Source organism: Labrus mixtus, chromosome 12 (genome assembly GCF_963584025.1).
Source record: "Labrus mixtus chromosome 12, fLabMix1.1, whole genome shotgun sequence".
Classification (NCBI taxonomy): domain Eukaryota; kingdom Metazoa; phylum Chordata; class Actinopteri; order Labriformes; family Labridae; genus Labrus; species Labrus mixtus.
Genome location: NC_083623.1, coordinates 17,786,388 through 18,024,332, shown reverse-complemented (window position 1 = coordinate 18,024,332; position 237,945 = coordinate 17,786,388). Strand labels below are relative to the sequence as shown.

At 40.5% G+C, this 237,945-nt stretch overlaps 13 protein-coding genes across 27 annotated transcripts; 7 read left to right on the top strand and 6 right to left on the bottom strand.

The window, feature by feature from the left end:
- The first annotated feature begins 6,840 nt into the window (after positions 1-6,840).
- Positions 6,841-12,588, top strand: LOC132985185 (galectin-3-like). 2 transcript variants are annotated; one of them, XM_061052419.1, is made up of 7 exons: positions 6,841-6,921; positions 8,015-8,057; positions 8,270-8,869; positions 9,737-9,825; positions 9,920-10,094; positions 11,640-11,734; positions 12,074-12,214. In XM_061052419.1, exons 2-7 carry the CDS (start codon positions 8,016-8,018, stop codon positions 12,075-12,077), a joined length of 1,005 nt encoding a protein of 334 aa, XP_060908402.1. In that variant the 5' UTR covers positions 6,841-6,921; position 8,015; the 3' UTR covers positions 12,078-12,214. The 2 variants fall into 2 exon arrangements, with proteins under 2 accessions (XP_060908402.1, XP_060908401.1); XM_061052418.1 differs by lacking the exon at positions 11,640-11,734 and having other exon boundaries at positions 12,074-12,588.
- An 88-nt stretch (positions 12,589-12,676) lies between these two features.
- On the bottom strand, positions 12,677-40,445 carry LOC132985184 (mitogen-activated protein kinase-binding protein 1-like). The gene is made up of 33 exons (XM_061052417.1): positions 39,889-40,445; positions 38,754-38,845; positions 35,933-35,992; positions 35,043-35,100; positions 33,727-33,897; positions 32,605-32,742; positions 32,333-32,515; positions 31,216-31,376; positions 30,018-30,207; positions 29,052-29,183; positions 28,744-28,931; positions 28,568-28,659; positions 28,357-28,482; positions 27,900-27,970; positions 26,608-26,729; positions 26,067-26,142; positions 25,710-25,821; positions 25,505-25,568; positions 25,043-25,153; positions 24,731-24,888; positions 24,457-24,494; positions 22,960-23,160; positions 22,713-22,852; positions 22,441-22,580; positions 20,426-20,617; positions 19,301-19,367; positions 18,239-18,394; positions 17,626-17,789; positions 16,705-17,337; positions 16,522-16,609; positions 16,320-16,408; positions 14,954-15,039; positions 12,677-14,053 (listed from the first exon to the last, which is right to left on the bottom strand). Exons 1-33 carry the CDS (start codon positions 39,988-39,990, stop codon positions 13,799-13,801), a joined length of 4,656 nt encoding a protein of 1,551 aa, XP_060908400.1. The 5' UTR covers positions 39,991-40,445; the 3' UTR covers positions 12,677-13,798.
- A 554-nt stretch (positions 40,446-40,999) lies between these two features.
- Positions 41,000-57,203, bottom strand: magl (MAX dimerization protein MGA-like). Its single transcript, XM_061052416.1, has 22 exons — positions 57,050-57,203; positions 54,358-55,910; positions 52,777-53,242; positions 52,485-52,581; positions 51,940-52,053; positions 51,721-51,840; positions 50,309-50,419; positions 49,895-50,216; positions 48,952-49,159; positions 48,618-48,855; positions 48,224-48,402; positions 47,883-48,048; positions 47,453-47,682; positions 47,078-47,317; positions 46,328-46,589; positions 44,889-45,544; positions 44,682-44,779; positions 44,511-44,550; positions 44,243-44,410; positions 43,621-43,732; positions 42,726-43,352; positions 41,000-42,643 (listed from the first exon to the last, which is right to left on the bottom strand). Exons 2-22 carry the CDS (start codon positions 55,848-55,850, stop codon positions 41,772-41,774), a joined length of 6,819 nt encoding a protein of 2,272 aa, XP_060908399.1. The 5' UTR covers positions 55,851-55,910; positions 57,050-57,203; the 3' UTR covers positions 41,000-41,771.
- A 4,329-nt stretch (positions 57,204-61,532) lies between these two features.
- LOC132984569 (2-oxoglutarate receptor 1) lies at positions 61,533-62,757 on the bottom strand. The gene has a single exon (XM_061051422.1). The coding sequence runs from the start codon at positions 62,755-62,757 to the stop codon at positions 61,834-61,836; it is 924 nt and encodes a 307-aa protein (XP_060907405.1). The 3' UTR covers positions 61,533-61,833.
- Positions 62,758-68,068: 5,311 nt separating this feature from the next.
- On the top strand, positions 68,069-100,558 carry LOC132985189 (bromo adjacent homology domain-containing 1 protein-like). 4 transcript variants are annotated; one of them, XM_061052423.1, is made up of 7 exons: positions 68,069-68,529; positions 91,611-93,395; positions 94,112-94,458; positions 94,695-94,854; positions 95,180-95,259; positions 99,100-99,191; positions 99,627-100,558. In XM_061052423.1, the coding sequence occupies exons 2-7, from the start codon at positions 91,631-91,633 to the stop codon at positions 99,814-99,816; spliced, it is 2,634 nt and encodes an 877-aa protein (XP_060908406.1). In that variant the 5' UTR covers positions 68,069-68,529; positions 91,611-91,630; the 3' UTR covers positions 99,817-100,558. The 4 variants fall into 4 exon arrangements, with proteins under 4 accessions (XP_060908406.1, XP_060908409.1, XP_060908410.1 ...); XM_061052426.1 differs by lacking the exon at positions 68,069-68,529 and adding an exon at positions 81,736-82,505; XM_061052427.1 differs by lacking the exon at positions 68,069-68,529 and adding an exon at positions 81,736-82,817.
- Positions 100,559-107,893: 7,335 nt separating this feature from the next.
- Positions 107,894-119,539, top strand: LOC132985192 (echinoderm microtubule-associated protein-like 1). Of its 4 annotated transcripts, none has more exons than XM_061052436.1 (7): positions 107,894-108,254; positions 113,199-113,390; positions 114,869-114,998; positions 115,705-115,806; positions 116,301-116,329; positions 116,534-116,560; positions 118,716-119,539. In XM_061052436.1, the coding sequence occupies exons 1-7, from the start codon at positions 108,095-108,097 to the stop codon at positions 118,988-118,990; spliced, it is 915 nt and encodes a 304-aa protein (XP_060908419.1). In that variant the 5' UTR covers positions 107,894-108,094; the 3' UTR covers positions 118,991-119,539. The 4 variants fall into 4 exon arrangements, with proteins under 4 accessions (XP_060908419.1, XP_060908418.1, XP_060908417.1 ...); XM_061052435.1 differs by having other exon boundaries at positions 116,298-116,329; XM_061052434.1 differs by lacking the exon at positions 107,894-108,254 and adding an exon at positions 111,267-112,044.
- A 1,777-nt stretch (positions 119,540-121,316) lies between these two features.
- Positions 121,317-170,906, top strand: evlb (Enah/Vasp-like b). Of its 4 annotated transcripts, none has more exons than XM_061052431.1 (13): positions 121,317-121,731; positions 155,094-155,262; positions 156,629-156,806; positions 162,092-162,158; positions 165,425-165,492; positions 165,641-165,888; positions 166,066-166,163; positions 166,337-166,376; positions 166,714-166,765; positions 167,952-168,009; positions 168,100-168,160; positions 168,310-168,367; positions 169,895-170,906. In XM_061052431.1, exons 1-13 carry the CDS (start codon positions 121,727-121,729, stop codon positions 169,930-169,932), a joined length of 1,140 nt encoding a protein of 379 aa, XP_060908414.1. In that variant the 5' UTR covers positions 121,317-121,726; the 3' UTR covers positions 169,933-170,906. The 4 variants fall into 4 exon arrangements, with proteins under 4 accessions (XP_060908414.1, XP_060908415.1, XP_060908412.1 ...); XM_061052432.1 differs by lacking the exon at positions 121,317-121,731 and adding an exon at positions 122,506-122,628; XM_061052429.1 differs by lacking the exon at positions 121,317-121,731 and adding an exon at positions 133,816-134,500.
- Positions 170,907-172,836: 1,930 nt separating this feature from the next.
- yy1b (YY1 transcription factor b) lies at positions 172,837-178,227 on the top strand. 2 transcript variants are annotated; one of them, XM_061052414.1, is made up of 5 exons: positions 172,837-173,473; positions 174,589-174,751; positions 175,288-175,348; positions 175,868-176,026; positions 177,190-178,227. In XM_061052414.1, exons 1-5 carry the CDS (start codon positions 172,912-172,914, stop codon positions 177,370-177,372), a joined length of 1,128 nt encoding a protein of 375 aa, XP_060908397.1. In that variant the 5' UTR covers positions 172,837-172,911; the 3' UTR covers positions 177,373-178,227. The 2 variants fall into 2 exon arrangements, with proteins under 2 accessions (XP_060908397.1, XP_060908398.1); XM_061052415.1 differs by having other exon boundaries at positions 172,838-173,473; positions 174,601-174,751.
- A 9,929-nt stretch (positions 178,228-188,156) lies between these two features.
- lrfn5b (leucine rich repeat and fibronectin type III domain containing 5b) lies at positions 188,157-200,956 on the bottom strand. Its single transcript, XM_061052410.1, has 6 exons — positions 200,253-200,956; positions 194,202-195,118; positions 193,240-193,414; positions 192,222-192,555; positions 190,776-191,076; positions 188,157-189,878 (listed from the first exon to the last, which is right to left on the bottom strand). The coding sequence occupies exons 2-6, from the start codon at positions 195,090-195,092 to the stop codon at positions 189,177-189,179; spliced, it is 2,403 nt and encodes an 800-aa protein (XP_060908393.1). The 5' UTR covers positions 195,093-195,118; positions 200,253-200,956; the 3' UTR covers positions 188,157-189,176.
- A 726-nt stretch (positions 200,957-201,682) lies between these two features.
- LOC132985181 (sterile alpha motif domain-containing protein 15-like) lies at positions 201,683-204,366 on the bottom strand. Its single transcript, XM_061052412.1, has 4 exons — positions 204,235-204,366; positions 203,981-204,087; positions 203,767-203,865; positions 201,683-202,786 (listed from the first exon to the last, which is right to left on the bottom strand). The coding sequence occupies exons 2-4, from the start codon at positions 204,065-204,067 to the stop codon at positions 202,610-202,612; spliced, it is 363 nt and encodes a 120-aa protein (XP_060908395.1). The 5' UTR covers positions 204,068-204,087; positions 204,235-204,366; the 3' UTR covers positions 201,683-202,609.
- A 120-nt stretch (positions 204,367-204,486) lies between these two features.
- LOC132985180 (methylmalonate-semialdehyde/malonate-semialdehyde dehydrogenase [acylating], mitochondrial-like) lies at positions 204,487-213,345 on the top strand. The gene is made up of 12 exons (XM_061052411.1): positions 204,487-204,664; positions 204,971-205,012; positions 206,200-206,274; positions 206,708-206,869; positions 207,141-207,219; positions 208,593-208,895; positions 209,176-209,297; positions 209,614-209,803; positions 209,903-210,084; positions 210,887-211,066; positions 212,123-212,221; positions 212,321-213,345. The coding sequence occupies exons 1-12, from the start codon at positions 204,626-204,628 to the stop codon at positions 212,423-212,425; spliced, it is 1,578 nt and encodes a 525-aa protein (XP_060908394.1). The 5' UTR covers positions 204,487-204,625; the 3' UTR covers positions 212,426-213,345.
- Positions 213,346-213,688: 343 nt separating this feature from the next.
- On the top strand, positions 213,689-222,162 carry LOC132985177 (ectonucleoside triphosphate diphosphohydrolase 5-like). The gene is made up of 14 exons (XM_061052409.1): positions 213,689-213,734; positions 216,314-216,546; positions 216,967-217,046; positions 217,296-217,439; positions 217,883-217,958; positions 218,450-218,485; positions 218,845-218,933; positions 219,011-219,093; positions 219,426-219,487; positions 219,843-219,944; positions 220,253-220,396; positions 220,700-220,756; positions 220,942-221,057; positions 221,502-222,162. Exons 2-14 carry the CDS (start codon positions 216,315-216,317, stop codon positions 221,583-221,585), a joined length of 1,305 nt encoding a protein of 434 aa, XP_060908392.1. The 5' UTR covers positions 213,689-213,734; position 216,314; the 3' UTR covers positions 221,586-222,162.
- Positions 221,428-237,481, bottom strand: znf410 (zinc finger protein 410). 4 transcript variants are annotated; one of them, XM_061052405.1, is made up of 12 exons: positions 237,354-237,481; positions 236,926-236,987; positions 236,710-236,778; positions 236,415-236,580; positions 234,380-234,565; positions 233,360-233,581; positions 228,880-229,039; positions 227,912-228,093; positions 226,533-226,622; positions 226,240-226,359; positions 224,189-224,308; positions 221,428-222,507 (listed from the first exon to the last, which is right to left on the bottom strand). In XM_061052405.1, exons 2-12 carry the CDS (start codon positions 236,965-236,967, stop codon positions 222,407-222,409), a joined length of 1,458 nt encoding a protein of 485 aa, XP_060908388.1. In that variant the 5' UTR covers positions 236,968-236,987; positions 237,354-237,481; the 3' UTR covers positions 221,428-222,406. The 4 variants fall into 4 exon arrangements, with proteins under 4 accessions (XP_060908388.1, XP_060908389.1, XP_060908390.1 ...); XM_061052406.1 differs by having other exon boundaries at positions 236,448-236,580; XM_061052407.1 differs by having other exon boundaries at positions 236,710-236,761.
- Positions 237,482-237,945: the final 464 nt, after the last annotated feature.

Here is a 237,945-nt window from a genome sequence, read left to right as displayed (position 1 = left end):
AATACATCCATAATAATATTTGATCACTGGCATATGTTGAGTTAAATTTGAGACATAATTGGTTTTTTTTCAAATAATTGATTCATAATTGATCGTTTTTGTATACTACAATTTGGCCCTTTGGCAGGGAGAATTAATTGAATGTGGCCCTTGCCGTGACCAAAGTTAACCATCCCTGATCTAAATGATATACACATTTTCACAATAAAGCCTGTGTCTCTTAGAACTCCAAGCTCTGAGGGATTGTTCACTGCCCCTCAAATAATTGTATTAGGGGAGTAGCCTAGTTCAATTGATAATAGGCTAAACAAATAAATAAATGAAATAAATGGTTGAAAATGTCCCTATAACAGATTGACAAATGGTTATAAATAACTAAATATGCACAAATGGCTAGATAAAGCTAGCTACATGTAGGCTAACGGAAGAAAGGTTGAAATAGAACTTGATATTTGAGACTAAAATCGATGAAAATAGGTCTTTAAAATGGTAATTGATTAGGATTTTGTTTACATGAAAACATTAAGTTAACATTAACCGCATAAAGATCAAGAAATAAAGTAAGCTAATAGGTACAGTATAGTGGTTACAGGCCGAATAGTTCACTCAATGTAAGCCTTTATAGTCTAATATAGTGGGTGAAAAGGCTTTGAGGTAGATAGATAAAAGTTAATGGTTGAAATTGAATGCTAAAAGTAACCTTGGCAAACGTTGAAATTGTTAGGCCTAGCAAAAAGAAGGCTAACAAATGAAAGGGTTCACTATTAGATTGTTTAAATGACCCTGAAAACTGAAGCCTTTACCAAAACAGTAGCCTATATACTAATGAATATAGTTAGCTGAAATAAATCGATAAAAGTCTGGAAACACATATTAAAACTAAATGTAACAGATACAAGGTTTTTATTGATAGCTGAATCGGCATACTAGGCTAATTAAAGGATAAATTGTTGGAATATAGAAGTTAGCTTATAAAAAGGTTACCTGAAGGTGATTCTGTCTTCAATAAATGTTGATGAATATATGGCAGAAGGTGAATGACTCAATTACTGAGATAAAACTTAAATAAATGGAATGATGATAAATGAAAAAAGTAGCCTAAATGACAAAGCTTTGAAGGCTCTCTTTACACTTACCTTCGAGAGTCTTGGCAGTGTGTTTAAGAGCAACACGTTATTTGGCAGGTCTTGTATATTTTTGCACTGAGACAATTTCAAAGACAGTGTCAAGATAGATGCATGAGCTATAAAATTTTAAAATAAACTATCTGTGTGTTTTTATGCTATTGATTAATTCTAAATGGATGTGTTGGTTCAGAGGATAAACTGAGCCATGGCCTACATCCTGTAAGTGCTTTAATATATCAAGTTGTCTTTTTTCTTGTTTTAGAGAGTATGTTAGGCATGACTTTACATGAAAGCGTTTTTCAAGTGAAGCCAGACACAGGCTGTAGCCCCAGAGCATTGAGGATTCACACAGTGTGACAGCCTCTGCCTGCTCTCACAGTGTCACAGCCCTCATTGATCTCCCATCTCTGTTTCTGACGAGCTGTTTGTAGCACAGGGCACTTCCCCAGACTACAGTATAAGTGAATGTGCAAGGGCACAAGTCAATTTCTCATGCTGTGACAGGAAAGTCTGACTATCTAGTTAACTGAGGAGAGAATGAAAGGGGAGGCAGAGAGTATCCATTATTACTCCAAGGTCTAGCTTTTGTGTTGTTGTTAAACATAAGGATCAATGAGAGAGCTGCTTCAACATGTCCTTCCCTTTCGCCAACTATTCTCAGGCTCATTAGCCAATAAATCTCATCATAGTTAACTGACTTGCACAGATACTCCTCCCCTTTAGTTTGTAATGCAGGTGTAGACCTTAAATGTCATCCTGGCTCGCTCACTAAAAGCCTCAGAAATGCATTCCTGATCTTGTCGCACATATGTGCAGCATATGTCTAACAGGCATAGATGGATGCCTGCAAAAGTAGACATGCACTTTGCAAACTGACAAACTCTCTTTACAACTACATCCTCTTTGCGTTGATGATTTGTCCCCTTGTGATGAAACTGTCCTTGCCTGCTCTGCCTCCCATGCGGCCTCCCTACCACCCATAAATCCCCTTGGGAAATGTGAGCCAAGACTGTACTCAGTGGGAACACCCCTCCAGTGCAGGCTGTGCTACACTTATTATGGGCGTCATGGAGCCACATCTATCCTCATAAAGCCACATGGGAGTAAGGTGGGGATCCCTATAGATGCATTTCAGTAAGTGAGCTGAATATATTATGTGACTGTGAATCATTTTACCTCTCTGAGATGAAGCATCTTACATTTTTAGATTTTTTTTGTAGGCGTCAGAAGAGGTGTGAAGTGATCCTTCACCCGTCTTCAAAGAACAAAATCGTCATATACTTGGAAGGTTCCTTCCAGGTTTTTTAGAGGGTTGATAGCTTGACTCAGCAGCATTTAGAACAGCCAAATCTGGATCAATTAATCAATAATTGAATATAGCACCAAATCACAACAGGAGTTATCTCATGACACATTACATATGGTGCAGGTCTAGAATATATTGCAAGAGGGGTTTGTATGGATTTATTTTTGTTACTTAGACTATTAAACTTACTTGACTCTTGCAGCCTTTGAAAACATTGCAAAGCTAAAAACACAGTTGGAAAGCTAATGTTGGTTACTTCAATGATACCTGTACAGTGGCTCTAAACTTAGATTTTGTGGTGAATTAAATCTTCAACAGGTTTCAGTGCTTTCTTTTGGCCTTGTCGTGTCATGCATTATGGTTTTGTTAAGATATCTGTAAAAGGGTCCTGCAGACTAGATATATCCACAGATTTAAGGTTTCTATTTGCCTTCATGCTTTCTATGGAATAAGGTTACCACATGGCTACTATCCCCTTTGGAGAAATGAATGCCTCCCTCTAGTGGTGAATGTGGAAACACCTATGTTTACATTCATTTTTAAGTTGTGTGAGTGTCTGCAGGTTATACCTTACACCATCTCTGAGAGAATAATGCATCCCTTATGTGAGATTTAATCGATCTCAAAGTGATATTATGATTTTCACACACATACAACACAAATACACACAAACACACCCAGGTCCCTGCTAAAACATGTTGCTGTCCCCATGGCAACTAGACATTTCTTTGAAACCATCTCTTTAGCTTTTACTCAACTCTTACTCAAGCTCTTTGATTCTGTCTTTCTTGTTCACTCTTTCTAATGGCACACAGCCACAGGTTATTGAAAAACACTTCAGAGAAAACACTCCTTTAAGCACTTAGAGTATTACCTTTTTGGGGAATTACTACATCAATGTGTCTCTTTTATACTCCAATTAACCTGTTATTGCATCTTTGAAAGGAGCGAAGTGTTAAAGAGGAGTGAAAAGGGGGAGAAAGGGAGGTAAAGAGGTTGCAGTTTACTAGTGTTGGAACAAGGCCCAGAGCTTATCAGAGGCTAATGCCACCGCTGTCACTCTGGAAAACCTTTCTCCTGCCAGATTGCTCTCTTCTGCCTAACAGCAGAATGCCTCATAGTTTCCTCCTTTTCCCTCAACTCCCTCATTGGCTCAAACTAGAGAGGGAGATCTCCTACAAATGACATCATTAATACCTCTCCCATAACAGCTTGTGTCATGACCACATGGTGAACATAAATTCAAATGAAGCCCTGTCTCTGATTACCTATTTCACTCACAACTGGAATAATTGATACAGATGCATGATTTTCTATGCAGTTTTATCACATAATTCAGAAAGAGCAGATTGGCTTGAGAGTGTAGAAGAACATGTTGCCATTTCCAGCTATTGACAGAGCAAACCTGGAGACAAACCATGAACCAAATGTTCTGGATTGTTTCCTGGCAAGACATCTCATCTGACAATATGCAGCACAAACAATACAATTCCCCATCATCCTCACTCAATGATTCATCTTGTGCTGTCTAAATCCTGAAAATATGACAATGTGGGCTCATTTTCTTATATGGAATAAACATGAATGGGTAATTATGATGATAAAGTGTGTGGATTGAGGGATTAATTTACAAAGAGAAACAAGCTCTGTCTGTCTTAAGGTTGAGAGAAGAGCATTCCTGTAAGGGGAAGGTTTATTACTGCTAAGATTTTGTTAGCTACACTAAGGAGGGGAGGGGTAGATGGACTTGTATAGCGCTTCCTACCACTCAAAGCGCTTACACCACAGGTCACACCTACCCATTCACACCCTGATGGCACAGGTTGCTTTGTTAAGTGACAATCAAAAGTAACTAATCTCATTCATACACATTGATACACCACAGATGAAGCAGCGAGAGCAACTAGGGGTGAAGTGTCTTGCCCACATTCGGCTGCAGGAGCAGGGGTTCGACCGACTCAACCAACAGCCGCCCTCAACAACAATTATATTTTATGACATAATCTATCATATTTATTTATGTGAAACTGTTTACCAATTACATAAAAAGTTATAAATTGTGGCTACCGCCTTGGTTTCCACCAACTCTTGAGGGAAACATGTCTTTTTAGCGGCTAAATACTTCACTCAGCTTACTGACCCGTAGCGATCATTTTGTGTCTTCTGATGCTGGGCCAGTAGGTTTTCCATGGATTTATTAAAACTTTTATGACTCCTGTTGGATCTGAAAACAAGGCTGACGAGAGCAGTTAAAGTAATTAAAAAACGGTGGGCTGCAAAACCAACAACATAATTGGCAGGACAATAAAATGTTCTGCACAGCTAAGAGGAGCTATTTAGTCAGATTCACATTATGCATGACTATTTGATTTATAGATACAATTAATGCAGATTCATTAGTGCAGGTTGTGCTTACAAGAATGATTTGCTGTTAAAAAGTAAAGAGTAACATTTAAGTTTGACATGATATTCAACTGAAAATATAATTAAATGAATAAGATGAAAGTATACAATCACTGTTGTTACACTTTGGCACATTTCTCTATTTGCTATAATAACATTTCTTGAGGTCAGACGACACTCGTGAAAAAATAACAAACGTGTCTTTGTTTGTACACATGTACCTTTGTATTTACTGATTAAGATTTAAAAGAATTAAAACACAACAGCGATAAATGATGTTTGCTGTGCTTGTTGCTTTATTAGCCCATCTCTCAACCAGAAGGTCAAGGGTTCGATCCCCGGCTCCTGCTGTCACACGTCAAAGTGTCCTTCAGCAAGACACTGAACCGTTGCTCTTGCTGCTGTGTCAAACATAACTTAACATAACTAATGTCAATTAAAATAAACTTAAGTGAACTAAGATTAACTAAACTACGTAAAGATTGAAAAGGTCTCTGTATTTTTACACTGTGTGATGGCTTTGAGCACAGAACAATATAAAGAGTGATACCAAGCCAAATTCTAACATTTAATGTGTTAGCACAAAGCAAGCAAAAAACAGGTTTTCACTGTAAAAATCACATTTAATTATTTTTTCCTCCTATGGTGTAGGTGTTAAGTGAATAATGATAACAGATGTGATTTATTTATTTCTTTGAAGCAGTGTCCTGTACTCAACCTGTTTATGATTTGATAAATTGCAGACAGGAAGCTGTCGATTGTTAAAAACAGTTAACCTGTGCCCCTGAGAAATGTAGCTGGCAGGAAAACACTTAGTTAGGAATAAAATGGACAAAACACAAAACATTGATGGGTGAACTGGATGGCATGAAAGTCAGTCTTGTTATCGACTAAATAGTTTGCAGGGGGAAAAAGTACTTGCCTATGAAATAGTAACCTGCATCCAACCCTGGCAAGGGAAGGGCCAAGATGTACAGTTACTGTAAAGTGAATTGTGTGCATTATATTTTATAGAGGGTTTTTTTCTGTTTCCAGATAGAGTTTTTTTTTTAAAACAAGCGACCAGTTTGGAAAATGCAGGCACTGGATTCTTGGAGGATTGAGTTTTTTGCATTCCAGGAGTTTCTTCAATTTCAGCTCAGATGATACTAATCTAATAACAGAGTGAGGACAACCAGAACATCTGTGTGACTCCACATCGGGTGTCATCTGTTATGGACTGTTGCCTTGGAAATGTAGTTGATTATGTGAAGATTAATGTTGCTGTTTTTTAAATTCATGAAAAATACTGTACCAGACGCCTTCATTCAATAATTAACCAGAGAGGAATATTTAATGTGAAGTATGAACCCCAATGCAGAGATTTAACCTGAATGTGAACGTAGCGGACCCGTCTGACTGTTCAGCTGTCAGCGTCTGAGTCACTGAAACATACAGATAACAGTCCTGACTGCTCTGTCTGCTGTAATTGTGTTACTCTGTGAGTGTTACACTGTCCCATGACCACTCAAACACATCAGCACAAAAACACGTCTAAGTGTTGTCAGTGGTGCCAGTAGAAGTTAAGAAAAGGAATGTTGTATTGTTGAAAATACATTATACACAGTCTGTACATTTCTTTTTGCAAAAACAAGTATTAGACTATTTTTCTTTCTCATTAATTGTAATATAAAATCAATCTTTCTTGGTATAGCAACTTTTAAAAAAGCAGGTCTAGACCATACGCGTGGTTATATTCAAGAAAGTCATGATGCATAAAACCATCATAACTTTCATTTTTAGATGATTATTGGGAATGCAGACTTCTGGTGAAAAAAGGCAATAAAGATAATACAGCTAAAACATGACAAAAACCTACAGCCCATATATCTTCCTTTTTTATACATATATCTTATAACATACGAGGGCTTGGTCTCTTCCTCTGCCAGTGGAGTGACGGCCTGAGGTGTGGCCATGTGGTGAGAGAGAGTGGGCCTATAAAAGAGAGTTTCCATTTGTTTGGATACAAGCTGACTGATTGACTTGGACTTCATCACAGCCTGCAGCCCGCTCCTGTGTACACCTGAGAACTAACCACAAGAAAAGGTAACTGCTATTGTCTTTTTATTGTTTATCTAACTATGAGACAGAAAGGTCTTTTGATCCAATACAAGAAGTTTTCATAATGCAAGAGACAGACGCTCTTGGCTAACGTCCTGCTGTAAAGTGAAAGATGTGTATACAGTGTGATGATGCACTTAATGATTGGTTCATAAGAATTCATCCACAATAGTATTTTATATTTTTTTAATGATTGTAATTGCAATCAACCAGCTGTTAGTTGATTGTTATTATAAATAATGCCACTTGAAATTTCTAATCACACAATGATTAAAAAGCCATTGTAAATAGTTGATGAGAGGTTATATTAGTCTTGAATTTACAGTTAAATAACTATCCTCCATTTTCAACTTTTGTATGTATCTTGAGGGATCATTGAAGGCATCCCTCCTGTTCCTCATAACATTAAGATCACATGTAACAAAGAAACAAGAAACAAAACAATAAAAGTTGAGTAGTTTGCAAAATATAAAAGATTCTGGTTGCAAATAAATGCAAATGTCATTAAATGGTTAAATAAACACAAGAACAACACATTTTCAGTGTTTAGCTGTAGGTACGTTTAGGTACAAATAAATATTAGTAGTGAAATTATTAAATGGTGGGACTAGGTAGTTGCTTTGGTAACAGTCATTGAATTTGCAGTCACAGGAGAAAATAGATAATAGTGGTGTGACTTAAGAGTCATTGTTGCTGCACATTCCTCTCTGAGTGGACATAAGTCATTGAATCAATAAACTATTATGTCTCTGCACTCATCATTCAATTAATGCATTCCATGTCATCAGGTAACAGTGTGCAGCTTTATGGAGACAAACAACCATACAGCATGTACTGATATCTTGAAAAGCAGTAGAGCCCTCTAGTGGTCACATGGAGAACTATTTCTTCTTCCTGCAGCTTATTCTATCTTGAAAAAAATATATATTTGTGATTACTCTTTGGTATAAACAGGCTAAGATCTTGTGTTGTTTGCTCTCTCCTGAGTTTGCCATCTTTTAAAATCTGTTTCACAATTTTCTGAGATAAAAAAAAAAAGCTATCAACTTATTAAAATTGATCTTGTTCTTTCATGCAGAATGGATGTAAGTACATCTTCAAATTCTCAGATCTCTACTCTGGTAAGAATGACCCAAAAATTAATTTTTGTAGTCTACATTTACCATCTAAATGTAAATGTTTAAATCTTTGCTTATGTCAAACGTCCATGTGCAACTGCAAGTTGGTGTCTTCCATCCTGTCCACCCTCTCTCTCCCCCGTCTCTCCATTCTGGCCCCTGACCCCTCTACCTCTTCATCATCCCCCTCTCCTCCTCCTCCTCCTCCACCTCAGCACTCTGACGTTCTATGTGGCAGCTGCCCGTCCAATGGTTCTGCCCCACAGCCTAACGGCCTCTGGCCCACCCTGCCCCCATCTTCAGCCACCTTCCCTTCCTGGCCAGCACTACCCAACCAGCCAAATTATCCCTCACCCTGCTGGCCCGGTCAGCCCAACACACCCTGCTGGCCTGGCACACAACCTGCCCCTTACTCTGTTCCTGCACCATATTCAATACCAGCTCCGGCTCCAGCCATAACACCCAACCCTGCACCCACCACACCCATAGTTGCCATTCCGGCTCCAGCTCCAATCCCAGGTCAGGTTCAAGCCCTTGGACCAGCTCCAGGGCAGCCCTGCCAGCCTTACTGGCCTGGCTCCCAATGCCAGCCTACCCAGCCTCCCCAGCCCCCAGCTCCAGCTCCAATTCAAGTTCAAGTCCCTGGACAAGTCCCCACTCCAACTCCAACTCCAGCCCCGGTCCCAGCACCCCCTCCGTCCTCCAGGTGGCCCACCCACCCTGGATGGCATTATAACCCAGGACAGTCAGGATGGCCGGGGCAGAGTCCAAATTTCATGCCTCCACACTGGCTCCCCCCTACATCTGGACCTTTGGTAAGTCTTACCTGGATGCATATTGCAATCCTGTTCCTTTTTTTTTTTTCTTGCTTTGTACGGGAAAATAATAAACATAGCAAAAATGTAGAATAACTAATATGATCCCTTCAGCAATTTAACCAATACATTTATTGGGTTAAACATATAACAGGTAGTATTTTTAAAGTTAATGTGATACCACTCTTCACAATTCATACTGTGCTACATTGATCTAGACACTAGCAACAGTATATAACAAATATATCTGATCTAAGAATCAATATGATTATGATTGTAGCTTTTCATCAACTGAAGATTTCACAGTGAAGCTTTTATTGTTTAGCAAATGTTTCTGAATATTAGTTTTCAGGGCATAAAATTCAGTTTCCACAAAGGGCAGACTGTATGTGGAAAAGATCTCTACTCTTAATTAATTTGTAAATTATTCATCTTTGTTTTCAATGCCAAATTGTTTCTCCATGTAATAAGTGCACAGTCTTGCTGTCAGTAACTATTTGTTTTATGTCTGTTAACAGAAATTGGGGTTAGCAACAATCAACTTATGTAAATAAAGTTGAAACCTGACAATTGTAAAAACAACTAACTGTTCCTGAAATATCTTCAACAAAAGGACTTCCAGTTTGTTGATACTTCTTAGTCCGTCCCTGATACTTGATTTTGGTTGTCTGCATTGGGGGATTGTAGATGGTGAAGATAAACCCTCTTCTAAGACTTTGATGCAACTCTGATAATCTTAAATCATTTTCAGCAAAGGCAGAGACTCAAATAGATAAGAGGTGTTGTAAAAATATGTGTGGAAATTATTCTGTGTTTTTGTGCACTTGCTGCTTAATAATTAAATGTGTCTGACCTGTTGCTGTAAAGAGTGTGCCATACAATTTGAACCTGGCCCGGGGAGTCTATGACAAGATGATGATGACCATCCTTGGCCATGTCAAACCCAATGCTAAAATGTAAGTTGTTTCATATACAACATACAAACCTGATCAGTTCATTAAGAAGAAGAAAAGTGTTGACGAAAGCCTAACCAGCATTTGTCTCATTCAGGTTCACAGTGAACTTCCTGAGAGGCACCGACATCGCTTTTCACATCAACCCCCGCTTCTGTGAGGGGGGTAAACAGGTGCTGGTCCGTAACCACAAGCTGGGAGAGCGCTGGGGTCCAGAGGAGAGGGAGCTGAAGCCAGGACCCTTCCCTTTCGCCCTTGGGAGCCCGTTCGAGGTGAGAGGAGGAATCAGGCAATGTGGTGGATTTTAAGGCGGTTGTTAAAGTTACTATGTGTAGCATGTTCACATTAATATGTTATTACAACATGTATTTGGAGATGTGTGTTCTCCTGAAACAAAAGGTTGTGCTGTGCTGCTCACTAACACACAGCGGCCATTTTCCTCAGAGGTCACATTCAGATGATTAAGCTGAAATGTTGTTGTAATGTTCTGGTTCCAGATTTCATATAAATGAGGCTAATCTGACAAAGAGTCATCCTGTCACTGCTTCTCTGTTGATCAGCGATGAAAAGGCGTATGGAGAGAAAGACTCCAGGTGTGACTCAAACTAAAAGATGTTTAGAGACAAAAAAGGCAACAACTAAAGCTTACTCTTTCAAGTCCAACATAAATCCAAAAGGTCCAAGACAAATCCACGAGGGAACATATGGCAGAACATGGGTAGGAAGACAAATGAACTGACAACAGAGGGAAGGAACAGACTGAATGTTACAGAGGTAATACACAGGTGAGACTAAAAACACAGGTGAAGACAATCAGGGCAATCAAAATGGAGGGAAACCAGACAAAGGAAAAAACAGTGGGGGACTAGAACTTCCAAATAAAACAGGAAACACTAAAGACACACATAGAACTCAAGATGTAACAGTAACAATACACATATGACATAACACGAGGATAAGAAATAAAGAAATGAAACAGGAAACACTAAAGGCTTAACTTGTAAATAAAGCATTTTAAAATAAATACAAGGGAAACAAGCAACATGAAGCAAGGAAGAAACATAATAAAAGAGGAATTTAAATCCATGACACTGCCTTACTAACAAAATGTGAGCTAAGAATGTATTTCCTTGCTAATGTAGCCTAATGCTAGTTTAAAAAAGAGTCTTATTCAACATGATGTTAACTATGAATTTAATTTCTACCTGATGTAATGTTAGCCATAAATTCATTTCTAGCTACTGTACTTTAAGGTAAGACTACACTTTCTTGCAATTAGCCAAGAATATACTTCCTTGCTAATGTTAAGTTATAAGACTATGCTATGTTAGCTAGGAGATGGAAGAACGCTAACATGAGCTGTCATCTAATCCTATTAGACAAAATCTAATCCCGTTTTTTAACTTTAAAATAGGCAATTCCCTTGATTTTTCCTTTCCATTTTTTATTTCAGTTGTTGATTAATCAAGCAGTGAAATGATAATTTGACAATTTTTCTGATACTCTTGATTAATACTTCAAGAGTATTAATCATTTGAAACCTTAAACACAGCAGTATGAATTTATGCTAGAATCATTTTAGCATTTGAGCTACATCTTCAGCGTGCCCATGAGGAGAATAAGGCCGATATGTGAATATGGTCATGACAGTGTTTCAGAACAAAACAGATAAAACTAGCAGGAAATACCAATCATTTAAAACAAAACCTACTCCAGTTTGCTTACGCTTAGAATTTTAAATTTAATGTTGTTGTTTAAGAATGCTACACATGGTGCCTTTAACTGACTCTAGGTCACTTTCTCATGGTTAACGTCAGGCTAACGCTGGGAAAAGATGGAAAGGGTTGGAAAGTCGTTTGTGCAGGCGGTTCCTAGAAAAAGGAGCTGCTGCCCTGCAGGGAGGCTCCCGGAGGTCAGTGGGGGTCTCATGTTGCTCAATACCATCAATAACACTTATGCTTTACAGGCAACACCACATGGTAACTCATCAAAAGAGCAATTCTGCCTTTGTGTCCATGTTTACCCTCAGCATGAAGAACGTGTATTTTCAATAAGTAAGGTTTAATCGTCTGGAACTTGGCATGAGAATTAAACCATACTTATTCTTTATAGGCTATATTTTGTTTCTGGGGGATTTCAATAGAAAGATTTGGCACTAAAGAATGACTTTCCCTAAATGAAATAATCAATGTTTGCCAGTCTACAGTCTTGATAAAGGTAGTGCATAATTTCTACTTCTGCTCTGTTCCAGATGAAGATCCTTTGCAATCAGGAGGCGTTCCGGGTGGCAGTGAACAACATCCCACTCTTTGAGTTCAGACATCGCATCAGAGCGCTCAACCAGATCGACAGGATCAACATCCTCCATGATGTCGTCCTTACCTACGTCAATGTGGAGACACTTCCTTAAGAAGCACGTCATGAATCGCAGTGCATAAATCATCACATTTAAGGATGCATGTCAAAGTGTGTTTGAGTTATGCAAAACTTTGCTCACAGTAAATGATCTTTAGGCTATATAAAAAGTGTGTTTGAGATATTGATGACATGCATTGAGCTAAATTTTTAATGTGCCAAAATAAGCTCAAACTACTCTGACACATAGCTAACCTCTTAATGCACACAATGCTTTCTTTTTCTGCACAAAGACTCTTGTATTTATTGTGTACAACAATATTTTGAACTAACTGGTAATTATTTGTGTACCTATATTGCAAAAAACTGCAATGAATTGCATTTAAGAGTTTTAATAAATAGTGCATATTTGCATATTTTTTTATTTATTTAGAGTTAAACAGTATGAAACCACAAATGTGTAACAGAAACAATATACACAAAGACCAGACAAACATTTACAAAAAGCAGTGAAAACTGATTTTTCATTTGCAAAACATACAAATGAGAAAATCTAAACAACATTTTTTACCTTGCCTAAATAAAACAATTTCTTCACCTCCTGTAACCCCCCACAAACATATCCATTTTCAAATAACATATAAAAGAGCGTCTGGTTCCCCAGTAGAAGGGGTCTGAAGAAAAACATCTGTTATGAAAAAATTTGAATTGTTGCCTTTATATCAACGCTATGTGTAGTTCAACACTTTGAAAATATCAACAGAAGAGTGGAGAAGAACATACTGGGGAACAGGAAACATAATGAAGCAGTTTGGTTACGTCCATGGAGATTGCACCGGTTGCCTGCATACAGTCTATGGTCATGCACAGGTCGCATGATATAAACGTCACCACCTCCTCCCATTCGCTCGTTGCAAATTTTCCTGAATATTACTTTCTGCATTCTCACATCAGCTAACCCCGACGTCATGCAAAAAATCGGTGTATTTTTCGTACTGAAATACACAGCGCCTAATAGTAGCCTATTGTAACACAGCCAAAATAGTTGTTTTAACATAAATCCCACCTCAGATAAGGGAAACAGCCAATCATGGTTTAACATCTGGGATGGCCTTTCAGATTTGAAGGGGAGCCCTTTCAAACCATCCGGCCACGCCCCTGCTCATGCCACCTGCATCTGCACATCCCCCTCTCAAGTTGCCACACACCCCCTTGAGGCCACGCCCCACACTTTGAGGAGCACTGCTCTGTTGATTCTAATGAGCTTTTAGACTAAATGCAATCACTTACAGAAACAGAAAAACAGAAAAGTACTGATGCATTTTAGGAACTTCCTTGTATGTTTCTTTGTTACAATTATTATTTATCACACTTGATTCAAAAAATGTGTAATGAAAAAAGAAGAGTTATTGCAAAGATAAATAAGGCGTCTATTTTAAATCTCTCTTTGTTCAGTGCATAAAACTCATCATTCACTTCTCTCTGCTTCTCCAAATATATCAAAGTCTCATCTGCATTCAGTCCACATATTAGTTCTCTGTGCAAACAACAAGTGTGCCATTCAAAGTGCTGCATGAGTCCGTTTTCATTGATGTGTGTACATACACATCAGCACCTCTCCTCAGGTCTTGGTGTCCAGTCTCCTCTCCACAGACTTCAGCAACAGCTCAGCGTACTGCTCCAGCAGAGCCAGAGCTTTCTCCCCCTCCACTCCTTGGTCCACTCGGAGACCCTCACACTGAGAGGAGGAGGAGGAAGGGGAGGAGGGGAGGTGAGGCAGAGAGTCCAGCTCTGCTTTAACAGTGAACAGAGTGTTGGACAGGAGACCCCTCATTTCTTGTTGATCCTTGCTGGAATCCTGGCCACACTGTAGCACCTGGTTTAAATGAATGCATACATGGGATCTATTCAGGTGGGAAAAAAACTCAAAGGAAGACCTTTTTATCATGTTAAAAACAAAACTCCTTCTGTGCCCCTAAATCAGGTCAATTAAAGCAGCCTGATTTTAGAATCAAGCATTAAAAACTTTCAGGTAGTTTTTTGCAACCAACAATTATTTTATTTTCCGTTTATATAGATTCCCGTTTTCATCTAATAAAAGTGAAACGTTTACCATTTAGATCATTGGTTGATTTGTCAATAAATAAAAAATAATAAATGTTTGGAGCAATATTGGAGTTAATTTGAGCAAGTGTGCAGGCATATCTTCTTCCTGGACATTTGTATTGGACATAACAAGACATTTGAAGAAGTTACCGGGGATTTTAGGAGCTTATGATTGTCATTTTTTTCCATTAGCATGGAAGAAAATAATGAGCGCCTGAATGGACTTTGATTTTTTGTGTCAGTTACTGCCCTAGAGTAAAAAGAGTTGTGAAAATAGTTTCAGATTGTTTTTTTAAAATCCATTACCCAATTCATTTGTTCACTTATTGTTTTAGCTACTTTATATAATAAAGAGGAAAGTATGTAAATGTTAGAAAATACGTAGGAAACAGACCACAGACTGCTGTTTCCATAGAAGTAACATTAAAACTGTTTTTACCCACAAAAAGGAGTATTTAAACATTTCAAATATGGACAGAAACATCTGTCTCTATAAGATAGACAGTATTAACATGCATGTGATATGTGAGAATATATTTTACATCAGTCTCAGCTCTTTGTTTTCTATATCTTCTTCCTGGTTTATGTCTCTTTCAGGCTCTTCTAACACCTACATTTATCCTTTTCCTCATTTCTAAACTAAGACACACGTTAAGACACACACTCTGACCTTAGTGTAGAGCGTGACGGTTTTCCTCAGACTGCTGTGAAGCTCAGAAACAGCCTGCCGACAAGTTTCCACGGTGATGGAGAGATCTGCAGACAGAAAGAGCAAAAGAAAAGACGTGTTCACACACATACAAGCGCCTTATTGAAAGAAGTAGGTGCAAAGTCAACGTGAAAGAGCAATAAAAGAAAGAAAAGAAACTCAGTGGCAGAAAAGAAACACACGAGGAAAGCAGACGCAGTGTGAGCCCTGAATCTGAGACAAATGATTTCACAGCTGACATAGAGCAGCAAAACACAGATGTAGAGGTAACAGAACAAAGGTATTATTTCAAAATTCATCTCAGCAGTTGAACTCTTTTAGATATGTTTATATATCAAGACTTGAGCTGAGCACGTTTGATCGCAATGAGCTAATAAGATTTCCAAACGTTCCAAAAAAATGATCACACCTGTTGCACTTAATCCTGCAGTTTTGTCTCGATTTGGTCATATTTGAAATGTTGAAAATATAATCTTTCTATATTTAAAAGGGACATAACACGCTTATGTCCCCTCACACATTCAGACTAGAGATGTTTCGAATGTTGCAAAAATGATGGACCTGAACCCTTATCAACCTGCAGAATCTTTTTTTACAGATGGGCTTTTTCGTTAAACATATTGGCACATTTGTTTCCTCCTCCTTGTCTGAGAGCAGAAAGACTAATAAAAGACCCCACAAATTTGTTCATTTAATGTGATTTTAAAAATATTTTTCCACTGCTTAAAACCTTTTCAATGTTGTAAACAATCCATTTTCCTTTCTAATCCAGCTGAAAATAATGTAAGTCTGGTTTCAGATGTGTATTCTCTTGTTTTGTATTTATTATGAGATCGACTGCTGTATGCCTGTCCACCTGAGTTGAAGCACAGTCTGAAACACTAAATACACTGATCACTTTCTTGTCATCTTTTTTTCACAGTTTACATGAAGGAGAAACATACAGACTAGGTGCTGCATAGTCTTCTTTATTTACTGTTTCATTTTACCTTCTACTTCTACTACTAAGTTTTAACTTTTGCTCTTCTTGTCAATGCTGTGGCTCAACCTTTTTACTTGCTATCTCTTGTAATCTGATCCTAAGAAGCTTTGTCGCTGATAAAATGGGACCCACGAACCGTACAGCTACTGGATTGGGTCTGGGTCAGACCCATCCCTGTCCCTCTATCAGTGGACTCACTGTTGTAATCGCAGTGCTGACAGCAGGGTGGCACAGGGACAGATGGAGGAACATAACAGATAGGCCAGAAGTTTGAAGGCGAGCAGGGTGAAGAGGAACAGCGTTGCAGAGGAGGAGGAACAACAAGAAAGCTCTCTGAAGCCACACCTGGCTGGGGGTCAGCGCTTGATATGTGGGTCTTTTCAGGCACCAGAGGGTACTCTTTGGTTACAGCCACCTGTGCTGGCTCCTTAGCACTGTGAAGAAATGTTAGAAATATGTATCAGTCACTGTGACAATTGTAATCTAAGAAAGAAGAGAACAGACACGTTGAACAAAATTGAATAAAGAAGGTCACAAAACGACGTACATCTCTGGACCCGAGCCTCTCTTCGGCTTTGCTCGGGATGAACTTGGAATACATGGATCAACTCGTAGAGAGAGCCGCCTGCCCAGAGCTGAAGAAAACAAAATATACATGACAATCAGCTTCTTTAATTCTTCACCTGTGCATATATGATTCACATCTACTGCGTGGGTCTGTATGTCTAACCTCTGTGTCCTTGTGTCGCTGCAGCTTCACATCCAGAGTTTATTGTAGGATTAGAACCCCTAACTGAGCCTCCAGACCAACTTGAGGTGGGTATCGCATCCACGCCGAGGCTGCGCCGGGGGCTGAGAATCTGTTTGGGGACAGGGATGCCAGAGGGTGGGGGGTTCTGGGTGAAAGGACTGGGTGAAACTGCAGCTGTATGATGGGGATGAGTCGGAGAGGGACTGTTTGACGGAGGACATGATAAGAGGGATGATGTCGAGGAGGCGGTAGAGGGGAAAGCAGTGACGGGGGATGAGGTGAGCAGAGGAGGATGGATGTTCAGCTCCCAACATGACCTCCTGCCCTTGGAAAAGGAAGGGGAGCAAGGTGGAGAGCTGATGTTGATACCTTCCCCCACAGAGGAGGAGCGGCTGCTTTTGGCATTGGAGCTGGCGGTGGGGTTCATGTAGGACTGCTGGGGCTTGTGATTGGGGCTCTCCCAGGGCATGGGGGATGTAGGGGAGTGTGAGGACCCAGAGGAAGGGGAAGGCATTTGGAATGAAGTTCTGGCAGTGTCTGGATCTAGGAAGAGCTGCTGAGGTCTCTTGCACAACTCCCTTTGGTCACTAGAGGGCTCTGGTGAGTGAGGAGCTGCAGAAAAAAAGCAGAGTGGTGATTAATGTGATATGATATATTAATATTAATATTTTGTCAAGAAAATGAACTTTTATAAATTAGTGTCAAAATGTTTGGAGTTTAAATTTGGAATTAAAGTAAGACCAACTTAATGTGCAAATTTGGAAGAAGATCCTCTTCTATTTAGTGTTTAAATTCACTCTTAAAGGAGCGTAACTGTCTCACAACAAACTCCTCATGTAGCTGACATTACTTATTAAATATTATAATGCACTTAATGAACACAATGATTATGAAACTTACAGTCTGAGATCAGATTCTGAACAGAGAGTGATTTCTGTAAAGTCGATCCACTGTCAAACGGCAGAGGAGCTCTGACTGGAGGACTGGATAACCTCCACAGGTGGGATCCCCTCTTCTTCAGGAGTCTGAGAGTTGGAGCACTCTCACACTTCTGAGAACTGACCCTGTTGAGACGAAACAGCAGCTTTCTGATCACTCAGCACACATCAATTCAGTCACGAAAATGGCTAAAAAGAGGAAATGCCAGAGATGATAAAAGTTCTGTAACTGTGCTGCTGTAAATTAGTCGATTTTGCAATATAAAGTCAAAAGACTTTCTCAGCTTCTCAATGCTTTTGTTTACTCTAATTCATCATTAATCTGCAAGTAACAGCACAAATGTTGTGGTTGTAAATGGTGTAAAAAATATTTTAACAAGATAGCCCAGTGTGACCCCTGAAAAGTCTTCCATCTTTAGTATATCTTGCCATGTGGACTAATTAAACATTTCTAATAATTGTTCATTCACTTTTGGAGCTTCTTGATCTTGTGATTCATTTATTCAAGTCTGCCAAAGTAGCACTTGAATAAAAATAAACCGCATGCAGTCGTACAGCCTTTGATTATTTCTTACCTTGGCTCCACAATCCTGGTAGGGGACACAGGAGTCTTGTCTTCCGTGTTTCTGCTCTGGCTATCATCCATCATGGGCCGAACTTTTGACACAGGGGGCTTAGCAGAGTTGCAGCCTTGTTCCTTTCCATGCACTTTGGCAAACGGGGGCACAGTCCTACAGAGAGATAAAACGAAACACAGGGTAAATGGGGTCAGGTGAGTAAAACACAAAATGTATTCCTTAACAGAATAGTTTCCCATTTTGAGAAATACTTTTAGTCCTATCCCTGAGAGTGAGATAAGAAGATTGATTCCACACCTGTGTCTGTGCCCTGAATCTGAAACTACAGCTAGAAGAGAGTTAGCTTAATTATTGAAATGGTAACAGCTAGCCTTGCTAACTACTGTGCTTGACCAAGAAATATTCCCACCCATTACCCCTAGTAAACCCCAAAATGTATTTTTTCAACAATAAAATTTTTTGTACAGATTAAACAAATCAACATAAAACATAAAAATCAGTAATCAGATGTGCCTGGGGATGGTTTTCATCACCTCTGCTTTCGGCGAGGTCAGGGTAAACGCATACAGGCACGAACCCTTTAAAAATACTTTTTAAAAAATACTTTCTTTTAACCGCAGTTTTCACAAATTAGAAAAAAAATTGTTAGTTATCAAAGGTTGTTTCCCATGTTTACCGTCTATGTGCTGAGCTAAGGTAAGCAGCTAAGCTAAGGAGCTAAGCTAAGGAGCTACTGGTTGTAGCTTCATATTTATCATGAAGAGTTGTGACAATTTTCACATGTTACACTACGGAAGAAAAACTTCTCAAAATGTTATATTCACAGACTCACAGTCAAAGTTCTCACTTGACATTTAAGGTGAATGCAAACAAAAAGGTAGCATTATATACGATCTTCCTACAAACATGAAATAACAAACATAGTTGTCATTTTCAGCTGACAGCTTGGCTACACATCAGGAAGCCACACAGATGGTTTAGCAGAGCAGTATGCGTGTGTCCACATGGGGCTGTAATTATAGCTGTGAGTCCACATAGGACTGAAGTGGTCAACGTTACCTGTTATTATGTCCTCTGGCCAGAAAGCGTGAAGACATACTGAGCCTGGGGACTCTGCTCTGCTCGGCTGTGGACAGACATCAAGCATTAGAAAATAAAAAAAGACGAAAAGCAATATGTGGCAAACAGAGGTGAAAAAACAATCAGTGACAAAGAGAGAAAAAGAAAGCGAAACAGACAGTGGATCTGAAAAGCAAAACCCTTCTCACATCAAATGTAAGTAGGGTATAGGGAATAGGAATATTACATCATATAATAAGGAAAACTTAAACATTTTGGCAAATAAGTGTTTAACTTCCTTTGCGAGGGAGAAGGATTTTAAACTTTGACTTTGAAAGTCTAACCTGCACACACTAGTGTTACAGGAAAAGTCACTGAACACATACCAATATTTTACCCACTTTTAAGTAATGGATGACATGATGTGTAGGCCTAAATATTCCCTCCTCACAGTATTCATTATAAAGAAGAAATGTGTGATGGTGTCTCTTTATGGATAAAGTGTGCTTTCTGTCTGTCTAATTTTTGACATTAAATGGGGTCAATCATTATGGGGGCAGTGGTGTGAAGCCATCTGACAACAGTCCACAAGTAGCAACTTATCGAAAACATAGTGGGACCAGGTAACATCTCTGTCTCTTTGCTCTGCTGTCTTTTTAAAGATCTCTTTATCTTTATTGTCACTGTTCAAGTAGGCTACAATGAAATACTGTTGGAGCAAACCTGTCTGTTTGTATGCCTAAAGGACTTGACAAAACCGTGGTATTTGCAGGCCTGTGAATTAGAAGGGTGTATCTTTGCCATGGCTTTATGAGAGCTGCACGTATTACTGAGGGCTGAGTGGAGAGAAACACTAAGCATGCAGAATGAAGTGAGACTTAGACTGCATCCAGCTCCATCCTGGACTTTTGTACAGTGGTTTGGATGTGTTTATAAGTTCTATGGAGCGCAAAAAATAATAAAATATAACATCTTATTTCTCTGTTTCACAGCTTTGTGTTCATTAGCAGAGCTCGCTGTCTTGACTTCTCCTCTATGTCACTGTCACCGCTGCTCTCCTTCTTTTGCTTGCAGCAGCTTTGAGCTATGACTAAGAGTTGTGTATGAGTGTTTAACCTCTCGTACCCATACTGGAGCTCTCTGCCAGTGTTTCATAGTTCTGCTTGAGGAAATCTTCTTGGCTGCGCTCAGCTGTATCTGTCACTGTCCTCAGAGCCTCGTCCATACTCGTCACTTCTGTCTTTTGCTCCTCTTCCTCTGTGTCTTCATTCTCCTCATCAGAGCTGTCCTGGCGCAGGGACTCCACATCAGCAGACTCTGAAGCATGAAAGACAAAACGGTACAACTGAGGCACAAGGGAAAAAAGAGACACATTTTCTTTTTCAAAACCCTCCTTGACCTTGTAACATCTACTGGATATAGCAAGTAGGTCTCAGATAATCCTTTACAAATGACCAGCCAGAACACTCAGGCTTATGTAGTACACATGTCTGACATATTATTATCGGGTCTAAAACTGGAGGAAAAAAAATCCCAGCCTCTGTGAACTCAAATCCCACCCGGTTGGTTTCTGCTTTACTGTATTTTTGAAGAGATATCAGGTCTTTCATGTATATTTGAGCTTTTCATTTTAAATCTAGCACTTGACACACTTTGAGGAGACATTTATAACTTGAAACAGAAAATGCAGCAATAAATCATACAAGTGTGACTTTGATATTCAACATTATTCTGTATTATTTAAACTTACCCTACTATTGAGCTGCCTGCAAGTTGCAGGGAGGGGAACTCTGCACTGAAAATCACTGTGCCTAAAACAGGGTTTGGTTGTTGGCCCTTTATTATTTGCTATTTACATGAATTGCCCTGGATGGAATATTCCACAGTCTACTTCTCATTCTGTGCTGATGACATAGTCATTTAAATTTCATGTTTTTTATGAATAATAAAATAATTCTGTACAAAGTAGGGGAGATTCTCAGCAGAAACTAGACTGGACTTTTACTTAGAAAATCAGCCTGGAATTGTAACCATACTTTTGTTTTCATGCCTGTCACATACTCTACTGATGGTGATATACATGTTGCTCAATCAATGTGATATAGATTTCTACATTTCATTTTAATGTCTATTTTGGCCGAAAACCGTGCAACTCGCTGTAAAATAGGACAGCCTTCTCTTGATTTTTGGCGTATCATACACGCAAGACACTTGCAAGACACACTGCTAGCGCTGGCACAATGATAGCTCTGACTTGTATCATGCATGTCGATATGAAAGCAGAGCTGTCATGCAGCCTGTCTGAATCAGGGGTAAACCTTTCAACAACTATATCTTACATTTTCTAGAGAACAAGAACAGCTTTATAATCTGAAATTCTTCAAACAAGGAAAACACCAAACATATTTTCTTAAGCACTTTAACAACATTGAGATCTCACATGTCTGATGTTTTTTTTCTTCAGCATAAATTGAAATGCTTTGTAATGATGACTACAAGACCATTATTGTGCATATCCAGTGTTGCACTAACAAGCTGAAGGCAATACTAGGATATACTCAAGTCTGCTTCCTTTTTGATTTGATACAAACCAGTAAAGTATACCTTTTAAGTGATTATTGATAATAGAGATGTGATTTGCACTGATGTCTCTGCTCATAGTATTTTTTTTTAATGCTGGGCAGTTTGTTTCATTGTTCGTCTTCTGATTTATGTTCAAAAGTGGCCTTCGTTAAGGGCACTTCAGTTCAGACTTTGGAATGTTGAATTTACAAATCCATTCTAGGAAAATTCAAACGGACTAATCCTTGCTCTAAATATTTGAACAATGGAAATCCCATCTTAATCTTAATTCTCTACACATTGTGTAATTAATTGTTTCCGAAAGCCAGCCATGAAATGAGAGAGTAATCCTCGTTTTTTGTGCCTTAGGAGCCTTATTAATGCTTAAGCCTTATTGTTTTTATGTAACTAACTAACCTGTGTATATGTTTTATTGATGAACCTATGTGTTGGTGCTAATTGGTAAGGGATAAACCTGGTTAAAAAAGGTTAAACACTAGAAAAAACAACAACTGTGTATTGCTTTAAATGTTTTTAAAGTTATTTATCTTATTGCTGACATCAGAGTAAGACCTCACCATCCAGGACTTGATTTGGGCTTGACTCCCTGCTGTCGTAGTCCAGGGAGCAGGCGCTGTCAGGGCTGCGGCTCTCCATGCTCTCACTGCGGATCGCTCGCCCCTTAATCCTGCAGTGCTGCTCCTTCACCTTGTAATCACTGATGGATAAAAACAGAGAGAGGCAGAAAAAAATTAGGAACACGGGCAAAGGAAAACATTAAACCACTTTTGTTCTCTTTCAGTGTCATTGGGATCACTTGAGTGAGAGTGAATACTTGGTGGGGATTTACCTGCCCTGTGGACTTGTATGGTTCTTGTTCTCCTCCGGGTACAGCACAGCTCCATCAGTCCCCCTGATACCCTTGGATGGGTGGGAGGACATCCAGTCTGCATGTGGCCAGTGCCAGTGCCTCTTTACTCTCTCCTCTAACTGCAGTGGCCAAAAATGGGGAAAAGGAAACTTAGAGCTGCAGGTACACACACAAGTCTATGACGAAAGATTCCTCTTTCCCCCTGAGACATAAGATTCATGCATACCTCTGGTTCCTGGAGGCTGGACGTGCTCTGTCGCTCTTTGTCATGACGGGGGCAGTTGGGGTTCTTCTTCTGAGAAAAAGAATCGAGCTGCCTCAGGTCCAGCATTGATTTAGCCATCACCTCCAGAGAGACCATACGATTAGACCAGCGTCTCCGAGGGCGCTTGGAGGGGTTTGGAGTTACTTGACTGGCGTCTGCATGCTAGAAAGAACATGCAGGTAGAAGAAGACACGGTAAACCATGATTTATTTTGCTTAAACATCTGCAAATTAAAGTTGAAGGGAACTTAAAAGTGTTCATTTATTTCCTTATTTAGTCATCTGTGTGATCTAGTTTTAAACACTCCAACGCTGGCTGCGTATTTCAGGACAGATTTTATTTAGCCTTTATCATTTTTAGGCCTCAGCAAGGTATTGCCCCCTCTGGAGCATCACAGAGGATTTAATCTCGTGTGGTAGAGTGAAGGCCGAAATTCTTTAAAACACTTCAGTCCCTCTGAAGAACTGACAGAAAACTTTAAAATATATTTTAAAAAATCCATCAGCTGTTCGCTTAAAATAATTTACTGATCATTACATTGTGTACATGTTTATACTGACATTTTTGTCCAGAATTTATTTAAATGGATTCATTCATTTGTTTTTGCACTATTGGGGAACGCAATCAGAAAGAAACCATAAAATAAAGAATTATACTGGACAACCACCGAAAATCTGTGGTAAGAAACATTTTTCACTTTCATTGCAATTTCAATCTAATTTATTTTCGTTTTAAAATACAACAAAATTTGATTTCTTGATTAGCCAAAGCTACTTATTTTTTCAGTCGGCTGGCCTGCATTGTACACCAGTAGACTAAATCACGGACATGTCCTCATTTATCAGGCGATTCCTAACTTGCTTTCCCCTCACAAACTACTTATGTCCTTTTATTCATCTGAAAACTGCTGGAAGCTACAGCCTTGTCTTTGACCCATTCACAACACTTATTTTTGCAAACTGTCACCGAAGTGCGTCTTGAAATGGAAAGGGGTTTTCAGGTACGCCGCTCCTGCAGTGAGATTTAGATCTGGGGAAGCTGGTCTGTTTAAATCTGTTTAGAAGTAGATTTGAGACATTGGGGGAAGATGCTGCTGTTACCCAGTATATGCTGACCTGTGCTCATAATTGTTATGTGTTGCATGTCTGCATATGTTTCAAAATGTGCTACTGCCTGTCTTTGATCAGCAGGCTCTTGTAAAGGAGAATTTAATCTCAATGAGGCTCTTCCTGGTTCAATACATTTGAAATAAATGGACATTCTGAAAGTATTCTCAGTCCCTGTTTGTCAATATGTGAAAATACCAAAACTAAACGGATGGATTTCATAAGGTCACGTTCAATAACAATGGTAATCTAATTCAAATCTTTACTTTTTTTTATACAAAAGCATTTTAGGATTTTAGATGTAATTTTGTTGAAACTAAAGCATCTCTTCACACAACATGTAACCACCAACCTTAGTCAGCTCCCAGTCGTGTCCTTCATCTGAGCCACCTGTTGTATGAAAGAGGACACCAATCAGAAGCTGGAAAATAATTAAACAACACTTGTTTGGTTCCTGGATTATTTCATCAAAGCTTCTCTTCACCGAGAGGAGAAAGGTCAGGATTACTACAGGTGGCAGATTCTTCTCCAACACAGGTGGTTACATCGAAATGGACAACATGCACTCACAGCTCTAACTCCCTTGACACCTGGAAGACAACGCTGTGCTTGTCTCTTTGAAGTACCTGTTTCCTCCTCTCCATGGCTGCTGTCAGAGGAAGTATTCGTTGCGATGTCCTCTGAGTCGTTGTGGTTGTCATTCTCCCCTCCGTCCTCGTCCTCATGCTCTTGGTCACTGTCAGACGACAGACCACCCAGAATGGGGGCGCTGTAAACCCCTCGCCTGGAAATGCAGGCATGAAGTTGATAATTTTGTTTTCATTCTGGCAGTCTTTTTTGTATTTCACATTTATTGTATCCTCAGCAAGGGTTATTTTAATGACTGTGACCAATGGACGTTCCTCTGAGAGAGCAGGGTGGTGTATTTGTGTCCTCACCTGAGGCTGGAGGTCTTTCCGGGTGATGTGTTTTGGTTTTGTTGGAGCTGGCAGAGCCTCTCTCTCATGCTGATTGTCAGTTCTGGAGCCAGCCGCCACACAAAGATACAGCTGGGAGATAAAAGCATTCAGGCATTAAAAATTCAACATTTCATCTCAGCTCCACTATTGAGGAAACTGTCTGCAAACACATTTCCCCGCTCATTTCCTCTGGCAGCAGAGGCTGAAGATGATTTCAATTTGGATGATGCTCCCAAACTGTTTTTTTACAGTAGTTTTATTTTAGCGGGCTATTCATATTTGGATGACTCATTGTTATTAGGGCTGTGATTGAAATGTAGCACTGATGCTTGTTATTCTTTCAAAAATAAACCTGAGCTGTAACATTGAAAATGCTGGATCCCTTCCTGTATATGTTGGATTGGTGGACTCAAGGTGAACTTAAGGGAGTCTGTTTCTCACCTGTCGCCTGACACAGAGATCAAATGTTTGCAGTCGTTGGTAAACTTAATCCCAGTGACAACCTCTGCAAATAAAAATGTATGAAAAGTTAGTCATATTGCTGCCTGTCAACGTCAGAGGATGATATTATAGCTTGCTCTTTTAAAACATAATTTACTCCCAAATAAACTATGTGTATGTGAGGTGTAGATGTGTGTTTTCTTACCAGAGTGTCCAGACATGGTGGCGACACATTCACCAGTAAAGAAGTCAAAGATGCTGATGTTTTTATCGGAGCAGCTGGTGGCCACATACTGACCTGAAGGATCAAGTTGAACCTGCCAGGACAAAGAGTTTTACCGTCAATCAGAGATGGGCACATGTCTTCGTCAAGTCTTCGAGGGCAGACACAAGTCTGAGTCAAGCCTCCTTTACTTTTAATAAATAATAATACCATTTTAAAAATATATTTATATTTGTTTATAAAAAGAGAGTGAGTTGCTAAAATGGATATAGACTTATACTCAGGGTAATAGGCAAATATTGCTTCCATTATGAGTAGTGACTATGAAGGAAATGTTACCTTAAGCAGACTGCCGTCCTCACTTAGAGATCCTTTGTAGAATTTCTTCTGTTTGCCACTGCTAATGTTTAAAATCCTGCAAGCAGAAGGAAATTAAGATGCAAGATTCAAAGAACGTTATTGTCTATCACATAGTGACCGATAATTACCTTTGTTTGAGGCTTAGTAACATAAAACATACAAACATTCACACTAAGATTTACATTAAGTCATAAAATAACCAAAAGTTCCAAAATAGGTGAAAACACATATGCACAGCATGATAAAAAAAAAGTATTGCTTAGCTAGCCTTGTTTAGAATGTGTACTGCAGTGGGAGAAAAAGAGTTTCTGTAGGTTTTCTTTTTTGCTAATGGTACTCTGAGACGGCTGCCTGCGGGGAGCAGTTGAAATGAGTGGTGAAGGGGATGTGATGGGTCCTCAGTGATGCAGAAGTATAAAACTCTTCCTCTAAAAAAACGGTTTCCTCTAGGATTCTATAACCATTGCTAACCCTGTGGACTTTAAAAAAAAAAAAGGACTGTACAGGCGCACACACTCACCTGATGCAGCGGTCCTGACAGGCGACAGCGGCGTACTTGCAGGTGGGGTCTACGCCCATATCGTACAGTGTGGTCTTCCTCACATTGTGGTGGGAACACCTGAACTCTGTTCCTCTGTCAGTCTGTGAAACAAATAGTCAGGAACAGAATTCTGATCACAACTTATGTATGTTATATTTATACTCATCGACTTGAGTTTTAGTTTCTGCATGCAGCTTTGTCTTTTACGTTCTGTCTCTTAAAGTTAAAATTCTGTAATTATTTCCTACTCCAAAGAGAAACGCTCATCAGAAGCTGTAACTTATTAAATGCATTTATGTGGTTTTGAAACAAAGTAGTACCTTGACTGACACATTTAGATTGAAGAGATTAGTATAAACAATGTATTAATGTGCATGTATAAGTTGGTATATATACCTATGATTTAAACAGCAAGACAAACATGGGGTCTTTTTAAGTTATGTAATTGTGAAGTTTTGTTACATTCAGTGTTTGTCCATCCAACATTCACTATGAAGGTTTTATCTATATATCTTCAAAACACAGTTTATGATTTCTGAAGTTTCTACAATGAGTACTCCAGTAAAGGTCTAAATGCAGAGCAGAAGTCTGACTCAAGACCGACCAGCTATTGTTTATTGTGCTCCACAAAACCTTACGCCCATGAGTCACTTCAGTGGCCTGAATCGTGTCTTAAGTTTAAGAAGAATGTTGTAACACTGACCAAACAGAAAATTGTCCCAGTGACCCAGAAGCATATTTAAAGGACAAACGGCATTTTTTAGTTACACAAGATACTGTTGAAAAGGTTCTTTTGTGGTTCAGCTGTAGAGTTCTTCTCACACAGAGAAGATTCATAGATTGTGTTGTTGTTGTTGTGCTGCACATTGAGTCTTTAATTTGAGGAATTATTAAAGGTTTTCTGTCAAAGCACTGAAGCAGCAACTAAAGCTGAACAAAAGTTTACTCCTTGTTCTGTCTTTAACAGTCAGTCACAATTACTTCGAGCTTTTTTAGAAACAGTCTGAGTGGAATATATGCATTTTCAGAGCCAGGCTTGATGTTTCCCTCTGGTTTCAGATGTTGTGCTAAGCTAAACAAACCCAGTGTTGACCCCAGCTACAGGCTGTACTGATAGGAGGGACATAGAAAAATGAAATAGTTCTGGTTGTGGTATATGACGGTGATATCATTATGGTAAACTTTTTATAGTCACTAAATGTACAAATGTTTATTGGATATGCTACAACAGGTCAGAAATGGGTCAAGAGAAATGCTTGAACCTGTCTTACCTTATGTGCAGTGCGGAAATAGATGCTCTTGTCTGCCCCACAGCTGATCATCCTCACCTTGTTGTCATTGGCTGAATAAGGACATATATTGATGAGTTTACTAAACTACTAGTAGTACAAGCAGTCTCATAATACAATGTCATATTAAAAGTCTCAATAATAACAATTCAAAGAGAACAATGTGTGTGTCTAGACTAAGTTTATCCAAATTCAAAGTCAAACACAGATTATAACGTAAAGATTGTGGTTGAAAGAAAGCAGAGTACACACGAGAGAAGGCTTTCCTTTAACAAACAAACCCCCCCTTTTTACACATGTATAGTTGTCTTCTATTATTTAAATCAACAGTGCTGCAAGAGAAAGAAAAGAGGGACTTTGTTTTGAGCTGAATGGAGATGAAAGCTAGGATTAAGCAAAGACTAGCTGTCAGATGTTGACAATGTCTCAAGAGGCTCACCAGCAAAGCGTACGGCTGTTATGGATGACGAGTGTTCGTCGAGAGTCTGTACCAGACTGTAGTCATCCTCAGCGTCCAAGACGTGGATCAGACGGTCCCTGCTAGCTGTGGCCAGAAGCTTAAGGCCTGACAGCAAAAAAAAAAAAAATCACATATTGTATACAAAGCACATGTAGTCATCACTTACACAGTGATAAACACACACACTGACCTGTTTCTGGTTTACTGTATTCAAGACAGAGAATCTCTGCATCGTGGGCCTCCACTTTCAGAACCTCGTTCATACTGCTGAGGTCATAAACCCTGTGGAATATATATTTAGATTTTTATGAAGGTGGTGGTCATCTTAGTCTGTCTCCAGTCTCTGATCTAGTTGTGATTTCCTACCTCAGCATCCCGTTGCGATCTCCAGATGCCAGTTGTTTGCCGTCTGGACTGACACAGATGGTCTTGATGCCCGCCCTGCTCTCTGCTGTCTGTCCATCCCCAGCTTTGTCTGTGTTCACATTAGTCGTACACTCCGGATCCAACAAGGCACTGGTGTTTCCATCTGCGTAAATGATTTTCAGCAGATCCTGCGGAGCATAAACAGATACAGTGCCGAAATTAGCCATCAAAGGGAGGAAATGTGTGTCCAAAACGATTACATTTTCTTTTACACAACAAGAAGACGAGGTTTATAAAATCACACTCACACTGCTGAGGATGTTCTGAGAGTGAGTCCAGTCGTCTATGCGCCACAGTCTGATGGTGTTATCGGCTGAGCAACTAAAGAACGCACCGGATGTCAAACCAGCAGCAAATTCTCCAGGAACATCTGGGAACATCTAAAGGAAAGATCAGAGAAGGTGCTTAGATGGTTGGGGTACTGGGAATATTCATAGCATGAGGCTTAACACTATGGATTATGAAATATTCATGCTGTGCCATACTCTTAGATCACTATGGTACTTTTTGATTTCAAACGAATTGAACACAACTGTAACTAGTAACTATAGTCAAAATCATCAAAAAGCTGCAACTTTTTATCTAAAATGCTAATTGGAAAATGAGCGCGATCTGCCATTCAATTGCCTTTTTGTAATAGTTAAGAGTATACAACTCATTTAAAGCGTATTTAGAGATGCTGCCAATAACTGTTCATTACCATTTAGAGAATCAAATGTGGTAATAAACTGCCAAAACTGGCACAACATAAGCAACTGGTGGGGCATCTATGTACCTAGAGAATGATTAAAGCTCCTGTGAGGAACTCTTGGTTTGTGTTGATTGTGGCGCCCCCTGTGGACAAAGAGGTACCCCTTACTTCTTTGTCCTGTACATGTGTAAGTTCTTTTTCAGACAAAAAATCTCACCCTGATTTCTTTACCAGTCAAATGTACGCTTTTTCTTAAGTGTGCTGTTACTTTCTCATCTGACACCTACCCTGCAGAAGTGTTTAAAAGCGTTTAAATTACCATGTAGAAAAAAGTTGTCCACTATGCTGATAATCTGGTTTGCTTTTCTTAGTTATATAGAGGCTCTACTACTTATTTCAGTCTGTTTTATAACTAGTTAAAAACTCCTCCACTGGAGCTTTAACTACACATTGAATCAGTGCTTATTTGTACTTAGTGTGTCATTGTGGTGAAAGAGGCATGTTTCATGGTCTTCCTGTTTACCTCCAGGTCTCCAACACAGGCGGCGTGGAAGAGAGCAGAGTGCACCTTCCCCACTCTGTTGACATCTCTCACATCCCACACGTACAGACTGTGGTCATTATAAACACAGCTGAGCCAGTGGCTGATGGGGTCATAGGTTACAGCAATGGCATCTGGGTAACGGGCGTCCGTCTTGGTGGAAAACAGATGGCTGACAGGAAAGACATGAAGTACATTTTTAAAGATCGTGGAATAAAAGAACAGACATTATTTAAAACTTTTTGCCTTAGAGGGAAGCATTAATTGTGAGGCCTTCTCACTAAATAATATCATCAGAAACATTGTTCATAAACAAAGCCAAGAAAAGTGAGTATGAAGACTGAATGAGTAACAAACCTGTAACACCAGTTCACAGTGATTTCTAGTAGGCTGTTATTAGAAGCACTGTATAGTATAGATTTTATTTCTCCATAATATCTCCGACTTTATGTGGTGCAAATCAAAACTAACTAGGGCCATAAAAAAACTGCAGATCTGAAAGAAACACCATATACTGCATATACATACATTATGTTGTGAAATACTGTGCGCTCTTATATAGCTGCTCGACTTTAGTTTTTATTTTTCCTATATTGTGTGTTATATCTTAGGTTTTACTGTCTCTCTATTCTGTTCAGAGTTTTTCCAAACACAAGGAAGGAATTTGTTTGCCAGTCACAGATGCCGTAGAAGCCAAACTGAACACAGTCAGCAGAATATTCATGAAACACCCACAACAGGATCTCTACACTCAACCCAACTCCAACACAGCTTTTTGTTTCACACAGGAGAACCTGCCAGTGATGCTAAAAGAAAAATGCAACACGCGATATGATTTACACCAAAGAGTATCAATGTGTCAAATTTTCTGTTGTTCAGTTCTACCTTAGAAGGACATAGAAACAGAGAGCTGCGCAACTAAGGATACAAACTATCGTTATTGGAGAAAATTAAGCATTTACAAAATGTATTTCAGTGTGTCTTAAGATAATTATATTCAAAGTAAGATGTGTGCAGGTCTTATTTTGACACCAGCTTCCCCAGAAATCAGAAACATTCAGGAGTCATCTAGATTGTGAACAATAACTGTTGTTACAGGAGGCTCTATAAATAGAGAGTATCTGATCCCGCAGTGGATCCCTGCCATGAAAGGCTCTGTTCCCTCTGAGCTCTTCCTCACCTGGCTTCTGTGATGGCTGAGACGTCAGAGCCGAGAGGATGTGGCCTGGGCAGCGTGCAGACAAAGTGCAGGTCAACTTGGCTGAAGGCTCGCACCGTTCCATCAGAACAGCCACAGAAGATCAAATCCTCCGACAGAGACAGACACTGAGCCACACCCGTCTACAAAGCAGCATGCAACAGGTCATTAATGTAGATCAGCAAATAAAGTTATAATTAAATACAGATAAGTCAACAACAGACGTGCCTGTGAGGACAGAGTTTACAGAAGGTAGCAGCAGAGCATGAATGTGTCCTGATTGGAATATTACCAAACAAATCCTGTACATGTCCTCAACCTCATTGTTAATTCCTTTTTGAACTTCTGACAGAACTTAGGAGCAGAACTAGCACACCTTCATCTCCACCTCTCTGTTAAACACCACGGCTGGACAAGGACCATGAGCAATGCTGTTTCAAAAGAACTCAGCAACACACAGTAACAGACACATAAACATGCTGTAGATTGGACACGGCTGAGGTAGTTCTTTGACTGAAATCTCCCAATTATGATGTCGATACCTTATCAAATGAATAATGAACAACATGCTTCATGGACTGTAAAGTATAGCATTTATGTCCTTTTGAAGGTAAAAGACGGACAATCATTGCCATGACCGGCTTATCTGTTGTAGGGGGGGTGGCCTTGTCACCAGTGTGGGGGGTGAGGGGTGGAGGACAGTCACAAGTGAGTCACACTTCCTCACAAGTGAGTTCATTCTCTATAGCACAAAGGCGCTCCTGAAAATTTCTAGAGAATTTCATGAGGGCTGCTCCTAAAATCCTCCTGAGGTGGCTGTTCACACTCACAGCGGGAGACTATCCCTCTCTGATGGGCATGACGTAAAAAGAACAAAGAGGAAGTGGCGGAAGAATGCTTTTTGCATTTATATCAATGCTATGTATCGTTGACAGAATCACACTATCGACAAAAGAGCAGAGAAGAACATACTAGTGACTATACCAAACATTTGGTGGTATGCTAGCCCACAGTAAAAAGAACATCAAAAACAAGAAAAGAAGCTAAAAAACCCAAACAACATGTTGTCTCTGTTTGTTACTTGCTGTCACTCACTTACCCGTAGGTCCACCCACTTGTCCAGCATCCTTTTGCTGTCAAACTCACACAGCAGGCCGGAGGAGGTGATGCAGAAGGTGGAGTCAGACGTAGAGCCTCGCCCACAGGCCACGTCGAAGAAGAAGTTGTTTCTCAGCTCTCCCAGCAGCCCCGAGCGGCCCAGCAGAGGGACTGGAGCACTGGCCTGGATTCCAAAGAAGGGACATGAGTTTTGGACATACTACAATTAACAATCACTTTTATAAGAGACAACCCAACATGATCCTTTCATACCTTACTGGCCTTGCAGTGGTCCAGATACCAGAACTTGACATGTCTGTTCCCAACAGTAACAAAGTACGAGCTGTCCTCTGAGAAAGACACACCTGTCACCTTACTGGACACCTTGTTGGCAGCCACTACTACATCTTTCTGCAAGAGAAGAACAGTCACAGCTAAATTATACTTTGATTCACAGCTTCAAATACAGAGTGAACTTCACGTCTGGCAACAACAAGACTAGCTGTTTCCCCTCCAGTCTTGTTGATAAGATAAGACAAGATAGTCACAGACTACCAGGAGAATCAGTGTCAATCTTATTTAAACAAAAAAAAAATCTTCTTAAAATCTTTTACTATTATTACTTTAAAAATAAAAGGAGTGTGTATTGCAGCATTCTCTATATGTACTCGGCATCCCGCTCAGGGTGGGAAAATTAAACACTGCAAAATGTTTATACTGCTCTGTTAAATGTAAGTTCTATTAATGCAGCAGCAGTAGTATTAGAAGTAGCATTAACATCCCCCCCACCCCAAAACAAACAAACATACTGTAAGCTATATATAAACTACGAATAAAGGTGTAGGCTGAAGCTTGAGGTTATCATAACTACCCGTTTAAATGAAGGGAACAAACAACTCATTATTATCTCACTTCTCGTCGATTGATCAAAGATTGAAAGACAACTGATAAGGAATTTCTGCAGGAATAACCTGGACATATTTCAAGTTAAAAGAGCATTTTTTATTACCTATTGCAACAATCCAGCAATGAAATGGTTAAAAAATTAACAAAAGCTGTTGCCTGATTGTAGCTTTAAAGCTAAGTTACGCTCCAACAGTAGCTCATTGTTCATGTTGTTGTTTTGACTTTGAAATGAGGCTAGATGTCTCATCAGAAGTTGACTATCCATTTGTCTTTTTCATGCTTAGGAAAGAGGTGAAATGAAAACGATTGACTGCAACTTTAATTTACAGAACTCCCTGGAACACAGCAATGCAACATTATACCAACATTTGAGCTTCCCACTCTGAGACTGATGTCAAAGGAAAACAGCTGCTGTATGAATATGGTCATGGCAACGTCACTCCCAGCAAAGAGGAGGACTGTTGGCTAAAAGTTCAGTGTAAGAGCTACCTTCCAGGCCCAGACGTTGACCATCATGTCATGCTGGTTTCCGACACTGACAATGTATTTGCCGTTGGGAGAAAAAGCCACACACGAGATGCCATATTTGTGTGTCTGGAGCTCAACCACCTGCCGTCGTTCTGCCACGTCCCAGAGTCTCACCGCAGGGAGGTGACCGCTCTGATAGAAGAGACAGAGAGATCATGTGAGGGGGGAGTACTTTGTTTAAACAAGCAAAGTTGCAAGAATATTATTTATTTGTATCAATGAAAGTGCTGTTTTAAAGTCTTTGTATTACTGTTTTGTCTCTGTTCTGTAAGTCCACAGGGAGAGGCTGTGTGTAGTAGTCACCTGTCTGTACACTCGATTCAGCTCTCTAAGAGATTATCTTCTCTGACCTCTGCTCACTGCAAACAGTTACTTATCCCTCGACATGTTCTCATTATTCTCTCTCAGGGATCAAAAGGTGAGCATGCTATTTATGAAGTCTCCTTTTTTAATGTAGTAGAATAACCTTTCAAATGTCAATTCTAATGGGTGGGAGGAAAAGCAGCATGGACGATGCTGGAAAGGGACCACATTCAACTAATGACTACGTTGCATACAAAGGAGACAGAGAGAAAGAAAAGGGATAAAAGATATGTGTGATGTAATCCTGTCCTTTAAATGAGCCCCCCCACACACACACACACACACCTTTGAAGGAACTCCTGTAACAGAGCTGCGATTCTCTCAGCTTTAATCACACAAACAAAACTTGTAAAAAGAAAACCTTCGTCATTTTGGTCGCTGACTGAATTAACTTTTGTTTGGGACCTGCAAGATTTTATATTTAGTTTTACATTATTAAAGTGTTGTGATGTCAATGTGTGTTTTCCCTTTGATTGCTTGAAAAACCAATAAAGATAATTTAATAATAATAATTAAAGTCAGTTGTGTTCTGTGATCACTTTTTAAAGTCAAATACTACACAGTGGCACTTTACAAAATTTGGCATTTTTAAATGGCAGCATTAGACTTCATCCTCACCGCTTATGATCTTTTGAACCCTGGTCTCTGCCGCCATGGCAACTACTGCGAGTTTATCCACTTACACAGAGAAGTCTTTAATCGGCTTTGATTGGCTCGAGAGGATTTAGATACTGTGTTGTGTTGAGGAACACACTGTTACTACAACATAACTGTAGATGTTTAGTCAACACAGTACAGGGGGAAATGAAGTTGGCTCTGACTTGGACCGAACATTCACTAATTACTGTACACAGTTTGTTAAATAGTTCATGCAGATTTAAAAGACGCTGCAAACTGAGTGTACAAAAACTCACCTCTCCTGTGATCAAGTACTTTCCATCTGGGGAAAAGGAAAGAGCTGTGATGGTCTTTCTGTGAAAATTAGAAAAATATAGAAGGGATATTATTTAATATTTGTCCCGCTTGATTCAAACTCTGTACGAAGAAATGGACATAGCCTCTTAGTCAATAAAGATGTCTTTGTAGAAACAGACAAGGAAAAGATTCCAACTCTCCTTTGATTTATTCCCTCAAGAAACATTTAGACAATCAGTTTAAGGTCCCAAATTCCTATAAATCATTATCATCATTTTGTAAACTATGGTTTCTATTTATAGTATAAACAGATGATAAAGCAGGGAATGCTTCAGGTCATGGTCACTACTGAGGCAACCTGTAAACAAGCATATAGATGTAGCAATGCTTATGTACACTTGTCCAAATGCAATTAAATCCACTACTGTACTGGATCTGAAAAACTAACCAATCGAATGTCAGGCAAGACTTAAAAACATGTATTGTAATTGTAGTTATACAACAACAATTTTGATTGACGACTGTTAAGGCTAAAAGTGTCACATAAATGAATAACGCATAACTTTAAAAGCTACATAGGGCTTAGTGCAGGTTTTTTTTTAAGTTATATTGTTGGGCCCTTTTGCCTCTATCAGATCGGACAGTTGAAGAGAGACAGGAAATGTTGGGAGGAGAGTGTGGGGGATGACATGCAGCAAAGGGCCGAGGTCAGATTAGAACCCACGGCTGCTGCGATGAGGACTAAAGCCTCCATAACCGCTAGGCTGTCCAGTGCCCCCATAGTGTAGGTTTAAAACGGTTTTAAAAGGGTAGTCCACAGTATTATTATGACCGCTCCTTCTTTTAAACAGTCTTTTTCATTTGCAGATTGTATTCGAGTTCAACTCACCTTGAAGTGATAATGTGGTGCTGCCTGTTCTTTTTGGGGTTCAGCAAGACTACGACACACCTACACGGAGGAAAGAAGAGTGTGATGTAAGTGGAAAGCTTCCATAAACAACTTTCAAGTGTTTTGAATGTACTTGATGAAGGTGTTAGCACAGGTTAACACAGATCTTTTAGGTTGACAAAAGTATAATTAATCTCCCTTTTCACAGTGCATACTTGTTGTACAGCTTACAGATCCTTAGTTAAACACCATGACCTTATAAACACTCAAACTCTGATATAACACAGGAATCCATACAGCATTACTCTAATAGCAACTAATATGCACTGAAGTAAGCCAGAGTTTACTAATCTCAGTTATTGCATAATTAAACTTCATTCTGTGAGCTGTTTACGTCTTTTACAGAATAGATTAATGCCTTAAATGCAAAACACTATTATTCATGCATTAATTATTTTAGGCATTCATTAAATATCCATTACAACAGACACCTTTTTAATTTCACTCTAAAGTACACTAAATTCTGTGCTAACAATTATCAAAATAACTATCACAGCTTCAGTTTTGTTCTACAAGGTCAAACCTGTAGTATCATGACACAAGGAGCATAAACATTAAGAAAGTGTGTACTCCAAGGGTCCTTTGACTCCAAGCTTGTATGTCTTAATTTGACTTTTCAAAGGAATTTTTATTCTCTGATTTTCCCCCTCAGTGAATTTTCATGGTACTTTTACACAGGTCAATATGTTGAAATACTTAAACCATGAAACTTAAGACCCTCAAGTTTGAGTTTTTCTTTTTACTTTAGGCAATTATCCTTTAGTTGTATTTGATTGTAACAATTTAAACTGCATTTACAAGATCTTTCTCCTGTTATTCTTAAAAAATGAACTCTGAAAAGAACTTTACAATGACGAATAATGTTGGTAAACATAAGACACCGGAAACACGGGTTAGGCTACAGTTCAGAAAAAGCATAATTTACCAAAGTAAATGTGACTCTGACTACGTTTTTTATGACATTATATATCAACTGAATGTTGATTGATATTTTGTGATAGCTACTGGCAGACTTTTAATCATCGTAAGAAGTTATATCATCATGTCTAAGTGCTACATTCGGTTTTAGAGATAGCATAAAAAAACAGCCACCCTCCCCCCGTTGATAGTAAACAAAGTTCAACAAACGATAACCAGACATGTGTCAGCTTCACTATCAAGCAAAACAATGGAAACAGAAAACAATGAACACAGTTAAGTCCAAGATAACCTAAATGACACTGCCAAACAGACCTAACGTGTTAGCGTAGCTAGCTAACATAAATACTTCCCAGTAGGCAAACGCCAACTTGGCATTGCTCTGTTCATGGTTCATGGTGGAAACATGGTATAATATTAAACAAAATGGGCAGCATAAAATAAAGACGAAGGAGGAAACAGGTAGCCAGACTCCTGCCAAAGGTCACAAGAATCACTTATTGATAACATTAAAGTTAGACGACGAAACAAACAAACATAACTCACTAGCTTAGAATGCTAGCTCTGTTAAACTTAACACAATTCACCTAATTTTACACCAATTAAAAAACCTCAAATAACGTGTTAATTTTTGAGCTAGCGTTGTTTAAAGTTGGATGTTGTTACTCTGGAATAGAGATGGACTAGCTCTCTGTTAACAGACCAAGAGCAACTTGCAGTCGCTTTAATTGACACACAATTTATTCCACAACTTAAAACTAATGACTTTAGGAAACATTCAAGACCATCACAACAAAATAGTAAATATAAATATATCATATAGGCCTAGTATAAATGTTTTTTTCACAAATGGAGTAACATTCCTGACCATAAATTCAATATAGCCTATGGCATAATGATTTGAATGCATCAAAATAAAAGTCCTGTGTAGGCTACTTTATGAGGTGTTCGCCTACCCTGAATGATTCATCCACCTTTAAAGTCATCTCTGTTTTCCATATTCAAATAATTACAGCCATAACCCTTTTGTTTCCTGATCATTTAAGTTCCTCTTTACATTCTGTGCAAGAGCAGCATATGAGTAACAATCAGCGATCCAGCTGTTACTTGTGGTACAACAGCATGTGCTGAGACTGTAGGTGCAGAGCCAGATTGTGCAAAAATGTGGAAAGTATAAAGCTCGATAAAGCAAAAGTCAGACCCAGATTTATAGACACACACTTACCCACCCACATATGTGCACAGGAATGGCCATGCATGCACACACATACACAGACGTTGCATTCTCTCTCTTAGACACAGAACAATACAGTACACAGTCATTGACCTTCTTAGTATTAATTCAGCTTTCTCAGAAGATTTGAGAACAACACAAAAGAAGCTCAGTGCACTGTTTAACAGCCTCGCGGAAGCCAGCCTGCCCGTATTAAACTCTTTCAACCTGGTAGCTCTGAGGGCCTTGAGCATCGCCACTGTAGATCTAACCTGCAGCCCATGTCTCTTTTTTATTGTATTCTGTATGAGCAAGTTAACACAGTCTCTGCCACTGTTTTCACAGATTAAATAATACTACACAAGGCTTTTTAATTCAGTGAATCACAGAGAGTGTCGAAGGAGGCCTCCCTGAGGAGAGGATAAAAGGAGCTTTGGAGTTTCTCTGAGAAAGCCCACAGAGCTCTTCTCCGCAGTTCCTCTGAGGTAGTGCAAAGATAACTCACACAGACACAGATATTTGCGAGACCTGTGTGAGGTAGATGTGATAAGGAAGCTGAGAGTGATTACAAGTCAAAGGTCACATGTGGAAATTAGGATGCAAAAATGGAGACGCCTATCTCTTTCTTACCCTGCAGGATAGGCAACTAGTCCGGATCGGGGGTCGCAGGCCAGCCCACAGTTTCCTGAAGCAGTGATTCCCAGCACCTTCTCTAAAGTCACCTGTAAACACAAAGATGATTCATTTTTATTACATCACAAAGACAAGAGAAAGAAGAGTTTGACACTAAACACCTTGTCAATTATTCAAATAGAGGAATAGATAATACTGGTTACAACGTGTGTAGATGCTATTTTGTTTAAAACTATTTAATAGTTATATGAAAAAAAACTGCCTTTTACATCACTTTGAGATAAAAAAACAAACAATGATCTACCTCTAAATGATCTCATCTTGTGACAGAGGCCCCATACAACTAGTGTGTGCACCGCTGTAGTGAAACCTCTTTGTCTTGGATGGACAATTTAGCAGCAGCGCTTTAATTTAGTATTCAACATGTCAAACACCAAGCTTGAAACCAAATATGATATAAATAATATTGTTATGTCATCTTTTGGGTTTAATAGATGTGGGGAAAAAAGATTAAACAGATCATGTTAGTTACAGAGGAAACTTGACAGACGGTTTGGCAAGTCCCGCTGTCTGTCTTTGGACTTAGAAAGCAGCTGGGAAGCTAACTGATTACATTAATAAAGCTAACTCTACTGCGTCCTATTTACACAAATTAATTTACAATAGTTAATCATTAAAAGCACAGACAAGGTAACGAAGGAATCATGAACACATGAAACTCATAAAGATGTTTTATTAAATGTTTACCTTTCCCGAGTGTAATCTACTAATGATGTCCCTTTTATAATTTCTTTAATAAAAATTGTACCTAATCACCTTTAATGGCCAATACATAATTTACTGGGTTTAATAGATTCATAAATTAGAACAAAGTTGAAATTGCCAGGTTGTAATAAAACCAGAGTCTACATTGTTTTTGCAATAAAGCAAGTTATAGCCTTAATGTCAATCTGTTAATAACTGCTCAATAAAGTTATTCATATTCAGCTATTATGTTGTAGATGTAGAATTTTCTACTATGTTTGGTTCAGTATAAATTGTAAAGTAGCTGCCTCACATTGCATGACACCTTACTCTACTCTAAACACTAAATAGCCTTTGTCCTGTTTTTTTTAATAAAGCACATTAATACCTTGCTGAGATCTTGTTTCCTCTTCTTCCAGGTCCTTTGTTTAATGGATGGGGAACGAAGCAGATTCCTGATACTTTTGATGGTGAATCCCTCTCCTGGCATTGTGTTTGCTGCCCTGGGTCACCTCTCAAAGAATAGCTGCACACTGTCCTCTGTCACAAACCAGCAGCAGCAGCAGCAGGAGCAGCAGCGGAGTGTGCATGCAGGCTGAAGGAGTGAATGAGCTCCTGTAACGATCCTCCCACCAACAATCCTCCGGCAGAGACTCAAAACAGCAGAGGTTTACAAAGTCGGACAGTGTTCCTGCCGCCGGGACAAGTGGACCCTAATCTCTTGAGTGGGTTTATCGTTGTCCTCTGCTGTCTCCTGTCTCTTTAAATCAAACAGTGTTCTCCCACCAACACTTGTGGATCCATGCTTCGACGCTGCGAGTTGCTCTGACTACAAAGAGAAAACTTCTACTCAGCTGTTTCCTTGATCGACAGCAGCAGTTAAATCTCAAGTCTCCACTGGTCTTATGATTACATCAATGACTGCTTTTGTAGCGGTTTTACCTAATTGATTTAATAGGATTAGAGAGAGAGAGAGAGAGAGAGAGACTGTGCCTCAAAGCTGAATGGCGGATGTTTAGCTGTTGCTGCTGATTGGTCGACAGAACTTGTCTTTTCTGCGCATTAAGATCCATTTAGTCTTTTGTATGCATGTTTTTTAAAGTTAATATCATTATCAGGAGCTCAGTGTGAGGCTTAGATTGTATGTCTTTCAGTCCATCAAATAGTTAATGAAATCTTAGTCTCATAGCCTTTAAGTAAATCATACAGCCTATGCCTCTTTTTAGTTTGACTAGTATTAAAAGTTAGCATAATGCACAGTGTGACTTAAACCTGCATTCTTTCTGAGTTGATTTAAAACAGTAAACATTTTCCTAATAGTAGGTTGGGTTTCTATTCTTTACAGGAACATTTTTCTGTATTTAAGACGGGTTATTCTTTCCTCCAAGACACTCTTTCATTGATTTATATTTAAACAAACTTAATATCATCTAAAAAATGAACAAAAACCAGTAAACAAGTGTTCATGTTTTTGAGTAACTGAGGACTGCTTCAATAAATGCATGTAGTATTTTTTTATTAATAATAAAGGCCACTTGATTTCCCACATTTTAAATGTAACTGGAGTCACAAGGACAACCAGCGTTTCAAAATCATCCACAAAATACATGTACTGGAATAAAAAAAAAAGAAAAAGAAATACAATATTTACAGGTTATTTTCATAGATACAATATATGGCTAATAGCTTTCATCTTGATTGCTTGTGACACATCATCAGGAGTTTATGTAGTACCGCATTACTGAATCAACTCCCCAGACAGCAGATCATTACCGCTAACCACCCAGATTAAAGCAAATACATCATGGATTGTTTCTACAAAAAAAAACAAAGTGCTTCTACAGATGATCTCCACTGAGTTAGTAATGAAGAACATTTTTCAAATAATGCATCAAACTAGTTCCTCAATAAAAATGGAAACAAACATAAATTAACATTTACATTCCACACAGCTGATGAAGCAGTGTGACATCTGATCTCGTATTTTCTTCCACGTTTTATTTACACAATCCTCACAGTGTTATTTCCATTTGTGTAAAACTGATATGTAATAAATGACTTTAACCATTCTAGTCAAAGAAGCCTTTTAGAAAAACATTATCAAAACTGAACGCGGGAGGTATTATTCACTTTCATTCATACATTCAGCAGGTCAATGAATTCCACTGAGTTTTGTAATCACACAGAAAAGAGCAGCACCAAGCGCTTAGACTGAGGTCAGACGACTGTGTGCATTGGCTTTAGTACTGACAGGAAGATTTAAGGACTTCACTACTCCTGTTCTGGTTCCAGTTCCTTCTCTACGTCTATCCATGAGCGCCTCTTGGCGCTGGGGAAGTCCTTTCCTAGAGCACCTCGAGTTAGAGGCCTGGATGTGCTTCTATGTCCCGGAGAAGGGCTTTCTTTCGTCTTGCATTTAGCATCTGGGCTTTGGAAAGTGCCCGAAAACCTGTCAGGACTGTCCTCCTCTGATTTCGGGCGAGTCTTTCTTGTTAGATTAGGTGGAGGTCTCCACATCTGTAAGAATTGTTCCTTCTTTTTATCCCTGCGAGGTCTCCCTCTGCCTCGTTTGATTGGTGGAGAGTAGTCCTCCGATTGTGTCTTTGTCACCTCCACAGTCTCTTTCTCGGGTTTGACATCTGCTATCAGTATTGATGTCTCACTTTCACTTTCACAAGTCACAGCATGTTGTGCGTTTTCACCGACAAGAGGAAGAGGGTGCTTTCGAGGTCTTCCTCTGCGCCGGCGGGCTACAGGAGGATCACGATCAGGCTTTGGCTCGACCATGTACGTAGGAACCTGACGTACATGCTCGAAAGTCAGACGGGCAGCTCCGTGTGTTTTCAATTCACCCGCTTCAGTGCGCCTCTCCTTGACTGTTTTCAGATCCACTAAAGGCACAATGATTTGTTTGTTGAGGACGACATGGTCACCCTCGGGTGTAGGTACAACTTGAGGCTTTGGTTGAGGTTTAGTGGTTGGGACACATTTTCTTAACATTGGAATGTTTTCTAAAGTTGGAAGTTGGTTGTACTCAGAAGGGTTCTTGTCTTTGCTTTTGGATGGGTCCAGATCTGAGGGCCCACCCCCTGCTCCATCCTCCTTTGGCTTCATGATCATCAGTGTGTAGTACCCTTGACCAACTGTGAGAAAAGAAAAACATTAGTAAGAATATAACTTGAAGAGAATTTGAATCAGGGATTAAATTCTGACGTCTTCACTTACGTGGTTTGAGAGAGGCAGGTAGAATGATTCTGCCGGTCTTGGAGCGGATTAGAGGAAGTGGCACAGGTTTTTGAGGATCCCCAGGCTTCTTGGAATTGTTGGAAGAGGAAACAGGTGGGGCTCCAGCCTGGCCTTCTGTGTCCTGAGGTGTAGCTGCTTTAGTGACCTGAGGTGTAGTTACAAATATTGGTTGCTGGAGCTTTGTCTGGGGTTTTAGAGTATTGTCAGCTGTCTCCTGCTGTCCCACTGTCTCCTTCTCATGAGGCTGTTCATCTTCTGGGTCCTTAGGGTCCCCTGGCTGCGTCTTTGCCTGTGGTGGGGTTGCATTAAAATTGAGCATGGCTTCAGAAAACACTGCTAGAGGCCCGAAATTTGGCTTGGGTGTGGGCTTCTTTTGCACAGTCTCAAGTGCTGCAGCAACGAGAGGGTGAAGATGAGACTTGTCCGTGAAGAAGTCAGACAGCGTCGGGGGCTGCAGCTTGGACTCAGGTGAAGTGGCTTCTAGTAAAGCGGCTCTGGACTGGAGGAGATTGGAAAAGAATGGCTTCCATTTTGAGTTCGTCTCTCTGATTTTCTGCTTCTCGAAGATCTGTTTCAGCTTGTGTTTTATCTGCTCATCCGGCTTCCCTGAGGAGTGGAAATATCATAACACGTAAGATTGAATAAAAGCAGATGAGTGCTGTATTTGCTATAACTGTTCTGTTCATCCAGAAATGAGCAGGAGCATTTCATGTTTCTTTTAACATGTTAACAACTACATCATATGGACTTTAAATCATTCATACAACATCAGATGGTAGAGCAGACAAGTGTTTAAACTTCCTTCAGGGCAATTTGCTTTAGTAGAAGAAAAAACTGATTTTGATTCTAATTATGCATCAATCACTGTACACACCCGACAAAGTGGAGAGCTTCTTCAAATAGAAGGACTGCATCGACTCCTGCCTCATCTTCTGCTCCTCCAGACTTTTGGATGTCTCAACCAGATTTTGGATTTCATTTACAGCCTGCAAACACGACACAGACGGTGACACAGAGAGGATTAATACGACAGAAAGAAAAGACTAAAAATGTATCTGCAAAACAGTTTGTGTGGGCAGCCATTCAACATGGATTTATTTATTTGGACTACAACAGGTTTGAGGTTAGCAGTAACTTTTTAACTAATGCTAGTTGTTAGCATACAGTATGGAGGACCACTTAGGAGTGAACATAAACTGGGAAATCTATGAAGTTGTTTCCAGTGCATATAAGGAAATCTAAGACAATAACAAGATGCAGTTTATTTATTTCATAGTCTTTAATCTCCATATCTGTTACAAGTAGAAATTAAACATTTATACCTTAATAAATAAATTAACAGATTTGATGTGCGTAGGCCAGAGGTGGTAAATCAGATCTGTTCAATAACAAAACACTTCCTTTGTCTCAAAAAAAGAAAAGCAGATTTCATGTAGGTTGTCGACCATCATAACTAACTAAGAGGCGATCATTACTGAGGAGGATGTTGAACTGACCAGTGAGAGGAGGCGGAGCCTGGGGGCTTTGGGGTCACTCTTAAGTACAGTCTGCAGTTTGTCGTAGAGATCCCGCATCTCAGATCGTCTTTGCCTCTCTAGCACCGTGTGGGATGTCCGCCTCTTTATATCCTTCGACCCCTCGTCAATTTGTTCCTCCAATTGAGTCTGAAATGGGAGAGAGAAGAAATCAATGAATACAGCTAATACTGTCACCACTGTATACTCCAAACAGACTGTGTATTATGAAAAACTTAAAAGGCTATACCATGGCCAGTTTGCTGATTAATCCAATGGCACTCGTATCTCTGAAGGTGGAGAAGATTCAAAAGGTGTTAAGGACAGAAATGTGAAACTTTTCATTCAGTGGAAGAAAAAACAAACAAGTTAAAATTGTGTACATCCTTTAGTTTTAAGTGCCAACATTGACATGTCGTACCGTGAGTCCTGTAACGCCATGCGCACAGCTTCTTTCATTTTGGCGATGGCCATTCCTTGTCCTACTTCTTCCACAGTCTCAATGTCCACAAGCTCGTCCTGAAGGACAACATGCAGATGTTATAAACATTGTCATAATAATAAAAGGATCATTGATTAAGCATACATTTAAAACCACAAATAAGCATTTCTTATTCCTCACACTTACATCCTCGTCAATCTCTCCATCGTAGTCGGAGAAGTCGGAGCTTAAGTCCTCAGAAGTGTTGCCCTTAAAATCTCCCTTTCTTGCACTGAATCTTTCATTCCTAACTGATCGCATCTTCTCGTCAAACATCTGTTTAGTGAAGGCTCCAGGCTGTGCTGATCGGATGTCCGACAGCTCCTTAGCTCGGGCAAAGATGTCAAATTCAAGCCATTTTGTATCCAGATTAGGTGCAGAGTGTCCAGAGTTAAACAAAGCAGGCTTTTGTGGCGGTGCTCTACCCACAGCAGTCATGTTTGTAGTGTTCACAGATTGAGAGTGCTGTACAGCTTCTTTACCTCCAGGCTTGGGGAGCTGAATGAGGGTGAAGCCCCCAGGCAGGGAGACACCTGGTAGGTTCTTGCCTGCGGTGCCCTGGTTAGCTGGGGGGCAGATCCTGAATGAATATGTCCCGCTCTGTCCCAAAAAGCTTGGGGTTTTCAGTGCGGGTGAGACAGTGAGAGAGACAGGCTGGGACACGGAGCTGCTCTGGAGCGGGTTCAGTGAGCTGAGCTGGCTTTTGATGAAAGACTTGACAGGGTTGATGGAAGAGGGGTTTAGTGAATTCTGTGGCAAGGTGACGGATCCTTTTCTCCACAAGTCTGGCTGGAAAAGTTTAGCTGCAAAAAAAAAAAAGAACAATGAATGACAAAATGATGAGGGAAAGACACATACCTGCTGGATTTGTATACCTCAATGAATATATAAAGACATTAAGTCAGAGAAGGTGTTTGACAGTTTTTCTTTGTCTTTTTTTTATTTATTTTTAAATCACATTTTCCCTGAACTGCACTCAATGCAACGATATGGACAAAGAACAGCAGGCATTGTATCTATTCCACCACATTTTGTGTGGAAACAAAATGATGTGAAATAAATTAATTATCTTCACTAATTTGACATCCTACTATTTGCTTCTTCAAACTTTACGTCCCTTCCCCCGAGAACCTCAGAGGTTGCTAGAAGTTATCTCTTGTCACAGTGTTTGGAGGATGTTAATGATCTCATATCCAGTGCTATGGCTACGCAGACAACAATAAAAAACTGCCACTTATTTTGAGCTTAAAAGGACTATACAAATATGCAAAGTCAAAAAGCTCTCTCAGTTGTTTCATGAGCACTTTAAAGCTAAATCCTGAGGCATATAAAACATGATCTGTTATCATGATTGGAGCTATTAGAAATGTTCTTCTCTGTGTTGAGTGTGAAATCCAGCACTGAAAAGATGCCTCATACTCATACTCTGTTGGGAACTAGATCATTTAAGCAGCACATTAAGGTAGAGGTAGTTTTGATTCCTGCAGTGGTTGCAGGTCTCTCAGTTGGAGAGTCCTCCAGTTGACTGTTGCCTCCACTAAGTTCAACACTGTGTGCTTTTGCAGAGATCAGAACGCCATTTTTACCTGTTGGCTGTGCCGGAGTCTTCAGATCAGTGGTTTTCCGTGCGTTGATAATAGGAGGGACTACTGCGCCTGCTGCCTTTATGTGCAGGCCACCAAGAGTGCTGGTTTTGTTTGTAGGTTCTGATTCCTCTGAGGTTTTAAGATGAATGTCTGCAGGGGCTTTCAGGCGGCCTGTGACGTACGCTGCAAGGCGGTTGGCTGGATGGAGAGATCCCATGTTCCCCAGCAGCAGTCTGGCCTGATTGTAGGATTTGCCGTTTACCTACAATATAAGAAAAATGTATAGTAGAGATTACAAACGATTAAAAATTGAAGAATGCCAATCCTTTCACTTCTGTACCACTCCAGGAACAAACACCAAATTGTACAGAATAGATGTATCCTTCTTGCACCTGACCTTTTTAGGGGGCATTTAGTATTCTTCAGTTTATCAGACATGGTGGTGAATCCTTTTATGACCGTCTTTTAATATATCAAATATAAGAGAATTGTATTATATCATATTGTATCTTTTAGTGAGTTACCAAGTGATTCCCACCACTCAGCAGGTATAATTGGAAAACTCTTGAACATCATGTCCTCATAATCTAGCCCGGTTAAAAGAGTCAACTTCATGACATTGAAAACCTCTAGATTTAGGTGTAACAATCCTTTCTAAACCGTTGATCTTGCTCCGTAGTACATCCCTTAGTTGTGCTTCCCCTAAGCTGACACCATAGTATCGATAAATGACATTTCCTTGATCCTGACCTGTATGAGTCCGTTGGCTTGAGATCCAACAGATTTGGTCCTGGCTCTCAGTCTGCCGGCGGGTGTCACTCCACTGAGAAATGGTGTGACTCCAAAGTGCATCTCTGGCTTTTCAACTTGGCTGTTTTCCAGCTCTGCATCAGTGTTTTCAAAAAGGCTTTTGTTGACATGATTGTCCTCATCACTGTCATCAGATTCATCTTCATTATCACTGGCTTTTGATGGTTTACTGATCTTCACCTACAGGAACATAGACAAGATCGGGAGATTCTTATAATCAAATCCATTAGAACAATCAGAGTTTATAATAAACTAATCTGTGTGCTTATAACACTCGTTATTACCACACAGATTCATCATTCTGCACACACGAACCCTGTATGTGACAACTGAGCCGCTTGGCTTCCGTATGGAAATCTTGGCGAGCGGGTGGATGCGGTAAGGTCCGATATAGAAGCGACGAGACAGACGATTCTGCATCAGGCGTCCATGCAAAGTTTCAAGGATCATTTTGCGGTCCTTGTCCCACTGACACACTGACTGGATCTCGATTTTCTTTTTCACTCCTGCCTCCCTGACTGTTGATCCATGAGAAGTTGTTTCTTCTGTGGAGGCGTAACAATTAATATCAAATGATCGTAAAAGGCACAAAATCAGACATCATGTCCTCCAGTCAAGAGGTGGAAAGCAAACTGAGTTTCAGTTGCTGGGTAAACTAAATGTTGTATCAACTGCATCTTTATTGCTTTCTCACCTGATTCATGAACGTTCATTACAGAGCTGAGATCATGTTTCTGCAGGTTACCTGAGCTCGTGTCCTGTGGTTCTTCCGTGGGGTTCGGTGTTTCAGGATCGGGGATCCGAGGCTCTGTGACTTCAGGGGGTGTCTTGCTTCTGTACCCTCTTACACGTGCACAGGTCATCATGCTCTCAAAGTATTTATACACTGGACTCTTATCCTCCTCTTTGATCTGAAATCAGAGTTTTTATGTATATTTTGAGCAAGGAATGAAAAAGAAACAGAAAACAAATACAAAAACAAAGGTACTAAACTTATTTGATTTACAAAAATGTAAGGCATTACTCAAATCATACTTTGGCTACAAAGAGGTGGAAAAGCCTTAAAAAGATAAATGTTGTTTTTACCAGTTGTATTGGACAAGGAACAAAGCTGCGTTTTGGGGCCTTAGCTGGTGCTGTCCACAGAGGAGCCATTTTGGGGGCAGAGAGTGGATCTGTATCCTTGTCACGAATGTCAGACTTCCACAGTTTTTTAGCATGGGAGCCCGGGCAAGACTGGACCACATGATCCATATTAGTCAAAGCTGAGGAGGGATAAAGCATCTCATTAACGCCTGTGTTACCGACAGAAGTTTTAACAAACCGAGGAGGAAAAATAAAACCAGTAACATAATTTATACATCAAAGTAAGGTAAGAAAAAAAAAGAAGTTGAATACTTAAATAAAAATGTTGCATTCCTTCTAAATAATGTCAAGAATACAATAATGAATGAAGCTGTATGAAAAATGTCGCTCTTACAGTAAACAGCTTCGTTCTGTACTTCACTCTCCCCCGTGGTCGTCTGCTTTGTGATCTTGCGTTTGAAGCAGACGCAGCCAAACATGCAGTCAGGCCGCTGGCAGTGGAGGGGACCTCTGTTGGGAATCTGCAGACTGGAACACACACAGCCCAGTATGCAGAAGTCCTGACCACATTCAGGTCCCTCAGCATTTGGATTTGGATACTGAGCCATCTTCAAGAGCTGGCTAGGCTGCATCTGATCAAGAGGGTTGGGTAGGGGTATTAATAAAATACGACTGACACAACCCATCTTTAAGTTCACTGTACAAACAAACCAAGTTATGCTGCATACCTGTTTGGTCAGTATAACAGACAGAGCCACTGACAGCCTGTCTTGAGTCAGCTGTGTTCTGTGCAGACCCTCATTCATGGCTCCGAGCTCCATCTGCAGCAGGTTGAACTGGGACTTAGTAAAGCCTGGAGGTTTATGAGTCATCCCCTGGTTCTGCCCAAAGCTCATCACCGGCCTCTGGCTCACCCCAGGGAGGTATGTAGACAATCTAAAGAGGCAGGATGAACGGAACAGGTAAGTGTTGCACATTGTATTATTTTTCTTTAAAAAGCCATGGCTGCATCAATGAAACATTTCTACAAGGGAAGCAGGAGAACTCAAAACCATTTAGACCTTCAAACAAAGTTTGATTAAGTGCTGCTCTGAAGAATGTATCTGTCCATTATAAAGTTAAAAACATGCACTGACACTGATTTAACAACTTTGGGGGAATAGTGTAGATAAAAGATACAAATTGCGAAAGTATCTGCTCAACGGCAGCCATTTTCCTAAGAGTAGAAATCTAAAAATATTCAGAGATGAATGAAGACACCCTTTAAAACAGAGTATTAGTACTACATGTAGCTGGAAAAAGCTGTGAAACTGTAAATTGGCATGACAGAAAAACTGAAAAAAGTGGACACTTAATGTTGTAACATGTGTAAACAGTGTGCTGACTAGTCATGCCAATGAAATCAATATGCTTCTATTTTACGCATTAAATCAAAGTAAACAAACACTTCTCTGATTTGGACAATTGGTAAGACAATAAAGTAATAAGAAAATGTCAATGTTTGATTCAACATATCAGGAAAGAATGACTTCATTTTAAAGTTCTTGAGACCAAGCAATTCATTGTGAAAATTAGTTGATAATGAAACTGATTCTACGCCGCTTAAATAACTAAAGCATAAAAAAGTGAAACTGGTCTTAAAATAAAGAGAAATAACAAACATGTCCTCACCTCTGACTTGACCCAGAAGTATTCTTTGTTGTAATCTCGGCTGTCGACTCCTGAACTTCGGCGGTCCCACCAGAGTCGTGGACGCGTTTGTGGGAAAGCGGGCAGGGTCTGTTGCCCACCCCAGGTAAAGTAACGCTTCGATGCTTGAGTACGCTGTCCAGGGTCTTCACGTAGCTGGAGCTCTTGGCAGGCAGCTGATAGGACACCAGGCCCTCGGGGTTTGTGGAGAAGGCAGCAGCACGCTCACTTATATACTGAGCTTCACTCTCCAAGTACTCATCCAACATGTTGCTGCAGAAGGCAGATAGGTTTTTTTGTGATCCTTGAGGGAGCAACAAGAAAGAGACATTAAAACATCTAAATGGCTGTTAATCACTTAAATTAATAAAAAAAGGAACACTGACTAAAACTTACCATCAGCGTTAGAGGGTGATGAGTCTTTTTTTTTTATGAACTTGTTTCTCCATCCCTTTATTTTCGTCATGTCATTTGTCTTTCCAGTGCGTGAGATGAAGGGTAACCCTTCTGAGAAGGAAACAATAGCATAGCTTTAAGTACACAGCGCACTAATATTCCATGGATCCCAACAGCTCTGTTTCCACTGCAGGATCTTTCCCGAGGAACAAGAACCCTTTGGAGAAACCATAGGGCTATTTCTTGATCTCCTAAACGCCCTTGCTCAGGAGATATGATGAGGGGGCTTGAAGCCCTGAACATGTGTGATTGGTTGAGTAGTCATCGCAGCTTATTTCTGCAACCATTAACAAACACATACAACAGCCCCCTGGTCTTGTTTAGGCGCTATTGGGCAAATATGAGCATTTCATACAAGCTACAACAGAGTGTCTTGAATTTTAGTCCAGGCTTACTGTCGCACAGATAATGCTGCGTCTTAATAAGCCTTCTTTGTTGTTGAGTAGATACATCAAAAAATGGTGTGTAAAAACAGCAGTTGATTTCAATAAATCATCTTATCAATTCACTTGATGTTTGGAAGTCTTAAGGCAGGTAAAAATGCAGAAACGATCTAATGGGGACTTTAGGTTCTTTGAAACAGTAGTAACAGAAACCAAAAATGAATTTACTGTGTGTGGGAAATGTTGCTAAAGCTGGTTGAAACGCCACAGTAAAAAGACGCATTTGCCAAATGTAATCACCATGTCATTATCTGTTTAATTCAGTATACGGAATGTACATTTACATGACATGAGCATATTCTGTTGTACCTCTTAGACTACATGCACAAGTGTACAATGAAGTACTTTTACTGTGTTCTTTGACAGTAATCCAAAATAAAAACTAGCTGATTTTATGTTGAATAAAATGTGATTTCTTCCATAAGCTCATACCACTGAAAAAAGAAATGCAGATCAGTCCACTGGGTACCAATAAAAATGTTTAAGTAAGTATGACCACAAGGAAAAGAAAACTCCTGCTCCTATTGTGAAGGACTGGAAGTTGGTCTGGTAGCTGGAGAGGTGCCAGATCACTTACTGAGCACTGCCGAGGTGCCCTTGAGCAAGGCACTGATCTCCCCCCCCCCCCACCATCAGCTCAGGAGCGCCCGATGTGGGCAGCTCCCTCACTCTGACATCTCTCCATTAGTGCATGTCCATAGGACGTGTATATTTCAGCCTATGTGTGAGTTGCCTGATTAACAGAGTGTAGAAACAGTATTTCCCCTCGCGGGGATCAATAAAGTAAATCTTCATGAACCCAGGTAAAAACACACAAACATTTGCTTCCAAGGCAAAAGCCAATTAAATGCCCCCCAACAAAAACATACACTGAGAATCTGCAATCTGTCAAATATCTTTCTCACTTACCACCAGAAGCTGTAGTATTGTCTTGTCTTGGTAGGTTTGGGGGAGGCAGCGGCAGGAGAACCCCCAGGTACTTCAGGTCGACAGACTTGTTTGGGTCGAGAGAGGACAACTTCAAGCCCACTAGAAAAAAAGAGTTCATAAAGAGAAAACATGAACACTTTATGACTTATAAAAGATACTGCGCCTCTGGGATGTTTTGGTGTGTTTGTGTGAACTCACCCTCCTGCAGCACAGGATGGATGACCTGTCTGTGTTTGAAGACTCTGAGGTTCTGCAGCAGGGCGGCCTCCAAGCGTGCTATCTTCTCCTCCTCGGCCTCTTCAATCTCCTCCACTGAAATACAAAAGAATTGTTATTGTGACATTTGATTCTAGGCTTGCCCCTGAAAAGAATTTTGCATTTTGTCAGTAGATACCAGATGAATAAAACCAGTCAACGGCAGAAAAACACAGTGAAATGTGAATTGAAACTCTTATAGGCTCTTTGGCACTACTTTAGGGCCCAGGAGCTGAAAGATGAAATGCCACTACTAAAGACTCATCGCCTGGTTAAAATCATTCATCTGGTGTTATTATATAGTTATTGTAGGCTGACAAAATAGTAAGTTGGGTACGGACCATCCAGAGACAACATAACTTATATAAAACAGAAAGAGAAGATGCAGGATTTTCACAACATTTTAGATACCATCTACAGGACAGCGGCACTGCATTTCATTATTTGTTACTGAGACGAGCCAAGTGAAAGTGATCATTACAACTTACCTGTTTGGTTCCACTCTGTAGTTCTTGTTTGGGATTCTGGGAAGGAAAAAGATGAGCTATTGGCCGGCGTGTCCCCGACATGAACCTCAAGAGCTTCCTGTCATGCAGAAGAATATTAAAGCTTTGACTCTTTACGGAACTTTTTACATTTTGCTAAATACTTCTATTTGCAACCACAAACACCTAAACGAGTGCAAGTGAAATCTCAACACAATTATATGATATTGAATAAATATTTGGGTGTCATGCAAATAGGTGAAAATAATTAGTTGCAGGAAATATGGTGTTTTACCTTTGAGGTAAATGATACAAACAGCAGGCCTTCTACTTCATCCAGCTCTGGTTGCATAGCGACAGTTAATGATGGGCTGTGGACGACTGTGGGGGAGGCATCTGTAGCTTTCCACAGTTTTCCCCGGGAATTTGCCCAGCGTCTGTTGATCCTCTTTCTCCGCTTGTGGTACCCAAGTGATGATGCCGGGGTAGAGGTTTTGAACTTTGAAGTCCTGGATAATGATTTAGGTGTAAATCTGAAGCCTTTCTGTATCTTTGGGGTTACACTCGTGGCATCTGGTTCTTCCTTGGCTTCCTCAGTTGGACGTTTTTGAACAAGCACAAGCTCACCAAGGGCATGGTTTCCTCTCAAACAGGGGACATACGGGTCATCCTTATTAGCAAAGGAAGACATTATCGGCTTCAGGACAAGTCGAGTTTCTTGCTCAGACGAGACAGAAGTAGGGACGGTTTCGTGGTTTGTGCTGCAACACAAAAAACACACAATATGATGTAGTGTTAAGTAAGCAAGTAGTGATTCATAAAGGGTGAATGTGATTTTATGATGAATAAATAGACGGCCCCTTTCAGAGATTATATTTATGAACAGCACCAATGCATCATTTGAAAATCGTTATTAGTCCTGTTAACAAACATCAGCCCAGTGGCATTAATGTGGCATGCACTGATGCCAGTTGCCGATGTGCATCGGTTGTGTCGCATCAATCAAATGCTACAAGCGGTATACGTAACTACTGATTCAGAGAATACTTTATTTTTATTGGCAAGAGGAAGTCACCTGTTGGAACTCTGACTTGTTATCATGGTCAACCGTGAAAGAATCAATCTGCAGTGTAGGAGTCACACTCTGTCTCTTGGGATATTTCAGTTTGTAAATCATAATCCAGTGACATTTCAAGAGGAGGGACCTCAAGCAACAATTTAAAAGACATTAAATCTGAGAGCTCATTTGAAAACAGACACTAAGAATTAAGGAAAGGTACTGAAAAACTATTGCTGCCTCTCTATGAATACGGGGAGATACAGAACATAGAAATAGAAAACTATACGATACCATGATTATTAAATTATCTGAGGTGTGACAGATATATTAAATCAAAGTCAGAGTCTCTGTCAGAGGGCTGGACTCTGTTTACGATGAAGGTAGTTGGTGGGTGAGTATAACTAAGAAAACGACTTAAAGTATACTAAGAAGTAAGATTGTTTGATTGACATTTGGATTGATATACATACATTACAATTTACCTGGTGTCATTTACGCATTATATATATCACAGAATGAAAAATTATTATTGTTGTTTTTTTCAAATATTGTTCAGCCCTAATTCACATCATGCATTAACTTGATTTTTCCCTTTTGGATAATTTCACACATATAGATCACGTTTATACTCCAGGCTAAAGGGGTGTTGTTGTAACAAGCCATCAAAAATCTATCTTTCTATCTGTCTTAGGTTGGAAATAAGAGCTCAGATTTTGTACTGAATCCCATAACTTTTCACAAGTCACTCTGCGAGACTGTATTCCAAAGTGTTTCAGAAAGAAAGAAACACATAAATACCTATAAGACAAAACTCACCTGAGATTCACAGCCCCCTGGTTTTCATTAATCTCAGCCGGTATTAAAACAGTAGACTGAGTATCCAACTTCACGACAGGATGAGCCCCATTTGTGACCCGCTGTAGGCGAGGGTTGTTCCCGTCTTCCCTGAAGCCTTTTGCAAACGGATTATGATTAATTTTCAGCTGCGTGATGCGAAAATTCTGATACGTTGTCACCGCCATGAATTCAGTTTGTGGAAAGGTGAAGGTCATGCTCTCTGGTCCCATAACCACAGGCTTGTCTGGAGTGAATACGTCCCCATCTGGGACAGGAATCACATGAATCCTGGGAATGTAGCGCTGCATGGAGTGTAAGATTATATGCCCATCGTGATCCTCAGGATTATTGGTAAGTTTGAGTTTGTAGAAAGATACCAAGCTGCCCATCCAGTCCGATCCTCGAACGGGTGAGTAATGGTGAGCAAATGCCCGAATCAGACCCTGTGTCTGATGCTCTGCAGCTCCACTGATTTCCCATTTTAACTGGTTCCATCGGTACCTGTACTGGTCTGAAGGAACTATGGACAAAACCAGACTATACAGCCGATCAGGGTCCAGACCTGCCAGACGATATCTGCAGTACGGAAACATGCGGCGTCCCTGTTTGGTAAGAATCATCTCCGTCCCACAGCTGTTAAATTGTTTCCACACACTGTTATTCTCCAGTGTGATGCTAACTCCTTTGAATGTCAAAACATTAGGAAAATCCTCCTGCTGGTCTCTATTGCCAAATGTGGTAGGTGGCAAAACAGGCAATGACGGTGAAGGCGCTTCTGATAGGTTTATAAGGCTTGTCCCTGTGGTTGTCAGGGAGTCAGACGCTGATGCGATTTTTGAGGTATCTGGGCTGGTTTCAATAGTCCCATCAAAGGTAGAGGGCGGTGTAACAGCAGGTTTGGCTGGGCTGGCTTCAGTAGGAGAATTGAGAGCTTGGCTGTAGTCATTATTCGCTATGGAGACAGCGTTTGGTATCTTCACTGTCTCACTTGGGAAGCAAGGTATTGTAGTGGTTTGAACAAGAGGGGATGAAGATGGGATATGTGGGACATCTGGGTTGGTTCCAATAGTCCCATCAAAGGTAGCGGGTGGTGTTTCAGCAGGTTTGGCTTCAGCAGGAGAAGAGAGAGCTTCGCTGCAGTCGTTATTAGCCATTGAGACAGCGTTTGGTACCTTCACTGTCTCACTTGGGAAACAAGGTATTGTAGTGGTTTGAACAAGAGGGGATGAAGAAGGGATATGTTGTTTGGTTGGGCTGGCTTGAGCACGCAAAGCGAGAGCAGGGCTGCAGTTGTTATTTGCCCTCGAGCCAGCTGTAGGGTCCATCATGGTCTCACTTGTGATATTAGGTTTTGCAGAGGTATGGACAAGAGGAGATGAAGAAGGGATGGTAGGATGAAGATCTGACGAAGGGATGATTGTCACACTCCCCTCCAACTCCTTCTCTTCCATCGATGCAGGTGGGTCCTCCATTGATTTGGGTTCAGAGTCTTTAGCAGTCGTGACCAACGACTGTCCCACTTCATATGACACCTAACAGAAAATGATAGAATGTTAATTACACTGTACAGTGATGTTCAGAGATGCACACCTCTTTTCAGGTCTTACTACATAATAATAAGCAATAAAAATCAGAAAACCTGAAACAGAAAAAAGTGCCCAATAAATAAATGTATAAATCAAACAACTGCTGGGAGGTTCTGAAAAGCAATTACTTGACATTTTAATATGGTGTAAACCGGAAGAAAAATAAACTCTGATGCCTCTCAAATGTAGTGCTGGGCAATTAATTGAGTTTCAATATCAATAATGATTATAGCTTCCCACAGTCATGAAAACATGACAATCGAGGTTAAACAGTTACTGTGCCACATGTCATGATGTGCTTGTTATGTCATGTGTGGGTAATGTTTCAAAGTGTCACAAGAGTACATCCCCACTACACAGTGAATTCTATGTATTTAATAATATAATATAATAGAAAATCAAGTGAGAATCAAACCATTCCCTCCTGAAAACTTTAATGAGGTCCTAATGGAGCACAGCCTCTGTGATATGTAGTTCTATGATGAACTGGTGTTTCAGGCATATTTGTGTAAGTATGTATAATGTGTCATTTGTTTGCCACATGTATCATGACAAGCTACAGCAACGACCTGCTTTTGCACCTGGTCTATTATGGTAGTTAATCCAATCCCATATATGTTTGTTGTGATATGCAATTTTGCATTAACAAACTACCAAAACATGAATATTATATGATGGTGAAATCAGGCTGGACAAATACTGAGCCATCAGGTAACAAATTGAGGAGGAAATCAGAAAAGATTGACTTAAATAAATAAATAAATAAAAACATCTGAACACAGCCATGGCTTGGCCTCATTCTCTAAATATAAACAAATTGAACAAAGTTGTGATATTAAATGGAAGTTTATATTGTTTTGTCTGACAGTCGAAGAAAAGTGGACTTTGCCTTCGTGAAAAGAATCTGACTGACCAATAGCCTGCCTGATAGCCACCCGAGGACATGGCTGAAATGCTCGGGAAGGCCGGTGTTATTTATAAAAAAAAAAGTACATTCAAAACAGACATTTTATAAATGTCTCTTATTGTATGCCTCTTAAATAAAATAATATCCGTCGACGACAGTGATAACCAGGACAACATACCTGTTTGCTTGTATTCCTGCCTCCCCCCGGATCAATTTCCCCAAACACACAGTCACACCAGCACAGATGCTGTCGTATAAAGGTGTTAATCGAGACAAACGTGGTGTAACTACGCAAACCAACAACTCTTCTCCGTCTAACTATTTTTCCTATTAAAATAAAAACCACGCAACAAAAAAAAAATGAAGTTGCTCAACAGCAGCTCTTTCTTCCTCACACACCGCAAAGATACAGGCCGCCCGCTCCACCACTAACCAAGTTGGAAAAGTTGCAGGTTTCACGAACGCCTCACCTTTCAACATCCGCCGAATGTCTCGTGCCGATCAAAGAAGACCCTTTTACGGTGAAACTCAAACTGTTGCACGCCGTCGCGGCCGCTGTTGGGGTCTCGTTGAATCCCTCGACCGTAAACACAAACTGGCAAATGGAGGCCGAGAGCCACGCCACTGTGCTCGCATCGACCGACCCGAGCGTGCACTCAGTGGAGCCAAAGCGCATGCACAGTGTCACCCCCCTTCAATGGCGCGTGATTCCCGGGCCGCCGGAGTGAGGGACGCGGGAGTCCAACATCCCGGAGCTTTTTTATCCCCCCCCCCCCAGTATTCCCACCTCTGCGCACCGGTAAGGACAACTCCAGCAGCAAGTTTGTGCTCGGATGTGTAATCCCTGAATTTAGCGCTCAGACCTGTGACTTTGTGTCTCTCCCTTTTGTATTTCCTTCACTTCTTCCACCTTTTCGATCACATTTCTGTTCTCACCCTCCCTGAACCGCACACACACACTCCTCGCTGCCCCTCTCTCTCACATATACACACACACACAGTGGCGCTCTCGGGCTATGACGTCACACGTTTTCAGCCAATGAGCAAGCTCCCTCAGGAGGACTTCACAGGACAGTTTTTAAACATGGTGTCAATGGCCTTAAAAATAACCTTAAACACGCTCATTATATAGTAACTCTTTTCCATTGAATAAGCAGAGCGACTTCTCTGTTGATAACCCGCCCAAATAAAGTATTTAAACTGAATACAGGATCAATCACAGCTCACGATGTTGTCCTCTGCAACTTGTAAAGGACTCTCCGCAAACAAGTCAGAAGTGCCCTGTGTCTCCAAAATGGCGATGGGAAAAACTTATATAAGACAAAATTAAACATTTTTGCTTTAAAGTTGAATTAATAGCCAAATGTGAAATGGCGCTATTGTTTAGCCATAAATAAGTCGCAATTTTTTGCTGCTCCGTCTGATAGTGTGCAGCTGTTTTAGGTGGCAGTCAGTAGCTATTAAAGTAGCCTAGTAGCTTATAGTGCTACACAAATCAATATTTACAGTCTCTGGTACAAACAGAATTTAGCCGGGAAGCGAATCACTGTCTTTCAATCTATGGAGCAAACCAACCTTTAGCAACAGTTTCACTCTTTTTGGTCCCTGTCCAAAGTCTAATGTGTCCCCCAAAGGTGTTTATCATCAGTGACGAAAACCCCTAAAACATTTTTTTTAAATTTGTGAGTTCTTCCATGGATCACGAACAAAACGTAATAAAGGATCAGCAAACCAAACCACTACCCAACTAACTTTAATATCATTAATAATAAAATAGGACTAAGAAATGAGTTTCTGCATAGCGAAAATGTAAATTAAATTAAAAAGATGGTCATGCAAACGTGATGAGGGGAGTGGCTTAGCCATCACTGTTCCTGTGACCCCCATGGTGACCCCAAATGAATATTAAAATATGGCGAATATGCTGCACATATGCGAACAAAGCTATTTTCACATGATAAACGTATAAAATTACATATCTGGATAAAATGTTACCTGATGCATTTGTGTTCTTCCTGTTTGGGAAATACTAAATAAATAAAACAGAAAAGCAAACAAAAACATTTCTCCATAAATATTCAAACAAGGCTACAGTGTAGGTTGATTACTCACCGTACAAGGGTGGACCCAGGCAAAATTAATATGTTTTTACACCAACAGGGCGGAGTCTAACGATTTTGAGGAAGTGAGAAACCCTCATGAGCCGACCCATCTTTTGTTCTCCACGTGGAGGTCTCGTGGCGGTAGACTGCGGCTCGTTCCTACAGGGGAGCCACTCACGCTCACTTGATCAAAATCTTCACATTTATGAACTCTTAAAAAAAATATGAAGCACTATTCAAATAGATGATAATGACGTGAGGAATAGCCTAAAATTCGAAAGGCTGCCACCATGCTTCCCACTCATATTTCTGTGCAGCATGCAATCATTCTGCACAAAGCAACACTTGGCAGTGACTTCCTATTTCCTTCAGGACTATGATATTGTCATAAAATCCAAAGGCATTTTAGGGGTTTATTTTGTTCAAAAACAGGAAATATTTTCAGACCAAAAATATTTATTATGTGTAGCATTAATATTTTTTTTATAGTGAATCTCAAATGATGGGTTTAGAATTAGGCTTTAGTCAAAAAATCTAACACGGTAGGAAAATACAGACAAATAATTACAACTCCAGGGAGGTTGCTTTAATGAGATTCTACAAGTCTGTTGACAAATTGATATCTCTACTCTCTCTCACTTTTCATCACTTGTATTTCAAATACCCTATCTCGGATGTTGTTACATTAGGCTGTTGTTTTCCATATGCTATGTGACAGTGCATAAATACTGTTTTTTCTCATTAAGATATTTGCAAACTGCTTTGAAAACCTGCAAAGGATTACGGAACTCTATGAGCCATTTTAAAACAAACAATATAAAATGTTATCAAATTGTGACGTCACCTTTGTCAAATCACCAGTGGCAGCGAATAATGAATAGTGCTCAGGCTTTGAACTGCTGTTTCAAGTCGTGCATGTCACAGCTGTCAAACCAAGTTTAAAATTACCACGTGCAGGCATAATATTTAGTCTATCATCACAATTTTCAAAAATGATCAGGGACTGTTTTTTTTACAATTAAGATCATGGACATGATATGTAATTTGAAAGTCATTTACATTTTTCCAGGTACAAATCAGGGTGCAAATTAAGATGTCACAACTTAAAAACCAGGTCTTCAGAATTCTGCCAGGCACTCCACAGTATATCACAGACACTCTTAGCTTATTTTATTATTTACAGTGAATAAAATTGCGCTTTATAAATAATGTTTTTGCTGTGAACGACACTGAAACATTTTACACATACACCAGGTTATTTTACGTCTAGTGATTTGAAATGTATAAAGCAACCTATCTTAATACATCTGAGCAAATTGGTCAGACTCAGGAGGAGTCAAGACGAGCAAGAGGGGCCTTTATAGCATTGGTTCTCAATTGCTGGGTCAGGACCCAAAAGTGGGTCACATGAGCCATTTTCATGCCTGGAAAAAAAATCAGATCAAAACGTTTTTTTTAAACATGCTTTCTGTTTCTTTGTTCTGTTACATATTTTGTAACGTCTGAGATCCAAACTGCACGTTTCGGTGCAGGACTGGAAGTTGGTTCTGGTAGCTGGAGAGGTGCCAGGGCACTTCTCAAGCAAGGCACCGAACCCCCAACTGCTCTGGTGCGCTCTCTGCTTAGCAGCTTGTAGCAGCCCCACTCTGACATCTCTCCACCATTGCATGTCCACAAGTCCTGTTTGTGCATGCGTGTGATTCGGGCCCTATGTGTGTGAGAAGCATGTCCCTATAAATAACCCGAGTGTAAACCCGAATTTCCCTCAGGGATTAATAAAGGATATCAAAAAAAAGAAAAGTAATAAATGATCACTTCAGTGCTTAATGAAGTCAGTACAACACACCAACAGATTTAATATTATTATTATATACAGTATATAGACAATAAACCAATCAAAGAATCAAACATTATTTGTATAGCGCTAATTTACAACAAATGTTATCTCGAGACGCTTTACAAAAGATCAGGCAAAAGACCTCAGTCATTGTAATGTGAAACGACACAAAGAACAGAAGTTATTTTTTTAACTGCTCACAAGTGGGTTTGTAATGAAGTCAAATTATTAAGAAGGTCGAAATGTTGATGTAAAGAAGTGAAAGTTTTCAGAATAAAGTAACATTTTTGAGAATAGATTTGAAATGTTGAGAGAAAAGTCAAAATATCGAGAATTCAGTAGAAATTTTTAACTTATTCTAAAAATTGTAATTCAATTTTATTCTCGACATTTAAACTTTTTTCTCAACATTTCGACTTACATCGAAGTGCCTAATGAAGAAAATAACTTCCTCCTCTCATCATTTATTTCTCATGCCTGGCCCTCATCCTCTTCCGTAAGTATTCATACTCTTGTCCTTATGGTTGTACAGCTGTTAGGTGTTTGATTGCATTGGAAAAATAAGGCAACGTGTCAGTTTACTGTTATCAGAGAAAAACAGAGACATGTTACGTCTTTGGTGTTTATTTGGGGTCAGAATGCTCTGCATAAGATTTGCCTGCTCTAACTGCCAGACTGTAAGTGAGAAGAATCTCCAGGAGGAAAATACATTTCTTCACTTGCCAGTGCTTTACTAAGTCAAAATGTGTGCAAACTTAAACAATTTCGCATTTGATTTATCTGAGGGTCTAAAATGATAAAGACAAAATGCTGTCATCTCTTATATGACTACTGTTCAAAAGATATCAAAACCTCTTGTTTACCTATGTTACCTCTGAGTTCAGAAACACAATATCACTGACAGTTTATAACATTAAGGAGCCGTTTTATTGGCAAACTAAATCTCGTGTTTTTAGCTTACCACTTTTTATCGCCCAAATCCAGACATTTCATTAACAAGCCTGCGTTAAAGAAAAATGTAGACTACTTCTTTGTTAAGTTCTTGAGAGTGAACAGGTTAGTCCCTATCCCGTACACATATGGACTGATGGATGCATAGGAAGTGGAGATGAATAACTCCATTTCAGCCCAAAAAGGAAACTCAATTGGGCTCAAAGTCAGATGGAAGATCAGATAGAGAGTCCAGTTTACCTGAAAGAGTCCCATAGCTGCCAGCACGGCGATGGTGCTTCTCTGGAGCTTCATATGTGTACTCTTCCTGCTGAAATGACTCGACCCGCTCACACTCCCCGCCGGCTGCACCTTCCTCCTCTGTTTCATCAGCACCCTAATGATCAGAATGCCTGTTACTGTCACAATGATGAGAGGCAGCAGGTTGCACACAAGGAGGAACAGATATTTGAAGAATTGGTTGAGAGTGGGACAATCATTTTGAGTGCATTGAAAGAAGTCTGGACGGCAGACGCTGCTGTTTCTTGTGATGTTTGCTGTATGACCATGAGGGCTGATGACAAAAATGGGAACACTCAGTAAGAAGGAGAGCATCACACAAACCCCGCTGACCATCCAGGCTAACCTGACGCTGTCCAGGAAAATTGAAAGATTGACTCGTTTGCTTGCATCTCTTAACTTCTGGTAGCGGAAGATGCTGATGAGGACAGTGAAGAGGATGCTGGAAATTTCCCCAAACACAGTCAGGAACTTTAGAAAATTACACGCTAACGTACCAGTGGCTGTTGTGGTGGTGGAAGTCCAGTGGATTATTATATCATAGATGTTCACAATGATAATTTCCTCCAAGTTAGCAACAGCAAGTCCCAAGAGAAACAAGTCGAAGGATTTCAGCTGGGTCTGAAGGATGGAGACAATGAGAAACACATTACCCAGAAATCCAAGGCAGGATATGAACATTGTGATTTCCAGGAGGTTGGCAGAGAAACTGACCATTATTTAAAGTGAGATCAAACTAAATTTCTGACAAGCAGGCAAAGATATGACAGTCCAACATGGAGCCAAGCCATTTCATGTCGCATCACTGACCGGAATCTGTGTGTTATCAAGTCCTCAACGGTGGCAGGAATCATGGTTGCTGATTGGCTGTGCTCATTACAGAGAAAGGAAAAACAAGAGGATGCTGGGAATCATTAAAGTTGTACCTTTGAGCTTTACAAAGATTCATCTTGAGACCGTCATGTGACTGATTGAAAGCACTGACAGGTTTTTCCACTAGATGACATCATCAAATGCAAATCCTGCTAGAGCTCATTCAGGTTCACCACAAGACTTTTGACAAGCTGTATTCTTACTTTCAAGTAAAGTCATATTTCTCCTCCTATCAATGAGGGATGTAACACATTTTGAGGCTCACTGTCCAAACCGTTGGTCTGTATACCCATAGAGAAAGCAAACCATTGCTCTTTTCTTTCCAGATCGTTGACCTTGAGAGACTCAGCAGTGGTTTCCTTACTGATATTAACCACAATATATACTACAACATAGAAACAAATAATGGGCCATTTTAAAGTCTTCAATTTTCAGAATCTTCACCTTTCAAAGAGGAAATATTCTGCTTCTGAGGCTCAGACTTCTATAGAGTTCACAAAGTCAGCCATGTATCTAAACATAGCATACCCGCAGAAAACTTCCTGTTTTCAGGGAAAGCGGATGAGTACACAAAATAATATGAGAGAGGAGTTTTAAAAATGACATCAATGCATGTGGTTTCTTAATGTTTCCTTTGTAAATGTTCAGGATAAACTGAAAAACCAATAGTTAATTACTGAAATATCATAAGGAATATATGTTTGAGTTGCTGACTCTGTTTGTGTGTTTGTTTGTTTGTGAGTGCGTGCGTGCATGTGTGTGTGTGTGGTGGACAAACAGAGGAATACATAATGGGACAGGGGATTCTGGACTGTGTTATTCAAATAGGACCAGTTCATGTCCCAGCTTGTCTCTTTTCCAGTTTTACTGCACCGTCTAGTTAACAAGAGTTCTCTTCAACGGAGCCCTGCATCCTGATTCAGCTTAATTGTGAATCCCACTGTGTGCTCGTGTGTGTGTGTGTGTGTGTGTGTGTGTGTGTGTGTGTGTGTGTGTGTGTGTGTGTGTGTGTGTGTGTGTGTGTGTGTGTGTGTGTGTGTGTGTGTGTGTGTGTGTGTGTGTGTGTGTGTGTGTGTGTGTGTGTGTGTGCGTGCGTGTGTGTGTGTGTGTGCGTGTGTAATTAAAGATAAGCCTATGCCTGGACAGCATAGGAAGTTGTAGTCCTTTTTCACTGTCCAATCCAATCAAAGAGCAGAATCAATTACTTTTCTCAGTTTCTTTATTGTTTCACTGAAGTAAGATCCAATAGACTTTCTTATGGCCATTTTTTATTGCAACTCCAGCTCCGTAGAAATGTTTTTCTGTCTAAATACAAAGACAGTCGGGGATTTCCACCAGCCACAGTCAGTTGTCTTCCTTATTTTGTATACAAACTAAATGGACTGAGCTTCATGGAAAACCCCAACTATATCCTACACTCATTGTCTGAAACTATCTAGGCCTACTGAAGGTTTTCAGTACAGATAAATAAACTATTGTAGGCATTAGCATGTAAACAAGTTCACAGTCACAATAATGACTTTGTGAGGCTCTAAAGGCGGTGCTTTGAGCCAAACAGCTACTCAAAGGCCCGACACATTCAATGTGGGACTCAACACTTTTTTTGGTAAGCTAAAACAGAGAGAGAGAGAGAGAGAGAAACAAAGAGTGTTATACCGGGTCAAGAGAAGTGAAATGATTTACATGCACAATAAAAGAGTTCTAATCACTCATCTGAATTGGCTATTTCATGTTTTCTAATGATAAAAAAAGAAAATAAATTAGTTAGCTATGATTTTTTTTATCTGGCGGAGATTGTTAGCTGCACCTGCATGCCGATATCTATTTATAGAGATAAAGAAATCACCGTCAGATTACCACCCTTAGGAGCAAGGATGTCAATGTTCGGATTCCGCCAGCTTTTCTCTCTAGTGTGTGGACATAAATAGCTGCATACACAAAGGCATGCTGATACATCATAGGGCTTTTCCAATAGAACAGAATACACCTATAGCAAGTAAGACCAGACCATATGTCTATTAAACCAAGTCCAGGCTTTTGTCCCAGTTACAATCTAATCCGTATAGTGGAGATTGTACTGCCAAGGAATAACGTTGGTACACATGTATTTGAAAAACTCTGAACACGGAAACATGTCAATAAGCATAATAAAACGTATACGCTTTTCCTATTATGATAAATCAAAATCTCTTCCAGTCCAACTTATGTGTTGGCACCTTGGGTACGATGCGCCATGTCATTTAAATAACAGTAAGCAGCAATCAGACACACATATCTCTTGCCCATCAATCTGTCAAGCCAGTAGTTCAAGAGTTATATTGCTTGATGGAATAATTACATTTCTGGTCCCTGGTTATGTATGTGCCAAATAGTTTGTTAAATTTGGTTTAAAAACAACCTCAGTAGGGATATGCTCCATGAATCTCACTGAACTAGAGTTATTAACACAAAGACATTTCTAGGTTATTACAAGTCTCAGTGACGTAACCCGCTGACACTCATCATATTGGAAATGTGTGCTGAATAAATTTCATGGTTGCTGAAACATCTGGTATGTTTCGCTCGTCATCACGCTATATATATACTAAACTATAAAAGATACACAAACAAAGGCAGCAGTTCAAGGTAATTGAGGTGGGATCAGTTAAAACGCTTAATTAAGTAAAAGCTCATCAAAATGTAGAATAATTAAAAATTCTACATTTTACCCATTATTGTAATGATGTACAAACGTAGTTCAATTTGACATAAAACCATATCATTAAGTGAAATGAAAATGAAATGAATGTGTAAAAACACTTCAAATGTAAGTTTGCACATGACAGCAACATTGTAGGGTTCCTCTGCTCTTTACACATAAAGATGCACACACCTGTGAGTCTTAAAGGGGTCATATTATGCTTTTTCTGGTTTTATATGCCCTTTAGTGTGTTTTCCAAGTGTCCTGTGCATGTTTAGGCACATCTATGTGTCCGCAGAAACGCGGCTTCTCCTACGTCCTCCTGTTAGCTGCAGCATTAGCCGCATGTAACGCTCGGTTCTAGCCCCCCTCGAAAAATGTTTGCCAGTGTGACGTCTTGTCAGTGTGACGTCTTGTCAGTGTGATATCACTGATCTAAGCCCATTGGCTCGTTGTGGCAAGCCCAGCAGCTCATGTTGCACGCCCATTAACTTCTGTAGCACGCCCACGATATGTCGTAGCCTGCGGTAGCACAGTAGTGCTAAGGTGCTAATGTTTTTGCTCGGCCCTCGTAGCCGAAGTGGCTGCATTCCCAATATGGTAAAAGGGGCGGGACATTTCCGAGAACCGTGCTGAGCGACTGACCAATTACGGCAGAGCCGACAGGCCGACCAATCAGATCAGACTTGGCACACGTGGGGAATCTGAACGTGGGCACTTCAGAGCCTTAGAGAGAGAGTCAGAAGTGAGCCGGTGCATGGAGCGGCAGTACATGAAAACAGACACTTTTTTCAAACTTTAGCTATTGTGAACATACTTTAGTAGGTACATAGATTAAATATATGAACCCCAAAAAGGGCATAATATGAGCTCTTTAAGTTTGTATATGTCCACTCAGTGACAAAGGCTGTATACTAATACATAATACATCCAACCTTCACAACAGAGCCCTTGGTCTCTAGCTAGACTCTTCACCTCTGTCGCCCCCCGGTGGTGGAAGGAACTACCAAACTCCATTTGTACCTTTAAGAAAAAGCTCAAGAAACAGCTCTTTCATGAACACCTACGACCTTAACGATCTTCATGATGATGACTTTGTTTGATAATGATAATGACGATATTTAGGATGGCTTTGATGCTGATTAGAACTCTCAAGAGCAGCAGTCGATGTTGTTGTTGGTGATATAAATAACTTTTTATTTTAAAAATAGGGCTTCGCCTCTGTGCACAGCCTGTCAGCGTCCTGTGTCCGATCAGACTTAAAGCTGTTCGATGGCACTCACTGATGTTATTTCCTCCTTTCTAGATTCGCAAGCTGAAAAGTTAAGGAACCCCTGGACTTTGTATGCCTTTATTTAGAGACAGGACTTAGAGAGAGAGAGAGAGAGAGAGAGAGAGAGAGAGAGAGAGAGAGAGAGAGAGAGAGAGAGAGAGAGAGAGAGAGAGAGCCACAGGTCAGATCAGAACCCGAGCTGTCTGGAGGACTGCAGCCTCCATGCACCAACCATCTACAGTAGTTTTTTTTCACAATAAGGAAAATGTATCTATAAAGACCAAAACTGTTTTTTGTACCAGGCTATAGACATGTTTGTTTCTGTTCTCAAAATATTTAACATGGGGCTCTAAATAGAGATTATTTGGTTTTGGGAGCCAGCCTCAAGTCCACAATTGACGAACTGCAGTTTGTAGGATTTCATGTTTCGACACCAGAAATTGTAATCACAAGTCGTAAATGAAATAATGAGTTTCTTCAATACACAGAGTTTTTGGCTTTTTCCCCCTTTACATTTCACTGTGACTGTTTAGGCCTATATTGCGGAAAATGTGATGTTAAGCAAAGCACAAGTTCCAGGCCCCCTGAGGCAGTTGCCCACCAGAAAGCCAATGTCCATTTCCTGTCAAAGTGAAACCTACACTACTTGAATCCTCCATAGATAACTGGCTCATGCTTTGGGGATCATGTAGGCTATTTGCTATGGACAATTACAAATACGTGTTCAGGTCATTTTAAACCTAATTTGGGCTCAACTCTGGGCATGTGGCCCCTGACATCACAATGGGAGATGCTTCCCTGGCCTCAATCCGACTGTGAGTCCTGCTATTTAGCCAGGTGCTTCCATACTTCCGCGCATCCCTCCGGAAAGTTACCGGAGACCTAAAAAACAAAAGCCCCCTTCCTCAGCAGCTTAGCGTGGATACCCCTTTAAAAGCCTCACCATGCTGCCATCACATGCTTCATCGCAGAAGTCGGGTGAGGATGTTATTTCGGTTGTTGTGTAAAACACACTTCTTTTTTTATATAGCTTAGCCTAGTGTGCAATCTTAAGACTGGGCAGACTTTTGCGGAGGACTTCTTCACTTTGTACGGCATATAGAGAGGAAAGGGGGGGGGGGGTCGACCCACCCCTCCTGTCAGCGCTGCAGTCAGTCAGTCAGTCATGTTGTGCTGCTAGTTGTTGTTCAGTAGCAACACACACACACAGGGACTGGTGCGCAAACTGAAAGCTGCGTGCGCTGTTAATGCCAAGCGGCGGATATTAAGCGACGTGTGTGCGGGGCTACACTGACTGAATCTCCCGCAGAAACACTCCAGGCTTGCTTGGCGATGGGATAGAAGCAAATAAAACATCTTGAAAGAGCCTTCTCTCCTCGGAAAAGGAGTGCTGCCTCTTCTTGCGAGACGAGAGTTGTTTGCTCCGTCTCTTCTCTTCCTCTGCTCGGGCTTTTTTTTTTTTTTTTTTTTTTTTTTTTAAAGGGTTTTCCTCGAGTGGAGTGCCGAAAACATCGGCGACATTCTGGTTTTATTTCCTTCATTACCGGACGGGACTTGCCTTTACCTCGCCGTTTGGAAAACAAGGTACCCCTGGCTGGCTCCTCACACCATTATAAATTAGACGAGATAGTGCTTGCCTGCTGTCACACGGAGCTTCGGTGGGGTAAGTAGCGGCGGCTGCTCTACATTATCTTTTCCTCATTGAGCTTTCTTTCTTTTGACATTCAGGCAGAGCCTCTTTTGTGCACGCTCTTTCGCCGTGTGTCGAGGACGTTGCACAGGCAGATAATGGCCATGGTGATGAAGGAGATTCTCAGGGAGTGGTACTCTGTCGGACTGGCCGTGCAGTGTGTGTTATCATACCCTCGCACCCCCAACCACCATCAACTTCCCCCTTCGGCTCCACCGCCACCTTCACAACCAGCAGCAGCAGCAGCTACTCATTTTTTAGTAGGCTAACATAACATTGCGATAATAATAGTGTTGTCCGCGAAAGGGACTGGAACAAGGTCAAAGATAGGGACATTAGCCTGTAAGCTCTGTAATGTTATGATTGGCTGGTTGGATGTGAGATGTGTTCACCTGGTTATCAGCCCCTGTGTGTTTGTGTGAAAGGCTGGTCACAAACTTCATGGCTGCAGTGGTGTGTTTTCGGGGTGTGCTTTAACAGTCTCTTTGTATGTCACTTATGTTGGGGCTTTAACTTGTTACTTAATACTCAAATAACAGTGAATAAGTTCCATCATTTCAACAACAGTCAGATGGCTGTTCACCAATCATTTTGGCTCTGCCACTGTCGCCATGTGCTTGCTCATCGGTGTATTAATGATTGATCTCGATGCAGACCAACCATATGTGTCATGGGATAACTTGTTGTTGGGATTTGCTGCTATATAAGTGAATACAAACGTATCAAAAACGCTTGGAAAATAAACCAAATTGACATTTTACCGATCATGTCATAATTGCAATGGGCTCATAGCAAACCATTATGACATGACAGATCTGACAGCTTCTGCTGTCTGTGAATGGTTTTTTTTTTCAGCACCTGCATTAATGAGAAGTTATTGAGGAAAAAAGTTTCAGCTTATGGATCTGAATTCAGACATGTGAAAGGATTTCTTTCATTAGTTCTTGGTCACATTCAAAAGAAACAGGGACCTTTTTGTATGGAATCATTCGAGTGTGAATATTTCATCTCTTTGAAAAGTGGCCTATCAAAGCCCTCAGTAAATCAGGCCAAGCTGTCTGTTTGATATTAAACTGACGGCAATCTGAAAAAACATCATGATCAATCATATAGATTTTCTTTGAGTCATTTTTTAACTCAACCTGTTCTTTAAACAACAGCAATAGCAATACTTGCTATTCATGCTCTGTTAATATAGGAATAGTAAATTGCAAATCAATGTTTAAATAATTGAGCACAGGTAACAAGTACATCAGGAAATCACATTTAAACTGTACATTTATATGCAGCAAATAGTATGCACAGAATCACAATAGCCTAAGCAGAAAATGCCCGCAGTGACTGCATTATAGCTAATATAAAAAATTAGCAACTAGGCAACTGATATAGGCTATAGGTCTCTTTTGGGTCAGTCATTTGTAGCTCTGTTCCTGATGAGGGAGGAGGAGGAAGAGGGAGAGGGGCAAAGCGGCACTGAGGAGAAGGTCTGAGTTGAATGAACACTACCTGTTGCTAATTTGCTGTTGGTTGCTCACAGTCACCAAGGTTTTGTTTATTTACAGAGTTAGGACTGTGAAAAAATAAAAAACATTTCCTAATGCATCCATTAGGGCTGTGCTAAAAAAATATGGCAATATATCGCCATGTGCTCCTAGCAAATACATGTATCGATGCAGATGTTACAGAATCGATATGGCTTACAAAGCTGGGATGACAGTTTTGAAAGACAATTGACCTATGGCGCGGTTCACAATAACACCATAACCATAGCTCTGGGTTTCAAATATTTTCATGGATAGGATCTCTGAGGACCTGAATTTAAGTGTTTTGAGTTGTAGGATCCTTAATATGCCACTGCTGTTATTCTCAACGATAAAGAACAGCTGTTGTAGTGAATTCTGTGAAGAACATGGTCATTATAAAAAAAAAACCCAATGTATATCACGATATGTATATGTATGGTAGTGTGGCCTCTGTATCGTGGTATCGAATTGTGAGGTTGTGGGAAATACCCAGCCCTAGCAACCGTGGACAGCTTATAAACCATGGTAGGTGGGATAAGCTATTTAAATCAAATATATGTGACAAATTGGACAGGTATATTTGAATACATTTGAATTGCTGCCTATCTGCAGCTTTCATTGGGCAAAAGGTGGGACCCGTACATCCAAGACAGGTTGCCTGTCAACTATAGCGCTGACATATAGAGACACACAAATCTTCACACTCACACCTATGGGAACTTTAGAGTCACCAGTTAACCTAACAAGCATGTTTTAGGATTATGGGAGGAAGTCAGAGTACCTGGAGTGAACCCACACATGCTCAGTGAGAACATGCAAACTCTGACCCACTAAAGTCCCTTCAACCAAGAGCTGGAACCAGTCACCTCTTTGCTGTGAGACAACGGCCACTGTCAACTGTGCAGCTAGCATCATTAAACTTCTGTTTTCTTTATTTTGACCTTCCAAAATTTCTTTAAACAGCTTTAACTTCAGCCTGCAGTCAATGTATTTTGCAGTAGTAAGAAGTATAGAATTTGCCAAATGAAGCAGAGTAGAAGGTTAAGGTAGCAATGGGCAGCTTTGGCTCAGTGGTAGAGTCTGTTGTTCTTTAACCTGAAGGCTGGGGGTTCAATGCTGAAGTGTTCTTTGATACGCCAGCGGCATGTGAATGGAATAGTACTGTGCTTGGGCAGTTATTGCTTACTTTAGGTAGCGGTGTGAATGGGTGAATGTGACATCATGTACTGTAAAGGTGCTTTGATTGGTTACAAGGCTAGAAATACAACGCCCAGTCCATTTACCACCAATGCACCTCTAAATGTACCGGTGTACAGGATTTGAGAAGTCGTACTAATTTTCTTCCCCCCATGTTGATCAGTTGCACAGCTGGATAATAAAATGTGGTCTAATTTACAGGAAGATAAGACTTTAGTGACTCTTTTCAAGGAGTAGTTCCTCAACACTTTGCTAATTAAAGCATTGTTTTCTCTGTTATAATCACCATCAACACCTTACCCTCTCTCTTGTTAACACTATCAATAATGATCACTTCTTTGTCTGCCATCTTCTTATTCAGCTCCTCTGTTCGACTTTCTTTCAGTGTAAATGAAAAGGCTGATCTGCTGGCCTATCTCTGACACACGGGTTTATTGTAGTTGAACATTAATCTTTTGGAGTTACTTCAGCAGACAAATACTTCACTGTGCAGCACCTCTTTTCTCTCTGGTCCTTCAGACCGCACCCCACCTCACTAAAGCATCATAAATGTCATAAAACCTAATGCACAAGTGTTTTAATGACTCGCACCTAGACTCTGTCATTAAATAGCCATGCAGGACTAATAACAGAGCCATTACTGTAAGAGCAATCCACTGAGTATTGTCTGTGGACCTCTGCCAACACACAAATCTAAAGCTTTAATCATCAATTAAACGAAGGCTGTGAGAATTATTTACAGATTAGTACTATATATTGTAAGTTAAATGTATCCCTATGTTTATTGTCATGTATATGTATTTATTCCATCACTATCATCCTTCATTAATGCTAATTGTTTAGAATATTTTTTTTTCATTCTGTAATGAGCATACAAAAAACAGACTCCTAGTCCTGTAAACTGTCCATTAGACATTCTGGAAAAGGAATTAAATATCTGTACTTTAATTAAACATCATAGGAGATAGTTGTGTTTTACTTTTTCTTTTTTTTTTTCAAGCTACTTTTTTACTAACAAACCACCAAACTACGGAGGGAAATATTTTAGTTTTTTCTTCTTAGTTGTTAATAATTAACGTTTAGAAAAGATTCCTTACAATTATCTCTTGCTACAGTTACAGGTTCAAGATGTGATTTGTCAGCACCTTTCTGAAAAAGACATTCCCCCAGTCAGTTGGCTTAATTTGAATAATAGTTTAGACCCAAAGATATACATTTAACCAACATTTCACAGAAAGCACAATTTGAGAGAAAATGGCAAAAAAGCGTATTTTCGCAGATGAAAATTAATTTGCTCCTCTCCTTTTCCATTTATCATCCGTACACTCCTGAACTTATTCTTCATTTTGGATTCAGAGTTTAAAAAAAGTACATGTTTATAACTTGGATTAAACTAGCACTACAATGGGCAGCTCCAACAGTAAAATGTTACATAAGGGTTAATATATAATAATCATATTGTTATTTGCTTTTTTAAAAAGATTTATTTATGGGCTTTTTGTGCCTTTAATGGAGAGATAGGACAGTAGATAGAGACGAAAATCAGAGAGAGAGTGGGGAATGACATGCGTGAAAACAGCCACAGGTGGGATTCGAACCTGGGCTACCCGCTTGGAGGACTATAGCCTCCATACATGGGGCGCACGCACTAACCACTGACCCACCAGCGCCCCAATAATCATATTGTTGTTGAAGAACAGACTCTCCATGATAACAACCGGTTCACTATTCATAAACTTGTTTAATAAATGGGTACTTTAATAATTTTGATCATTTCAAACACAATATTAATTTGGAATCTTTTTTAATTGATTTGAAAATAATGTATTTCTCCCACTAAACAAATAGTTGGACTCAACTGTTAATTATGAGTTGCCTTCATGTGTCATTTTCATTGACATCAAATAAACCAGACTTCTTTCCAAGGATTGATATGATTACAGTTAGTCCCCTAGAGTCCGTGATAAGAGCCGCATCCCTAGGAACTAGGCCTGTAACCGTTTTTGTGTTCCTCGGTTGTGGAATACAAATTATGAATGAAGGGAGGTCATTTGTTCTTTTAGAAAAGGGTTTCTTTCTAATCACAGTAATGACATGGAAAAATAGCCTGTCAGTGGTGGTCTTGACTGGTCTTGATTTAAAATCCTGAGTCCGCTCAGTCTGAGACCGAGACAACAGTAAAGATGTAGCGCATCCGAGATGAGACCTTCAAAAAGTGGTCTCGAGGCCGGTATTGAGACCAAGACCGATCTCCATCATACTGGTACTGTCAGCTGTATACCAAAGTGAGTCTTCTCTGAAATGATACAGTGTAAGGCTTACTTCATACCATTTATCTGACTGGGCGTTTTCTTACCTCATACCAAGAACACAGCAGAACTCAGGATAAATACCTGAAAAGTGTGAATAAATTCTAATGTAATAGACCTGTTTGAAAGACTGTGACACTGCGAGGGCATCAAGGTGTGTTTACTCACCTCAATGACTGGTTGTCATTTGAGCAGTGTCACACAGGAGCACCTTGTGATGAGAGCAGAGATTAGTGTCACGGTTGCTTGGTTTCATTAGAAGAGCCTTGTTTATGTTCGTTCACCGTCATTGTCCTGAAGAAACTCTGTACCTGCTTCACGCCAGGTCTGCATGACTTCCCTTCTCAGACTAAAATCACATCTGTAAACTCTTTTCTACGCCTGTAATGCCTTACTGCTAAACATTTCTATGGCAAAAGCTAGCAGAGCTGACCTTGTGAATTACATGATATCTTTATGTCTGCTACTGTCCTTTCACGGTCATATATAATTTCATAATTAACCCTTGGTGGTGCTTCAACTATAGACGCTCTGCCCTTTTTATTGAATTCATTTTCAATGCTCTGCCGTACTCTCTGTCCACAGCGGGTCTGAAGCTTTCATATCAGCTCTATGTTACTGAACTAGTTAAGCTGAGAGTCAGCGTGTGTCGTCAGCGCTCAGATCCACGTGTGAATGTTTGCACACAGGTTTGATGGTCTCTGAAGCCTTGTTCACACTTGAACAAAACTCCTACTAAAGTTTACCCAGAGTTTCTCCTGCCAGTACCCATAGTATTTTTTCTGCAGGAAGCCTGAGTGAGCTGATGTGAGAACGCATGAGGATATAATCAGCACAATTCACTGAAACTGGGAGGGGCTGTTGCTGTTTATTCCCTGCGATTGGTGCTCGTCCATAGACTGTATGCATGTGACCGGTACGATCTCTGTAATTAAACTGCTGCATTATGATATGTTCTTCTCTGCTCTTTTGTTGATATTGTGTTTCTGTCAAAGTACACATAGCATTGATATAAAGCCAAAAATTCTCATCACAGAGTCGTATAGTAGACTCTGTTGCTTCGTCTGCCACTTCAGCATTGTTCATTTTATGTCATGTTGGCGGGCTGACGGGGATAGTCTCCTGCTGTGAGGGGCATGTGTGAATGACCAGATCAGAAGGTATTTCAAGGGCAGTCCGCCTGAAATTCTCCAGAATTGTTCAGGAGTGCATATTTGAAAACAGCTCATTTGTCACTTTCTATGATCCGCCAATGTCTGTGCTTGTCTCTAATTATCCTTCCAGGATTTCAGAATATTTTTTTTTCTGGTTTGGTTAGAGCCTGACAGATATATGGGTTGGCCGATATCATCGAGCAGAAATATTGATGTTTTCTGATATGTCTACATGGCAACTTTTCTACAGGTACATTTCCGAACAGCTTTTTTTCCGCTCACATTGCTCTTACTGCCAGGCTGCAACACATGATCAATACCATCACAGCTGAGGAGACGCTGGTCTGAATAAGAATCCGTCATGACTAGTGAGACATGACCAAAAAAAAAACGAATACACTTTTTTTAGCTGAACAACTCTGAAGTTAGTAAAGTCAAATGGACCCTTTGTTATTTATGTGAATTAAAAAATGTGTTAGGAATCTAATCATAATGTTTTTAACTTAATAGGGACTGCCAGAAATTCAAAGTCACTGCTTGTTAAAAAACGTAGCAACAATTAATCTTGTGCTTTTTGACAAATATGCATGTCTTCTGTAACTCCTGAGTACAGCAGAGACAGCTACAGGAAGTGAACTCGGTTTGTGTCTGTTTGTGTCTCTGACTGTCAGAAAATGTGTTCAAGTGAATCATTGAATGAGCAGACTAAATCTTTAAAGTGATACTGCTTGCTAAGTCTGTGAGCGTGACACATTCACCCCCCTGAACTTTCACGGTTATTTTAACAGACTCAATCATATCAAGGAAGAAAATCCTCATACTATTCAACATCAACTCCAGATGTAATCCTTTTTTTAGCAAACAATGTTTCAAAGTGTGAGGCCTGTTTTTTGTTTTAGAATACTTAATTCAGGGCTTTCACACTTGAAGAACACTCCTGATATTTGCAGGAGGGGCTGTATGTGTGAACACACACAGCTGAATTTCTCGCTCGGACTTCACCCGGAGGTTCCCCTGCCTCACCCCTAGTATTATTTTTTCCACAACAAGTCCCAGTGGGCTGATGTGAGAACGAAGCAGGATATTCTCAGGAGAATTCACCTTGAGCCAATGGGATAGGGAGTGACGTTTCTACTGCAACTGCTGCACGCTGCTTAGAGTGTTTGCATGCAACCGCTACAATCTCCGTGCACGTGATATGTTTATGTTTTCTGTTTTTTTAGCATTGATATAAAGGCATATATTTTGCTTTGTTTGCTACTCTCGACTTGTTTTTACGTCACGTCTTACCTCTGTAGACCCCCCCTGCCCCCACCTCCCGTCTGACAGGGATAGTCTCCAGCTGTGAGGAGCATATGTGAACAGCCAGGTCACAAGAAAATGTGGAGCAATGCTCCTGATATTATCTAGATATTTTCAGGAGTGTATATGTGAAAACGGCTTAAGCTATACGACTGATTTTGTTCCTGTCCCTCAAACAGATATTTATTCTGGCAATGTGTAACGTCAGCGCTAGGAATGTTAATGATGAATCTTTAATCGATTAATCACTGTTAAGAATTAAACCGATTAAAAATTAAATTACCGACAATCTGTTTACAATTTTACCGCGGCCACGTATGATACCATTTTATTCCAAAAGAGGTCGCCCTCTTTGCAACTCATTTAAACTACAGTTATTACTACTAAGGGCGCGGTCTCACTGGCCATCCGTACCGTGCCCAAGCACGCCTCAACGCTAAAGTCCAGTTCGTTTGACCAGTGTGACTGCTCCGTATCGTGCTCAGGCACGCTACACTTCCTTGGCTTTGGCACACTTCGGAGAGGTGTGCTTTGGCACGGTACACTTAATGCACGAGCACAAGCACACAACGCTGACAGCCTTCATTATGGAGAAATCCAGAGTTTCATGGCTGTATCTGACTAAAATGACACAATATAAGACACAAAGTAGCTCTCATGTTCTCTGTGTTGGACTCGGCTGCGCATCTTTTTTTAAAATTGATTTATTGCTGTGTCTGATTAAAATGACTTAAAATAAGCTGCAAAGTCAGTAAAATAGCTGTAATGCTCTGTGTTTCTCTCTCTCTCTCTCTCTCTCTCTCTCTCTCTCTCGTCCGCCTGTTTGTAAACTGAGCACGCTTCATAATAACATAAAGCGTGCATGTGTTGTATTACAACGTACAAGAGGTAATCGTGCTTAAGCACGGTTAGTCCTGGCCAGTATGACCGCGGGCCGTGCCGGCCAGCGTGGGAGTGGCACAGCGGGGGGGCCAATCGTGCTTGGGTACAGCACGGTACAGATGACCAGTGTGACCGCGCCCTAAAGCCTACAAACCAGAAGTCATTGTGAAGAGACTCAGATGGTTTAATTTGACTTTGATACAGAACTTTATGATGATTTTAAAAAGGAGTTTCATTCGATCAGCCTTGGTAGTCTAGAAACGGCAGTAGCGCCACGTTTGGCACCGCGGTTAAATAAGGACAGTCGTACGTTGTTTTCAAGCGAGACCGTCGTTGTTTTATTAGTTCAAACTGTACATAACATAAACAGAGAATTAGACGTGCATTTTGTGGCACATTAATTATTAATTATTAATGATGAATCAATTATTGATCGTTAAGGTGTTCCACTATCGGTTAAGAAAAATTACTGAAATTTGCAACCCTAGTCAGAGCCATTAGGACGAAACAGCGCTGTGTGTATTTGCACAGCTCCCACAGTCTGTACACACGTTGTGCTTCTTGTGTCCACAACGCCACAGCAATGTAAAATCCCTCTCTGGGAAACCAATATTATGCTGTTGTGGATTCAATGTAAAAGTACAAAGGGGTAATGATGGCAGAGCTTTTTTAAAGTGCTGCTGAGGACTCACAATGTAAAAAAAGAGCTACATCTGCTTTGAGTGGTGGGGATGATTAATCGACTAAACAACACACAACCTCTACCAATACAACTGGGGTCTGAGTCTCGTGTGGACGCTGAAGTAAACGTCACGATAAACTAAACCACAATGTTTTTTTCTGAACTGTAACTGGTTGTTTTAACCTGAACCTAACCAAACGAACTATTTACAAGTTCATCTATATAAAAAAAAAGAAGGTTAAAGCCAAAATCAGTTGGTTGTGTGAGATGGGGCATGAACCCTGATGCCTTGCGTGCAGGCTGAACACATCCCATCACCTCACCTCGTTAAATTTCAACAACACGACTTCTTCACTGGTGCTGAATATAAACATTGGATGTTTAATCAAGCAGTGTTTAATCATTCAATATGAGCTCTATTACAGGGAGTGTGATGGTTAAGACACACTAAGGATGTACTGCAAAGGAGAAGGATGAGAAGAAGGTTAACTGTCTTTCCAAAACTCTCTTTGGGATTTGAGACTCTCTTCTGCAATTCTATCCATTCTCTCACGGTCAAGAAGTAACTGACTTTTATATATCGAAGATTTTAGGCCTGTGTGTCTTTAAACCCTGCCTGTATCACTCATGTGAACTCATGAATACCAACCAGTTGGTTTAACAGCTGGAGCTTAATAAAATAAATTATTCACTAAGACTAATATGTCACATAAGTGACAACAATAGAAGTGATTGGATCAACTTCCTCAATAAAACCGTATAAAGAGGTAGTGACTGTTAAACAATACACAATGTGACAATCACTGGAATTGTTTTCCCTCGGCACAAAAAGGCTCGGCCAATAACGGGCCCCTTTTTCAAGAAGCTGAATTGATGTAATAGTTGTGTATTCAGGTGTATAATTTGGCCTTTTCAGATAATCTGGCACTTGTCTGCTTTTCTTTGAGTTGAAAAAGTAGTGTGTCAAAGTGGCTGCTTTCCTTGATTGCAGGTTCTGATTCTTTCAGATGACAAAAACATCTGACAAAAAGAGCTTTTTAAATACTTCTGGATGCAGGACGGTAAGTGCCCTCTACAAGGCAGATGCAATTAAATTGATAACCTAATATTTTGTGGAATGACTGTGATCAAAACATGTAACAAACAGAAACGGAGAATCTATTGATGATCTGTGTTTTGCAAGTTTCTCTTTCAAACAGAGGCCGATTGTGTGCAAGGGATTTACAACAAGCATTAAGTCATTTATTTGATTTAAATTACAGTAGTCACTCAGGTATAAGATCAATGCCACAAAATGTCCACAGGTGGGAGCTGTAAGGATGAAGTCTGCAGCACATGGTTCTACGTTCAGGTCTTAAGGTGATGTTGCAACATGAAGCATGCCTTTGACAGACACACCCAGAATCTGTCCATCCTACGGGAGGCACCTATTAGCGGCAGGGTTCAGATAATTCAAAAGTCTAGTTTGACACTACCTCTCCTTACTTCATATAAAAACATTCCTTGTGTCCAAATGTCAGAACCAGTTATTGCACCCTGATAAAAGCTCTTAACTACTGTAAAACCTCATCACTTCAAATCCTGCCTCACTCGTCCAGACTGTTTAGATTGAGTTTAAAGGTGGCTGATGCACAGAGATGTATAAAGGAACCCATCCTCAAACATCGCCTATCATAATCTGATGAACCTGAAATGCCTCTGGGGAAAAAATGCCAACTTCTCAGCAATTGTGGTGAGGCCAGCGGGTAGTGTTAAATTACTTCTAGCCAAGACCTCCCTTTCTGCATGGCAACATAAACGCCATTATTTCCTGGTCCATTACATCCCACGGAGTAGCGCGTGGTCATCTGTTTCTCATGAGTATCAGTTCAACATGACAGTTACACATGGGCTTCCCTCTGGATAACTTGAGCTGCATGACCCGAAAAAGAAACACTTCTCTTGGGATTTGCTTGCATTAAATGGGTAATAAGTTAGCCAAAATAACATCATACCTCGTCAAGTCTGTCCTCAACTTGATACCAAAACAGCTTTGAAAATGCTTGTTTGTTAGGAGGTCGGTCGATTCGATCATTTCTCATGCGTTTAAGGTAGTCATGGAGTCTAAACGCTGAGTGGCTTTCGTGACAGCATCAAGCAGATTTGTCACTCAATTTTGATTAATGATCTATATTTCATCATGGCTGCCTTTTATGCAGATAAATTTATACAGATGAATATCAGATTACCGGCTCTATGTCATTATCGTGGATAGTGTACTGCCTGATTTTGGAATGGTGTGGACTTTTCTTCCTCTACAACCAAAGCCTTCTGATATACAATACAGCTCAGACTACCAAGGTACTACTAACAGAAACAAGAACACTTCCCATGTTGCAACGCCAGACCCCTGAGTACAGAGTCTACATCTTTATGCAGAATCTAGAGTGATCCTGAGTGATCTTTCTAATGCAGCTCTACATGTTCAGTGTGGACTGGAAGAGTGTAACTAGATTTTCTTAAGTACTCCGCTGATGTTTGCTGTGTGGCAATGCTTTACTTACTCCATGCTTGTTTGATCTGGGGGAAAAACAAAACATGACAAGCCGCCATTACTGTGGTGGCATCTCCCTTCAACAGCTGCGGGTTTGAATGCAAGCTGTCCTGAAAATTGAACATTTTCTTTCGATGTAATTTTACCTTTTAAAACAATGTGAGGGGGAGTTTTACAGTTTACTAACAGATGTAAAAACTTCAACTTTGTGAGAAAACGGGGAGTGCCGAGCACACACTATGAGGGCGAACACTTAACACACATTCACTGTCAGAGGATTGAGTGTTCAGAGGTGGATCGAGACAAGACTATAATAAGTAGTTTCTGTTCTCTCTGAGTGATCTGTATGTGGTTCTTTGTGGTGTATAACCAGGTGATTAATGAAATGATCTCGTATGACGTTAATCTATTAGTGAGCACAATGTAATCATACAATCATTACAGATCAGGTTGTTGTAAAAGATGTCTAATATGTAAAATCGAAATAGTATTATGATCTCCTGATTAAGGTTCCTTGATTAGCTGCTATCTGAGGTTTTCAATCTTACTATGTAGCTACAGTCACAGTAAACAGGCAGTAATGGACACAGCAAGCAGGTCGTAGGAGTTTATACTAATAAACATGAAATAAATAAATCAATAGTGTTTTGAGGTACCTGCACTACTTGAGTATTTATATGTCTTTTGTATTTTCAGACAATGAATGAAGACACATTAAACACTTTCTATGTTAAACTGAATATTCCACTCTTGAATTTCATTTTCAGGGTGGAGAAAATATCCAGACTTTCTTGTTGGGAAGATTTAATAATGTGTGAATGTATAACAATCTAAGAAAGTCTAATTTGACAAAGAGCTATACATCATTTTTAAGATTTTAGAGGGAGGACACTAACTCCTTGCTAGTGTTGTTGCATTAGTATATCGAGGATAACAGTTAACGAATCCACTGCTGTTTTCTTTTGAATTAATTTAAAGCTTCTTTTGCTGCATCAAACTCCTATATCAGCCTTCATAAGGCTCATGTTTCTCCTTTAGACTAGCAGTGGCCTTGCTGTTGGGCAGTAATGAACATTTTTTTAACCTGACTGATTTTTTTTTTACTGAGTTAAGTCATATGTACCAACATTTCTTTGAACTACTTAATTCAACTAGATGAAATATTCAGTAAGTACGAGCTAAGAGGCAGCTCAGCTCACAGTTCGCCCTGCTGAAAAGTATTGCAGATCTTTAACTTGTATTTTATATGGATTTATCACTCGCTCCATTGTGAGGAGGAGACCTGTTGATAATTGGGTCCCTGGTATAAATATTGTAGAAATGAACACAGAACTAAATCATGTGGCTAAAGAAAATGCTGATATTTTACTGACAAAACGTGAGTTGACTCAGGGGTCTTCTTCATCATGGTTGCAGCTGAGTTTTAGGGGGCTTGAGGGACATTTGAAGGTTGAACTTGATCTTGTGTTCTTTTTCCAGCCAAGGTTTGTAAATCTATAAAGTTTGATTCAGGAAACTGATTTGTGTTAAATATATGTTACAAAAATATAGGGCAACATGAATGAGAATACAGTTAAGATTTGTTTTTTTAAAATGATTTTAACCCTTTGAAGCTTATTATTCTTGATGTTGAATATATTTGTAAGTTGGGCTGAAGCTAAGTGTTAAATACTTGTGTTTAAAGTGATTTTCGTGTTACTTTCCTTTCCTTAAACAGCTAATGACTAGACATAACTTTATTAAATATGAAGTAGCCTATTCGTCTCTCGTGGGCCACATGGGACACTGTTGACGTCGTTTTAAGCCTTTTACATGTTCACCTCTCACATTCATTTCTCTAGACGTGTTTTTAACAGTCTGGTGGCTGACTGGTCGTGGTTTTGTCACGACAATGATAGGGTGAGGCTGGCTGTCGGTGTTTGGGGGGGGGGGGGGCAGTAACATCCATCGCCTGTGAGGTAGCTCTGTGTTTTAATATACTGTCACCAAGTTAACTCATAAAGCACACTGCCTTTAGGTTTTTTTTATATCCCCTTCCACAATAAAAACAGCTGTTTGTCCGTCATTGGAGAACGAGGGTGTCAAGCGACCCGGGTCCGTGTGGCAATTGGTTCAGATTAAGTTTTCTTCAGATCGGTTGAAGCCCAACCAGGAAGAGCACCACACACATACACACAAATATACACACACACACACACATCTCGCAGGCAGCGCCACCGACCGTCCTCTCTCCACTCCTCCCCAGCTCTCCCAGTTACGGAGCTCTACCATCGCACCAGTCCGGCGGCTTCTCCTCCCCCCTTTCCTCCCCGCACATTTTTGCTCGACGGTTCCCGGCTCGTGCAGGAGGAAGCGTGTCCGCGAGCCGTAAGTTACCGCCTCTCGTTATTTTGTTGCTATTTCGCCCTGAATGTTTGAAGTTGTTCAGACTGGCCAGCCGTCCAAAAAGAGGAGCGCAGAACCCATTTTTCGCTTCGTGCACCAGAAGCGACACACACACACACGCGCGCGCACACACACACACACACACACACACACACACACACACACACACACATAGAAGGCTGCTGCTGCTGCTATACGAGCCAGACTCTCCGAGGTCTCAACTGGAAGGACCGGGATCTGAACAGCCACCGTGTCGGCAACACGGAATCCGGCTGGAAAACGCGAACAGGAGGGGTGACTGCCCTTTATTTTGCTTGGTGTGTATGTATGTGTGTATTCGGGTACCCTCTCTCCCCCCCCTCCTCTCCCCAGCCCATATTTAGAGCCTGGCTGGCTACTTCAGATGGGCAAGCTACGTCAAGCTGTACTGTATCACATCCTACTGTAGGCTATCCCTCGGCCACTGTATGTAGCCTATAGATACATGTAGTAGAATATGTATTTAGATGTTAATGAATGTAAATCTTCCTCGTCATCTGAGCAGATGAAGCTCAAGGCTGCCGTGTAAGTCTTGGAAGAAAACAACAGAAAACATAAACCTGGTGTTTCAGATTCTTGTAGTCTTTTCCTGATAAACACCTCCTGCTGTATCTGCCTGTCAGCAGCCCTGACATGGAAAATGTAAAAGAGCCCTCTCAATCTGATCCCAACGCGCTGCTTATTTATTTTTGATGTGTGCATGAGTGTGTGTGTGTGTGTGTGTGTGCTGGTGGTGGTGGCGTGGCTCCACTTTAAAGTTGAAAAGGAGAAACATTAAAAAAGCAAGTGGATGAGGGGTTGATTACAGGTGTAATAATGTGGAAGAGCAGCTGATGAGTCGGTAATGGTTGCATGAACAGCTAGAGTTAGCAAGTGTTGAGCAGAGCTGGAGTTGTTTCCTGCCAGCAGTGTTGCATGTTGTTTCTTTATGGTTGGATAATATTAAAAGCTTTTGACGTCGTTTGCACCTTTTTAAATGAAACTAATGCCATCAAGTGATCCATTAACAGAGTTAAATGGGCCTAACAGTGGCCACGAGTTGTGACAGATTAATCTAAAAGTGGTTTGTTTTACTCAGATGTGTCATATGAGCGCTTTTAGAGGCTTGACTGCGAGCCTCAAAAGTATTTCACAGGAAAAACCAACATTTGGGGACTGTGTGATCATATTTAAGGAGAGGAAGGAGTCAGACTAGAGGGAAGTCTGAGCATATTTTCTAGATTTGTGCTCTATGGTTATTTTATATTTGAGATACTTATTATATATATTAGATAATATTTTGAGGACCATTTTCTCAGGTTTTACACAAATAGGAGAGAGGCTGTATTTTTCAGTGTTATGTTTGAAATATATCATTTTGAGATATTGAGGTGTACAGTGTAACATTTAATGATAGGGCCATGTTGGGATGTGTTGCTTGAGTTTTCATCAAGCAACACTTTATTGTAACCCATCTGTTTAGGAATCATATAAACACAATCAATAATTTTACAAAACAATATTACAGTGGACAGATTTTAGTTGTGTGTTTATAAATATCTTGTCAATGTTCTATTTAGATAAATCTGTGTTTTATTACACCGAATAAAAGCTGTTATCCTAAATGATATTGACTTGAGTAGTTTTGGATACATTTATAAATATGTTTTAACCTGCAGTGTTAAGTGTACCTAATACTGTTAAACAGCCAAAATATATATGAACAATCATTTTTGTTAGTTAGTTTAAAATTTATGTTTTCTCCTTACAGAGTCCTGAAGTAATGTGAAACTATTATAAATATTTTATTAAACTCTACTGGAGATCGTCAATAACTTTTTTATGGGGGGTTAAAGTTCTCCTGAAGACCTATATAAACACCGTCAAAATCTTAAAACAAAGCGTCTTATAGTCTTAGAATTCTTTCACTCATAGTTTAAAAACTAAAATAAAGTGTTGTTATAAAGATAAAGTCTATTCTGCAACACATTTTCCTCTCTCTATCATTTGAATAACCTGGGACCCACTGAGAGGTTTTGAATTTGGCTTGTGTGTCAGTAATCAAGTAATAATCCCAAAGTGACTTTTGGTTTGTGTGCAGTTTTCTTTTATGTTTGTGATTGAAGATCAGGCTCATTGTCATATTGGCAAACTGCTTCATTTTTCATCACTTTATTTCTATAACCCAGGCTTGAACTTTTGTGCTTTATGCTGACTTGTGCAATATTTGGGACATGAAGAGTTTTATGGGTCTGAACTTATTGTTGAACTATGGAGGCTATAACATGAAACGTGTGCTAGACTAAAATATATTTATGCTTTAGCTGTATCTACAATATCACAGTATAAAAACTATTCATGAAGACATTCTTAGATATTGATTGTTTTTTTGTGTGTGTTTTTTTTTCCATCCTTAATGTGTAAAATTATCATTTAAACCCACCTAAGCTGCTTTTTCACACACATTGTCTCCAGAGTCCTGGGAGATTTTGCTGGTTTTATGTCGAGAAAAAGAAATACCTGGTGAGCCTGGTGTTTGATGCTCTGAAAGGAGCTCATGATCTGTTTTCTAACCAATTAGAGACGAAGCGCAGGGTCATTGATCTTCCCGTAAACGTGAGATTACTTCCTGAGGATAACCAGGTCTCACTGTGTTTAAAGAGCCAAATTGCTGTTTGGCCACACTGCTGCCTTGTAAGATAATATCTCTCAGGTTATCCCCTCCAGTGTTTCCCCACCTACACTTCTCAGCAATGACCCATGCACAGCTGCTGCTGGAAAAATGTCTTTGTGGTTTTAAAAGAGTCCTTATAACGGCTCAGTATCAAGGTCAAAGTTTAGATGTGAACTCGGATACAGACTGTGATTATTGATATAGATTGTAAAGCCGAAGAGGAAGAGGAAATTATTGTTTAATTCAGGATTAAATATGAAAAGATATACCTCAGAGTTTAAATTTGTATTATATCATACTGGTATTGAATTTCAGTCTAAACTGGCAAGGTCACACCGGCTGTGGTTCTAAAAGCACAAACACAAAATTAGTGATAAGGAATTAGGCCTGCACAATAGGAGAAAACATGTGCAATAACATTGTTTAATATTGAGTTAACTTACTGAATTGAGATATGTTAAATATTAGAGTGCCACTGCTTATTATCTTAAACTCATTGTTTCTAATAGGGGTGTAACGACCCATCGATTTGAACAATGATCCAATCAAATGGATGGAAAGTCAAAACATCTAAATCATCATCTCTAAGATGCGCCTTTATTTACAAATGACCACGGCACACCTGTGTGACAGTTTCCACCCAGTTGCGTGTCATCCTGAACTGTCAAACAAGCTATAGCAGCAAACGGACAATGACAAGCAGCCAAGATCAAGAAAGAAAACATTCACTCCTCTCTAGGGAAGCAACAACTGTGTGGAAACATTTTGGACATAGGCTACACCTGGGCAGCCTGTCCACCTTTTATTTACAGACCATGTTTGCATTTTTCATTTTTTTATCCGTATACGATCGCCATCTAAGATCCCATACGAGGGAAAAAACGATCTCCCTTCTGGCTATCTACTCATTAAACAAAGAGAGAGAAGTCCGCTGTGTCTCCTTGAAAGGATCGACTATAGTGCGACATCTCATGTTAAATATATTATATACAAGTAGGCTGGAGAGCAGCCCCCCCCCCCCCATCTTTATGAAGCCGTTCTGTGTCTGAAAACTATTCCTCGAATAACTCAATTACAAATAATCTGCCTCGGGCCTCGTTTAAATCCTTAATATATGGAATTTACTTAATCTTTTTTATGTGCTCTCATTTATTTCTGATGAGTGTTTCTCTGTCCTGATCAATGTCTCTGCTCTGCTCGTGTGTTCCTTCCTACCTAGAGTGAGTTTTTGTCTTTGACACACGCACACTTACTGACACATCTCCTTTGTGGTTTGTCTCAGACACAGTGTCAGGGTATGAAGTTTAGCTGAGCCCTGAAGAAGTACAATTCTTTCATATTCTCATACCATATTCTATTGGATTCCATTAAAGATATTTATCTGAACACTTACGTTACTGAGACAGCTTTTATTTCCCGGCAGACTTTTAATATTTTTAATTGACACATGCGTAAAGCACGCTGCTCTTAAAGTACAAAAATATATGAATGGTGTCGACAAACAAAGCCATTCTTCACAACACAGAGATTATTATTCCTTTTAAGAAAGTGCTCTCTTTTTTTTCTCTTTTATTTTTTTTATTTTTGGGCTTTTGTGCCTTTAATGGAGAGATAGGACAGAGACGGCGCCCCAGAAAGTGCTCTCTTTTTGATGATCTGTATTGATTATTATTGGTGTATATTTACAATGGAGGAAGGGAGATTCTTTAACTTTTAGCACTATCTTCTGCCTTTACTGTTTGTTAGGATTTGTCAGTAGGACAAGTTTTCGACAGCTGTGAAATCAGATGTGACTCTCTGCAGGAGCAGCTTCAGTCACTGCTGAGATCGATGAAGTAAAGATTGTAATCCTTGAGAAGCAAGAACTTTTACCTGATTGAAGTTGAGTCCCTGTCCTGCTCTTTCCCCCTCTGTCCCAGCAACAGATCCCTCTGTCCTCCTGCTTCTGGACAAAGTACCATGATGTGCTTGGAAATGCTTTAGTTCAACAAACAGGGCTGAATCCAGACTATTTAGACTGGGGTGGCACAGCCCGGGCCCTAATTTATGAAGGGGTGGCCAGAAGTTTTTGTGCAAAGAAAAAAATGGCTCCATATTTATTTACCCTTGTTGACAGATGTTATTAACTAAAACAGTAAAATATGTTTTTGTTTTGCTCAAGTAAATTTGTTCCCTGCCTGTGCTATCTTCATTTAATTTTAGTGACCAGTGACTTTACCATCAGACATACGTAGGCAATAGCCTTGGGCCCCAAAACTGCAGGGCCCCATAAAATGCCCGTAATGTGTTTAAGAATTTTTTTCTTTATAAAACTTAAGTAAGTTATTATGTTTTTTTTTTTTAAATCCATATGCAAAAAATGTCAGCAGAAGAATGGCTAATTCATAAATAACTTTTGTCTCAGAGCCCCCTCCCTCTCCGGCAGTGCAGCATGGACCATTTTAATCTCATTAAAAACCCATAATGTCATTCAAAACTACATAAGAACTATACATTATGCTTCTTTCATACAGCTACAGAAAGCATAAATGGCTAAAATAGTGCTGAAACACAGTCAATAATTAAGTCTTCATGTGTGTAAATGTATTCAAAAGAAATGTCAAAATAAGACAAGAAGGTTACAAGACTAGTTCTTCTTTATACTTTACTATGGCGCAGAAATGGCAGGTGGTGTCATTTCCTTTTGTACTCCATATTTAAGTCCAGGAAGTTGTTAAATTTCACTAACTCTGAGCTAAATTTGAATTGGCCATTGCCAGGTGTACACTCTGGCAGTTCAGTCTTGGACCTGTAAACTGCACAAGCCCAGTCAGATTTAGGCAGACAAAATCAAACATGTTTGAAAAACCTTTTAGCCACCAGCTGTAAATTAGTCATAAAAGTAGGGTCCAAACTCAACAGTCCTAAATGTCTTCACACACAGAAATCGGTATCATCATTCAAGCCTCTGTGTGCCTCCCACAGCCATGCTAGTCTGAACAGATGCCTTGGCCTGTAACTCTTGCATTGCAGAATGAATTGGCAAACATTATAAAGCTGACTATGATAAGGCCTTGGATGACTTCTTTCTCTGGTGATGAGCTAATACGTGTGATAACTATGATATGAAGGCTATTTAGGGAAATGTTAAAACTCTAAATTCATGAATACACTATCTTTGCACTGTTAAACACAGAAAGGATAGGGGCAAGCACTTGCTATAAATATTTATGTTGACAGTCTTTAAAGGGTAAGTACACCCTTAAATTCCTGCTAGAACCCTCTCCACACATTTAAAAACATGCAACAGACGAAGGGGTTATTGTAGGAGGCTGGGGGCTCGATGTATAGACCGAAGTTGTGTTTTGTATCTGCTCAAAAGATGGGGAATCAGATGGAGGACAACATGTCCATTATCCTCTGAGTCATAAGAAAGAAGCTCACTGGATCAAAGTATGACGAAATACAGTAGGTAGTCCTTTATTGCAATTTCTGGGCGCTGTCCTTTGGCTTTTTGTTTGGATGTGCCGTTGAAGCCATGTGATGTAGTATGAAGAATGCAATAGTCAAGTTGCATTAGGGTAGTACTTCTCAAAGTGTGGGGGGGATCACTACATTACAGGAGCATGTAGTGAGCAGTGTTTTCCACCTAGGTGGACCACCCAGGTATATGTATTAACTGGCACCCAGGTATATTTTCCGCCCATATGATCAGCATTTAAGGACTGTGGACAAGTAGGTGATTGATCTCCTCACTCTGTACAGGGTATATCGCAGATCTATATATTTTGCAGATGACCAGACAAACAGAGAGATATCTGCTGTTATGGCTCTTTGAATGCATTTGTTGCAGTACGTCTATTAAACAGAACTTAAAATGCCGTTCTTTTTTTTCTTTTTGTGCCGCTGCTTGCTGTTGATGTGATTCTGCTCTCTCTTGGTTTTTCTTTGTCTTGATAACACGCCTTCCCACACTCAGCCTACCTTTTTAAAACAGGCGTTTTGTTGTGTTGCACAGATTCCCCAAGTCTTAGTTACGAAAAAATAAACAGGCGATTGCAGATCCGTACGCGCGGTTGATAAGTTGTGGACACAGATTAGCAATGTCTGTTCACGGTTTCCTGAAGTGTATGTTCAGATTTGTAAACAGTATCATATACTGTGCGCACATATCCATGGAAGTTTACAAATAGGTGCACTTCGTGAGGTCTGGGTGTTAGCAATTATTTCATACAACATTCATAAGATGTGAAAGCTCTCACTGAGAACCTTAAATAAACTTTTCACAGGATGTTGACTTTATAATACAGCATGGATGTATTATTTTTATTTTGATATTCTCTAATTGAAAACTTGATCGAGGAGTCCTGCAAGTGATTAAAGTACCCGAGAGTGATACAAATTGACATTTGCCTCCAAAACTAAAATAAAAGCAAGATCAAATGCTGGAAATTCTCAACACATATGAATTTGTTTGAAACTTATTAAATTCATATGCAACAAAGAGCTATGTAATTATGTATTTCAGTAACTTAAGATAAAGGGAATACATTAATTGGTTTTTATTGAGAAAAAAAAAATTGATTGGAGAAGAAACTCATGATTTGGAAACAGAAAACCTCCATTCAGTTCAATAAAGATGATCGACAATGCTTTGTTAAATTAGTTTTTGCTATAGGAGTTTTCTCCTCTTCCACGGTGCACATTCTACTTTATGTTCAACTTTTTTTTACATTATGCAGCCAATTAATTTTTATAACCAAAGCTCCTGTATGGTATATTGGCATTCAAGAGCAGTCTCTTGAGCATTTACATGAGTAATTATTTGATTTGTTTAGGTTGCAATTTCACAGTTATCTTAGGGAAATTATTGTTTATGAAAAATTCTGAAGCTAATTGTTATAATTGAGTTTAGTTGCTCAAAGGGTTTAAAATGGACTAAAGGAGTGTCATGTTTAGCTACAGAGATATAATTGAGACTCCTTTTCTTCTAACATAACGTGAAGTCATGAATCAACGTGAAGTCATTAAATCAATTGAAATGGTAACTTAACTTCGGTATTGAGCTAGTTTATTTTTCATTTGTTGTTACTTTCTTAAAGGGGGCATATTATGAAAAATCCACTTTTACAGTGTTTTTGAAATTATATTTGGGTAACCTGAGTGTCTACTGACCTACAAAATGTGAAATAGATCCATCCAGTGCTTTGTTTGTGGTCTGCATAAGTCTTAAAAGAGAAAAGTGCTCCGTTTCAATTTGGTAAACTTGTGACGTCACAAGTTGGATTCTGGTAAGAAAAATCCCCTCCCCTCCCCTGATATCTCCACCCATGGACTCCACCCCAGCCTAGAACAAAACTTTTGCGCAGGTCGGCCATTTTTATTCTTGTCAGCGAAGGAGTGATGTCTACCTGGAAAACTCGGGGGGGGGCTCATTGCATTTAAAGAGACACACACACCAAAACGGAGCGTTCTGAGAGAGCTGGTTTATACAGGGTCACAAACCTCCTCTGGTGCTTGATTCATGTTATATTTTGGCCAAAGCACAGATGTTTCATTTAGACCCCAGGGGACTGATTTCAAAGGTAGAAAATGGGTATAATATGTCTACTTTAAGTTGAGCTTACTGTTGAACTTTTATTTTGACATTTCCTTTCCAGGTAATCATTGAGACTACACAATTAGCCTTAACAAGCTTCTGTTTGCATGCTTTGTGCACAGTAGGTGATACAGCACAGTGAATGAATAACAGAGTGCATCAGTTTTTTCTCTTCTACATAAAACAAAGACACAAACTCAACGCAGTGACAGGATCTCAAACAGGCGCACAATAGCTGGAGCTCACCATAAACACATCTATATTCAGCCTGATCACATAAACCATTCAGCTGAATGTAGTCATCATTAAGCTTCTTTATGTGCTGCATCAGATGGTGCTGTGTTTAACTCAAAACTGAAGGCTTATGTAAGATTGTCAATATTTCTGCTCCTATTTTGTTGGCTCTCACTTGCTTTCGTTATCATTTTGCTGCTGTGTTTTCCACAAAGCAACAAGCTTTGCGTTGCTAAGAGTTGTGATATTAATAACATTTTTTAATAATTACTTAAGTAACAAGTGTTCACACACTCCTGAAATGTCTGCCCAGAAAATAACTTCAGTTGTAATCTGGCTTCATGACCAAAATTGTGTTTCTGCATATCTAAACTTGTGTTCTGCACAGAAGATAAGTTAATGAAAGAACATTTTCATTGTGTTTAGGGCTAGGGAAACTAGCTTTCTTTGGGAACAATTAAAAGCTTTGTTTGTAACTAACTTGTCTGCTTCTTCTGGTTGTTGTTCATTTGATTATGAGCTTTGTAAGCCCATGGTGAAACAAACTACAAACTAGTTTTTACCACTTGTCTCTTATCTGTAGGCCTCGTGGAGAAGCATGTGATGACTCACGCAAGGCAGAAGGGTTCCCTCAGGCAGAGTGACAGCAGTGCTGAGTGGTGGGACAACTGCCTTCCTTGGCCACATGGTGGCACTATGGGCGACGCTTGGTCTGAACGCTCACTGCGATTTGGAAGGACGAAGAAGATAAGTGAGATCATCAAACAAAAGAAGAATCCAGACAAGAGGATGAACGTCAAGAGAGGGAGACCTGAAAAATCAGATCAGAACAGAAAACTCAACCGGAAGAATGACAAGAAACGGGACAGGAAGTTGTATCCTTTGCGGGGGAGGGCTGGGGTTTCAGATGGGGAGGGGCTCAGCTGCCATGTTCTCCTTACCCGATTGGAGGAAAGCATTCGTGACAAGGAGAGTTCTGAAAAGAGGCAGCATAAAGAAGGACGACGACATTCATCTCTCAAATCTAAGCCTAAAAGGGGGAAAAAAGTTGTAAGAAAAGAGGAAAAGTTGTTACCAAAAACCAAATCAAAATCGAATGGCCCAAGTTATGACGAGTCTGTTCAGGTCCTCCAACCTCGAAAGCGCCGACTGGCCTCTCTAAATGCCGAGGCAGTCAACAGTCTACTGCTTGAAAGAGCGACTGACCTACAGCCAGCCGCCAAACAGGCCAGACGACATGAAGAGCCATCAAATGGAGTAATAGCTCCGGATGCAGATCCAACAAGGACTGGTATCTCTGGAAGTCTGAAGGCTTTGCAGGGAAACACTGGTAAAACCACCACGTCTCACAAACTTGTAAAGTGCCAAAGCTCTAAGAAGGTCAAGAAGGCTAAAGCCAAACAAGGAGAGATTTGGGGGATGAGTCAGGAAAGCCTAGATGCCCCTGCACCCAGAAGATTGGCGGGCCTGAATGCTGCAGCACTTCTTAAGTTAACCAGCTCGTCTGCAACAAGTAAACAGAGAGTAAAGTCTGCACCTACTGCTACTATCACTTCAGACTGCAAGGCTCCTGCCGCTGCCTCGACCCCCAAACAGCAGACCAGGGTCAAACACAAGGAGCACTCTCAGAAGCAGAAGGGGAAAAAGGTCTCGTCCCCGCACAGCGCCTGCACATCCTGCAAGAACAAGGAGGACTTTGAGCCTAAAGTGGAGTGGGATACTGGCAGCTGCACCCATCGACTGACCAAACCCGGCTACCAGTCACGCAGCATGCTTGCGTACCCGCTAAAACAAGTGAAGGAAGAACAGATGGAGACCGAACTAAGCCCATACTACTGCTGTCCCCCCGAGGGCTCAGTGGAATACTGCCACCGCTTGGCCTTCTTCCTGGGCCAGCAGCCCTACGGAGAGTCTGACGATCAGCCTCTAAACTCAGCCATGACCCCTGTGAAGCGCGAGTGCCTCGTAACCTCCCCTTCCCTCACGCATTCCCATCCGCACACTGCCCTGACCCTCAGCCCCCACCCCTGCCTTTGCACCGCTGACCACTGCTTTTCCAGCTACTACGTCCACATCGCCCACCCGACACACACTGGAACAACATCATCGAGCCTGGCCCCACGACCACTGAACTTTGCCCCCACCAGTCTATGCCCTAACCGGATGACGGGCTCCAAGCTGCTGGATCCACGGGTGTCCCACGGCTCAGGGCTGCCCCATCCCGCCTACTGCAACTCTGTGGCCTCACCCTGCTATGGTGACGCCTGCGGAATCAGTGGATACACCTACAGAGCTATGCCTCCTGTTACCAGCAGGGGGTGCTCTTTCAGCACAGGATGCACTGGATGCACACACGCCATCAAAACAGGTGAGTGGAAGATGGAAAAAATGAATTAGAAAAGGATATAAAGTAGTTCAAAGACCCTAACCCATATCTGGAGAAAAACAGCTACAAGCACTTCTAAACAAACGCATTTAGCAATAAGATCTGGAGCAGGGATAGTATTTGACCCTGATGAAAGAAAGTTCATCTTCATATGTCTTTGATCTCAAAACATGTTTGTAAAGTTCTTTTAATCAAAGAACCCTTCATCTCAATTTTACACTTTGATCCAGTAGGATAAGAGTCTACTGTTGCAAAAACTGTGCCTCAAGCTAGCTGTGGCCGAACAAGTGTGGACATTTACGTGTTTTTTTTTTTTCTGGTGTGAGCTTTAAAAGTGTCCTTAGCTGGAGGCTTGATTTCAGATATAATCCTAGATAAAAAGCTTACATGTAGAATTTTCCGGAACAATTTGTGTTACGTACAGTTTGACTGATGAAAAAGATAAAGAAACTGGTTTCTTTTAAAAGGTGTTTTTTGTTGTGGAACCAATCTGTTTGTTGGCATTTGATTTTGCTTAAGAGAAGTAACTAAACCTCCTAAAAAAAGTTTGCCAACGTTAACTTCCTGTAGCTTCTTATCATATCAGATAAAGTTAGACTGTAGCAGCTAACACATGAGTGTGTGTGTTTTTGTTTTTTTTGTCTTTCACAAGCTATAGTTTAAAGATTTGTCTTGCTGCATTGTGTCTACTATTCCAGAGGGTTACTCCTCCCCTCAGGATGACCACAGCCCCTCCCTCCTGGTGTCCCCCTCCATGCCGATGTCCAGCTGCCCTCTGTCCACTGGGCCCACTTCCACCCAGACCAACCTGCTGACCCCTCTGTCGGGACGAGACCAGCCCCCTGCCAGGTTAAAGCTGGCCAGGGAATGTCCTCAGAGCCCCAAACCCTCCAACGGATCCTTGTCTGTCGTCCACACACGACCGAAACAGCCGTCGCCCCCGCCAAGCCTCAGCAGCACCAAACAAAAGAGAATCAGCCGCAGACGGGCTACCAACGGCTGGCGGCCTGTCGGCATGCCTTCAGAGAAAGAGGTCTTCATTGCGGTAGGTAATCTGTGAGTGTGTCTTTGAGTGGTGAAGACGAGTTAAAGAGTTTTTTCTCTTGTTTACCACCTGCTAGTTGGAACATTAGCATCCATACTGCTGCCTGACAGAAAGAGAAAACACATCATTGTATTTTGACCATGCGGCGTCGTGTGACAGATTCCTTTTTGTCTTTATAATGAGAATGATATCTGTCATTGTGTGTGTGTGTGTGTGTGTGTGTGTGTGTTTGTCAGGGAGAGGATGAGACAGCCCTGCGGCAGTGTTATGAAGGAGTGGAGAGGGACGGTGAAGTGATACATGTCAGAGACACTGTGCTGCTGCGATCAGGCCCCAGGAAGAAATCCCTCCCATATGTTGCCAAGATATCAGCGCTGTGGGAGGACCCTAAAACAGGTGACGAAGACAAGGATGGGGAGAAATGGAGATATAACAGTGATGTATCTGCATGGAAGGGTAGACGAAAGGACATATGACCAGGATTGTTTACATATTCCCCTCTCTCTCTCTCTCTGGACCTCCCTCTCTCTCTCTCCCTCTCTCTATCTCTCTCTCTGTACCTCCCTCTCTCTCTCTCCCTCTCTCTATCTCTCTCTCTCTCTGTACCTCCCTCTCTCTCTCTCCCTCTCTCTATCTCTCTCTCTCTCTGTACCTCCCTCTCTCTCTCTGTCTGTCTCTCTGTACCCCCCCTCTCTCTCTCTGTCCTAATTTGCCTCCTCAGGAGAGCTGATGATGAGTCTTTTCTGGTACTATCGACCTGAGCACACCCAGGGGGGCCGAGATCCCAGCGCACACTGTGAGGTGAGCATCACAATAAAGATTGTACACTAGTTTTAAGAGTTTCTTTATTTTAAAAGAATAGTTTGGGATAATAGTGGTGTTATGATAAACCATGTATATGATTGTAGGATATGAGATACAAGAAAACACAGGATTCTTGTAATGAAAATACAACTTTAAAATGTGTTTTTCCATTGTATATGTAGACACAGAAAAGTAAATAATAGGACCATTTCATTGTGAAATTTCCTTGGGAGTTTGTAAAATATGTTTTAAAAAAGTTTGTTTTATGAACAGTTTCTCCTGTACTTGTTTTATTTCATATAGTTAGTCCATTACCATCTCAGTCTGTGGAGACAATCAAACAGGGTGGAGCCTGTGGGATGGACAGTTTGTTTTTTGAGAATGAGCAGACAGACTTCAGAGGCAGTGCTCATGGAATTGAAGAAAATTAACTTGCAAAAATATTTTTGTGTGAAAGAAGAAAAACATAAAAAAGCCCTGAAAATGAGAGTTTTATGCCGAAATTAAATTTGTTGCCAGCAACAGATTGGACAGGGTCATGTTTCCCATAATGTTGTTTCGCTTTTGCCACTTTGACGTTGTGTTTTTTCTATAATTCTGACAGTAAAAAGTTCAACTTTCTTAACTTTGTTAGACTGACACATTTTGGCTCGATGATTTCATCAGTGTCTTGAAGGCCACACGCCGAAAAGCGTCGCTCTAATAAAGTTGATTTTATACTACAAGTGTCACTGGAGTTTCTTGACCTCCTCAAGCCTTTCACTCTCCATGCACCTTGGTAGTGGGGGAAGCTGTGCCAGAAACCCTTACTCTGCTTCTTCTATAATTTTGAAAGTGGAATGATTTACCATTCTTGCTTAATGTAGGAAAACAGCTGTTAAACAGCTCCTTGTTGTACTTTCCAAGGGTTCCAAGATGCTCCAAACATTTTCACTGGGTGACAAGTCGGGACTGCTGGCAGGCCTATTAATCACCTGGACCCTTTTACTCCGAGCCATGCTGTTGTAATACGTCCACAATGTGGTTCGGCATTGTCTCCAGCCCTCCCTGAAGAAGAAGTTGTCTTTTGGCTGCACAGAAACTGTATACGTGGTGCAGCATTAATGGTGCCTTTACAAATGTGTAGTTTACCTATGACGTGCACTAATGCATCTGGTAACATCATGGAATGTGTGCTGAAAACAAGTTAAATGGTCCCTTCCCTCTTTTGCCAGGAGGACGCAACTTTCATGATTTCTTAAGTGTAATTAAAAATTTGAATTGTCAGTCCTCAGGTCAGTTTTCACTCCACCTCAGTCCATTTTAAAAGCATCTGGACCCAGAGAAGATTGTGGTGTTCCTAGATCTGGTCTATATAAGATTTCCTCTTGGCATGGTATAGTTTAAGCTATTTGTGAATGCAGGGATGAACTGTGTTTGCAGATAATGGTTTTTGGAAGGGTTACAGGCTTAGTCAGTGAAGTCTATTACAGAATTGTGTGTTTTTAATGCAGGGCTGACAATATTCCCCTGAATACAGAAGAGATGTCATCAGATTCTCTGAATCGTTTAGTGATATCATGTACTATAGATGATGAGATCCCCAGAGTATTTGTAATTTTTTTGTTAAAATTATTGAAAAGTTGCACTGGTACTATTTACCAGTACAGTCTTTCATAAAGAACCTAGACCAGGGGTGGGCAAACTTTTTGACTCGCGGGCCACAATGGGTTCTTAAATTTGACAGAGGGGCCGGGCCAGGAACAGACGGATGGAGTGTTTGTGTGAACTAATATAAATGACATGTAAAAGCCATTACATGAAATGATTTGGCCTTTAACAGGTAGCAAAGCATGAATATGCAAGGCTCATTGTACAAATTGATTTCCAAATGCATTCATTTAATTACACTCATTCATGTGTGAAAATATGTCCACAGCAAATGCAAAGTCACAAAGCCAGTTCTTGTCTCTTAGCTCAGGAAATTCGTCAGATTTCCCCATTAACTCCAAAAATGCGCTGATCTCCTCTTTCAGCTCCCACACTCGTTGAAACACTTTGCCCAAACTTAACCAGCGGACACGAGAGTGGTACAGTAAGTCCTGATGATCCGCATCAGTTTCCTCCAGGAACATAATAAACTGACGATGCTGAAGTCCCCTTGCTCGTATAAAGTTAACAAGTTTTACAACTGGATTCATGACATGATTAAGCTGCAATACAGACTTACACAGAGATTCCTGATGGATGATGCAGTGAAGGAAAATAACATCCTGGTCAGGGTTTTCCTCTTTCACTTTATCCTGGATTCTTTTCAGCAGCCCAACATGTTTTCCAGTTAAATTTGGCGATCCATCCGTTGTGACATTGGCAAGTTTACTCCAAGGTAGCTTCATTCTCTCGATGACAGCAGACACCTGGTTATACAAGTCCTCTCCTCGCGTTTTTCCTTTCAGGGACTCCATGGTCAAAAACTCCTCTGTTATCTCAAAACTGTCATTAATCCCTCGGATAAAAATTAGGAGCTGAGCAGTGTCTTTTACGTCATTACTTTCATCCAGCGCTAGTGAATATAATTTAAAGGACTCAGCCTTTTTGTTTAATTCGCTGGCTATATCTTCATCAATCAGTTCCACACGGTGAGTCACAGTCCTGCGTGATAAACTGATTTTTTCAAACTGGCCTTGGCTCTCCGGACACAAGAGACCTGCTGTCTCTACCATGCATTCTTTTAAAAACTCGCCTTCGGAGAAAGGCTTGCTAGCCTTTGCTAATTTGAATGCCAGCAAAAAACTTGCCTTGGTAGTTGACTCTTGAATCGCAGTTTGTTGGTGAAAAAAATGTTGCTGAGTCTGTAAATTAGCCTTCAACCTCTGAGCCGTAGCCGCCCGTTCTTGCGTGGACTGCTTGCTAGCGTAGTTAGCATGCTTCGTTGCAAAGTGACGGCTGATATTGTACTCTTTGAAAACTGCGACAGTTTCTTGGCATATCAGGCATACAGCCTTTGATCGGACTTCAGTGAAAAAATATTTAGTTGTCCACTCTGTATTAAACACTCGGCATTCACTGTCCACTTTTCTTTTCTTTGATCCGCTCATTTTTACAGAAGGGCTCATACGGGTTCATAGGGCAAAGCGAAAAAGTGAAGAAGGGAGTAATACACCACACTCTGAAGTGCGCCATCTATTGGGGAAATGCGGGCATTACAGGGGAAAACGAACGAGGTTTAATTATAATCAAATTTAATTTAATAATAATATAATTTGGACAAGTTCGGCGGGCCGGATTAAAAAGCCCAACGGGCCGTATATGGCCCGCGGGCCGTAGTTTGCCCATGTCTGACCTAGACCTAAAACAAATCAGAAATCTGCTAACGAAATTGAAATCGCTGCATCTCTGGTAATAATGCAAACCAAAGTGATTTACATAAGACCATAATGTGCATGGAGGAGGTGAACTCTTTCTCCATGCACACACACAGAGACAGACGCTGCGGCTGTCAGAGACATCATTATCTTCCTCCCAGCAGCCCTGAAACTGTTGATAGCTGCTAAGCTCTTTGGTGAAACCACAATGCAAGAGTGATGATATCTGTGCACCTCAGTGTGCACAAACAAAGAGTGAAGAAACACCACTCATGTTCCTGTTCACTGTAGATATCCACGGCGTGCCTTCAGTAGAGAGAGGTCTTTCTGTGTGTTAGAAGCTAAGGTAGAAACCAAGAGAGGCACAACCACATCGCACATAAACAATTAGCCACGCTGACGAGTGAAAAGTGTCATCATTTCTTCAGCCGTCAGCCGCTGTATTAAGAGGCACTTGAGGTGATGTGACATTGTACACCCACTGTGTTTTCAGAATGAGATTTTCGCGTCCCGGCATCAGGATGAAAATAGTGTGGCCTGCATAGAAGACAGATGCTACGTTCTCCCACTTGCCCAGTACTGTAGGTAAGTACCAACACACACACACACACACATGGAATACCCCTCAGCATGAGTCGTTAGCAGAAAGCTAAAAGGTTTGGTGTCGACCCTTTAATTAACACCTCAGTGTCTCACTTTGTTATTGCACTTCTGTGACACTGCAACTGATAATGAATTCAAGGGAACGTACAACATGAATATTGAATAGATGACTTGTTATTTTCAAATACAGTTCTGGCTATTCAGATTATGTTGTTTAATTTGATATACCGATCCTGCATACGATCCTCTCTCCCTGTGTCACATCTTTAGTTTGATTTTGAAATTTTTGTTAATTCACTAAAGCAAATTGCCACCATATTCAGTAATAAGAGCACAAACATCTATTTAATATTTCCCTGCCTTTAAAAACAAAAGGGAGGCGTCACCACGGATGTTGTGTGTGTGTTTTTTGTGTAGATTTTGTGCCTTTGTGAAGCGGCGTGCTGAAGGTGCCCCACCCAGCAGTGCAAGTATGGTGCCCTGCGGCCCTGACTTTGCCCCCCCCTCCCACCGCTGTGTGCCCACCGACGTCGACCCCGAGCTGGTGTATCTCTGCCGGCACGTCTACGACTTCCGCTATGGACGCATCCTGAAGAACCTGCAGTAGAGGGCAGTGGGGGAGGGGGGGATTCACACCGATGAATTAATCACAGAGTAACTCCCACCTTCTGCACAGAGGTGGTGTTGCTGAAGGACTGAACACCCATGTCTTCAGAGGGAGGGGGGGGGGGGGGGGGTTGTAAATTATTCCTGAGGGATTCAGATGAAGCAAAAAGTGTTTGTGACACATAATGAAGCACAGATCCCTTTAGTCGACTACAGAGGGCGCTACAATGTGAGGCAGAGCAACAATTTTTCCCGGTTTGTGGGAGCAAGGAAGAGAGAATTCATTCATCAGTTTGAAGATTTCAGCTTCCACAACAACCGCCCCCCCCACCACCACTTTTCTCCCCTTTGCCTGCCAGGAATGCTGAACACCAGACTGAACTGGCCAACGTTCAGGCCTACATTTCTCCTGAAGCATCTCAGCACAACAATCATGTTTGTTTCTTTTGTAAGCTAAGGCTCAGGAAGAGTCCGGCACTAAGGTGCTTCAGGGTGAACACAGGCCTGCACTGTCAGCTCCATGTTAACGCTGCTCAACCAGCCAGGGTGAAGGAGCAGCTAATCAAGAGCGGCGTCTGATTTCTCCTGGTCTGTCTCACTCTGTGTGTGTGTGTGTGTGTGTGTGTGTGTGTGTGTGTGTGTGTGTGTGTGTGTGTGTGTGTGTGTGTGTGTGTGTGTGTGTGTGTGTGTGTGTGTGTGTGTGTGTGTGTGTGTGTGTGTGTGTGTGTGTGTGTGTGTGTGTGTGTGTGTGTGTGTGTGTGTGTGTGTGTGTGTGTGTGTGTGTGTGTGTGTGTGTGTGTGTGTGTGTGTGTGTGTGTGTGTGTGTGTGTGTGTGTGTGTGTGTGTGTGTGTGTGTGTGTGTGTGTGTGTGTGTGTGTGTGTGTGTGTGTCTGTGTGCGTGCGTGCGTAGGGGAGCGAGTGTTGTCAGTGTGGATAAACGGATAAATGTGGGGATGTGTGATGGTTTTTTAGGAGGCTTTCAGGCAATCAAACCAAACAAGCAGCTTTAGAGGAAGCAAAGCTGCCGTCTCCGTGTGCCACAGCGTGCTGACAGAAACATTTTCATCAACACTGAACCTGAGAGCGTTCTGAAGCAGATCTTTTCCTTCCTGAACTTGACTCCAGGGACCCGTTTCAGAAAGAAGGTTTAACAAACTCTGAGTCAAAAACCTGATCTCTGAGTTGATTTATCCTCAGATGGGAAACTTCCGAGTTTCCGGTTCCAGATCAGCTGATTTCAGTTTGTTCACTCTGTGTTCAGCACGTGCAGCACGGCTATAAAAAGCCAACATCAATGGAGCCTCAATAGTACGATTCACCATGGCAACAGGTTACAGAAAGGTGTTTCTTGTACTTTTACCCTCTGAAACTATACATCCTCATGTGGAGCAATTATGAACATTGCTGATTGTGGCAGCACATTAGTCTGAATATATTCTATTTATTTAAAATGATATCATAATGCTGCTTTCACACACACAAATGTCCTCTCACTTATATCCTGTTTAGTTCAGTAATTAGGCCTAGTTAGATGAACATCTCAGGATGTAAATGTAACTCCCTGTGGAAAAATGCAGCCCTTTCATCTCCAGGCTCCTCGACTAAAGGACATGCCATGTTGGACGACAAAGTATGTTTTCATAGTATTCTGAACAGATACAGATATTAAAACTACCACTACTACTTTTTTTTATAGACAAACACCACTAACGCGCGTGATGCGGACTGAATGATTAAATGAGGACATGAAACCCTGTTTCCTGCTCTGAAAGAGGGAGGAGACCGAGAGAAACTCAGGGTTCAATGAAGAAAACCTGCTCCCAACCAAGTTAGGTCCACAGACTCAGTAACCATAGTAACTGACCCAGAGCTTAAGTAACCTCTCTTTCTGGAACAGGCTTGAGTTGCGCTTTTTCTGGACGGAAAATTCAGACTTTCCCTTATTTAAAGGTTAACAGACTCGGTGTTTGCACAAAACCTTCTTTCTGAAATGAGCCTCAGGGGAATTTATTAGTGAAACGTTACACCGGACTAAAAAACACTCCATGGATTTCAAACTAGAAAACTAACTCAAGGGTCTCGTTCCTGAGCCGCTCACTCACTACACACACTAAATGGCTAGTGGTCCTGTGAAAGCAAAACGAGGTCCATCCACTCATTCTTTCACATTTAGTTTCTGTTCATTTCTTCTTCTGTTTCTCTCCCTGTGACTTGCCTTATAACTTGCAGGTACAGCTTTAGGCAGCTAATCACAAGAAGTACAACTAAGAATTTGGAAGATCAGATTTACTGTAGTACCCAGAAAGGTTTTTTTGTTGTCAATCAACTAAGAGACATCTATGAAATGATTACTTGACAACTTACACTATGATTGTTTTCTTTATTCATTCCTCTTTTTTGTCAGTAAAATGACAAAGATTCCCCCGGTTATCTTGGTATGTCAAAGAAAACATAAACAAATCTATATAACTGAAAAGCTCAAACAAGGAAATGTTTTGTGTTTTTGCACAAAAATTCCGATCACATTTTCAAAATAGCTATAGACATTTTATATTGGATCCAAAACGGTTGCATCTTTACCGGGACTAGTGTCATTCATTTGCTGCGCTTTACCTGCTCGCTTTGCATCCTGAAACATTGTGATGTGTCTTTTCTACCACTTCTATTAATCAGACATACGCATCATTTCCTCCCCCTCCCCCTCCCCCTCCCACATCTCACCTCCTGAAGATAAACCAAAGGATCTCACAAACATCTCCTCCCTCGCACTTCTCCTCCTTGTCAGCTCCTGCTCGTGTTCCCTTTATCAAATTGCACTAATCCATTCCTCGATTATTACTAAAGTATTTTTTTTTCCTTTATTTTTTTGATCTAGCAACTTTTAACACCGTGTGTTTCTTAGAGTGTGTGTATGTGCGATTGGTAGAGGAAAAGGATGTCATGACTGCTTTCGTCAGTGCAAACTTTTTATTTTTTATTCTCTGTTAGTTGAGGAGTTGCAAACCGGTTGGTCATGTGACCTGATGCACAACCTGTTGAATATATACATTATATATATATAAAGCAAGAGTCATTCCATTTGATTTCTAAATCAGCTCTGACATAAATATACAGTATATATATGTATGTATCCACACTGTCAATGTGATAAGAGTTCAGAAAAGGCCTCTGACGTAGCAGTGTGTTAGGCGTGTATTTGGACTGAAGGTGGGCTGGGTGGTGTTTGATATGTAATTATGAGTCGTGGTTTCAAACCAAACTCATTCATTGCCTTTTAACTTGCAAGTGTTGTACTGTCATGTACAAAACGAGTTGTGTCAGAGTGTGTGTGTGTGTGTACCTTTTTAAAAATATAAAGAGTACCCGATTGCTTTCCTACACAGCCAAACGCCCTGTTCTTTAAAACAAGACTTTAAAAAAAAGTTGCCCCCTCTCTAAAGCCATCTTTAACTTTTTCTCTATTTGGGCAGCGTGACTCCTTCTACCCAAAACAAAATCAAACCCTGATGATTGGGTTTTTTTCATTTCTATTAGCGCCCAGATTCTTCTAAGAGGTAATATATATATTCTCCTACTTTACAATTTATCCTTATTAAGAATATTTTATTATGTCGGTTTCCTAAGATGGCATATGCGATATATTTTTAGATGTACTATTTTTGGAAAATGAACTTAACAAATTCAGAAAAAGATATGCATTATTTTTTCTTTTATTTCAAATTAGTTTTCAAATCATCACAGCGATAATTGAGATTTGACCAAATGAAAGAAAGAGGAGAGTGAAGGGACTCCATGCCGTCATGATCTGTCAGGTTGTAGAGAGCCGGCGGTGAAAGACTCCCTTCAGGTGATTTCTTATAAAGTGTACATATCTGAACCCAGGAAGCACCGGGCACTCTTTAAACAAGCAGACAGCCAATGCACAGTGTAGTATTTTTGCAAGATCTGTAATAATTATATTTAAAGTAAGAAAAAAAAATATTTAAATGGAGTAAACATTACGATATATTAAGATTTCAATCTAACTTATTTGGAATTACTGTGTCTAATTGATGAACTATATCCTGTTTGTTTGTGCTCCAGGATAGAAATGATCTGTTTATTTGTAACTTATAAGTTTAGAAATTAAATGATTTGAGTGACGATTTTTGACAGAGATGTAAATGTTTAGTTTGTTTCTGTTTGTTGTCAGGGGTTGGAGAGCAGACCAAAGCACACCCTGACAAACAAGAGGGCAGAAGTGGCTTCCAGATCTGATCTGATTCCACTTATTTAAAATCCGACCTGAGATCTATGGAAAGAAACCACTTCCAGCCCTTTTGTCTAACCTGTCTGACCTTAAGTGTAACGTTTGGGAGAATGTCGTGGCAACCCGGTCACCGGAGCTTTTATTGATTCATCAGATTAGGGATAGACAAAAAGAACACCTGAGACAGGACAGGACGTCCTCTGGACTCTAGGGAGAAGATCCCCTCAGGCTGATCTCAGATCAGTATCCCTTCTCTAAATTTAGCGCAACGTTATGGAGGGTTCCCAATGAGTGTCAGAAATAAGGGACTGTTTGGAAATAACTCAGGAGGGGCATGCAATGAGATGTATATTTATTTTATTTATATTTTTGGCCCTTTATCTTTATTTATAGGACAGTTGAAGGGAGACAGGAAATATGGGGTGGACAGAGTTGGGTAGACATGCATCTAAGAGCAGATACCAAGAGTTGAACCTGTGGCCGATGTGTAGGAGACAGCAGTCTCTGAACATCTGGAACCTGCTCCTCCGACTGAGCTAAACATTTCCTCTGCGATGAGGAAAGTTGTGGGATGAGTTATGTATTTTTATTCTGTCCTTAGGGGGAGTGGGGGGCGGAGCTATATTTTTTTCAAGATTGCAAAGAAGGGACTTTAAGCACTTTCGTTCCCAAATTTAATTTGGTTTTTGATTTAAATCTAAATTTTTCTTTTAAATAAGACGTTGAATTACAACTCTACCTAACACATAGGCCCAGCCAGGCTTCTATCAAAGGACTACTTTAAAGCAGCTTTCTATTTAAAAAGAAAAAAAAAAAAATAGAATTTCAGTGTGGTTCTTCCACATATGCGTTATGTTTGTTTATGTCTGTTATTTTAAATATTGATGGTAAGAACTTTTTGTAAGTTAGGGAAAATGTCAAAAAGAAAACAACATGCTTTTTGTAGGGTTCAGGTAAATAGGATTAAGCCTCCCTCCAAGAATCGTTTTCATACAGTCCCTTATTTTAGTGATCAACACTTTTAGGTTTACCGGATGACTAAGATCAATTTTGATGTAATAAATGTGAACTTTGCTGAGAATCTTCTCCCACCATCTGAATCAGATGCCCTCCGTTGCCTTCTCCCAGATGTGCATTGACAATATTTGTCCCCTAGAGGGCAGAAATCCTACTTTTGCAGAACAGCATCATGGCCACCTCTCTTAACAGCTTCCTCTCGTCCTCTGTCCTTGCATCCTTAGTTTCTGGTGCAGGAGTTTCATAAAGACAAGAGATGAGGAGGAAAGCTAAATAAGAAAGTGTCAGTGAGTCATCCTCTCAGCTGCTGGCCCGCCCTGCAACAAAAAGCATGGACCAGATTGTATGTTATTATTTATGTAACTTAATTTACCAGCAGCTTTGCATGGACACAGTTTCATCCTTTTGTTACCATGGCAACAAGGCCAGGCCACAGGCTGAAGAGGTCAAGTTTTGTGTATGTAGGGGTAACAGTTAGAGACCTTTACTGATGCCACACTGAGGGTGTGTTCACAAACCCATGAGATTCTGCTTTTTATGTGGTATGTATTGATGCTTATTGTTGACATATATTTTATATATTTGAAAGAAAAGGGGGGTATATACAGTGAAAAGTCTTGATATTTTTGGAGTAGAGAAGCAACATGTGTATCAGATTATCGTCACTTTGTCATTCTCTCTGAAAATCTGTTGGATTTTTTGGAAGAATTATATAACAACCCTACTGATTTAATGTTACATTGGAAGAATATTTATAAATTTTAAGTCCTTTGTGAAATTTCTGTGTGTGGCTCTTTATTCATTTGATATATTCCAATATATCTTCCACAGTGTTGATTGTTGTATAATAGTTCACATACAGGAAGCTGTTTCTTACAGGTGATTAACAGAAAGGCTCCAAGTTAGAGGGCAGCTGTGATGCCATACAATGTCCACAGGAGGGCAGCAGAGAGTTAATCGGACCAGGTCAGGGTCAAACGTTTGACCTTTTCTTTTAGGTACATAATGGCCCGCAGTGCATGCTTGTCTGTTTAATTCAATACAGCAGCAGACAGGTTTCCACCTTACGTTGTCTCTCTCTCTTGTCTCCTTAGTCATTATGTGTCTTTGGCCTTTATCCCTGTACAGGCCTCAGGGCATTAGGAATATCCAGCTCATACTGACATACACACACAGTCCACAGGGCCAGAGTGTCTGATTCACAGGGACACCAGCAGACGATTAGTGTCTCATAATAACATGACCAGCAGCACACTTTGACCTCTCAGGTGCTACAGTCTGCTGTGAGATTATTGGCTGCTTAACATGCTCAGGTGACCGGTGTAAACATGCCTCTCTGTAGGATAAAATAAGGGATTTAGCTTTAGACAGGAAGTGACACAGTGCGCTCACTGAAGTACGTAGGACGCAAATCCATTATTTTGGATCAGAATGGCCATGTGCCTCTTTGTCTTCAGAAGTCAATTGCATTGGTTAATACCTGGCGTTAGTTGACGAGTCTATGCAGACAAAAGATGCAAACAAATTAATATAGAGGTTAACTTGCAATGTCGATGTTCTTCAGTGATCATGGAGGAGGAGGATTTTCCCACCGCAGATGAGGTTTGGAACTTTATCCACTTGCATTTGTTTTTAGTCTTCTGACTGCTCAAAGCATTTAACACACTGACAGAGACTGCTTTTCCTGCTGTGGAGAGTACAGACTGAAGAGAAAACCCAAAACTTGAGATGAAAGAAAGAAAGGTGAAACCAGCTTCTGGTTCTGTTAAAGAGGAAGACGGAAAGAAAAGCAGATCTAATATTTAACATTCAGAGGAACAGAGGACCTCCAGTCTGTGTCTGAAAAGCTCTGACAGATCAGCAAAATGTAACATCTGCTCCAAACAGAATCAATCCAGCGAGTGCACAATAGACAGAACTCTAGCTTACACTTGGGGGAAGACCCCCTGACACAATCACCTAACTAGCTCTTCATCTGCTCCTGTGGTCTTCCTCTGTGTGTCTAATTACCACACGCAGCTTATTGTCCTCACGATGAATGTAATTAATCAAGTTGTGCTGCCTAATCTCTGAATCTCATCATCCTTACAGCACTGTGGGGTCGGACACACCGGATGGTAGCCTGATGTAAGCTCTTTTCAGGAGAGTAATTGAGTGCTTGTCGGCAACTTTGCGTGCATCAGAAAATTGAATGAACCCTCCCTGCTGTGTTTTTGTTGTCAGGAGAGTGTGTGTTTTCTCTCTGTACAAGTCGGGTGATTTGAATCATTATCTCTTCCTTGAAGCAATGGCCTTATGTGTGCAGACAGCAGGCATCAAATTATCATACAGGGCGTTATTTAGGTTTAAGTTTTAAGCTTAAAATATGTTTTAAACTACAAGCTTAAAACACATCTGTACCAGGCTGTTAACATGTTAATTTCTGCTGTTGAAATGGTGATTGGATTTTCCTTTTTTTTTTTTTTTACCTCAAGTGGACACTCGAGGAACTTTTTTTTTTTTTTTTGTTTTTTGTATTTTCAAAACCTGAGTTTGCCACTTGGTACCTACTCTATTGTGTTATTTATTGAATAAAAATTCCTATACACAAGTATGTACATTTTGTATGATACATTAGTATATGTTGTTAAAGTGTACATAATAATGGAGTGGTTATTATATGTGTAACCCCCCCTCCCCCATAAGTAGGTACCCTGGTTGGGCCCCCCACAGTCAAAACTTCTTAACACACCCCTGTCTGTACATTTATAGTCTCTCTTACACATCAGACTCCTCTCTCATAGTCTTGTCCTCCCTGAGCTTCAGATGGCTTACCAGGTCTTTAATCTGTCCTTTGAGTGACATCACCCTCTCCCTGCACCCTCCATATGCTCCTCTCAGAACAGGGCAGCGAGTAAGGAGAAGGGAGGTAAGGAGAGCGGGAGGGGCTGGCCACTGTTGGTTTGTGGAAGGTGAATTAAACCCTGGCAGTGAAAACTTTGTTGGAGACGGATAAGAGCACTCCATCAAGGCCATGGCAGCAGGCACAGAGGAGGGGGATGCACACATGGAGGAGCTGCTGGACCAGGGTCTAGGGATGGAGGAGACAGGACACGACCTGCTGAGGAGGCCCTCGCTGAAGGAGTGCTACCACAGTGACTCCCTGCTGGCCCCCGACACTGACTTCATGATAGGTATGAGTTACCTTAGATTCTGAAGTGTCATTCACCAAAATGACAAATTTACTTTTGGTATGCAGTCAAGCAGGAAGCCTGGTTTTAATCTTCTCAACGTGAAACTTTCAGGACAAACTTTGCCAAAACATCAGTGTACAAAATTATCAGTTTTGCTCTCTCTATGGTTTTCAGGTTCCACCCTGTAATGAAGAAAAATGCCATTTTGATTATTTTTGAATATTATTTGTGGTGCTCTAGGAAGTGAAAATACACCAACCTTTAAAAAAATTCTCATGCACTGTATGTTTATCTAAAAAACAAATTAATTGAAGCTTTAAAGTGTTTTTAAAGACTGAAGTGCATCTTCATGTGTAGTAAAAATATTATATTACATCCCTTTCTTTTTATCACTAACTGGCCTGTATTCATACAGGTACTGTCTAAACATATTTTAACAGGTTTATTTACATAGTTGTTAACTAAAGTCTACATGTATATCAAGTTTGTTAGTTAAACATTATTTGATGAAAATCCACAGCAAAATAGACAACTGCATGAATCAATCATGGCATTTTGCATCATACACCTGATGATTTAACTTATTAATACAGGAAGTCAAAAGCCAACTATTGTTTCTTTCTTGTTTGATATTGGCACTTTGGACTTGTAACTTGTTTGATTAAGCTTAAGTTTAATTTGAAACACAGTTCCTGCATTCCTGTGCAGCCTATCACATGCCACACAGTCAAACTGTGGGTGTGCTGGAATGTGCCTCAGCTGAGCAGATTTAGGGAAATGCCCCGTACCCTCAGGGATATTAGTATCAGTGGACTAATATGCAAAGGTTTGCCAGTGCACACGTGGCGTGTATGTGTCAGCATGCAGGCTGCTGATTTGAGCAGACAGATGCTGTTCCTTCATTCAAGAAACACCATCTGCGAGCAGAGATTAAACACTCCACCGCTGCTGCTCTGTCTTAATGTGTTTTCATTCTGCTGAGACACATAACAGGCATATGAATTCTGAAACTGTAAGCGCTGTCAAAGCCCTATGTTCTTGTGAGAACCTGTGTGTGTGTGTTTGTGTGTGTGTGTGTGTGTGTGTGTGTGTGTGTGTGTGTGTGTGAGAGAGAGAGATAGAGTCAGGGGCAAAACGGTAGACTTAGTGTACTTGTTATATTTGTGTTTTCATTTGCATGAAAGGCGTCCAAGGAGCCTGCCTGTTCTCTGAGTTAGTGCAGAGATTGAGCTCTGGGCTGCTAATTCCCTTTTACAGCACTGGGATTATGTGCTATTCTAATCCCAATCCCATATGGAGTGTGTGGAGGTGGCACGAGGGTGGTGTCACGGCCAGGACAAGAGGAGGAACAGAAAATCACAGTCCTGCACAGAGTTACAGCCCTAAACGGGAGACCGATTACTGCTGGCTGTGAGCTTCAAAAAGTGTAGCCTGTTCTCACAGAAGATCAGCTTCATCAGGAGGAAAATCTTCAATTTCAAATGATTTAGATCCTCCCAAGAGCCGAGGAATTGTATTCAATTTTTAAACAAAAGAGGCATTTTAGAAGATTTTGTGGGTTAATTTGCACTAAACAATGAACTGCATCACTGTCAGACAAACCTGCATTAGAGTTCATTTAAACTGTCTGATTGATCAGTCAAAGAAAGTCAAGTCGATGTTATTGTTCATATACTTAAGTTTACAGTAGGTCTGTTCATCTTAACTTTCACAGTACTACTACTACAACTATCACTGTAAGTGGTAAAGAAGCTGGTCCTTTAAATGTTTGAATATTTTAAGTTATTCACACCATTAGTTTAAACATTTCAGCCATTTAAGAGCTTTTCATGAGTAAACCATTAATTACATATCCATATATTTCAACCATCTATTGATGACTGGCAGGTAACTTTTTCAACCATTAGCTTATATGTTTGGCAAACTGGCTGCATCTTATCTAAAGTCTTTCTCTGACTCTTATTCATTCATTATTCATTCACTACTCTTGCTAGCTTGACTACCTGTTTTTATCAGTTATCATTTGGTCATATATTTTCTACCTTAAGCAGATTATTTGAACTACTTTGCCAAGCCAATCGGCCTACTTTCAGAGAACGATTTTGACTCTTTTATCTACCAGGCTACATTTTGCTAACTAATTTAACAGTTTTGATATACCTGTTCGCCTAAACTCTTTTCATTTTCAACAGTTTAATTCATTACATTCAGCTAGCCCATCTTTTTACAGTAAACCTTTAACTAGCTGGTTTATCAGTCATCAACTGATGACAACTTTGAGCAATTGTTTTCTATCCTGTTGAATTATTTACCTTTAGCTCACTTTTCAAAAGTGTAATTATTTGCGTTAAAACTTAAACCATCACCATCATTTTTGCATTTTTTACTTTTCACTCTTTAACCCACATATTCAGACAGACCACTTTTGTTTACTATCTTCAGTTCAGTTCAGACTGCCGTTTCAAGGCGCGATATTTACGTCCCTGTGACATTTCACCTTCAATATGAATGTCACTGAGGCGTATTGGGAAGATAAAGTGATCCCACCTGTGTACCGTCTTCAGAGGTAGTAACAGAGGCGTTACAGGGGTGAGACAGGATCAGCTGAGCCAGAGGGGGGGTGCAGCGCTGTGTGTGTGTGTATGGCTGACTGTGTGTGTATGTGGAGCTCACACTGTGCCCTGCTTCTGCAACACCCAAATGCAATTTGAATTCTGAGACTGGGACACCATCCCGGAATAAATATAATGAACAAAGAAGTGGTGACGTGGGAGCTTAGTTACAGGGCCATTGTGGAAACACAGTCTGAAAGGCGCTTTTCACTACTCAAAGTTTTCAATAAACAAAACAGGGCTTAAGGATACGAACCGAACTGAAACAGAAAATGCACAACCAGGTTGTTCATAACAAACTTTACTGGAGAACAGCAGTGAAGTACTTACATAACTGGATCTCTGAGTGGATTGTTGCAGTGTGTGTGTGTGTGTTTTTTAACACCTTGGTGTTCACTTTGAAATGACAATCTGCTATCACTACCTTTATTGTGACCTCGGCTCCTCTGTGGATGTAGAGGATTGTACTGCAAATCAAAACAACTACAGGCCACGTTTCAGGTTGATTTGTACTGTTTTCTCTGTGTGTCTCCATCTCTGGTTGTGACATGGGGCTTATGTGTGGGGGCGGGGTCAAAGAGGCTCAGTCAGAGGGATTATCATTGTACTTTACACACACGCACACACACACGCACACACACACGCACACACACACACACACACACACACACGTGCAAAGACAATTTAGGCTGAATTGGACGACTACTGAGATTTTTCAGCATGATCAACCCCACCCCCACCTTTATACCAGCACACACCCTCAGCAAAAGGCTTAAATCTCCGTCATACACAACTCAGGGTCCCAGAGTGAGTCAGGAGACCACCAAGGATAAATCGCAGGATCAAAGCACCATTAACCTCACCTCCTGCAGCATATTCACTGTAATACTGCCTGGATGCTGTAACAGAGGAGGACATAACACCAGAGAGGCTGAGTGTGTGTGTGTGAGCTAAGTGGAGCAAAGGAGATGAGATCTTAGTGGACACCAGCCAGTGGATCAAACTCAGAATGGAGGGAGAGCCGACCCATGTGAGCGGAGCCAGAGGAGGGAAGAGGAGTGAGAGGTTGTGTTCGCGAGAAGAGAGGAAGAGGAGGAAGACATTTGTGGTGGAGGAAGGCCAAACCAGTGGCCAGCAGAAGCTCCCTGAATGCTCATCAGGGTCCAGTGTCTCCCACGGTATACACCTCTGAACTATTTGTACTGAAAAATATGTAAAAGAAGTTTATCGACAGAGAAATCAATGCTTGTTATCGACAGTTTAAATCGTTTTGGATGTGTGCTGGGCTCTCTTTGTTTACATGAGTCTAAGCGATTACAGTATGTGTGATCTGCTGTGTCCAGCTGTGCTGTGACCTCATTAGCTTGATTTCTGCTGTACAGGCACAAACAGGCTACATTAATGTGATATTCTTCTCCCTGGTGGCAATAAAGTGAACCTTAAGTTGGCTTTCCGAGTAGATTTCACTGAGTAAATAAAATACAATGCTTTGGCTTGTGTTTTAAGCTCAGATTTGAAAGTAAAGTAGAAGGGTTTTAGTTTTTGTTAGCAGTACACTCAGCAGTGGGGAAGCTTCCAAAAAATGTTTGCATTTGTCTTAGATTTCTCTCAAACAAATAAAGGTGTGTTAAACACGTTCATCAGTCTGCTAAGGAAGCCCTAAAGGGACAGTAATAACAGCTCTTAAAATAATCATGTAACTTTTTAAAATGTTTTTATTATAAAGCAGGTGATAGATGTAGACAACGTCCTGTGTCTTCCTGGTTGGTTAAGGTTCTTACTGAGCATGTGCAGTACGATTACATCTCTGTATCTGGTTTGGAGGAGTGGGGCTTAATATCATCTCCAGTCATCCCTACAAGTTTTTTTTATTTAGTGAGCAGTTTATTTTACTTTCTTATTTTCTCAATGGAGAACTATTTTCACTCATGATCAATATTTTCTCTTACCAAACATTTGAAAGGTTTCAGTCCAAGTCAACCTGAGTTCATTTGGTATCTTTCTTATCCTCTCACCTTCCGACTGTTAAGTGTCGGAATTTTGCTCAGTCACTTTTTGAAAGTTTGCTTTCGGAAATCTGCAAATTTCAAACACCCAATGCTTATAAATTATAAGTTGATACATTTTGGATGCTAAAAAATATTCATCAGATGCCTCAGATTCCTCTTTCAGTTTTGAGCATGTCACTGGTTATGTAAGGTCATTGAAAGCATAAAATACATAATCTCTGTCCTGCTGCACACATGTGTCATGCAATCCGTCAGTCTGTCTCTCTTTATCCATCCATCCATCCATCCATCGTAACATTTACTCATCTCTGTCTTCTCTTCAGATGACCGTAGCTCAGCAACAAGCGGTCTGGATGTGGTGGACCGGCTCACCTACCTGGAGCAGAGGATGCAGATGCAGGAAGATGAGATCCAGCTGCTGAAGCTTTCTCTGGCTGACGTCCTGAAGAGACTCAACATCTCTGAGGAGCACCAAGCTGCTGCTGCAGCAGGGAGGAGGCCATTAGGAGCTAAAGGTGAGAAAAGTTCTGTGTGTGGCTTCTTGCCTTCACATGTGTCTATATGTAATGATTTAAGGTGTAAAAATATGCAGATTTCATCAAGTAGACCTTTACTTTGTAGGTGATCTTTGTATGTTAACTACTGTCGAGGAATTTGTTCCACCACTGTCGTTTATTGTGGTTTAAGTGCTGCTACTGCAGTCTTGACTTAATGTGAGAAATCAAAAGCTTTTACGGTAGCCTTGTGGTTAGTGCGTTCGTTACATCTTCAGAGTCTTCAGTCCTTTAGAGTGGCTGGCCCTGGTCTAAAACAGATCTGTTGCTCCTTTCCCGCATGTCATTCCCAACTTTCTCTCTCCCCGGGTTCTGACTCGATCCACTGTCCTTTCTCTCAATAAAAGCATAAAAAGCCCAAAAATACGTCTTGAAAATAAAAAAATAAATTTCTTCGACATGTTTGTTGACACTGGCTGTTTACTGTTCTGTACAATTATTTTCGACTCGCTGAATGCTACTTTATTCTGTATCATACTGAGCTTTTTTGATTCAGATTTTAACATTATGTAAAAGTTAAAGGAAAAATCCAGACTGTACAATACAACCGTACCATGAAGATTGGTACATCTGTGTGAATGCATAAATATGTGTAACAATGTGTTACATGTACTGTATACAGAACATTGACCTCTGGTCTGTTATGTAAAGTCATATACAGAAAATTAGCCACAAAATGATACCTAACTTTTTTCCTCGTTAATTACTGTCAGCTGGATGCTCATTTGCTAATTTCACAGACACCACAAACGTCCCATGTTGTGGATATTTATGGAATATACATTTACTGTATGTCTGACCCATTTTGAAAACTTAATGGACCATTCTACTAGTGCATTTTGTGCAGATTTGTAGAGATTTTTACTATATCTTTTACCAAAACATGTGCAATTTGCCTGAATGAATAATAAATTATAATCTGTTGTGAAAAAACAAAACAAACAAACAAACAAAACAAAATTTGAACTAAATGTTTTGATGAAGTAATTCTCCTCTAAGAATTTAGAGAGGATTTGAAAACAAGCTAAAAAACCAAAGTCTTTCATATATTTGTCAAAATTAAGTTATTGTGTCATTGAATAAGTTATTGGTGGCAAAATGAGCCCTTCTTTTGATGTTAACAAAAGGTGTTCAGCATGTTCATATATTTGGTCTTAATCAGAGCGGACACAAGAAGTATGGGTTCTTCATCTCCTTATCCCTCAATATCCAAACAGTCAGGAAATATGCCTCATGTTTCTAATTTGAATGTTTTTACCAGAAGCAGACTGAATTCTATGGTGGATCAAACTGAACACCCAGATCCTGATTTTTAGTCGAGACTGATGAGAATGCACAAGGACTGCAAAAGCCCAGTTAAATCATTTCCAAAGAGCTTTGTGGTGCAGATACTGAGCAGTGTATATTTCATACTCACTCTGTTGGATATGTCTCTACAGCGAGGCCTGTGTCTCTGGCTCTGCCCTCCAGAGCGCCTATGACAACCTCCAGCGCTGCCTCCCTGAAGAAGAGCTCCACGCTGCCCTCTAGCTCCATAGCCAGGAACTACAGCCCCACACCGCCCCGCAGGTAACACAAACTGCTCCTGCTCAGATTTAATACGTTTGAAAAATTCTCAATAAGCTTCCTGTTTAAAGAGCTGAATTAGATTTCTTCATTGGTTGACATTTTTCAAAGGGCAAAAGAAATCAAATCCTCTCATCATGAACACACACAGAGAAACAAGAGAGTCTGTGCACACAGTATAAAAGAAGCTTCGGCTCTCGTTATATTGTGTGAAAGAAACCAGCAGATACCTTCCATTATCACTGACACTGCACACGGATGCTCAATAATTATCACAGCGCTCGGCTTTATTTCAGGGTGATGAAGCAGGAAACGTCTCTGCACACGTCTTCCTCTCAATTACCTTTAAATGATACTGGTATTAAAAAGCATTAGTCAGAGAGCAGCTTTGCAGTTATTCTCTCTGCTGCTTTTATGTGTTCTAGCTGGTAGATGCTGATATACACATATGATCATACACAATGACTCCATCATTTAAAGACATTGTCATCATCATCATCATCATCATCATCATTAGCAGCAGGGATGTCCTCTTCTGTCCTCTAAATATTGACATATTGTTCACAGTCATGCTCACGTCTTTTGCAATGTTTTTATCATGACTAGATGAGATACATTTAACTGTTGGATCCCCATTGTTATGGTGAATGTGGCTAAGTATAGAAAGCCAAAGAGACATGACCTAACAGAGCGTCTTCCCATCTTGCAGTGGCGTGAAGAGCCCACCCGGTAGTGTGAAGGACAGTCCATGTAAGACGGCCAAATCTCGACCCAGCTCTGCGTCCTCCACCTGCAGGAAACCTCAGGAAAGGTGAGAACGTTTTCTAACATTTCTAAAAACCTGCAGACACAAGACTGTGCTGCTGATAAAATCTGTGTCATTATGAAGCCAAATATGTTTCTAAAAATACAGTTCCACCCTTTTTCTTGATTTGTTTGATTTCTTTCTTTCTTTTGTTTTGTTTCTCATGCATACTTCTTACAAACCAGTGCATGTATGAATTTCCATAGATTTTGAGGCCAACAAGTTATTCTTGGCTGAACAAGTAGGAATCAGATCTCTCACAATCAAGTCTAAGTTATTTCCAACCTCGGCTTCCTGTTTAAAATGAATAAACCTCAAACCACAGAGAATATCACACTCAGAGCAGAACACAGGTCTTCAACGGTTTAGTCAAACTGATACTAACAGTGTTAACTCTTCTGTTAAATGTGGTGACTCTTTCTTTTATCCTCTCTGTCATCTTCTTCATTCTTTTCTGTCTCTGCAACAAACTCGCTCTTTCTCTCTCATTTGAACAGCAGCAAGTCCAAAGACGCTGCAGTCAATGTAGGTAAGAACTCTCCAAGCTATCCTGTAGTCACCCCCTCCCCCCCCCCCCCCCTCCCCCCAGCATGTTTCTGGAAATATTCAGCTTCATACCAAGACTGTGAATCAACTGCTGACCAAAACTCTTTTAAAAAACATCAACACACAATGGTGATTTTAAAGACCCTGTGGAAATGAATGTGACCTCTGTGTTTGTGTGTTTGTACAGGGTCGAGGCGTGTGACACACTGCAAAGGTAGGATTTATCCCCAACCATACACTTACTTCACTTACAGCATATGGGATGCAGTTTTTGCCTTAATTATGTCAAACAGGTGCCTAACATGTGACAAAACACTTGTCTAAGCTTTTAACATGACTGCACTTCACTTGTGACAAATCTCTCTTGACAATCAGATTGTCAATTGTCCAAATTACAAAATATTTGTTGTTGTCAACTCCACATAAAACTGCACATGTGTCATTATAACGCTATAAGCGAGTTCAACATCTTTTGGTGACCTGGCTTCACAAACCCTGACAAAGGAGATTACACTTAGAGGTCACACAAAGCTGGTTATCAACCTGATAAGTCAACCCAGTGTTTCCATGAGCGTGTTCACATAACAGGGGTGTTGTGTTGGCAGCCTGTGACCAATCAAAAACATGATCATGTCTGCATGACAGTTTCACATTTCATTTGAGCTGCAGACCCGACGTGATCAAACGGAGTAGTATGGAGCAATTAAAGCAATTAGGGTTAGGTTAAATGAACATTAAAATATAGATCAAAGGGGCGCTTTATTTTGTATTATATAGGCATAAATGTGGCATAATTGTGTTTTATCAGTCTCTGTTGTAGGGTGATATCAGAAAAGTGAGAAATCGTGGTGTGTATGAACATCGAGCTCTGTTCCAAGAGTCTGATTGGTCACTGGGCGTTTCTTTCTACAAACTGATCTCTTCTCCAGAATATAACCTGGTTACCGTGGTGATCTACCCCGGTGAAAAGTAAACTACCTTCTTAGTACTCAAAACCCAGAGTTGACCCTGAAGTAACCCGATAAGCAGAAGACCTACTTTGTAGTCTACTCTCCTGATGTGTCCTCCTGATGTGTCTTTAGAAATGCACTCATCATGTTGTCATCATGTTGTCATCATGTGTCAAAATGCAAGTCAGTTTGTGATTTTCCAAAACGAAGTTACAAAATGCTTATCCTGAACATAAGACAACGTGTTAAGATAAAATATGTGAGCCATTTGATTAAAAATGAGCAAAACTGACAACATGACAATCAGATACGTAGCAGAAAATAAAATATGTTCACAATATGTTAAAGCTCATGTGAGGAGATTTTAACTTAAATTAATGTTGATGCCTTTATATGGGCTACAAAAGTAAACAAGACCCTCAGCAACACGACTGAACATTCCTTTATAGTTATTTTTACTGCCTGAAATGAAGTGCCATGAGGGCAACATTCACAAAGACACAGCAGGATGATACAACACAGGCCAACGGCATCTTATCGGACACTTCCCATGTATTGCACTCCGAATATGTTTTGCTGAACTCAGGGAGAAGGTACAGGGTTCCTCTGTGCAAACACAACCGCTTCAAAAACTCATTAGTTCCTTTTTCAGTTATAAGCTCATTAAAGAGCAAAGAATAGAGGATGAACGGGAAAACAGGAGGCCACCAATGTACCGGTAACTGTTGCCATGTATGTATGTATGAAACCGTAAGCGTTTGGAGTGGCATGTGTGCATGTGCACAGTGTGCGTGTGCCTGTGATTGTAGGAGTGAGTGTGTGTGTATGGATACTTAGTGTTTTTATATTGTTTTGATGTATTGTCCATGCAGCAATTTCCCAGTGTCCGAGACAAACTTCTCCCGAGGGAGACGAATAAAGAAACCTTGACAACAGGATGACATGCAATACAAAAATGAAACGACCGCTAGTGCAACAAGACCACACATTTACAGGTTATACCTGAACTGACACAGACAGTCTGATTGTCAAAATAGTTTTGTGACAACTGAGGTACAGTTAAAAAGGACATTAGTCCCAGACAAATGTTTTTTTTCAAATATTATGACAACAAGGTGAGAGCTTTCTTGACATTATTTTTGTACAAATGGCCCCCCATATACTAACATGTGACTCAATCTTCATCACAAATACAGAATACATGTTGTTGAAAAGGAGGAATGCTCGGAGCATTGTGTTTAAGCTGTCATTTTATGCCCATTCTTCATTTTCTTCACATCTCACCATGACTTGTATGCCCCTTCCCCTCACCCCTTTGCAACCCCATTTTGTTTTTGTCTTTTTCCTCCTAATCTCTTTAAATATCCACACTCTGTCCATCCGCTCACCCTCCTCACCTCACTTCACCACTTCACTTAGTGACTATGCAGATCTATCTGAGCCCCCTCGCAAGAAAGACTGGGTCTTCTGAGACCGCCAAATCTTCGGCCTCTGTGCCTGCCAGCAGCGGGTCAGCGGCAGCGCCTCACAACCCTCAGGCAAAGGGGGGCAGCAAGACGGGGGCGAGGAAAACAACCCCATCGTTCACCTTAAACCTACAGAAAACCACTACAAGCCACAACACGGCCCAGGACACATCCAGCTACAAGAGCCCGCTCAAATCACCCAGCCAGTACTTCCAGATCTGTTATTAAACGCAAACAATTTTTTGAAAGCCTATATTGACCGCTTGAAGAAATATAGACTTTATTCAATTCTGAAAAAAACAATAGATTGATTTTTAATGTGCAAAGATTACATGATTTTCATCTTTTGACTTTTTGAAAACAATTCTTTAACAGTTTTCAGAAAACGTCACTGTCATGTTTAATACTCACATGATCACCCATTTCAAGCGTAGTGTAAGAACTGTAATGCATTTTTAGCCTCCTCAGAGACCTCAGTGTAGCCGTAGATCTGTCTCATGCTAGTACCTGCGTTTTGTTTCTCTGAACGCTTGTTGTTTGCTGTAAAATCTTCTCTGTCACTCTGTGTGAAGTACTGAGTCTGTGGGCGGTAGAGGGAACTTGTGTTTGATGTCAGTGTGTGTGTCATGTTTGTGTGGTCGCTGTTTTGTTTCCAGTTTTGTTTTTGGTGTCCCACTTTGAGCATAAATACTAAACTGCATTTAACACAATCTGTGAAAATTCTGTTCTTTATAGTTTGAAAAAGACAGTAAAACAATTAATAAAGGATATGATCACAACCGAAATGACTTGTTTCTATATTATCTTACATTTAGTATGTGTTTGAGTAAACTGAACTGTCCTAACGCATCATGTATCCTATTATTTTAGCAGCTTTGAATATTATTTTCAACAATCTCCATAAATCCTAATAGTGATTTCTATCTGGAAACCTTTAATAAACCAGTGTGTGAAGGATGATAAAAACCAGTCTAAAAACTCCACATCAGCGCCCTCTTGTGGAGAAAACGCCCAAAGAGGTTATAACAGTGATAACAGTGATTAAAGACACACATTAGGGTATTAAAGTAACACCAGTAAATCCAGATCAATTAGCTCATGTACAAGTGTTTTGTAAAACTAAGCTTATTATTATTAACTCTTTCATGAACCAGTGAGAAGCAGGTATGACTTCAGAGTTGATCCTCTCCGCTCCACAAATCACAGAAGAAAATACTTAAGTTGTTTGTGAATTAGGAGGACCTCTGCTGGTGAGAAGGCAGCACTGCAGCAGCTTTGGTTTGAATGATTATGATGTAATAGGGGCATAAAAACGACTATGATAAAGAAGGGAGCTGAATATTTAGCAGATTAGTTTAAATTCAAAACATGACAACATATTTAAACATATTTTAGTAGGCTACCACAAATCTGTTGGTGGAAGGGGTTCTTTCTGTCTTGTTAAGAAGCAGATGTGTAGAGCCAACTCATGTGCCAGAAAAATCACATCATTGCAGTGTGCATCATCCTAAACATGTACAGAATAACCAGCTGATCGATACTTTTTTAGAATTATGTCCTCAAAAGACATCTTTTCCAACTTCTTACTGTACTGCTTGCCTCTACATCGCTAAATCTTATCTAGAAATAACAAAATAAATGTAGTTTTTCTATACTTTCTATACTCTCCAGACTCAGTGATGATTCAGAGACTTGTCAGGCTGTCCCGTAGCAACAGCAGCACAGCCTGAGCCTCAGTGGAGCTTTAACTGAGCCGTCTGTCCTCCATGTGAGGTAACAGCAGCTGCTGCTGCTGCACACACAGACAGATGTTGACTGGTCGATTGTTGCTGCTGCTGCTGACAGGTGTGTGCACTACACAACACTATCTCATACAGTAATTTTGAGAAAGTCTCATTTCCACATAAAAAGCATAGCCTCCATCAACATGTACAAATACTTAAAGAGTAAACGCTGAATATCAGAAAAGAAGAACATGAATCAAAGTGACAGTGAATATATATCAGGTAGACTACAGCAGCTATGAACTCATCTCACATTCATAATTAGATTCAAATTAGCCTATACTAACATGAAGTTTGAAATTTGTCTTTGGACTCCAAGTGCTGCATACCTTCCTCCACAAAAGTATTAGGCATATAGATGAATGACACCATAAAATAATGGAATAGTATTTATGCAGGGTCTTAAAGGCTTTATGGTTATTTTGCGTTATTCTAGGCTATATCAATTCATATATCATATATTCCAGGGAGACTGAATGTTTTGGTGTTAAATATGATCATTCTGGCCATTTTACAACATAATTTTATCTGTTTTTTATGGATTAAAAAAAAAACTAAACCAAAACAAAACAAAAATATTTTTATTTAGGCCTTCTCACTTAATGGACGGTGTGCGTTTGTTTGTCACTACAGCCTGCACGACTGCTTCATCACCTGACCGAGGGCGCTACTGTGCAGAAAACCCACTCAGACCTGAATATTTCAGCACTCTCTCTCTCTCTCTCTCTCTCTCTCCCTCTCTCTCTCTCGCTCTCTCTCTCTCTCTCCATGCAGCCTCCCAGTGGTCGAAAGGAGGAAAAGATGGCACCTCACGCGCCGCTGTCAGCCTCTCCGCCCGGCTTGTCGTCCTGCGGACAGCGGCGTGCTTCACTCTGAGACGGCCTCGACCGGACCGCCAGCCTCCTGACGAAACACCGAAGAGCATTTCATTTTTTTTTTACTTTTAAAAGACAGACCTGAAAACTGTGCGCATCTTCTTGTAGCATTTTCCCCACACCCTGCCGCCTTCTCAGACCTCAACATCTGCACATCTCAGCCGGCTGCAGGCTGCAGGGCTGTTTTTATTACTCCGGAGCTGCTGCTGCTGCTGGATCATTTTTTTTTTACCAGAACTTAACTCAAGGACAAACAGTGAGCGGACAGAAAACATTCATTGTGTATACACAGGCAGGAGAGGACGATGAGGTAAGCAGAAGCATGTGTGTGTCTCTCTAGCTTCACAATACAGCGAACAGTGCTGTGATTCCCCTCCGCATTATTCTGGGATTTCAAAGGATAGAGCGAGATAAGCAAACATCCCATTAAAGGGCATTAAGTTGTTTTTATCATCCATCATCATCCACAGGCCTGTGATGTGCAGCTCAACGCAGCACAATAGGTGTATCACATGAGCACGCGCTGCTATTGACCGGCAGGTTACCTGTTGGCCGACAGAAAATCAACCTTTAAGAGGAGCAGCTTCTAAAGTCAAACATTATCATACAGAGTGGTGAGCGCTTTGATGGTCGAGCTAACATCTCTGTGACCAGCTCGCGCTCTGTGATGAGTCACGTGGAGGTTGTCTGCAGAGAAATACAAATATTTGTAGTCAAAGAAAGCAGACTACACGTGCAGATTGGGTTTAATGACACTGAAGTACAACATCTATGTGATCCCTGGATTTAAAAAGAAGTCACAAGTGTTTCTTCTCTCGAATCACACCTATATCTGCACGCGCATAGGCGAAATCCTCGTGCGCATGCACGCGCACACACCTTCCCAGATTAGAGCCAATCCGCTGAGAGTATTCTCCACAGCATCCAGACACAGCTGTCTGAAGGATGCAACCACTGGTTTTATTGGCTGACTGAATGAGCGAATCAGGTGAAATGTAACTGGCAGAACGCAGCAGCACAGCCAATCAGCTGCGAGCCTGCTGAGACACAGATGTGGGTGGGGCAGGATGGCTTGGCAAAGGTTCAGAGTGGACAGGAGGAACCCTTGGCTGACTCTAATTGTTGTTGGCATTGAAATATCTGTGAGTTTGTGAGTGCATGTGTGTGTCCCAAGGTCAGAGTGGGATTTTGTCACAGGATGCTCGAGGTCAGTGTCTCTTTTTACAGGATTCCACTAAACACAGCTTTTCTCTCTGCTACTGCTATGACCACTGCTCTTTAAACTCTGTCCAACACTGAAGGCCTAAACACACTCTTATATGACTTTCTAATAATTTAGCCTGCAGGAGAGGGTTTATTAATAAAACGTTTTAAAAGGTCAAGTGGGCATAAATATCACTTTCCTGCACAGTCATCCCTCTATTTTTAATTTAGCAGATAAATGACTGTCGATGACTTTCTTCTGCTGTCTTCCTTCATAGTTCTTGCCCATGTACCATTGCATATCCCTCCACCTTTTTCATTGCATAATTATTACATTATTTAACATTTTATTCTTCCTCTAGCTTTCTTTGCTGATTTTAGTTGTCTGTTCGATTGTTGTCTGCGTCTCATCTCTGCTAAATGAGGGTTCTCCGCTCATTTATTTTCACCAACTTTAGATTTATAGACCTATTAAAAATGCTCTGTGTATAATTGCCAACATTTGTAGAATTGTAAGCTTTTTGGCTCCATCTTGGCCTTTAGGAGAAATAATTTTGCGTAGAAAATTATCAACCAAAGAACAATTTAGAAATCTCTATTAATGAGGCTGCATAAACATGCTGCGTAACAGACTTTTAGATATGTTTTTGTAATGCAGGTTTTTCCTTTAAGAGCTGTTATAATTCATATTTTCATAGCATGTACGGTCATACTTTTTTCTGTTTACATTATTTTGTCTCTTGTTATGTTCTGACCTGTGCTAAAAGACTCAGAAATGGCTGCAAGTGAAAAAGATGTAACCACAGGTTGAGGTTTATTTCGTTTAAACTAACGCTGACAAGCTGTCTGCTGTAACATTTGTTGTTGTGGCTCTTTGTCTGAAAGCCACTTAGACACTCAGCTGTGAGTGATTGTGTGCTGTACGGAAGTGCTCTGCAGGTGGCAACATAGACTGTGACTTCACACATCAAGCCGACACACAGCTGTGACTGTGTCCCTGCTGTCAGTGTGTGGTCCATACAGTGAGCAGTTCTTTCGTTTCTGATGTGGTTGTCTGACTTTAAATGTGCAGAAATGTAGCATGTAAACTTGGTGCTGTTTGAGCTTGAAGCTGGGCTGATAGTTTGTGTGTTTACTGTTCTATATAGTACGCTGGTTTGTAGGACACAGGCAGTAGTTTAGTGCTGTGATCTAATGAGCGTTAATCTCAGTGCTGGAATCTGCAGTTCAAACATCCATTATTTAAGGTTCATTAGAAGTCAGTATCATGGAGAACTGCAGTGAAGAGTTGTTTTTAAGTGCTTTTTTTTAATAAAAGGTCATTACCAGTTTGATTTAATGCAAGCACACATTATACAGTATGTTGGCTGCATCAATCCCCTGTAGGTTTCTTTATACACATTTCTGATGCAGTTATCTTGTTTTGCTTTGAAGTATTTCAATAAACTTGGGATTTGATTATAAAATTGGCTGAAATTGGTCCTCGCATGCAGAATTCAATATCTAATCCTGTTCAGACTTTTCCTTTTCAATAACGGAGGAGGTCCAAATCTTTAAACCAACACAGCTCCTGTGTCTGTTCCTCATTTGTCAGGATTAGACACATTAGTGTAATTATCTCCGGCTGTGCAGACGGCGGAGGTGCTGCACGTCTCAGGGGGGAAAACTCCTGGGACAGTAAAGCCGGGGTTTGTGATTCCAGCCTGGGATTTTGTTCAAGGACTGATGGAGCCTGAATGTCTGAGTCCTCGTCTTCAGGATAATCATTTTATATTTCCTCCTCCACCAGCTCTCCCTCTCTCCCACTTATTGATTAACAGGCTGTGATGAAGGCAGCAGCCTCTTTTCCATGTTGAACTACTGGTCTGACACAAAACTAGTAAGCCTGGATTACATGTGATGGACTGGTTTGTTGCTCTATGTGCTACATGTGGACTCTGCTGCTTCTTGACTGCTCACAAACTAAACTGCAGACATTAGTTCTGAAATGGAACTTCAGACCTGACAACTCTGATCATTAAATGCAATGTTTGTTGGCTAATGAATACCTCAACAATTAGGCTATTTGAAGGAATTCCCTGGAATTAAAAAAAAAGGTTCATGTCCCTATAGGAGCATAAATCCTTTAGACTCAGGTTAGGGAAGTTTGAGGGAATTACATCAGCCTCTCCGGGATGAAAACTATTTAATTTATTACAGATATTTAAGTCTCCCTCAGGATTTAATGACCCCCCTGACATTTCATTTACAGGTACACATGTTCATCAAAAGATCAACATCTTGTCCCATTTTTAGTTCATCATCAAATACCTGCAAAACTAATGACACCCCTGAAATATTCAGCTGTACTTTGCATTTAATGCTTCAACTCTTCACAGAGACAGTAAATGTTACAACAGCGAAACAACAGCCTGTTGGCACTATCACAGTGAGCATGTCGCCACAGCACCATTAGCATTACGCTTGTTTTATTGATTAATACTTGAAATTTCTGTCACTTGTACTGAAGTGACAGAAAGAGCAGAAAAGTGGTGGTTTTAGCTCCTCTTACATCGCGCTCTCCTGCTTTTATCGGTTGTGAATCACTTAAGATGTAATGTTATACTGGGAAAAAGATTTCTACCTTAAATTGATACGTTTAAGAAGTTTTCATTCAAACATCAGAATAAGTATGATAAAAAATTACAAAATAATAATTGACGATGCGAATAATCTTTTCAGCCCTATACTTAATTCTGGACCTTGATACTTTAAATAGACTTAATTGAGCATGAAACATTTCCCTATCACAGAGAGAATATCAAGCTACGTAACTTGTCACAGAATAAAATTCTCAATTTCATGGACATCTTTATTAAGAGTGTTAGCAATTTATTTTGTCCTTGCATTGCAAGATAAGATATTGTTTCGCCTTGTTGCTTCGTGTACTTTGTATAACCATCTATCTAAAGAAAATTATTAAATCCAAATTTGACATTTCTGATAAGGTCACCCCTAGTCAATTATGTCAAATCATGCAAATGACGTGAGATGTGATGTTTGCAAACATTTGTGCTGACCAAAAGTTTACACTCTAACTTAAACACACTTGGATGGAGCCTTGCATGTTAACAGTTCATGTGCCTGCGTGCCTGCCTCGCCCTTCTGCTGAGTTTGACCACAGGATTGATGTGTGGTCCTGCCTGCGGCTCACGGTGGCCTCCCACCACTGCCACCACCTCCATTTACGCATGAGTGCATAAAGCAAGTTATATTGCGCTCTAAAAATGGAGAGTGGGCTCTATCGATCCATCAGCATCACTGCTGCAGATGTGTATTGACAGGAACAGTTGGTGGTATGTGTGTGACCCATATGAATAGTAGCAATATTAATAGTAACTGGGTGCTGAATTCATGCAGGACAAGGGCGAGCAGATGGACGTGAACTCGGTTAAACTCTGATCAATCATACCAACACACAGGCTGATGTCTGAGCAGAAACGTGTGATAGTGAATGTCTGCTTTCCTGGTGCACTGTAGATTTGTTGTACAGGGGAAATAAGCTTCAGACAGGTTGACTTCCATTATACACTTACACTGTAAAACAATACTGCATGCACCTGGTGCTTGACCTGAAATACATCATAATGTCTCCGTTTATTGTTTTGCCTGTGATGTTCTGCTAGTACCACAGAGTCATGCCTCTTAGAGGAGGTCAGATTTCTCTCTCCATGCACAGCTGTGGGCTTTGAAGTCACACAGGTGTGTGCTCTTGATTACATACTTTTTCCAATGTTAAAACCTTCCAGTTGAGGTATATTTTTGATCTTTGGTTCCACAAATGTTGGAAATTCAGAGGAAATTTAAACTGTGTCTTTTAAAGATGCAGTTGTCTCATGCTTCCTGAACATTTCACAGCAAGTTTATGATCCTAAGAAAAGTGAAATGTTTTTAAATTTTAATTAAAGCATCACCTTGTTGACTACTAAAAAACTTCTTTGGTTGATTTCTTTTTGGGCTTTTTATGCCTTTATATGTCAGGTCTCTCCTCAAGAGGAGAAGAAAACAAATATTTAAATGTTGGTCTGTTAGAAGGTCAGATGAATGATTTTCAATAATATCTCAAACTGATTGTAAGATAGACCTCGATGCAGATATCTGTTTAGAGAGATTGTCACGATACTGCAGATGGGAGCCGGGATGACAAACACATAACGTTCCTTCCTCCTGATTTTTGATGAACACACAGACTGTTTCTCCTGCATACACCAAAGCCTGCTGATATCTGATTGGTCAATACAGCTCAGACTACAAATGTATTACTAACAGAAACCACAACACTTCTCAAGCTGAAAATCCAGACCCCCGAGTACAGAGTCTACTTTTCTACATTAAACTGCCAGTAACTGTAGTGTTTTGGTTTTGGTTTTTTGTATAGGCCGAAGTGAAAAGGAAGGATGCCTCTACATTGTACTGCTCAAACAGAACCAAATAAAATAAATTAATGAATGAATGAGTCTCAAAGTTTTCGTCAGTTTTTTGTTTTCCTTTAGCAAAATAATCTATTTTTTTAAATCGCTGCCATAGTGCCAGAAAGCAGACGGACAAAAATACAGCTAGCTAGTGAGCATAGTGAAGCATTAGCATTAAAAAAAGGGATAGTTAATAAGTTATAAGACCAAATGTCGAGCTTAATGGGGGGCAAAACCTTGAACATTCAACACAGTATCAAACAGGACTGTAAATAAAAGTTGATGTTCGTTGTGTAAACATTCGCTAACTCGGTTGTGTTTGAACTTAAAAGCTATTAGCATTTCCGTATAGCTTCTTTTTCCACTAATGTTCTAAGTACCTGTTTCTGGAGGTTTGAGTACATCTGTTTGAAATGAGGCCTGTATTATCTGCAAGTCAATAAAAAGTGAATTAGTTGATTGCTATTTTTAACAAATATGAACCACCACTTTTGATTCTTGTTCACCACCTGCTTTATGTGGATCACTGGAGCTAAACAGGATCATGTTATACAAGTTTGATGTGCTAAAACTGGTTGGCAAAATCCAAATTACAAATGATCAAATGTAAAGGACTACAGAGACACATGCAGACAACAATCCCAGTGAAGGTTAGGAAACACTTTTGGTCTTTGGAAAAACTGCAAAACTAAAGCTCCTTGGTCTCAGCCTGATGTGCTGTCCTGTGATTTATAGGAAATGTAACCACAGAACATCTTCCAGGCAGCTTGAATTCAATGATGCAGTATATAAACACAGGGTAAAGTCTTTCTGATAAAAGATTTAAAGATGTGTGATGCTCTTCTTGTCTGCCATCAATTTCATACATTTTGAACCTAGTGAGTAAAATATATTGTTAATGAGGCAAGACAGGATGTACAGACATGTGTGACAGCTGAAGTTCAGCTGCTTGTTGTTTAGTTTCTCTGCCTGCTTGAGGAAATTTAATGGACTTCATGTGAGTTGTATATATTTATATCCCAAAGACTCAGTAGCTAACAGATCTTAGACAGATGCTATTGCACATCTTTGAGTTATGACGGTCACATTTATCATATTGCAGCCCGACACACTGCACAAAATGGAGATGGATGTTTTGCACAGACACACTATGATACATCCCATGTCAGGTGTGAGGTCACGTGGCCTGTCTCTGTTGTGAATCAGTATGAAAACACAATGCATTCTGGGTGACAACAGTGTGGTTTATGAGTCATAATAATGCACACTGAGGTGTCACAAGGCAGCGCGCTGAAGCTGATCTGCACAGACGTGTGTGTGTGTGTGTGTGTGTTTGTGTGTGTGTGTGTGTGTGTGTGTGTGTGTGTGTGTGTGTGTGTGTGTGTGTGTGTGTGTGTGTGTGTGTGTGTGTGTGTGTGTGTGTGTGTGTGTGTGTGTGTGTGTGTGTGTGTAAGAGAGGTAATCAAATCTTTGTGAATGAGAGGGAAATCACCCCCTCCCACTCTTCCCTGCTCTGTCACCCCCTCCCCCTCTTTCTCCTCTGCCTGCTCCCATTGGTGTGTGGCGTAATTAAAATGATGGGATCATGTGAATCAGACAGTGTGCGCGCGAATGTGTGTGTGTTTGATTGCAGCTGAAATACAATCCCCGAGCTAGAGAGGATGAGCCTGTGTGAGTTAACTGAGGCGACAGGAAACGTCATCAATCTTAAACCTCCTCTCTGTAACACCTCTCACGCTCATTTAATACCATTTCTTTTGCCTTGTACAGCATCACTGCACACAGGTGGATTGTGGGTGTTTGTGGGGATGGGGGGGGGTGGTGAGAAGTCAGATTGGATTATACAGAACAACATGTGACTAAACAGCTAGAAGAATGTATAGTTTAATCTGGATGTTTCTCTACAGTGACACACTTTATTGTACAAGAAATGAAAAATACAACCTAATGAGATCTAAGCGCTGCACTCAGCTTGAAACTGAATACATTTACATGTATATATAGGATGAACTGTATAGGAATTAAAGTCTATCCCATAGTAGAGGGACATACTGATAAATTGCTGCTTAAACGTGTCTTGGGAGTGTATGTTTCTTTTCACCATGATTTAATGGACAGAATGAGCTCTTGAATAAGTTCTATAATGCATTTTCATTCTGATCTGGTCTTGTGTGGTTTGTGTAGATGTTGTGCTTCTGCAACACTGTAATGCAAAAAAGCTGAAGACTGACACTTTCAAGAACACTACACACTTAATGATATTGATGAAGCTGTTGATGTTGTAGTTGATGAAGATGATGATACATTTTTTTTATTTCATACACCCTGTGTATTGTCTCTGTTGTTAAGTCAGTAAGTGCTGTTTATTGTCACATACTGATGTAGTTTCCTTCTTTTTTGTTCCTCACTTGTGTTTTTCTTATCTCAGATATACTTTGGACAACAGCGCCTGCTAAATTAAATTGTAGAATTCTAAAATCACACACTGCTACTTAAATGTAACACCATAGAGGGGTTCAGTGTAAAATTAATATGGCAGGGTGACAGCAGAGCTTCATTACAGCGCTATGGCAGAGTCACTGTTTAGAAAGGAAATGTTTGGGTATGCAGCAAACAACAAAAGGAGACAATGACCCAGTGTTTTTTTTTTTTTGAAGAGACACAAAACCCTAGCTCATCCAGGAAACCACTTATAAAATAAAAAGGGGCAATTTTCTGATCTGTGACATTTATACTGAGGAATGCCTCAAACTGGATTTTGTGTACCTGTTGACCCTTGTAAATAGAGGCAAAATGTCCTGAGCAGATTAAAATCAAATGCTCCATAGGGTAATGCAATCCAGAGATTTAACTAAAGGATAAAGGTTACAGTTTGCAAATTAGAAAGTAAATGTCTTGTAGAATATTGTTGAAAAAGGTCAACCTGTAAAAGAGTACATGACAAAAATAAAATGTAAGGGGAAGAAGGAACAGCTCAGTAACCAAACACAGCTTCTTGAAAGTGATGTTATGACTCAAGTATGTGTAGTTTAAACAGAGCCGTGCGAATACCATACAGCATATTTTAAGTTAAAGTTTTTATTCAATAGAGACTCATTTTTGAGATCTTCACTTCTCATCTACCGTGAACATCAGATTCTGTCCTTGGATGTGTGCTTCCTACATATGCATGTGTGAATGGGTGCAAACTGCTCTGTACAGCTTGAGTTTATCGACATCACTAAGGCGAGTGTGTGACTCGTCTCCTCAGTGACAGCGCCTTCATGTGGTGCCTGTGAATCACAATAAAAAGTGCTGACACTTTGCAGAGTATTCTGTCACTTCACAGTAGACACGCTCGTGCAGAGTTTTGTGCTCTTTTTCACAGAGCTCACATCCCTGGAATGTCACATGATGCTTGTGCAACCTTTTATGTCAAGATGTTTAAACTTTCGATCCGTTGTCTTAAAACGGGACGTGCTTTACATAAACCAACTACATTTATTCACCCTTCACACAACAGGGGGATAACATCTGTCCAGATGTTGTGTGAAGTGTGTACAAAACATTTTCTTTGCATTTGTGCTTTATGAGAGTCCATCACATTTTCACCCTGAATTTTTTGGTCCTCTCCCTCCTTGCACACACACACACACACACACACACACACACACACACACACACACACACACACACACACACACAGTCCTGCTGTGTGTCAGACAGAAGGCCATCCCTCCCGCTGTATGCTAACAGCCATGCTGTTACAGTAGCACTTGGCTGCGCTCTCTCTTTCACTCACACACACACACACACACACACACACACACACACACACACACTCTCAGTAGAAGCAGCGGTGTGTGGATTATACTGCTGGGGTCTAACCTGAGAGCGAGAATGAGGGATGGGTGGGGGAGGTGCGTGTACTGTAAGTGCAGGCTGGATGTCCTTTCACCTTCCTGTTCTGCTTCTCTTCTTTTCTCTCCCCATCTTTTTCTCTCCTGTTTCTCTCCCCCACTTCCCTGCCCTTCCCTGACTTCCTCTCTCTCTCTTCATGCAGTCTATCTCCATCCCACTCTTAAACTCTCTACCTGTGCATCCATCTGTATGCACCTCTATCCCCTTCACCTGCTTCACCTCCTACCCGTTTGTTCGTTCAGAATCAGTCCTTTTTTCAAAGTGACAGTTTCTCCATAGCTCAGATATATAAAAAACAAGGACCTTCACTCACTGTCACAGTACCACACAAACACAAACTCACATTGTAATGAATGCTTGAGGGGCTTCTACAGAGGGGCATAACTGACTTCTAACTGTTCAGTCAGTGAGAAGATTTTTTTGTGTTTTTTAGAGAGAAATGTTTTATGCTTTTGCTCATGTTTAACTGAAGCGCAGTTGTCCTCAGTCAGTGATTATTGTCAGAGATTAAAAAAGAAAGCTGCTCATGGCGTGCTGAAGTTGAATGTGGAAAGAGCTAGATTTATTGATACCGTCTGTATGGACACTCAATGGCCACTGGGGAAGCTTATAGCTTATAAACAAAGTTCAAACCTCAATATATTCATGGAGAAAATCATTCCCCTCACATGCTCCCATCAAACTTATCAGGCAGCTTTTTGGATTCTTTAATGATGAAAATTATGTTTTTTTTGTACGATATGAAACAAAAACAAATGTAAAAATTGCCTCAGAAAAACATCCAATCATCTCATCTCTTTGGCAGATTGTCTTCAGTGCAGTCACATTGTAGGTCTTAAGAGTTTAAGGCATGATTCTGGGATCAGACAACAAACAACAAGTCCAACATCAATTTAGATTTGACAGGAGTTAGGATTAGGCCGGTATGAGTAATTAGCATCTGGCTCCAGTGTTTAAGTTTTAAAAAGAGAGACAGCTGATTCCGCATTTGGGACACATATGGTTGAAATTAAAACATGCAAAAGATTTTGACTGTGGCAGTGTTTTCTTCTTCTCACCTATCACAACTTCTGCTACATGTTTTGTATCATCAAGGAATATGTATTTAAATTTAAAAAAAGTTGTCAATCTATTCTTATATGTCTACATTTAGGGACAGTCTGCCAGTGTCATTCTAGGGTCTACTTCCTTTTTAATCCGTCTCTTGCAAGTGTCCCATCATTGCCGTTCTAAATCATTGCAGTCCCCTATAAGTCTCTGTCAAAGGGGCGGAGGAGTTGTAATGAAGCCTCATTTCTGCGAGGAGGCAACATGATGCAACTCATTGCAAGCAAAAGCAGACATTTGCAACTTATTCAAAGTAATTTATTTTTTCCAGCAACTGGAAAATATGTCTTCTAATATCATACAGACGTAACAGTAATTTTATTGGCATGTCAGCAGCAGAGTTAACAGTGACTAAATGTCAGCCATTGTCCAAACGTATATGACAGAACGAAGTGTGTTATCAAACTGCTCTGCAGCCTGACCAATCAATGAAATGGCCTGCTGGCAGACCACAGCAGGACAGATGTGGGTGATGTGAGCTGTACTAGAAAGAGAACATTCCTCATACATCGGAGGATAGACAGTAAATATGAGAGGGATTTATTTATTACAGGCAGAAGATTAATTTTATGGCTCACACCATTTACTGTCAGTTATAATCTATGTGATCTGGATGGATGCAGGAGAGCAACTTGAAAGGAAGGCACAAGTAAAAAAAGAGGTAATGAAAGGGCAAATGTTGTCATTGCACGCTCAAAACTAGATATTGATTTTCCACATGATTCCAGAGATACACTATTACATTTATTCAAAGCAACAGCTTATGTTACGATGGCCAACAAGGGCAAAGTTGTTATGATATTGCAAAAGATTTACATTTGGAAAAACAGGCTGTAAATTAAGAAAACGCTTCAATGTTTTTCTGCGTTTTGCATTAATTGTGTATTTGCAGCTGGTTTGCTGTCATCGAATTTGTTTCACCTTTTTTTCCAGCACATTTCTGTTGTTGTATTTGTTTTGTGTTATTGCATTTATTTTTTGTACATTTGCATCATTTCTGAAAATGACAGCCTGATTCTCCCAATTGTTTTTTTTTTTTTTTGCCATGGTAGCATTTGACCTTCTTAGTATACGTTATTACGCACGTGTAAATCATCCCTACAGATATATGTGAGATTTTTCTTACTGTTGGTGGTTTACACTTCTGATTTACACACAACTGAGACGTATTTCACCGAGCTCTAACAAAAGAATGTCATGCTTTTTGTATCCCCACCTGTGTCCCTTTTGTGTTAATGAACATCAAGTCAATTTAACACCACGTGTGTGTGTGTGTGTGTGTGTGTGTGTGTATGTGTGTGTGTGTGTGTGTGTGTATCCATAGCCCAACCCCAAGCCAGGCATACAACCTCAAATCATATGTGAGAAAAGATGGGAGCCATCAGTTGAATTAAATTGCTCCTCCTCCTCGCCTCTCTTTCCTCTCGCCATGTGGGCTTACGCATTTTTGCCTCGGCCAATCATGCAGCCCGGTAGATGAGATGGAAGGGGGGGGGGGGAGGAGGGGCAGGACCATCAGCCTCCGGCACTGGCGGCCCATCGCTCTTGTCACAGCTGGGAGGGGGGAATGGGAGGGAGGGAGGGAGGAGGAGGAGGAGGCGGGGGGGGGATGGAGAGGGAGGAGGTAATCCAATGAGACACAGAGAGGAGAGGCAGAGCGAGGGCAACGCCTCACAGCACCGGGAAGCTCTCTCTATCTTCATCTCTCTCTCTCTCTCTCTCTCTCTCTCTCTCTCTCTCTTGCTTTTACCCCCCTTTCTCTGTCTCTGAAGCGTAAAAAACCAAACGACTCTCAGCTCCCATTCAGTCTCCTCGGTATGTGGCCAAGGGCTGCTCTCACACATTTTTAATCCTCTTTTTCCCCACAATTCATAATCATTCTGATTTTTTCCTGATTTTTTTTTTCTCTACAAGCTATAGGATGAATTCAAAACCACAAACCAGGATTATTGTAGTTTCTCCCGTGTCTTTTTGAGGCAGCATCTTTCTCTGGAGTCATCTTTGTTCTTTTCTCACCGCTGCTGAGTGTACAGTGGGGAAATAGGTTAGTGTGCTGTTCGGTGCCGGGCAGCAGAGGTGATTAAGTGGTCTGTGTGTGAGGTGGAAGAAGAGGAGGGGGATGACTTCCTGGCGGTGACGCTCTTTAACCCTGCGACTATTCGGGGAGAAGGTGAATTGGGATGCTGGCGTTGAACTCTGACCTTTAGCAGAAGTGTCAGCCAAGAAATTCTGGACCTTGAAAATAAGACAACATATAGAGTGTTTTTTTTTTTTTTTTTTTGTGAAACAGCGCTGACCTGTGTGTCTGCTGTGTGTAGACACCATGGACATCAACCTTCAGTCGCACAGATTTTACTTCCCCCAGATCTACTGCGCTGAACCGGGGGCACAGCCACAGATCACAGAGTTCAAAGTCAGGTAAGCTTCCAAGGGTGGGAAAGGAGTAAATTCTAGTGATGATTGATCCATGGATGATTGTTGAATGATGGAGACACCCATGTCTGATGCCTTCATCTTCTTTAGTCAGCATCACGTGCCTTTTAGATCCACCCTAAATTCAGCTTAGGCATCATGATTCTCTTACAATGAGAACCTCAGCTGCTGCTGCTGCTGCTGAGGATTGCATATGAAGCGTTTCTGTGTACATTGAGAGCTGCTGTGAGTAGCTGTTTGCCCTTGCAGGGGGATGGGGCTGCATGCTAATGTGTTAGCTAGCAGTGCAGAAAAGTGTTCTCCTCCTGAGAGAAGCAGAGGGCATTGATGGCCTGTGGTGGGAGCTTGCCAAGTTTGGACAGAACGGGCGACAGTGCAGCAGTTGTGTTGTGTTACATTTTGTAGCCGCTGCAGCCCTCTTGTTGGCCGCCTCAAAGCCTCTTTTGTTCTCAGTGTTTACGCCTTTCTTCCTTTTCTGCTACTCTTCCTCTCCAATCAACAGCGAAAGTGGTCAGGGCGGCTTGTTGCATCCACAGCTGACGCCTGCCGTCATCGGCAGACTGCTCGAGGACGCATGCTCAGATGTGCAACAGCTTCACCGCTCTTTGTCTTCTTTAGATGTAATTGTATTGGATGGAGATGTTGCATTCAGACATGATGCTGTGTGACAACATCATGTCTGTCTTTTCACTTCAATGGTGTGCACATTCATGTTTATTTTAGCATCTTTTCAACCATCAGTGTTTGTATGAATCACACATGCCTCATCCTTGTATTCATGTTTTGAGATGTCCTTGTAATCGTGTGTGTGATACATTTGACGATTACTTCTCTAACAGCTCTGATTAGTACAGCTTTAAGAGACTCAGCCAGAGTTTTGCCCCACTAAGCAGCTTTTAGTTTGGCCAGTGTGCCAGGCAGGAGCAGCTTTATGGGTCTACAGCGTGTCACTATCACAGCCTGGCCGAGCTCCCTGACGGCTCCACAAGAGTCTGAGGGCGTTCCCAGCTGGGTGACATCACAAAAGAAAGCGAGGGAAAGACGGTGAGGGCATCTGAATGTTCAGTTTAATAAAATGATGTATGAACTTTTTTTGAGTTGCTCAGCGGCTTCTCATAAATAACCACATTTTGAACTCCCTGCTATTGTATAGAATGTTAAAAAACCTCAACCAGTCACAAAAATGCCTCTATTCTGCCTAAATGCCGTGTTGGTTATAGGCAAGTACCCTGATACACTGATACAATTCCATAATTTTCCATATCATATTTTAAAACAGTAGCCTGCACGGTAAAGTACAAATGATGTATTATGCCACATGAACAGTTTCACATCCACAAAGAGAAACTCTGCCAGCTAATAAAGAGTGTAACGCTAGTCAAAGCAAGGATAATGAAAGAAATCAGTTTTCAATTCACACATTTTATTTTATACTTGTAAGGATGATTGTTTTTGCATTTTCCTTTTGGCGATGGGACAGCTATAAAAAAAAGAGAGAAAGGAGAAGTTGGAGTTGCACAGTTGGGCTTCATGTCAGTGTTGAGCCTGCAAAGATGTGCAGAAGACTTTTTTTTTATGTTCTAGTCTTTAAGAAACAGCAAAAACAAATAGTAAAGCATTTACATGTTAAAAATCAGGGTTTCTCCAATTCTGTCAACAGGCAAAGAAAGTCTGAAGAGGCTCAGGTTTAGCCGCAAAGAAAGCTAGCAAGAGGGCAACGCTAGTCCAACTCAATGTCAGCAATCACTGTTTTCCATTTGAAGTCTTTAGATTTATCAATAAAGGTTTAAAAATAAAGCTGTTATATTATGGCTGTTATTGGTCACCTTCAAAGGGTCTCCTGCTCACTAGTAGCTACATTAAGATTCCTTCAGTATACTGCCAGGCCATACAACTATGATAGCACTACTTCCTTATCCATAAATGTTTTTTTTTCTATTGTCTATACTGCTATTAAATAAATACAACAATTCAATACCTTTTTTGTCACTACTAAGAGACGTACTCTGCATTAATACTCAGATCTTGGCTTTTGGGATGCAAAGAGCAGGAGAAACTGTATAAGAATATCTCTGTTATACTCCAGTACTTCATACCTGCTGTTTTTAAACCAGCTTAGTATTTGCTTGATGGACAGAAGGGTCATTCTTCACATTCTTTGAGTAGGTACAAACAACTGAACAGGTTGGATCCTCTGCAGTCTTACTACTGACTGTGACCTTCAAAAGGAATTGGCAGCTAATATCAGCTTTAGATGTGTCTGTGTAGTCTGCAGCCTCAATGAAAGAAAAAAAAAAACACACTAGCTACAGTCTCGCACATTTCCGACTGTGCCTCACACCTCTCCTCTTCTTTCCTCGAACATGTAACCCTAAGAGATGCACACACACACATACAAACACACACTCACATAATGAACCCTGTGTGCATTTGCAGAGATTAAAGAGGCATTAAGTGCGACATGTATTCACGAAACCCCATCCAGGCCCTTAAGCAATATTAATGTTTCACAAATCAGATTTCATGCATTGAATACTCACTTGAAAAGCGGAAAGAGATTTAAAAAAAAAAAAAAAATACACATAAATAAACCGACTGTTGTAGCTATTTCTGTGCAGATTTATCGCTTGACATTTTTTTCAGAGCACTGCAAACGGGAAATAGACACAGTTACACTGCAGCTATGTTAACCATATTATTAGCAGGGTGAGCTCATTAGAAGTGAGTAAGAGGGAACGAGAAGAAGAAGAAGAGATTTGAGATGAAAAATGAGAAAACAAGGAGGACAGAGGGGAAGAGAGAGGCATGGGAGGGAAATGAGAGGAGAAGGAGAGAAAATATGAGCCCAGGAGAGAGAGGGGGGATGGTGAGAAAAGCTAAGCTAAGCAAAAGGAGGAGAGAGAGAGAGAGAGAGAGGATGTAAATGTGAGAGGGAAACAGACAGTTGAAAATAGTGTGACTTAATGAATAAAAAACAAATAATATGTGTGTGTAATGTGTTATTTGTTGGGCCTTTTGTGTAATATACACCTTGGAAAATCATTTGCAATGGATGCTGGGATATAAGGGGCAGCCTGGGCTCCTTGGTGATCGAAGTATAGCCACAGTATAGCCAGATTACCATGACAACCAGTGCTCGCCACTCCATGGCAGCGAACAGAGATGTACAGTAAATGTATGCAGAGAAACACACACATGCACACACATACACACACACACACACACACACACACACACACACAGCAAGAGAGAAAGCTTCTGCTTCAGTGACTCTTCACGCTACAAGCAGAAACAACCTTCTTGGTCATGTGTTCTGTGTGTGTGTGTGTGTGTGTGTGTGTGTGTGTGTGTGTGTGTGTGTGTTGTCTTTATTCTGATGAGATCACATCTGTTAAAATAAATTACTAGAGAATTTATATTTTCACTTTTTGATGGCTCATCTAATATTAGCTGCTTTTCAGCTTATAGGTACACTTTTTCTTATGGCCTCACCCTTTATTAACGATCTCTAATGCAAGGAAATTCTTCCATTTTCAATTATTCTTTTTATGTATCAAAAAAGAAGAATCACCAAAAGCTCCAGTTGTTTTCAGCTAAATTAAAAACATTGCTGACATTGACAAAATCCCACCATTGATGCGGTGGTGCAGAAGCTGTTCTCTATTAGCAGCTCTTTCCCCCATTCACACATCTTTCTTCTTGTGCTGCAAGTTCGGTACACATCGACCAAAGATCGCTGTCCTTTCATCATTTAAGCTCGTTCAACTGTCATTACTGTGGCGACACAAACAATTTAATTCAAGAGAGTTCAAAGAGTTTTGTTAATTCAGGAAGCTAACTCAAGCTGCTTATCTCTATGTCCTCATAGACCACACACCCCCGTGGAGTCTATGTTCAAATACCTGCATTACTTTACATAATTGTTCAGGACTTTTTGTGACCATGTGAAGTGTGAGTTTGTGTGTATGAAGCAAAATGAATGTGACAGCGTGATAATGAGTGTTGGTCTCATTTAACCATGGAGGTGATCTTCTTCAAAGTTCAATATCTTTAAGAAAGAGAAGACCATGACATTTACAATTATTTTCATATAGTTAACAATGATTGTTTTGAAAGTGTTTCTTTTTAAGAAATAACCTTTGGTCAGGCTAACTGATATGAGCTCAAATGGTATCAGCCTCTCAAAAATACAAAAAAAATATGTCTGGATTTTTCCTAAGTTTCAAATGTCTTCTTGATTCAAAATGACTTTCTAACCCTCAAAACTATGAAAACTAGGATTTCAGTTGTACGGGCTGATTCCCCCCTTCAGCTCCTTCATGTCTTCTTCACCTTGAAAGCCTTTGACATGAATCCAAGAGCTGCTGTAATGTACGTTATTGCTTGAGGATTACATCTTGCATGATGGAAAGGCTTTTTTGTTGTTCCCCCAGTGCACTGAATGACAGATTAGAGCCGGAGCCCACCACACGTGCATGTCAAACATAGGAAAGCACTGCTTGAAATTTGTCAAATATTCTGGGTCACTGCATCTTCTGACTGATGATTCCTGTCACGATTAACAACCAAATAAAATCACCATGTCCACTATGCTGCTGTTGCAAAATAGGATGAGTCGGCCAGTTTCAGACGCCTGTTAGTGTGTTATACACACAATCAGAACCCACTCTAGTCTGCGATAGAGAGCACTTAACCTAATGGCCTTCAGCAAACTGTAAAATGGATCACATGTAAACACATCTCAGCTGTGTGTCTGTGTGTGAGGCTCCACAGTAAGCAGCAGCAGTTAAATGGCATCATGGGGCAGAGTGAGAGAGCAAGGCCTCAGGGCATCTCCACAGCTTCCTTTTCTCCTTCCCTTTACTCTCTCCTTCTTTTCTACGAGAAGTAAGACAGTGCTTCTTAGTCGAAGTGAGTGTAAATGCTCCAGCAAGGCTCTATCCTACAGTCCTCTCTTCCAGGAAATGTTTCCCCTCTTCCAAATGGAGATGCATGCATTTTTAAAGCCACCCTTGCTTTCCGCTCCTTATCTTCTCTATCTCCCTGCCTCCTCCGCTTATCGTTCTGTCTCTGTCTTTTAATCTTTCTTCTCCTCCTTCTCTCCTCCTCTCTGTACGCTGTTGAAGTATCTCTGCCTGCCCAACCATTAGATCTTTCTGCACATGTCTGTATAAATTGGGAAATTCTAGCCCTTGAGATTCTCAACAGGATGATTCATATATTAAGTTTACAGAGTGCATGTAGTTTCTGTCCAGGTAGACGAGGACAGCCAGAGGCTCCAGACTTAATATTAAACATTCCAGGAAATGCTCATTAAACTGAGATCAAGATTTCCACAACAAAAAACTAGAAAGGAATGTCTGGCTCCTAGCAGGGCTCTAAGTCTTCAATGCCACACATGGAGCAGAAGTAAAAGGTCTGTTAAAGGTACAGTATGAGATTTTGAAAAAAATAAATAGTCTCATTTTCAGGCAGAGAGCTGTATGAGAAGATCAATACCACTCACATTTCTGTCTGTTGAACATGACACAGGAGCCTGTAGGCACATGTTATTACAAAGACTTAAGATGTTAACTTGATGCATCTACTCCCTGGTTGTCAAAGAAACGCTTTCAGACAAGGTTTTCGTTTGTATCTCATACAGACCCTGATGGAAGATGGAAGCATCTGTTTTCCCCCTGTCTAAAATATGATTAATGCCAAAAGGTTTATTTAATTAGGCACAAAATTACATGTTGAGGTCAGGATAGGGGTAGCTTAAACTGTAACCTATTGTTAAAGATCCTCTGTAAAGTTTAAATATGTCTCAGAGGTCCCCAAAACATGTAAGTGAAGTTTGTTGCCAAAAATCCGCTCTGTATTTGATCATGCCTATTTCAGCCCTTCTAAGAACATGCTGTGTCTGTAGCTTTAAATGTAAATGAGCTGTGTCTGACCACGCCCCCTCTCTGGAAGGGCTTGTGTTGCTTGGGCATTCTTGCACCGTTCCCAGTTGTTTACGGTGAGAAGGAAGACTCAGAGGGCAGAACAAACACCTAGCTGTGGGAGTGTCACCCACCTGGGGGAGGGGCTACTGCCATTTGTGATGTCACGATGGTAAAATCTCCAAACAGCCTGATTGAGCACACATTTTCTGAAAAGTGGAGCAGGCAAAAGATGGAGACAGTGTTTAGCTATCTATGAATTTGACATTGGACTTGGAACTTGTTAACCAGCCTTGCAGCCGAGTGGTACCTCATTTGTTCTCTTGCTTTATATTTAACATCATATCTTAGTAAATCTCTGAAACAAAGACAGTTTGTGCATTCAAAATGTCCAATTATTCCCCTTAGGTGTTTTTAATGTCTTCATGCACCTCATTAGATCACAGCAGTGTGTCAAGTTGACTAAGTTCACTGAGATGAACTTGTTTGTTTACAGCTGCAGTCAGGGATCTATCGACCATGTGTTGTCTCTGCCGACGCTTCTGTTATGTCAGAGGATTTGGCCGTCTTTGTAGAGACATAAAGGACCATCTGAAGTTTAAATCCTCTGCCACTGAGTCCCTCAGTTATTTTCCACTCTCTTCTGTCTCTCTGATTTAAGCCAAGCGGGGTCGAACACAGACTGTCCTCTCTTTCATTTCAGTAGTTCCGCCTGGCGTCTTCTCTTTCACTGATGAGTCAGAAGGGAACAAAAAGATGTCAGGACAACAGTAGCATTTTTTGCCCATCCCACGCAAGCTTGCCAACTCTTTATTAGACCTTTTTTAGCAGCCATCATGCTGACGTGACAACGAGCCCTTTACGAGTTTTTAAAATGTGGCTCAAAACCACAGAATCCTCCGTCAAACCTCCAACACCCATAAACCTCTACTTTGATGCTAAGGCAAGATTTTCTCATCCCTCACACTTCATAATACATGCACTTATTGGGCAAACATAAAAGTACAGAATACATGACCCCTCATTAAACCTCCATATTCAGCCCTCCCCAAACATATTTCCCTCTGCTGTGTTGCTCTTTTCAGACTCTCAGCATTAGCGCTCTGGGTTTAGGAAACTCTTAAATGCTTGATGCGATCATGTCGAGCAGCAGTAAAAGAAACCTCATCCTTGCACTCTCTCCTCGCTTGCTCTCAGCTTGAATTAAACAATAAATTCAGACCTGTTTTATGGCACCATGGACGTGGCTCGGTTTCCCTTTTGGCCGTCCTTGCTAACCTCAGTGGACTGTCAGAGACGTTAAAGGCTTTATTAGTGGTCTGAAAAAGAACAACAAACCCCCAAAGCAAGGAAACATAAACAGTATCGCCCAGCAAATAGTTGTGAATATGTTTTACAGGATGTGGAGTCGGCCTGAGGGGCTAAGGGACAGCGGTTTGAGCACATACAATATTTCTAAGCAGCACATACTTGTCTCCCATGCACTCATGCATACCCACACACTACTAACACACATCTGCAGCGCTCATGGTTAATTGATGTTAAGAGGATGAGACAGGACATTGTGTATTGTTTTTGCAGAGACATAAGGCTTATGTTGCTGTTTTTTTAATTTATCTTTCACTACTCATTCATCTTTTCCTCACAGACATATTTTCTAGGCCAAGCGAATATTCCACCCCAGTTGTCATGCCAACAGATTAGCGTGCTCTCGCGTGGTTGCAGCAGTTGAGTCTACAAGTGTGTGTGTGTGCGTGTGCGTATGTGTGTGTGATGTGTGATGTGCGTGTGCGTGTGTGTGTGTGTGTGTGTGTGTGTGTGTGTGTGTGTGTGTGTGTGTGTACATGTGGCCCCCTGTGTGTGGGTCCTCTCTGCAGGGTCTCCAGGCTCTGGCTTGCATTCAAATACACACGTGCATGTTCACACTCTCAGACCTCAAATGTGGAGATTCACACAAAGATAAACAGTGTCAGCAATCCAAAAAAATTATAAATTCCATTTCTTGGAAAAAACTACAAACGTTTTTGAAACCTTGAAATCTGAAGAAGCATATGCCTGCAGTGATGTTGTTAATGTTTTCTTCTTTTTTTTTTTAAAGCAGAATAATGGACAGATTCATACTTTTTCCTGCCTTTGTGTGTAGTAATGTATTGCTTGCTGATTATGCTTTTTTTATATTTGCTGATATTTTGGGTTATATTAAGAATTGTAGGATATAGACAGAAATAAGCCTTGGGTTTCAGTCTATTACTTTTTTGGTCATAAAAGTCATTAAAAGTTTCTGGATGGCCAAATTGTCGCGGCTTCTGGTGTAACCCGCAGTTGGCGATAAAGAACTTCTGGCCAAGACATTTCTCTTCTGTGTGTTGCCTTTGTGTACAGTCTGACAAGCAACATTAGAGAATCGAATTGGTGTTAGGAAACAATGGGTAAGAGCGTTTACTGCACTAACATTCAGATATGTGTTTAAAGATATTCATTTGTAGCATTGTTAGATGATTGCCTAAGGGCCCCTAAATTGCATTAGGATGGTTTGTGTTCCACCTCTTTTACTCTAGACAAATATTTGTTTCCATGGGCACAACTTATGACAGCACTAACAGGAGTGGGGAAATCATGCACCTGCAAAGCACCTTGCTAGCATCACTTTTATTGGACCCCAAGCAGGCTTTTCAGAATTGGCTTCAAAGTCTCAGCTACTTGCTAGCAGTGTTGTTTGGATGAAGGTTAAATGTGCTATGTTCATGTCCCATGAATAATCAATACTTGATGAAGATCCACTGTTACATTGTCTGTCCTAAACTATATATTTTAGGAGTCTGTAAAGTTTTGGTTGTTGTCACAGATTGGCAATCTGTGTATCACTTTTTTTAATATAAAAATTGAAAGTCGTAAAAAAAATACTGCTAACATGCTAATCTTTTTCTGGTAAAATGTTAACAGAGTGGTAGGATGGTAACATGTCCTTATTAGCCAAACAACAAAATAGCACTGAGGCTGATGCTATGCCTCTTTGTAAGGTGTTAAATCTTAAATGTAAAGGGGGAAAATCTGCCCTGATAAAGGTGCTTCATGATAAAATGTCGATTATCATAGTCATTTGGATTTCTCCTCTTTTGATACTTGAATACCTGAAGCAAATTTGATGTCACTCTGTGAAATAGTTGTCAAGAAATGTCACTAGTATCAAACCTATCAGTCCTTATTCCATTCATCTGGTTATGTGAACTTGATGACCTGGTGGTGGCACTATGGGAAAATTCAGGTGACCACCAAAGCAAGTATCCTTTGGGTAACTTGAATAATTGAAATACATATTTTTCTTACAGCATCTATCCAATATTTCACATCTTTAACTTATATTTAACTATATTTAATCTCATTGACACTCATGGTGGTACCTTACGGAGAAATCAGCAGATCATCAAGAATCTATGAATGATTCTACAAACTCATATTTCAAATGGACCAAATTGGTAGATACATGGCCATCTATGCCTCTAGTTTAGCTAAAAACACAAATAATTTGAGTTTATAATACATGCTGAGTATACAATGGCTTTTTGTAAAAATTAAATGTGAATATAAGAGTTCCAATGGTTGAAAATCAGTGCACAGTTTTCTAAAATGCCTTGCATATAGCCTGAAAAATTGGGCCAGAGGGGGTGGGATTTAAAACTCTTGGTCCACAGAGATGAAGTTTAAAACCTGCTGTTCTATTCTGGTACTAATATGCCGAGTCATTCAACAATAATAAGTATTACTGAGTCACACTACAGCTTTCCCATGAACTGTTCCTTAACCCTGAAAGACAGATGCTCTCTGTCAGGTCATCTGTCCTTAACTCTGACATTTAAACAAGCACACACTGACAGAGTGTTTTTCCACACATTTAAAACTAGTAACCTGATTCAGCCGGGACAGTTATTTTTAGACTTTTCTTTTGCAAGTTGAGCATTTTGGTTTGTTTTATAACAGTTTGAGTTCGAGCCGGCAGGCTGTTTGAAAGTCTGCTGTCAGCAAAGGCCAATTTTTCTCTCTTCCGAGTCCTCTGTCTCTTTTTACTCTCCCTACTTCCCTTTTTTTCCACCTCCTCCCTCCACCGCCAAAACCTCAAATACGCAAGCAAGCTGCTTATGTAACTGGCCTGCTACCCAGCATGACAGTTTATTTTCTCCAAGACCATTTTTCACAGATACATGCATAAACATGTTTCTACGTATTAACATAGTTTGATTTATAACATGGGACAGAAATACACACACACGTATAAGTGGCCAGAAATAAGCATCAGTGGCACACAGGGGATGCACCTTTAGCTCTCATAATAGATTCAACTAGTCATATGTGAAGCGGGTCGATTGTTAAAGTAATGCAGACACATTATTTTGAATTATTTGACCTTTAAAGGGCAGTCGTGTCATGCAGAGCTCACTTGACGCAGGTAAATGTTCCTTGCAGTTTATAGTTGACTTTATGTATTATAAGTTATCAAAGGCCAGTTCACACAGAAAGTCGCTCTGTGTGTCTTTGCAAAATATTAAACTCTACGTCTTTCTGAACTTTTAGGTAATAGAAAACATTTAGGTCATAAATCAGACCAAGCAATCTGATTGGATGAGTGGCATTTCATGAGTGCTGATATATAGAGTACAACTTCAATGGGACTTTTCACTGTCCGTATCACTCCGCCTCAGCCTTTTCAACAGAATATGTTCAATTAACACAAACAGCAGTGTCTTGATTAATTAATCCCACAACATACTATCATTTCACTGGCTGATACATTTAAACATACAGATAAATGTACATAAAACAAAGTAGCTGGTCTGTTGTAACAATGGACACACAAATTTGCAAGAGTGTTTGTTTTTTTTGTCAATCAATCAATCAATCAATCAATCAATCAATCAATCAATCAATCAATCAATCATTATTTGTATAGCGTTAATTTATAACAACTGTTATCCTGATACACTTTACAAAAGAGCAGGTAAAAGATCTTACTCATTGTTATGTTACAAAAGGAAAATGGGATAGGGGAAAAAGGGTAATGGGTCTGTTTCAGTCAAGCTGTGTAACTTTGAGTTGGTGGAGCAAAACATTATCTGTTGATGGAGACTTTTTTAAATACTTTATTTCTAAAATCATGCCACTTCTATGTTTTATTTTAAAAAAATACATAAAAACATTCAAGGTCAAGATGTTGTACTCGGCCTGTGGGCTTGTGCATACAAACGAAACACAGCAGATATAGCCTAGAGAACATCACTTCCTCTGATGTGATGTTAATTAATCCTTAGAAATAGTTCTGTGGCGAGCTAGCTACCCATTAACATGCTTTTGAAGGAAGTTACTACAAGTGAGTCACAACTCATTAGCAAGCCTGTCAGGGAGACTCTTTTTTCTCTTAACTGCACCATTTACCAAACTTGGCATTTGGGTGTATAAGCCTACATAATTTTATTTGATGAAGAGTTGTTGAGGTGGAGCAAGTCAGCAGGGTTTCAGTTAGCTAATTTAAGCTTAGGTCACATTTAAACAAGTTAAATATATTTGAGGTTTAGGTTATGTTTAGCTTTCTACATAGCTTCAAACCTAATGGTCTTAAAAATCTTTAGTAGCTATAGAAAACATGTAGCCTACAACTTTTAAGTAACAGAAAAAAACAGGCTGATTAACTTGTTTTGTGGAATAAACATGGCTGACATCCAAAACTGCAAGCTCCTGTTTCACAAACTCTGCAGCAGAAACAACTGGGACAAACTGTCTTTGTCACAGATTCTGCTTCTTCTTCCCCTCCGTATTGATGAATGTTTGTTTAGTGACTCAGATGAGAGCACAAGATTAACATCATTGAACCAAAGTGGCTCCTCAATATGCCAACTGGTCCCTGTGGTTGGATTGCAGTGCCAGTTTTAGCACATTTTTTGTGTGAGAGCTGAAGTTTAGCTTGGGCGCAGGCTCATTGCTAATGTAGCTCTGCCCTGGCACGCTCATAAATGTTTAAGCTGTCAGCTGTTCTTCTTCCTGCTTTATGCAGCTTTGATGTTTCATGCAGATGATGCTCACACGGCAGAAACACACTTACAAGAAGTCTCATTGTGCACCCTTGTCTTGCTGCTCTGCAGGCAGAGGATTTTTCATCTTTTTCTGCCCCATCCCAGAATACAGAGAACATTTTGTAAAGAGTTAGACAAAAAGACAAACAATTTGTGGTGACAACTGTTCTGCCAGCTAACTCTCTGGATTTGGCCGTTCCCTGTAAGCAGCTGCATTTGCGACACAAAGAGACATTGTGATACACTGGCCTCTTCTTTTATTAAACCACAAATTCAAAAACATGCTACTTAATGGTGCATAGTTTCAGAGGACAGTCAGAAAAGGCAACAGTTTGGGAAATTTTAGATTTTTATACCACTGGGCTGAATGCTGTTTCATCCATAATTTATTTTCTGTCTTTTGTATTCACATATAGTGACTGGATGTACTAACATGTCCTTAAAACAGATGAATGTGACAGGAGAGAAGTGGAGTAACTCCTCCACTTCTCTCCTTATCATCTGCTAAGCCAGCAGAGCAGATCACTGTGATGTAACCCTGGAGAGTTAGAGCTCAATTCTTAAATTAAAGGCGCTGCTTGTCTGGTCTCAAGGTCACAACTTGCTGAGAGGAAACACCATCTTTTGGATAGCATATGCTGTTTTTGCCAACTTAGATATAAAGTACTTATAGAGATCACAATGAAATAAACACAATAGATTTCAGAAAAAAGCAATACTGGGGTTTGACCACCAAACAATCATGTTAGTCTTCTTTTCATTTGACATTGTGCAGTCAATTAGACCATGCAGGTGTCTCAATTTCTCACACATACTGCGGTTTTAAAAAGCTAACATACTGTCAATTATCATTAACATCAGACACCAAGATCAGAGGTGTTGTATTCTGTCCTGTGAGCTGGTTGGTTAAGTCATTTACATACCTGAATTACATGATTAGATTTAATCTACCTCAGACTAAAGCTTTGTTTGGTTCTTAAAATCAAATTGTATTAGTTTTCGTTTTACAACCAAGAACTTCCTGTTAACACATTTTTGTCAAAATATGAACGAGCTGCCTCAAATTGATCACACATATTGATCTTTGAACCGCAAATAGACCCAGAGATGGATTTTTCAAAACTGCATCAACTGTAAGAATAACCAGTAAATGTTTTGGTTTTTTTTTTTTAACCTTTTTACCACTTACTTTCAAAGGGTTGTAAAGATTTGGCTTGTTTGTGACTATTGTGAAAAGGGTAAGCATGTTGACATGTTGACATGTGCCATCTTGAAGCAGCAACTTGGACATCAATTTAAGAAATGGCATCAAATTGTCAGCTATTTTCACGTCTTTTCTTAAATACTTTCATAACTCCTCTCGGAGGTTGTAATGAAAACTGAGGACATCTGAAGATGAGTTTTAAGTTCTACATTCAGTACCCCATGTTTTTTCCTCTGTTGGGTATTTAAGGGTTTCATGATTTACCTTGGTCTGTTTTTCCCATCGTACTGTCTGGCAAAAGATTCATTCTCAAGATGCAGCAACTGTCTGATTTAGCAGAAGTTTAATCATGTTGCCTTCTTTAAAATGATTCCTCCACGCCAACATCAAACTTTGTCAAACTGACCGTGAGCTTGAATTTTATAGCTTCACTTGTCTTTGCAGTTGTCGTTCACCTGAAGCAGAGTGAATATGAAACTGTATGTACTGTGAGTGTTCACGCAAATTTGCATGCAGCGACTCGTGTGTCGGCGTTTCTATTTCGAGCAGATCTTTGTTGTTTACGCAGCGCTGCCTTGAGCTCGGAGGCCGCAGAAAGTGGAGCAGCACAATAGCTTTGATGTAGTGATGTCTGCAGGGTGGCTGCTGCGAGGACACACGGCCCTCTGACAGCACAGATTAGTGTAAGAGACAGACTCGGACTGACACGTGCAAACACTCACAGCTCCACACACTCTGTGACAGGAGTTTGTGCATAGAGACAAGCACAAACACTCATGAGGGGAAAGCGTGACAGTAAAAGACTGTTCTACATAATGTTACAATCACACAACAAGGATCTTTAGTGATTTGAAGAATTTCAGTCTGGCTTTCTGGCTCTTGTTCATTCACAAAATGATGCGGAAAATGAATGAAAACTGCACAAAAAGTCAAACATTTGATTAAATGTTTAGCCAGACAAGCACTTTATTTTTCCCAACGGAAAATCATTTCACATAACAGCACCAAATTACGCAGAAATGTGAGAATTTCCACCTATCTTTCACTGCACATCACCATTACAAAGCATTTATTATGCTGAATTAAAATTCCACCTCCCTCATTGGCTGCTCATCAGTTGGAGAGCAGATCAAAGTGCTAATTATGCTCCATGCTGCAGGGTTTTTTTTCTTATGTGTGTGTTTTTCGACCCTAATTCTCTCTCCCCTGCATGGTTCCTACCTGGGTTTCCTCTGTGATTTAGAAGCATATCCCTCTCCTGTGACGGCTCTCGGATGTGCTGCTCAAACTGGATCAGAGGAGTGATGCTTGCAGAGTAAATCTAGTGCAGGCAGACCGGATATTTGGCTGCAGAAATAGAGAGGGGAACGAAACACTTTGACGATTTGACATTGCTGGTTAGTGAAACAACAGCGTGACTGGTCCAGGTGTGAGCAGTATTTTTTTCTTTTAATAACTTTACTGCAGACTTTAGGGAAACGTAACTGGATGTATAATTTATTTTAGTGTGTAAGGAGAAACACGACCATCTGGTAATAGTGTAAGGATTTTGGTCAAAACAGGCATCCCATTAACCTTACAATGACTTTAGACATACATAAGAACAGCTAAAAGGTAGTGTAGTAGTGTGTGTGTGTGTGTGTGTGTGTGTGTGTGTGTGCGTGTGTGTGTGCGTGTGTGCGTGCGTGCGTGCGTGCGTGTGTGTTTGAAGGCGGATGATGAAAAAAGAATGGATGCATTTGTGCAATAATTATTCTTCTCAACTGAGCAGCCATCAGCAGTGTGGATGAATAATTCATGTGTTTATCATCTCAGACCCTCATTATTCTGACCTTAGACAGACACGTGGACCCATTAGCTTAACAGGTTTGATGTTTAGAAGCCCAATGCAAAAACATAGTTGTGATGATAGTAACATTATTTTGCGATAAAGTAATTTAAGATACAAATCTCTGGGCACTCTGGGATACTTGTTCAAAGTGCTGAGCTGAGTTCAAAAGTTTGAGACTAAAATCTTTTCACGTCTGGTTGTAATACATCACCGTGTCAGCAGTAACAGCGGCGCAAGCTTTGATTCAAACACAACCAAACATGTGTTTCTCCTGCACGCAGTTGCCTTCAGTGCATTTTTTTCCCCATATAGTGCATTGATCAAGACTGAGTTGCATTTATTTAAGTAATTCTCTGGTCTGCATCAATTTGAAAGTTTATGGAAAAATGTTTATTTTCCAGACTTTATTGACCTAGTGATTTCTCTGTAAGTGCACAAGTTACCAAATATGAAGCTTTTCTGAAGATTTCAAGATAAGTATCTAGTTATTATGCAGGAATTAGAAAAATATCTAAACTATTTTCCTTTAATTATCGTCGGCAGTAAACAAGGCTGCACAGACTTGAAAAATCAAACTGTTAAACTTTTTTCAATAGATTTTTGGTTGTTGTAAATGGAAAATAATAAAGCACTATTTTTGGGCAGATATGTTTAACTTTTGTTGAACTGGATATGGATGTGGCCTCTTGGTTTCAAAAGTGAAGTCAATACATAAGTGCCTTAATCCTGCAGACTTTCTAAAGACTAAGAAGGGGTGATGCAAATATAATATGGCTACAGATATGAACCTGAACTCAAGGCTCTGAAAGTGGGGAGCACAAACCAATGGGTGATGACGTCACTGTTTCTATACGTCCAATGCTTTTATGACTTTGATGTAAAATATCATCTAGAAAATGTGGTAAATTATTGATTTTTCTAAGGGAGAACGTATAGGAGTATATCATCTATGTTTCCATTGCCAAGGTTGTCAGGATTAAAGTCATTCAGGGATGAATAAAGCTGGATTAAAAATGGTACAAGAGTATAGCAAAAATGTGCATCATCATCCAAAATGCTTCTTTTGAAGTGAAGATAGGGCTTTAATAATGATTTAGCACCTTTAACACAATTTTTTATCATCTTCCTGCTCTGTGATTAGACATTTTTGTGGAAGTGACTGCAGGAGAAGATTCCTGAGCAGCTCTCTGAGATTTATCCATCTGTCCCTGTCAGCTCGAATCTACTGAAGCCCTGACTTGACATGAACAGACCAAAGAGGATGGCATTCAGGGTGTGTGACCATGTGTTCGCACTTATATGTGTGTTCATGAGTTCAAGCTTGTGTGCTGTCAAGGTAACTTCAAGGAGCTGATTTATTCATGTCCTGCAGAGCGATTGTTAATTTTTCAGTTGGTGTGACGTGGAGTGATCTGCACTACGCTTCTGAGTTTGAGTGCATGTGCATGTTTGAGTGTGTGTTTGTGTATGTGTGTCCCATAAATGTCAGTCAGAAAAACTGCCTCAGCTCCTTCTCTCTCTCTCCATCTCCCTGTCGCCTTCGTTTTTTCTTCCAGCTTGTGTCTCTTTTAGCTCGAGAACCTCATTTATTCATGCTTCTGGGCCTTTGTTGCCATTTTCAGCTAGTTGCCAAGAACTCCTTTTGAAAAATTAACACAGACGACACGTTAAAGACAATAAATTAAACAATTCATTGCCCTGCTGCTGCTCGGGCGGATTTTAGAGTGTGCACATTTAAACCACTAACGTTTGTGCAGAGAGTAACACTCAGCCTGGGAGAAAGCTTAAAATATATTCATTTGGTTATTGTGTGGCGTTTAATATGAATGATTTCTGGTCCTTCGAGTTTTAGCTTGTTCCTGCTGCTCTGCTTTCAGTTTGTTATATGGTAAACGGGACAAGGTGCTGGTGTCATTTCTAGTATAAGTCTAGTATTAGCCTGGTGCAGTGTCTAATGAATACTTATATTCAAAAAGTATGATTTTGTTTTTCATTATTCAGTGTATGCCTAAGTCAAAAAAGGCTTGAAGTAAGCTAAGCACTCCTCATCCTGTAGTTTTCAGCAAGGAATGCTCGTCATTGTTTAGTCATTTGTATCCCAGAATTTAAATTAAATCACTAACTACCAGTCATAATGTTTCACTAATGAAGGTTGAGTTCAATATCTTTGATCATTGGTCATCTGGTTATTTGCAGGGATTTGATGAAAAGCTTGATAAAACTCTCATTTTAAGGTTTAGCCTAGAGGCAATTAGCAGTAAACCGGTTAAACTCTGAAGGTCACTAGTTAGTCCTTTGTTATGTCTTTATTCAGCCTGTCGAAGCTACACAAATAGGAATGGGAAAAGAGTCCAAAGCCATGCAGGTCTGTGAAATTGCACTGAGGAAGGGCCATGCTTTCAGGTAAATGTTATCATGCTACCATGCTGAAGTTGATGATGTAAAGGGCTAATGGTCAGCAGTTGTTTTTACCATGGTCACCATCTAAGTGTAGCAAAGTATAGCCGACTAACATTTGGGAAATAATGCTAAAATCATTTGACTGTTTAAGAGGGTTTTGTAAATTTTTCTTGATGAACCTTTTTTTAATTGTTCAGAAGTTTCAGATATCAGACAAAAGCAGAATGTTTACTGCTGATTTTATTGATTAGATTATAAAATCTTTAGTGGCTGTCCCAACACTGACAGAAATGATCCTTTGACAGGGCTCAAACAATAAACACAACTTAGGCCTACATAAAAAAAAAACACATTTAAAGACCACACAAAGTTCAGACATTAAAAAGGTGACCGTTAGCTGTTACAAAGTGTTTTATTTGATTCAGTTTTTGCAAAGGGGAATGAAGGATTTTTTTGTAGATGGTTTTCTGGGCCAGAAGGACTTTGTAGCGTCTGCCTGTTGGCAGTAACTGGAAAGAGGAGTGGAGGGAGTGAGAGGGGTCCTGGAGCGGTTATTCAGTTCAGGGAGGGTAATACTTTCGGCTATAAGTCTAGGTTCTAGCTTCACAACTTAACATTCTGCTAACTTGGCTAAAACATATATTTTTGTTTTTTACAGGAGTTGTATGTGATGAAATTAATTATTTAAGAAATTAACATCTGCCAGATAGTCTTAGAAGTAATAATATTTTTAGGGTGAAGACATTGGACTGAAACAGGCAAATTGTTTATTGCTGCTTTCACTGTACTTGCTAAGCTAAGCTATTTGTGTAGACTGCAGATACAAACAAGCCATAGAGCTAGCTTGGCTAAAAATGTCTAATTGTGTTTTTCCAGGGGTTTATGTGCTGGAATGATTTCTTTATGAATACAACATTCGTTAGCTTGTTAATTTAAAGTACTTGTGGCCTTTTTTATGGGTTGGTGGGATATTGGACAGAACCGGATAGCGGTTTACTGCTAGCCTACTTTCAGTCAAAATGCTGAGCAAAGCTATTGTGAACACGTATTGCTCTTTACGCTGCATTCAAACATTAGAGTGGGTGTACATCTTCTTTATGCTGCATCAAAACTAAAGTCTTCAAGCCAAGACTTTCCCCTTCCCCTTTTTTTCTCTCCTCTCTCTCTTCTGACGCAGCTTTTTCACTCAGCCTCAGGGTTGATCCACTAATTTTAGCCTGGCAAAGAAGCAATGACACAGATGGGACTCTTCTTGTTAATCTCATTTGCAATTCAAATTGTTACTCTGTTCCTCCTCTATGTTTTTTTCTCCTAATTTTTATCATATACATCCACCTTGATCGTGTCATTTCTCCTTCACTCTATAGCACAAGAAAAATCATTGAGCAATGCTGTCATACTGATCTGTAATGAAGTCATGAGGTTTTTGTGTAGCAGTGAGTGAAAGTGTGGAAAAGCAGAAGCTACAGCTACTGATAAACGCAGTCAGATGTAAGGTTAAGCAGACGACACTGGAGGAAACACACTCTCACACACACACACACACACACACACACACACACGCTACTGGGGTGGAATTTTTGTAACTATTTAGATTTAAATGTACAGACATCATTATGTTTATTCACTGTTCTCTGATGTCAGTCAGACCTGACAGAGTTCAGCTGTGACTAGATGACCAAGGACAGCTTAGTGTGTCAAGGGTCTTCCCTCATATCTGCAAGGATGTTTGGTAGACTTATTGTCTGTTCCAAATTGTCCTAGACATCACAGACTAGTTTAGGTGGTTCAGTGTGACCCTGACGTCAATAACGTCTTTTTGATATATAGCAAAGCTCAGGAAGAGTTTGGCAGAATTGGCATAGCAGGGACACAGCATCAGACATGTTCTGCTACTCCATCTCTGCTCCGGAGTATTCTTGTTTGTATATACTTTGTTCAACTGAAGCCATATGAGTCTCTTGAATCATTTTGAGTGTGAAGTCAAGTTCTTAGTAATTTCCTCAACAAACTGCCGTTACGGAACTTGGAAGTAAGTGCAAATAATTTGTATTCTTTGCCATTACCATGTCTGAGTTTGACGATATCAAAAGAAACTGTAATTCGGCTGAAATGATTAAAAAGCTTGACTACATGCTGTTGAATTATAGGTACCGGTATTATTATAAGTATATTTGCATATAATAGAAATTGAATACATTTCTTACATTTGCAAATTGGTGAGAGTTGGGCTGCCGGGCATCCTGCGGGGGTGTCTCGGAGGTCTGAGCCAGCTTTTGAGCTGTGACTTGACACAGATAAGACCAAACTGTGAACCTATATTCTAGGGGAGATGTCCCGGGGTGGATTAATATGAGAATTAATTTCGATAAGACCAGGAGGTGAATCTGTGTCCGGCGGGATGTAAGACTCTGTAGTCACAGGACTTTAGAGCAATAAGATCTGTGTGCACACTGAGCTGATTACTTAATGTATGGTAGTCGTTCGTTATTAACAGACCCAACACAATTATAAGAACCTATACATTGTTCTATATATGCAAAGCCTGTGGAAGAGTTTGGCAGAATTGGCATTGTAGGGACACAGCATTAGATGTTTTCTGCTACTCCATCTCTCCTCAGGAGTATTCTTGTATGTATAAACTTTCTTCAACTTAAGCCACATGAGTCTCCTGAATCTTTCTTTCTGGAAGTCGAGTTCTTAGTAATTTCCTCAACAGCTACGATTGCTTCTCATTAAGAACATCAACAGATGCTGGACAAGTGCTTGATTACATTTGGATCAGACTATTAGTGTAACACAGGATGAGTGGACTGTCTGAGGAAGTAAGGGAGATAATTACAGCAAACAATGCAACAACTCAAACACACATCAGTCTGTGCTGTGAAATGAAAGTTTGAGCCTAATGACAGAAAACATTTATTTACTGCACAACAGGGTTGCTGCACACTTGAACAGTTTAAGGGAGACTGCAAACTGACTTAGAATTAGTAAGTCATTGGTTATATCACACAGTGTATGAATACCACGTTTGGACATTTCCTTAAATCAAATGTTTCTTGACTGCACAATGACTCATTATTGAATTGATCATTTCTACACAGTTTGAATTTAACTGACTGCCTCCCTCGTCTCTTTGCTTCTCTTTCTCCCACAGTGAGCAGAGTATCTGCCAGGCACGGGCCTCTGTCATGGTCTACGATGACACCAGTAAGAAGTGGGTGCCCATCAAGCCTGGACAGCAGGGATTCAGCCGTATCAACATCTACCACAACACTGCCAACAACACCTTCAGAGTGGTGGGCGTCAAACTGCAGGACCAGCAGGTAAGGGAGTAGAGATGAAGACATGCTGCTGTGTAGAAAACAGTGAATTTCTGCGGTTTAGTCGCAACAGAGAGATATTTCATTGTGCTGTGGGAGGATTGCAGCATACAGACATTTCTGGCTTTTATGGGTTATGATTGTGAGTTTTCTTTTAAGTAACTTGCAAGACATAATCCCTACAGCAGAGTTTAACAGAAGAAACTAATGTGGTTTGAAACAGAAACAGGTGCTCATAAGAACTGAGGACACCTTCTTTGTGTTTGTTTTTAGTGTGTGTTTGTGTTTAAGAAAACTAGGATTTCATTAGAGATTCCTCGGTCATTGTCTCTAAAGACAGAGTGTCATTAGTGCTCAATACTCTTAAATGTATGTTCATATGTTGATAAGATACTTTATAATATAAAGCTAAAAACCTGTAAAAGCTATAAAAACAGATTTGAAACTAGAAGAGCAATTCATGAAAATAAAAGGGAAAACAACTTCCAATAAAGTGGTCTCTGCCTTTACAATTAGAAACCATAATAGTGAAATTAAATCAAGTCTTTGTTTAATGACTACTTGTTGTCAATCTCTTTCTGCCTAAGCCGTGTAATGCATTGTTGTTTGAAACAGTGATTTGACTTAAGATGACTTTTTACTCACACAGAACTGAACTCATTTTAAAAGCGAATATCGTTCAAAACTTGTGAGCTGAAAAAAAGCTTGAGTAGAATGAAATTCAAAATGCTGATCATATCCTTCAATGACCAAAGCCAAATCAAAAATGCATGCACACGTCTATTGTAAAAGATGTTTTTATTCAAATATTTGTTTGAGTACAATAAAGATCTTAGAAGAAACGTGAAACTAAATATAAACGAATGTAAAAAAATAAAAAGGTTAATTCATTAAAAGTTAAGAAAGTAACGTTTATCTGCATAATATAGATATTTCACTTTTCCTCTGACAGACACATTTATTTTTAAGTTTATAAGGAATGAATAACATTATATTTTTCATCGCTTTTTTGTTTAAGATTATAGCTAATGATGTATAGCACATTAGCAGGGGACAAATCTGAAGGCTTTTCAAAAACTGTGCTGTTCATTCAAACCGGCTCTAACAGTTACAAAACTCATTTAATCCTTTGAAAACAGAGGAATCAATTCTCTGGTATTTCAACGTGTTTTTCTCCCAGTAACCAAACTGAGTTTTCATAACAGAGATGATGTTGTATTTATTTCCCCAGCCTGAAATCTGTAGACATTCATCATCCCTCAGATAAAGAAGAATGAGTGTTTAAAAGAAATGCTCCACAGGGATAAATCTGTGTGCTGTTTTTCTTGTGTTTAATAACTACAGCTCCGTCTCTTCGCCTCTCTGACAGGTGGTTATAAACTACTCCATAGTGAAGGGCCTTAAGTACAACCAGGCCACGCCCACTTTCCACCAGTGGAGGGACGCCCGGCAGGTCTATGGCCTCAACTTCGCCAGCAAGGAGGAGGCGACTACCTTCTCTAACGCCATGCTGTTTGCACTCAATGTGCTCAGTGCTCAGGATGGAGGTCAGTTCAGTGTATCACACAAACATTTAGGAACAGGTTCATTTTGATTTGAACAAACTTTGAAAAGGTAGAGTCAACTTTTCAATTACTTTTTTTAACTTAATCACTCACTCGAACTGAGGATGCAGTGGTTTCTAAATCCAGCTAAATATGAATATGATATGTATAAATAATGTAAAAGTACCTTCAGAGTGCGGCATGAGGTCTCTGATGGACTGACAGAGAATCAGTCTGCTGCTGAAATGTCAAGCATCTTGTCTCACACTGAAATGAACAGTTTCCTGGCTTCCTGCTCCATGTAAGACGAGTTCTTAGTTTATGCTTTTGGCACTGAAACACACACACACAGGAACTGATCAGTGTCAGAGATACCTATATCAATGTAAACAGCTTGGAGTACAATCCTGCAGAAAGGAGAACAATTCATAATTTAAAAAAAACTATAATCACAAACTACATTTCCCATGGTACACAGTAAAGCACAGGTGTCAAATGTATAGATCTCAGTCTGCCTCTAGTTTTACTCAGTCAAATATTTGCCATCCTATGAGTTAAGAGACCAAAAGTGTAGTGTAGTCAAAGTAGCATTAGCTGCAGTAGTTGTGGTTGTGTAACAGCCTCTGTTAGAAAAAGAGAAAGTTGGAAAACTTGCTGATTTAGAAAAATAAATGTACAATAAGCAACGACACAGCATCCTCAGCAGATGATAAATCAAAACAATCGCTGAGCTGGAGTGGAGCAGCAAACCTCTCAGTACCACATATAAAAAGTGATAAAGGATGCACTGCAGTCTATCAAATCTAAATCATCTACTTTATATACTACTGACAGCTCATTCTGACCTATATAGTTGTAAATAACAACCAATAAATGGCTGTGTCTCATTTTGTACGCTGACACCTCTATTAATGGGATGAGTATTACCTTTATGTCACAATGTCACCTGTGAATGAAAGAGTGCCTTTAAATACTTCTCACTAATATTAAATGTAAATAAATCTAATGTGGGTGACTGAAAGGGCTTGAATGAGCGTCAGAGAATATCACAGCTTCCATCATTACTCTAGCAGCAGCAGCAGCAGCAGCAGAGTGTCTCCCTCTGCAGTCCCTTCCAGCCTCTTAATTAGGGTGAGTCATTGAGAAGTTCTCCCTCGGGTCCCGTGCTAGAGAGCTGATCTTTTCATCTGCCTAATAACACGGGACAGAGAACAAAGAGGCTTGAGTGACATCAGCCAAACACAAGTGCACAAATACACAGAGAAGGAAACACACACCGAAAGATAGATAGCCTGATAAAACAACGCTATAATGACACCAGCTCAATACAATACAGCAGTGACTCCTGCTGCATAATACAATCTGTGTGTTGAGGGGCACCAAGAATATCACACTCACAATGAAGAAACCCTATGAATAGCTGCTTTAATGTCAGTGTGTGTAGGTGTGTTTGAAATGAGAGAGAAAGAAACAATTAATACATGTATTTCAGTGCGTGTTTCTGATTTCTTGCAAAAGCTGACAAATGAACAGATTGTTGTCATGGTGATTTATAAAACATCCATATCTTTAGAAAGCAAATATCAAGAGGATGTATGACTTCCAATTCAATCTCAGCAGCGTGTCTGCCCCCTCTAGTGGTAAGAAGGTCACAACCTGACCTTTTGTACCCAGTTGGAGTAGAGCGTAAATACTGTAGCTTGTGGCAGAATTCATGTGTAAAAGAAACAACATAAGTGTTTGGTATGAGTCACATCCTATTTTCAGACATGGGTATACTCAAAGATAAGACAATAAAATGAGCTGAAAAAATATCTTATGGTGGGTGGTTAAAGAAAAAAAATCAAAAGTTCCAAATTGAATGATAGTCTGAGTCTTTCATTTAAAAACTACATAAAAAATGAGTGCAGAGGTTACAGCTTCACAAAAAGGAACATCTGCGTTCTCTTTTCTCTTTACATCATTACATATCAAAATGTAGACGATTTGTGTTTTTTTTTATTAAGGTTAAGTTGTTTCATTTACGGTAAACATTGGTCTACTTTAGCATTGTTCTCTTGCTTTTCTTTCATGTATAGATTTAGTTCATAGACTGCCATTCAAATGTGTTATTGGCTGATTATTTATTTATTTTGTGTTTATTTGTAAAGGTGCAAGTATGCAGAAGGCCAAACAATGCCACACACAACAGCACTTAGCCTGAGCTTAATTACAATGCCCCTACCCATAAGGGATTTTGAAATACTTAAAAATAAACAACAAATAGACACGACACAGTGCGGAAAAAAACTCATCAAGACAACAGACAGGATACTGTAACATTACTGGGTACAAAATACCATCCAATTAAACAGTGTCAAAAACAATGCTAAATATCAAATGAGACGACATGACTGAGTCTTTTAAAGACAGTTTGAGTTTGTACCTGTTAATGCTACTTTTAGAGGATTTGGGGTGGGAAAAGGGACTGTTTGCTTTTGTTCTTATGTGCATGGTTCATCAAGATAAAAGAGGTAAAAACACATTTAACGTATATTTGACCACAAGGTTCATTATGAAACTGTGTCAAAGCCATATGTAATATCGCACAATTATCCTCAGCAGATAAGTTTTCTCTGTTATTAAGGAAATACCCTTAAATATCAATTTTTGTTGGTACACATGACCCTTCATATCAGCTTGAAAATGTTTGTTAAAAGTCAATTTTATAAACTTAGAATAAGTATTTAACATAAAGATTAAAGTATATAAATATTAAGACTCTTTAATGTGTCTGTGTGCGGTTTAGCTGAAACTGGTGAACAATTGGCTGCAAGTGACCAATACTGACTTTTCATTAGATATTATAATACACCTGTCATTTCTCACTGGACCATCTCTTCGTACGAGGCTCTATCTGAAAGCAGAGATGCTCGTGTGTCAGCTCACTCTTATATTTGCACGTGTGTGTGACTGGCATAATGCCACCCAGCCTACAGACAAACCCGACCTTTTGAAACATTAACCAGAGATGCTCGCTGCACGGCTGCTGCCTGGAGGTGTGGGTTACAAGAAGATGACAGATGATACTGGTGCTGGGTGGAGGAGGAGGGGGGGAGGAGGAGAGAGAGAGAGAGAGAGAGAGAGAGGCAGGTGAGGAGAGACAGAGGCAGAGAGGGAGGTGATGGAGGACGGGGAAGACCAGCAGCTGAAGGGGAGAGATGGTGAGCGGGGAGTGGGTCTGTCAGTGTCTCTGTGTCTGCTACAGCCGCTTCCTCTTCTTCAGCATGTCGTGTATGTACAAAAACTCTGAGTGTGTGACTCCACTTCTGCATGGCATTTAGTATTTCAAGTGTGTGTGTGTGTTTAAAGGTTGTGGTGTTCATTCCTCCAAGTGTGTGACTTATTGATGGGTCAGGAAGAGTTGCCTTCATCCGGGTTAATAATATTCTTTGTGGAGGAAAATGTCACTCTTCTTACAATATGTATTAAATATCACTTTATTTTTCAGACCTGTATAATCTGAGAAAGGAGATGTTACCATTAAGACCTGATCGTTTGACAGATATGAGCTACTGGTGTAGAAAGATGGTTGCTTTCATGATCTCTGAACATTAGAGGGTGTTTAATGGAAGACAAAAGTCTCATTATTAGATGGTGAGAAATATGTAAAAACATTGTTATGAGAATGTTTTTTAATTTGGATAGCAGTTTAAGTATTATTCAGTTGCTGAAATAATCCGTACAGTATGTTTAGGTTTGTACTTGGGAGAAACAAAGTTGTTTAGCATGTGTATAGGCTTGTAGTATGGGGGCCATCTGATAGGAGGCATGAGTCAGGTCTTTTGTCATTCTGTTATTTTGGGGTTTCTGTTACCTGATCAATGGCAGCCATTAGCGCCATCGGCTGGAAGGAGAGTCACTTCCATTAGAGATGTGATCAGTGGAGAGAGGAGAGCTGTAAAAGTGTTATGTAAGAGATATCTTCCATTAAACCGAGGCAGACAGGGTTTTTGGAAACAACCCAAATGAAAGACTTATGGATGTTCTGTTTTGTTATGTCACACTGAAATAAACTCAGCTCTAATTCAACCAAATACAATCCCTTACACTGCAAGAAATCTCCCTTTCTCCTTTTACTTAAGATCGCCCATGTCTCAAATTTAAGAAGACACCAGTGCAAAATTTTTAATGTGAGCATTTTTTTTTTTTTTACTTTCCTTCTGAAGTTGTTCTCAGGAGGAACAATGAAGATAAATGTTGTCCCAGATGGGTTCAGTGATGAGGAAAAGTCTCATTGTACGCCGATGAATCACTCCTGTTTGATTGTAATCCCTGATTTATCATCCTCTTGTCCTCATTTTATCATGTCTTAAATTAATTACACTCCCTATCGGCCTCTCCATCTGCAGATATCACTTCTGGTGTTAAATGGATTACATCCTAAGGACCTTGTAGTTCAAAACACATTAGAAGTAAGAGGGAAGATATTGGTGTGTGATCTCAAACCTCAAAAAGAACTCACTTTATATGTTTTAAAAAACTAAGAGGTGTGATCCTTCTGTAAACTTTTATGGTGTCATTTTGTAAAGGAGGACAAAATAAATGAAGTCAAATCACTTGAATATTTGACACCAGAAGCACGTGTGTGAAGCAGCAGTGTGTCAAGGATTCCAACACCGCAGACAACAGAATTCCCTCTGTTTGCACCAGCAGCTCAAACACAATCCAGACCTCCCACGACTGCTCTGTAGTTTAATTTCACAGAAGCACTCGACTGTCTGTGTTTGTGTGTTTGTGTTTCTAATGTTACCACCAAGTAGAGAACTGTGTGTAACTGTAGAGCACGCAGCCTGAATTACAGACGGACATACTGTATGTGCGTGTGATTTTTTATTTTTTTTATTTCATTCTCTTCAGGCGCTGTTATTTAAATCACAAGGATGTTTCTGCTGGGTACACCCCAGGGTCAAAAGGGTTAGGTTTAGGGTTAGATTTAGGTCTGTCATAAAGTATGTAAAATAAAATGAGCCACACACACACACACACATACACACACACTTGCTATGAAGTCCTGCTTGCTTTTTACTGAACAAGTGGATTAATTAATTTATGTTAATTTACCTCGTGTGAGGGATTATTATGATTTTTATTGCACATTAGTCATTACAGAAGAAAGAGAATGATGATCAACTGCAGTTTAATTCTCTGTCATTTGCTCGTTAATTGTCTCCTCTGGGAACTAAGTCTTTTTTTCTCTCTCTCTCTCTCTCCCTCTCTCTCTCTCCCTGCCTCATTGATATCTTCAGGTCCAGCTGTGCAGCGTCATGTCCAGAACGGACCAACTTCAGACGAGATGGAGGTTCAGAGAGCCAGGTAAAGAATCATTACTGAAGCTGAAACTATGAAGTCATTTAGTTAATGTTAAAGAAGTATTGAATTTATTTATTTAATAGGGACAATGCAATTTAACATAATTTCAATACAAAGCATGAAACTGATGTGCTGCATAAAGAGTATATAGCTATTGCTAATTTCCAACTCGTGTCCCCAGTTGGGCCTTTGTGTAAACAACAGATTAAAATGTACAACATTCAGTTACATAAAACCCCATAACACGATATGAGGATACATTAAAATACATCTACAACAATACAAAGTACTACACAAAGTGGCTTGCTGACAGTCAATCAAAGCGCTGAAAACAAAACTTGGCCTTAAATCTGAAGTAGTTCTGAGTTAAAATAAGCCTGTGTTTACTTGTTTTTTGTAAATGAGCTTTACTTGTTTTTTAGAATACAGAAATAACATGGAAAACTTGAAGAACACACTGAGCAGATAAAGCACAAGGCTCACATTCAATGATCGGTCAATGACCACCTGATGAATCCTTTAAGGACTGCGTTTCTCTTCATCAAGAGCTGAATAAAATAACTGATTGGCAGTTCATTTCTACAACCTGCTAGTTTTGTTTGCTGTATACAGTGGGGGTTTTTAGAGCTTCTTCACTGAATATACATGCATTTTTTTTTTTTAAATAAAAGGTTTTTCAGCTATATTTAAGTCTTCCTAACAGTGATGAGACATTAGCCCACTGCTTCCTAAATGTTTACTGGTAAGTCTGCTCGACTTTTATTTTGGCATTTTTCCGGAAAAGTACTAAATAATATCCACACCAGCAGATGAACTCTGAGTGAACTCAGTCAAAAATTAAAATATTGGATAGGATTATGGTCATAAGTGCAGCCCCATGTGTCTGACAACCTGCCACACAAAGAGAGAAAACATGAACCCTGGCAACTGAAATAACAGCCGACCTCTTTGAGCTTTATTCCTTTTCTCTTTCATCCCACTCCTCTTAATACCCTCGGCCTCCCTCATATGACTCCTGGGGATAACAGTCAGATAAAAACAGTGAGCTTAAAATACATATACAACACAACATATTGCTTTTTCCTGCATCATTGAGGGAAATGGAATAATCCAAAATAAATGGATGAGTACAGGTCAGAATGATGCTTGAAGCAATTTCCGTTGCTTACTAAGCATCCAGCATTTCTTCCACCGTGGCCACGACTCCTGAGACGGACTCAGGCACAACAACGTCTTTGTTGCTGTTTTTAAACCTTTTCCAGCTCTGCCCATTGGTTCAGCCAAATGCCAGGGCTTAAGCGAACAAATATGATGGGAGTTACAGCTCTGTCTGATCTAATGTCTGCTAAACTGTACCTCCTGCACAAAGGATTACGTCTGTGATTGTGCTGGGAGATTGTGTGCTTATGCGAGTGGATTTCCTGTGTGTGTGTGTGTGTGTGTGTGTGTGTGTGTGTGTGTGTGTGTGTGTGTGTGTGTGTGTGTGTGTGTGTGTGTGTGTGTGTGTGTGTGTGTGTGTGTGTGTGTGTGTGTGTGTGTGTGTGTGTGTGTGTGTTTTTTTTTGTGTCAGCAGATGCAAATTAATTTCACTGAGCTCTCTCTCTAGTGGTAGCAGGGCCGTGTTGCTCAGCAGCTCTGCTCCGGTTGCGTGCTGCTGCTGTCACATCAGGAAGGTTTGCTAACTCAGCACTTCTGCTCGCTACCACACAGCTGGAAAATTCCACTTCCTCTCCAGGAGATTTCTCCTTCCTCTCCTGAATCATCAAATATGTGAGGGGAGATGAGGAGAGTTTGATGAAGAGGACGAGGGCGAGTGTTATGGGTTTGAACTGAAGAGGAGGACGATGTTTAAAGGGGAGACCGTGCAGAAGGGCCCAAAGTTCTTTTCAAAATAGGTTTACAAGTAAACTTTAAACTAGCCAAATCAAAGAAGCCTTAAGATAATGTTTATCAGCAGATATTATCAAATGCAATTTAAATGCAGTTTTGCACAAAATACTGAAGTCATGGAAACTATTCTTGTTCTTTTAAAGCTTCTGGTTTACTAGCATTATAGCAACATGAATACAAAGACTTATTCCCTTTTTCTTTATCATTTCACATAATTTGTGGTTACTGTGGTACAGTGGTACTAGAAATTAAAGAGTTTACTGCAAACACACTGAACTTTATTGTTTTATTTAATGAGGTAGCAACAATGTGTTTTAATCATGAGCTGTTTATTTTGTTACTTTAATTAGCAACTTTTTTTATTAAAGATTCTGTGACAAATTTTCATTTTCTATTCTCTTATTTTGGCGCCCCCTATAGAAAAAGCAGTTCACCTCATCTCTTTGCTGAATGTGTCCTGTATGTGTTTATGGAGTGTTAGTGTTTCCTTAATGTGAAGGTTCAAAGTGGGGTTGTATGAAGTAGTAAGTGTATTAGCCGCATGCTGGTCAGTCGAGCCCCTTTATTGAGAAACTGGTCAGATGATGGCTCTGAAGCTAGGTTAAACATTGCCGTAGGCCGGGGCCATTTGTGCCCTTTAATTTAGCTATTCATTTTCAGGGGGGAAAAATGATCCAAAAAACAATGAAATTGTGCATGTACGTAATGTTTACATAATTTACTTTGCTATCAGCAAGCCACTTTGTTTTTAATCAACCTCTAAAAAATCCTAACTATCCCTGCAATCACTTCATCTGTCACCTACCTACTGCAGCAGCAGTTTCTGTTATTAATTATAACAAAATAGAAATACTAACTTTACTAACCAGTAGTGAACTTTGTCTATGTTTTGTGGCCATTTAAAACCAAAATATAGTTTTAAGTGAAGATGGTATGTCCTTGAATGAACTACATTAATCTGTGTTATGTTATTATTTAAAGAATTTTTTTTAAAAAAAGCAAACAATTATACAAAACTAAAAAGATGAAGAGCGCAAATTGGTTTTGTTCTTCTCTAGTTTTTTTTAAAATTCTGACGAGAAAAGGACGAATATATTTATCATCAAAGCTTAATTCTGACTATTTTTAGTTGTGTTTGCTCACAGCTTGTAGTGCCTCCTGCAGTGTTTGCTGCGTTTGAGGCCTCTTTGGGTTTTCTTGTCACTTTTCCTCAGACCTGCTGATGTTTGAAGTTTCAGGCAGGAGGACTTTTCTCCGGCTGCTGCTTTGAGGTGTTTGGCCGTACTGCTCCTGTGGGACTGCAAAGTGACAGAATCGTAGATTCGATGTGACATTTGTGATATCATGTGGCTAGCTGTGTTTCCTCTCTGTCCCTCTAGGCAGATGATGGAGCAGCAGCAGCAGATGCAGGCACACATGGAGCGGGAGCGACGGACGTCCAACTCAGGTACTCAAATCATAGAGCCCTTTTTTTGTATGGTTATGGTTTTTTAAAAAGCCCAGTTTCTCTTACAATAACCTTTTTATTTAATGAACTGCATCTGAACCCAAATAAACATCTTTAAATGACAGATTATGTCACAATTCTCCCCCAGGTTCTCCTTTCCAAGGCCACCCTGCTGTACTCTCTGTGGCCCCCCCTGTAATTCCTCCCCCTATGAACATGGGTGGTCCTCCTCCGCCTCCACCCCCACCTGGACCTCCACCACCTTCAGCAATGGCACCCCAACCTCCTCTCCCGCCCCCTCTCCCCCTTGGAGGTGGATGTCTTGGGGAAGAGCCCCAGGCAGCGACAGGCCTCGCCGCTATGATCGCAGGAGCCAAACTGCGACGCGTTCAAAGAGTGAGAAGCAGTTTATCTTTGTGGCTTTGATGTTTTGATTAATTTTCCTCCAGTCAGACAGAAAATAACTGGATTATCTCTACCTGACGTGACTGACATTCTTGATAAATTCACTGTTTGTACATAATCTGAGAGTAAAAAGTAACTGTGGGGGTGTTATTCTTTTCCTCTCCTCAGGCTGATGACAACTCTTCAAGCGCCAAAAACGATGCCAACAGGACAAGTGGAGGAAGCGGAGGACTGATGGAGGAGATGAACGCTCTGCTGGCACGAAGGTCAGAGTGATGAGAACAGAAAACCACTGAATTGTTTTTGCATCGATATTCTGCAGCCACACCGGACATTAATAGTCACAATTGCCTTTAATCAATGTAAGATTGTTTATAACTACACTAAATGAAAATATTGGCAGTTATTTTTCTTACTCGAGGCATCTTCTTTCCCCCAGAAGGAAAGCAGCTTCAGAGAAGCCTGACGACAGCCAAAATGTGAGTGAAAGTCATTTACAGTAATGGAGATGATGATTAAAGGATTGCATTATCTGGGTGGTGATTAAATTAACATAATAATGATCTTTATTGTAGTTCCAATTGTGTAATTTTTCACAAAGTGATAAAAAACAGAAGCATTCAGAAAATCATAGTCATGATGTCATAGTCATATTTATGATGATGAGAAACATTACACACAAACTAAAGATATTAAAAGGAACCTGTAATGTTTTGTGTGAATGGGATAAACCAGTGCAAAATGTTTTAACATCAAATAGCAGCATTTTGATCATGCTGGATGAAATGATGTTTATCCACTATTTTCTTTTTTAAGGATGACCCAAATTCTTCGTCACCCAGCACTCGCAGTGGACAGAATGCCACAGGTGGGGAAAGCACAGTAAACTATGTGACAACATAACACAATGTACTTTTTATGGATTTGGCATCAGCATGGAGTCAGTGACTATAATAGACGACACACACGTTGATACTGAAGCCTTGAGCAGACATGCATCTGTACATTAAGTTTACTGCATGTTCCTGTGATAATGTGTCATTTCAGTTTTTCATCTAATACCCTGTGTAGCAAAAGTACAAAAAAAACAACATCACAGAAATAGTCTCAGCTTACCTCATTAATGTGGGCAATGGCAGCATTGCATGTTGGCTCTGGCCTATCACGGTGACCTGTCTATTGTTTTGTTTCCTGGATCACCAGAAAACGGTCCTGTCATCACGACAAAACATGCGGTGTTGTCTCAGGATGATGAGTTAAATAATCCGTTATAATAGGAAAATCTGCTTTTTTATCCTGAGAAATATAAGTTAAGATCTCGAGAGGAAAAACAAAAATAACATGTTTTCACATTGGGTGAATAAAATATATGGATGTATGTCCGCTTAAGTTTCTATTTTACGATTCTCAAAACTCTTACTCTACATTTGAGGTGGAAATGTTAAACTTTTTTTTAAAAATTCCATTTTACATATTAAATAATCTAACAAAATCCAATGTTTTTACAGAACAAACTTTCCAAAGTCATATAAAGTTAATAAAATTAGTAACACTTTCAAGCAATAATGCTATTTATGCATGCATCTAGATGATCTAACTAAAGGTATTATACATAATAAAGTATCTCTAACTGAGGACTTTTTCCTTCACTGAGTTCTTTCACTGTCATTTTTCTCGGAATAATTTACATCTCTACCACAATTGAATACAATTTTGTACTTTTTCATGTAAACACTGTGATTTTTTTTCTTTTCCTTTAGTACAGTAGGCCTATAGGCCTTCCGTACTTCTGTAAACTTTACTTATGTAAATGTTTTAGGGGACTCTAGGAAATGCAGGAAAATTATACAAAAAAAGGAAAGGAAAGAAAAATGTAAAGTGACTCTCTAAAAGAAAACTGATCACAATGATTATTGTGATCTTGATTACTTAACAAAATGTATCTCTTCATCAGTCTCTCAGTCTGACTGTTGATCTAGCTCAAATCTGCTCTGTGTAAGTTATCAATAAATCCCTGCTGGTTTTTCAGTGAAACCTCCTCTTCTGTTTTCTAGATGGTGCAAAGAAGCCGTGGGACCGAGCTAACTCTGCAGACAGAGCAATGGCTTCAAGGTGAGAGCTAGAAAGGACAGCTTCTCTGATAGAACAGTGAAGCAATAAACAACAGTGGCTCTAACAGAGAATGATTGTTTTTATGTTCAGGGTACGGTCTGCGGGCGGTGGAAGTGACACAGACTCGATAGACCTCGATAGGATGAAGCAGGTAAAGAAACACACCTAAAATAAACACTTTAACCACCAGACAACATGTGCTCCAAACGTGTGATTCATGTGTACAAGGATTTAAATAAATAAAGCAATGTTTGCTTCATTATGAATTATAATGTGATTTGTTTCTTTGTGCGTCATTAGGAAATCTTGGAAGAGGTTTTTCGTGAATTGCACAAAGTGAAGGATGAAATCATTGATGGTATGTTTACTTCCATTCGCTCACACTCAGTAACGGTATATGGACATTTAGGACCACAGGCTAATTTACGATAATGAATATATAATTGGAAATCTAACTAGTGGAGTGATGGGAAATGGGCTGTTATGTAGAGAAGGGTCCAGTAGGTGGCAGTAGAGTCTCAGAAACATCATCATAATAAATTCATGCATCCAAGGCTGCATTACACACACATAAAAGACCACATTTTAAAACATGGATTCATCAATATTGTTTTTAATTACATGGATAAAAACAATATGATTACTTAAAGTTATTGAATTTTTAGTTAATACAATTCCTGATTTGTTAACAATGTAGTAAATCATATTATAGAAATGTGCCTAACAACCTTGATAGTCATTGTACCACAGGACTGAAGAATGAAGCCAAACTGATACTCAAATATTACATGAAAGTCATTCAGAAAACATTTATTGGACATTTTTATTTACACACAAAAGTCATAGATTACAATATCATACTATACATTAAGAAGTAATAAAGGTAATACATGAAATATCTTTATATCATAGAAACTGTACTAACACATGTATTGGACATACAGTATACTTGCACAATATTATCACAAATTATAAGCTTATATAATTAAAAAAAAAGGTTTCACAGTCATAGTCTATTACAAATAATATCAAATTGAAGAAAAAAGGGACAGTAGCACAATTATTGATCACTTTTTTCAGAATGATAATATATGACAAAGTGATTCTGATGTTTGAGTAAATACTTTGTTACAGCAAAACATTTAGACACATATTACTCAATACAATGGATCCTACATTGTCCGTAATGCAATAGTACAGCTTTCTTTTTGTCAGATGCACCCTGCCCTTCAGACCTCAAGCTTGTGACACAGGCTTTGTGTTACATTTTTCATGTCTTAATCTTAACCAAGGTAACACTGATAACAATACTGATTACGATATCAGGGTTCATTTCCTTATTTCCTGATACAATTAGAGAGCAGATTGTTCAACTGGTTTCACATGACGAGTTGAACCATAGACTGTGTATTACATTGTTAAATATCATCTAGTTATATAGTATGGCGTATGATGATGATTTGAACCTCTAGTAACTCATTTAAAAGAAACTTCACCGAACGTCAACACAAACCAGTGTGATAATAACGAAAGATCATGACAGAGTTCACGTTTGGGAGAAAGTTATGTGACGTGTAGTTTAAATTTCAGTTTGACCCACATGCCATCTGTAAACATGAAGGAGGCGGGGTTTATGACCTATACTGCAGCCAGTCAGCAGGGGGAGCTCTAAATATTCTGGCTTCACTCCCCTGTAGAGCTTCTGCATCCACTGTTATTCACAGTCTATGTGTTGTGATAAAACCAGTGATCTCCCCCTTAAGTTTGTCATTTCAGGTTACCACTAAGCACAAATGAATATGACTTTGTTATGGGGATATTTTTCCAGTCTTACCTGTACGATAAACCTGACTTTGTTCCTGTGTTTTCTCTTCTTTGTCTGCAGCCATTAGACATGAACTCAGTCGAGTTAGCACGACATAATCTTTCAGAGCCACTCCCTGACATGAACCACCTTTTGGAAAAAACCATTGCCCCTGCAGCAGCTCCTGTGGTCCTGATGAAGAGGAGGAGGATTAGGAAGAAGAGGAGAATCCGTAACAGAGGCCAAAACTGTGACATCCATTCATCCAGTTCAGCTGCGGTGTTGAAGCGACGCGGCTACATTGCTATAACACCTCAGACGTGTCTTTGTAAAGTTTGGTTTGTCTGTTTGGAGAGAAGGACGTGAATAGGGCTCACTCTCGCACTGATTCCTCTGATTTCTAAACATTTTATGTCTGTTTGTTCGCCCACTTTGCCCGCCTGTCTTTGGCCTGAAGGAAAATGGATAGAATTCAAATTATTTTTATTTGTTTTTCTTTTTTCACAGTTTATTTGAACATTTTTATTGTTACTATCATTTTCATTATTATTGCTATCATTTTTATGATTGTCAATGTATTGTTAATATGAGTAGTAGTAGCGTAGTGAATACAATGGTAATAATGAGGAAATGATAATGGGAATATGATAGTAATGGTAATGTTGATCATTATTGCACATCATTTAATGTCAGTCTTTTGTATTTTATAATGGTTGTTTTCATTTGTTTTTGTTTGAGATGAATCCACAAGTACATTTAAAAAAGTGTTTTCTCATCATCTCACCTGGATTTTTAGAGGTTTTTTATTCTTTTGGCCAACACAGCTATGTGGCAGGAAAAAAAAACAGGTCCTGACCTGAAACCGAGGCGGGGCTCTTTGGATATTGCAACCTTATGAACAAAAAAATAATAATAATACACCAGAGTATTTGTGATCATGTTGTTAATAAAATGTTTATTGGCTGCAAGGATATGGAGAAGTATTGTTCATTTTATTCTCTCCTTTTATGACTAAGTGCTTCCTGGTTTGACAACGGAAAAAAAAAGAAACACACAAGTTTAACAAGAATTCAAATAAAAACTGTGAACAATGTCTTGGATAAATGAGGCTGTCTCTTTCCCTTTGTGCTTGCTTGTTAGATTTGTGCTTTTTTTCTAGCTATTTTTTCTCTACGTTACTTTTTTAAAACATAAAAACCTATGCTCATTGAATAGGTGCCATAGCTCACAGCTGGTGCAGCATAGAGAAGTGTGAAACATCTGAATTGCTTCTGTGCAACCTTTTTGTGTTATTCACACAATGCAGGATGCTGTCAGTGTCTGACAAAAAATGTTGGATGATTTCAAAGATAAAAACCAAGTTATGTAGTGACATTTATATATTTATTAGTTTATTTGTGTGGTAGAATTTCATGATTCTTCTTACTGATTGAAGGAACTCAATTACAATTATTATATAACTCCATGCAATCAGACGTGGTGTGTGTTTAGTTGCTGCAGCCTCTTTATTGGTGGCACAAAAACTCTCTTGCTACCAAACACTTTATTAAGTAGGCAAGGACATAAAGTGAATAGTAACGTTTCATTTATGTTAATGAAAACATGCTGTTATATAGCTCTTATATAGCTCTTATATAAGGTCCACTGATGTCTCTGTTCACATTTTTTTTGTAAAATTTAGTAAAAACACTACTTGCTACTTTGCAGTAATCCACAAATATCACAAGAAATTAATTTTAAATTGAGTGAAAATTAAAGATAAAGTGATTTGCAGTTAGTTATGACACAGCAAGTGTTTGCAGAAAGCTGTCTGTGGCAAATCACCTGCTGTGATGTTGCAGTTACAGGTGCTGTAACCTGGAAAGCTTGAGCACATAGAGAGCAGTACTTAACTTTAATTGTCCTCCCATTGTCCCCCATGTCTACAGCAGGCAATATTTTGAGTCCTCAGAATGATATTCTAATCATAAACATAAAGCTAGATTAGGCAATGTATTTCAAAAGGTCTTTGCTAATGTAATCTTGCAGGTTTGTTCAAAATAGCCTTTCTCCATTTGAAACTAATGCGTGAGGGAAGAAATCATTAATCTCATCATTGTTGTTTTGAGTTTAAATGTCACAAAGGTGATACTTTAAGCTGAAAGGATAATGAACTATTTTCCTTGCTTAGGAAATCCACAGTACCACTTGTGCAAAACTAAGAAAAAAAAACAAAACAGGTGCTCATGGTGGCTTGGTTGTGCTCCAGGTAAAAACCAGGTGCTCTTGCAGACTAAAGAATATATACTTTTAAGTGGGGGAGGCCACTAGGTTGTCTTCAGGCACACTAACTTGGAGACAAGGATTAAGTGAAAATGTATTTATTTAATCAATCAGGGCATATCTCTTAAAAAAAAAAAAAAAAAAAGATGAACTAAATTAGGCAGTTTTGACCATGCAGGGTCTCCTTCGGGGCGTGACTAGGTCTTCACTTGTGCTGTACTATTTATAACCAGTAAGTCTGAGATTAGTCAATTAAGGCAAATGAAAAAGATGCTATAGTTAGAGATACATTCTTATTTCATCCAAATCATGTTAATGCTGGTTGCTGGTCAGGATACGCAACTCGTATAACATATTTTTGGATTAAGTCAAATTAAGTCAAGTCATGTAAACACGTTAAGATTGAAAAAGCTGCAGCTCTAATTCCTAACATTTCATTATGACTGGGTTCAAATGTTGACTACATTGATCATAGTTATGTAAATTTATTTTTTGAAAAGCTACCTATCCTAAATGTACAGTTTCTGAGTATTTGGCTAAAGCCCGTGTCACTGAAGTTGGGGAACCCCCTGGTACAACCAGTACCACACCAGTAGCCAGCAACACTGGTATCGCTAGATTCACCGAAGTCTCGCGATGCTGGGTAGTGGAGAGTATAGTGGCAACGAGAAGTGGCGTGGGACGGAGTGGAGAGAGTTGTTATCGAAGAAGAGGGAGCGCAGACAGAGGCAGGAGCAGAGCAAGGGGGGTGTGTGTGCTGCGTGTGTGTTTTGTGAGGTTCAAAAAAAGGAGCACAACACGGCGTGAATGAGAGAGGCAAGCTGGCGGAATTCAACATGGCATCCGGAGATACGCTGTACATCGAGACAGACGGCTCGGAGATGCCGGCCGAGATCGTGGAGCTCCACGAGATAGAGGTGGAGACGATACCGGTGGAGACTATCGAGACCACGGTTGTCGGAGGGGATGACGACGACGACGACGACGACGACGACGGGCAGCCCATGATCGCGCTACAGCCGCTGGTTACAGACGACCCGAACTCGATGCACCACCACCACCACCATCAGGAGGTGATCCTGGTCCAGACCCGGGAGGAGGTGGTCGGAGGAGATGATTCCGACATGCACACAGATGGGGGCAGCGGGTTCGAGGACCAGATCCTCATCCCGGTACCGGCTCCCGGGGTGGAGGACGAGTACATCGAACAGACTCTAGTGACTGTGGCCGGGAAAAGCTCTTTGGGTCGGGTGAAACGGGGAGGCAGCAGCGGTGGGAAGAAAGCGGGCAAAAAAAGCTATTTAAGCGGTTCGGAAGCTGGCGGAAGAAAATGGGAACAGAAGCAGGTGCAAATAAAGACTCTGGAGGGGGAGTTCTCTGTTACAATGTGGGCATCGGGTAAGTAACATTAGCCCAGCCGTGTGTGTGTTGTTAGCCGCTGCATGAGGCCTCGTTGTCAGGGCGTTGTCCTGCTGCACCAGACTAGTTCCTGGAGGGGCCAGCTGTACTGTCGGGAAAACACACAAGTTATGCAAGAAATTGTTCAGAAACACTTCTATACGATGGCGAATTGTTTTTGTTTTGAAGGGAGGCCATCTTTTAGGTGTTGCTGGGCGCCGCCATATTCCCCGAGATTAGTAAGTATGGCGGCGGCCCCGAAAAAATGGCGATAGTCGCGGCCAGGCAGAGATGGCGGCGGTGCATGAGGGCGATAGACAGCGGAGTCAGGGTGGTAGTCGGGGAGCTTTAATGTGCTGAAAGTGGCTCTTTAATGCAGCGTGGGAAGCGCCAGGTGGTTCTTTAAAGCGTTTTACTATTTTGTGTGTTTGAATTTGTGGTCGGGTTTGGTTCGATTTAGCCAGCAATTAGTCACTTAGCATTTAGCTGTGGTTGCTGCTGGTGGACAGCTCTGCGCATGCGTCAGGCAAGCTCACTGCTTCTGTGCAGTCTGATATCGATCAGGCTATACATAATTTATGAAAAACTAAGTCAACCTAGTAGGCTATCTAAATTTCCTATTTTTTTATTTGACAGCTAGATAATAATAAAAAAAAGATAATTATTTAATGTTAGTTTGTTAATTGTATTTATGGCCACAGTAGCTCTCCCGAGTTATTTTTAAATGTTATTTTTTAATTCTGGCTTCAGGCTTTTTGTTTTCTAGTTTTTCCTTTACACTCGACATGCCAAAAGCCTCTATCTTTTTCATGTTCAGTTGAGTTTCATCAGCATTTCATTTGCACTACACTTACCTGTACTATACGTTGTGCAATAAAGCCTAGTTATCATACATGATATAAAGTTAAACTTGTTCAACATTAGTTATAGTAGAAAGTGAATTATATCTGAAAAACGGATCATTTCTCTAATGGGGAGTCCTCTGAAGGTGATTATGCAGACTGCTGTTATTACCTGAAGACCAGTGCTGCTGTAGATGTTGTTGCTCTCCCTGACACTTGTTGCTAGGGAAACACCAATCTGTTATCCGTTCAGTCTCTGTAATTTGTGCCTAGATAATAATAAAGACATCGACCATGAGTCGGTGGTGGAGGAGCAGATCGTCGGGGAGAACTCCCCTCCAGATTACTCCGAGTACATGACAGGGAAGAAGCTGCCCCCTGGTGGCATCCCGGGGATCGACCTGTCAGACCCCAAACAGCTGGCTGAGTTTGCCAGGTGAGTGTATTGCCTTGGGCTCTGCATCCTGTTCCTGAATGTGTAAACACATCTGTTTCCGGAGAAAAACACAAGCTGTGGGTAACTGTAAACGATTCTGCATGCTCTGACACACAACCCAATCACCACATATTCTGACTCTAAATAGTAGGTGCTGTTTTTGGTAAATATTATTGTATGTATTTATTTTTAATTTAATATGCTGCTTCTATCTTTATAAATATTACATTCAGGAGTTTTATGTGCATAATTCTCATACATTATGCACAATATAAAAATCTCTTTCACTGTTCTGCACACTAATTCTAACACTAACACACTAATTCCGCGAAATGTTAAGGTGGGATGTGCCTGCTGTGACGAATAGCCTCTATCAGTACTGATACTTGTTATTGATTAACTGTAAAAATCAACAATATATCTGTACTGTTAAATGACACAGTGGATTGTGTCAGAGGGATGGCTTTATGCCAACGGTCTTCTTTATATTTGTTTAGAAAACACCAAGAAACTAACCATCTTTTTATCCCTTACAGGATGAAGCCCAGGAAAGTGAAGGAGGACGATGCCCCCCGGACGATAGCTTGCCCTCATAAAGTGAGTTTTAAATTGATTTTCCCCAAAGGCATCGGGTCACCCCTTGCTTAAATATGAGGTCCTGGTTTCTGATTGGTTTAATTGTCTTACATTACCGCTTTGTGGCTGTGGGCGTAATTGAACATTTCTGTAAAGGTTATTTAGAAGTGGTCAAAGCACTTGAGTGTATTGATTTTCATGTACTTACAAGAATGATCAAGCCTTATCTGACCTTTGCATGTTTAGCTTTTGTAAATGCTTTCATTGACTCTATTAGCCGTCTGCCATTAGAGTGTGAAGCTGTTAAAAGTACATTATCACCTCAGGGAAAAGAGAGACGGATCCACTTTTTTCCAAGTTCAAACGTCATTAAAGGAAAACTTACCAAAGGATGAGGACACTTTAATAACTTTTATATTTGTGACAAGAAAAGCAAAAACCTTTTCTGTGCACCACTTTTCAGTTTTCATGCCTGCTGCAAAGAACTGTCCATTATTTGCTGTTTGTCAACATTGTGCTGCACTTAACTCTGGTCCCCAGGGCTGCACAAAGATGTTCAGGGATAACTCAGCCATGAGGAAGCATCTCCACACACACGGACCTCGCGTGCACGTCTGCGCAGAGTGCGGCAAGGCTTTTGTCGAAAGCTCCAAACTCAAACGTCACCAACTCGTTCACACAGGAGAGAAACCCTTCCAGGTCGGCATCTGGACGAACTTCACACTCCCACATGCATAGATTCTCTCACACTATTAATACATCTTCAGCACAGAAGCCCATGACTATTTTAAGCCAAATTCAAACCAAGGAGAATGGGATCATAATTAACTGGTCTCTCACAGGATGCAAATTATCACCCACCAATTACCCAAGTCAGTAAAGTTGTCTTCATTAGATACAGTAAAGGTCCCCTTCTTCACCCATCACAAACAACTTCAGTCACAAAATCTGTCATTATTTGAAGACTCTCTCTGTTTTTACTGTCTTACTTATTTAAAACAAAATGTTATGTTTTGGAAATTTATGTTGACGTGTAAAACTGCTTTTAGGTGTTAGGAGTGTTTGCCAAACTCTCCTCTGTTAGACACTGTTGCCAAACTTGTCAGGCTTTCTGCTCTCACCGAAAACAAAGCGCACAGCTGACATTTAAATGTTTCCAGCTGTCTCAGAACTCTAAACTAGAATTTTGTAATCTGGTGTATCGTGAATTTTGGTATGCTATGTGCATACACGAATCCTTTCATTAAGACTGAGACTAAGGCTGCCTCTCCCAGGCGAAAAGTAAGCTCCCTTACTTACCCAGGCAGAAAAATAATGATTTATTTATCACAGTGTAGAGCTTATATATAGTCGCTAGTTTGAGATGGAAAGATATTTCATCACACAGTTTTAATGTGTATATTCTGAAAAAGTGATTGACTAACCTTTAGATGAAAAAGGTTTTAGCATGAACACAAATTTAATAAGATTTTGGGAACCTTTGGCCGGTGATTAGTAAGGCATCCAAAAGAGCCTCCACAAAGTGGCTAAATACTACACGGTGGGTCTGCTAGTTATAAATTAGGCCGTTTGTAAAATAATACCCCTAACCTAACCTATAGTCCTTTACTAATGCATAACAGTGTGTTTATCATTCACAGATTTACCTTGAAATTAAAGCTCAACCAATACTAAAGATAGAAACTCTAGTCTTATCAGTTGACATTTTGCTAAAGCTTGAGGAGGTAGAGACCATGTTCAATTCCGTTGAGATTAGATCATCTCTGTTTGGGTTCAAGATTTTAGGAAGAAATTCAATTAGAAGTCTGATTCAGTCATGATCAGTGTGAATAATAACTCCCTGCTGCTCACTTCCCTTTCAGTGTACCTTCGAAGGATGCGGGAAAAGGTTTTCTCTGGACTTCAACCTGCGCACACACGTGCGGATCCACACTGGAGACCGACCCTACGTCTGCCCCTTCGATGGCTGCAATAAGAAGTTTGCGCAGTCAACCAACCTCAAGTCTCACATCCTCACACACGCCAAAGCCAAAAATAACCAATGAGAACCCATCCACCAGCATCAAAACCACAGAGAAGAAAAGAGCTTCAGAACCTTCTTTTCGGAGATGGAAACAGAAAAGACTTATTGATTTATATGAAAAAATCTGACAGATTAAGAGACTTTAAAAACACTGAAGTTCCGCTCGTTCTCCTGCGTCCCCTTTCTTCTGCTGTCAAATCAGACGAGGAACACAGTGACTATTCCCCAAAGCCCCAACCGACACAGTCCCTTTTTTCTCCAGTGGCACTAAGCTTCCAGAAGATGGAACTCACAGACAAACATCAGAGACTTATTTTTACCAGAGCGAGCAGAGAAGCAGCAATCTATTAGTATTTTTATTTTCTCACATAGCTTTTATTTTCCTTGAGTGTGCATATTGTACACTTGTCTCAGGCTATGTTAAGTAAAAAGTGGTTATTATTTTGACCCCTCCTGCATTATGAGATCCTACCTATGATACAAAAGTTTAAAAACAGCTGTATGTTTGCATTTCCATACCTTTGGTTGTATTTTTCTCTAACCACAGAATAACCTTGTATACTTGTATTGTATGGCTGTATTGAAATTACGTAGACATAGATAGAGGTGTGATTTAAAGTGTTAACCAATTAAACTTTTAGTCATGAGTTGCTTTATATTTTCTATGGACTGACTTTACACAGATGAATGAGTAATGTACTCAGAGCCGTCTCAGCTGAAGTATCTGAAGCGTACATGGAGTGGACTGCGAGACCATCACTTTCTTTGTTAGAATGTAATGTACAGACGTCAACATTAACTTCCTTTGTTCATATTTACACCCGTGTATCTCAACAGCCCACAATAAAATGGGTCATTCTAACCCTGATGACATATACATGCTGTTTCTATAAAGTGTTCCATTGTCATTGACTAGTGTTTGTTCTATTTTTAGATTCAGATGTATTTACAGCGACAGCAATGAATTGAGCCATCAGGAGATGATCAAGCAACCTCCACTAACAGGAGTGTTTGCTGCTTTTCTTTTTCCTACAGAGAAGTTAATTCAATATCTTTACATTTAAACCAATGATTGTGTACAATGTTTTTTTTCAAGTGTTTTTGGAAATTGAATTGCTAGGGAACTTGATTAACTGAGAAAATGATGATCAGTTTGGGACCACTACACAGGCAAACATGTTTTGACTTCTAACTATAAGGAAGCATTCATAACATTCACAGCAGTAATGCATGACGAGCATTTTTTCACACATTCAAAACCTGCTTGAAAAACAGGAACATTCTGTGAGCTAACAAGAATATTTTTAAACGCGAGATGCTTTTAGTTTCCTTCTAGAATATCCTCGTCTATTGTTTGTAATTTTTCAGGCATGAATTTTCTGCCTATGAATACAAAACATCTAAAACAGTTTTTTTCATGGAAAACAATTAAGTACATTTGCTGTATATGATTAACAAAGAAGACAATGTGTATGTTTATTCTTTCTTACTTAGATATTTCCAACATGTTTTTTTATATTTAAAATGAGGGTGAGGCTCACTCCATTATATGTCTTTATGACACATTTTCTTTAACGGGTTATGTCACTATCTACTCTGTGGATTTAAAGTTAACATAGAAGAATCACATTTGATACAAGTATATCTGTCGTGTGGCTTAATATACAGGTACACAAAGCAGTTAAAATTAGCTCCCTCTCCTGCAGGCTGGCTGCAACATTAAAGCACTGCTGACAAGTCAATGCAACAGTAAGAAAGATCCTATGATGTACTGAACCATTCTGCACAACACTTATTATATTCTTGCTCAATGTATGCACTCATACTTCAGTACATAATTGAATGTAGGACCATCATTTCTTATTGCGTCGTTTCAGTTTAACAGGTATCTGAATGTACACTCACCATTGGAGTTCATAATGCATGTGTTGTTTTCTTATTCAGAAGCTATTGAAGCTAAAACCAGCACCTTCAGTCATCCTGTGTTTACCAAAAGATGTTGAAAATTCTCTGTTAAAGCTCCCATGAAGAACCAAAGTTCCTCCCGTGAGGAACTTCACTTCCATACATCACTTCCTCTGACACCCACCTGGCAGAGGTGGTTACAAGCATTAAAAATGACGACATAGAAACTATCAAACTTGTCGCTGATGGTCTTCTTGAGTGCTTTTTTAGGCCATAAAGAGGCATCATTTTTAATCTTTGACCAGATTAATACTCCTCACAGGAACTTTAAGTTTTCAGAAAAAGTAAGAAATAGTGGGATGCTATGGGGTGATTGAAATGTAGAATTTAAACACTCTAGAGGTGCAACCAAAAAGAGTTGACATTTCCTTTAATGTGATATTAAATTATATTTTAGAAAATGTGTTCTTTATTTATTATTCAGTTTATAAAGGAGATAAACAATTGAGAAGCTCATATCACTAAATGTTTTCTTTAAAAATGAAGTCAGCTCTGGAAAATTCACCTTCTGTTGCCTCAGCAGTGGGTTAAGTTAACACACCACAGGCTTTCACAAGTCTATTTGGTTCGAAAAATTGGAAACAAAAATGTAATCCTCCCATGTTATTCTTGATATATATTTTACCCAAGCTAAAACACTTTCTGAGTAAAGCTGCAACAGCTAGATGGAATTTATTTCCTTCCTTCCTTCCTTCCAGCCTTCCTTCCTTCCCTGGGTCTCCTCTTGCAGTTTTTGGAGTTTACACATAAGTCTTTTCCTTTTTGTGCTCAGCCAGCAGGATTAGCACAACTGTCTACCTCAGCGTCCCTCTAAGATCCCCCCTCTTTAGGCCTCTGATCCTGACCATCCTGCTGCAGACCGGCTCTCACTACTGCCCCCTTCTGGCACTAAAGACTTCATTCAGATGACGATGCTGTCCATGGTGCTGAAACCCACCGAAGGCTGTGCACAAAAACACAACCTCATTGAGCTTATTTGTGTGTTCGGAGACTTCACTTTCTTTGTGATTACTCATGTCCTCATTCTGAGTCACACAGGACGATGCAAGAGGATGAGAAAAACAAAAAATGGAGAGCCGTGTTGTTTCTGTGAGAGAATCAATTGATTCAGCTCCAAGGCATTGTTGATGTCTTATTGGCTTTTTTAGCCTCCAAACAGCTCAGACGGGCTGCTTGAAATTCAGAACCAGCCGTGTTTTATCTCTACCTGAGACCAACTTTGAGTGCAGTGATGTGTTAGTCCATCCCCTCTCTCTCTCTCTCTCTCTCTCTCTCTCTTTCTCTCTCTCTCTTGCTGTGTGTGTGTGTGTGTGTGTGTGTGTGTGTGTGTGTGTGTGTGTGTGAGTCTGATTCAGGCATGATTCCACTTGGGGGTCTCTGTCTGCTTTTCTGTTTTTTTCCCTTCTAAGGGAGCATTTATTCAAAGGATTGGTTGTTTTGATTGACAAAGGCAGGGGAGAGTAAATGCACTACTTGTTATGCAGCTGAAGTCTGTCAAGCCTCCAACACCTGCTCTCTTTCAGAAGCTTATTTCATTATGGCTGCTCTCTCCCAGGAGTCAACACACTTGTATGTTTTTTTTTCCTTCTATTTTTAATTCCTTGCTGCGTGTTTACCTGGATGTTATTCCTCTCCTTGCTCTTCTTTCTCTCTAGCTTTGGACAAGTCTCAGCATAGTTGAAGCCGGGGCTGATCTCACCTACAATCTGGAACGCCTGGATTTTCTTTCATTAGTTTGACTCCCGCTCTGTCGCAAGCAAACAAAGGTTTATCACACCGAAGCAAAGCAGGCAGCCTCGGCAAGTCAGATACTCACAGTCGCAGCGCTAAACCCCTTCATCTGTGAGTGGAAACTAAATCAGAAAAATCCTCACAGATCAAACCTCAGCCCTGCATGCTTTATTATTTATTTTACATTTCTTAATAACACCTCTGCCAGGATCTTTCCCTCGCTTGTGCTCTGCTTGTCAAGAGCTGAATTTCAGAGTTGGGTGTAAATAAATCCTGAGGCAAGCTACCACCAGAGTAAACATTAAACTGTATAAGCTGTGTCAAGCATTAGTTTAATGTACTCTGCGTTAAGGAAGACACACGGATTTAAGCTCATTAAAGAAGAGTTTATCTTGCAAATACAAAGTTGTACAAATTGATTTAAATGTAAATTTATCTTTCCCTACATCCCTCTGTAAATATAATGGCCCGTCAGTGACTATGATGCTTTACTTCTCCATTGGGCCATCAAACAGCCAATTGGATGGTAAGACATGCAGAACAGCACAGCTCAATTCCATCCAATCTGCAGGTCAAATCTCTGAATTTAAATCTCTTCCAGACGCATTTAAATCTCTTCAAGTGCTTCTTTTTTTTTTTTTGCGTTATGCACAGCCAGAGATGCTATTTCCATGCAGAAAATATGTTGCCAAGGTAACAGAAGAGAGTGAGTGCGTGTGTGTGTGTGTGTGTGAGAGAGAGAGAGAGGCTGAGGTACCCTCTGAATACCAGGACTGCCTCTGCAGACGTAGAAACATCGCTCCACCCTGTCAGCAGCAGATTTTCTATCCATGTACACCTTTTACGTCTGAATTCTGTCGTCGAACGTTTAAATGCCAAGACAGTCGTGTTTTTGTTTTGTGTCCTTATTTGTTCAACTGTCACACTAGAGAGCGGTACAGGTTGTAATTCATCTTCCAGTTCCCTGCTCTTTCTGCGTCTCACCCTCCTCTTCACCTCTGCTCCCTTTATCAGCTCCCTTTCTCTCTGACTCTGTCTCTTCCTATATATAGACCTCCTTTCTTTCTCTCCACTGCCTCGGTTTCTGTCTCTCTCCATCTGAATACACCTGTCTTTTATTCCCGCGTCTTGCTTGGTGTGTCAAACTCAAATTTGCTTCACTAGCGAAGCCGTAATTAACTGCACTGCTGCCTATAGTTTGTGCTATGTTGGCAATGTCAGTATCACAATTTAGAATGTAAAACAGCAACCTTTTTGTTAGTTTATCAAAGTATGTTGTAAAATATGCTGAAAAAAGCAAACAATGCTGGTTCCGAAGAAAAAGTGAGAAATTGCTGCTTTACTCAATTTTGTGTCTTTACAAGTAATCTATGGATTTAAACTGTTCAACCAAATAAACAATTCAAAGTGTTGCTTTAGACTCTGGAAAGTGATTGGAAGGCGATGATACTTTCTCTTACACCTGACTGACTAAATAATCAACTGATTTTATTTGTAAATAGTAGCCAAGTGCATTTGTTCTGCTCTTACTGTCATGTTTGACATTTATAGTTGTATGTTTACGTTTCTATTGCATTTCAATTTAGAGGTATTCTTTCTGCTTTAATAAATTATAATCAGTAGTTTAGTGATACGGGTATAGTCTTAATTTTTTCCCCACAATTCTTTTTTAAGTGGCCTTTCCAGCAGAGGAGAAACAGCCTTTGTCTTAAGCAGTGACATTTAAGTGTACTAGTTAGTGATTACTAGCCAATCAGAGACATAGTAGGAAGAGTCACCCCTTCACCATCCTAAGTAAAAAAAAAAAATCAATCAATGGTGTGTATCAGAGGGGATTTAGAAGTAGCTATACCCTATCAAGACTGAACTATAAGTGGGTATACTCCACATACCTGCGTTTTCTCTGCACTACACCACAGCTTATAATGATACTATAGAATAATATACATTGTCAAAGATTTCACCTTGATCAGCTACAAAAGTAATGTGCTTACAAATGTGTCTGTATCAACAATCTCATTAGTAGTTATGTACCTTAATATGAGTATGCATATATTAGGTACTGAATGCAAGGCTTTTATTAATAGTAGATTATGTGACTTTGTTGTCTTTGATTATATCCTTGTCTGACAGATAAAAAAAATCATTAAAATGGATAAATATAACAACAGTAATAAGTTGCAGCCCCATAATATTATCTATCATAATGAGAGTGCTTTGAAGTCTGAGTGTGTCATATTCTCAGTAGCTGAGTTAGTTAATTTTGGTAACAGGACTGTTTCTTTAGTGTTTCAGCAGGCTGTAGTGAGGCATTGATCGTTGCTTGGTCTCTACCTCCAGTTCTTGGCTGACTGACTCTTCTGGCTGGGTTGCCAGGTTTGTCTGTGTCCACCCGTCTCAATGGCCAAATCATGATCACTGTCTTTGTATTCTGTGTCTGCTTGTGTTCTCTACTTGGGATTCTTGATGGACCAGATTGTCTGAAGGTTGTACTAGTCTGTCTCTCACTGTTGTCTCCCCTTTCTCCTTCCTTGACTCTCCCGCCCTCAGCCATCAGGCGTCAATCACAGATCAGCCTTTATTTGATTAATGCCTCATTAAAGAAATCATCGCCACGTTGCTGCTTTCCTCCACCCGAGCACTAAAGGTGAAATCTCTTCTAAAGAGCACAGCCGTAACATCTACATTTCAAATCACTGACTGTACGCCTCTGCGGGCCGTGATGGGCCTGAGGGCTGTACATTACAAACGTGGTCACAGTCTGATCAAAAGACCTTCAAAGCCGTGTTTATGGAGAGCTACCTGACACTCTCAATTCTAGCCACAGTGGCTCTGTCCCATCACCTGCTGTGGATGACAACTGATCTAACACTAACTCTGGGTTCACGGCTTGGTTATTTTCTGTCCTTATCCCCATGTGTGTTAGCATGTAGGGCTTTGTATGCCCAATTAGCATGAAATTTGTTTTAAATGTGACACCATGGTTTGATATCTCAACTTAACAAGCACACGTAGATGCGATCACACAGCAATAAACAAGATTAGCACACAGGAACGCAATCAATTCATAATCCGTAGTGTGAGCTGGTTAAGAAAGCCCCAAAGGCATGCAGATTTGTGCAGTGTGGTTGTGGAAACCATTCAGTCGCTGCCAAATGAACTGCAGGCATGAAGGCAGGAACATGTTAGAATTTTGGACCACTTGGCGCTTATGCAAAAAAATGTGGCCCACGACCTCCCAGCAGCTTCCTATCCTCCATTACCAGCAGCCTGAAGCGATAACAAGATTAACATAAGCACTTTTGGTAAGTCACTGAGAATGGGATCCTTAAAGAGGCTTAAGCTGTCCCCCCTTCTCCAGCAGCTGATAGATAGTTGGGTACAGGGGTGTGTCCAGGAGAGGGTGTCTGTGGTGCCATGGGCCCTCCTTTAAAATCTGGTTGGTAAACACCAGAATAAATCTAAACTGTTATTGATGAGTGATATTTCAATACATTTTTTGAAAGTCAAAATTATATCTCAACTCCCAGACTTGCCTTATATCATTCATAAATTATTATTTTTTCTACGACTCTCCATCTTATCATCAATTTTGGGGGCTTTTTGGCACATCTTTTTCTTGTTATCTAAAAAAATACATAATTAAAAACTGAAGGACTATCTTTCAGGTTAGTAGAAAAATGACATTGTTCATTGGGAATTAAGTTAGCGTTGTGTTGCTACAAGCTTTTAGTAGCTTTTATGGCATTTCTATCCAGCACAATGTATGTGATTATCTGACTAGAGAACAAAGCACACTGGCCACTTGCCCGCCCGACTCTCTTGTGAGAGTGCAGCAGATCAACCAAAAGTGCCAGGTTACTTAAAAATAATCAGTCTAATCATCACGTTGGCCCACTAGCAGTGTTTGGATTTCCTGTGTTGGCTTCATATCTCAGTCCCAGAGTTAGCCACTTGACATGTACAGGTTTATGTGGACACACATTCTCCATCCCATTGTGATTCTGGACATGCCCCTAGTTTAGAGCTGGCTGGCAAATCTGCTTGGTCTATGCACAGTTCTCTTAGTGATCTCGACACTTGCACATCAATGTGTGATCCATCATTGAGGACACTCAGTGCAGAGACAGAGAGCAAATCACTGCTATAAGCGATAGCAGCTATCAGGCAAATGGGCAGAAAATGGTTCCTAATGGTGCCTGGTATGTCTGGTGTAAACTGCAGCCAGCCTATTTGTCGTCCATCACCCTCGAGCATGTGTAACCGAAGGAAGAGGAGGCGGCAGGAGAGGAGGGGAGAGGAAGCATCTGTTCCTTCAGCGTGGGAACCCCTCCGGGGGGCCGCACGATAATCTAGGTTCACGTCAAACAAAATCTGGCGTCTGTGCTGCTGGATGACGACGTGTCACTCAGTATGTCTGTGTGTCAAGCAGGGGAAGTCACTCAGTCAGCAACCCCCTGCTGTGTGACCTTCAATCAGCCGCCTCCTTCACTTTCTAATGGGATTTCAAAAATGCTCAGCCATTTTCACTCCCGGCTTTGTCAGAATCCTGTTAGTAATTGAAGCACAGTTGACTTGAATGCGCAGATCATAAAAAATTAATGACTCCAACCGTTCTCCAAACTCCTTCAACCTGCAGAGTCAGAGAGCGCTGGTCAAGAGGGGAGCTGAGTGGTTTTCAGTGTGAGCTTTTGACATCATAACAGGACACTTGGCAGAAATTGGTTACCAGCTTTAATCATGATAGTAACAGTTGGTGCTGAGCAAACAAGGAAGTCTTTAGTTTAGATTTGACCAGTTCAATTATTATCCCCCTTTGCCCATACTGCTGTTTTCCCAGAAACGGTAATCACATTCACTATTAATGAGCCATGATGTTCATCCTGCACCCATTTACTCCTCTCAATAATGCATACTCTTTGGAATTACTTGTGCATATTTTACACGGTACCACCTCCCCTCCTTTAAGAGGGATATCCGGGGCGTTTTGAACCAATTCGCTCTCTGGCCTCGGGCTCTCTCTCCTCTAGAGATAGAGAAGCTCGCCTGGGGAACAATGTCTCATGTGTGACTCTGACTAAGACTGCCTGCTGAGCAGAGATAATGGTACTGTGAGCTACAGCCGCTGCATGGAGAGCAAAAGGTGCTAACTCACTTGTTGAAGGGCCTCGGTCTCCTTAAGCACTGATATAAGCCTTGTTTAATTCTAATTGGCTCTTCAGTTTGTTGAGCGATCACTTTGAATAAGACAATTGACCACAAATTGGACACATCAGTGCCCCAATGTGATTCTCCCCACATCATGATTGTCATTAAAAGCAAGCAATTGTGGCATCGCAGGCCGTGTTGGCTTAAGTGCTCCGTAAAGTGACTCGTCCTGTCAGAAGCAACTGAAACTCACACAAAGGAATGAAAAGCCCATTAGCAGTGACAGCAGAAAATGAATTTAATCAGCAGAACATTGACGCTACTATTGAGAAGAGGAAGAGGAGGGGGACGAGAGTTAATCAAAATGCTTCTGACGATCACACTGACCCGTGTGGCATTTGAGCAGCATGTCAAATCAGGCCAGACTTGGGTGAGATTGGCCAGTCTGTTTGTAGCAGGCAGGTCAGGCTTGGGAAGATTGGCAGGTTCAGCTCTCAAGTGGGCCTGCGGGTGGGTGGTGGAGGTGTTGAGGGGTTTGATGTGTTTGGCAGCATGGCAGAACTCTTGCAGTGGAGAGGAGTGAGTCAGCACGCTACAAGACAGTAGACTGAGGAGGAGGAGGAGGAGGGGTCAGGTGGTGGTGAGGGGAGGAGGAAGGCTAGACGAGGGCCAGGAAACATGTTATGGGGAGTTTGGAAAGCGGGTCAGGTTCGTGCAGTTATGCGAACGGGGAGCGTGTGGTTCTGATGTGGCCGCAGGGTTCACTCCCCTCTGCTCGCTGTTAGACCTCCTGCCGAGGTCTCTCACCCGCAATCACCCTGCTGCTGCCCTCTCCTCCTCTTCCTCCTCCCTTTTGTGAAGGTGCACTGAATACAGAAGAGCCAGAGGCTGCATGGCTGTCTTACAAAGGACGCTCTTTTCTCTGTCTAAGGCTCTCCTCGTTCTGTTTCGCTCTGCTTTCTCTCTTACTCCCTGTGCCCTCTTCCTCTCTTTCTCCAGCTCTGCGCCGTCTCGCTTTCTTCTCAGCACCTCCATTTCTTCATTCTCACCCCTACCTCTCTGCCTCCAAACCTCTTCAGCATATTTGTTTCACAAAACCTTCCATCTACTCCTCTATGCTCTTTCTCAACTGCTCTCTCTCTCGCTCCCCAGAAATGCATCTATTATTAACGTACACCTCTGGCTCTTGCTGAAGACTGAACCAAGGTTCAGGCCAAGCTCCTCGGCATTTTAATCACCCCTAATGAGCAAGAAATAATGAATACACATGCTTGAATCCAGCCTGTTTGTGTGACAGCAATTAATTTATGTCTTACATACAGTATGTGCAGCTAATCTTAACAGGTTCACCATGCATGGTGTTGTATTTCCAACTGAATGTGCTGTATCCTTAGACGTTTCCTGCTATGAGACACATACCAGTGCATGGGTATAAAAATCAATCAGACAGCTTCCGACCACTCAACTACACGGAGAATCAGAGCTCGTATTGCAGCACACAATGCATATCATGTCATGTCAGACATTACCGTATCTGGAGAATTAGTCGTGCGCTGGTTCCCACTGCGGAGCTCGTGTTAAAGCTCTCCTGCGGCAGGTTTCCGCAGTCCGAGGGCACACGCACGCCGCTGTCAAATGAGCGAGGAGATGCGCAGGCGAGCGGCGTCCCTGATGACTAGCATGGCCTCTTTTCATCATCTGCTTCCCCCCTCTCTTTGAACAAACACGAGGGCTCAAGGCAGGGATCTGTCAGAGGTCCAGCGCTCACAGAGAAAGGGGAATTATGTTGCTGCAAGACTACTGAAACCCCAAAATTCATTACCACTCTGGCTGGTTGAGCCTGAAAAAGTGAGGGACTCGTCTTTTGTTTTGTTCTGAAACAACTTCACAGCACATAGAGGCCCACTGTGTAATTCTGCGGGAAAAGTTGTAGGCATTCACAGTCTGAAAATGAGAAAAGTGTCCCTTTTATCACTGGTTTATTTATACTGGTAAACATCAAACAGAAACAACAGCAAAATCAAGAGCTGACGTCCTCCCATACTTGTGATTATCGTTTCTCTAACATCGACAAGTTAATTTACAATGGTTGTCATCGCAGACACGGTAACATCAGTATGTAAAAAATATGGAAATAAACCATTCCTCTGGATGTCATCCACACGTAATATCAGATCCCCCCCCCCCCCTCCCCCTGTCATGCTGTTGTCGTTGGCTCAATTGTCGCTCAAATCAGCCACGACAGGAATCCTATCAGAGTGGAGTCTTTATGTAATTATGTGATAAAAATGTATTGATTCAAACCTGGGGGCAGTATTAGGCTGAAACGACTTGTGCCACAAAAATACTGCATTGTGCTGCGTCTGGGGGTGTGGGGATGAAAAGATGGAGCGCTGTCTGTCTACTACATTCGGTTCCAACACCTCTGGGATGTAAAGCACATTCGTAATCTCTCCAAACCACCGTCAAGGTAATTAGGACACGTCTCCGTCTGTCTGTAGAGCTGGAGACAAGAATCATGTCCAAAGTCTACAGAGATTGTATCACGTTAAGTAACAGGCGATGAGAATGCAAGTATAATAACCCCACCTGTGAGTTTCTCTCTTTCTTATAATACAGTATGTCCAGGTTACTTACTGTATTCAACACCAAATGAACACTTATGGTTGTCTTGAGATATACAGTATCTCACACAACTAAACATTTTTGTACATGAAGCTGTTTTATACATTGTTGTGCCTTTCTTCAAAGTTTGACTGTTATAAAGAAGACTTTGATAGGTTATAAGGTAGAAAACAAATGTGAAACCTTTCCTATAGCCCTGAACGCCTGCCTTGCCCCCAAATATATGAGAGAAGTTTACAGGTCCCTCAGTGGTGAGCACAAAAGCTCAAAACAAGGCATAAAACCCCCGTCCCAGTTTCACAATGGGCCACAAATCCAATCCAAGAAAGCAAGAGAACGCAGGTTGTAAACTCCAAATCATAAAGTGCTCTCCAGCAGCCACTCAGACCTAGAGAGCTTGTCCCTGGCCCGCTGAATGTTTGTTGTGCTCTCCAGCTGCGGCAGCTCTCCACTTATTGACAGGCTCCGCTTGGAGCGCAGACTGGCCCCAGTTTTTGGGTAGGCCACAAAGCAGCGCTCCCGAAAAGAGTCAGCATTTAGTGAATGCCTGCGGTTGACCCTCATGCCCCCTGCAGGCACAGTCATGTAATGGTGGGGGGCTTGGTGAGGCCGTGGACCCCTGGGTGGTGCTGCAGTCCATTTGACAGGCTGGCCGGGAACCGCTAGAGCAACGGTGGTGTTGGCCATTTTAGTCTTCGAGGAGTTATTCCGGTTCATGTTCTCAAGCTCGACGTCTGCCAGAGCTTCACTTCGTCGAGCTTCAGAAGATTTTGGTGGAGCGCTTGAACGTTTCGGCCTCGGCGCTCCTGGGGAGGCTGGGTGCCAGCTGTGACTGGCAGCAGAGGTAGAGACTGTGCAGTCAGGGACAGAGGGTTTGGTGCCTGATGCGACGGCTGGCGCTCGCTGCTTGGCCGGCTCTGGGGGCGGCAGGGCAACTCTGAGGGAGTCCTTGTCATTCTTCTCTGGACGCAGGACCTGCTTGGAGAGGGATTTCGGGATCCCGCAGCCCTGTAGCTGTCCATCGCTGCTCAGAGAGCGAATATCCCCCATCTCTAAAGCCTGACAGGACAGAAGACAAGGGGAAAATACGTGAGGAGAGAGAAGAAGGAAAGAAATTGACTATATTTACTCAGTGGCCATTTTCTTGAAAAGCTGTTATAATGCCATACTGCCATTTTCCAGGGTTTTATTATAATCAGGGTATTGTTCAAATCCTTATTATTTCACAGCCTTCCAGGGATTGGTAAGAAAATCAACAGTGAAAATCTGGAGGGACATTGGCCCATACTTGCAGTAAAAACTTTAGTCAAACAACAGCTAACATTAGAAACTAGGCACTTACTAACTAATATAGATAGATAGATAGGAAGTGGCTGCAAGATAATATAACCATTTGATAATGTTACAAGCGACCATAAGCAAGGTTTAAGTGCTTAGCTTATATTGTTAGCTAGAAATGTACTTCCTTGCCAACATCAAAGTAGCTAGAAAGTATATTTCTTTCCAATGCAAAATTAGCTCACATGATGTTAGCACGGAATTCCCTTCACAACATAAAAAGCATGCTTAGTATCCTATTAGCTACCACATAACAGCTTATGCTAGCGTTCAACACTGCCTAGCTAATGTTACATTAGAATTACGTTAGCTTGAAAGTGTTGAATGCTTATTTAATGGCAGCTAATAGGTTACTAAACATTGTTTGTATGCAAAAATGTTGCTGAATGTCTCTTTAGCTTCCAATAAGTAGTAAATGACAGTCACTTTTAGAAACACAACATTTATTCGACTTATAAGTACAACTTTATCACAGCGGTAGAGCTTCCAACTCTGATCATGGCATCAGAGAAAATGCTGCAGTGTGAATGTGGTGAAATCTATTAGACTGTCCTGTTTCAGTATCAACAGAATTAATGAAGAGAAAAAAAAAAACTGTGGGAATCATTCCAAGCTGACCTTATCTGTATCTCCTTGGTTACACACCCGGTAGCGCACAATGAGGAAGATGATAAAAGCGAGCACTGAGGCCACTATAATCCCTCCAATGATAACCACGATGGTGCCACCGAGAAACTGGGACTGCATGAAATGGCACCTCAGGTACTGCGGCTCTGTGGTGAAGTGGACACAACCAATGACACGGGTGGCAGTCAGCGCGGTCACCTGGTCGTCATAGATAGCCAGCACACACAGGTCGTAGTGTGTACCAGCAGCAAGGTTGTTCACCAGGATGCTCTTACTGGACGGGGGAATCATTCTAAAAGGGATAAAAAACAAAATTTTAGTCCTGACATAGATAAAAGATGGTTAAATGAAAGCGGACAGAGGCAAATCAGATTATATAGCTTATTGTTTTGTAGGGATAAAATGACATGACAATCATTTATCTCTCAAAGGACTATTTAAGATCTGTCCGGATATAATCTTTTTGTGACATTTGATTTATTCTCTCCAGCGTCATTACTGATAAAAGCTTCAATCGCTGCATGGGGACGCAGGATGCCTCTGTTCACAGCACCAGGATTACTGAGTCGATTCTCTAATGCATCCTGAATTCAGTAGCTGCACCTGAAAACCATGTGTGTTGTTGACTTCCAAGTCCCTTTTCTAATAAGAGGTCTTTGCAATGATCCTATCACATCACACGCAAAAGAGGGTGAAGATGAAAGAAAGCTATGTGCGCCAGTTTCTCCGATGGGCATGTGCGACGCCTCTGATGCTTTTCTTTGTAAAACACTGGATGACTACTCTTTCATCTTCTATCAGTCCGCAGCTTAGTGCTGACATCCTGTTTTGATTTTGTTGATTAAGCATTATCAAGGTTTTGCACATAGTAGGCCTAAATGATACACAGGCGAGGGGGGGATTAAGAGTTAAAGAATAAGAAGTCAGATAGAGTGCATTAGTCCGTCTACCCGATAGGCTTAATAGACACAGCAAATAATCATGTAGACAGCCAGGTCCACTTCTTAATGTCTGAATATACAAAGAGATTTAGCATTCTGAGGATAATATAAAGGTAAAACATGGGTCAAGGGATTTCCATAATATTTTCCGTAATATGAACGAGCTGCTGTGTTGACATACATGCTGTGTTTGAATTTCCCTCGGGATCAATAAAGTATCTATCTATCTATGTGATAGAGACCTTAAATGCATTAGTAAATTGTTTACTGAAGTAAAAACTAAACAGTGTGGGATAATTTTCTCATTAGGCAACTTAAATTCATACCCTTTTTTTCAAACAGTGGAGTCACCCCCTGCTGGTCATTAGATAGAATTGCAGTTTAAAATAATTATGTTTTTGGCTTCACTTTTGAATCCATAGGCTACGTCCACTTTTTGTATCATCACTTTTTGAGACTTTTATGTTTGACCAGAATGTCCGCTCTGTCTGCTTACCTGTATACCAGTGAATCGTCGTAGCTTCCATTATATTGGATCTGGAACATGCGTATCCCAGGAATACTCCTCTGGAAGTTGAACTTGACCAAAGTTGAGGTGGACGTGACCTCTGTGATGACCACTTTCTTCTCCTGGCTAGTCTTTGCATTCCCCAGAGGCAAACCTCCCGCCTCTGCCCCAGTCTTGGTCACTGTGGCGATATCTGATGATCCCGGGGCAGGCTCCTGCTCTGCCACCGTGTTGTTGATGATGTGCGGGAGTTTGGCAATGACCAGATCCACTGTCTGTTGGGCCTCACCTGCCGGGTTGGAGGCCACGCAGGTAAAGGAACCTGCAACACAAACTAATTAGATCATCCTTCCTGATATTTAATGTGGAATATAGATTAGTACTGTTTAGAAACCATGTTTCCAAGCTACAATAGAAACATATCTAATCATATTTAAGAAAAAGTTTGACATTCCAGGGACTTTATGGAGCCCCAGAAGTCTTTATCTAAGGTGCACCAGAAAATAAATATTATCATGGGGCAGTATTTCTATGGAATAATAAATTTTTTGGAAATACACAAACTGTTTCTCTCTGTTTACAGCCTGTTAAGATAAGCTTACCGACTTACTGCTGGCTGCACTGTAGCTTAATATTTAATGGACGGACATGAGAGTGGAAGCAATCTTCTCATCTAACACACAGCTAGGAAGTATAGAAGTGTATTTCCCAGAGTGTCAAAGTATAGTGTTTAAACGTTGTTGGAATAATGTTCTATTTGATAATTTAACCAAGAAAACATTTCAGTTTGAAAAAGAACATTTACATCATAGATGTCTATGGCAGAAACTTGGTGGCAAACAAGGTGAAAAAGTCATTTTCCTTTCTTTGTGACCTTAATCAGTGTGAGCCAACACTCTCCAGACTAAACTTTGTCATCTGATGTAGGCAAATACTTCAGCCTCAGGCAAACAACTAATTTCATTCAGTAAATAACACAGGCACAGCCACTGGGGTGTAAACAGACCAGAGTCCTTGACGGTGCTGATGAGGATGTCCAACGTGCCGTCTGTGTGGACAGCCGCTCTGGAGGAGTTGGACATGAGACGTCCGTCGGGGGCGATCCAGTGGATAATGGGGTCGGGGTCCCCTCTGGCCTTACAGCGCAGGGTCACGCTCTGACCCTCCAAAGCTCGCAGCTCCTGAGAAGAGAGAGGGAGGGCGGTTGGTGGGAGGACTTAAGCATATATTTAATACTGAGAGGCACTGATCTAAAAGAACACTTTGGAAAAACACAAATCCTCTGTACAGTATTTTTTTGCTTAGAGATTAACACTGTGAGTAACTGAGAAAACATAATTAACTGCCATATTGGTGATGTTGTGCCTTAGAACTTCATTCTCTGTAAATATAGGCTAATCAGCAATTGATTATGTCATGATATTGAATTAGCATGATTATGAAGCCAAGATAATCAACATGACAGTAGAGTGCCGTGCATATGACGGTTCATTTTCTCAGCAATTATGTAAAGATGTCAGCTGAATGTTAATGTGATGACATAGCTGTAGTTATTTGGCTAGGATTTGATCAGATCATTTTGTTTGGATGCATGAATCAGGGGCTAAACCAGTGTAAGCTTTCACTGTGTAATAAGCGCTTCACTGGGGATCCACCATAAACCTGCAAATAGCTGTATTGAAACCAAAAATGCTGCTAAAGAAACTTCTCTAAAAACCCTCCACAGGCCACAATTTGATTACATTTTTTTTTAGTAAGTCCTCTATATTTTTACAATATTGTGTTAGCTGAGCTGCCCAGATGAGTCCCAGACGTCTTGTAAGACTCAGCTGGCTTGCTCCGAACGCTAATATTTGCTGTGACAGTCAAAGAAAGCACAAAATACCACCTTGGATTAAATGAGACAGAATCCCTTGTCTGGATCAGTATAATATGTGTAGCAAGCGCTATGTCTTACAGAAGTTTTACCTGAGAATGCCTGGTGATGAGAGGTGGCTCACACAGAAACTCCTCCTCTGAAACAGTCCAGAAATAGCGTCCAGCAAGGTGTTGCGGCGAGGCACAGGTCTCCAGATCGTCCTCCCTTCGCAGTCTTCTTAACCAGAGCAGCTCACAGTTACACCTAAGCGGGTTCCCTCCGAAGCTTAATGCGAACGACGTAGGACCCATGATCCCTGATGTGGCCAGGACCCCCGCTCTTTGGAAGACTGGGTCAGGTGGAAGCTTCTGAAGCTTGTTGGAAGTCACGTCCAGCCTCTTGAGCTTCTGCAGCCCAGAGAAGGTGCCCTCTGGGATGTAGCTGAGCATGTTGTGGTCCAGATTGAGCGTGTGGAGGCTGGCCATCCTCTGAATGGCAACCCATGGAGCACCTTCCAAGTTGTTGTAGGATAAGTCAAGCTCTTCTAGGGCTGTCAGGTCATTAAAGGCCCCAATCTGGATGTGGGTGAGCTGGTTGTTGTTGAGGATGAGGTGGTGCAGCTTGGACATGCCACTGAAGGTGTCATTGGTGATGCGGGAAAGTCGATTGCTATCAAGGTGGAGGGCTCGAAGATTCTCCAGGTCTTTGAAAGCATGAGGTACGATGGAGCCGATAGTGTTCCTGGAGAGAGTCAGGTCTACAAGCTTGGTCATGTTGGCGAAGTCTTTGCGTTTGACGCTGGTAACAAAGTTATCTCCAAGGCGCATCTCCACTGTGTGCCTATCGATGTTCGGCGGCACAAAGAGAAGACCCTTTTTGTCGCACAAAGTTGCTAGGTTGGGGTTAAGCATCTGGCACACACAGCGTTTGGGGCAGATCTGAACCTTGTGCGCCTTCACAGCCACTCCGAGGACGATCAGATAAACCAGGAGAGACTCCATTTGGCTTTTCAGTCAGGTTAACACACCTAAAAAAAGATCAAAGCAGAAAGAGGGAAAAAGAAGGGCAGACTATTTATCGAGCAGTTTAAGAAGGCAAAGCGTGAAATCTGCCATTGTAGTTTCTCTCATCTTTATCAAACTGTAAATTCTGGAGCTGGATAATCACACACGAACTCCTTTAAAAGGGAACTGGGGTATTCTGCTCTGTCAATTTAAAGCTTTCCCACTAGATATGAAATAATATCAATGCCAGCTCACAGCTGAGACTAATAGTCTGTCCAAATTCAGAGCAGGCAGTAAGGAGAGTTAATGCCTGAACAAACAATGAACACTATGCAATTAGACATGAAACTAATTAGTCACCTGCAGACTTGAGAGTGAAACATCCCTAGTAATCATATGTGATTCCTATGACAGGATTCCTTTTTAGCCCCTGCTCCCTCAGATGTCCTTTTTTGAAATGATAATGCTAGTCCTTTTATGTTTGTGTACAGAGGGATGAAAGTCTAGACCGGCAGTCCAGGGCCTCATCAGAATTAGACTGATATCTCCCAGGATCATATCGCCAATAGGAAGAGGATGATTGGGCCCCATGCCTCGGCGAGGATGTGCTGTGCCTCGCTATTGATTTTCTCTCTGCTCTCTCTGCTGCTACTCTTACTTACGACACAGCTGAGATGGGGGATAAGGAGGGATCCATTTGATGAATCCCGAGACCTTGTCAGGGATATAACATGTCATAAAAGTAAGACAGTGGAGATCAGATCACAGCTCTGCCGGTGCACCGCAAAGTGTACCCAAGCAAGACCTATGATTATTTTTAGCAATGAAATTTAGTGTCGTTTTGGTTCAACATGCAATATTCAAGCCTCTGGGTGTCCTGTTACGGCACATAGAAAAGATCAACAGTCCAATCGAAAGAAGGAACAAGAGATCCAATCCCACAACTGTAGTAAAAATCCAAAGGCTAACCTTTAAATACCGAAGAGAACGGCTGATTTATGATCATAGCGTTCTGTGGTTTGCTGGTAATGGCTCTATTGTCTGTGTTTGCGTCTTAGATAGAGTGTGCATATAAAAAAAAATTCTCCTCAGCAGAGAGCCTGCCAAATGAGTGTCTTCATGCTTCAAAAGCTTCTGTTGCACTGGAGCAGTGACACACAAGTCGAGGTGTAATAACCTTGACAGTCGGAGTATATGAGGAATATATCATTGAGCAAAGAAAACATCAGACAGGATGGGAGTGACATCCCTGCCATGTGGGGGCACATTCTCAACGCGAGGAGAGGAGCTTAGGAAGCCGGGTGCCATCGGCTGACAACAGGCGCATTTTGACAACCGAGTAAAATGTTTCACAGTTAGACAAGGAGGCAGGGAAGAGGTAGTCTGAAAATGGCCCGTAATAGCAAAGGGAGGGATGAAATTATTGAAGGGAGCACCCTGGCTTTGACAATTTCTTGAAGACTGCTGATCAAGCAGCTACGAATCAATGTCTTTCTTGACACATTCTAACAAGGGACGTCTTAGTCACACAAGAGACATGTTTTTGTAGATGTAGTCTGGAGTGCAGAGCCTCCGAGTTATTTCAAATGTTGCCATGACTCGTCTTGAAGATGGAAGATGATTTTAATATCAGGCAGTGCTGCAGAGCTGTGTACTCCTCAAAGTACCTGTGTGGAAACTCATGTTGCCAACCACTTTCTTCTCTGACTCTGAATGGCCCCTAGATGTGAAATGAAACGGACAGGACTTGCTTATTCCAGACTGGAATGGCGCCTAAGACGTGATATTGATTCACTTGGTAGAGGGTTTTTTTTTTTGCTTTTGCTTAAAATTCAGCCGAACGTGAAGAGGGCCGTTGCAATGGTAATCCCAACAAAACACGCTCTGGGAGGGGCAAAGGGACAGCACCTCACTAGCTGAGGCCAGGCCGGAAATCTCTGTTGCCGTCTCTCTAATTTGCATTTAATTATGGTTGTTCCACGGGTGATTTGCATAACAGGTTGCACTCATCAGGTACAGGGACAAATAAGTAGATAATCAATCAATGCATTCATCAATCACACACTTCATCTTTAAATGTCACACCCCCAGAAAAATCATTACCCTTCATGTAGGACTGTTCATTACAGCGGAGCGACTTGGGAGGGCAACAAATAAACAAGAAAACAGATAATCTACTGATGCATTTACCATAATCTCCCTCTTAGTCAATCAAATGTTCGTTTACTACCTCTGAGCGGGTCTTTTTGGCCCTCAGAGAGCAGAACAGACTGACAGAACACACCCACACACACACACACACACACACCGGTGGGTGGATTTGTGCCTAATAGAGGTAGCTCACTACACAACAACCCCCAGCTATGGAGACAGACATTCATGTGCAGCAGCAGCAGCAGCAGCAGTAGCAGCAGCAGAGTACTGTAGGAGAGGATATCTATGCTCTCCCTGGGGCAGCATTCTCCAAGAAAAACCTTATGCAGCACACTGCATGCCAATCGGCCGGTGAGGTCATGGGGGATATGTTTTCAGATGGTCTAACTTATGCTGGAGCTCATGTGAGGAAGCCTACGCAATCCACGTCTGGGCAGGGAATCAGGGGGAGCAGCAGAGTTAATGAGATGAAGTCTGCTTGGTTTGCCTCCTCGCAGGTTGACACGATGGCACATGGCGGTGTCTCTGCATGCAGCGTCTCACCTGGTTTACTCAGGGTAAGAAACATCCTGATGTGTGCCTCTGCCAGAAATGAGCTTTGTTGTGTCAAGGAGGTAAACTGATGCGGCAACATGATGGTAAAATGGTATCGACAAAGCACTGAAATGGGTCCTCAGCCCGCTTGCTTTATGAGACCAAATGGAGCTGCTGCATCTGCTGGAGTGGATCATATTTTGACTGAAATTCCATTTTGCCGGCTAAATGCTCGTGTAGTCCGAGTCCAAACATCCTGACCAAACATTGATGCAGTTACAGACCGTCTCACTGACACATCTGTGTTTGTGATTGTGTCCATGTGCTGTGACACCCCTTTTTCCTGCAGAGTCTGCCAATGTTGGAGTGCGATAGCTCTTGGGTGACAGCCTTGATGCCATGGCAACGCAGAAAAACGTCAGTTTTAGGGTGAGATGTAATCAGTGGCTCATTTTCAGATCACCTAATAACATTTCGAACAAAGAGGCCTCTCTGGAGGATGGGGGGGGGGGGGGGGGGGGGCCTCGACAATTCAGGTCCTGGTTGGAGGCCAGAGAAGAGGACTCATTGTGGCGTTTATGAGCCTGTTGTGATGAGAGGAAGAGAGATTGTGCATTCAGCTAATTTCCTATTGGATTTGATGTTTGGAGTGACTGAACCATTACTGTGTTCCAGTCTAATAAAAAACGAAATGACTGGGTGTAGGACTCTGATGTAGTTGGAATGATGTGTTGGAATGTGTGTGTGTTTCTCTCTCTGAGTGTGTGTGTGCCAGGGGGAAAGCATACTAAGCAGACCCCACTGCATCAATAGAAGTGCTGTTCATCAGCATTTACAACTCCCCCTTGTAGGTCCAAGTGTTTTCCTTCACACACTATCACAGGAGATTCTCTGATACCTTGATATGCAGCAGATCTCCCAGCTGGAGCATCAGTCCAACAAATCAACAAACAACCCAACAAAAGAAAACACTTTTTTCAGATGCAGTCTTGTATTACAGCAGGAGGCCACATTTAAATGCTGACCGCTGAGTTTGGATCTTAATTCTTTCCTGATGTGAAAAATGGGCTTGTGACCAGGGATTTTATACCAGAAAGAGGAATACAGAATCCATGCACACCACCTCTGAACATCAATATGAAGTGTGTATTCTTCACAGTATGGACCCGCAGGTCTGTAGACTTTCAAATCCGCCAATTCCTGAGTGCAATTTCAGGTGGAAGAAGTGGAAAAAAAAAGAACAATCCATGCCCCTTTTTGCGAAAACACTATGCTTTTGTTAAAAGGGCTTTTATTTCTTGCAACAATATATATATGGGGGAATGAAAACTGCCAAAATAAAACCCATGATCATGCATCCATTGAGTCATTTCCCCCCTTTTTCAAAGACCCCCAGGATGCTGTGTTTTTCTCCTCACACAGCAACAAAAGGGCTAAATAATGCATCATCTTCTCTCCTTATTTTGTTGTGTAATCAAAAAGCAACTGTCACACACCCATATACACAACATGTGGACCAGGTGTGTGTGTGTGTGTGCGCGTGTGTGACTGTCAAATAATATCAAGTTTTGAAGTGTCTTTGAAAGCATTTCTCCTCCTCAAAACAAAAGCTTATTGTTGGTGAGTGGGGAAAAAATTGGGTCAGGGAGTGAGGAGCTGGTCTGCAGAACAACCTTCTATACATATCATTGCCTGCTATCAGTGAAGGTAGCTGCACATATGCTTCATGACTGAGTGCATTAACATAGCAGTGAGAGCAAACAGAAGCAGCAAAATGAGGCGTGGGCCTGATTTCACTGGTGTAGCTGTTACAATGGAGCCTCAGGCGCTCATGAATAATAAGATATGTGATAACTAACACTCGACATAAGACCAGGGCTATTATACTCCATCCTTTATGAGAAGAATCACCGGGTCTCCATCAGCATCAACATGCCAACTCACTCATCCTATAATCAGATGTGTTACTTTGGCTAATTTAGACTTTATCACACCTTAATGACTGGTGGGTAATTTGCATAGGGTTTAAGTACAGCACAGAGCAGTTAGATAGCCTATCACTGGATCCCGTGTGCTGATAAAATGCACAATAAAACAAAGAAACATCCGACATCAATCATATCCTGCATGGATCACAGAGCGGGCTGAATAATGGCCACATTAGAGATGATTCTCACTTTCACCTGTAGGGAAGAAAAAAACCACAGGATGCAGCCAAGTGAATACAAATGATACAATTGTTATCTGACAGCGTTCCTGTGCAATTGAGGAATTTTTGTGACCTTGCGGTGCAGGTCCTGCTGGTGGGTTACAGCCACAACCCCTGTCACGAGGGAGAACCTGAGCCCTTTCAAATGGGTGCTGAGGAAAGTACTTTAAGTCAATATTGCGCTTCAAAAGAGTTCACAGGCTCGAATTCACCCCCAATCGCTGCTTATAGATAGATAGAAAATAAATAAATGAAATTACCTTGCAGATGAAACATAAAGACAAGTCAAAGGAGGCTGCGTTTGAGCTTATTCCCCCCAGAGAGCATCCTGAGAGTGTCTTCTTGCCTTTTAATGGGTCCGACTGAGAGATAATTCAGGTGTCCCGAAACACGCGCCTCAGCTCCTATAACATGTGACGGCCTGCGAAACCAGCGATGCCCTTCAAGAAATCCATGAGCGGCAGATAAAGGACGACTCCTCTCCGATCCCGCCACGCCGGAGAAATGTATTAGCGTCCCCCGTTTTTCTTGAGTGAAAAATACGCTTTGCTTGAAAAACGCAACCTGAAGCGTCCCAGCGTGCCGCTGAGGGGCTGCAGCTGTGCGGGATCGCCTCTACTGCGCATCCGCCTGTATGCACCTCCAGAAGAGAAAACGCCTTTTGTAGCGACAGACTGCTTGAATATCCACAGTGCCGTGAGTGACTGCTGCTGCTGCTCTGAATCCAGCCAGATGTTCCTATGGCTTTCACGCGTTTTTTTTTTTCTTCCTGGCGACGCACGGCTCACTGCGAGTTAATCCAGATTGACTGAAAGGTTGCTGCCATAATATGCCCCCCCTCTTCCTCCACCTCCTCCACCCTCCTCCTCTTACTGCCCCCGGACTACTGTCAACCACCGACCCGGCTCCATTTCTGACCAGAGGTGCTGTGCTCGGAATGGTAATCAGTGCGCTCCGAGCTGCACAGAGAGCATTTGTGTGCACAGACAGATGCAGTTGCCTCCCAGCCTCTCTTTCAGGCAAGGCATCATCATTTATTCATGTAGATTGAACTCTACTGCACGAAAATGCAGCAGGGTCTATAATATCCTGTAACTATTAAATTAAATTGGAAAAAAGAGCAGAGAAATGTTTATCTGATTAGACAGGACAGAAGGGGATGAAAGATTAGTCAGGCAATACGTTTTACACGCCTAAACTAGTCTGTTATTGAAACTCTGTCCATTGCTTTGGATATAAACTGTGCTTAACTGGTACATCTGGTCAGAGAAAAAGCCAAATATAGCAGCCTATGGCTGAATATCCTGCATGTATTACATAGATTATTGGTTATAAAGTGTTGAGTTGGCTGAAAGTGGAAGCCCCCCATTCCTGTGGGTCTGCCTGGCAATGGAGCCATCACTACTTGATGCAATGATCCCGTGGCCTTTTGTGCAACTTTGATATTGTTCATAAGTCTATAACAGTGCAGACTCAGTGTTTTATTATTCCCAAAGCACAATGACCCCACACTGCCCCTGGAGCCTCCTGGTACTTTGAAATGACTGGTTGTTTGGTCGTCATCCACAGAATTACCCTGAGGATTTCTGCTCCAGATCAATAGCTCAATCCAGTTACGACACATTCACTTTAGATCAATGGGAATAAGTGGTTAAAGCAGATCCAGCATTATGCAGAGCTGGAACGGCTGAATTTTTTAACTATTCATTTTAATGTGTGTCTGAAAAATCTCACTTATTTAACAGACATGAAAAGTATAGGCTCTGACAGTGACATCATCCACAACAAAGTAGAACAAGTTTACAGCATTTCAATTGAAATATTATTTTCAGACTGATTACATGTCGGCTACCTGCACAACAAACTAGCAGAATAACTGATTTTTATTGCTTGTATACAAGTTCTTACTTGTAAAATCCAAATAACTCTTTTAAAAAGCATTCAATCTGAAAGCCTTTTCAGCTTTTATGTAAATACATTTAATTTAGTTAAACTTTTTGGGGATTTTAAATATCTATTATTCCCCAATGTTTTGCCTGAAATGTTTTGACATTTCATTCCTTTTATAACCTGATGTTTTTATGACCTGCCAGTTTGCTATTTGTAACTTGGATTTTGAAAAATGCTCAATAAATAAAGGTCAGCATGAACTAACTTTAAAGGTAATTATCATTATGCACATGACAAACTGTCAATCAAGCTTTTTATGAAGTTCCAAATCACAATAATTATTTAATGAGACTTTATATAAAGAGCAGGTGTAAATTATATTATTTAAAGAGGAAAAACATGAATCTATCAGGCAACAGCTGTTAGGAAGAACTGCCTTTTAACCAATATGTACAGTCTATGCTTTTAACAGACAGAAACCTTGAACAGAACAAGACTCGTGAAAAGCCATCTGCGATGACGCCATAAAAGCAATGCAAGCAAAAGTGGAAAATTACTAGAATTAGCCATAAAAACTATGACAATGATGACCCAAGTGTGACTGCTAATTATAATTGTAGCAGTAGTATGAGGTTGAAGGCTGCTCATTGCTGACAGTTTATGATATGAAATGACACTGTCTTGTCTTAATTATTGCAGGGCAACTTCACTCATATGATTCAAACTTTTACTGACGCCTGCCACCCAGAAACTGTTGGTTGTAGGTGAGGCTGTCTGCCTGTTCACCTGACCGGCTCTTCCTCTCCAGGAACAGGGCTATGTGGTCTCGTGGAGGGTCAGCAATGCTACGACTCCACAGGGTCTCTGTGATCCCCAGCAGCTCACGAACACGAGCAGAGATGACCTGCAGGGCACACAGCGGGGTTGAAACCTTTGATAAAGTTTATGTTTACGATATCCAACCTTCATTTAATAAGGTAGTCACTCTGAGAGCGAGAGTCTCTCCTCTTTGAAGGTTATTGCACGAAGAGTGTGGCATCACAGGAGGAATAGATGACAGTATTACACCCCCAAAAACAAATGGATCACAGGGCTTAGAGGCTAAACAAATATAGAATTTGACTAAACAGAGCGCTGACGATTCTTAACTGAGTCTGCCTGTCTGGAGATATGTGGTTTGATGCTGCTACACTGGAGCAGAGCTGAATACATACAGGCACTTTTCAGCCAATTTAGCTGTGACCTCAGGGAGAGATAAGAAAAACACTGGCTTTCACTGTAAACAGCGTATATGTGTTACATCTGATCTGAGGTGTCTGCTGCCAGTGATGCTCGGTTACAATGCACAGCTTTAATTGGATGTCACACTGTTCAAAGAGAAGAGTGTTGAGATGCCAAACTGGATGTGTAATTGAGTTGGTAGACTAAAAACAAATGCTATTGCAGCCCACTTAAGACACTGGAGAGATATTTGTTGTACAATTCTAATTACCATTCTAAATCTGTTAGATCTTTTTTTTCTAAATTAATGTTACTTTACCATTTTAATTCACGCAAAATAGATTTCCAAATGTACCTTGGTATATTTACTATGTGAATTAGGTCCCTCAAATAATGATCACTTCTTAGGATTTAGATAGAAGACAAACAACCCAAAAATAAAGTTGTTCCAGCACCAGATGGTGAGAGCAGGTTATACAGAGTACAGTGGTTTCAACAATATATTGTTGAGCATCATTATCTTGGTGCTACTCCTCAGCTTGTTGAAACTTCTTTGAACATTGTGTGAGCCTCCATCTTTGATATGTAAACAAGTCCCCATAGTGGCATCAATCTGTTTTGAAGGTGAGAATCAAAAACTCAAGCTTCTTCCTTTTCTAATACCTGCATGTCTTTAAAATCTGTGATTCCAAGCCTTGGCAGGTAGATGCAATCTACGTAAATGAGCATTCTTCCGGTGATGAGGTTGTCCATGAAACATGCCTGAGACAGAAATGAATAATGAGTGCACATCCTCTGACAGTGAAAAATGATCTTGGAAGGTGACAGGCACATATCCTGTAATGATCTCTGTTCAGTGAGGTGAATATTAACCTACTTTATATTGTGGGAATCCTAAAGACTCAATCCATCTTGCAACATCATGACAACTCCACCGTAGGAACTCCATGTTGCCTGTAAGCATGTTACTATGGAAACAGTTACCTGTCACAGGGCATTGAGAAGAGTTTCACTCACAAAGAAAAGGGGAATTCTGGTCAGAAACAAATATATATGTTCAAAACTAGGTTTCTGAATTGTTTTTGTCGAAGTTTGTATACCACAAAAATAAACATTTTCCTCAAAACTTACCGAAAAATCTTTCTTAAAGTCGCAATGAAGCAACAAAAATTACACCCGTTTGTGTTTATTGAAACAGCCAATCAACTTCTTGTAATTTAGGGTGGTTTGTAAATTGAGCGCTGGGATTGGATAATAAATCGGGCATGTCCCGCCTACAATAGAAGAAATCAGCGAATGCCACATCGCGTAGCTTTCACAGATCATCACATAATGTGGACTGGTGACAGAGGGAGAAAATCACATCTTAAATGTCTTATGTATCGTATCAAAACGCAGCATAGTATCCCGCCGTCCCGTGCTCCGCTATATTACTGCTAGCTAAAGTTCTCTTAGCACGCCGTTGTGCTGTGGGTCGGTTGAAGGGCTTCGGAGCAGGAACATTAGAAACCAGACCCTCACAATGGCAGCAATTCTACTTCGTTCCCTTTTGACCAAGAAGGTAAAAAAGCATTGTTAGTAAACAGCTGGCTTCAGTTTTGCGCGTATGCAACCATACATAGCTAATAACCTGTGCAGCCAGCTAACAAAGTCGTTTCCTAACATACACGTTGCAGTCAACCCTATCTTGAAAAGTATTTCAAGTGTATATTTTGTGCTTATTAAGTTTGATAAGTAGGGGCAGGTTTCACTAGCATCACGTGGAAAGAAGTGGCAAACAATTGAGCATTGACACCTGGCTCTTGTTACCTTTAAAAAGTCATTTGATAACGAGTTAGATTTGAGCTTTGGCTTTTATTTCTTGCAGGTGTCCCTCCAGCTGGGTCGCTGTTACTCCTCCTCCTCAGTGGTAAGAGCCTCCAATAACACGACTTTTCATTATATATTAAATATATATATATTATTTTAGAATACATCTCCTAATGAAACTTAGCCACATCTCATCAGTGTGTGTTTTGTTCTGTTATCAATATTTAACATCTAATCCCTGCTAATGTTTCACCAGATAATTCCTTACAGCAACAATATGTTACTTTCCCAACTTCAAATAGTAGTTTCAGAGGTGGATTATATAGCTCAATAACTTTCAACAGGGAGACTGGCTTCTGTCCTGCAGTATGTCTCTTTGGCAGCGGGCCGAGGTCATCTTGTGAGAAGTGCATACAACTTCACAGCACTAGTTCACACTGTGGTTCACACACCGGCCTTTAGTTATAAAGAAGACACCAGTTTGCCCGTCTTGGTAAGGTTTGATACAATGGATGATGCTAAGAAGAGAAAAAGATAGTCACCAAGCAAGAAGCAGAGCGGATCTCCTTGCAGATATTTTTCATTAGTAGGCAACATTATCTTGAGATTTAACTTCCAGACAAAATGTCTTAATATAAATCAAGGTAACATTTGAACTATTAGCTCAATAGCTGCAATCAAAATGTCATTAGTTTTGAGACATTTTTAGAAAATCCTCCTGTTATACCGGCTCCAAATTCTCTTCTGGTTCCTCCTTGATTTTAAAAGTTTAACGATGAATAATTGTTATAATAAACATTTTCATTGCAGATTGCAAAAAATGCTACAGAGATTTCATACGGACACCACCATCTACTTAACCTACTTTACCTAGCAGAGCTTTAAAGTAAATGACCTCTGCTAACATTACTTTTACCGAAACACAAGTCAGTCAGACTGGGAGAAAAGCCATCCCTCAGACTTCATAGCGAAAGAAACATTTTATTCCAAACCTACTTTTCATTAATTAATTGCATTGCAATGAACATCAGCCTTTTATAGAATACAGTCAGTTGAATCTTCCTCACTATTTCAATGCGCTAATACTTCATACTAGAAGCTGCTTAGAGTTGGTGTGTGTGGATCGCAATTAGATATGAGCTGATGACGCAGGGTGACTGTTTAAACCATCAATGCTTTAGGAAGTAACTGCATATGTTGTGGCAGTGGATGAGTGTCCCTAATGAACTCAGTAATGATGTAAGCATGCAGTACAAGATTAAATCATATGCTTCTGTGATCCTCTAGCCCACAACCAAGCTGTTCATTGATGGCAAGTTCGTCGACTCCAACACCTCTGAATGGCTTGACATCCACAACCCTGTAAGTACTCACAGTTGAACTTTATTCAACCTGTGAAGAGACTGCAGTAATACAAGCTCTGATATTAGCTGGCTGCAAATAACCAGTGCAAGTTTGAAGTTGTAACTTATAATCACTTTTGGTGCAGTGGGGGGGATTGTAACTCTTTATAGCTTAATGCACAAAGCGAGTTGAATCCATTCTGCACAGCCTCTTATGTTTAATATCTACAAAAAGTCCAGCCCCGCTGTTGTGAAGCCTGACAAGTATAACCCTTAAGCACAGAGATGATTGGTGATAATAGCATAAACAGCAATCACACAAAATATCTAACTTGTAAAGGAAATCAAACAAACATTTGGTTATAGATATTAATGCATTATTAGTAATATGAAGTGATGATCTCTCTTGCTCGAAGTCAACCTGTGTGTAAGATCTGTCTCCTGCTCCTCAGGCGACTAACGAGGTGGTGGGACGAGTTCCCAAAGCTACACAGGAGGAGATGCTTGCAGCAGTGGACTCCTGCTCCAGATCCTTCCAGTCCTGGTCTGAGACCTCCATCCTAAGCAGGCAGCAGGTCTTCTTGCGCTACCAGCAGCTCATCAAGGACAACATTGTAGGGAGAATTTTCACTTGTTTGCCTGAGAGAAGCAGAATACTTAAGGGCTGCAACAAATAATGATGTTCTTTTAATCTGCTGATTATTTTCGTGATAAATCCTTTGGTCAAAAAATTGTTTCCATGTTTCTCAAAATTTCCAATTGTCTTTTGCCTCAAACACATTAATCACCAAATCTTTGCAGCTCTAGAGTGAATCATCACTTCACTGATGTATTAATGAATCATTAATAAAATATCATTAAACTGTTCATCCTCTAATATTTCAGAAAGAGCTGGCTAAAGTGATCACCTTGGAGCAGGGCAAAACCCTCGCTGATGCAGAGGGAGACGTATTTAGAGGACTCCGTAAGTAACGCAGAGATCTCCCGCTGTGCTGTTGGGTTTTGATTTCCTGATTAGATAAGAGTGCAGGTGAATATACAGCGGGGATCAAATTCCCCGTTTCAAATAGTTGTCTGTAGTATCCGTATCTGCTGATGAAAAGTCGGTGTCTTTGGCAACCCTTTATGCCTCTGCCTGAGTGAACTAAGTGGCTGCAGGATGTCAATTATTTGCGTGAAACCAAACACTCTTCTCACCTTTAAATTAATAATGGGGCAAGGGTTCTTTTTTGGCCATATAGGCATACAGAGGCTTTCAGAATGTCTAATTATAGCAAACAATGGATACAGAGCATTGTTAAGTTCTGATGTCACAGTGGGACCTCATAGTTTATTTTCTACTAGCTAAGCTTTTAGTTGCATTCTATATAAAGATAATTCTGCTGCCCACCTCCCCCTCCCTTCTTAAAATACACTTGTTCGCTTTGGAAAACCTGCATTAACAAGAACCATGCTCACTTAAAGTAAACAGAGATATATTTTTGTTATTTCGAGACAGAGCTGCCAGAGTGTATTTTGTACTTGGTACAGCTCCCAGTTTGGGGATGCCCGAGTTGTTCTGGCAGACTAACTCACCAACTTATCAGCTGAAAGTCAGGCTACATCTGCAGGTGTGCTGCCAACTGAAGAGATTTCCTGCAGTACTGGGACCAATGGTGTATGAAGATTTTTCTACTTCTGTTACAGTCTACTCATAGGGAAAGAAATAACACTTCAACATGCTTGTTATGTATCATGTTTATTTTTGATTTTTTTAAATTTATTTTCCTGGTGGAGGTTTAACAGCTATGGTGTGTAAGATGACTTTCAAGATGATCCGTCTTTTCAGCTTTGACAATATCATATGACCCTCAACCTGTCGTATCATTATAAGACAGAAAAATAAAATGTGAAAAAGACATTTTTTTCTTTGAAATAAAGGTAAGAAGAGATACATATGTATATATACCTAAAAGAAAATGTGTTTTTTCACTTCTCTCAAAGTCCTTTTGCTGATGCATCCATGAGAGGCTTATTCATTCAATATAAAGATTTCATGAATCATTTCACAGCAGACTTCTAAAGACAAGGTTTCTGGTTTAAAACCATTTCTTTGTAATTGCCGTCCTGACAGCTTTCTCTTTATTCTTAACGCTCATTTCCTTTTAGTATTTGTAGATTAATCTGAAAGTCAAGTCAAAAGTTTAGTCTCAAAACTGAAGACAATTTTGTCCAAGTACAGTTAAGTGTTTGTAGATCTAAATCTGTAGAAAAATTGTTTACTTTTTGAAAAGGCCCAATATCTCTGCATATATTGTTGATTTATTTCATCCTTTCTCCCAATCTCCATTCCCTCAGAGGTGGTCGAACACGCCTGCAGCATTACCTCCCTCATGCTGGGGGAGACCTTACCTTCCATCACCAAGGACATGGACACCTACACCTACCGTCTGCCCATCGGCGTGTGTGCAGGCATCGCCCCTTTTAACTTCCCTGCCATGATCCCCCTGTGGATGTTCCCAATTGGCATGGTATGTGGCAACACCTACCTGATGAAGCCTTCTGAACGGGTCCCTGGATGCACCATGCTCCTCGCCAAAATGCTCCAGGACGCCGGGGCACCAGATGGTACGCTCAACATCATCCACGGCCAGCACGCAGGTGAGTGTGTCTTTATGTGAATTCAGATCAACACAATCTTTTATAAGCAGTGGGTAAAAGTTCAAGAATGACTCAAACACTCATCATATAACCCCCAGCAATATGTAAATGAGAAATGTCCACAATGTGCTCAGCCTATATCTGTAAGTCATTTACAAGCATTCTAGGCACTAGGATTTGAATCTCTGGATTTAAAGCTTTATGCACTATTTTGTGCCTAAAGGGGGCCACACAGGCATAGAAGAGAGGATTCAAAGTATCTGTTTGTATTGTTTTGTAGCGGTGAACTTCATCTGTGACCATCCAGCTGTCAAAGCAATCAGCTTTGTGGGCTCCAACCCTGCAGGAGAGCACATCTACGAGCGAGGATCCAAGAACGGCAAGAGAGTCCAGTCTAACATGGTACAGCAGAACTCCTTTTACTGATTTGACTGATTTTAACATCCTCAGACTAAATGTACAGATGTTAGATTGTAAGTCCCACCAGGCTGAGGCTCTTGTCTTCCATAATAATCCGCATATTAAATGCTGTTCACATATGGAAAAAAACATAATGTATAAAATATACGACTGTTACCAAGACAACAGCTCAGAGCTCAGCTGTCAATTGCTGATATGTGAAACATGTGATTATCACCACTCTCCCTCTGTTTGATGTATTGCTGTGTGACCCAAGAAAAAAACCCAACAGTGCGCTGTCCTATATTTTCCATTTTAGGGTGCCAAGAACCATGGTGTGGTGATGCCTGATGCCAATAAAGAGAACACCCTCAACCAGTTGGTTGGTGCTGCATTCGGAGCAGCTGGCCAACGCTGCATGGCTCTCTCCACGGCTATTTTTGTAGGAGAGTCTCGTGAGTGGCTCCCAGAGCTGGTGGAGCGCTCCAAATCACTACGTGTAAACGCAGGTAGCTTTATAGAGAGCTTCATTTTAAAACCTTTCTTCTATTCTTTGTTAGTGATACTGCCCTTCATAAAGAAGACTCTTGCATGTGTGTGTCCCTAAGGTGATCAGCCTGGGGCAGATGTAGGGCCCCTGATCTCTCCTGAAGCTAAGGCCAGGGTGGAGCATTTGATTCAGAGTGGGGTGGATGAAGGTGCCAAACTGTTGCTGGATGGGAGAAATGTTGCTGTAAAAGGATATGAAAATGGAAACTTTGTAGGACCGACCATCCTCAGCAATGTAAAGGTGAGATTTGGCTCCAAAAATGGAATGCAGCAGCCTAGCAGATTCACTACAGAATAAAATGCACGGTCAGTTAACTAGCTTTTTACCTTAAAATCAGAGTCTATAAAAATGCACGTCATGCTTTTAAAGCAAGAACAAAACATTTTCTTTAACTTACAGTAAATTGCAACAAGTTTCAGAGGAGCTTTTTTTCAAACTTTTATTGTTGTACAAGGAAGAGTTCTGCACCAAAACTTTGAATCCTGAATCCCTGTGTTAATAAATGATAGTTATTATAAATCTTAGCTCAGCATTCCTTGTTCCCATAATGTAGTGTTTATGACTGTTAGTTTGAGGCTGCATCCCAAATTACAACCCAGTATGCACTGGATATCCAACAACTAAATAACAGTAGTAAGGGCTGTATGTGTGCTTTTGTCACTTTATAGGAGTCTACTTGTTGGTTGGAGGCATGTAATTATAGAAATGTTGTAAAGTCAGACCTAAACGATATTATACGAGTTAAACCATTATTACACCTGCCTTGGTGGCTTTCCAGTATTGTCTGTTTAAATATTGAATGGTCCACATTATTGCATTGTGGGACATTGGTGGTTGTGCATCGTTATGGTTGTGAAGTGTACATTGTTTGCAAATTGATATGTCTTTGGAAAAAGTCTAGATTTGACTTAAAGAACCCTCGCCTAATGCTGCTTTCTCTGAACCTTTTCCTGTTACAACTAAATCTCATGTAGTTTCAGTAATAGGTGATCTTAAATTGCCAGAGGAAAGTCTACATTGATCTTTATTCTGTTCCTTTCAGGCTGACATGAAGTGTTATAAAGAGGAGATCTTTGGTCCAGTGCTTGTTGTCCTGGAGGCAGACGATCTGGATGAAGCCATTTCTTTAATCAACAATAATCAGTACGGCAACGGCACCGCCATCTTCACCAACAACGGAGCCACAGCGCGCAAATACACACATGAGGTGGACGTCGGCCAGGTGAGAGCAAAGGCTGAATAACTGAACATGGGAGGTGTCTTCATGAGAAGCTTCTTATGGTTTTCAAATTGTTTGCTATAATCCAAGGTGACAGTCACCTTTTGGTGTTATTTCAGTTTCCAGTGAATCACCTGTGAGAGACTTTGATGAGTAAACAGATTTGTGTGGGAGGCCTTCTGTTTCAAAAAGACGAAACAGACATTGTTCATGTGAAGTGGGAATATTTATTGGAGCGACATGAAGGCTCAAAGGAAAAATGCTCTAAAGAATTCATGAAAGTGAAACACCCAGTGCTGATTTTTTTCTCTACTACATTTAACAGTTTCTTCTTTGAAACCAAAGCTGCTTCTGCATATTTGTTGTGGCATTCAAGTCTCTTAAAACATCAGCACAATCTTTCATGTACGTTAAAGGCGTGTGCTTTTAAGAGATCAATTATACCATCAGAAGTAATAGTTTGGAAAATAAAGGATTGGTTCTCTTTTTTTTAAAGCTGCCTTCAATCAAACTGTTTCTTCCATAAAAAGCATAGATTTGTTTGTGCTCAGTATTTACTTTCTCAAACAGATAATGTTGAGCAGGCAGTAAACAATGCAGTTCTATCTGCCAGATATCACCTACCAGTACATAAAGAGTTTTAGGCAATCTCAACCTGTAGTAAAGAAGACATGAGCCATTTTTCAGCAGATATCTGTGACAATGTGAAAATTGAGTCTTGTTCGAGTAGAGTTGATATCCAATTTTACATTTATAGAGTCTCTCATGCTCATAGATAAGAAAATTTGTTTTTACAACCTTGTTTTTGAAGGTCTGACCAGGATGGATGTCTCCCTGCATGGACTCTTAAAGATAATTCAGAGAAGCTTGTATTTGTTTGAAGATGAAAGGAAATAACTTTAATGTGTCACACTTGACTTTTTTTTACAAACTGATTCCCCAAGTTTAGGACGGTTTAGCCAACCAAATGATACAATTAAAAGCTAGATCCGTGTTGAGTCTTTAATCCTGCAGTAGCTATGTATGAATTCTTGTCCATGTGTTCATACATTTGCACAGATTGGAGTGAACGTCCCCATCCCTGTCCCCCTACCCATGTTCTCCTTCACCGGCTCCAGAGGCTCATTCAGAGGAGACACCAACTTCTACGGCAAGCAGGTAAAAAAAACAAAAAACAAAGCAACTTGTTGGATCATAAAATCTAAACATGCATATGAACCAGGTGGATGATAGAACACATGCATCTTTCCCAACCAGGGCATCCAGTTCTACACACAGATCAAGACTGTGACTTCACAGTGGAAGGCTGAGGACGCCACTGTGACCAGCCCGGCTGTTACCATGCCAACAATGGGACGCTAAGCTAAATTGACAGCACATGTAGCATAACCATCCCTGACTTCTCATTTGCCTTAAGAAGATGCCCACGGAGGTGATGAGGGGGGGGCGGGGGGGGGGGGGTGGAGAAGGTTTATGTCCTTTTTAACTAGGGATTATTACTTTGTGACATCTCAGACAATGTTCTTCTACAAACACATAAATGCAATTCTAACCTCATTTGGAGACAAAATGGACTTATAAAATGAAAAGTGCTGTCAGGTTCTTTATGGGTTTGTTGTCTCTTTCTATTCTGTTCTCACTGGGGGGAACAGATATTTAATCATGGTCAGTCATTTTCTTTCTCTGCGGGGTATTCTGGTGTCAAAATCCTTCAAAACCTACAGTAGAAATTACATTTAGGGATTCTCCCTTTAAAGCAGCCACAGTAAATGTCTTCCACTTTTATCCGCTTTGGCTCTTTTGAGTTTATTTTTCAAAAGAGCTTTGTGTAGACACTCCAAGATAAACTGTATAATTGGAACAAATGCTACTCTAGAACAAGGAGACGCCCGTTCTGTTACTCCATTAAAACTTAAAATGTTTGTTGTCCTCTGTATGGATACTCAACTGTGTGTGTGTCCTCTGTGTGTTGGATAGAGATTCAGTTTTGTACTGTATTGAGAGAGTGATGCTTTTTAGTATCCATGAATGGCATGGAAGTTGAATTGCAGTGTTTGAAATGACATGGACTTGACAATAGATGTTCTTTACAAGCCATTATAAAGAAACTGTTACAGAACAAGATGTGTTCGACATCTTTTCAATTTATGTTTTTGAGCTACTTCAAACTCGGTCCCTCCTTCACTCCTCTGTTCAGTCTTGTGACTGAAGAGAGGAACAATAACAAGAGTGTTTCAGTCTGTGGTTCACTGAATAAACACACTGTAATTTGTCTCAATTGAGTTCTGATTTGTGTTGCAATTTTTTTGTATTGTTCATTGCACATAAATACAACTTGGTGATGTGCTGGAGCAAAGGGGGCACACATATAAATAATGCCTGATGAACTCTGCTGATGAAATCGTATAATAACGCTTGAACTTAACTCGATCTGATTCAGCACTGCAACCTATAATTTATCTGCTAAAAGCTTCCTACTGGTTTGACTGCCAGTTAAATGTAAACACCTGAAATAAAGCTACTACTGATAACAGAATAAGCATATTGTTCTATTTGCATGTTCATTCATTGTTTTATTCTGTCATGTGTTGGTGAGTGAGCGACGCTCAATAACTTTACCACAACGCGGATTACGTCACGAGGAGTCAGCTGCAGCTAGTCGGACATCATGGTGAGCCTGGACTGTTTTCATCATCAACACTCCTAGACGCTTGAAAAGATTGTTTTCGTCGTGCTTTTTTAATCGTTTTGGAGTGTTTTTCAAGTCTTGTGCTCACTTCTGCTCCTTTGATGAACCGGATGTATCGAGATGTTTAAACTTCACCGGCTAGCTTTCTCCCACGCAGCATTTATGCTAGCTGTTGACACAATAGTTTAGGGTGACGCCAAGCAACTTTTGAATAACCTTAAACGTAACCCAAACTTTTAAAATGTATTTTACTGACGTCAAATTTAGCTGTCTAAAGTCAGGAGGACACAGTTCACCAGTTAACATGACCTGTAGGTCTTTATAAACACACGACAGGTGACCTGACGGTAACACCGACAGCCACGATTTAGTTACGTTAACATTCATAACTCGAGTCATGTCGTTTTAAATACATAGTCTAATATAAGTGATGTTTCAAGAGATTACATAGTCTAATATAAGTGATGTTTCAAGAGATTGTGGACTCTAGTTCACTTCATGTAGGCCAGTTATTTTACATGTCTGTCTGCTTTAATAACCAAACATGTCCCGCCCCTTTTGATTGGCAGCTGTCATATTTACTATCTATGGTAGGGCTGGAAAATATATCGAGTTTTTAAGATATATTGATATATTTTCAAACAAGATAAAGGGTAAGACAATATCGTTAATATCAATATAGTTTAAGTTGCATTAAAATAACATCATAGAGGTGCCAGGTCACCTTTTTCTCATCTCACTGATGATGACTGTCTGTCCCTCTTTAACCCTGCTCCTCCTCTCTCTCTCTTTTATTGTATTTAAGGAACATTTTTATTTTATAATATTACTTTTTAAATTCACAAACGGGTAGTTTATTTTTCCATGTGTTTTCACTGTTAATAAAATACATATTGATATATATCGAGTATCGCCATTCAGCTAAACAATATCGAGACATGAGTTTTGGTCCATATCACCCAGCCTTAGTCTATGGCTGTATCCAATGCATCAGTGCATTGGAAACGGCTGCTTTATATTTTTATGCAAAAATTTGCTTATTTATTTCTGTTAACGCCACAGTAAAAGAAAGATTTTCTTGGTTATAAACTGTCTATTGACGGGCAAGCCACAAAGTGAGCCTGACAGAGAGATCAAGCATCCCCGCGCTCATGTTTTGATTAAAAATTCTAAACAGATGCGATTAGATGTACCTGTAGCTAATGTGATTTTATTGAGCCTTGTGAAAAAACGAAATTGATGGTATTTAAGACACCTGTAGGCACAGCGATGGTATTTGAAACTTTGAAAGGCTTGGTATTATTGAAATTAAACGGAGATATACATCTATTTAAGTGTTTGTTCATTTTGCTGAGTCTCAGTTGAATGTGTTTACTGTCTGCCGTGGATATTAAGCTTTTTAGGAAACAACAGGCAAGAAAAAATGCACAAACTTGACTTGATTTAAGGTCAAGTAAGTGAATCATGCAGGTTTTTTCTTTATTTTTCTCAAAAGCGGACTCAGGTCCATAGACCACTCAGAGCACTTTGTCCACTCTAGCCAACAGATTAACCTCATTTTGATGAAATGATCCTATATGTACAAACTAACTGCCATGACTTTTTTGTTTATATCTGCGCTTCTAGCTGCTGAGTATACAAAGAGCGTGATGCCTCATTTGATGATATTGTTTGGGCACGTCTATGATTGCATCTAATCTCCCAAAACATTTGTCATTGTCTCAACCACGTAGCTTGAGCTGTACATTTCTGAAGACGGGTTTATTTTGTGACTTTCTAAGCAGAACGCAGCTTTAAATGAGCAAACATCCAGACTGACACTTTAGTTCTTAACAACTTCAGTGAGAGAATAAATAATAAAGGTGTAAGGGACCAGAGTCAGGACGCCCAGCTTTTAGAAAGAACTTTTATCTGTAAGTCACGATTCCATTACACCCTCCTATTCATTTTTCTATCTTGCTCCAGGCAATCGTGCAAGTGAAATTACTGAATTTGAAACTCAAATTGGGTTCTGCAGGCAGTCAAATTCCTCAAGAGAAACTGCTTTTAGTGTCTGTATTTTCTGTTAGCATAAGGTTGACATTTTCTCTGCAGGGTTCTCCAACACAGCAGCGTCTCACTGGGGCTTTGAAGACATCATCATTCCTCACATTTCTTATCTGAGTTTTGTAGAGAGATGTAGAGACACGCTCGAGTTGCCATGTATTGATTCAACATCAAGATCAAAGGATTAAGGCTCACCAATTTAAGTCCAACATGTTGAAAGTGTGATGTTTTCTAAAGCGTCCAGGAGTCACAGGAGTTGACTCAGCAGGTTCAAGAGTTGATTTCGGGATACGTCTGTGTGTGGTTGGCTGGGAAGTCTGACAGGGAGTGGTTAGAAACCCTGGTTAGAAACCCTGGTGTACATATCTCTATTACCTCTGACTCTTCTTTGCTTGTCATGAAGTCATCCAACATCTCCCATTACAAGCCAGCAATCGTTACAGTTGATTTTTCAATACATTTATAGTGACACAGTCCTGTAACTAGAGTCTGTTGTGTTTCTGCTGTTTCTCCAGAATGAAGATGAAGCTCTCCGTACTAATTCCACTCCTGGTCCTGCTGGCTATTATAGACCTGAGCCAAGCCCAGGTCAAGACCTCTCTCCTGGATTTGACAAACAGCATCGGGAGCATCCTTCCCAGCCTCAGCCGACCTGCAAACCATAGCAGGATCTTCTATGCAGTGATGTTTGATGCAGGAAGCACAGGGACACGCATTCATGTGTACACATTCATCCAGGGTGACTCAGGTAATAGCTGGTAGTACTCTGACCTGCTACTTTATGCTCTTTTAATCACATTATTATATCAGCATGCAGGGTGAGAGGCAGGTTAAATGATGTGTGTTAATGCAGTGTCGGACATTGTATTTGCACTTTTAGTCAAATACTATAAAGATATAAAAAGATTTTACAGTTGGGTAAGAAGCTGTCTTTTTTTCATTACTTCAGCTTGAGTTCTGTAAACCTGCTCGCTTTAACCGCAGGGGATAGAGGTTATCCTTGAATTCCTTCACTTTTTAAGTAATAATCCTATTTTGACAGAGTCAACATGCCTAATTTTTGAATAAGTGGATATAGTCTATGTGTGTATGCTAAGCAGATTTAAGTGTCTTAATGCTTTAAATAGCTTGCTGCATATTTGATGTGGGTGGATCTTGTATCTTTTAGCGGAGCTGCCACTTTTGGACAATGAGATGTTCCATTCTATAAAGCCGGGGTTGTCTGGGTATGCTGACTCCCCTGAAATGGTGAGTTCATTTTCAAATCTAATCAATGATATTGAGCTGAAAGGAAAGGTCTGCTGGCTCTCCATTGTATTCAGAAAGGCTGCTGATAGCCTCCCTCAGCGGGGAATCACATTTCACTAATGAAAGTAGGTAGGAAGTGAGAAGAGCAAAGTGACAAACAAGTGACTGATATGTAACACTGTTTTCACGGCTCTTACCAGTCACCCTGTTGTCAGTGCTGAGCAGTGCTGTGTCGTACTGTTTTTAAAGGCCGCACACACGGTGAGGATGCTGCTGAAGGTGGCCAAGAAGACTGTGCCTCGTCTGGAATGGAAGAGGACTCCAGTGGTGCTCAGAGCCACAGCTGGACTCAGGCTGCTGGCCGCAGAGAAGGCCCAGGCTCTGCTGGAGCAGGTAAAAAAACAGTGCAGAGGTACTGAGACAAGACATACTGTTGGGAGCTCTGCAAAAAAAAAATGTATTCGGGGAGTTGTTAGGCGCTACATTGTCTGACACTCTGAAAGGAGTGTGCAACCTCTTATCCATAGAAGGAGCCAGCAGAAAGAAAGGAACATTTCTTCTGCTATGGCAGATAGTATGACAGACACAAGAGGAAGAGTATTGTTATCAGAGTGGTGGGAGCTTAGAGTGGAAAGGATAAGATAGTAATGGATGGCCCTGGGGCACCTTGGAAGATAAGTGATACTTTATTAATCCCCCTGAGGGGATTAATTAATCCCTTCAAGCGGAGGGCACCTCTGGATGAGCTACCATTACAGTAGATGACATTAAGGCCATTTCTCTGCTGCTCCCCCTTTCTCTCTCCCTCTGCTCCCTCTCTTCTTCTCCCTCTCTAGGTTCAACATGTGTTTGATGAATCTCCTTTTTTGGTCCCAGACAACAGCGTCAGCATAATGAACGGCACCAATGAAGGTAACGTCTGCCCACCCTCTGCCCTGACAAGCAACACTTTCGTCAGTAATCACAGCCACTCATGTTCTCTGCGCAGCGCTTTAGAGGTGGCATCAGAGATTCCTCTGCCCTACTTAAAGAGTGGGGTGTAATTTATATGATGAATCTGTGTTTACTAAACATTTAACTTAATTACAGGAGATTATCTCTGTCGTTTATGATGACTCTTAGGAAAAGGAACTCACTCTTCAACTCCAAGGTGTTGAGGCTTTAGAGGCTGTGGTTATGTGCAGACAATTTGTTTTTGTCTGTTGTGCTGCAGTGTCAGTGATTTGTCAGCATTTCAACCTTGTTTTCAGGTATCTTGCTCTAACTCAAGTGTTCGCAGATCTTCGTTTATGTGTATGCCGTCAACAGTAAATGAAAACGAAAATTTGTCATTAATTTTTCTGAAATGAAACGACATTTCAGCTGTAATGTTGTATCTCTGTTTGCTTATCTCTTTTATGAAGGAGTCCTGGCTTGGATATCTGTCAACTTTCTGACAGGTGAGTGCTGTATACTCATATCTGGGCTGTCTGCAATAAAGAAGACAATATATCTTTCCTGACTCTGTTGTATTTTCAGAGCTCAACTACAACTACATCCAAATGTAATTTAGTGCCTGGATTTCTCAGTGTCTTATTATAGACCCTGGTTCACAAATACAGGCTAACGATGATCAAAATGATTATGTAGCCCAAAGGGAAAAGCTGTGATATTTATCAGACTCAGTGTTGGGATTTCTTGTTCTTTTTCGACTTGCACATTCTGTATCAAACTGGCCTTTTGAAGATAACATCTTAGGTGTAACTGATTAGCTCCGCTCTGTTGTGGCTGCTGGATTAAAGTGTGGAATGTTTTTTAGGTCACCTGAAAGCACAAACGAAGAAGACAGTGGGGATCTTGGATCTGGGAGGAGGATCCACTCAAATCACTTTCCTGCCAAATCTCAGGGTAAGGTGTTTGTTTGCAGATCTACGTACAAATTACAAAAACTTGTTATTCACTATTTCTTTCTTCTTCCACCTCAGAAAACCATCGGAAGTGTTCCTGTTGATGATTACATTGGCAGATTGGACATCTTCAACTCAACATTTGAACTGTACACCCACAGGTAACAGATTTAGTGGTATGTGTCATATTACAGGTTTACTACTTGTGACCACATCAGTTGTTTCTATTCAAAAGGATTTATTTTTATTTTTAAGTAGCTTCCTCTACCGACTTGTCACAGCAGTAATGCAGAAATTCATGTTGAAACTTTTCAACTTGATCTGGTCTGTTTTTTTAATTAGGACAGCATCTATTATCTGATTAGTCATTGGGATGTGAATAATAGGCTGACCATTTGTTTGGCCTAATTACAATATGACTTACTTGTTACATACCCAGTCTGTTCCTGTTCACTCTTTTAACTGTTTGACAATCTTATTGTCCTCCATCCAGTTACCTTGGAAATGGTCTGATGGCAGCGCGACTGGCCACACTAGGCGCTCTGGGTGCAGAAGGTACTGTGCTTACATGATGAAAAGGTGGCCTGTCGCCATTAGCTGTGGGTCAGAGTTGTTCATTGTGTGTGTGTGTGTCCCTGATGGAGACAAAACATTGAGTCAGTTCTCCAAGCACTCTATCCTGCCTGCATCTTCCTCCAAACACTCAGTAGAAGGGGGTTAAACTTGTTATCGTAGGAAGTCTTTTCTGTCCACTAAACAATTCAACCCAAACCCTGTGATGAATCACTGAAGGGCTTCAGGGGAAATCGAGTTGGTCCCCGTTCTTGAGACATTCTCAGACCACAGTAACCATTAGTGAAGCAGTTGAGTCAGTCAGAAAATTAAATGAGTCATGTTTCTGCTCTCACAGGGTTGGAGTGGCGGGTTTTCAAAAGTTCCTGCCTGCCAAAGAAGTTCAGGGACAAATGGACTTTTGGAGGGCTGACCTATCAAGTCAGCGGGCACCCAGATGGTAAGATCCTGTTGATGTATTGTAAGTGAGTTTAGACAATTCAGAGCTATTGGTGTGGGAATAAACAATTTTAAAAATCCCTTTGAAGTTCATTGTGATGGGTTTAACCTTACACTACAAACACACAGAGGGAATCAGAATGACACATTTGAGCAAACACAGAACTCCCAACTTGTGTGATAGCAGCCAAACATCCGTAGTAAAGCTTTTAAAGCCCATTAAAATGGACTTAGCGGTATTACACATCATTTCATGTTGTTCCAGTGAAAGATGCATAATTCACACGGCTGTCTCTGTTTTCTCTCCAGGTTATTCAGGATACAAGCTCTGTTATCAGGAGGTACTCAAGGTGGTGAAGGGGATTATTCATCAGCCCTACGAGCTGGAAGACAGCAGCGTCTTCTACGCGTTCTCCTATTACTTTGACAGAGCGGTGGATGCAGGCCTTATCGGTGAGCACACTCTCACACACACACACACACCTTACATAATTATACAGACCCAGCAGGATGTTATTACCCATCCCAGTGCCAGACACAGGCAGGACAATTTGAGTCATCAGCACCTGTCTCTGTGGATTTGACGAGTTGTAGGTGTGCAGGTATTAGAGAAATTGCTATCCTCTGCCAGTCTGAAAGGGCACCTGCTCTGTTATTAGTATTAAGGGAATGTAAATGTAGATCTTCTCTCGTAATGATAGGTATAGCATTTAAATGTAAGAAAATGACCCAAATCCCCCCCCTCCCATGTTGCAGATGGGGTCCAAGGAGGGTTGCTGGAGGTCAGACACTTCAAGAAGAGAGCTAAAGAGGGTGAGAAGCAATGCATGGTAACAATGACAGATCTGCAGCTCTATGTACTTGAGACACAGTGCGCATCTCAACTGTCTGGACGAGTGTCCTCGCTGCTTTCTGAAATCCTGCCCTCAGCCTCTCAGCAGAATACAGATGACTGATTACCCATCCTAACAGTCACAACTCCCCCTCTGTCTGCCTAGTGTGCAATAAGATGACCAAGAACCCTCCCATCAGTTCTTTCCTCTGCATGGACATGACCTACATCACTTGTCTGCTCAAGGACGGGTTTGGTTTCAAGGAGAGCACCGTGCTGCAGGTGAGGCAGAACTCACAACATGTGATTAACAGAGGCAATACAAAGTAAAGCTCATTTTACATGGTTGTTAATTATTGTAAAATTAACTTCTCACATATGAAGTTGTGTTGTTCAGTTCAAAATTTAGGAATCAAAAGCTATGAACTCTTATTTAAATACGAGTGCATTTAAAATAGCCTCCATTCAGTATTTGTTTCTATGATTTAAATAGATTATCGATGATGAGACTAAAAATGTGACATTTAAGAAAACACAAAATGTACTTTTTAATTAAGGTAGCACTACAAAATCTCCTGAAAAGAATGAGTCCCCGACTTTGTACAAAAATGAGAAAAAATAAAATAAAATAAATAATCATAAAAGACACAAACATTGTTATTTTTTTAATTCAATAAATACAAAAGGCATTTCAGTGATTTGGTGTTGGGTTTCCCCCCCCTCTAGTTGACCAAGAAAGTGAACAACGTGGAGGCAAGCTGGGCTTTAGGCGCCACATTGGATCACTTCCACAACCTGAAGATCCACTGAGGAGGAGGAGGAGGAGGAGGAGGAGGAGGAGATGGAGGAGGAGGAGGAGGAACAAACACTGCTCATAGTGGGCACTGCCTTATCTACCAGCCCCAGACATCTGCTGTTTATTTTTGTCTAACCTCATGTGTAATTTATCATTTCATTTAAAAAGCAATTATTCTCAAGTGTTAATACATTGAGCTGTAAATGAGCAATGTGTGCCTTACTCAGAGAACAAGTGGAGCGCTGGAGGTCCACACTTGAGAGTGGAAGAAGTTAACCAATACCACGCTCACGCTGAGTCAAGCAGCTTTGGGCATTTTGTTTCAGATGGAAGTTTCTGTGTGTGGTTGTGACCAGTGTTTACATGCAGCAGTGTGATATACTGAGCTGTAACAGGTTTTCTTATCAGTGATACAGATAATAAAGTATTCTCTTTCCTGGTGCATTTCAATTTGACCGTCAACTTAATCAGCTCTGGCAGGACTCAGTTTCTATCAGAGAATATCATCACTACGTTTCAACTTCAGACTTGTTTACAATGATGTTTCTTGGAACAATGCGTGGTCATAATATATTTTCATAAACTTTTAAACCCGTCTCAGTTTTTCTTTGGGAGTATTTGAGTTCAAAAACTTCAGGAAAAATGTTGTTTGTACAAGCGTCGCCATTTCTCACTTTTCAAAATAAAACCATCATCCGTTGCTAATTACAGATATCTACAGGTGTTAAAGTCCTTGATTATTCTATTTACAAATACAAGTCTACATTTAGTCCTCTCTGACTGACAGTGTAGTTCTGCAGAAAATGGCAGTGTATGTGTATAATATGATGGCAGCCTACAGCAGCGCCACCACATCTTCTCCATATGCATGGCCTTCGGTCGTCATGGTCACCAATTCATGTGGCTGTGAGAGAACTACCACTGAGTCTGCGGAGCCTGGAGGGTGGGACACAAAGGAGAGGAGGTAAAGAGAAGCCAACTGTGAGCATGAAATATGACAAACAGTGAGTCACCTGTCAATCTTACAGTATATGTTCAGAATGCTAAGCTACGTCCGTGATGAGAGGACAAAACGCTAAAATGACATTTGTCCTTGAGTTTCTGAATGCTCTCACCTGGTTATACTTCATTGTTTTAATGCTGACAGGCCAATTTAATAAAAACAGAAGGACATTCAATGATCCCTTTAATGAGCCTATAAAAACATTCAGAGTAAAACACCAAGGGAGTGGATGAGGGGTTGCATATCGACTATGAAATGCAGATTAGAGGGGGAAAAATCTCAGAGTTAAAATCAACAGATAAATGCTATAAGCTCTTTTTAAATATGCAACAAAGTAAAATAACCAATTTAAATATTGACTAAAAATGGAACTGTAGGCCTTTCTTACAACAAAGGGACACACAACAAAGCAGAACCTAAGTTTTGTGTTTTTATTTGTTGAAACTGTTAAAAGTGTTGACTGAACTTTGGTCGCTTTTTTTTGCGGTGCTGCCTGTTACATAAATACCTTATTACCGTAAATTGCAATATGAGGTAATAATATTCTAATTGTGACCCCCATTTTCATTTAGCGCTGCAGCTCTCTGGTGTTTGGCAGAAGTTGTCGATATTTCTTTGAAGTTTAGATCACAGAAAATCCAGTCGGACAAAAAGAAATGGGAATGTAAGCCAAGGAAATGAACTTATAATTCAAGAGACTTTACTATTAAAAAAGTAATCCCCTAAACGTGGTTATCCTGTGTTTGTTGGAGAGGATAGATACATTGTACAACCATAAGAGTTAAATTTAGAAACCTGAGGCTGTGTCATTTTGACAGCTAGAGACCGACAGTGTAGCAGAATTCAAATAATGAAGCTTCACAGTGTTGAGCCCTCCAATTGTAAAATATGATCATATATGTTACAGTCAAGGTGTTTTTAGTGACTTCTATCTGTAATGTAATCAGCTAGGTGTTTCTGGAGCAAACAGCAGGACTACAACAAAGAGAGAAAGAGGCGACAGATGGGAGAGAAACATCCAGAGAGTATAAATAGCATCACAATACCCAAACATATGTATTTATGTGCCAACGGCAGGGAAGCAGGTGTTACATTTAGCAGAATCACTACGGTTCATCCTGAATCTACTAGCAGGCTGAGGTTTTCTCCGTGCAGAGATGTGTCATCACTGAACTGGTTGGCAACACTTTTAGAAGATTTTTGTCCCTTTTTCTTCTTGCAAAATTACATCTTTGCGATAAACCTGAAATCTAGACGACACCATTTTTTCTTACACGAGTGAGAAGTTTAAGATTGAGGTACCGACAGGTTGTTTGTTTAAAATCTGAAAAGAGTTTTTAAGGCAACGTAAGCAAAGCAGAGGTACAGTATGAAAGATCTGACAGCTGCTCTCTGATTGGTTAGTTTGTTTGCTTACAGGAAAACATCTCAAAGTCATGAAAACACACAAAAGCTGCTTGAAAAGAAGTGGCTACACAAAGAACACCAGCACAATTACAAAAAAAGAAATAAAAGAAACATCAGAGAGAAAGACAGCAGCTCGTCAGCACTTCTGACATTAACATTAACACAGTGTACAGCGGGGTGATTGGGCTGTGAGACGTCATATCTTACCTGGTGATCTCAGCATAGCGTGGTGGAGGTTCATGGGCTCCACAGCTGTTGTCATGGTGACCATATCATCTCCATTTTCGCCATCTGCCTCCAGCAGGCTGCTTTGTGTGAGAGCCTCACCTGTCGGACACAAACAGACAACAAACGTTTGCTTTTTATTTTTCCAGCTGAGCAACATGAAAAGTCAAGGTATGACATTGTGTGTTCCTTTACTTTTCAAACTTCAATAATAGTCTACACACACATTTCCAAACATGTCTGTAGATTTTTTATTTGATAAGAGTAATCATACCGTCATGTTCATAATGGGCTTCCAGGCTTGACATTTGAAATGTCTCCTTGTTTCTTGTTTAGTGGCTGTGCAGTCCACGCTCATGTTGTAAAGGTGATGTAATGATCAATAATCTCTGGCCACAGAGGAAGTAAACAAACTGCTGCTAACTCTATTACTTTTCCTGATCAAACTAAATTCATTTGAGATCATTATCCCTTCTTTATTTTTCCATATATCACATGTCATTATTTTCTTGTCTGTTGGATTTCTTACTCTGAAAATAAAGGTTACATTTTTCTCCCTGGTTAATTTTTCCATATCATATCATATTAAATAAATATTTAATTAATTATTTCGCTGTTTGTCTGGGCTCTTAAAAACTAAACTAAAATAGTGATTCACCGACTTTGGTGTTAGCCGATCAAAGTTCTTTAAATAAACATTGTAGTGACTTAATTGACTGGTGTACTCACCAATATCCAGTTATAGTCTGATACAGGTTCAGTATCATTCTGTATTGTACCTCTCTCAGACACATGTATAGATTCGGTTAGTTTTCAGGCACCGCAGACGCAGCTTTAAATAGGACAGTGTGCTAAGTTACACACTACACATGTTGGCAACAATGTTGACCTGCTTCAAACACCATGACAAACACTCTGCTTGTATGATCAACTTCTCAGAAGTTCACAAGTACACGGTACTCTGTTTTATACTCATCCAGCCCTGAAAACAACAATAATCCACTATACTTTTCATTCTTTTCATGAACCCTGTTTTAGGATAAACACTCGTCTGAGACATCAGTGTTCCAAAGTGAAATCTTCTCATTACTTCCAACTTTTAAAGTTACCTTTTGACGCCTTTTCTTGGGGTTGTTTTTAGGACTGTCCTTATTCCAACAAAGTCGATTTAATAATTCATCTGGTATAAATAACACAGAGTCTCCCCCTCTGTTGTGAAGCTACATCTTTCTTTTTGCTCCGTTTTTTTACAAAAGACCAGCGTCTTTGGGGAGGCTGACCCGAATAAATCTGCTGTTTATAATTAGAGCTTTGGCAGCCGTTTCCTCCGTGGTGATTCAGCTGCCGTGCTTCCCACTGCTACACAAATGTGACAAGGAGGAAAACACTCTGTCTGCTCTCATGTTTCATGCCAAGAAGACAACCTAATTTAAGCCGATTTTGTACAATTAGACGCTATGTTTGAACATACAGAGCTCATTGAGAGATGCTTTTATTCTGAAGCGGTACTGGAGCCGATACTGAGAATAGAGGCAGGAGTGAACAGTGGTGCATTTCTCCACAGCTGCAGTGGGTGGATTTACACAAACGCCCACTCATTTATCAGAGTAATTTGTTCGTTGACGGCAAAAGGAGCTTGAAGACATGAGTTTTAGTTATTGTGCCGTTTTAATTTGGTGATTACAGACAAATCTGACCCCATCACAAGACGCCCGACAGGCCTCTATCTGCAGCACAGCTCTGCTATCTCTGTTCTTCTAGAGATATGAGCCATCTGAAACGATTCAGCTATTAAGCCTGAAGAATAAAAATCTTCATGATTAATTTTGAAATGCTAAAAAGGCATTCATTATTCAAGTAATGTTCCTAAATGTAACTTAAACCAACACTTTCTCTGTGCACTTTTTGAAATGTATGTGCTGCTTGGAGCTGCATAATCCATGGATTAGCATTACCGCCTCCTGCACAGGGTGTGTGTTTGTTAGTGTGTGTGTGTGTGTTTGAAGGAAAATAATAATGCCAGTGAGAAAGACCTGTTTCTCTGCTTTCAGTGCTGAGCCCCTCCTCTCCGTGCCTCTTCCTCATGTGGACGTTCCTGCTGCCCGACTGAGAGAACGTCTTCCCACAAATCCCACAGTGATGAGGCTTCTCGCCTGGGACACGACGGACAACAAACATAAAGAGATGTGAAATGATGTGATCCTGCTTTGAACTGGTGCAGCATGCATCTCGTCAAGGCAAAACAGGATACAGTGGATTTTGGAGGGCGCTAATTAAAAAAAGAACAGCGCTGGGACGTTCCACCTGTAAACTCTGTTCCACTCACCAGAATGAACGAGCATGTGTTTCCTCAGACTGGAATACTCTGCAAAGGATCGCCCACATCCATCTGCTTCACACAGAAAAGGCTTCTCTCCTGGAAGCAGCCGCCCACCCCCCAAAACACACGAGCACAAGCACACACACACACGCACGCACACACACACAGAACTCCATTTTACAAAGATTTACAAATATACAAAGCATTACTTTGCAGAACTGCACGCATTCAATTATTGGATGAGAATATGGGAAAATGGATTTAAACAGCTCAAAGCAGTCTGGAGGTGTTGAACGCAGCTCTTTTCCTGTTTATTTTACCCACAGTGACAGCTGACCTAATTTGATGCAAACTAAATTATATAATATTAAAAAAAATCTAATCCATCTTCAAATGTTTCTATACCATTTATTTTTCTTTTCTGATACCAACTCAAAGACCTGAATTTGTGAAACGGCTGACACAGGGTATGAATATGATTCAAGTAAGCTAATAAAAAGATACATATGATTATTGTTACACCTGAGTGCAAGGTATGAGGAAGTTCTGTGATGTGTGATAACACTGCAGCTGACTGTTAGTTAGAGCTACGATGGTGTGAGTGCATGGTCCAAGAATCATGCTCTTCATCTGATAGGTCAATTGTTGTCTTGCAGATGTGACTCAGTGGATGTACATTACACTTAATGTATGTGATAAAGGCAGTATTTTGTTTATATTGTGCATGATTACATCAAAATTGACTTGCAAGTGATTGTGCAGCCCTGAGTTTTACCATCTGTAGGTCTGTGCTTTCACCCTGTATGATAACACTAGTTTCAGCCTTTGCATACTGTACGCATGTTATTTTACTGTCGGGGTTTTTCAGGGTGATTATTGCCAAGTTACTGTCAGCCTGCTTACAATGACTAATTTGACAATGTCTGCTGGCTCTACGCCGTTTGTAGCAGTTTCAAGGTTGTGTGCTGTTTTGGAGCAGCTCAGAAGAATGTGTTGAAAGAAGAGAATTTATTTTGACATTTGTGATAGCAGTATCCATATCGGAAAGACTTTACATTCAATTAAGTTGATATAATAGCTCATAGAGAGCAGTTCTTCCAGACTTGTGGGTAGATATAAACACTATTTAGTTGATCTGCTGAAGAGTCCCTAGAAAGAAGACGCAGACTGTCTATCAGAAATATTAATGTCACCTTAAATAAAACATGACAGAGGACTGATACTCGAATGCAGCAGTGAATCGGAGGCGCCAGTGCTGCTGACTCTTCACATCTCCACCTTGACTGCACCTTCCAAGCATTAAATGAGCGCGGTCTAATGGTCTGACTCAGTTATTGCTTCCAGCATGTTGGTGCTTTTATATGCATGTGTCTCCCGCTCCCCACCTGTGTGCGTGCGTCTGTGGTTCTTCAGGTTCCCAGCAGTGGTGAACTTCTTGCCGCAGTTCTTCTCCTTGCAGATGAAGGGCTTCTCGCCGTTGTGGGTCCTCATGTGAACTTGCAGCCTCTGCAGCACGTAGAAGCTCTTCCCGCATCCCTCCGCGCCACACCTGAACATTCGGTCGTTCCTGTGAGAAAAGCAGACAAACGAGCCTCAGCGCCTCCCCGCACACAAGATTCATTTAGAGCCCACCTCGAGGTCAGACGGGGCAACCACAAGAAGATTTCCTGCACTGGTGTGAAGACAACACCTGATGCACGAGCGTACAGTTCTTTGTAAGTTTCAGCTGTGATTCTTCCAGAGAGGCAGAGAGCTTTCAAGTTAAAAACCTGTGGAAACACTGTGATCACTCAGCTGTGAAACATCTGTACAGCTCCGCTCCGACACCTAGTCTCAGAAGCCTGAGGATAACATATTTAATCACTATTTACTCAGATTTCTCCAGAGTTGTACAGTTAATGCCTCTGAAGTAATATAACATAGAATGATATAGCCACATCTTCTGAAATACCAAAGCAACTATTCTTGTTTGTTTATTTTGGGGCATTTTTAACACAGATTGAAATGCTATACAGGACTCCTTCTGTTGTATTTAATGTTTGGTATTCTGGGAATAATAACAACCTTCATACTTACCGTATGTTTTACAGGTAATAATGGCTTTGATTTTCCCTTAACAGTTTGGTTCGATTGCTCATATTACATTTAAAAGTGACAGTGTGTAATGGCTGTATTAGCCTGCAAGCTTGTACTATTATTTTTCAATTTGGTAAATGTATCCACATTAGCTAGGCTTTGCACATGGTTGAATATTGATGGCAGCAGCAACTTGTAGGAACTGCTGCCTGCAGCCATTATCTTCAACTGCTGTGCATGTGTGTGTGATGTGTTAAATGTGTGTGTGACGTGTTACCTGTGTGTTTTGAGGTGGTATTTCAGATGAGCCGGCCAGGTGAAAGTCCTGCAGCATCCCTCAAACGAACAGCGGAGGATCTGCTTGGAGAGGGGGCGGCTGGTCCGAGGCGGGAGCTCTCGCTTGTCCCCCTCTGCTATCAAACTGTGCGTGTGGTCACCTAGGCAACAGGAAGAGGAAAGTGAGCGGGGTTGTGCAGAAAACAATCCAGGAGTTGCCAGGTGGTCGGCCTCTGGAGCCCGGCCGTATAAAAATCTAATCACTGGGTAGAGACTGAGACCTGCTGAACAACTGCTGCCAGAAGAAAACAACCCGAAACTGAACACAATCACTTGCTTTTTACCTGCTCAGACTCCCCACTTTGAACACTGTTAACAGGTCCAATTTTGCTTACAGCGTCTCTGCAGTAATGCAGCCATAACTGATACCCCACTGCTGAAAGAAACTTGTCTAATCTAATGCGAGTTGGTGGGAGGGCAGCTATTACAGCGGCTCAGATAGAGGAGCTTTTAGTCCCACACTGAAATCAGTTACAGCCTGCTGCAGACTTCTCATTTACCAATGTGCTCATTACTTCAGGCCCTGTCTTTACTGCCACAGCAGCTCCCAAGAACACTATATATCTTACATTGTGCTAAAATATAACATCATTGTCTTGGTGAACCTGATAAAAGACATACAAGATCGGATCCAGAAATACGTTGCCTTCTTTCCTTTGAACCATTTCTTGCCTCGATCTTAGACAAGCTTAAAGAGGGCAAAACAAATGTGGAGCAGGTAAGGGGGGATCACCTGTCAGGCTGAAACCCATAATGATCTCTTTTGCCAAAGGAAAGGAAACACCTAATCAACTTTCTAAAGCACGTTGGGAAAAGGACCTAAACCGTGTTTTGTCCAAGACTGGACTGTGGCACTAAGAGCTCCATGAATGGTGCATAAAATGCTCCAGCTCGCTATCTGCTTCGTCTCAGGGTCCAGTTAACAAAGCATATTGTGCTCATGATGCTCATGCCTGTAAAGTTGTCCTGCTCCGAAAAGTTTGTTCCTGGATAGCATCTGCATGTGGAGATGAGCTGTCAGCATCTTTCTACTGCGCGAAGCTGCGCTCTCCTGCTGACGGGGCTCAATTTTGCCATATACAAAACATACATATTTGACCTTTTTACCCTGTGAAGCACTTCAGTCAACGGATGATGAAGTGAAACGAGAGGGGCCACTTCTGACCGGTTTAAATCCAGATTCAATAGATGAAGTGCAAGTTCATATGTTTATACAACAAGCCTCCTTCGACGACAAAGCCAGCAAAGTAGCTTGTCCAGATTTTAATAAAAACCTACTTATCGCTCTCCTGCACAATAGCCAAGACACTTCATACCAGGGCCAGACAGATGTGGGATTTTTGGTGCAGATACCGATATTGGGGAAGGAAAAAAATTGATACAGATATATGGGCTTATATCTTTCTAAGATCAATGTTCGATCTGTAGAGATAGATAGACAGATAGACAGATAGACACATTTATTGTGTTGATCCCTCAAATTCAGTTCTCAAACACTTGTGTAAAAGATGTACACAGTATAATGTAGACAAGACGGTCACTCCACTGAAAAGTAACTGGGCATGTACGTGCATCACCGCTTGACATTCTGGAGAGTGGTAATGTTTGTTGTAGTCCATATAGCACCCTCTGCTGGTGACAGCTAGAAAGAGAACTGCTAGTGTAACACAATGAAAACTCAAATTAAATACTATTTGACTTGTAAAAAATTCTCATAAAATCGGCGCATTTCTGCGCTAAAATTAGCCGATACGGATAGTCACTGGACAAGCCCAACAATAGGTCAGACTCTTCTTCACACATGTTAAAGTGTGCCTGTATGTGCTGTGGTTGATTCTCTGACAGCCCTGGATGGATTTAACCCTTTAATATAATGATTCAAGTGATTTTAATGGAATACTTTCAAACTTTATTTACAGATCATTTAAAAGAGTATTTTAAGAATAAGTAATTTAAATACTTGTTAGTAAGTAATTAATTAAAATAAGTTATTTTTTTCAGTCTATCTGTCTGTTAGCCCATTTATTTGTGGATGACAGTTTTTTGCTTTAAGGCTCATTTGCATAGAAAGGGGGACAATCTTACCCCAAAGACTGCATAATGGATCAGTTAAACAAGTGCATGCAGCACCAGAGCACAGTGATGCTGTTTGCTCTGTGGCACAGTTTGGGGTGCATTTTACTCTACAAGTGTGCTGTGTGAATCAGGCCCACAGTAAATTTAAATTATAAGTCAACAGCTGCCAGATGTGATGTAAAAAGACATTTGTACATCACAAAACATCTGAGATAAAAGGCCACAAAGACAAAGTGCAGAACTATTTCTGAGGCTGTTGTGAAAGATATATTTTGATAGTGACAGCAGGGCAGTGTACTGCTGTGTCTTTATCTTATTTCAGGAAAACTGCCCAACCATCACACCATCATTAGCATAATATCTGTATTAAAACAATTACTCTTTTATGTTCCAAGAACTGTGGGACCTGCAACTGGATTCATCCCACTGCCTGTAACATCCAATACCAGAGCACTGCTTCTTGTGCAATCTGAGGGAATTAAGCTTTGCCAGTATATAAAATAATAATATCTCCTTAAAGCTAAAAAAAACCACTGCTTAGTCTCTGGCTGTAACACCACTTTTAAAAATGTGTTGAGACCTCTTCTGGAGAACTTTAGACCCTCAAGGCAGTTTAAAGAATAAGAATGTCAAGCGTGGGATCCAAATTAGCTTTTTCTTGTTTTTCTTTCATTTTATGTTCCCCTTTTTTCTACTTATTACTTTGTTCCCTTTGTCTCACACATTCACTTAGAAATACAAAACGTTACCAGATACACATGTCTGGTTTTTTTTGTTTTTTTTGGGGGGGGGGGGGAAGTGGGAGATGGGGATATGTTCACTGTGCTTTGTGTGCATTTGCAAAAGTATTCATAATATGAAATAATAATATGAAAACAATCTTTTAATGTACATAACTGATTACAAACCCAAACAGCATTATTGAGAAAGGAAACTTGTATTGCAAAGCATAATAACCCAAAACATTATTTTCTCACAAACCTAAACATTTCCACCAATAAGCGAAGAAGAAACTACAAACGCAATAAAGCAGAATTGAAGTCGAAGATCCCGAACAAAAGATCCGGGTGTGCATGAGATAGTCTGGGAGCTGGTAATGATGGGAATAAAATTCACTCCCCTTTCACTTTTCTAACCTGGACCTCCGGCTGCAATTTGGCTCAGAGGGAGTTCAAAGATCAGAGACGTAGCTAGGAGACACGGCGCCCTGAATGTCATGGGTGAAATCTAACTGGTCGCCTGTGGAGGAGAGTTAAAATGTGGTGTGATGCAGCGCAGACTCCTGGTGAGGGTCAACAGCAAAGGAATGTCTGCAGTTCAGATCAGAGAGGGGAGCTGTACAGTGAGGGGGGAGATTAAATGTAACGTTGAACTGAGAGGGCAACAGATGAGAAGGACATTTTAGCGAGATGAGAATCCATAGTAGACAACTGCTGACAGTAAAAGAAGGGTTTGTAAACATATTTATAGCATTTCGTATTCATAGAATTTACCAATAACGGTGCCACTCTAGTGTTTCAATAGCTTTGATTGTGTTTCCATGCCAGCTTTATTCCTCCATTTCAGGTATTTGTGCTAAACTAAGACTGTGGGTAGCTTCATATTTAGCACACAGACATGAGAGTGGTGTCATTTAACTGTTCTCTAAAAAACCTAATAACACATTTCCCAAAATGTCAAACATCAACATCAGATGATTTAATATCCTTCATGTGACATTTTCCTGATGTCTTGTTTTATCACCTGTACGCATCTTGTCCTGTCGTCTAACCTGCATCTCTCTGCTAACTGCTGCCTCATACTCTCTCTCTCTCTCTCTCTCTCTCTCTCCGTCTCTGGAGCCTGCATTAGTCACATTACTAAACGCACATTAAATCATCAGAGACATGGCACACCGAAAGGTACTTAAGCGCGATCAATGTTTCACGATAATGGAGCGCTGACAACCATGCTGGATATTTGCAGACAGATTTGTAAATCTATGAAGACAAAGCAACAAATTCATTTTGATTGAGAGACTTCTGATCAGGAGTGCTGAACACAGTTTCAGTCAGTGCTGATTACACCACATTTTCATCTCACTGCTGACCTCATTTCTCTTCTTTCTGTCTTTGATGCCTGCCGTAAGTAGACCAGCTGATGTTATCTCACACTAAAATGTGCTGCCTCCTGCACACGAGCCTCATTTCTATTTAATTCTCTCTTTTTTTAGTCTTAACCATCACAGACTGCTAGCTTTGAAGCACATACAACTAACACGGCCCACATCCTTCAAAGCATTTCTTCCGTCTAACTTACTTTTCAGGCCATTACTGCTTGCACTTATAAATACAAAGTCACTTTACCGTTACTGACACTTGCCGCTCTGGCGTCCTGGCTGGCCTTTGCATCTCTCGCAAGCTGCGCCCGTGTGGCGGCAATCAGGCTGTCATGTGCCAGCTCCTGTACTCGCAGATACCAGGGAGCGCTGACATCCATCCCATAGTCCCCTGATGAGACCACCTCATCATCATCCTCACCGGGGCCATCTGCGGCGAAGATCAGCGACTCAGAGGAAGCTGTGATGCCTGCCGGGGAAGAAAAGGCAGAAGGACAATCATTGTGAAACAGGGGAACTCAAGGCCATCGCAGAAGTCTGCAGGATCATCAATGATCCAAGTCCATTAAGGTCATGTCCCTGAATTCATTATTATTCACCAATCACACTCAGCAGTTTGGGTTGATGTTTTACTCTGAATGGCTAAGAGGCTGCTGGCAAACAGACACGTACACCCACTGAAAACAACACAATCCCCCTTTATTCAAGATTTGAATTCAAAGTAACAAAAGGCAGAAAGTGATTCTGCCTTCTGAAAGTCTTTTCTATCTGTCACATCGCTCACTGAGTCACAGACTGAACACAGCGCTGCACAAAAGGTGCATGTCAAGGGACCAAAATTAATTTTCTGGCTCTGCTGCCAAGGGCTGATGAACCAAGAGAATGTGCCTGCCAAGGATCATTTCTTCCAGCCAAAATAATTCACAGTTTTCTTCATGAAAATGTGTCACCCCATTTCTTTTTAGCTCTCCGTGTAGAATCAGGAGCCGTGCGAGACACAAAGTGCATACAAAAAAACAGATTTAAAGTTTTAATGTGAAACTTCTCAGCCTTCTGAAACAATGTTTGAAATCAGGAAGTGAGTCATCTTACAGGAATGAAGCTTTGATTGATCGTAACGAATGTTGAAAAAGCTGATCACTGGTTGATTAAATGTTGCAGACAGGAGGAGTTTGTCTTACTGAAGTTAGCACCACATTTGTGCATGGTGGGTGTAAATTCAAGAATGTGTTTATGTGAATAGTTAAAGGTTGGTTAGTTCTTTTACCTTTGGCAAGGTTGAGCAGGACATATGAAGGGCTGTCCGACTGCTGCAGGTCGTGGAGGATGGGTGGGGGACTGGGTGAGGCCTGTGGATGAGAGTGTGTCTGGACCACCAATGGGCCTCGCTCCGACACGCCTCCAAACTCTGACAGTGAGGGAGAACTCTGAGGATCATGGCTAAGGCCTCCATCTGAGGAGAAAATGAAGAGTTTCAATCTCAAATTAAAATAAATACCCAAACCAACCCAGCTTTGTTTTACACTGGCTGCTATAAAATATGTACAGTTGCTTCAAGGATGCACAAAAAGCACTTAAGAATATCAACCTATCTGTGATAAAACTCATCATTATATATATATATATATATAACACATTAAGTATTTATGGTAAGTTATGGATGCCGTGTCTCTTGAATAGCTGAAGCCGCTGGTGTTTTGTTCTTACGGGTTATAATTTCACTTAAAAAGTGTTCTTTCCATAGCAGAGTCAGATCTTGTAAGACTATTTTATTAACACAGGGAAGAAAGCAGTTCAACACATAAGTTTCTAACATAAAGGTTACGGAGAAGTTGTGACGACAGAATATATACACAGATACTGTGGGAAAACTGCATTACATAAACAACAAACTTCAGGTATCCAGAGATGTTTTAAAACTTGATTTAAAATTACTAGATGGGCATTTTCCTCCATATTTATTGTTTAGTAGACTGCTGACACTAGCTGCTGCGTGCGCCCCCCCGACCCCCTCAAACAAATAATCACAGCACCAGCACTTCATTCATTACTGCCCTACACTGTTTACCGAGTACTGAACCGAACACCTGCTATGCACTTTCTTTCTTAGAGCTTTTTATTTTTTTAGACTTCAGTGTGTTTGACTTTTGTTTTCATGTCTTTTATCTTTTCAATATTAATTTCTCTGTCTGTCTGTATGTGCTGCCACTGACAGGAGCTGCTAAACTGGTTTTAGTTGTTTTTCTAGAAATGACAATAAAAGATCTATTCTAGTCTAGTAAAAGACAACTGATCTTGACATAAAAAAGATGCAACTCTATCTCACAACTGTCGTTCATGTATGCATTATCATGCAAAACAAGATCCAGATGCAAATAGAAATAATATCGGAAAACAATTGTAAAACCTCATATATCTGATTTTATCACTATTTATTATAATCGCTTGGGGGGAAGTTATAACAAGTTGTGATCACAATATTAACATATCAGCATATGTTTAACTGTTATAGAAGTAACAATCTCACTTCTTTACTCATGTTGAACATTTGAAACTGAACGTTATCTCACTGGCTGTCATGATAAACTCAGTCCAGTCAGTCAAATTCAGTGTGGCTGCTTAATGCTCCACATTTCTGCTGGTCAGCTGTTGGGTGCTGAGCAGACACTGAAGATTGGATTTAAAAATTACTTCACTGAAAACTTAAATAAGCTATTCGAGAAATGAGAATTAAGAAAATATTTGATTTGTGTGCCAAACTAATAAATAAAAAGAAAAACTTAAACGGTCTATAGAGCGCCATAAAGATGAGGGGAGCTACAGATTCAGGTGATAATATTTTCATCACTACAAATAACAGCTTTCACATTTATTTACCTCTTTTATTATTTGATGTAGTTACTACATAGTTATTTCAAACACATTACATATATTTCATCATTTGAAGACGAAGAAAAAAAGATTCAGAAACTGTTTGGCACTGGGTGTATCTTCAATGCAGACATTTAAAACGTTGCGATGTTAAGCTCCACAGTTTCTCATGTTATATGAACAGATATGAATATTAAAGCAAATAGGATAGTCTTTCAGTGGAAATTGCAAACTCCCTATGTGGTGTGAACAACAAGGGTTCTGAAGTGCACTTGTATGTCATTTAGGCTATGGAGGTGTCCTGAGGGACAGCTGTTAAACTACAACTATACGCTATGTCGCAACAATAAAGGAGACAGTTATATAACTAAACAACAGCTGAATCACCAGTGGTACAATGCGGCATATAGTAACCCTGAAAACAACTCAACTCTGAACACCACTGATGGTATTTAGCTGCTGACCTGTGAGCTCGAGCGGGCTGCACAGTGTGCTCTCAGCCGGGGCCAGCAGAGGCAGGCAACAGTGTTTGGACTCTGAGTCCTCCAGACCCTGCACAAGAGGGATGGACGCGTTCTGTACAAACTGCACCAGCAGCTGAGCAGAAAGAAAGAGACACAACTTTTTTAAAACATGTGCAGTAATGGTTTTGAGTTTTATTTAACGTCACAACAAAGTCTCCCCCTGCAATAAGGACTGCGCGTAAAGATATGATGACAGAAGTACCTCTGGTTTGGAGTCAAGCTCATCAGAAAGCATGGGTCGCCCTGTGTGGAACCTGCAGAATACAATCAGCTGCTTACACACACACACACACACACACACACACACACACACACAAGGAATTTGTCTTCAGCAACAATAAAAGGATAACACTGGTTAATCCAACATGCTACATACATAGTGTGATGCTGGAGGAAGTCTAATTCAAACAATAATTACCTCAAATGTGACCTGCTGAATATGGGATACTGTGTTGGTCATGCGCGCAGGCTGTAAGTCATCTTTTAGTCCAAACATCACACAGACATCACACAAACATCACACAAACATCACACAGACAAAACAAGATTATTATCTGCTCTACAAGAGGACAGCGAGTACCTCACATTTGTCCAAATAAGAAGCTTTTCAAATGAGTTAACTACATGTATCTTCCACTCTAAAGCCCAGAGCCAGTGTGGCTTGTTGTTGATGAAGCCGACAGATAACAGATAACTCCGTTATTAACTTAGCTAGCAGGGTTAGCAGTTCACAAACTAGCTACAGGAGCTAGCAGACTGATGAAGGCGTCCCGGTGTCACAGCATGGGTCACAACGATACACCGTGCATATAGGTTAGACTTTTCACATTAAAACCATTATTTTACCTTGTAATAGTTGTCCGACTTAAGTTATAGTGTGACAGAAGCAAGAAAATAATTGTCCCAGAAGAGAGTAGCAGGTTTGTTCTACGGAATCTCGGGTGGAACAATATTTGTGTACTTCCGCGTTTTCCAGACAGGGATGCTGTGTGACCGACTCCACCTAGTGGTCTAAACTGTGAACTACACACAAGGTTAGAGAGTGTAAGTGCTTTTTGCTGCGAACATATGTAGATCAATATCAACAAATACATGAAAAAGTACGTTTTGATTTTTGTGTGTGTGTGTTTTACTTTTATTCCCCATGTGTGCAGAAGAGGTCAACAAAGAGGTTATCACAGCTGTCTTTTTTCTGTAGTTTTGAATGTTACCTTTTTTGAAAGCTTTATTTTATGACCCTGCATATCGAGATGATTTACACGATTATTCCTGCTCGACTCTTAGATTCAGGTTTATTTCCTTTGTAGTTACAATCCCCCTTATATGACAGCTTAACCGTGTCCCACCAGACATTGAAAAGACCTCGGAAGCAAAAATTTAACTTCTCCTGCTTAGCCAAATCGCTTAATTAAAGCTTAATTGAAGGAGTTTAATCCTT

Coding starts and splice junctions, on each gene's coding strand:
- LOC132985192 (XM_061052433.1), top strand. CDS start 111,876: ATGGAGGGAGAGCCGACCCATGTGAGCGGAGCCAGAGGAGGGAAGAGG. Junction 112,045..113,198: donor AGGGTCCAGTGTCTCCCACG/GTATACACCTCT, acceptor TCTTCTCTTCAG/ATGACCGTAGCTCAGCAACA. Junction 116,561..118,715: donor GCGTGTGACACACTGCAAAG/GTAGGATTTATC, acceptor CACTTCACTTAG/TGACTATGCAGATCTATCTG.
- evlb (XM_061052429.1), top strand. CDS start 134,406: ATGGACATCAACCTTCAGTCGCACAGATTTTACTTCCCCCAGATCTAC. Junction 165,889..166,065: donor AACTGCGACGCGTTCAAAGA/GTGAGAAGCAGT, acceptor TCCTCTCCTCAG/GCTGATGACAACTCTTCAAG. Junction 168,161..168,309: donor ACCTCGATAGGATGAAGCAG/GTAAAGAAACAC, acceptor GTGCGTCATTAG/GAAATCTTGGAAGAGGTTTT.
- LOC132985185 (XM_061052418.1), top strand. CDS start 8,016: ATGGATGTAAGTACATCTTCAAATTCTCAGATCTCTACTCTG. Junction 8,870..9,736: donor CCCCTACATCTGGACCTTTG/GTAAGTCTTACC, acceptor GTTGCTGTAAAG/AGTGTGCCATACAATTTGAA. Junction 10,095..12,073: donor CCCTTGGGAGCCCGTTCGAG/GTGAGAGGAGGA, acceptor GCTCTGTTCCAG/ATGAAGATCCTTTGCAATCA.
- lrfn5b (XM_061052410.1), bottom strand. CDS start 195,092: ATGGAGTCTCTCCTGGTTTATCTGATCGTCCTCGGAGTGGCTGTGAAG. Junction 193,415..194,201: donor TCATCACCAGGCATTCTCAG/GTAAAACTTCTG, acceptor CTCTCTTCTCAG/GAGCTGCGAGCTTTGGAGGG. Junction 192,556..193,239: donor CAGCACCGTCAAGGACTCTG/GTCTGTTTACAC, acceptor TTTGTGTTGCAG/GTTCCTTTACCTGCGTGGCC.
- LOC132985181 (XM_061052412.1), bottom strand. CDS start 204,067: ATGCTTACAGGCAACATGGAGTTCCTACGGTGGAGTTGTCATGATGTT. Junction 203,866..203,980: donor TAGGATTCCCACAATATAAA/GTAGGTTAATAT, acceptor TTTCTGTCTCAG/GCATGTTTCATGGACAACCT. Junction 202,787..203,766: donor CAGATTTTAAAGACATGCAG/GTATTAGAAAAG, acceptor TGTGCCCTGCAG/GTCATCTCTGCTCGTGTTCG.
- LOC132985180 (XM_061052411.1), top strand. CDS start 204,626: ATGGCAGCAATTCTACTTCGTTCCCTTTTGACCAAGAAG. Junction 209,298..209,613: donor AGAGAGTCCAGTCTAACATG/GTACAGCAGAAC, acceptor TTTCCATTTTAG/GGTGCCAAGAACCATGGTGT. Junction 209,804..209,902: donor ATCACTACGTGTAAACGCAG/GTAGCTTTATAG, acceptor TGTGTCCCTAAG/GTGATCAGCCTGGGGCAGAT.
- LOC132985184 (XM_061052417.1), bottom strand. CDS start 39,990: ATGCCAGGAGAGGGATTCACCATCAAAAGTATCAGGAATCTGCTTCGT. Junction 24,495..24,730: donor CCATGGAGAGGAGGAAACAG/GTACTTCAAAGA, acceptor TTCATACAACAG/GTGGCTCAGATGAAGGACAC. Junction 19,368..20,425: donor GGCAGAGAGCTCCAGTATGG/GTACGAGAGGTT, acceptor GTCTGTCCACAG/CCGAGCAGAGCAGAGTCCCC.
- LOC132985189 (XM_061052423.1), top strand. CDS start 91,631: ATGACTCACGCAAGGCAGAAGGGTTCCCTCAGGCAGAGTGACAGCAGT. Junction 93,396..94,111: donor CACACACGCCATCAAAACAG/GTGAGTGGAAGA, acceptor CTACTATTCCAG/AGGGTTACTCCTCCCCTCAG. Junction 94,459..94,694: donor AGAAAGAGGTCTTCATTGCG/GTAGGTAATCTG, acceptor TGTGTTTGTCAG/GGAGAGGATGAGACAGCCCT.
- znf410 (XM_061052405.1), bottom strand. CDS start 236,967: ATGACCAACACAGTATCCCATATTCAGCAGGTCACATTTGAG. Junction 224,309..226,239: donor CACTGAAAGCAGAGAAACAG/GTCTTTCTCACT, acceptor TGTGTCCGACAG/GTGAGGCTCTCACACAAAGC. Junction 222,508..224,188: donor CGCTATGCTGAGATCACCAG/GTAAGATATGAC, acceptor CCCACCCTCCAG/GCTCCGCAGACTCAGTGGTA.
- yy1b (XM_061052414.1), top strand. CDS start 172,912: ATGGCATCCGGAGATACGCTGTACATCGAGACAGACGGCTCGGAGATG. Junction 173,474..174,588: donor TGTTACAATGTGGGCATCGG/GTAAGTAACATT, acceptor ATTTGTGCCTAG/ATAATAATAAAGACATCGAC. Junction 176,027..177,189: donor CAGGAGAGAAACCCTTCCAG/GTCGGCATCTGG, acceptor CTTCCCTTTCAG/TGTACCTTCGAAGGATGCGG.
- magl (XM_061052416.1), bottom strand. CDS start 55,850: ATGGAGGACCCACCTGCATCGATGGAAGAGAAGGAGTTGGAGGGGAGT. Junction 46,590..47,077: donor AAGCCAACGGACTCATACAG/GTCAGGATCAAG, acceptor CTTATATTGTAG/GTAAACGGCAAATCCTACAA. Junction 43,353..43,620: donor GAAGCTCTCCACTTTGTCGG/GTGTGTACAGTG, acceptor TCCACTCCTCAG/GGAAGCCGGATGAGCAGATA.
- LOC132984569 (XM_061051422.1), bottom strand. CDS start 62,757: ATGGTCAGTTTCTCTGCCAACCTCCTGGAAATCACAATGTTCATATCC.
- LOC132985177 (XM_061052409.1), top strand. CDS start 216,315: ATGAAGATGAAGCTCTCCGTACTAATTCCACTCCTGGTCCTGCTGGCT. Junction 218,486..218,844: donor ATCTGTCAACTTTCTGACAG/GTGAGTGCTGTA, acceptor AATGTTTTTTAG/GTCACCTGAAAGCACAAACG. Junction 219,945..220,252: donor AGTCAGCGGGCACCCAGATG/GTAAGATCCTGT, acceptor TTTTCTCTCCAG/GTTATTCAGGATACAAGCTC.